Source organism: Sphaerodactylus townsendi, linkage group LG08 (assembly GCF_021028975.2).
Source record: "Sphaerodactylus townsendi isolate TG3544 linkage group LG08, MPM_Stown_v2.3, whole genome shotgun sequence".
In the NCBI taxonomy this organism is placed as follows: domain Eukaryota; kingdom Metazoa; phylum Chordata; class Lepidosauria; order Squamata; family Sphaerodactylidae; genus Sphaerodactylus; species Sphaerodactylus townsendi.
The window spans coordinates 82,187,228-82,406,211 of record NC_059432.1 but is presented as its reverse complement, the minus strand read 5'-3'; the positions used below and the strand labels follow the sequence as shown (position 1 = coordinate 82,406,211).

General features: G+C 42.4%; 3 protein-coding genes across 11 annotated transcripts; 2 read left to right on the top strand and 1 right to left on the bottom strand.

Annotated features, from left to right (window-relative positions):
* The first annotated feature begins 8,531 nt into the window (after window positions 1-8,531).
* Window positions 8,532-32,233, top strand: SLC16A14 (solute carrier family 16 member 14). 3 transcript variants are annotated; one of them, XM_048507047.1, is made up of 5 exons: window positions 8,532-9,218; window positions 21,329-21,604; window positions 24,343-24,486; window positions 28,931-29,917; window positions 31,938-32,233. In XM_048507047.1, the coding sequence occupies exons 2-5, from the start codon at window positions 21,343-21,345 to the stop codon at window positions 32,087-32,089; spliced, it is 1,545 nt and encodes a 514-aa protein (XP_048363004.1). In that variant the 5' UTR covers window positions 8,532-9,218; window positions 21,329-21,342; the 3' UTR covers window positions 32,090-32,233. The 3 variants fall into 3 exon arrangements, with proteins under 3 accessions (XP_048363004.1, XP_048363003.1, XP_048363005.1); XM_048507046.1 differs by having other exon boundaries at window positions 8,533-9,673; XM_048507048.1 differs by lacking the exon at window positions 8,532-9,218 and having other exon boundaries at window positions 21,445-21,600.
* A 16,889-nt stretch (window positions 32,234-49,122) lies between these two features.
* On the bottom strand, window positions 49,123-96,406 carry FBXO36 (F-box protein 36). 3 transcript variants are annotated; one of them, XM_048506500.1, is made up of 4 exons: window positions 96,083-96,406; window positions 68,664-68,772; window positions 54,770-54,942; window positions 49,123-49,362 (listed from the first exon to the last, which is right to left on the bottom strand). In XM_048506500.1, exons 1-4 carry the CDS (start codon window positions 96,404-96,406, stop codon window positions 49,192-49,194), a joined length of 777 nt encoding a protein of 258 aa, XP_048362457.1. In that variant the 3' UTR covers window positions 49,123-49,191. The 3 variants fall into 3 exon arrangements, with proteins under 3 accessions (XP_048362457.1, XP_048362458.1, XP_048362460.1); XM_048506501.1 differs by lacking the exon at window positions 96,083-96,406 and adding an exon at window positions 78,607-78,813; XM_048506503.1 differs by lacking the exon at window positions 96,083-96,406 and adding an exon at window positions 69,922-69,984.
* A 1-nt stretch (window position 96,407) lies between these two features.
* TRIP12 (thyroid hormone receptor interactor 12) lies at window positions 96,408-204,762 on the top strand. Of its 5 annotated transcripts, none has more exons than XM_048506496.1 (42): window positions 96,408-96,538; window positions 127,270-127,416; window positions 136,869-136,994; window positions 138,964-139,772; window positions 145,332-145,434; window positions 147,364-147,500; window positions 152,421-152,504; window positions 153,458-153,553; window positions 156,111-156,259; window positions 160,010-160,045; window positions 160,154-160,249; window positions 162,259-162,351; window positions 162,518-162,679; window positions 164,165-164,233; window positions 164,316-164,481; window positions 165,971-166,088; window positions 166,205-166,361; window positions 167,513-167,666; window positions 168,297-168,525; window positions 171,379-171,497; window positions 172,918-173,125; window positions 174,986-175,086; window positions 176,402-176,576; window positions 177,202-177,343; window positions 178,737-178,928; window positions 179,362-179,513; window positions 183,066-183,238; window positions 184,361-184,434; window positions 184,519-184,718; window positions 185,495-185,622; window positions 185,816-185,967; window positions 191,584-191,726; window positions 192,196-192,352; window positions 193,491-193,589; window positions 195,447-195,561; window positions 196,157-196,311; window positions 197,075-197,239; window positions 197,791-197,955; window positions 199,710-199,823; window positions 200,904-200,998; window positions 201,160-201,263; window positions 202,632-204,762. In XM_048506496.1, the coding sequence occupies exons 2-42, from the start codon at window positions 127,319-127,321 to the stop codon at window positions 202,826-202,828; spliced, it is 6,207 nt and encodes a 2,068-aa protein (XP_048362453.1). In that variant the 5' UTR covers window positions 96,408-96,538; window positions 127,270-127,318; the 3' UTR covers window positions 202,829-204,762. The 5 variants fall into 5 exon arrangements, with proteins under 5 accessions (XP_048362453.1, XP_048362454.1, XP_048362452.1 ...); XM_048506497.1 differs by lacking the exon at window positions 96,408-96,538 and adding an exon at window positions 96,548-96,813 and having other exon boundaries at window positions 183,081-183,238; XM_048506495.1 differs by lacking the exon at window positions 96,408-96,538 and adding an exon at window positions 96,548-96,813.
* The last annotated feature ends 14,222 nt before the right edge of the window (window positions 204,763-218,984 follow it).

The window sequence follows — 218,984 nt, the reverse complement described above, 5'->3', positions numbered from 1 at the left end:
GCAGGTGCTATGCTAGAAGCAGCATATGAATTTAGATTGATTGTTTTATAAATTCCTCAGATCTTCCTCTGACAGCCAGCGTGGCATAGTTGTTACGAGCGACAGACTCTAATCTGGAGAACCAGATCAGATTTTCTGCACCTACACATGACAGCGGACTCTGATCTGGAAAACAGTGGACTCTAATCTGGTTTGATTCCCCACTTCTCCCCATTAAGCTGGATTACTTTAGGCGAGTCACAGTTCTCTCAGAACTCTCTTAGTCCACACCCCCTGCTCACAAGGTGCCTGTTGTGGTGAGGGGGCAGGAAAGCAATTATAAGCCACTTAGGCTGATTTTTCATGGGTAAAATGTCCTGTTGTTAGCACAGAGAATACTCTGGTGCAGTCGGGAGTTCTCCATGGCGCTTGGTGCTGCAGCGTGTCTGCCACACTGTTGCCCTGGCGCCACCCCGGAGCACTGGATTCAGGGCCAAGGGCACCAATTCTCAGCACTTGCCTGCATTCAGATTTAAAAATTTTAAAAAATAGTGAAAGTGAGTGGGGGGAATGGGGCGAGATTCAGCCAATCAGTACGCAAGAAACAGAATGCCCGTGCGTGCCTGGATGGAAGCAGGATGAGAAGTGCTGCAGCAGGCACGCTTTTGGATATATCATGGGGCATTTCAACTGTGGAAAAACGGCCTTAGAGAAAAGTAGGGTATAAACAACTTTTCTTATTCATTTTGCCTGTGTGGTATATTTCCACCTCAAACCAAATTCCCTACATATCTATGGGTTAAATGTCCCACAAATGCTTTTTTATTGTTTGTGTTTGTTTCAGGTTGTCATGAAGGGCTATATTCCTTTAGAGCACTTCAAAACTGTTCCCTAGATCACTGTTTTCTTAATAAATACTTGGGGTGAAAAACTTTCTTGGAGCAAAACTTCAATAATAATTTAATATAGAAAATTAAGGCCTTTGTATCCTGGCTGCTGGCAGTTCCAACAATTTAAACAACATACACTGTATAGTTAGAAGCTTACACAAAATATATTACTGATCTAGCTGCAGGAAGCAGAAATACCTGCTACCATATCAAACTAATGTCAGTTCATGATATGTGAAAGTTAATAATTTCTGTCTTCACTTTGACAGAATTACAGAAAGAAATTAACAACGAAATGAATATGCTCTACTTTAATAAGAAAGGTGGTACCACAGTAGGTTTTGGTTGCTATGGGATAAGAATGTTCACTGTACAAACTCACTGATAAATGGTAGGATTATCCATGTTATGTCTCAAAGAATCAGGAGTCGGAGGAACAAAACATGGTGCTTTATTTCAAAGCTGCTACTCACACATAGCCTAAAATCACTCTGCAGCTGTGCTCAATATAACACACCTACTGATTACCCATTCCAGTGCAACAGCTGCAGACTCTTAAAACAATACAGTACCTCACAATCAATACAATACATTACACCCCTTCCCCCTAACTCCTGTAATAATCTGGTGGGATTCTCTTTCGCTGAGATCGTCTCAGCTCCCGCTCTGGCTCCTGAGTCTGTGTTTGTTCCTGGTTCTGCAAAACAATTGGACCCTTTGCTGTTTCCTTATCCTGCAGCTCCATCTGCCCCTTAACGCCCTAGATTCGAGGACCTGGGGTTCCTGATCTACTGTTGGACCTGGCACTCTCTTCCTTACTTGGTCAACATGTCTGCGGATCACCCGCCCCTCTTCAGTTTCCACCCTATAAGACAAGGGCCCTGTCGGCTGCCTCACAACTGCTGGGACCCAACATGGACCTGCTCCATAATTTCGGACATACAATCCGTATCATCCCTATCAAATGTCGAGGTGCTTTCAACACCTGATCTTCTTTCCGTGGACTGATCATCAACTGAATCGGGATGCATTAGGTCCAGCTTAGCGTTGTAAGTTTTCGATTCATTAGCAACTCCGCCCAGGGACTCCTCCCGGTGGCTGTGCGGTGTTATGTGCTGTGTCAACAAAAAAATTCGCCAACCGGCGGTGCCAATCCCCTCTACTATTAAGCTGCAATGCATCGCTTCGTTGTACGCACCATCCTTTCTGCCTGCCCGTTCGTAGCGGGAGGAAAAGGAGCCGGGGTAACCTGGCGGATAACACCATTGGCCAGGGAATACTCTAAACTCCTTGGATACAAGCAGCTGTCCCATTATCCGATACCACGGTATCCGGGTGGCCATGGGTTGCAAATAACTTACGCAGTGCCCTAATAACTGTTTGTGATGTCATTGACATTACTGGCACTTCTTCTTCCCATTTTGATTATGAGTCCACTACGATGAGAAACACCTGGCCTTGAAGGCCCTGCAAAATCAATATGTACCCTTGACCATGGTCTTTTGTGGACTCCCATTGATAGGTAGGGGCCTGCGGTGGGGCAGGTCGCGTTATCCGACCATCCCCGCACCTGACCCCCCATTCTTCTCTTTCCCTACCCATCCTTGGCCACCACAGATAACTACCGGCCAATGCCTTCATTCTCACTCTTCCGGGGTGCCCTACATGTAAGGCCTCCAGCACCCTAATCCTTAAAGCTGCTGGGATCACTACTCTACTTCCCCACAGTAAGCACCCCTTGTGGACAGATATCTCGTGCTGCCTCATTCCAAATGGTCTGAATTTTTCCTCTAACTTGCAATGGCCAACCCTTCCATGCCCAATTCAAAACTCGGGCAAGCACTGGGTCCTTAGCTGACCTTTCTGCTATTTCTGCGGCTTGCACTGGAGGCTCTGATAACGATTCCAACATCAAAACCTCCAAAGTGGGGAATGATCGTCCTCCTCCCGTTGTACTGGCAAGCGACTCAAAACATCTACATGGCCAAGTTTCGTTCCCGACTCGGGCTGCAAGGCATCATCATACGCCTTCAGGGACGTTGCCCACCGCGGCGTTCTAGGGGACAGTATCTGTGGTGTCTGGCGGCTCTGAGGAAAATAATCCCAACAGCAGCTTATGGTCTGTAACAATCATAAATGGTAAGCCCATACACTGTAATCATGAAACTTCTTAACCCCAGCCACTATTGCTAATGCCTCCTTATCAATTTCGCGTAATTTCTCTCCATTGTAGACAACGTCCTAGAATAATCATAGTGGAGCTTCCCGCATATCCTCCAATTGATGGCTCAACACTGCTCCAACTCCATGCGGAGGCATGCATGCGTCAAAATTAATGGCTTCCTCTCATCAAAATGAACCAATACACTTTCTGATGACAACAATCGTTTGACATCTCAGATGCCTTCTCATGCTGACTTGTCCACTGCCACACTGCCCGTTTATCTAATAAGCGGTGCAGTGGCTCTACCATTGTGGCCTTATGCTCTAAGAATGAATGGTAAAAATTTAGCAATCCCACAAATGCCTGTAACTCTTGCTTTGACTGTGGTGCTGGGGCATCCTGGATGGCCCTCACCTTTGCTGATGTCGGGTGGATTCCCCTTGCATCTTCCATGTATCCCAAAAACTCTACTTGCGCTACTCCAAACACGCATTTTTTCGGCTTAGCAGCAACCCTACATCTGAGAAGCACTGCAGTACTTTCCGTACCCGTGTCATCAGTTCCTCCTCAGTTGCACCCACTATCAAGACATCATCAAAATATGGTATGACTCCCGGCAAGTTTCTTAATATTTCTTCCATCAGAGCTCTGGAATATCCCAGGAGCTTCACGGCTCCACTCAAATTGCAGCCAGCTTTACTCTGAATGCCCTGGCGGAGTCACTTGCTATCGTCTGGGCTTGCTGCAGTGGCATCGTATCCACTTCCAGCTGTTGAGGTATGCCTGCAAAGCTAAGATCTAATTTTGCCGAAACCTTTCCCCCTGCCAATGTTGCTAACAACAACTGACTGACAACTGGCCTTTAGCGCAGGTGCGGATGTTTCTGCAATGCCGCCTTGATTAAGGTTGTGCACTTATAATCAGCACAAATGCGCGCATCCCCATTGGCCTTCAGGGGTCACAATTGGAGTTTTCCCATTTTGCATTTTACTTGCACTGGCTCCAATGATTCCCATGTTCCAATAACCCGATCCTAGTTCTGCATCATCCCACTTTGGAAGCGCCAAACCAAGCAAATGGAATGCATGCCCGTGATTTTTTAGGCGTGTTGGGGGTACTAAAGGGATCAAAGATGCAATGATATGGGAATTGGACACGCCTTATACTGCCCCAGTCCCTCAGCAAACCACACTCTTAAATTTACTCCCACTAAGCACCTCCCATGTCAACTTGCCCTAACCCTCACTTGAATTCCAATGGTAATTACAATTCCCAACCTCCCAAACCAGTCCAACCCTAATAAAGGCTTTTAGGTCCATGCCTTCAGCCTTCCACCTATGTCAACAATTTCAAACATCCATCAAACAATACTTGATATTTCCCACATGTGGACATTACACATGCCAACCACAGGTGCTCTATGTCCTTGATATTAATCCGTGAAGTGGTAAAGTCCACAAGATTGAATCAGTCCGGAAATCATCACTGTGGGCCAAAATAGTTTTATAAGTGTCCCATGAAAGCGATGGAGAATGCGCTGACTAGAATGCCCACTTCGTCGCACAAGGGACATCCCTGGATCATTTCACAGTCACCGACAACTTACGGCTACGGATCTCGGGTTTGCCGCATTGGTTAATTGTTACATCAGCTCGCGTAAACACCATCACACTGCTCATGTGTGGGGTTGGCCAGATCCAAGCCAGCTAGGTATGGGGACAGCAAAGGTGCATCCACAGAGTGTGTAGCGAGATGAGCTTGAGGGAACATGTCTTCTTGGTCCCTGATGCCTTTTTTCTCTGCACGACTCTCCCAATATGCTAGCGTTTACAACAGAAACATTGTGCTGCTCTTCAAATTTACCGACCTTTCGCTCTCTCATGGGGCCCACCACAACTCATACATTTCTCTGGTTAACATCCTCCCCTCTCTGTTTTATTGGTAAATTGGATCTTCCCATCTTCATTGCACCATGCTGCAGTCTCTGAATTTCCACCATTACCCGGGTCTACGGTCCACTGCCAGCTGTTTACGCAATCTCTGTGGGCTCCTGGCTTGTCAGCACCCACTCCGAGTAGAGGCTGCAGCAAGTTCAAAATTCAAAGGCTTCTTGGTATGCCGTTTGAAAAGTCAAGTCTGTCTTTGCCAGCAGCAACTTTGCAATAGGTGCCTCTCTCAGACCACAGACCAGAGGCTTGATCACCTTAACATTTCTTCAAATTAGGAGGGAGAATTACATTTATTTATTGCCAACCGCCGTGAGGACACCTGCAACATAAATCTGCAGAAAATGCTTTCAGTCCCTCCTGATCACGTTTATAAAACACTCCGTCTAGCTATTTCTGAGCGGTTGGGGAATGAACTGGTTCCTTAATGCAGTCATTATCTCTACAAAGCGGTGTTGCTGATAAGTCTCTTGGCGCTATCAATGCTGGTGGTCAAACACCCCTTCACCACAGAGGCTCAAAAACACGGCTCTTTTTCCTTTCTGGGTCTGTTATGCCATTTGCCAGAAGATAAAATTCCAATCGGGCCTCATAACTCTGCCACTTCAAAGGAAACTCCAAATTAAACTGTTCCAGCTGCCCTTGAAAAGCCATAATTTACTCACAGTCCTTGCTTCACAAAAACTTGCTAGACTCGTCATAAGTTTATCCTCGTCGCCAATATGTTATGTCTCAAAGAATCAGGAGTCGGAGGAACAAAACATGGTGCTTTATTTCAAAGCTGCTACTCACACATAGCCTAAAATCACTCTGCAGCTGTGCTCAATATAACACACCTACTGATTACCCATTCCAGTGCAACAGCTGCAGACTCTTAAAACAATACAGTACCTCACAATCAATACAATACATTACAATCCACAAACAAGATTTTAAACAAAATTGATGGGATAATAAAATTTGCAACAGCACAATTTCAGAGAAAAACATGAAAACATAACTGATCAGGTGCCTTAAAGTTTTTCATACTGTGGGCAGAAAGGGATTATAAGTAGTACTGAATGTTTGTTTGTTGAAATCACTCCCATACTGCATTTCCAGTTATTGCCTCTTACCTGTGGCCGCAACCCATCACAAGATTAAAAATATTATTTACAATGTTCTAAGGAAACAATTTAAAGAGTGCTTCTATATGCAAAAATAGCTTTTACCAGCATTACCTATTAACTTTCTCTTTGGTTTTCTGAGTGCACATGAAGGTATATAGACAGTTGATAACCATTACTTGAGTAATAAGTTGATTTTTTGCTTAACCTATGCGCTTCCCCTGAAACCTGCAGTGATAAATGGTCATCTCCCAACAAAAGTAATGGAAAAGCCATCTTTCTTTCTACCTGCATTAGCAGACTGATATTTTCTCTCTCTCATCTGTTTATTAAAAGATTGTGGTTTTTTGAAAAAACAAAGTATCATTAGCGCCCTTTCAATTTGAAATGGCCTGTTTGTTATTTCTCTCTCTAGAGGTGCTGATGCCCTACTCAACCAGGAAACTGAGAAGAAGCTATAGCAAAGCTCCACCTTCCTCTCCCTGTACTACTGCTTACTAGGAATAAAAGGAAATTAGCCTTCCTTCTTGGCTGACTGTCCCAGTTAAACAGAAAAGACCACAGAACATAACAGGTTCTTCTGATAGATACAATTAGCCAGCTGTCAGTAGTAGAACGGTGATTCCTGTAAGTGTGAACATCAGTTGATTCTGCCTGCTCCTCCTAAAAGTGGATTTTCCCAGTCCTCCTGCCTCTCTCCTTCACTCCCTTCTGCATCTTCTCTACTCCCTCCTCATTTGGTACATAAAGGCAAAGTCTTCCCCGTCAGCTTTTGGAGTTGAAGCTGACATGGCACCAAGGAGGGAATGAAGGAACAATTCTTCCAGATTTCCAAACTCTGATACAACAACTTTGTTTCTTAATATAAAGTATGACGAAGAACGAAAATAGTGTACACACAAAATATGGGTCTGGGTTGGAGTACAGATCAATCTCTCTTTTTTTCTTGTTTCTAATATGTCTCCTCAAATCTCATCCTCCTATAATACGTTTTGGCAGCTTATGGCTCGGCAGCACAACATGGGTCAGTTCAAAACCTAACAGTGTTTTTTTTTTAAAAGAGAAATGAACATTTTAAAGTTCAGGTCCGCTGGAAATGGTGCTGGAATAACCAGTATTTGAAGGGAATCGTAGAAAAATATTTTTATTGGACTAACGGACTTTGGAGATGCTTTACAAAAACGGGAAATAATAAAGTGGAATGGTTGTCAGCAATCCAGTGGTGAACCATATGCAAATCTATGCCAGAACATCAGAACAATTGTACAGGAACAATTGTTCCTATGTATATTTACGAATTACTGTAATCCCTTGTGTATACCACTTTCTAATAAAGGACAGAACAACCAGTGTTTGGGCTGGGGAAACTTATGTATTAGTAATCAACATGTCAATTAATAATGTGAAGATGAATATTTTCAGTCATGAGAGTGATTATCTCATTTTGGTTTTTTATTGATCTTTAGATCTGAATGTTGACATTGTTTGGACTCTTTAATTATTTTTTAAAATGCTGATAGTAGTCCTACAATGTCATCAGCAGAATACTTACCAGTGGTCAAGCAGTGCCTCATTATAGACAGTTAATATGACTGTATGCTCTTCCATACAAAAATAAAGCCAGAAAGAAATTTCTCTACACAGAAAAACAGATGTCTTGGCAATCTCACCTAACCTTCTCCTGACAATGAACAATAAGGGTTTAGTTTTGGTTAAAGAAATTAATTCAGTCATGTGAGCCCCCACTGTGCTGTCTAGCAATATAACCTAGACACAGATTTACCACCTCAGTAGACCTTTTCAGTTGTTACAATTTTGGCAGTCAAACCATTTATAATAGGACTTTGTGCAACCTGCAATTTGCCTGATCCGAATAGTCACTATTTTAAATACCCATAGATTCCCAGATTTTATAAAATTCTGTGTTTGTGCAAACCAGAGCTGGAAAATACACACATTGCCCTATTCACACAAAATGGTGACTATGTATATCAGGAATATCATGGGTAGTATGATCACCCCTTAACCTGGTCGGAGTACCAAAATTCTAATGATGGCAAAGATCTTGCAACAGCTGTGGTTGCCTAGCAATGGTCACTGAGGGAATCCATTTGCTAAAATTACAGGTGCTGCTTTTATTATTTTGGGGTGTGTTTCAGACTTCATATTTTTCTGCAAACCTGAGGTGTTTTTCAGGTTTGTAGAAAGATTCTGCCCTTTCAGAATCCAATCACTGGATTTAAGTACCCTCAGATTTAGCCAATTTGACAATTAGTATATAGATGTTGATATGCAAAGTATTCCAGTGAATGAAGAACCTCATTCACTGCTGAGTAGAAGTAAATGGTCATATACTTGTTAATGAATTTTTTTATTCAGCAGTTTCACCTTGGATTCTTCCTTGCAAATTCCCATTTCTGAGAAGAGTAACTTTTAGACCAGCAACAGAATGCTACTGACTGCTGATCTTGTTTATGTCATAAGGAAAACTGTGAAAAGGGTCCCTGTTACAAGATGCTACTATGGTAGGACACGGGGACAGGGAGAATATTTCTGGAAGCCCATTGTTCTCCTGTATATAACAGTGTAAAGCTCAGCCACTTCTTTCTGAGTGTTTTCTCGCTGTCTCTCTCCACTCACCCACGCAAAGCAATTGCGGGGACATAAAAACGCTTCTCGGGCGAGCGCTCTCGTCACTCGCCCGACAGGAAAGATGACTCGCCAGCCCACAACCTGTGCGTAGCTGCTGGCGAGCTCCAGACTTGGCCCAGCAGCCAGCCACAGGAGCATGCGAGATTTGCAAATCTGCGCAAAACCAGACTTAGCCGGTCTCTCGCATGCCTGGAAACGCGCGCCGGCTTCCAAATGGCGAGCGAAGGAGTGGAGCGGCGAGGAGGCGGAGGAAGAGGAGGATCGCGGAGGGGACGAGCTGCCTTCGGGACAAAAGGGCGATGATCGGGGCTAAAAATCGGCGAAAATCAGCCCCAGCTCCGCCTCGGTGCCTAAGAGGAGGCTTCCAGGCGCTCGGCTGAAGATGCCACTCAAGCCCCCTGCGGTTCCTGGGGCTGCGGGGAAAGCATCGGCGGAGCCTCCGCGGTTTGGGGACGTCCGGCAGTAGAGCGGGTCCTTCGGGGTGAGTGCTTGCAATTGCCAGGTCCGTCTGAGGCCTCGATCCCACCACCGCTGGGCTGCATATTGCCCTAGGGAGTGGGAAGATCCGGGCAGCCCCTGCACGACGGCTGGAGGGAGGGCGGATCAGAGCGGCGTTTGCTCCCCGCGGGAAGATCTGCCGCCGCCGCCGCCGCCGCTGCTGCAATGAGGTAACTCGCGGTCAGTCGCCTTCTGGCCCCGCCGCCCGGGATTGCGCAGAGTCTGACGCCGGTCTGGTTACTTGCACGACCGTATGCATCCATGCATCCGAAAGAGTAGCGCAGCCCTTTGCAATACAGCCAGAGGCTACTTTCGGCTTCAGAGTGGAGGAAAGGTGGTGGAGAACTGACTTTTTTTCATTTCCGCAGTCCGAATAGAGTTCAGCCGCTGGATGGAAAGACGGCCGATTCAGGCTCCAATAGCATATTCACTTAGAAAGTAAGTCACCCGGATCTTACTTCGGAGTAGACGTTTTTAAGATCTCCCATCAGAAAAGCAAGTCCCTAATCGGGTTGTGGGAGCCAGGCAAGTCCCTGGAAATGGAAGTGGGGTTTTCAGCTAACTCCCGCTCATACACCATTAAAAAAGAAAAAAAAGAAGAAAGAACATAGCGCAATTTCACTGAAGCTTTCTTCCAAGTGAGCAAACTCACTCAGGAGGACAGCAAAATTGCCCTTTTAGTCTCATCTGCTACAGGATCGAAGTTTACATTTAACATCCCCATGGAAACGAAACTGAATGAGACTCATGTAAACATAAATAGCAGGCGACCGGGAGATATTTAGTTGCACATTTTGTGCACCATCCACAGATTAGCTGTGTCGATGCAGGGGAGTGAAAGACACAGTGCTTCATTCCCATGTCATTAGATACTTAACTTGAATAATTATGAAAGATGCTTCAAATGTGGTGAAAAGCACCATGCAGGAATTAGTAGGGATAATGACACATATGGGTTTTTGCAATGCGGTATCCATGCTTATGTCATATGGTGTAAAAACTGAAACTGTTATAGAGTAAACAAGCGGGAACCCACAAGGATTTTTGGATGGCATCTCCAGGTGATCTCCAGTATCCTGGATATTGGCAGCTCCAGTTCCCCTGGAGGAAACAGCTGCTTTGGAAGGTGGAGTCTAAGGGATTAAACCACCCTGAAGTTCCTGCCCACCCTCCCCAGGCTACACCCTCTAAATCTCTAGGAGTTTCCTAACCTGGAGTTGGCAACCCTATTTCCCTCCTACCTAGCAACCAGCCTACCTTCAGCTCCCCCCCCCCCCCGTGAGGTAGGTTAGGCTGTGAGGTAGGTTAGGCTGAAAGTATGTGATTGGCCCAAAATCACCCTGCGAGCTTTCATAGGAACATGGGGATTTGAACCTAGGTCTCCCACACCCAACCCTGAAACTCTAAACTACACCACACTGGCTTTCATAAGTCTAAACTACATCACACTGGCTGCTGTTGAACAGTAGCAAGCAGCCAAGTTTAATTGAGTGATGGAAGTTGGTGGCATCAAGTCACCCAGACATTGCTTCTGGGCCTCAGGTTGCCCGCCTCCAGGTAGGACCTGGAGGTTTCCCAGGTTTATGACTAAATCCCAGATGACAGATTTGTCCCCCTGGAGAAAATAACTACTTGGGGGGCGGGGGACGACCATTACATTCAGCTAAAGCCTCTCCCCTCCCTAAACCCTGCCTTCTTCAGTCTCCACTATAAAATCTCCAGGAATTTCCAAACCTGGAGTGGGCAACCCTAATCAGGCCTGGCCTCAAGGGACCCTCCATCAGAGGCCAAAATAGGCCTGGAAAGGGCTCTGCCCCCTCCCTGTTGCTTTTACTGACAGAAACAAGACTTGGTTGTCTAGCAACAGCCACTGAGGGAATTCATTGTTAAAGCTATAGGCACTCGTTTCATCATTGTAGGGTTGTTTAGATTCCCCCTCCCCAGTGAATTTTTTTAGATTTCACATTTTCCTGAAAAACTGGGACTCTTTTCAGGTTTGTAGAAAGATCTGTCTTACCTGTTTACAGCTCCATTCACCAGATTTAAGCATACAAAGATTTGTCTGACTTTGCTATTAGTATGTAAGAAGCTAGTTGCTACTCAGTTCTGTCTGTGTAAGAATTTTGTCAGGTTTGATGCTGCTCTAAAAGTCAGACATCCCTAGCAGACACAAGCAGACTACCTTATTGCAGGCATGCAGTTCTTTTCACAGTGGAGAGATGATGAAGATGCTACCTGCTATCATTTGCCTGGGTGTGTCAGTAATTGCCACATAAAGCATCTCTTTGTTATTTAACACTATAGAGATAAACGATGGAAAAGCACAAGAGCGTAACCTATGAACATGTGTACACAGAAAAGCCTTGATTTTATTCTCCTTTGTAGGGTATACATTGCAATTACATTTTAGTCTTTGTTCTGTAATTACATGAGATTAAACACATAAACACACACAACGAGATATCGACATTCTTATAATTTTAGACAAATACTGTGATTCCAGGAATCCTGGAATTGGTCATGCTTCATTCAGATTCCACCTCTTAAACATTCTGATCTCAGACCAATATTTAGTAATTAAAATATTTATACCACACCTTTCTCCGTGGTATTCTGACCTCTCTATATGATCAACGGCAGAATAAAGAAAACCAAAGAACCGAAAGCTGCAAAGGACAAGTAATCTACTTTGTGCAGTGAGGCACAGGACTGGCAAGCTGAAGAGCTCGAGCCAGTTGATCTCTTTGCCACAGTAGTCTCTTGTGGCTGTGGACAAGCCCTTTGGACTGAATTTTTTTAGAATCAGGATTATTGTTCTGTGGGCAATTTTTTTACAGCTTTAAAAACCAGTGCCAGTGTGTTTGCTACTGTTTATTCTATACATCATTCATGAAATGGAGGGTGGTGTGCCCAACAACACTATGAGGGAGGTCAGTTAACCACCTATATACGGAGCTGCTGAGCTTCATCGATGAGGATCTGGGCAGCAAAATAACAATTTAAATGCAGCAGTGAAAACATGTTGGGCTCTTTCCACTTACTCTCAGGAATGGAAAACAGCCCTGGAGCAAGTTAAATTGAATGGCCTCTGGAGGGATTGCTGTTGCTGATGATAGGTCTGAGCCAAGTGTCCCCAGCTCACTGGTCTTAGTTTTCTTGCTTCTAGCCACCTGAGGTCCACTATGGCAGTGACCCATTGGGAGATCGCTCTTCAAGTTAAATGGACAATTCCTGATCCTTTTCTTAGCAAGAGAGAGAGTGCTGGAAAAGCGTGGCTTCCGCTGGTGGAAAGTTCCAAGTTGGGCAGCCCCATTCAAGAAGAAGAAGAAGAAGAGGAGTTTGGATTTATATCCCCCCTTTCTCTCCTGCAGGAGACTCAAAGGGGCTTACAATCTCCTTGCCCTTCCCCCCTCACAACAAACACCCTGTGAGGTGGGTGGGGCTGAGAGAGCTCCGAGAAGCTGTGACTAGCCCAAGGTGACTAGCCCAAGAGCCAAATGCCTGGCCATGGTGCTGCATGGTGCACATGGCTCCCCCCTCCCCAAGAGGCTTCCCGGCAGTGTGAGGAGGCTCAAGAAGTAAAAGAGCCTCCCCACCGCCAAGAAGACTCTATGGGCCTCAATAGACCAACACCATCCAAAAGAGTGGCTTAAGTCTGAGTAATGGCTTGCTGGCATAATGCTGGCAAAGGCCAAGGGATTTGACTAACATTAACTCCTCCCCTGGCCATGCCCCCAGATTGCCCCGACTATACTGGCAGGGGACCTGGGATGTTGGCATGGTGTTCAGCACTGCATTCCAATGCTGGTGAATGTGTGTGTGGTGGCCACATGCCAGCAGGATTGCCCCTCTGCCAGGGTAAGTGCCCTGGAAAGAGTGAATCCACTGGCGTGGTGGCATGCCGGTTCCAAGAGCAGATTCTGCCCCTTCCCCTTGGATGGGACTCAGCAGATCTATAGTGACCCATCACTGAGTTTTCAAGGCAAGAGATGAACAAAGGTGGTTTGCTGTTATCCACAACTCTGAACATCCTCCCATCCAAGAAATAACCAGAGCAATGCTGCTTAGCTTCCAAGATACAATGAAAGATACAATGGGCCATCCAGGTCAGCATCTATAGCTTCTACATCTGCCCTTTCCAGGGATGTAGGTATAGATTTTTTTATGGGGGGGTTCAGGGGTGGGACCATGCCCCCACCCATCCCTGGAGGTGTGGCCATGCCTCCCCCCAGAGCCCCGCCCTTGACCTCCAGTGCCTTTACTAAAAGCAGCTCTCCGAGGGCTGGGGACGAGAGTCAGGCAATGGCCATGCCTCCCCTCTTGCAGCCAGCCCTTCCCTTCCCCCCACCAACTAGGCTCCCAGCCAGCAGCTGGCAGCCCCTTCTGCCCTCTCCTCTGGGAAGAGGTGTAGCTAGGGAAAATGGAGCCCAGTGCAAAATCTAAGTTTTCCAGGGGGCCCCCCATGGGCTGCCACTGTGATGCTGGAATCCACCCCAAACAGCATCACTTTGAATGGTGTTTAAACTAAAGAGCCCAAATTCCCCTTTTAAATCTACCTTAAATGGAGAATCTGGGGTCCCCAGTTAAAACAACATTGAAAGTGATGCTGTTTTGAGGTGGATTATTATGGCCCCTTCCGCACAAGCAGAATAATGCACTTTCAATCCACTTTCAATTGCAACTGTGCAGAACACCAAAATCCACTTGCAAACAGTTGTGAAAACGGATTGAAAGTGCATTATTCTGCATGTGTGGAAAGAACCTATTCCCCACCCTGAAACAGCATCACTTTCAATGTTTAAACGGGGGACCTCAGATTCTCCCTTTAAATCCATGCCGAAGGGGGTGGATTTAAAAGGAGAATCTGGGGAAATTGGGTGTGCCTGCAGTCAGGGGTGCAATTGTTAAGCTACCAGCACTGAATTTTCAGAGTATCTTTAAGAGATTCTTCTAATGATCCCACCCAGGTTTGGTGAAGTTTGGTTCAGAGGGTCCAAACTTATGGACTCCCAAATGTGTAGCTCCCATCTTCTATTAACTCCCATTGGAAACAATGGGCGATGAGGGAGCCCTTTTGGGAGTCTATAGCTTTGGACCCCCTGGACCAAACTTCACAAAACCTGAGTGGTATCAGTAAGAGACTCTCCTGATGATACCTTATAGGTTTGTTGAAGTTTGGTTCAGGGGGTCCAAAGTTATAGACTCCCAAATGTGTAGCCCCCATCTTCTATTAGCTCCCATTGGAAACAATGGGGGATAGGGCACCCCCTTTGGGAGTCCATAACTTTGGACCCCCTGAACCAAATCTCACCAAACTTGGGTGATATCAGTAGGAGAGTCTCCCAAAGCATCTAGCTGCTAGCGTAAAAACTGCGCCCCCTGCAGGCCAAAACCTGAAAAAACACTAAAAAAATACAAAAACCCACAAATGGGGTGGTGGAGCCTCGGACATGCAATGGGGGGGTTTGAATTTGAGAACCCCCCTCCTTACCTACGTCCTTGGCCCTTTTTGTTCCTCCTCATCTCCTGATGGTGACTATCATCAGATTTGGGGTGGGGGTGGGGGGGAATCCAGAACTTTGGCTCCTAAAAAAGTGGACAAGGACATTAAGGAGTTGGCTGATTATCATCACACACAAGGGCCTCAAGAAATGCATCTCCAAGTTCATTTATGTACATGTTTAAATAAAGTTGCCATGTCCAAAGAGTTTATTGTCCTGATAGTTTCTTGTTGTGAACCTGTTCACCCCCTCAGATCTTCCCATAGCCCCCCTGCCTGCCTGCCTGCCTGCCTGTCTGGTGAGCCCCTCCCCCAATCGAGCTGCCTATTCAGCCATAACACAAGCCTGCTATTTTTTGGTGGCAGCTTCAACATCATGGTACACTCTCTCCAAGTTGTTGTGAGCCCCTGTGCAGTCTGTTAAAATTAATGCCATACTTTTTATAATGGCATTATGTAGTTAATATCATGAGGTTGTTAATATGTGAGAAAGTTTCAAGGGTGTGTTTCCCCTGTCCCTTGAAGGTTTCAATTGACTTACTTGTGGGTCAGATTTTTGTAAGCTACCTTGAATTGCCTTCAGGGTTAACTAAAGGGCTGTCGCTTTGCATATATTCCCCATGGACCAACCACATTCTTCTGGGTACCACCTTTTAATTGTTCTCCCAGTTAAGGGAGCCACTTGGCATCTACAAGAACCTGTAGTCTGTAGTAGTTCCTACCTTGTGGTGGAAGAATTCCCTGAGTAGGAGAGGGAGTACCATTTTTAGGAGGCTGTATAAGGCTTTTAAAAAAACTTATAATAAACCTTTTCTTAGCTAGGGTGTTGAGATTTTTAATTGTAATATACAGGTTAGACCATGATTCCACCTATTGCTGGACATTATTACACAAAAAACATAGTCTAATCTGTATATTCTCTAGAAAAATAGTGATCTGCCTAACAGGATTATTATATAGAGCTCACAAAGTATGAACTGGAAAGATCAAAGGAGCTATAGAAATGGTAAATGATAATATCCTCAGAATTTCATTCACTAGTTGACTTGGACAAGACTATTTAACAGTACTGTTTTCTTTGTTTAACACTACTGTTTGGCTTTGCTGCTGCAAAGAGTGCCCACTACTTTTTCTTTTTTGGCAATTTATGTACTGAATGACACTTAGTCGTACAGCAGAAATCTGGCCAGTGAATGAATGGAGGATGTTGCATCAGGTCAAGGCTATGCTAAGATGAGGAGAGGACATGCATCCTATCCTATTTCTGCCTCACAGATGGGCGTGCACACAATCTGGACAGATGACCTTCCTTGTTCATGAGTGTGTTTACAGTACAGATATGCAAAAACAAAATAAATGGAGGTGCGCAGTATTAGACGTATTCATGGCCAAATGACCTGTCCTTATCAGGTCACAGTAAACATTTCTATTTCTGCCTCTGCTGCAGTTTGTTGAAAATCTGCCCTTAATTCATTGTAACTGTCTATATGAAGTTGCATCTAATGCCAGTAATTCAGGTTGCTAGTAGCGGCAGTTGTGTGTCACTGATTTTCTGTTTGAGGAAGAAGGAATATTTCTCCCAAAAGAGATCTGCATCAGCACCTAGTTTGATGTGGTTTATTTATTTGCATGGCACTTTGGAGAGCAGCCACTTCAAAAAGTCAAATCAGCATACTGTGGAGCTTAGAATCAACGTTTGAAGAGGAGAGGAAGCAACAAAAGGAGGCCAGGGAGGAAAGACAAGAGGAAAGGACAGGGGTGCAAATGCTGTTCACATAGTCCTAGCTCCGTAGGGTAAGATTTTAAAATGTGTATCCCTTTTTCCTGATCAGTCCCTGGGGCAGCACTTAGTTGTTTGGTTCCTTTTGTTGGAGACAGCACTGGCAACAGTCATCTTTGTAGTATCTGCTTTTTAAAAACAAATATGTTCCAGGCTTCCAGCTCGGGGGTAAAGTGTAGATGACTGTGGAAGGCAACGGCAAACCAATCTATTAACATAGCCTGCTTAGTAAACGTTGTGATGTAATACAGGCTGGTAGAGCGTAGGCATAGAGGTACTCCTTCAAAGCATCACATCCCATTTCCTTACTAGCTGTGGTGTAGTGGTTAAGAGCAGGTGGATTCTAATCTGGAGAACTGGGTTTGATTCCACACTCCTACATTCCTGCTGGGTGACCTTGAGCTGGTCACAGTTCTTCGAAACTCTCTCAGCCCCACCTATCTCATAAGGTGTCTGTTGGGGGAAGAGGAAGGGAAAGGAGCTTGTAAGCCACCCTGAGTCTTCGAACAGGAGAGAAAGGTGGGGTAAAAATCCAAACTCTTCTTATTCTTACCATTAAGAACCAATAAGATGACACCTATGCTATAAAATGTAGATTCATTTGAAATATGTTAAGAGAGAGTGTTATGGATACCGTGGCTTGCAAAAATTTTTAAAAAGTGGGCTCTAGATCAAATTATCCTGAACTGTCCCTAGATGTTAAAATAACTAAAGTGAGGCTGTTGTATTTTGGTCGAATAAAGAGAAGATAAGAGTCATTGGAAAAGATAACAATGCTAGATAATAAGGCAGCAGGAAATGAGGAAGACTCAGCACAGATGGATTCACTATATAAAGGAAGCCATTTCCTCAGTGTGCAAGACCTGAGCAAAGCTGTTAATGATAGGCTGTTTTGGAGGACATTGATTCTTTGGATCACCACATATTGGAAGTGACTTGGCAGAACAACACCTGTAGAAATGTTACTGTCCCTTTTGGGGTGGGCTTGGCTTTCTCCCACGCATGCCACTTTTGGCTAACCCAATAGGAAATTCTCATTTACAGTACATTCATTATTCCGGGCTCACAACACTTGCCTTTTGTTTAGCTTGATTTTGGACCCGCAGTGTAGAAATCAAGCCCCTCTCCTGGCCTGTATATTTTGTTAGGATTCCTTTTATGGTACCCTTTAGATATTGCAATAGTGGCACAGGAACTGCTTTCCCATAGTTTTCCATAGTACTGCTATAAAGTTTAACGGCAGGCCACCATGTGGATGGGCATATAATTGTGTGGACCCTCTTTGCTGCCTCACCCCTGCCCTTAATTCTGGCCAGATTACAATTGCATGGTTGAGATCCATGAGATCAGCCTCACATTGTAATAGCATTAGAGCATCAAAAGGGCACCCCAGTCATTCACCGGTGAGGAGTCATCAGATAAACAGCCAACTTGTATGCATTCGAGGTAGGGAAAGGTGGATCAAAGGAGGAGGGATTGTTGCTGCCTAACAATATCACATCTGTTGGGCAGACGGAGCTTTGTCTTATATGCCAGCCAAATAGAAGGTAGCCTGCAGTTCGTTACCACCCCCATCCCCCGTGGCACTTCATGCTGATGCCTTCCAGAAACAGAGAAATAATTTTTACTCATGTATGTAAAAAGTAGCATATAAACAAATGGAAACTGGCATATTATGTTATGTTAATTTTTGTGCCTTTCAGATGCTTCAGTTTGGCAAGGAAAGGGGTGGCTTTTAAGTGGCTTTTAAGATCGGCTAGATAAGCAGCAGATGGCTTAATTATGTTAAGTGAGTAGTGCAAATGGATGTACCAGTGAAATCAGCAGGTGGATTAATTGCATCTAACCCTGAGTTGAATTATTGCCATTTCCTCCCCCTTAGATGAGCTGCAGAAAATAAAACAAAATATAATTCTGGCACCCCAAACTAACCAGTGCATTCATTTCCCATTAGCCTAGTATTGTGGCTAGAGTGTCAGAGTAGGATCAAGGAAGACAGCAGTTTAAAGCTCCATTCTACCATGGAAGCTTGCTGGGTGACTGGGCTAGTCACGCTCTCTCGACTTAACCCACTTCACAAGGTTGTTGTGTTGAGAATATGGAGGAGGAAAAAATTATGTTCTGCCTCTCGTTGGATCCCAATTGGGGAGAAAAATAGAATATAAGTAAATAAATGTAAATGGATCCATACTATTGTGAAGTTGAACCAAGTGCTTCAAAACAGGACCGTAGCTATGGGTTTATTATATACATGTGTTTTAAAAGTGAAATGTATCAGTTCCTGGCTAAAGGAAAGGTAAATACACTCATCTCTTTTATCATTTCTCTATTTACTTTCTCTACCCCGGCCAGCTTGAAAACAAGAGGCAAAAGCAAGCAAAGTTCTAGAGAAGAAACAAAGGCCTTTTATCAGTGGTGGGATTCAGCAGGTTCGCACCACTTCGGCAGAACCGGTTGTTAAAATTGTGCTTGTAAACAACCAGTTGTAAAATTATTTGAATCCCACCACCTGAACCAGATGTTAAGTCATTTGAATCCCACCACTGCCTTTTATATCTGTGGTCTTTCCAGAAACATAATCAACAGATTTTGTGCCTTGGGCAAACCCCAAGTTCAGGGTCTAAAGACCTGTTTTCAGAACAGGGATCTGAGTAGGAGTGAGTACTCAAAAGGCCCCATCCTCTCAACTGATGCTGGGTTGAAGTGCTTCGAGACCGCATCACCCCATATGTTCCCACACGGCCTCTTCGTTCAGCAGAGGCCAATTTACTGGTGGTCCCCGGCCCCTCGATGATGCGGCTGGCCTCCACACGGGCCAGGGCTTTTACAGCCCTGGCCCCGGCCTGGTGGAACGCTCTTCCACCAGCTGTCCGGGCCCTGCGGGACCTTGGTGAGTTCCTCAGGGCCTGTAAGACGGAGCTGTTCCGCCCGGCCTTTGGAGGGACCGGCCACTGATAGTGCCCCCCCTTCTTCTGGCTCCTACACCTGGGCCTATAACATCTGAGGGGATCTGCCGTCCCTCCTCTTGGGGGGGAGGATTTGATATTAGGTTATCGGGCGTTACCCACGCTTTTATTTATGCCTTATTTTAAGTGTTAGTGTTAGATAGTCTCCGCTGCTTTTATAAGTTTTAGCCAATTTATGATGATTTATGATTGTATTTATTATATGCTGTACACCGCCCAGAGCCCTTCGGGGACGGGGCGGTATAGAAGCTCAAAGTATAAACAAACAAACAAACAAACAAACAAACAAACTTTAAAAAAGCCCTGCTGCATCAGACCAATGCTCCATCTGGTCTACCATCCTATTCCACACAGTGGCTATCTAGTTGTCCCACAGGGCCAATAAACACAGCATAGAGGCAAAGATAGGGATGCCAGATCTGGAGATCCTCTTATTATGACTGATCTCCAGACAGCAGAGATCAGTTCACCTGGAAGAAAGAGCAGCTTTTGATGGTGGGCTCTGTGACAGTATACTCGATAGAAATTCCTCCAAATCCTTCCATTCTTGGGCTCCATCCTCCAAATCTTTAGGTATTTCCTAACCTGGAACTGGCGACTCTAGGCCAAGGCCTTCTCCTGATGCTCCTACGTATCACTGGTATTCAGAGGTTTGTTGTCTATTCATTTGGGTAACTATGAGTAGTAGCCATTGATGGACCTTTTCCCCATGAAACAGCCTAGTTCAAGTCATCCATGCTTATGACCATCACTAAATCCACTGGAAGTTAATGTGACAATTTAATTACACATTAAGCAACGAAATATTTTCTTTTGTCTGTCCAGAATTGCCCATCAACCTGATTGGGTGACTCAAGTTCTAGTATTAAGGGTAAGGGAGAAAAAGTTATCTTGCTACTTTCTCTACCTCATACATAATTTTATACCCCAGTTATCTTTTATTATAAATAAACTGAAAAGTCCAAGTCTCTTTAGCTGTTGTTTACAGCAATGGTTAGTGCTTTGTGTTTTGGGGATGGCCCTTGTGGTCTCTTTCAGCTCTAGGACTCTATAATTCTATGGTGCTCCAATCCCTTATTCATTTTCGTTGTTTTCTTCTACACCATTCTCAGCTCTCCAATATCTTTTTAATATATACAGCAACCCAAACTGTACACAACATGGCAGATGAGGCCAAACCAATAGATCTATATGGGGGCATTGCAATACTTGTCGTTTTATTTTCAGTTCGTTTTCTAATAATCCCTGGCATGGAGTTTGCCTGGTTTTTTTTTTTTTTTACTGCTACTGCATGCCGAATCAACACTTTCATTTAACGGTCCACTACAACTCCAATATCTCTTGCAGTCTTGGTCCATTCAGTTCTCATCAGTACATACATATATTTAGAAAATGTCTATACTGATTATCCAGGGAATTTGCCTCAGATGGCTTGCAAAATAAAACATAACAAAATTATAAACCACCATAAAAGTTGTAAATTAAGACACTCAATACACAAAGTCATTTGCTTTTGTTGAGGAAGCAAGAAACCATCACTACACCAGCTATAAAAATAAGTCAGTAGGTCCCGTCCAGTTGTGTTGATTTTTGCTTCTATTCATTTACTAATATTATTACATCAGCTCCCACCTTTAATCCACAGGTAAGTTTTTAGTCTGCTAATATCATACAGTGTCCATAATGTGTTTCTCCTAGCTGTGATGTCTTAAATAAACCATGTCAACCAAGAAACTTAATTGGAACTATCAATGTTTAAGTTGATGAAACATGTAACTCCAAAAATTTTAAATGAAGGAATGTCTGAATTGATTTTTAAGTATTAGTAACATCTTTATCTGCTTTAGGTATTACAGAGAACATGTATGCCAGTCATGAAGATATTGGTTGTGATTGTGAAGATGGTTCGAAACTTGGGGAGAAGAAGATGAAGTCAGACCCAAACATTGATGGAGGATGGGCATGGATGATTGTATTTTCATCTTTCCTGGTACATGTACTCATCATGGGATCACAAATGGCCCTTGGAGTTCTCAACATGGAATGGCTTGAAGAATTCAGCCAAAGTCGAGGCCTCACAGCATGGGTCAGCTCCCTGAGCATGGGTATTACTCTCATTGTAGGTATGGTGCTGTGTCTTTATTATAAAGCAGTTATCATCTTGATCCAAGGCCCCTCATGAATCCTGACATACCTGAATACATGAGGCTGCCTTATATAGTCAAACTATTGTCAAGATCAGTATTGTCTACTCTGACTGGCAACAGTTCTCCAGAGTCTCCCGGGTTTCAGATAATCTACTATCTGACCCCTTTAACAGCAAATTCCAGGGATCAAACAGACCAGGGACCTTCTGCATGGAAAGTAGATGGCTCTACCACTTAGTCATGGTCCCGCCACCCACCTGTAGAGGTTTGGTGTGTTTATAGACTATCACATTCATTTCCATGAAGGAGAAAGACCTATAAGTGCGTTCAGATTTCATGACAAACCTTTCTTTCTCAATTACATGCAGAAGCACAACTTCTCTTGCTTGCATGCTACTATGTGGAGAATATGACCAAAAGCCTTCTGTCATTTAGCCATGATATCCAAATGAGGGTGTCAGGGAAACTGGCAGTTGGGGATTTTTCTTCCCTCTAATCAGGATTGTGGGTAAAAAAAATACACCACTTTGCTCACATGGCAGTTACACGAGAAGTTCATGTGCCTCCTTGTTGATATGAAAATTCTGCAACCCCAGTGCTTTCACAGAGGTCTGTATGGTTAACAAGTTAGGATAGACTTTAACCCATAGAAAATAGGATAACTCATGAACTGAACTGTTACATTCCATAGGCAGTTTTTAAATCCCCCACTCTTTTCTGGCTTGCATTTGACAACTCTGAAGAAAACAGTTCTTGAACAGAACAAACATAGGGCAAGTACTCAGCAGACCATATCTAGACAGTTTGTGGTGAATTAATTATTAACAAAGTCAGGAGACAAGAAAGTTTTCAAGTCATGAATTTTGGCAAGACCTATGTACCTTTCTCACTCAGAAGCCACTCTGAAGACTCTACCCCAAAAAATTCCAAACCTTATCTTTAGTGCCAACCTCTGTTAGTATAAATGGTGTGATATTCTCTCTCTTAATAGCGCAATGTGGGAAACAACCTTTATACAGAGCAGGGCTCTCCCTCCCCCCAGAAAACCTATTTGAAAGAACGAAGACAGACATGCAGAGATTTGGTAGCATTTGAACAATCTCCCCCCACCCCATCATTTCCAACAAACTTCATGGAGTTCTATCTCTTTATGGGCACTAGGAATGGGTTGAGAAAGTGGGGAACTCTCTGTTGAACAGTTCAGTTCAGGGTGCGCAAATTAGAATGGGTGTATTGCATGATTAATATTTTCTTGTCATAAAGTATCTTAAAAAAAGTGGAGACCCCCAAATTCAAATTTTGTAGGCTTAAATAAATCTAAAGGTTTAGCAATAGCTGCTTTTAAGATACAAAGTTGTTTGCCTGTGTTGCTTAACTGTAAGCTCTCTCCTTTAAAAACCAAAGTGTACTATTAGAAATAATTGTCTAGTTCTTTGAACACAGATCTCTAGCACTTAATGATCTTGAAGAGCTTTCATAATGCTACTGCATTTGCAAGTGATAATGAAATGATTTTATGTCTGATCATGTTTATGGCGAAAAGAAAACCATCCTCTAAACTTCAAAGTTATGCTAGTGACTGCTGACTTTGGTTTCTCCCTCATCAAATACTGTTGCATGTTTTATAAACCCACATCTATTTGATGATTAGAATTTGGTTTTACTAACCCTCTTCAAAGTTTAGTTGGAAATAAAAGAGAACTTGATTTTAATTTTTTTGTGAGAAGAGCAGCCGGAACGCTGCTCATTCCTTCTTTCTCTAATACTTTTAAGGGTTGTTGTAAAAGCCAAATAGCTTTTTTAAAAAAAATTTCAGAGTAAAAGTGGATCAGGGACCTTTTTTGACACAACGTATAGTTATGGAATTGTCTGACAAGATTCTTGCATGCCTTTTTCTCAGCCCAGTTTCTTCTAATGCAAAGTGAACCATTAGCATTCCTATTGGATGCTACAAAAAGTTTCTTCCTTTACACAAAAACAAAATATTTTGTTTTGCTTCTTTGCTTCTAAGAGTAGGAAAATTCGTCTTAAAAAATTAAAAAGAACTCCACCCTCACAGGTATTCCTGGTCATGTTATAACTGCTGTTGGTGGGTTTCTATTGAAAGGGGCATCATCCATTCTAAGGGAACTGTGTTACAAAAAGTGGAGTTCACCATAGTGCACTTTCTATACTACTATTTTGGGCTTTACCAGGTGGTGGCTACAATATCATGGACATAATTGGCAATTGTGTCAGAGAAAGCATTTAGTGGGGCCGTGGCTCAATGAAAGAGCATCTGCTTTGCATGTAGAAGCTCCCATGTTCAATCCCTGGCACCTCCATTTAAAATTAAAGAACAACCTCCAGGTAGTAAGTAATATGAAAAACAGCCTCCTAAGATTTTGGAGTGTCACTGCCAGTCAGAATAGAAAATATCAGTCTTAATAGACCAACATACTAAGTCATTGTTAAGTTGCAAAAACTTGGATTATGTGGGCCGTATACGGTGGATTGGTGTTGGAGCACTGGACATCAGAAATATAGGTGGTGAAGAGTTTCCACTTTGCAATGTCCACAGGAAGCTGCTCTGTAGAAAGTGTGTTTGGCTGTGGGATCATGGAAAGGAGAACTGACAAGATGAGACAAATGTGGTAGTTTGCTGACTGTTGCTAAGAATTGTCCAGACGGAAATCCTAGGTAGAAAACAAACATTCTTCATGTCTTTTTCATAGGTCCTTTTATTGGTTTATTCATTAACACCTGTGGATGCCGGAAAACTGCAATAACTGGAGGAATCTTGAATGCCTTTGGGTGGATATTAAGTTCCTATGCCTCAAATGTCTATTACCTCTTTTTTACATTTGGAGTTACAGCTGGTAAGTGTTGTTTATTTTTCAATATTCATATAGATCAGAACCAGACTATCACCCTTAACCACCAGTCCTTGGATGATCAGAAACACCTCCAGGTCTGTATCTCCCCAACTCTAAAGGTTTCTTCATCCATCTGAGAAGATGACCTTCTCTATTGAAATGAATGGTCATGCCTATGCATGCAGGATCTAGGTATATGTTTTAAGAAACAGCTGCACAGATTCCTTGACTCAGTCAATTTAGTCAGTGCTCAGGTGAAGTATTTCAGATTAACTGGATAGTTGTATCTTCTAAATGTTGTATATAATTAACATAATTTGCATATCTTTTTAGGAACCTAGCAGCTCCCCAGGTGCTGTCAGACCTCCTGCACTTATTTTTAAAACAGTTTCTTTTTCCTGAAATTAGAAATATAAAATTTAGCCATCACTTTATTCCTTTGTGAGCCTTCATAGAACTGAATTGCCCACTGGTGATCTAAAGATGTGTGACATGAACATGCATTTGAATGGTGTTCAAAAATCCAGTGAGCCATGCATATCCAAGCAGAGTTACACCTAATTTCATTCAAGTCAGTAGACTTAGAAAAATTTAACTCTGTTCAGGATTGCACTGACAGTGCACTGAAATTAGTTGTTAAATAGTACCAATGTAACTGAACATTGACTTATGACAAAATTCCTGCACAACAGTAGAAGCAGTTGTCCATAGGATACTGTCCATGACATACATGTCTGATGGGTATTAACCTCAGAAAGCATTTTACTGGATGTACAAATTATGATGTACAGTCTTCAGAAACTAACTGTGGGAGGCCACATGTATTGTCTTTTTAGGGCAATTTGCCTTCTTCACATTGTTGACCTTTCTGAACAATATTCACCAAGTTGATTCAGGACAATATATTTAATGATATTTGATATATACTTCCTTAACTCGCTTTATTGACCTTATTGTTAGTATTTTAAAAAATAGCAAACAACCTTTGCTCTTAAGGAGGTATAACAGCTGATTAAACAGATTAGCCACTTACATTTCAAGCAGTGAAAAACTGCTCAGGCTGCATTCCAAGGTCACATCAAGCTGCACTTCTGGTGAAATTACACTTCAAAACAACATTCACCTTTCCTTTCCTTTCTACATGAATTGAGCACAATTAAGGAGCATGACACTGAAGCAAATGCATATGCCAATGCAGGTACCCAAGAAACTGGAGTTTGCCTATTTTCAGCAAACCAGAATTCTAAACCACAGTTTAATGAAGGTATAGAATTCTGTCTTATGAGGGAATAAACTGTGATTTACCAAATTCCCAGCACTCACATGACATAAGGAACTTGAGTTTTTCAAACTAAATCACACTCTGTACACAAAAGAAAGAGGAGGTATTTATGCAGACATGGTGAGTAGCCATGTTCATACACCAATCTCAGTTTAATTGGAACTTGTTGTGATTTGCAACTTTGGACTTTAAAATCAGGCAATATTTCTTATTTGAGAGCTAGTGTGGTATAGTTGTTAAGAGTAGCAGACTCTAATCTGGACAACTGTATTCAATTCTCCACTTGTCCACATGAAACCTGCTGGGTGACCTTGGGCCACTCACAGTTCTCTCAGAACTCTCTCAGCCCACATTGAGGCAGGCAATGGCAAACCACCTCTGAATGTGTCCTTCCTTGAAAACCCTGTGGGATTGCCATAAATATCTGTAACTTGACAGCAAAATCATATACACACATATCTTATTTAAAAAACACATGAAAACAATATACCGTATATACTCATGTATAAGTCGAATTTTTCAGCACATTTTTAATGCTGAAAAAGCTCCCCTCGGCTTATATGCGGGTCATTAAAAATTTCTGTGTGTTTTTACTTTGCCGGCCAGCAGGGGGCGCAGTTTTTATGCTAGCTGCACCAAAATTTCAGGGTACCCTCAGAAGACACTCCTGATGATACCAGCCAAGTTTGGTAAAGTTTGGTTCAGGGGATCCAAAGTTATGGACCCCCAAAGGAGGTGCTCCCATTCCCCATTGTTTTCAATGGGAGCTATTAGTAGATGGGGCTACCCTTTTGCGGGTCCATAACTTTGGACCCTCTGAACCAAACTTCACCAAACCTGGCTGGTCTCATCAGGAGAGTCTCTTTATGATACCAGCCAGGTTTGGTGAAGTTTGGGTGAGGGGATCCAAAGTTATTGACCCCCAAAGGGGATGCCCCATCCCCCATTGTTTACAATGGAAGCTAATAGTAGATTTTCCATTTCTGATAATATCCCTTTTAAAATCTAAGTTGGGTTACATTTGGACATACAGATGATGATGAGGAATCCAGTTTTGGAGGATTTTAACTCTTGTGTTTTAGCTTGGTTTCTGGTTGATCTAAAGTTTTTGTACTTTTAAAGTTATTGTTGATACCATATTGTTCTTGTTGACCCTCTTTTCCACTTACAGAGCCAGTTTACTGTTTTTCTTTGAAATAAATATTCAAAAACATTTAACCTACTGATGCCTCAATTGATGTAATTTTATTGGCATCTATTTTTATTTTTGAAATTTATCAGCAGCTGCTGCATTTTCCACCCTCGACTTATACGCGAATCAATAAGTTTTCCCAGTTTTTTGTGGTAAAATTAGGTGCCTCAACTTATATGCGGGTCGACTTATACGCGAGTATATACGGTAGCTGAATTTGCCCCGTAGTTGGAAAACTAAAGTTACGTAGATCCCAAAGAAGTATTATCAAGAATGAATGCTCAGTCCTGTCTCTCTACTAAATTCTATTAAGTTCAGATACTAGGTACAGAACTGCAGCCAGGGCTGGATCCCAGCAGTTTCCTCTGCTGGTGCTAGTATCTTTTTCTGGCACAATGAGGCTTCCACCATTGTATGAGGCCCTTTTGTTGGTGAAATGCTCCTTGGAAAAGGTAGAATACTCCTTTCACAGGGGCAGCTGTGCTGCTGGCAGGAGAATGGACTGGAAGGATCCAGCCCTTTGAGTTCTAGAGAGCTGCAACATGTGGATTCTGGAATGCACAGGTGAACAGCCATAAAGACATTGTCGTAGTAATCTGTTGGTCCTACAGACATAAGCAGGCAATCCTTTAAGCTCAGCTATCTTAAAAAGGAAACTGTGTGGTTTTGCTTTGTGTAGAAGTGAGAGTTGATTATGGGAGTGGAAATGATTAATCAGCAGCAGTGAAATTATCTGTCACTGTCAAACTGCAGCAGGATAAGCTCAGGTTGTTCAAATGGCCTTCTGCAGCCCAAAACAAATGAACAAGTGTTAGTTTGTCTTTGTTTAATGGCACAGAAAAGCCATGTGAGGCAGCTGGCTCTTTTTACCTCATGTTAAGACTTGCCCAAAATCAATATTTGCTTTTTCTGTTTCTAAAGCCACTCCAATTCCTGTTAGTGTAAGAAGAGGAATCTTTTGTTTTTCCTTCTGGAATGAGGAAAACCATTGAGAATGTATTTCTGAATAGTGATAAAAAGTTTAGGAGTAGGTAATGCATTCTGAGGCAGAAAATAGATGGTCAATGTGAAAATGTTTTCTTCTTTCCCTTGATGAGGAAGTAGTGCTAGCACATGACCAGACTGCATTTCTGTTACATCCATTTAAGCCAATTAACTCACAGGGTATTGTTTGATCATGAATGAAAAGAGAACAGTTCCAGGTGTTATCTCAGAAAAACAGCAATGTTAAATATTTTTGAGAACAAGATTTAACATACTATACTCAATCAATGTACATCCTCCTGCTCTGTAAAGTAGCTGATTTCTTTAGGGCTGACCAAGTCCTCCATGCTCCTGGCTTTACATTCTAAAAATTGGTAGTATATCAGCTCCATCATGCTTCTTTGATGTATAATGAAATCCCTTTCCTGAAGAGGAAAATGTATCAGTAACTTATTGTACAACATGCCCCCTAGAATAATTCTTTGGTTTTAGTTTTAGAGTCCTTCTAGCTCTGGATCTTTAAATCCTATTAATATGCATCAGCTGCCCAAGAAAATATATTCCATGAACTTGATATCACCCAATCACCCATTTGTTTTGGATGTGTTGTTATCACTCTCACCCACTACCCATTACTATACCACAGTGGTGGTGAACCTTTGGCACTCCAGATGTTATGGACTACAATTCCCATCAGCCCCTGCCAGCATGGCCAATTGGCCGTGCTGGCGGGAACTGATAGTGTAGTCTGATTATAAGGGTCCTCCTGCAACTTCTACATACTTTCCCTTCTAAAACACTGTTTCAAAGTATCAACATGTCCTACAACATGTCTTATTTCCTGTTACAGCACAAAGCTATGTATGGTAACAATCTGCCAGAATCCTTACTTTATGCCATACTGTCCTTGGTTTTCCTAGTTCTTATGCTTGGGTAATGACTAAAGTGAAGATAATTTCCCAAATCATTTTGGAACATCTGTTTTTCAGGTATTGGGAGTGGCATGGTATACTTGCCTGCTGTGGTCATGGTGGGAGAATATTTTCAGAAGAGAAGAGCCCTTGCTCAGGGACTCAGTACAACTGGGACTGGATTTGGTGCTTTCCTGATGACAATTCTGCTGAAATATCTTTGTGTGGAGTTTGGCTGGAGGGGTGCAATGATCATCCACGGTGCTATTTGTCTGAACCTGTGTGTTTGTGGAGCACTCATGCGACCCATTTATTACAAGGAAGAAACCACTGAAAAAGAGATAAACAGCAGCAAAAGTCAGAGTCACTCGAAAGTGCTGTCCTGCTCAGCAGAAACACTGACCTGTAATGGAGTTCTGTGTGAAGAAGAAAAAGACTCACAAAGTAAAGATCCTAAGCCTGGCAGTCTTCCAGCCTTGGGAAGCAAAAATACAACCCAACTTGGGAAGAATGCCTATGTCCTTTGCATTCTGAAGACAGTAAGCCAACTGACTGTTTCAGTCCGGAAGGGCTTTCAGACCTGGTATGCAAATTACTTTGGAGCAGCGTCCCTCTTCAGCAACAGAATGTTTGCAGCCTTTGTATTTTGGGCCTTGTTCGCATACAGCACCTTTGTTATCCCATTTATCCATCTTCCAGAAATAGTGAAACAGTATAACCTGTCTAGGCAGAATGACATCTTTCCCTTGACCTCAATTATTGCCATTGTTCATATTTTTGGTAAGGTCATCCTTGGAATCATTTCTGATTTGCCCTGTGTCAGTACTTGGAATGTCTTCATGGCAGCTAACTTTACCCTTGTCATCTGCATTCTTATTTTGCCATTAATGCATACCTATGTTGGACTGGCAGTGGTCTGTGCCCTAATAGGCTTTTCCAGTGGATATTTTTCCCTCATGCCTGTTGTCACTGAAGATTTGGTGGGGATTAAGCACCTTGCAAATGCCTATGGAATAATAATTTGTGCCAATGGGATATCAGCACTGCTTGGACCACCGTTTGCAGGTAAATATGGTGCTCTGTTTGTTCCAGAGATTTTGACTCACTTTTCAAGAACAAGGGGAAGGGGTAATATAACAGAGCAATAAAAAAACAATACAATTTAGAACTATAGCAGAGATAGAAGAAACCTGTATACTTCTAGTCATCAGTGTCCTGGATAAACAATAAGAGGGTAGAGCAACTCCAGGTATTCCTGGATGGGATGTATGTTCTAGATCCATTTCAGTCTGGCTTCAGGTCAGGTAATGGAAACAAGACTGCACTTGGAGAACTGTTGGATGATCTCAGATTGCAAATAGATAGAGTGCCTACATGTTGGCCCTTCATTCACCAACAGTGGCCAAGAAAACTCACCTACTTTTGGACACTGCTATGGCTATCCTGATTCATGCTACTGTAACATCCAGATTGGATTACTGCAATGTACTGTATGTGGAGTCATCCCTGAATACAATTCAAAAGCTGCAACTGATCCAGAATGCATAATCCCATCTATTAAAGTGTACTAGTCTAATTTTCCTTTGACAGTAGTATATAGCAGCTGCGTGGGGTACTTGTTTGCATCTAAATCCAATTCAAGATAGTGGCTGTGATTTGGGTCCCTCATATCTGAAGGACCACTTCTCTTCATATGGGCCCAAATAAACCTTAAGAACCTCCCAACAAGGTTGCTCTGTTTTCCTTGCTTAAAGTAATTGAGATCCTTGAACACCACAGCAAGGATGTTTCCTGTGGAAATCCCATCATTATGGAATACGCTGCTAGTTGAAGGGTGCTCTCATCCAATTTAAGTGGCAATGTAAGCCTTTATTAATAGGCAGACTTTATCCTGACTTCGGTTTAATGATGTTAAACTGTGTTAATGTTTAATGTCAGATTTCTGGTCAACTTTGTTTTATTGTAAATTGCTTTGAGCAACAAGGAAAAGTGGAATAGAAATTTAGTAAATAATATAGGGATACTGGCATGGAGGTAGTGTGTAATATAGATCCTTGGAGTTGCCAACATATGAGCTCCTATCCAAAGAAAGAACAGTCTCCAAAGCTGCCTTCTATATCCCACTGGAAGATGAAAGCAGAACCAACCAGATCACTCAAATGACCCAGAAGATTGTTGGTATCAAGATATTAAGAAGCCAGGATACAAAGAATGATGCCAACTAGCAATATTCCTAAGATTAGATCAAGTAATGTTTTGTATTCTTCATTGATCTGTTGACCATTTTATATTAATATTATATTATAGAACCGAGATGGTGAACCTTTGGCACTCCAGATGTTATGGACTACAATTCCCATCCGCCCCTGCCAGCATGGCCAATTGGCCATACTGGCAGGGGCAGATGGGAATTGTAGTCCATAACATCTGGAGTGCCAAAGGTTCGCCACCACTGTTATAGAATCATAGAGCTGAAAAAGTCCACAAGGGCCATCCAGATCAACCCCCTGTCATATAGGGAAACACAAAGCATTCCTGACAGATTCAGCCTCTGTTCAAAAGCCTCTAGACCCCACCACCTTCTGATGTAGCATATTCCGCTATCAGACAGCCCTTACCATCAGGAAATTTTTCCTAATGTTTAGATGGAATCTCTTTTCTCCTAATTTGAATCCATTACTCCATGTCCTAGTCTTTGGAGTAGCAGAAAACAAGCTTGCTCCACCTTCAGCATGACATCCCTTCAAATATTTAAACATGGCTATGATATCACCCCTTGACTTTCTCTTCTCCAGACTAAACATACCCAAGAGGGACTCCCTAAGTCTCTCCTCATAGGTTATAGATTCCAGATCTTTCACCATTTTGGTCATCCTCCATACTCCAGCTTGTCAATAACCTTGAATTGCGGTGCCCAGAACTGTACATAGTATTCCAGGTGAGGTCTGACCAATGCAGAATAGAGTGGTAGTATTAATTCCCTTGATCTAGACACGATATCGATGTAACCAGAATCACATTGACTTTCTTAGCTGCCATGTCACACTGATATTATATTGATAATTGCTTTCTTCTTATTTTGCAGGCTGGATTTATGATCTCACCCAGAAATATGACTTTTCTTTCTACATATGTGGTATGCTTTACATGGTGGGAATTCTGTCATTATTCATCCAACCTTGTATTGGGAAAAAAAAGACAGCAACAGAAAAAGTAATTGAAAATGGAAAAATATAAAAAAAAGTTTACCAATTTTTTAAAGAGAATGTCTGTTTTTTATTTTGTTTTCTAAAATAATACCAAGCAGTTTCTCTGATGGGACCAAATGGACTGAAAATCATCATGGTGGACACTGAATAAAGTTCACACTGCTACTCTCAAGGAACCTGTGGGGAAAGCCTTTATTTGGTACTTTTCTTGATATACATGAAATAATCCACTTGAAAAGCAGAATGGCCCAGTGTCTATTCAATGGATGTGGATCAATCAACAGCTGAAAAATTGGTTCTTTTGTTCCTCATAGAGATTTGACAATGTTATAACCCACCCAGTGTGCATTTGCTTCTGCTGTACACTAACAGAAAAAGAGAAGAACTGGTCCCATTGAGAATCACTAGAGTCAGAATAAATTCTTATTGGTTATTCTGTTAGTTGTTGAACAGAAGCCAACAGTTGCCACTTGCCTTTTATCCCTCATCCTTACTTGCAGAAGTACGACAATTTTCCCTTGTTTTGCAGTTGTTTATTATGTTAGGATGGTTTTTGATAGAACCATTAACCATCTTTGTTTACGTTGATTTAAAGAAGTTGTGCCTTTTAAATTTGTTGCCAGTCATCCTCATTGGCCTTAGGAGAACTATCACAGAAGTACAGCAGTGTGAGAACAGGATTATCTCTCTCTAAAGCTGTGCCTGATCTCCTCTCTAGTAGTTTTTAACAATATATCCTATGCAAGGGAAAAGTGGCAGGGCTGTTCAGCCATCTGATATTAGGAGGGGACATTGACACAGTCATAAGAATACACCAGTAGTGTTCTGCCAGTCCTCCACCATCAGTACTCCTGCACCATGAAGGAAGTTGTTATCAGTATGGAAGCAGTCTCTGCAGATGAGATCATGCAGCTGGATAGGTGGCAAAACTTCCAGCACTGGCATTAAGATCTATATTTGCACCAGTGCTACACCATCTAGTGCCTGAGTCTATTCTGAGTCTGTTCATTGTGCTGTGGAAGCTGGGTTCTAAGAGCTGGTTTATTTCAAGGTTGTTTCCTATGTGGATAGAATGGTGCTGCCGAGTAGTTGAAAATGAACTATGCTAAGGGCCAACCTACACATTACACTCAAGTATGTATGATGAAACCTTGAAGACTGCTAGGCAAAGGAAGCTTCACAAATGGATGAATTTTAGCAACAGGGGTGCTTTAGTAGTTTTATACTGTTTTTCTCCCCAGTGGTACTCAAAGTGGCTTATAAAATGAATACAAAACTACTATTTAAATGAAACTGAACATATAAACAGTACAGTGCTCCAACGTCATGGGGAAGAGGCTATCTGTGGTTCAGTGGTAAAGCATCTGCTTTGGCTGTGCATAAGCTTAAATGCCTGTAACGAAGGAGGGGACAGAAGCTCAGTACAGGTTACACTCAGCTAGAGGAGATATTCCCAGCTTTCCTCTCCTATCCCTGTCATCTTTTCTTTATCGACTGCTTTTCTATTGGAACTTTCTCCAAGCCTTATTAAACACTTGTAGGATAAGAACATAAGAACATAAGAACTAGCCTGCTGGATCAGACCAGAGTCCATCCAGTCCAGCATTCCGCTACTCGCAGTGGCCCACCAGGTGCCCCTGGGAGCTCACATGCAGGACGTGAAAGCAATGGTCTTCTACTGCTGCTGCTCCTGAGCACCTGGTCTGCTAAGGCATTTACAATCTGAGATCAAGGAGGATCAAGATTGGTAGCCATAGATTGACTTCTCCTCCATAAATCTGTCCAAGCCCTTTTTAAAGCTATCCAGGTTAGTGACCATCACCACCTCCTGTGGCAGCATATTCCAAACACCAATCACACGTTGTGTGAAGAAGTGTTTCCTTTTATTAGTCCTAATTCTTCCCCCCAGCATTTTCAATGAATGCCCCCTGGTTCTAATATTGTGAGAAAGAGAGAAAAATTTCTCTCTGTCAACATTTTCTACCCCGTGCATAATTTTATAGACTTCAATCATATCCCCCCTCAGACGTCTCCTCTCCAAACTAAAGAGTCCCAAACGCTGCAGCCTCTCCTCATAGGGAAGGTGCTCCAATCCTTCAATCATTCTCGTTGCCCTTCTCTGCACTTTTTCTATCTCTTCGATATCCTTTTTGAGATGTGGCGACCAGAACTGAACACAGTACCCGAAGTGCGGTCACACCACTGCTTTATATAAGGGCATGACAATCCTTGCAGTTTTATTATCAACTCCTTTCCTAATTATCCCCAGCATAGAGTTTGCCTTTTTCACAGCTGCCATGCATTGAGTTGACATTCCCATGGAACTATCAACTAAGACGCCCAAATCCCTTTCCTGGTCTGTGACTGATAGCACTGACCCCTGTAGCCTGTATGTGAAGTTTGGATTTTTTGCCCCTATGTGCATCACTTTACATTTAGCTACATTGAACTGCATTTGCCATTTCTGGGCCCACTCACCTAATTTATCAAGGTCTGCTTGGAGCTTTTCGCAATCCTTTGTGGTTCTTACCACCCTACATAATTTGGTATCATCTGCAAACTTGGCCACCACACTACCCACCCCTACTTCCAGGTCATTTATGAATAAGTTAAAGAGCACTGGTCCCAAAACGGATCCTTGGGGGACACCACTCCCTATATCTCTCCATTGTGAGAACTTCCCATTTATACCCACCCTTTGTTTCCTGTTCCTCAACCAGTTTTTAATCCATAGGAGGACTTCTCCTCTTATTCCTTCATTGCTGAGTTTTCTCAACAGTCTCTGGTGAGGAACTTTGTCAAAAGCCTTTTGGAAAACCAAGTAGACAATGTCCACCGGTTCACCCCTGTCCACATGCCTGTTTACACCCTCAAAGAACTCTAGTAAGTTTGTAAGACAGGACTTGCCTCTACAAAAGCCATGCTGACTCTTCCTCAGCAGGTCTTGCTTTTCTACATGTTTAATAATTTTACCTTTAATGATAGATTCTACTAATTTACCAGGAACAGATGTCAAACTGACTGGCCTGTAATTTCCTGGGGCCCCCCTAGACCCTTTCTTAAAGATTGGTGTGACATTGGCCATCTTCCAGTCTTCAGGGATGGAGCCTGATTTCAGGGATAAGTTGCATATTAATGTGAGAACATCAGTAATTTCATGCTTGAGCTCTTTAAGAACTCTTGGATGAATGCAATCTGGGCCAGGGGATTTGGTAGCATTTAGTTTATCAATGGCTGCCAGAACTTCTTCCTTGTCTACCACTAACTTCGCTAGTTCCTCAGATTCACCTCCTAAGAAGCTTGGTTCAGGTGCAGGAATTTTCCTCACCTCTTGGGTGAAGACAGATGCAAAGAATTCATTCAGCTTCTCTGCAATCTCCCTGTCATCTTTTAGCACACCTTTTGTTCCTTCATCAACTAACGGGCCTACCGCTTCCCTAGCTGGCTTCCTGCTTTTGATGTACTTGGAGAACTGTTTGTTGCTAGTCTTGATGTTCGCAGCCATGCGTTCCTCATAATCCTTTTTTGCCTCCCTTACAGCTAACTTGCTTCTCTTTTGCCACCATTTGTGTTCTCTCTGGTATTCTTCATCAGTTAAGTTGGACTTCCATTTTCTAAAAGACATCTTTTTTTCCCTAATAATTTCCTCAGCCTCCCTTGTTAACCATGGTGGCTTTCTTTTGGACTGGGCGCTGCCTTTCCTAACCTGCGGAACACATTCCAGATGAGCTTTTAAGACTGTGCTTTTAAATAACCTCCAAGCACTTTGGACATTTTTGACTCTCTTGATTTTCCCTTTCAGCTTCCTGCGCACTATCCCCCTCATCTTTGAGAAATTTCCCTTTCTGAAGGCGAATGTAACTACATTAGTAGTTGTCACTTGTTCGCATGCAGAGATACTGAATCTGACAGCATTGTGGTCACTGTTCCCTATCGGCTGAACAACACTGACTTCCCGCACCAGGTCCTGGGTCCCACATAGAATTAGATCTAGGATCACCTCTCCCCTGGTTGGTTCTACAACCATCTGCTCTAAGCCACAGTCATTTAGCATATCCAGGAATGTTCTCTCCTTACTATGACCTGAACATGCATTTTTCCAGTTTATGTGGGGATAGTTAAAATCGCCCATTACCACGACATTTTTGCTTTTGTTGGCCTCTCTAGTGACTGGCTTGTGTGGATTTTCCAGGCTTTGCGACTGTGATCTAGTAGTTTTTGCTCCTAATGTTTTGGCTGCATCTATGGCTGTCATCTTCAGAGGCATATCAAAGTAAGATGTGTTTTCCTTACCGTGATATGCTTCTGAAGATGCCAGCCATAGACGCAGGCTAAATGTTAGGACCAAAAATTACCAGCCTATGGCCACACAGCCGAAAAACCCCACAACAGTCAGTTGATTCTGGGCATGAAATCCTTCAACATTACACTTGTAGGACTACCTTGCAAATATATGTTTGAGACATAATAGAGGAAATAATGGTTGTGGGAAGGAAGAGTTGCACAGCAGGAAGGGAATGAGTTAAGCTCCCTAACCCATCTTGTCTGTTGGGAATGAGTGAATGAGTCACTTGCTCCTGACAGCTTCTCTACTTAGAAGCAGCTGCCTTGGGGAGTTTACATACAGATGTGTCTGTTATGTGTCATTTGGCCTCTTAGTACATGGCATTTTACTTCAGAATATAAACATTTTATCCATGTATCAAGCAATTCTCGAAATAGATGCCTTATTATTTTCCACCAAAGGCTACATCTTTTTAAATATGTACATGTAGTTTAAGACTCTCTCAAGGGGCTTTCAAATCTAACAAATGCTTTGATTTTTTCCCCCAAATTCCTGCTTTACTGTTTGTGTGCAGTTTCAAACAGTTTTTTTATTTTACTATCTTAAAATTCATTATGTAATACCAGGAAGCCAGTTTCTCTCACAGATGGGGCTATAAATATTGGGTGAAATTGGTTAAAGGTTTGTAATTTTGTTTTAGAACCAACTTCATTCAACACAATATTAAATTGAGTGAAATTTATGTGAAAGGCAAGAGGCATGACATGTTTTGTAACAATGTGAGGACAGAACATTGTGTAAAATCAATATGGCTTTCCCATATTATGTATTTTGTTAAAGAAAATTATCTATGACACCATAAGACACAGAATTAAAAAAAGAATTAAGTGCATAAGTTTTAATATTTTTGTAATATTTGAGAACATGGTAGAAAATACAAAATGGTTTGTCTCAGTCATTTAGCCTGCCAGTGATCCTCTTAATGTGGTGGTAGAATGGAATCTTGTCCAGAACGTTGGGCTTGAGTGTCATCAACATGCAGATGACACCCAGCTCTATGTTTCATTATCCAATCCTCCAGATGTGTATGTCTTGGTTTTGAACTGGTGCTTTGAGGCTGTGGTCAGGTGGTGAAGGCAGAACAAACTGAAGCTGAATCCAGACAAGACAGGGCTAGCATGTGATTAAGCAGCAGACTGTGGAGAATTGGGTTTGCGAAGGACTGAAGGACTGGGTAGTCTACATGGGATCACCAGGAAAACAAATGAACATTTTGCAAGGAAATAGCAATCAGATGAGCTGCAAGCAGAGGAAACTTCCGCGGGAAACAAATGCAGCTAATGGCAGCAGCACTGACTCTCAAACTGGCGAAAATGGGGGTGTGCAAGCTGCTGCAAAAATGAAAGCAAGTGCTCTAATGGGGTGGGGTGGAAGGTGGGAAAAATAAAACATCTGCTATGCAGACAAAAAAAAGGCTCCTAAGAACGTTTTATTTGTGCTGTGCAGAAAGAAAAAGCCAAGTTGCTCCTTTTCAAGATGTCCTAAAGATGTCTTATTTGGGCTGTGCAGAATGGACCAACTTATTTGGAAAGACTTTCTCCCCAATAAAGGTCACCTCCTGAATCATTACACCACAGCTTTGCTCCTTCGATAAGAATACTGTAAAAATTCTGTTTTTGTGCACTTGGTGAAATAATAGAAGTGCAGGGGTCTTCCTAATAACCTCTGGTAGACTATTCCACTGCATAGGCGCTACCACAAAGAATGTGCGTGAACAAGCAATTGTTGATTATACCTGTTTGCAGTGTAGCACCTTCAGAAAGCTGTGCTCAGATTAGGGAATCTATTGAAGCAGAATATAGCAGGAGAGGCAGTCCTTCAGGGATGTAGTTCCAATGTTTTAAAGGGCTTTCAAGGTGATAGCTAGCACCTTGTACACTGATCAGTTATGAAGTATGCATGTTTCCATGTACAACCCATCTGTCTCCTTAAAACAGCAGCGTCAAACATGTGTCCTGGGGGCCAGATCTGACTTACTGAGAGAGCTTATCAGGCCCATGAGCCAGCTGAAGAAACAGTTGCCCACCCTGCTTCTGATCTGGCCAGTTAAGGCTGCTGCAGGCTTGCCAGTCCAGGCACCCACACTACTCCCTAGTGCCAACCACCTCCCCTACTGCCATTCTGGGCTGGTGAGCCACCCCAGTGTTGATCTGACCAGGAACATTTACCTCATCATAATAGCTGTAAGTCATCTGAAATGAACGTTTTCCAGTTATTATCAACTTTTGGACAAGAATGTTAAAAATCTGCAACTTTCAAAATATTGTGCCAGTCTGATTCCCATTTTTTTCCTGTTCACGTGGAGTCTACTTTTTTTTTTTTTTGCATGAGGGCGTTTTGTGCAATAGACGTCCACTTCTGGTGAATCTGCTTCTTGGTTGCTGTGGAACAGCCTAGGATGTGTGAGACTCTGATGTGCCCTCTGCTTAGTCAGGTTGCAGCTCAGAGACTGTTTACCACCAAAGAAGAAGAGTTTGGATTTATATCCCCCTTTCTCTCCTGTAGGAGACAAGAGCGACAACTGGTAATAACCTAGAATGGGTCAATGCTGGTCAAAGAAACCGAGAAGAACCTGCTGGGAGGTGCATACAGGGCACGTGAATAGGTTTGCCTGCCTCAGCCAGCAGGAGACCAGGTGGGTGGGCACAAGGGGGGTGCTGATATCATACATGTCTAAGAACTGACAGAAACATTATGGTCAATCCCCCACCCTTCAAAAGTGACATCAGTCATCTGAAGGAATTGCCTCAAACACTATGGTTTTATCATAGAACTTCCAGTGACTCCTAGACAGTCATGAAGTAGGGAAACTAGATCATTGGTATAATTCAATGTATCTCAAGTAAATGCTTGAACAAATTCTGAATACTGTAATAATGGAATAAGTGTTGGTTTCTAATTTTATTTTGTTGTGATATTTATTCCATTGAAAACCACCCTAAGTTTTGGAAGGGTGTATAGAAACTGAATGAACGAATGAACGAACAAAATGAAAAAAGTAGAACCTGACAATTTTTAAATAAAAGTTATAATTCCACTAAACAAGAAATGAAATTGTAACTGACAATCTTAAAAACTCTGAATGACACTTTATAAAGATCAAATATAGCAATAGACTGCTAAATAAAGTTTAGGCTTGTATCACAATCTGGAGCATGGATTGGGGAGTGATGGTAATGAAAAACTGGCACCAAAACAAATTCATATAATTGCTCTGACTTAAAGGCAATCTTAACTTGAAGAGCTTCATTATTATATCACAATGACAACACAAAGTGCTCTGTGTAAGATTAGAGAAATTAAACTGTTCTTAACTAATAGAAATATGAACTGTTTGAAAGAGCAGGCAAATTACATTTAAATCCATTATAAGAATAGTATGTTGCCTTAAAGCATAATGAAAAGAATCTGAGCATTAAAAGCTTGATCTGACAGAGTGTTTTAAGATGAGATTCTCTTATGCAAGTAGTTCTATTGGTGTCTCAATCATTATGCCCAAAGCCTTTGAAATCCCAGGGCTGTGTGATGCCACACTGGGGCACACCCAGCCGTTGGCAAGCCCAGAGCTGAACCGCAGGAGAGATTTCAATTTAAATCAGGCCTATAGCCAGTTAACATCATTCAAGAAAATTAAAATGAAATAAAATTCCACCTCAGGGTGGGGCCCTGGAGAAAGGTCTGGGCCCTCTTCTTGGCTCTATGTAACCATTCAATATCTCAGCAAGCATTTCAAAACACTTTAATGGATTTTATAAGGTTAAAGACTTTTTATACTACAAGTATTTGCTCAGGTTAAGTTACCGGTATTTGAAATGTATTAGTTCATTGACATGGGGAACTCAAATGTTCAACAATGCCAGTCCTTCCCTTCTGCTGTTGGGCTTCTTAGATCTTTGTAGATATTGGTACAAGCAGCATACCAAGGATTTTATCTTTACTTTACGTCTATGTGAGGTTGGAAATGGCCAGTATGTGGGAACAATGCATAAATAGAATGGTCCTGTCTTCCAAAATAGTTTTAAAAGTCAGTTAAATCCAGCATAAAGCAAACTTAATAAACTTCAGTACCAGTTAAGTGATGTCCTTCAATTTTTGATGTAAGACAGGTTTTTAAAGGGCAAGATATTACTTTGTTTACTTATTTACTTCATTTATACTCCACCTTTCTCCTCAATGGGACAAAAGCAGTTCTGTGAAGAACAATTTGCATCTGCTACTTATTGGAGACCTGTAGACTCCCAAAGCAAAATCTCATTCATAGGTCAGAGAATTTGCACATGGTATTGTTAGAAACATGGGTTCAAGACTCCTTTAAAGAACTTTGAGCAAAATTGGTGGAATCAGCAAAGTTTTATTAGAATACGTCCTTGCAAGCAACAGGCGTCTGGGTAACAGGCAGGTGTGTTGATAGCAAACAGCAGCATGATTATATTTTATTTCCCTCGGCAGGCCAGGGGTCCCTCCTCTAGGTTCCCATTGGATCATGAGAGACCAAAAGTTTACATCCTACCATGTTTGCACAAACATACCACGTGAAGTCCCGCTCCTGATTACATCTCCAATTACTCTAATTTTGCAGCCCCCAGGCCATTATTTGTTTTTATCCTCATTTGGTTATAGCCTCCTGGCAGTACCAGGTATTTCTAACCACAAACACAAGTGCAAGTTCCTTGTCAGGTCAATGTGTACTTGTCAACAACCACCCGACCTACTTTCTCAACACAGGCTTCACTTAACTATAACAGCGGCCCTATTCCATATCTTGCAGTTTTACTAACATTGCTTGCGACCCTTGGTCACAGGTGTATAACTTCTTGAATACTTGTTTGCAGATAAGCTATTATGTGGTTTCCCATGTTTCCAACTGAAGCTTCACACATGAACTTCTAAATTCTAACAATGCTTAGCCTAGCAATTTGCTTTGCAACTTGTCATAATAGTTTTTAAGCTTTGATTATAAGTTCATAATACCTGAAAAAGCAATATTTTCTTTATTGATTACAGTATCCAATTTGAATATACACTTAATATGCCACCTAAAATTGATATCTAGCTTTGCTTGTTAACCTATCTATCTATCTATCTATCTATCTATCTATCTATCTATCTATCTATCTATCTATCTATCTATCTATCTATCTATCTATCTGTCTGTCTGTCTGTCTGTCTGTCTGTCTGTCTGTCTGTCTGTCTGTCTGTCTGTCTGTCTGTCTGTCTGTCTGTCTGTCTGTCATCTATCTATCATCTATCTAGCTACTCTATTTACAAGAGATGTATGTGATCCAATTAGCACTATGGGATATCCAACTGTCTACTGGCTAGTATCTCCAGATGGAGAAGGACCATTGCTTTGCTATCCAGCCATATGCTGTTATAGTTACAAGTATTGCTAATATAATTCAGGATGCAGACCTATGCACATTTATCTGTGATGACAGCTATCTGTAATATCTTCTTCATACTGTTTTAAAACTACCGGTATTACATGAAGCAGGCTTGGAAGTGTCCTTTCTGTCATGCCCTACAATATACTTTCCTTTCCCCTTTTGTGGTCTTGCTTAACATACACACTGATGAGAGGTTTGCTGAACTCAAAAACTTCCTCTTTAAATTGCTTTTGCTTATCTTAAGTAATACAGTTATTACATTACTAAAGCTTATTTACTTAAGTAGTTCAAGCTTGGAAAAGTAATCTGTTTGATAGCGTCTCCCTTTTGAGAAAGTGCTGGACTCAACGCTGCTTTGCTGGGTGTAGTTTGAAGATGAAATACCTTTCTTTCATATGTTCACACACATCTATAATTGCAAGACATACAAGTACATGCACATATCTGTAATGGCAAGACACTATCCCCCAAATTCCTGTACATATCTATGATGGGGAAGGAAGGATTCCACTCAGCAGCTGGCTGGCTCTAGGCTGTGGGCATTGCCAATTTTGGAAAGCAGAAAGCAACTTGCCAGAACCTTTTGTTTCATACAGCAGATCTCAGGGGAGGCAAAATATACAATTCCTAAAATATACAGATGAATGATGGTGCTGTTGCCTGAGGTGGAAGCTTTGCTCCTGAATGCAGTCCTGTTCACCCCAGGAGCTACGGATTTTTTTCATCCATGTTGCAGGAAAACAACAGGCAAGACACACAATGCTGAAAGACTGGCAGAGTTCCAGCTCCATGGAGCTGCTGGCTGATTTTGGTGCTGGGAATTTAGTTTCTGTCTGCTCCTCCCTCTTGACAGCCTCAGTTGCAAACCACCTATCTCTGCCACCAAGGGGCTATTACAACGCAGTGTGTTCTGTCTTGTTTGATTTTGTACAGAATCTTTGATATTAAAGGACCTGTAAAAAGGCATACAATTGCCATACTTTGAAAGGCATCCCCAAGAAACAAAGGATCCTTTGCCACTCAAAGGCAAAACTGGATACATTTCCTTTTCAAGCTGGAAGTAAACGGATCTATGGCCCCTTCCGCACACACAAAATAATGCATTTTCAAACCACTTTCACAACTGTTTGCAAGTGATTTTGCTATTCCGCACAGCTTCAAAGAGCACCGAAAGCAGTTTGAAAGTGCATTATTCTGCATGTATGGAATGAGTCTATGTCTGGGTAATCCTAATAAAGGCAGGAAGGGGAGAACATATTGGATTTGTTGTGCCCATTCTGTGATTATTCAAATGTGATGCTCTGCCAGTATGCTTTGGATGCTGGCAATGTGAATTACCTGAACAATGATGTTGTATGTTAAAGCCATTCCCATATATCGCTGCTAGTTCATGTAGAACGGTGGTGTTTTGTGGCTACCTGTAGAATATTTTGTACCATTTGTATGCACTTTTTCTTCAGAGGAATTTCTTTTATAGTGTAACCCATGCAGTGAGCTCTCCATTCAAGTGGAACTACCTGTTAACATTGCTAGATTTTTTTTAAAAAAAGTTCTACAAAATAGAGTGAATGAGGGTACTGCGGATGCTCAATGTGAGGATTTATTTCTCTGAAATGAGATGAAAATGTCACACAAACTAGTTTTGAAGGGATGGCACCAGTGGTGGGATTCAGCAGGTTCGCACCACTTCAGCAGAACTAGTTGTTAAAATGGTGCTTGTAAACAACCAGTTGTTAAATTATTTGAATCCCACCACTGGATGGCACCTAAATATATGTTATGGCTACCATGATCCTTAACAACTTCTTAACATCTGGAATGCTTTAAAGTGACAGGTTTAAAATTTTCTCACAAGAAGAATCAGTGTGAGAAGTAGTGTAGCCTAACCCAGTCTAAGGGAACTACGTGGGTTATTGTGAAGATAGCATGGAGGAAAGGAGAATAATGTAAGCAGCTGTAGGTTCCCATTGGGGAGAAAGCCAAGATATAAATGAAGCAAATAAATAAGAAAGCAAATATCCTTCATATTTCTTGGGGGGGGGGCACACACTAAGCTTTTGGACAGAGTGCAATATCTCCCCTTTGAATAAGATGCATTTAGTACAGAGAAGTTTTTATTCCTCCAAATTTATGTGCACTCCCAAACCTTAGGTTGAGATACAATGACTGGAACAGGATAAGAATTTGCTACTAGTCTAGATACAGGAAGCTGATACATTCTTTTGGCCTTAACTGGGCTCGGAATGTGGCCCTAACCACTGAGAATATCCTTTGGGGTTGCAGACAGGCAATACAATGAGACACTGATCTAGATTAGCCTTTGGATCTTACAAACGTCCTTCTGCGTTGATAAGCAGATAGACTGTAATATTTTGTACAGTGGAACCTCGAATTTAGTCCATAATCCATCCGAAAGTCATCGACTAAATTCGAAATCGACTAAATTCGAGGTGAACTTTCCCATAGGAATCAATGCAAATTCGTTCTGTTAATTCGTTAATTCAAGTTAATTCGTTCTGAACACCCAAAAATAATGGCAAAAACACAATTTTTGAGTAAAAATATAGTGTTTACTGAATATAAAAGACAACTTCACATGATGAAAAGACCATTTCAAACATTTAAGATGAACATTCAACCTGAACATGAACATTTAACCTGCAGAAACTTATTCTATGGATACCCTAACTCTTATGCACACATTCTGGAGTCACTTCCTACACACACACCCTAATTAAAGGAGCCAAAAAGTTCACCCTTTTGGTTTTCCAAAAGCTGCCCCACACAACACTAACTAAAATGAGCCAAAACTTTACTTTCTCTACTTCACTTTCTCCAGCAGCCCCCCCCCCCCGACCACACAACTAAGCACTGCACGTCAAAGGAGGCAAAATGAACATGCCACAAAGCAGGCAAAAGTTGCACCCCCTCCCCCCCACACATATCGCTCAATTACCTGGCACTAAATAAGCTTTCTCACAACAGAAACTCTCAATACTGCACAGTAGCTCTGTTCTCTGCCTGCAGTTCTCCAGCGAATTGCGCCTTAGCTGGTCCCATTACAAAAGGAAAGGGCAATTAGTTTCACTTCTAGCTTTTTTGCACCGAAACCCAAAATTAAGGCGATCGAGCAAAAAAAAAAAAAAAAAAAAAAAAAAAAAAAAAGGAATTCCAGAACCGGCAAATTTTCAGGGAAAAACATTGACTAAATTCGAAACCAACAAAATTAGAGGTCAACGAAATTCAGGGTTCTACTGTATAAGGGGTTTGGAAGTGTTATCTATATCTATAAACGTGAAATACCACTCACTGACTCACTGACTGACTCATGCACAGAACTCAAAAACCACAGAAGCCACACACATGAAATCTGGCACACCTGTTCCTCATGTACTCCAGGTGCTCACTAAGAAAGGATTTCCCAAAATATTCACTTTCACTTGATTTATTACCTATTAACTGTTTTAACTGCTCATCTCTGGCCATCTTCGTTAATATTCTAAAGGCAAACCAACTGCTCAGTCCACAGACATGCTGCTTGAACATTCTAAGGGTGACAGTTCAACACCACCAGCTTCATGTCCTTCACCAACTGCACTCTACCACCGCCCTCCACAACGCACGTGAACCTATTTGAAAACTCATTACATCATTCGATCCACAGACGGGCTGGCGGGAAATATGCTTGCATGTCACTTTCAAAGGATTCACAAACAGGCGCAAAAAAGTTAATACTTTACAGATATGTCACGCTGAAGAGTTAACCCAGACGGAGCTCTCGAAAAGTACTCCATCAACCCACCCTCACGTTAACAACACCTTTTCAGCCCAAATGCTATCAAAATATGATTACAAACCACACTGTATCACTTATGGACTACTGATGTAGCTTATTTGTCCAGGTTTTGCTTATCACGGACATCAGATTTATTACTGTGGAGAGTTTCAGTTTGTTATTGCTCTCGAAGCCTCCGATCCACCCTTATTGGCGAATTGGTAGTGGTGCTCTGGAAGTGGCGGGATGGAGTCCAGAGGAATGTGCTGCAGTGGTAGGTACGAGATCAACTCCTGCCGCTTCAACCCTACCCTGAACCTCTTCACAGCCTTCTCACTCATCAGCACCCAATTGCAGAACACTTCCTTTCTGCATCCCAAAAATACGGCTGCTTCCACATGACATCTTTTGGAGCCCACCAGGTGAAAGAGAGCAATAACACATTGCATTATAAAAAGACGACTACAGGAAGCTGGTTGGCGGTCCTTCCTCTCCCATGCAGACCTAGCCACTGTGCCAGTCCATTGCAGCGGTCACCTCCAAAGATACTAAGAGCTATTGTAACTCGCTTTACACAGGCCTTCCCTTGCGTCTGATCTGGAAGTTAAAACTGGTCCAACATGTGGCGGCTTGCCTGCTTACAGGGGGCGCCTTTTGAGATCACATTCAGCCTGTGCTGCGCCGCCTGCAATTGGCTTCCAATTGAATTCCGAGTCATCTTCAAGATGTGGGTGTTGACCTTCAAGGCCTTACACGGCCTGGGACCTTCGTACCTTCGGGACCGCATTACCCCATATATCCCTGCGTTCAGCAGAGGCAAATCTACTGGAAGTCCCTGACCCCTCGATGATGCGACTGGCCTCCACTCGGGCCAGAGCCTTTACGGCTCTGGTCCCGGCCTGGTGGAACACTCTCCCTCCAGCTGTCCAGGCCCTGCGGGATCTCGGCAATTTCTGCAGGGCCTGTAAGACTGAGTTGTTCCACCAGGCCTTTGGAGAGACCAGTCGCTGAATTGTGCCCCCTCTGTTCTCCTGTGAGGGTCCCTTTACATCTTTGGGACCCACCGTAACCCCCTCTTCCCTCGTTAGGAGGATGTAGCAATCACTGTTTTAAATTAAATTAATATTTTAGAGTTTATGGGGCTGAGTTCTTAATGTTAGGTATTTATTGGTTATTTACTCGCCCCTTTTGTTATTGTATTTTATGTTGATGTTATACACTGCCCAGAGCCCTCCGGGGATGGGGCAGTATACCAAATTGAATAAACAACAACAACAACAACAACAACAACAACAAGAAGCTGCAAAATATGCGAAACCCATCAGTCCACAGACAGGCTGTGAGGAAATATGCTGCATGTCACCCCAAAGTGCACAAACAGGCTGTAAAGAAGTATGTTGAATGTCACCCTGAAACTCATAGAGAACCTGTGATGAAGTATGCGTAGCGAAGCACAGGTGCCCTGCCAGTATTATATACCTGTAAGTTTTCTGATCGAAAATGTAAGTCTTATTATAGGTTTTTTGTGCAAGATGGAAGATTTTGTGTCATTAACCCTAAAGATTTAGTGGTGTTTCTACATTTCTTTATTCTCCTGCAACTTCATTAATGAGGCTGGAATTTTCAAGTGGAAGAACTTCTATCTTTATGTCATTCTGTTTAGATAAAGCATACCAATGAAGCCTCCAGTTAGACGTAATATCATCTAAGGCAAACTTCACGAAGGCCAGATTGTAGAATTAGCAGGGCGATGCCTGATCTAGAACTGTATGTTGAAGTGTTAATCTTTTTATTTACACGAAAGCTTCACGGCCTCAATACTTATGCGAGCTCTGCTTGGAGGTAAAACTGAAGATTTTACCCCCGGGGATAAATTCTAAGTACAGGGTCATTTGTTTCCACAGGGAATCTTGATAACAATTTAGTATAATCTGATAATTAGCTATTTTAAATGATTAAACTGAGGAAGAATATACTTTCTTCTTCAGCACATCCAGCTTCTACACCAGTGGTTCTCAACCTTCCTAATGCCACAACTCTACTGGAGGTGAATGCATTGACTTATCCTGGAGGAGTGTTTCCCAACCTTTTCGAGGTCATGGTGCCCTTCACCTCGCTCTTCATATCTCAGGGTACCCTTGAGGAAAACACCTGTTTTTAATTGATTTACTTTAATTATTAGTTACATGAGAGACATAATTGTTGTAAGCTGCCCTGAGCTTTCTAAGGGGAAGGATGGCTTAGAAATCATATTATAAATAAAAAATAAATATGGACAACTTGGAAACATCAGGTTTCTTTCTTTGTTTAGGTTATTGGTGCATTTTCTCTGTGTTTTGACATTTATATTTATTAAAATATGTATATGTGTCTTTCCTATTGTGAAATGCCTTGACTTTCACTTTGCTGTAGATTTTAATAGATCTCAAGAAACAGCTAGGATTGATGCTATGTAACTGGATTGCTTTTCTATAACCATTTGGAAGGGTTTGGATAACCGCTCCGACTACCCCTGAAACATGGCTGGCTCCCCTCACTTTCAGGATCCCGCAGCCGCTTTTAATCCCAGTGTTAACCAGTCAGACCCGAAATCCGCCTCTCTCTTGGCTATAAGCGTAGAGCTTCAGCTCCAACGATGCACCACGCTGCTCCTGAGTCTCAGCAGCCAAGAAGGCCAAGCTCAGGGTGTGGCGCCTTATATACTCCTGCTCCTCCCGCCTTTACGGCTCGGAGCCAATCAATGCAGTTCCCTGCAAACTTCTCTGCTAAGCATTGCACTTTGCATGCAACCACCCTTTGCCTCTTTTGCTCACCACAGCTGCAATGGCTGCCCCCGTTGAGTCGGTTGCTGCTATTTATATTTATTAAAATATGTATATGTGTCTTTCCTATTGTGAAATGCCTTGACTTTCACTTTGCTGTAGATTTTAATAGATCTCAAGAAACAGCTAGGGTTGATGCTATGTAACTGGATTGCTTTTCTATAACCATTCAAGGATAGAAGTAGGCAGTGGTGGGATTCAGCAGGTTCGCACCACTTCGGGAGAACCGGTTGTTGAAATGGTGCTTGTAAACAACCAGTTGTTAAATTATTTGAATCCCACCACCAGAACCAGTTGTTAAATTATTTGAATCCCACCACTGGAAGTAGGGTAGGTGAAAATGGGGGAGATCAACTAGCATATCTATTTCAGGACAGGAATGAGAAAGGGCAAAAAGGTAGAAGAAAAAACTCTCAGAAGAACAGTCATGGATCTGATTTCTATGAGGTGAGCAGAAGTCAATAAGAACACTGCCCCTCCCATTATGGCATGTGCAGAGGGGTAATATCCTCCCTCAGGTAAGGGATTCAAGCCCCAATTCTCAGACTAGATTTCTAGAACATTCTGGAGCTTCACAGACTCCACATGTGAAGCACCTCAGAGATTATGAAAATAAATCTCTATGAATTGTGTTGTGGCAAAAGAAATCTTATTAATATATGACAAAAAGAAAGGCTAAATGTTCACTTAAATTTTCTAAACAGCTCTCTTCTAAAAAAAAACACACAATACTTTTATTAGAACAAATCTCCACTTTATAACAGTTGCCACTAGGAAGAACACATCTTTATTCCTTTCTGCTCAGTTGACTTCCTTCTGTCTCCTCCTTCGGAGCTGGAGCTGCAGTTGAAGTTTATTAGTGAAGAACAACTGCTTCCAGCCCACTTCACGAGCCAGTGCTGTCATTTCTTCAGTAATATTCTCACATAAATTGTGCACAGTCATCTCCCACAGTTGATCAGAATTGCATAGCTATTTATAAAAGACACAAAAAGGTGTTAGAAAGTCTTAAACACTATCCAGACAAAAATCCATTTTCCATATCAGAAGCAAAATTTTAAAAAACCCTCCCTCCTGATCTCAGCAGCAGTTGCAATAAAAACAGAGAGAAATAGTGGAGTAATTGCCGTTGGGTAGAAGAGTGTAACAAGAAGTTTATCCTGATAGAACTGCTTATCCAATGGAGAAACAAATGGAAGGACGGATGGATGATCTGCATTATGAAACTGACAGGATACCCCCCCTCCAAATTGTGAGAAGAGACCAAAATTTTGAAGGGACATTGTGGTCATATGAGCATCATTTCATGGGAAAACATGGTGGCAAAAGTACAGGAATGAACTTCAGAGAGAAGGCATGCCTTCATAAGCAACAAAAACGCAGAAATGTGGAAATATAATTGTAAATCCAACCTTCCTGCATGGCCAATTAAAAAATGAACTGAAAACCGTATCTCTGTTTTTCACAAAAGGCATACCAACAATGGAAAACTCAAAAGATTTAAGTAGTATCTGTGACATATTTGTCTGGTTTGAGTCTTCACAAAATTAACTCAGTTATCCTTAGGGGTGTGTCTAACATGTAGCTCATGATATGTATAACCCAAACTAGCTTTCTCCCCGAAATAGAGATGTATATAATCACATTTGACAAAAATGTACTAGTATGTCAGTGTAATCATTTGCAAGGGCATTCCAGCCCAAGCCCATTGAAATCAACAGACCTGGAATGGTAGCTACACATAGTATTGCACTACATATTGTAAGACACTGAGGATTTTGTAGCGGCAGTGGAACTGCTGGCTGTATGTAATTTCCACATAGGGTAGTTCTTAAGCAGTCATTTGAATCTCAGCCGCTGATTTGAAAATGGAAACCCTAACTTTGACTTAAAGGAATTGCAATGATCATGATACAACAATGATCTTCTTAAAGCAAACTATTCTAGTTTAACCAGATTTAGGTTGGATTGGTACTTCAAAAAATACAAAAAAAAATCAGTTCCAAGATGCCTGCCCGAATGAAAAGATCTTCTACTGCTTCCTGAAAACACTCAGGCCTGGAAGCAGGCAAACTTCCAGGAAAAAGAATTCTACAATTGGACAAGGGCCACCAAATAAGATCTGTTCCCTTCATAACTCGTTACTGATGCACAATGGCCGTTTCAAAAAGCTTGCCCAAAAGCATACCACAGAGATTGCAACAGGCCATGGGAAGGAAACAGTGTTAGGGTTCAAATATGACCTTTAGCAACTGGCCTGATATTAAAGAGATACACTGTCCGGCAAAGTAGCAGTCATCAGCAGAGATGAAAAATACTTCTCTTTTTCCAGCTTCATGTAAAGTAGTTTTTATATTATTGGAGAAGGGGATAAGGAATTGAAAGAGGTCCTTTTGCAGCACTCTGATAAGAATTAGTACAGTGTAACAAAACTGAATTGTAACAAAAACCACTGACAAAGATCTGAAAAATCTTATATGTGTGTGTGTGTGTGTGTGTGTGTGTGTGTGTGTGTGTGTACGTACGTACACACACACACACACATACACATACACACACACACACACACACTGAAATTTTATACACACACACACACACAATACTGAAATCAAATTTTAAAGAAATTATAATAGTATGATGCTCTATTTAGTTCTAAATCAACATATATTACTGGCTACATCAAGCAATAATTATTCTTTGAGGAAGTATATGAAATACAAAGAGAGAACTTGTTTTGGACTGTTATATTTAAATCATGGACTGAAATTGCTGGTTTGAATTCTATAACATTCTGAAAAGTAAAAGGTGTCATTACATTTATTTAGTCTTATAGTAAATTAAAATATCATTTGGAAGGTGCATATTTTGATCCACAACACAGCAGGATTTTCAATGATCACGGTAGAACAATGCCTTTCTTAAAGCGAACTATTCTAATTGAACCACAATTCAGTTGGATTGGTACTTGATAAATGAAGCACAGTAAACAAAAACTATCTACAGCAAGACGCACTAGGCAGCTATTGCTCAGTTTGTATGTAGTGGTTAAGAATGACAGACTGTAATCAGGAGAACTGGTGTTGATTCCCCACTCCTCCATATGAAGTGTGTGAGGAGACCTCGGGTCAGTCACAGTTTCCTCAGAACTCTCTCAGCCTCACCTACCACACACAAGGTGCCTGCTGTGGGGAGAGGAAGGGAAGCCGCCTTGAGCCCTTCGGGGATAGGCGGCCTATAAGTTTAATAAAATAATAATAATAATAATAATAAAATAATATGATCGTCAGCTGATTTATGACTCCTTAAGATAGAGAAAAGCCAGGTGTAAAGAAACTGCTTTTCTAATTTTGGATCAAATGTTTACTCGTTTCTCATTTAAACGTGTATATCAATTTATTGGAGAATTACATGGCTGCAAAGTGAAAGCAGTTCCTTTGTGCATGTGTACAGTTGCAGCAACCACAAACAGCTTTCAAAGCAAGTGAGAACCAGTTCCTTCTCCTACAGTCTTCATTGGTGGTCTCCCTTCCAAATATCAACCCCACAGTTTCTGAGATTTGAGATTGGGCTATATCAGGCAGCCTTCTTTTCATCCTTTGTGCAATGCATGTCCTTTTCTAAGTCTCTCTTTTGCATTAGGGTTTAGCGCCCTCTAGCGGCATTTTGTTAAAACCAGCCCTTGCCATATGTAATCATTTACAATCATTTCTGAGAGAAGCTGAATTGGTTTACAGTAGAACAGTTAGATTTGTATCCAGTAGCAACATAGAGATTAACAAGAGTTTCAGGGTACAAGCTTTAGAGAGTCATAGCTTCCTTTACCAGACACTAGTAGGAATGGAGATCTCCGAGTCTTTTTATCCATCATAAGTGGGAGAGGTGTTGAAAAGAATGCTTGTAAACAATTCAAAGGTATAATACAGCTTAGTTCAGGGGTCCCCAAACTACGGCCCGGGGGCCAAATGTGCCCCCCTGAAGGCATTTATCCAGCCCGCCAGGCATGGCAGCCATGGCTCCATTCATGTGCAGTGGGGGCTCGAGGGAGAGGAGGAACTGGCCCCAACGGCTGTTGATTGCAGTTACATGATGGCACCCCCAAATCTCCATGAATTTTCTGACCCAGAGTTGGAAACCTTACATGTGGCAACGCCTGCTCCGCCCTTCCCTCTCGGCTACTCCATGTGTTGCTCTCAGGCTTTCTATTCCGCCTCACTCCCATTGGCATCAGCCAGGCTGGCGAATCGCTCGCTGGCTGCTAGGGAGGGAAGAACCCAGGAAGATACCTGATCCTGGGTTAGATGGAATGCCTCATTGGGAAAGTTCTGCTTTTTTTTTAACAGCAGAAGGTATTCCACAGCCTCCCCAACAATATTTGGAGCCCACCCTGTACTTGACGTACTTTGGTCACTGTTCTAAAAATAGACCATGACAGAAAGGCTGAAAGGTGAAATCAAACATTTTACAATCATTTGTGCATAGGAATTTGTTCATAGTTTTTTTTAGTCCGGCCCTCCAACAGTCTGAGGGACAGTGAACTGGCCCCCTGTTTAAAAAGTTTGGGGACCCCTGGCTTAGTTGGAGAAGAGGGGAAATGCTTGAGAGCAGAAAATTAGCATCTGTCATGAGATAAGAATTATAGGTCCCTATTCAGTACTGGGATGGGGTGTCCATCATGCTGAACCTGTATTCCTTGGGAGTCTCTCATCGATATACTTGCCTGGGCCAAGCCTGCTTAGCTTCTGAGAAGTGATGAGATTGGTCCAGCCTGGGCTATTCAGGTCAATTACCTTGCATAGGTAATGGTTCCATCGTCCTGGCCACCGGTGGGCTCTGGGGGGTGGGGGGAGAAGGGAGGGTTTTTATCGCCATCTGAGTTTTATTCTGAGGGAAGGACAGGTTTTTATCACCATCTGAGTTTTATTCTGGTTTTGTTAGAAAGTTATATTGTTATTGGTTTTTAATTATATTATTAATAGTTATATGGTGTTGTGCACCGCCCTGAGCGCTCCTGGGGAGAGCGGCTAATAAATCTAAAGTAAATAAATAAATAAATAGGTGAAGTACAAGACCAGTAAAGCAGATACGGTGCAGGTTTTATGAAATGATTAACAGTAATCCACAGAGGTGTACCGGGGTTAATGGCACTTGGGCCAAAACCTACTCTGGGAGTCCCCCCACTCCCCGCTTATCGAAACTGCAGGAGCTGGCCTGCAGGTAGGCGGGGGTGAGGCTCGGCGGCAAGCAGCTCAGACGGATGCCGTGGTGACAGGCTGGATCCTGCCCTCCAGGGGCCACCCTGCCTGGGCAGTCTTCTGCAGGGCCCTGCCCTCCCTTGGGAAGGCAGAAGCCGGCCTGCAGGGAGACCGGGGGTGGGGGTCAGTGGTGGGTGGTTTGGACGGGCGGCTCAGGTGGGCTTCGTGGCAGTGGGTCAGCTTTTACCCTTCACGGCCTCCCAGGGGGAGCCAGCCTGCGGCCACAGCAAACAGCTCAGCCGGTGAGCAGTGCCCTGCCATGGGGAGAGCTGCCGGGCAGTGGCCAAGTCATCATGCTGCTGGAGAGGCCAGGTGCAGGGACCCGGCTGGCACCCAGCTCCCCCATGTGGTGAAACAGTGTGCGCCATGTCCCCATGGGACGTACACCCCTGTTTATCCATTAGTTTTAGAAAACTTTTATTGTGGAAAATATGAGCCCCTTATCCTTATTTAATATATCTTTTTCCTGCTATATTGCTTGATTATTATTTTAGATTATAAACATAATTTTTCAATTTAGGGTTTGATTAACCAGATGGCAATAGATCATGTGTCATGAAATCTTTACTTAAGAAACCATGAAATCCCTTCTGAAAGTGCTTTCTTATGTGTGTGTGTGCATCTGTGTTTGTGAGAGAAAGAACTGGAAGTGCACAAATAAGCATAAGACAAGGCAGGACAAGAAGCATGCCTAGAACAGAAACAACTGTGAATATTGAGATCAGTAGCATTATGAGAGCAATCATAATTAGGTCTTCTCTGAGTCCCAATTTGTTCAGTGAGCTTACTTGTAAGAACGACTTCTTAGCATTGCAACCTATATCAAATAGCTATATTGGATTAGCTCAGCGTAATAATGCTGTCTACATCATGAGACAGCTATCTCAGCCTAGGAATACATATATGACAGATCACCTGTTGTGGAATGATTCAGATAACATGTCTATTCCTCCCAAATGCTTGTTTCTTTCCACTGTTACGTATATTTACCAGAAATACTGCACCACTGCAGAGGTCACAGGATATTGTACAAATAAGAAATGAACACCAACTGAAAGCACCCATCTCTAGAAAAGAACTATTTACACTGAAAAAGAACTGAAATCTAATTTCCAAAACATTTTTACCCTTTCAAATCTGTGAGCTACTTGAGCAAGCCGGGAAATGTCTTCAAGATCCAAATAGGCCACGATGCGCAGAAGCAATTGGTCAGGAAGTCGAGCCAGGAAATCAAATTTACCCTGGCACAGATTGATGATATGGTCTAGAATTCCTGGTCCAAAGATATAGGCTATTTGAACTATGATTAAAAAACAAAACAAATAAAACCAAAGAGATTTCTATTGAGTTCTAAAAAACACCCAACAGTTTTTCTAATCGTAATTACCTATCTACTCATCCATTTTTAACGCCACCTTCTTTTAAGGAGTTCTAATTATAAACTCGCATGTTACATAGTTAACACATGAAGGTGAGCAGATTTATGTGTAGCCCACATATGGCAAAGCCTACAGGTGATCATGGCAGAAAGTAGCCATTTAAACTTCCCAAATCTGAAAGTTAGTTATGCTCTTGAATACCATTAGCGTCCAGCGACTCACACAGAGGCGTACCAGCAGAAATTGGTGCCCAGGGCAAGATCAGAGTTCTCCGCCTTAATACTTACAGACATTTTTCTTCCCTAGTCCCTATTTTTTGACATAATCATGTATGAACAGGATTTTATTTGCTTACATCTAACAATTCAAGATTGCCAAGCAAGTGCTGAATAGGTTGGGCTAAGATCAAATCTATAGTTATAAACTAGTGATGAGACCAGTTTGTATCTATAATCAGCACATTTATTTACATATTAAAACATTTATATTAGTTCCTTCTGTCCATAAACCGAGTCCTCAAGGCGAATTAAAACAAAACAAATCAAAACAAAATCATAAAAGGCAAATCTTACTCCCAAATGGTCTACATACATCTAGCTTCAGGGTGACAAAGAATGTTCAGAATAATTACTGTTTAAGCACTGATTTAAATTCTGGTAAGATAAGTACAAATGATATCAAGATGCAGTCAAATGAAGATTTCATCCTTGGCCCTTTCCGCACAACCAAAATTAAAAAAAATTGAGGCAGGAAATAAAAACTTTCCTTTATGATGGTTTTTCCCTCAAAACATTTTATTTTCAGCCTCAAAACATTTTATATGCATTTTGGACTTGAGCTATTCTTTTTCTGAAAACATTTTCAAAATGTTTTTGCTTGCTATGCGTATGTCTTTAAAATGTTTCCCATATCTCTTTGCAGTCTCCAGACTTCTTCGACTGCATTTTCAGAGCTCACTCAATCATCTGGTCTGTTTATTTTCATCAGTTTTTTTTTATTGGGAGGACTTTGAAGCTACAAAGATATGACTTTTTGGGAATTGCAGCACACAGCTGTGAAGCATGGAAGCTACAAACCCTTGGAGAAGCCAAATGAACCGGAAAGCAGGAATCACAAAAATAATTGTGGCCAAGAAAAAGAGCTACTTTTGAGAGAGACGTGAGAGTCTTGAACCAGAGGTGGAGCCTTCCTACATAAGGGGGGTTGGGAATTGTGTGTCTGCGTTGCACCGGGTGGCAAGCACCTCCATGGGGAGGGCAGCAAAAATTTCAGATTTGTTTTTTGTATTTTGTACTGTTTTTCAATTTTTGGCCTGCAGGGGGCAAAGTTTTTAGGCTAGCAGCACTAAAGCACTACAGAGATTTTTCAGGAGACCCTCCTGATGTTACCACCCAAGTTAGGTGAGGTTCGGTTCAGGAGGTCCAACGTTATGGACTCTCAAAGGGGGTGCCCCCATCTCCCATTGTTCCCAATGGGAGCTAATAGGAGAAAGGGGCTACACCTTTGAGAGCCCATAACTTTGGACCCCCTGAACCAAACTTCACCAAACCTGGCTGGTATCATCAGGATAGTCTCCTAAAGATATCCTGAAATTTTGATGCTGCTAGCCTAAAAACCGCACCCCCTGCAGGCCGAAAACTGAAAAACACTAAAAAATACAAAAAACACAAACGAACAGGGGGTGGGCAGCAAAACTCAGATTTTGCACCGGGTTCATTTTTCCCTAGCTACACCTCTGGTGCAAACAAAGGGTGGGAGGGATTGACTTGTGCAGAAATGGCCTATATCTGAAACCTTAGTAGGTATATGGTTGTGTGTTTCCATTAGAGTAATTGCTTTCACATTTAATAACTGACTTGTTGTATAATGAGATGAAATAATAAGAATGCTCAATTGTGAATGAAGTATTTAAATAGCAATACCTGACATTTCTAAAGAACTTTAGATTATTCAAGCACTTGAAATACACTGTTTCATGTAGAATTTGAGAACATTTCTAGAAGAGTGGTTATTATTGATCTAATGAGTCTGGGTGTAAGGGTGGGGGTTAGTTTCTGCTCTTTCTGCCCGGCCTTGGCGCGATTCATGCGCCGTTGTCTGGAGCCGCAGGTGCCCTTGAGGTGGTTGTGGCCTTAACCTTTGCTGTGATTATCTTGTGTGTGCGTTTGAAGCTTGTTTCTGCTCTGTCATGGGAAAACTGCTGGGACGTTTGGGGGGAGAGTGGCGCTGAAAGGTTCCGTAAAATGGCGACACCTATGAAGCCCGGGAAAGTCAGAACTGCGCATCCCGTTAGTAATCTCGCGATGCGTTCGAGAGTTTATAGCGAAATAAGCGTTCTGAACTCAGTTCCTTTGTTTCGAGTCCTTTGAGGTTCCTTACATTATCTGCGGATTCGCTACACATCTCTATCTTCGGATTGATTTTTGGGTCACTACCATTGTCCTTCTATGTTTGGCAGAATCCCCTGATGCCCAACGACATTACGCAGGGGATTGAACACCGAGAGCTCGCCAGCGACTTGGAAGGCTGACAAGACTGTGGTAGCCGCCCCCAAAGAGGGAGCTCCATATCTTCTTTCCACGCCAACGGCCTCTCATCGGAGGAGAGCCAGCGGGTGAAACCCGTCTCCCTGGTGATCCTCATTAAGCTACTCGGCTCAGGGCGGAGTTTAGCGGCTTCCTCCAACTGCGCCGCTGAGCAATTGGAAGAAGCCCCTGATGGCTCGGCGCCTGGTTTCAGCCGGCAGCGCCTGGAAGTGGAGTCCAGGATTTCTCACGATCCTGGTGGTGGAGTGTCGATGGATCCCAGCCCCCCTGGGGCAACATTTCACCACCGCCAACATATGGACCCTTCTCACAAACCCGGTACGATGCGACGGGTAGATTGGGAGGAAATGCGGAATTTATCCAACCATCCACGGGAACACCAGAGAAGAAGTCCCTGGCAAAGGGTTCCTGGATCAATACCTCGAGATCCCCTCCGAAGAAGATCACGCTGGCAGAGCACCGGAGCGAGCTACCAAAAGGCTTGTGCCCCAATGACCCAGGACTCTGAGGAGGAAGTGTTGGAAGTACCGTGCACAAACTTCCAGACTCCAGGCTCACGTTCGCAGAAGATGCCCGATGCCCGCGACCCTCTGGACTTATCATCCGGATCTCGAAGAAGCGGCTGGCCATGCCCCTGGGCCCGTTACGGTGCTCCGTCGCCTCCAGACCTGAAGTTGATAGGGGGCTACCGCCTCTACCGGCCCATGCGGATGCATAAAGCGCGTCCCTGGTTTTCGCTGATCTTTGGGAACAGATGGAGGCTCTCAAGAAGAGACTAAACGGGACTAGAGGAGGCAAGGAACGGATGGCTCACGAGAAAGAGAAGCGTGAAGCCTTAAGAAACAAGAAGCGTGGAACAACAGCAGCGCCCGGAGCCCGTAGAAAGCGGAACTTTCACGAGAGAAGGATGTCCTAAGAGACCAGTTCCTCAAAGACCTCACCTCCCGTGACCGAGTCCTGGAACACTCCCGACTCGAACTCCAGCGCCAACGCGAATGCCTTAAAGCGCTGGAAAACCAAGGAGTAGTCGAAGCGGAATTGCAGCGTACAGAACGGGATAGACTGCAACGTGAAAGGGAGGCTCTCATATGTTGTGAGAGGGAGTTGGCTGCAAGGGAAGCGATGTTCTGGAGAGATCTCGAAGCGCCACCAGTGGCTCTACCCAGCACCGGTGGCGCGCCTCACCGACCCATCGCCCCGGATCGTACCGCTCCCCTACCCCTACCCCAGCAGTACAAACACTACGAAATCGACGCTATTCTGGATTCTCGTTACATACGCAAACGTTTGCAATATTTGGTGTCCTGGGTGGGATATCCCTCGGGCCATAATCAATGGGTGTATGTTGAAAACATTGACGCCCCCCCTTTGATCGCTGCTTTTCATAAAGCTTTCCCTCTTAAACCGGGGAGAGAGGGGCTTTTCGTGGAGGAGGCGGAGTGTAAGGGTGGGGGTTAGTTTCTGCTCTTTCTGCCCGGCCTTGGCGCATTCCTCGTTCTGGGCTTTGTGCCCGAGGTGGTTGTGGCCTTAACCCTTGCTGCTATATTATCTTGTGTGTTTGAAGCTTGTTTCTGCTCTGTCGTGGGAAAACTGCTGGGACGTTTGGGGAAGTGGCTGAAATATTGGGTTCCGTAAAAGCGACACCTGAAGTCCCGGGAAAGTCAGAATCCGCATCCCGTGTAATGCGATCGTTGAAGTTTATATGAAATAAACGTACTGAACTCAGTTCCTTTGTTTCGAGTCCTTTGAGGTCTTGTGAGGAAAATCCATTCTATGTTTGTCCGCTTGTCTTTTTTGGGCTTCTTGCCCTTGCGAGAGCGAGGAAGAGACGGATTTCCAGCCTTCAGCTAGAGACCGGATCCAGTCACCAAAGTCAGGGGAGGTTGCGGAGCCGCTATATGATGTCCGGAGAGCTGGGGTAACGGCGGGAACGACCGACCCGAGACCACTTCAAACGGAGTTTTATTGGTGCTGCTGTGAACCGCGTACCGCTCCCCTACCCCAGCGTAGAGTCCTGCTCCCGGTGCAACCTCCAGCCCCCGGTCCAGGGGCGCAACCACCGCCTGCATACAAGCCTCCGGCCCCAGCTCCCACGAGCGGTAGGGAGTTACCCTCGCCCTCCCACATCCCTGCACGTTTTCATGGGACACACAGCTTCCCAGATTGCCATATTTCATCCACTACAACTTCAGCGACGCACACATGCTTGGAGTTTGATGATCTTTATAGAGTCCCAAGCCGAGAAGGTGCGTGGACGCATCGAGGTCCGTGCTGGATAGAGACGCGGCCGGAATGGATTTGTGGAATTACGCATGAAGTTCCAAGGGGCCCCTGGAACTGCAAACCGTGGCAACTTTACTTCAAGGGTTCGCGACTCCGTTTTCAAGAGATCCGGAAGAGGTGAACAAAGCCATCAAGACTGTTAAAAACTCTCCAAGCAGGGAAATAAAACCTTTGCAGAGTTCGCCTCGAGAATTCCGAAGTTGGCGGCTGCAGGAAGCTCCCGGACTGGCCCGAAGCACGCTATGAAATGTGAATACTTCCCACAACGCTGTCGAGGAGGAAATCTGCACCTGGGCATGCATGGTGCGTGAACCCCAGACCATCGCGGAATGGATTACCACCGGCAATCTTATTGCGGCCCGTCTTAATCGCTCCAAGACGGGGAAAACCGCTCCGACCAAACCTCCTGCCGCGCAAACCTCTTTCCTGCCAAACCCGCGCAGCAGCGGTCCAAACCGTCTCCACCGTGGGTTAGAAGGCGCAGTGCAGGACTGCCGGCAGCCGTAATCCACCTCTGAGCGCCGCCACAGTCTGCGGGTTATGTCTATATGTGTGAGGGCCGGGCCACATGGCAGCCAACTGCCGAAAAACAAAAGGCGCCTGTCCCACGCTTCCCCGCGAGAGTCAATAGGCACGGACTCTTACCGCCGCGAAGATTGTAGGGGGTCCCAGAGCGAGCTGCGCCGCTAAACCACCTATGATAGACGCAGCCGATGACAATCGAACCTGAAGGGGTGGAAGCGCTTTCATCCAGGTCCCCGCCGGAAGAATTTCCCTGCGCCAGATCGCGGTGAGTGAAGGGGGAGCCCCCATAACTATTATGACCCCGCACGCTAACCAATACCTCCAAGCACCCACCCATATTCTGGCCACGAGCTCTTGTAGATTCCGGTTGCTCCCACTGCCTTATATGAAGCCTCAGGTGGCCTGAGCAGCTAGGGCGCTTCGAAGCGTATAGCGATTGGCCCAAACCAATTCCCTTTGCCACTCAAATGGATGGCAGCTTTCGCTGGGCACCCGACAGTCCGGCCCATTTCAAGACTCCAACCAGTGCTTCTGCGATGTGCTGCGAACGCACCTTAGGGAAAGGCGTAGCTTCAATTCTGGCTCCAGTTAAGCCAAACATCCCATAGTGCTGGGCATGCCCTGGCTCCTCTCCCATGAACCCACGCGATCTTCTGGGGGGCAACGCGCGCCGCGGATTCGATTCAATCGCATCCCCCCTTTGTGGGATCCACGTATGCACGAGGAGTGAGCCACCTGGCAGAGGCTAAAAAAAAAAGAAGATCCCGAAGTATCGCCCCAGGCAATGGCTTTCGCCGTAGCGAACCCGCAGAGCCCAGGTGAACTGGCCGGAGTTCCCCAAACGAGTACTGGGACTTAGCCAAAGTCTTTGCAGAACAAGGAATCGCGATCAACTTCCCACCCCATAGGGACACAGGGCACTGTAAAATCCTCTTGGTCCCAGGGGCACAACTCCCCAAAGGTAGAATATATCGGATGAGGCCCCAGCCGAGGAGAAGGAGCTTCGAGCCTTTCTCGATAAGAATCTGGCTTCAGCCGGTTTCATCAGCGCCCGAGCCACGCAAGAGCAATCCCACGCAGCACCCGCTTCTGTTTGTAGAAAAAAAGAAAGATGGAACCCTACTGTCTGTGCACTGATTATATCGTGGTCTCAACGCTGTTTTCCTTGTCAAATAAATACCCTTTGCCCCTCATCAAGGACCTACTCTGATGCCTTGGGAAAGGGGCGTATTTTTACCAAACTGGATCTGAGGGAGGCTTATTGCCGAAGTCACCCAATTGCTGAGGAGTTTCGAGCATCTAACAGCATTTAATACCAAATTTGCGCCAGCATGAATATCTTGCTGAAATGCCATTTGGATTATCCGGTGCCCCAGGGGCTTTCATGTCACTTATCAACGATGTTCTAAGGGCGTAAGATTTTTAGCTGTTTAAGGGGGGGTGAGTGGTGTATTTGGATGACGTGCTAATATATTCCCAAACGATGGAAGAGCATGAACGTTTGGTCCATGGGCTGTGTTGCAACGTCTGCTTTCGATAACTCTAACTCTTTAGCAAAAACTGTCCAAAAGATGTGCTTTCCACCAAACCTCCATGGATTACCTAGGGTATCAGATCTCTCCAGAGGGTGCTGGAGATGGACCCGACAAAGTTGCAGCTGTAGTGAATTGGCTGATACCCACCACCCGTATAAGGAACTTCAATCGTTTTCTAAGGTTTTGCTTAAGAGCTTTTTGCTCCCGAGGATTTTTATTCCCCAATTTGCTAAGCTTGCTCCTACCACTCCACAGATTTACTGGGCGCACCAAAGCGAAAGGGGCCCTGCAGGCGCATCGAGAAACCCAGGGCTCCCCTTTCTTAGTCCCCTGAGTGTCAAAAAAAAATCGTTTCAGGCTCTTAAAAGACAGCTTTTCACTACTGAACCTATTTTTAGAAACACCCAGATCCCACTTTTGCCTTTTCATGCGTCCATGTCGATGCTTCGGATAAAAGCCACTAGGAGCAGCACTCTTGCAGAAAATAGGATAAAGATAACAAACTTGTACTTTTGTATTGCTTATTTATCCGAGAAAAAAAACTTTGTCCGACCCTGAACTCCAACTGGACGGTTGGAGATAAAGAAACTGCAGCCATTAAAGAAGGCTTTGTCTCTACGTTAAGCGGCATTGGCTTCAGAAGAAACGCCACTCGCCCGTTCAAGTCTGGTCAGATCACTAAAAAAACTTGGCAGCTTTGTCTACTCCACTCAAAATGTAAACGTGGCCAAACAATTTGGAGATGAAGGCGGATTTTTTTCCAGATTCAACTTCACTGTCCATTTTTTCCCTGGTAATAGTAACAAATTAGCTGACGCCCTATCCGCCTCCCAGGGGGACGGACACTTCCTTCACGTTAGCCATGCCTGCACTGTTACCATTTCTCACACCTTCTCAATTGGGATTGGCGGTAACCTGATCCCAGACAGTTACGCCCCCGAAACATTCCCCTGTGAAGGTCCCGGACGTTGTATCCCCATTTCTACCGATCATCTGGAGGAGGCGGGGCGACAGGAGGTTCCGGAAAGAAGAATCTGACCCTCCTCCTGCAGTTAAAAGGGGAGTGGAGGCAGGGGGGACTGCACCAGGTACGTCCCACCGGCCTTCACGTAAGCAGGCTCTACTGGCTGCTCATGACGCCCGACACGCGGGACACTTTGGATTGTTGAAAACGCTTCACCTACGTAGGAGGCAGTTTTGGTTGCCCACCATGCGCAAGCCAAAGGACATTGGAGAGGCATACATAAAGGGGTTAATCCGGCGATCGCGCCAGGAGGCTAGAGGCCATCCCTAGTAAGCCGCCGCGACGCATTACTAAAAGCCCCATCCTCCGGCGGCTCGGCGTGGCAAAGTGATTTCCATGGATTTCATCACAGATCTCCCCGAAAAGCCATGGTAATGGTACGAAGTACTTTGGGTAAGTATTGGTGGACCTCTTTTCCAAAACGATACGCGCCGTCTCCGTGTTCCACCATTCCCTCGGTGCCTAAATTGGCCAAATTGTTTTATTCAACATATCTATCGTTTGCATTCATCGCCGAGGAGAGTGGATCTCCGACAGGGCCCACCAGTTCATATCTAAGTTCTGGAAAGCTGTTCCTGGAGTTGTTGGGGAACGGCCTCGACTGTGGCTGCCCCGTACCATCGTGCTAAAAGTAACGGCCAGAACCCGAATCGGACCAACAGAGCGGCTTTGAGGCAGTACCCACGTTGCTACACCAACTATCATCAGGATAACTGGGACGGAGCTTCTTCCCTTTGCCGAAAGTAATGCCTACAACCAACAGCAGCGGTTCACAGCAGCACCAATAAAACTCCGCTTTAGCAGGTAGTGCCGGTCTCGGGTCGTTCGTTCCCCCCGTTACCCCAGCTCCCCGATCATGCGCTCCAACCCCTGACTTTGGTGACTGGATCCGGTCTCTAGCTGAAGGCTGGAAATCCGTCTCTTCCTCGCTCTCGCAAGCGGACAAACATAGAATGGATTTTCCTCTGCAAGTGGGGGCGTGGGTTTATTTGTCCACCAAAAACCTTAGGGATGTGCATAAATATTCCAAGCTAGGCAAGAAATTCATAGGCCCGTTTAGGATCACCCAGGTGATCAACGATGTGACTGCTCGGTTAGAGTTGCCCAATTCTCTCAGTAATATTCACCCTGTATTTCATTCTAGCTTACTCAAGCGGGCTCCAGATTCAGATGCTTGGCACGACCCAACAGAGGTTCCCCCGCCGGTGATCGTTGATGGCCACAAACACTACGAAATCGACGCTATTCTGGATTCTCGTTACATACGCAAACGTTTGCAATATTTGGTGTCCTGGGTGGGATATCCCTTGGGCCATAATCAATGGGTATATGTTGAAAACATTGACGCCCCCCCCTTTGATCGCTGCTTTTCATAAAACTTTCCCTCTTAAACCGGGGGGAGAGGGGGCTTTCGTGGAGGAGGCGGAGTGTAAGGGTGGGGGTTAGTTTCTGCTCTTTCTGCCCGGCCTTGGCGCATTCCTCGTTCTGGGCTTCGTGCCCGAGGTGGTTGTGGCCTTAACCTTGCTGTGATTATCTTGTGTGTTTGAAGCTTGTTTCTGCTCTGTCATGGGAAAACTGCTGGGACGTTTGGGGGAGGTGGCTGAAGGTTCCGTAAAAGCGACACCTGAAGCCCGGGAAAGTCAGAATCCGCATCCCGTGTAATGCGATCGTTGAAGTTTATGAAATAAACGTACTGAACTCAGTTCCTTTGTTTCGAGTCCTTTGAGGTTCCTTACACTGGGACTATGAATCTTATTTTATTTGTGCAAAAAGAAAAAAATACAGCTAGAAAAGTCCAAAGCTAGGCAAAGTGATTTTCCTTTTGATTTTATCACTGTCCCAGTCCCCCACGAGTCCTTGTACAGTTCATGAACAGCAAACAAATGGGTGAATTTGTACACTAGATGCTGTGAGCCAAGGAACCAACAAGGGAAGGCCAAACAGATGGAGTGGTACTATATGTATACTGGATCTAATCAGCTAAGTCTTTAGCTAGTGGGTTTAGTTGATAAAAATTATTCACTTTTAACCCATTAGAACACAAGGTGAAGAATTGCCAATCTTGCTGAATTTGTGGGATCTTTTGGAAGGGTAATAATGGGAAATGGGTGTTACCATAAAATGGCTGGCATAGGGAAGCAAATATGAAATGACTGCTTCCTCCAACAATTCAGACCAACAGCCTATCAATGTATTGTAGAAGGCTGGAATCACTGGGATGTTGTGAGGTTTCCGGGCTGTATGGCCATGTTCTAGTAGCATTTTCTCCTGACGTTTCGCCCGCATCTGTGGCGGGAGAAAGAACCATTTGCCTGTTAACAAGTGTAAAGGGTGAAATTAGCAAGCTTGATTGCATGTTTTGGGTGGAATCCACACATTTAGCATGTGAGTAACCATGAAGATAGCATAATCAATAGTGAGGGCATCTGCATTGTAGTAGCCTGGCCTTTTGATCCCTTTGATTGCTTACTGCCTAGAGTGGTGGGTGGTGTTCTGGGTGGTGTTCACTAGCCCTTTGCTGCCTGGAGACATCATTTGTCTGGGTGGTATTCATTAGTCACTGTCTTGATTCTACTGTTTTTCAGTACTGCTAGCCAAATTTTGTTCATTTTCATGGTTTCTTCCTTTCTGTTAAAATTGTCCATGTGCTTGTGGATTTCAATGGCTTCACTGTGAAGTCTGACATGGTAGTTGTCAGAGTGGTCCAGAATTTCTGTATTTTCAAATAATATTCTGTGCCCAGCTTGGTTTATCACATGTTCTGCTATTGCTGATTTTTCTGGCTGAATTAGTCTGCAGTGCCTTTCATGTTTTTTTATTTCTGTCTGGGTGCTGTGTTTGGTGGTCTCTATGTAGCCTTGTCCACAGCTGCACGGTATGCGGTAGACTCCTGCAGAAGTTAAAGGATTCCTCTTATCCTTTGCTGAACGTAGCATTTGTTGAATTTTCTTAGTGGGTCTGTAGACTGTTTTGAGGTTATGTTTCTTCATCAGTTTCCCATACGATCAGTGATTCCCTTGATGTATGGTAATAACACTTTCCCTCTGGGTGGCTGTTTATCTTCTTTCCTGTAGTTTGTTCTTGGTCTTGCAGCTCTTCTGATGTCTGTAGTGGAGTAACCATTAGCCTGTAGAGCCCAGTTTAAGTGATTCAGTTTGTCTTGAAGGAGGTGGGGTTCACAGATTCTTTTTGCACGATGTACCATCGTTTTTATTGTGCTCCTTTTCTGTCTTGGGTGATGACTGGAGTTTTTATGTAGATATCTATCAGTGTGCATAGGTTTTCTGTATACTGTGGGTCCAATTGTTGGTTTGGTTTGTGGATGACTAAGACATCTAGAAATGGCAGTTTTCCTTCATTTTCTTTTTCCATAGTAAATTGGATGTTCGGGTGTATATTGTTAATATGGCTCAGAGCCTTGTTTAGTTCTTCTTATCCGTGGCTCCAAATGGTGAACGTGTTATCCACATAACAGAACCATATAGTGGGGTTTTTGGTGTTGTTTCCAGGGCTTCCTTCTCAAAGTGTTCCATGTAAAAATTTACTATTACAGGGCTAAGAGGGCTACCCATGGCTACCCCATCTCTCTGTTCATAAAATTTGTTATCCCATTGGAAGTAGCTGGTAGTGAGGGAATGTTGGAACAGGGCTGTAATGTCTTTAGGGAAATCCGGTTAATGAGTGCGATGGTGTCTGCTATGGGGACCCTGGTGAATAGGGAAACCACATCAAAGCTTGTCATGGGGGCTGAGTTTAAGATTGCCAATTTTTTCTATGAAGTGGGCTGAGTCCTTAATGTAGTGTATGATAAGTCCAATATGGCTTTGTAACTGTGCAGCCAGAAATTTTGCCACATCGTATGTAGGGGATATGATGTCACAATGGGTCTGAGTGGAGTGGAGTCCTTGTGAAGTTTTGGAAGTTCACAAAGTCTAGGAGGGAGAGCTTCAGATGTGCATAGATGTTGGCGTATGTTAGGATTAATTGAGCAGTCCTTAATCAAAGTGTTGGTTTTTCTGGTGATTTTGTTGGTAGGGTCCTGTTTCAGTTTTTTGTAGATTGTAGGATCCAAAAGTTGTCTGATTTTTTTCTTTGTATTGTTCTGTTTTCATGATTTCCATAGCATTACCTTTCTCTGCTGGGAAAATGATGATTTCAGAATCGGAATTGAGGCCTTGATGGTTTTTCTTTTGTTTTGCTCTCACTACATTTTATTTTAGTTATGCAATACCATCTCACACCTTCCTATCCTCCAATAGTATTTTACTATTGGTGGTCCCTGGTTGATTTCCACCAGAGTAAGGGCCTTTTTAGCTCTAGCTCCTGTTTGGTGGAACTCACCTCCAGCAGACATCAGGGCCCTGAGAGTATAAGTCAATTCCACAGGGTCTATAACACGGAAATATTCCGCCGGGCCTACAACTGAAGACGCCAGTCCTAAATTGTAACATCCTGCCCCTGGATTTATACCCCCTACTCTCTCACCCGTAAGATTTAGAATCACAATGAGAGTGGGATTGATATGTGGGTAAGGTGTGGTTAAATCACCATTTGTGTATTTTTTGTACATTGGAGGTTTTTTGTATATTTTAATATATTTTTTGTATATTGGAGATTACAATATTGTATATTGTAATCTGTTTATTAATATGTACTTTATTATTGTTCTTAAATAAGTATGTTAGCCACCCTTAGCCTGGCCTTTTGGCCGGGGAGGGCAGGATATTAAGCCACTCAGGATATGGGAGCAACAGTGGCGTACTGGCTAAGAGCAGTGGCTAAGAGCAGGTGCACTCTGATCAGGAGGAACCAGGTTTGATTCCCAGCTCTGCCGCTTGAGTTGTGGAGGCTTATCTGGGGAATTCAGATTAGCCTGTGTACTCCCACACACGCCAGCTGGGTGACCTTGGGCTAGTCACAGCTTCTCGGAGCTCTCTCAGCCCCACCCACCTCACAGGGTGTTTGTTGTGAGGGGGGAAGGGAAGGAGATTGTAAGCCCCTTTGAGTCTCCTACAGGAGAGAAAGGGGGTATATAAATCCAAACTCCTCCTCCTCCTCCTTCTTCAAATAAAATAAAAAGAAAACCTGTAGCTAACTTTTCCATTTAATTTATATTGATGCATCATATGCAAATACTTGATGCTTCTAGCAAAATTCTGGCTCTTTTTTCATCTCAAGAACAAAATTTGATGCATTTAAATTTCATCTTTAGTAACTGGAAAAATATAAGTCCAATAACATAATTTGGGAACCTCCCGTTCTTCCTTTTACAATATTATTCTTCTGCATATAATAAACCTAAATTGAGACAAAGAACTTTCAGCATCAATAAATAAGAGCCTGAAAGAATATTCTGAACATTATAAAAAGTGCATACTTGAATGGATACAGAAAGTTAGGGAGGATTGTTTTTTGATGGACCTTCACCAAATTCAGAAGTTGTATATTTCAAAACAACCCAATATTAATCTACATAGTGATATTAATCTCCCCTTCCCCCCAACTCAGTAATGGGCACATACTTTACTAATTGGAACATTTTAAAAAATCTCCTTGATGGAAGAAGGCCAGAATATTAGTGTTGCTACTGGCTGTCTCCTTTCAGCAGGAAATAGGCATTTGAACATTACAGATGCATTGCAACTTCACAGATCATCATTAAAATGTAATTAATCAATATATCTTAAAACCTGTATGCATATTCATCTGATTATGTTTCTATAACTTACTTTGGAGAGAAGGGTCATCCAGAAAGTCATCATGAGATTCTGTGAGTTCCCCAGGTTTTGCTGAACGAAATTCACTTCGAAGAGAAATTTTCCACCATCTAAAAGTTATCTATAAATGGAAAATGCTGGGAAGCATTAAAGCAGCATTTACTTCTCAAGTTATCTAAAATGAAGATGAAATATAAGTAAAAAGTAAAAGAATCCCCATCTAATCTATCACAACACTCTCACAACAGAGAAGAGTGTTTCTTGGATTGGGACTCATCTTGTCTCAGATGATAGGGGCACCAAAAGCAAGGATGTGAAGATGACCATAATGGTTGGGTAGGTTCATATGGGAGTAGGCAGTTCTTGAGATATCCTGGTATCAAGCTGTTTAAGGATTTAAAGATAAGCACTTTGCATTGGACCCAGAAGCAAATTTGAAACCAATGCAGGTGATTCGAGATCAGTCTATCCAGCACTATGCATCAGTTGAAGCTTCCAGACACTTCTCAAGGAAAGTCCCTTGTAGAGAGTATTGCATTAATCTAATTTAGATTTAGGGCTACTAACTTTGGTTGGAAAATTCCTGGAAATTTTGGGGTAGAGCCTGGAAAGGGCATAAGGGAGATACGTCAGTGAGGTATAAAGCCATCCTCCAAAGCAGGCATTTTTTAAACAGGAAATTGACTTCTGTAGGTTGGAGGTCAGTTTTAATTAGGGGTGTGCATTCAGAAAACCAAAAATATCCCTGAAATATACCTTATCAGTATTTTTAGGGTGTGGTCACCATCCTACATGTATCTGAAAATTTTCAGGATATGGAAAAAATAGTTCCAAAAAGACCCAGAAATATTTGGGATTTATTGGGAAGATCAGGAATCAGAACTTGCAGGCCCCAGAGACTGTTTTTTTCTTACCCCCCTCCCTTTGTTTTTGCATCAGGTGAGTGTGTGTCTATGAACTTGCCAGGTTGCATATGTCAATTTCCAGTGTTTTTGTCAGTTTCAAGAGGTTTTTCTCTGTAATTCTGACTACAATGAGACTTAACTATCAAAGAATTATTAAAACATGTTACTTTTATAAGCCAATAAGTTATTGCAACATCATTATTTACAACCATAATTGGTTCAGAATCCAGTTCACATTACTGAGCCATTGTGGGAAGAACAGTGGTTAAAATGTTGGATGGAGGAAGGCCCAGATTCACATCCCCCATTTACCATGAACTTACTAGATGATTTTGGGCATGACATTTTCTGTCAGACAAACCTACCTCAAGGGATTGTGGTAAGGATGATGAAATAAAGAAGGGAAGATACATCTGCAGTGACTTGAGAACCTTGGAATATAGGCCAGCTGGGGCCTGAAGTTACAACTGAACATCAAGCTATAGAGATCAATTCCTCTGGAGAAAGTGGATCCTTCAGAGAACAGACTCTATATGGTATCACATTCCCACTGAGCTCCTGCTTCTTCCTAAACTCTGCCATCCCAGCCACCACCTTCAAATCTCCAGGAATTTTCCACGCTGGAATTGGTCACCATATGAAAAGAAAAGATGGGTTGAAAGAGTAATAAACAAAACATATATTTTATTTGTGTATTCCAAAAGCAGTAGTTGACCTTTAAAATACTGTAGGCTACAACCTATCAAAGAATTTTGATTTCTTGGACACCGTACCACCGATAATACAAGCAATGAACATTGTGTACTGTTGCTGACCTGATTGTCCGAATGTTCATAATTGTGATTGTGCTAAATTGACTTCTGATGTCTCAGCTACAGTAGCATCTATTACCAGTAAGCAAAGTCTACTAGTAATTTCATTTATTAGAGCCAGTTCCTGAGTGGCACTGTCATTAACAGTTGTATGAGAAGCATAAATCCAGCATATGAATCTATCAAAGCACCTACTGCTTAGGGAAAGCTTCATCTGTTGGATTTCTCTTTCTCACAGGTCCACAAGATACAGGAGATCTGCTAGAAAAAGAGGACAACAACATCTTGTTGAGGTTTTGAGCTTTCAGACTTGTATGCTATGCCTGGAATTCACCAAGGAATTATGGGCAGAGCCTCCCCTACCACAATCATAAAGTAAAGTGGGATGTGTGGTTATATCTCTAGATTCAATGTCTTTATATAAGGCTGCAGTAAGATAAAGTACATTCTTAAGAAACATGTTCAAATTACAGTTTAATCAGGCTGATCAGAGACAGCTCACATTTCAGGGCTGTTAGGAAAAAAAGGTGTTCAGAAAATAAAATCACCATCAAATGTGTAGATGGGAATCAGCCTTCATCCAAGGCAGCAATTTGTGTCTCCTCAAGGAGCCAAAGTACATATTTGCAGCTCACCCTGGGACATGTCATTTGCAGTGAAACTTGCGATGGTTTTTCTTCCCTTGGGGGAATGCAAGCATTTAAACTCTGAGGAAAACCAGACGAACAAATCAAAGATATTTCCTATTAATTACCCATAGCAGTCCTGCCCTGTACAGGGGTTTCTTTGGAAGATGGCTATCTCTTTTTTAAAAAAAACATTTCATTTTAGAGAGTGCTCCCAAAGACAACTGTATAGCTTTGAAACTGGAAGGTTTTGCACACAATCTAAAAAGTGCAATAAATGAGTTAAAAATCCACATTTGGGAATTACACATATTCAGGAGTTTTCAGGCAACATGAAAAGTTCACCAGAGGGCTTTAAGAGATACAAAATAGGGTTATTCATTTGTACTAGAATATATTAAATAAGACGTACCAAAAATAATCATTAGTAGTTAGTAAAGCCCCACTAGCAGGACAGAACTTTGCAGTATCCCCATCTGGCAGCGGCCCACACTGGGTGCTCTGAAATGCAACTTCAAGTTGTTAGGAGATCCTGAAGCACAGCGTAAGACATAATGTGTGTGTATCAAGGACCTGAGCCTTTAAATGCAGTTTCTTGTTCTTTCAAAAATTGGTTCAGGCTTTAGGCCTAGTTAAGAATAGAAAAGTTTCCAACTGAAAATATCCAGAGCTGTATTGTGAAATCCAGCAAGCGGTGACCTTTAGAAACCAAGATAACAGCCCCCAGGTGCAGGGAGAGAACTGGTCTCCTAGCATCCTCAAGGACAAGAAGAAGCACATTCCAGCCAGCCAGCAGGACAAAATCATGGTGGTAACAGTGCCTTTAAAAGTAGGGGCTGCTAGACTCAGCTGCAGATGAGTCCAGTGACTCCATCAAACTTCTCTGACCCTCCTGGTCACATGGCCAGCAATAGGGTTACCTGGTCAATTGGCACAATTGACCATGCATCTGATGGGTCAAGTAACATCATGCCAATTTAGACTCCTGGGCATATAGATTGAGCCTTCATCCTAGTTTTGATCCCTGATCCTTGAACCTGTCTTGTGGATGAGTCTTGCTGACTGGAAACCTGATTGCTCCTGGACAAGCATGGACGCAAAAAGATGAAGGACTTCAGTTTTTGTGGTAACATCTGGTATTTGAACCAATGCTATTACTGAGTAGCTATCCCTTTTGAATTAGACTTTTTATTTGTGTTCTTTTATTGGTATTCTTTTATTGTTTTTATAGTTTTTTATTGGTATTCCTTGTGCAATTTTAATAAATCACTTCAATTATACTCTTCTTTGTCTTCAGAAGGCTTCCATCTAATTTCAGTACATTGGCCTGATTGGCTACTTAAGTTAACTGTTTTCTTGTGAAATTTGCTTTGGAAATAGTCTACTTAGCAGGGGTGACTTTCTTGACTTTAATTCCAGGTAGGTTAGAAGATCATTCCTTGGTTTCCGGCTGTTTTGGTAGTTAAAGAGACTGGTGACATTTACCTAGACTCACAGCCCCGGGTGGGTGGGGACGGTGCTGTGGGGTTCTGGTGGCATGGTGTAAGTTGGAGCCCCAGGCTGCAGCAGAGTTCCCTCCTAAGCCACGGTGAAAGTTGACCAATGTCAGCTCCAGTCCTGGGAGTGCCTCTTGAACACCCCTGCTGCACCAATGGAGCTGGCGTCCCAGAGATTTCAGAGGGCCACCATGCCCATCTGCTGGCATCTTTGCTTCTCTGTTGGGGTAAGTGCCCTGGAAAGGACAAATCCACCAGCTCTGCACCACTCCCTCAAGCTATTTTTGCCCCCACCCACCCAAGGGCTGTAGGTATGGAGATTCACATCTCAGGGTTTTTTAATTTGTGTGTTAAGTAACTGCTCATTCCATGAACTCCTGTGGACTAGGGGTTCTGAGCAGGTGATACGCAGCAAGAGGTATAAATTGGTAAAAACCTTGCTCTTTTTGCCGACTCTAGTGCCTTTTGCTGGCAGATAACAAAATTTGAATCAAATCCTATTTTTTGGTCAACCATTTGCATTTCATTACAAATATATCTAAAGACTACATGATGAATGATGCAATTGTACAGCAACGTGAACATGACAGCCAGCTAAAGTACTTTTTCTACAATTACTAACAGTGAAGCATCAAGCTGTCTAGGTATTTAAATGAGTCTTATATATTTTAGTTAGCATGAGCGTGAAGATCTGATTGAAAAAGAAACACCATAAAAATTACATTATGCATTACTAAAACATGGGTTAGATGTGTCATGAACCAATAAATGATGGCCAGAAATTATATCATTTAAACATATTTTTTCTGCTTCATAGTATTGAAAGAATCACTGTTTATCTGATTTGAAGGACTTTCTGCAGCAAACCCTTCAAAACCGTCACAGTAGAGTAATTACTGAATTGAACACAGCATTTGCAAAAGAGAGATTGAGTGAAATTTGACAGTGCCACAGTTGCCTGCAATACAAACGAACATTTTCCTATCCTGATGCAGGTGCTGATCAAACTGGTTTGGCAGGCTTTTCAGTGTGCCTTGAGATAAACTGGATTGTTCTCCTTTCAGCAGATGTGTGTACTAATTCAAAAGATTTATGTACTAATGGGCACCTATTGGCGAATGCCTGTGATGTTATTGAGCTAATTAACACATCTCCTTCACCCCAATTTCTACAGCAGTCTGCAACTGTTACATGATGTGTTATTTTTTTCTAGTAAGGTACAGATATGTTCATATGGACTGTCTAAAGTAGCATAACTGTGCCAAAGGCCTCTATTTTAAAGCAGCATATGCCATTACAAAACATGTATTGCTATGCAAGTGCACACTTGAATTTCTTTCTCAGAACACCATCATGGTTAGCAAAATAAAACTGGTCTGAGACTAACATGTTTAAAGATCAGACATGGACATGGTGTCTTGTAATAGAGGAACTGAAGCTGTATAAAGAATCACATGTGGCACTTTATTCTTGCATTTATACTCCGCCCTTCCTCTAGGGCTCAGGGTGGCAACAACACCAGAATCATACAATAAAATCATAATAAATAGTTAAAACAGTGTAAAACAATACTAAAAACCTAAGTCCAAATGGCAACTTACACATCATGATAAATCCCACCCCCTCCCCGGGAGGCCAGGAAAATATGTTAACCTGGCTGGTCATCTGGGAAAGCCCGGTGGAATAGCTCCGTTTTACAGGCCCTGTGGAAACTATTCAAGTCCTGCAGGGCCCTGATCTCAAACGGGAGCATATTCCACCAGATAGGGGTCAGGACTGAAAAGGCCCTGGCCCTTGTCGAGGCCAGCCAGATAGTTTTCAGGCCAGGGATTTCCAGAAGGTTCCCTTCCGAGGAGCACAGGGACTTACTAGGACAGTATGAGGAGAGATGGTCTCTGAGGTATGCAGGTCCAAGACCACTCATGGCCTTAAAGGTCAAAACCAGAACCCTGAAAATAACCCAGTACTCGATAGGCAGCCAATGAAGATGGAAAAGGACAGCTACGGTGCCTACTCATGGCTGCATGCTAAACAAGTTTCAACTTCCAGATCAGATTCAAGGGCAGGCCAGCGTAGTTACAATAATCCAGTCTGGAAGTGACCGTTGCATGGATCACTGTGGCCAGGTCAGAATGGGAGCAATATGGGGCCAGCTGTCTTGCTTGGTGGAGATGGTAAAACGCAGCCTGAGCTGTTTTCGCAACCCGGGCCTCTAGGGAAATCCCAGAGTCCAGGATAACCCCCAGGCTAGTCACTGATGAGGCCAGGTGTAATACCTCGCTGTCCAGTACAGGCAAACTAAAATTGGCCAGCATCTCCCTGTGATTCACCCACAGGACCTCCGACTTTGCTGGATTCAGTTTCAACCTGCTAGCTCTCAACCAACCAGCCACAGCCTCCAAACACCGTTGGAGAGCATCAGGGGCCGAGTTCGGTCTGCCCGCCATCGTAAGGACAAGTTGAGTGTCATCTGCATATTGATGACACCGCAGCCCAAAGCTCCAGACCAGCTTGGCCAGGGAGTGCATATAGATATTAAAAAGCTTCAGGGAGAGGATTGTCCCCTGCGGAACCCCACATTCAATGGGGAATCACTTGGAGCTCTCCTCCTCTGACATCACCTGCTGTCCCCAGTTCTCGGAGAAATGAGGTAATCCCACTCAAGGCTGTCCCCTGTACCCCGACATCGGTGAGGCAGTGGACCAGAAGGTTGTGATCTACTGTGTCGAACGCTGCAGTGAGATCTAACAACACCAGCAGCGCCGAACCGCCTCTGTCTAACTGGCACAGGAGCTCATCCACAACAGCAACCAAAACTGTCTCAGTTCCATAATCAGGGTGGAAGCAGGACTGGAAGGGATCCAACACTTTGGTATCTTCCAGGAACTTCTGCAGTTGACCCGCCACCGCTCTCTCAATTACCTTACCAGGAACGGAAGGTTTGATACTGGTCGGTAATTGGCCAAGTCTTGAGGATCTAAATTTGGTCTTTTAAGAAGGGGGTAGACCCCTTTAACTGCTTCTTTCAACCGACCTGGGAAGGCTCCGTGCTCAAGAGAGCTGTTAACAGTATCCAACAGGTGGCTCCGTAGCTCCCCCCCACAAGCTTTCACTAGCCAGGAGGGGCATAGGTCAAAAGGACAAGTGGTAGCTCTAACAGCTGACAGAAGCCTGTCCACCTCGGAGGGAGTAAGCAAGCTGAAATGGTCAAAACTAGGAACAAAAGATGAGCAAGGGGCTTTCAGTTCTTTTATTGTATCTAAGGATTGTATTGTGTCCAAGGATTCTGTTTAACATTGTGATGTGACGTAGGTATATATTTAGAAAGTAATTTATGTTCAAGGAAGTTCGGGCAGTATGAAACCAAGCCCCTCAGGTGTTTTTAGTCCAGTCTTTGCTGTCTTCAGTTTTCTGCCTCACCTGTAGCTTTAAGGGAACAGTACCATCAAGACTGTGGAAAATATTTGTATTTAATAAGCCAAGTGCACGTAGAAGGCAGAAACAGAGGCTTGAGTGGGCAGCGAAAAGGAAAATTGCCAGAATAGCCTCATGCTATGGCAAGAGGCTTCACACCTTTGGGGAGTTAATTCTTGCAGGGATTCACTCTCTTCCCAGCTGTCGGTCTACTTATGTTAAGGAAGGAGATTTAGTTAGGCCTTTTCCGCATGGGCCAATAAACACAGGCTAACAACTGTATAAACCTCATTTTTTGGGGGGGGGGGACTTCGCATGGATCCCACTCCTAACACAAGTCTGCTGCATGTCCCCCCCCCCAAAACCCTGGGTTTTTCAAGAATCACACTATCTGCGATTATTTTGTTTTAACACGACTTGCAGCCGCTCCTGAGCAAACAGTGGCCAAGAAGCGATTTCAGCGGCTGCACTTCCCTCTGTTTTCCAAGATCCCACCTGGCAGCTGTGTATCCACACAAGGACACGGGGGCATTAGCATGGCTACAGGGATCCATACCTGCTTGCCCGCGTAGCTATGCAGTGGAGGTGAGGTTTTTTTTTAAAAAAACGCACCTCTGTGCTATGGTAACCCGCATTGCTTCTGCCCACTGCCTGCACAGAGGCATGCCTTGACAGCAACGTCAGTTGCTTTATCCTTACTGCAACCCGCTGTACTTTGCCTGTGCAGAAGGCACCTTTGTCTGGTTGCAACAAATGTGCTTCACTGAGAAGCTCCATGCATCTGGTTCCCTGCCCGGCTTCTCTGAACTTCAGTTCTCAGCCTCCGTGTCTGTCTGAACTCCCAGACTGCTTTGACCTCTGGACTGTTTGACCACGCCTGTGCCTGCCTGGACTTTGGACGGTCTGACCATACCTGTGCCTGCTGCCAGATTCCTGCCTTGAACTTGGATGGTCTGATCACATCTCTGCCTGCTGCCTACTGCGGCCCCTAGACTGACTGACCATGCCGTAGTTGACACCTGCTAGCACCACACCAAATGAGCTTCCATTACAAAGTGGTAATTCAAACCTGTAGTATGAAACTCTAACCATTACACCACACTGATTTTTATAGGGTGGATGCTGTTGAACAAGCTTAACATTTTCAACCATTTTAACCCTCCAATGTATTTCCATTTAAAGTTTAGATTTTTCTTTCTGCAAATTTTTCTTCCTGTCTTGTCTGTTCATGGTTCCAATCTCTGGATTTAAAAATTCACAAATCTGGCCATGTTGAGACGTCATACCAAACAGATTGAAGCTAGACTAGAATATATGTTTGCTTAAATTAAGTTGTTCATTTATTTGGAGACTCACAAGTAACCATAACAATGAGCACAAAGAAACTATATAACAGATTGTGACTCATGAATCTTGGCACAATTATCTGACAATTTTCAACTAGCGTACAATAGCACTACATTTATTGGATATGTTGGAAATCCTAAAAGTGATCTTTTAGAATGTGTGTGTGTGTACATGTATATTCTAAAAGATCACTTTTAGGATTTCCAACATATCCAATAAACTTTTAGGATTTCGAACATATCCAATAAACACACACACACACACACACACACACACAATCAGTTGGGTAAGTTACAGTGGATTGCTTGTGGCTGAAAAACAAAGTGAAATAAATTAATTAGTCATGTAGTCCAAGAGCCTAAGCTGCCACCTAATTATACACCAGCAGAAAGAATTAATGCCTGCTAATTGAAGTATGTCTCCAACTGTCATAGTAAAAAACAACAACACACAAAACAAAACAAAGACAACCCTAGCCATCCAGATCAGCTTCAGTGGCATAGAATAACTCTGTCTCTAGATCATCAAGGAGGCTTTTTAAAATCTCTCTAGATGGCATATATACATACAGATAATTTTGTATTGGTTAATTTGTTTTAGTAACCATATCTTAGCACTCTTCTACAGAAGTTTATCATGTAAATAAAGGAAGTTTTAGAATCTTTCACTTCAGATGCCATATTCCTGAAGCCATTTAACTCTGGTTTTGGGAGTGACATTCAATTTCCCAAAGAATTCCTAATTCCCAAAGAATAATAAAGGCAGAAAATGAATCGGTGTATTCCATAAACATTGATTTCTGGGCCACAAGAAAATGCTACACACTGCAGTAATATTTATTTATAAAACTTACTGATCATCTCCCTGTTAAAAGACATAAAGGTAGCATACATTGTTAAGATGGTAATTAAAATAACAAAAAAAGCAAACAATAAAGAGCTAAAAAAAATTCAAATGTCTATAAATAATTTTCAGTTATGACTATTTCTCTAAAGCTGTGAGAATGCTAAGGGTCACTGCTCCATAACTTACACAGAAGTACCATTTATGAGAAAGTGTGGCTTCACTTGAGGGCTTGTACAGACAGTTATCACTATTTTCATGGTTTCAGAAGGTTTTGTTTGTTTAGGTTGCACTGGCTTCCTGTATAGCAGCCATTTGGAGCCAGACATTCTCACAAGTGCTGCCTGGCTGTGAGTCAAAGGGCAGTCCTGAATGCTTCAAAGATACTTGTACAGTGTGAACCAGATCTCAGGGGCTGCACTTCAAGTTCTCTATATAGTTACATCATTTAATTCAATAAAATTATGAACAAAACAAGTTACTAAAAGAGAAATACAGAAACTAAGATGTACCTGTACTGGGCTGCCCTGTTCTGCATTATATTGAACTTCATACTGGATTGCTCTTGAAGATGGCATAAAAATGGCAGATGATTCAGAATTCTGCAGCCTGATTACTTTCAGGATGGAGCCAACAGGAACATATTTTGCCTATTTTTTAAATACTATATAGGGTGCCAGTTAGTTTCCAAGTTTCATTCAAGGTGCTAGTTGAGACTGTTACCGGCAAAACCCTTTATGGCCTAGGTTCCTCATATCTGAAGGACTGTCTCTTCCCATATGTCCTGGTGTGCAACTGCAGTCCTGAGATAGCCACCTGCCACACACACTTTGATTAGCCTGCCTGGTATCAGTTAGTGCCTGTGCTTTTCCCACTGTAGCTACCACTTCTTGAGAGGGTGGGGTGGGTGCCATCTCTATAAATATTTAGACAGTGTAGCATGGCCATTTAATGGGGTTCAGAATACAGGTATCTTTTAAGGGGGAGGGAGTTATTTTAGGGTTCTACTTCATTCTTCATGTTTTGCAAACCACCATAAGGAAAGGTGGGTTGTAAATATCAAAATAAATATCAATAACTGGTTAGGCACAGGCTGTTAAGCTAAGGTTACAGAATGTTGTTTTTAAATTTTATTTTACAAAATGTATAACTTGCCTTTCTGCCCTCACAGGAGCTAGCCAGGCTGCTAACAAAGTACAACTACATAGTAAAATCACATATTAAAATTACTTGAAACCAACCTCACCACAAATTATTAAAATACATACAAAGGCATAAACAATTAACAATTGGTCAGGAGGAAGCATCCATGAGAAAATACCAAATGAAACAAAAAAGTCTTCACCTGCTGGCAGAATATGGCAAAAGAAGGGGACAGATGAATCTCCCTAGGCCTGTGGTGGTGAACCTTTGGCACTCCAGATGTTATGGACTACAATTCCCATCAGCCCCTGCCAGCATGGCCAATTGGCCATGCTAGCAGGGGCTGATGGGAATTGTAGTCCATAACATCTGGAGTGCCAAAGGTTCGCCACCACTGCCCTAGGCCCTAGGGAAACAGTTCCAGGGTTAAGCATTATACCAAAATTGCAGATTGTATTGTAAAAATACAGCAGTTTTTGGGAGCCACATTTTCTGGCAAGTCAATCTATAGGCAGATAATAGAAGATGACTTTGGATTTATACCCCACCCTTCTCTCCTGTAAGGAGTCTTAAAGCGTAGCACAAATTCCTTCCCTTCCTCTCCCCACAACAGACACCTTGTGAGGTAGCTGGGGCTGAGGCCCTTTCCGCACAGCAAAATGTATAGCGGGTTGCAGTCAGGATAAAATAACCCACTTTCCTGTTTTTGCATTTGTACGCATCCGTGCAGGCAGTGATTGGAGCCCATGGAAACAATGTGGGTTGCTGTCATGCCTTTGCATGGAGCCACGCCTGTTTTTATTTAACTCCCACTGATGCGTAGCTACACAGGCATGCACAAATGAACCCCCCAAACCATGCTGACATCTCATGATACCATGATATGACCCTTTGTGCATGGCTACACAGATGTAAGCTGGGAAATTTTTGTAAAAAAGAAAAGCACAGCCAAAAGCTCGCAAGTGGCTGCAACCTGGGATTTAAAAAAAGACTCATGGATCATGCAATTCTCAAAAAACCCAGTTTGGGGGAAATAACATGGGGCAGACTCGCTTTTGGAGCGGGATCTGTGCGAAGTTCCCCCTCAAAACGGGTTTTTTATTGTCCTTAACCCATGTTTATTGACCCGTGCGGAAGGGGCCTGAGAGAACTGTGACTGGCTTAAGGTCACCCAGCAGGCAAACAAATCTAGTTCACCAGATAAGAGTCAGCTACGCATGTGAAGGAGCGTGGAATCAAACCTGGTTCTCCAGATTAGCATCTACCCCTCTTAACCACAAATTCATCAACTTTACTCACCAGTACCAGCATGGTCATAACGATTACAATATACTCCCCTACTCTTAATTATGCTCTTGAAGAGGTTCTCTGTCCTGACAATAGCAGAGCAACCTACACCAAGGGCATACATCTGTGGCTGGCATCTGCAGAGGTGTATCACAGAGGGACACAGTGTGTAACAGACTTCCCTCTGTGATACACCTCTGAAGATGCCAGCCACAGATGCAGGCGAAACGTTAGGAACAAGATCCACCAGACCACGGCCACACAGCCCGGAAAACCCACCACAACCAGTTGAGTCCGGCCATGAAAGCCTTCGACAATTGGCTAACAATCTTCTACTATTCTTATATCTGGAGGAAAATTAAAGATAAAATTATAAAAATTAAAGATAAAATTAATTTTATCATTAAAGATAAAATTATAAAACATGTACAAAAGCAAGACCTGCTGAGAAAGAGTCAGCATGGCTTTTGCAGAGGCAAATCCTGTCTTACAAACTTACTAGAGTTCTTTGAGGATGTAAATAGGCATGTGGATAAGGGGGAACCAGTGGACATTGTCTACTTGGATTTCCAAAAGGCTTTTGACAAGTTCCTCACCAGAGACTATTGAGAAAACTCAGCAATGAAGGAATAAGAGGGGAAGTCCTCCTATGGATTAAAAACTGGTTGAGAAACAGGAAGCAAAGAGTGGGTGTAAATGGGAAATTCTCACAATGGAGAGAGATGTGGAGTGGTGTCCCCAAGGATCGTATTGGGACCAGTGCTCTTTAACCTATTCATAAATGACCTGGAAGTAGAGGGTGGGTAAGCGTGGTGTAAGTTTGCAGATGATACCAAATTATGTAGGGTGGTGAGAACCACAAAGGATTGCGAGGAGCTCCAAGCGGACCTTGATAAATTAGGTGAGTGGGCTAAGAAATGGCAAATGCAGTTCAATGTAGCAAAATGCAAAGTGATGCACATAGGGGCAAAAAATCCAAACTTCACATACACGCTACAGGGGTCAGTGCTATCAGTCACAGACCAGGAAAGGGATTCGGGCGTCTTAATTGATAGTTCCATGGGAATGTCAACTCAATATATGGCAGCTGTGAAAAAGGCAAACTCTATGCTGGGGATAATCAGGAAAGGAATTGATAATAAAACTGCAAAGATTGTCATGCCCTTATATAAAGCCGTTAGATGCGACCACACTTGGAGTACTGTGTTCAGTTCTGGTCACCACATCTCAAAAGGATATTGAAGAGATAGAAAAAAGTGCAGAGAAGGGCAGCTTTGAGGATGATTGAGGGACTGGAGCACCTTCCTTATGAGGAAAGGCTGCAGCGTTTGGGACTCTTTAGTTTGGAGAGGAGACGTCTGAGGGGGGATATGATTGAAGTCTATAAAATTATGCATGGGGTAGAAAATGTTGACAGAGAGAAATTTTTGTCTCTTTCTCACAATACTAGAACCAGGGGGCATTCATTATGAAAATGCTGGGGAAGAATTAGAACTAATAAAGGAAACACTTCTTCACGCAACGTGTGATTGGTGTTTGGAATATGCTGCCACAGGAGGTGGTGATGGCCACTAACCTGGATAGCTTTAAAAGGGGCTTGGACAGATTTATGGAGGAGAAGTCAATTTATGGCTACCAATCTTGATCCTCTTTGATCTGAGATTGCAAATGCCTTAACAGTCCAGGTGCTTGGGAGCAACAGCCGCAGAAGGCCATTGCTTTCACATCCTACATGTGAACTCCCAAAGGCACCTGGTGGGCCACTGCGAGTAGCAGAGAGCTGGACTAGATGGACTCTGGTCTGATCCAGCTGGCTTGTTCTTATGTTCTTATGTTCTTAAAATAAAAACACAGGAAGAATGCAACTGGGCAAGAACTTATATGCTATTATTATGTTCCGTAATGAATGGCTGATTAAACTCTTCTGACATTGATGGTAGGTATGGAATATACAGGAATATTTACTAATGTCTGCAGATTAGCAGAGTTTAAAGCTAGTGATTCACTAAACTCAGATAATCTAAAAACCTGAAAAAACTCTTAGGATTTTTTCATGTTTTTAATTTATTGAAAAACCCAGACTATTCAATAAAGTTGAGAAACCTGGGAGCTGATAAAGCTGAACATAATTCAGCTTTTTGTAGTGGTGCGTTTGTGTGGGAGGGAAGAGAACTGAATGCTTTCCCAAGTCCTTTGGGGCTTGCAAAATGGTGGTGTGGGGAGCAGGAGGATGAGAGAACTGAATGCTGTGCTTGGCTTAGCCAAACACCACATTAAGTTCTTCCCATTTCTACTGCCGCTTCCCAAGCCCTCAGGACTTGGGTAATGGGGGTGAGGGGTGGGAGAGCTAAATGCTGCATTCAGTTGTACTGAGTCCAACATTCAGTTGCAGTTCTCACTGCTAAGGCTTCTCAAGTCCATGTGGTGGGGAGAACTAAAAATTTTTGGGTTCAGGCTCTTAAAACCTGAAAATTCTGTAAAAAAAACCTGAATAAAGTAATTGGTTATCGTCTTTATTCTGCTTCAGCAAAAATTTCCAGGTTTTTAAAACCCAAACCCAAAATTTGCAGAGAAAAATTATCAGTTCTCACCCCTATTTAGAATTGCTTTTCTAAAGAAAAACAGGTGTGATAAAATCACGCATTGGGATAGAGGGATTCAGCACAGAATCTGAAGAAATCAGATGACTATTAAGCACCCAGAAGTCTCAGATGGCCAAAGCAGATAGCCTTATTGTGTTCAAATAATTGCTTGCTTAGTAACTTAGTTGCACAACCCCCTTCTAAGGATCTTAGGGCTCAGGCAAGTCATTAATGGGAGAAGGCATTCCTTTAGATATCCAGGGCCCAAGCCATTGAGGGTTTTATAAGTAAAGGTAAAATCTTGAATTGGGTTTGGTAGCCAATTGGCAGCCAGTGCGGTTCTTCTAAGACTGGCGCGATGTGCATCCAGCCAGAAGTACCCATTAGCAGTCTCGCTGCCGTCTTCTGTACTAGCCACAGCTTCCAAACCATCTTCAAGGGCTCAGGAAGCTGACTAAAGCTGTCCCTGCCCCCAGAAATGCTGCCATGCAATTCCCCAACATGAGCATGAGTGCTTCTGCACTGGCGTAAATGTCTCTTAAACCACTGCAAGTGGCATTTATGTCAGTGTTGGGGTCATGCTGTCTCCTGAGTGATTTTGCTCCCACCCCAGGATAGAAATATAATTCCTCACTAAGATAAAAAAAAGACTGAACTGGAAGATCAAATAATTCTTTTAAATAATGTGTAAGGAATTAGGTTGAATAAAAATTAAAGGTTCAGATTTTCTGGAACTTGTGAATTCTGATGTCGCCAAGCCTATTCAAGGCACCTACGGCTCTGGTTGGATGGAAAACAAAAATCTTCAACTCCCTGCACTGCCAATCATCTGTCAGGATAGTTAATGTTTACACCACCCATGTTCACTCTAGTGGCTGCCTTTTCCTGCAATCTGATCTTACTCATTTCCGGCTTATGCTAAACATTCCAGTTGCCAGTATTATTACAAAATACTTCCTCTTTCTATTATCCTTGGTGCGCACTGCTATACAATACTGCTATTTGAAAGTTATTTTTTATTTTAGAATCTTCCTAAAGAGGGAGGACGTTTTATGACATTTCCATGAATCAGTTCTCAGTAAGTTCTGAACAGATCTCTCCCTTGCCTCCAATTTTACAGTCTTAAAGCTGAAGAATATTTTGTGAGCTTTCTGTGAATCAGTTCTCAAGAAGTTTTGGGCAGGTAGAAGTTTTGTTCTGCAGTAGAAGGGCAAGATTCAAGTCCAGTAGCACCTTAAAGATTAAGAAGATTTCTAGGCAATAAGCTTTTGAGGGCCAAAGCTCCTGTTGTTTTCAGGACTTTTCTGAAAATATTTTGAGACTGGAAAGGCTAAACCTTTTGGGGGTGGAGGAGAAGAGCTTGGAAGTCACACAGTTGGTCTTTAGCAGAAGTTATTTTGCTTATCCTTATTAACTTGCAGAAAAATAAAGCTCTTTCAAGCAATCATGGTTTGATAGTAGCCCATGAGATTTTTTTTAACAATATTATCTAAAAATCTATATGAAGAATTCTTCTGGGGGAAAAACTTCTGCTGCATTTACCATTAGGCTGAATCACTGTGTTCCCTAAAACACAAACTGTAAAAACAAAGTAGCAGGTCACTTCAGTAAGATAGATGGTTTTATATCTAATTTTTCCCAGGTTTTTGAATTGAGCTTTAATGCATTCTTGCCTCTAGCAGTTAGTTCTGTATTTCCTGACAGTGATTTTAAAACATTGTTATACATTGTTAAAACAGTGATTCTAATTGCATTTTGTTTTAAGAGGACCATGTTTCAGACTGATATGAAAGATCGTATTGTGATTTTGAGAGCCAGGGTAGCACAGTGGTTAAGAAAGTCAAGCTCTAGTCTGGAGAACTGGGTTCAATTCCTCACTTTTCCACATGAAACCTGCTGAATGACCTTGGGCCAGTCACAGTTCTCTCAGAACTCTATCAGCACACAAAGAGGCAGACAATGGCATACCATCTCAGAAAGTCTCTTGCCCTGAGAGTCCTACAGGGTCACCATAAGTTAGATATGACTTGATGACACTTTATATACACACTGTGATTTTATGGTTTTTTTCCATTTGTTAGCAGGTCTTGGTGGCCCTTGTGAGGTCAGAAAGGCAGGTAACAGATTGTGTAAAACCAACTGAGCAACAAATATAATGGTATAAGAAAAATAGAAAAGGAATTAAGCTCTTGATTGTATGACATAACAAAATGTATTCATACCATACTGCTGTCACATTTCAACTTTTTAAATGCCATTCTATTTTATTTAAATGGCGATTGCTTCATGAAGCACCATTTAAGTAGTATGGAATGACACTGATACAATTGAAACATGGAAATAGTGTGGAACAGTGGTTAGATTTTTAAGTTTAGATATCGGAGACTGTGATGGACCTGAAGGGAAAATCAGCCACTCAGATGAACCCATAGGAGTGCTTCTCCAAGCAGCCAATCACCTTCAAGAAGGTAGATGAGATGTTTGGAGAGAACATAGGAGAAGAGAAGGAACAGAGTTCTGCCTCTGGGTGAGAGCAGTGTGACACCTCAGATTTGACTCAGAAAAAAGACCAGACAGAATGAAGGGTAGCTCTGCCAGATAGTATAGCAGAGTGGTTTAGCTTTATCTCTGGGACAGAAGAGTGCTTGATTGTTAGGCCTCTCTAGTGATGAGCAGACTTAGTACAATTTACACTGCAGTTTTTTGCAGAGTTACTCCAGTCTAAGCCAACTGAAACAAAGGGGGTTAGACTTGAGTAACTCTCTTAAGACTTGCACTGTTAGTCTGACTCTGGGAAAAAGACAGGTTGGTGAGGATGGAGTCTTGTGTGTGAGTGAGGATCCAAGCTAGCGGCTGGTCAATAAAAGTCTGTGCTCAAAAGCATTGTCAACTACTCTTTGAAGTCATAACCAGTTTCAATTTTTTTTGTGCCTCAGTCAGGTTTCTACCTGTGCTGCTGGTCTACTCCTGTAAAACCAACCTGTAAATAAGTAAATCTTCTTAGTGCACAATTATATAATTGAAGAATATACAGCTATGCAGATTTGCATATAGAAGTTAAAAATACAGGAAACAATCAGGTAGAAGAACCCAATTGAATGGAACAGAATATCTGCAAATATTTATTGCTTGTTAAATTTGAATAAGAAAACCCACTGAAACCTTGATAGATTTTTATATATTGTTAGATAAATAAACACACTCAAGAAAATACAAGAGATATTTTATGGGAAACGAAAGTGTTCGATAGACACTATTCATTTGAGGTAGGTAAACGTTCTACACGTTACATTAAGATTACATATGCCTGGCCAAACAGAGTAGGTGACAGATGTAACATTAATTACACATTCAGTAGAATATTCTCTAGTTACACTTCCATTGTCACTGTCCTAGTTTAATTAGGCAGTGGATGCATAAGATGACTTTCTGGTCCCTTCTCCTCTCACCCATAATGAGTGACTGATCTTGCTCTCAAACTAACCTCACCATCTGGAACAACCCCCTTACATTAACTGACTTCCATCCTAAAAATTTTTTCATATCCCCCTTTTTTTTCTTGGTGACTCATGACTATTCATAGTAACATGCTACTAAAATTTTCCTGCTTCTGTTTTGGACCATTTTGTCCTTTATAGTATTCAAGTATAACCAGATATTATTGTAGATTTGGGGGGGGGGGGGATGTTTAAAAGGAAAATTGACACTAATTCCCTCCTTTCAAAATTCTTATTGAAAAACAATGAAGCAATGTTTACTACAGTTACATATGAACTTAGACAACAAAGAAAGTTGCCCAGAGGCATGCCTGTTTTTACCAATTATATCATACACAGGGAGAGTGCAGTACCTTGTATGTTTTTTTTCCTGCTCAAATGATAAAACATTTCTGTTTTATGACAGGGCAGTACTCACATTGATGATGAGAAAACAGGTCTTATAAAGTTGATTCTGTTCAGAATGATTTCCTTATGTTTTTGGAATAGCAATCAAACTTTATTTGTGTCAGTCCCCTGCTCAGACAACAAAACGCTTGTAGGTTTTCAAGGATTTTATTGAAGACATATGAGAGACAGAAGAAGACAGTTCTGGCGAAAAGGCGCCAAGCAGTTGATAATATGGATAGCATAATCCCCACCCCACACGGGAAGAGAGAGAGTTAGAAGTATCCAGTCTGGAGGCCCTTCCCAGCCATGGAACTCCAAGGCCAGCACTGTTGATAGCAAGGCACCTGCAAAAGCAAAAGCACTCCCAGACATTCCCCCCCCCCCAAACAAGGGCATCCCAACAATTTGTTACAAGTACAGATCAGCCAAGAAACACACACGGACAAAATATAAAATTCATGAGATCTGCCTTAAAGGTTAGGTCAACACTGAAGTTATATATACACATGGTCAACTATTTCAATTGCATCCAGTTGATGGGGAAACATACTAAAAGAAAGGGATACAAGTATGTAATCTTTCCAAAAGAACTGATGGTAAAGTATTAAAGCAGACCAAAGTGAATGTTTCAGAATATAAACAGACCATTAAACAGTGTGTTAAAGCCTTCTCAATGAATAACAACATGAAGTTGAAGCGGAAATTGACAAGTATTTCTGACTGCTTCCCATACCCAAGAAAAACACAGGGAGCTGAGCAGCTATTATGCTGGTATATCCCAAAGGTGTCACAATCTGAAGATATGCCACCAGAGTGATCCAGCACTGCTACACCTTGGCTGAGCAGTGGTGGCACCATAACACTACGGTCTCCTGGCAGAGCACAACCAGCTCAACTTCCTGCATCAGTAGAGAAGTATCAGGGCGTCGGAGGTAGTTGACTTCCTAAGCCAGTGATGGCGAACCTTTTCGAGACCGAGTGCCCAAATTGCAACCCAAAACTCACTTATTTATTGCAAAGTGACAACATGGCAATTTAACCTGAATACTGAGGTTTTAGTTTAGAAAAAACGGTTTGCTCCGAGGCACGCATTACTCGGGAGTAAGCTTGGTGAAGCAACCGTGCAACACTTCGAATGGGTGAATCACGACCCTAGGAGGGTTTACTCAGAAGCAAGGCCAGCCTAGATATGTGTGTGTGTGTGTGTGGGGGGGGTTTCCCCCCACTCCCCCCACATGACGAACTCTGTGCGCGCATGCCCACAGAGAGGGCTCTGAGTGCCACCTCTGGCACACGTGCCATAGGTTCGCCACCACTGTCCTAAGCCATCACAATCTGGCACTGGCACAGAGGTACACCTGTAGCATAGTCCATATGTAGCCACTGAGTCCAGGAAACATTATCCCCAGGCCCCCATGTCTCAAGGGCCCTGAGGACCACAAGAGTCAAAAGGGTCACCATTGCTTGCACCCACTGGCTTGCAGCTGAACCCTACCCCCTGCACTAAAGCCACTGCCAGCTTCTTGCAACCAATATAAACTCCAGAACCTGCACTAGATGGATCCATGACCACAGGGTGTACATTCTTGCATGAAGGTTCAAATACACATGGGGAATGAGCACACCGTATGGGAACACGATGCACCGATAGTGCAGAGCTGGTGTGTGGGGTGATGGATGACAAAGATGGTCAGCAGACTCTTGAAGATCTGAATCCCCCATCACAGGCTGTTGCATGCTATCACAGGCTGTTGCATGCTCCAGATCCTTTGCACAGGCACACTGACCCATATCAATCAAGGAAGTGGCCCAACAGTAGAATGCTGAGTCAGCAGCCATGGAAGGAATCATGTGAGTGCAATGGATCACCACTTAACTAGTTGCCCATCTACCCCCAGTGCCGAACCCACTGGTGGCCACAAACAATCCCAACCAGGAGCCATGGTTGCACCTGAATAGCCAGTGGATGACCATCCTGCAAATGTTGGCAGAGCACCAACCTGTCAAGGGGCTGCAGCCAACCATGGTCCTCTGGAAACAACTTGGATGGAGTGTGTGTGTGTGTGGGGGGGGGGGGGTTACAGGGGAAGGCTGGTAATGTGCTGTTGTGTCCTGGTCCGGCCCTGGGTGCAGCAGCCAGGGCGGTCCCTGGTGTGGCTTGAAATATGGGTAGCACCTGTGACATCTTGTGAGCATAATGACATCTGGAGATACTGGAATCATTGTGACTCATGCTGACCCACTGTGAGGTTGTTTACCTGATCTCCACCTGTGTAGTATTGTCATAAGTGGGGGAGGAGACCTTTATTGACTCCCATCACTCTGGTATGAGCCTAACTTAGGAAGTCCCAGAGATCCCTCCCCGTCCCAGCTGCTTCTTTTCCCAATAGGGAATACCTTTTAGGTGACCAAACAAGACATGAGGACCCAGGCAAAATAACAGACAGTTTACTGAAGAGGTCTAATGACAACAATAATTCAAGCCATTTATAGGATGAAATCAGTAAAGACCAGTAAACAAAATAATGAAAAGCCTAATGAGTCTTATGTCTTTCCCATCTCTAGCTATCTCTTGGAACTAGGTTTCAGACCAACTCACCTCTTCCTGGATGAGGGATTCCTCATCTGCAACAGCCTCTCACCCACCCTGCTTTTTAGGAGTGAACCACCTTACCTTTAGGGCAAGGCCTTTAATGCATTCTTCCCAGGTCCACCCCCACCACCCTGATTGGGCCTACTTTTATCTCCAAATTTTATTTTACCAATCACAAGGCCCAGATAGTGCCTGGAATATGCAGGCCTGCTAGCTATGTCAATCTAGGCTTCCCTGGGGCCTGCAGGTCACACTCTAGGCCTAGGATCATGGCAGGAATTTATTAGGGAAGAGTCCAGCCACACTGCTGTTGCACTAGCAGTATTGCTACCTACATTACCATGATTCTCGGGATTGGGTTGCTCATGTTAGATTCTATCAAACTACTATGTTATAGGCGTATTAATCTCATAATAAATGTAGGTGTCAGGAATTACTAAGTAAACAGCCACAACTACGAGCTGTTGGAAGCGGTGGCTAAATTTTTAAATGGTGTTATTTTAACTCGTCAGAAATTGTAAAGTTGTAAGGGCTGTTATTATCTTGCTAAGTTAATCTTAAACAATTTATATGCCATTAAAGGTATTCGAAATCGAAATCGAATTACTAAGTATGTTAAAAACAACAACAGGCCATTTGTGTACATGGCTTCTCCTTGTGGCAAGCCCATCTTCCCTTTGGGGAAGATTTTCAATTATGCAACAGATTCGTGGCATTATCTGAGTTCGATTTTCATTTAAACAGCTGCCGCCATACCACTGTGCTTCTGATGAAAAAAAGGATGGATTTTCCTGATGTGGGCAAACACCAACCTGTTATTTAATTAGCTGGGAATCTGAACTTGAATAAAGGCACCATGCCTGCCTCAGGTTCTCTTTTCCCCTCCTTCCCACCTTTTCCCCTCCCACGCAGCAGCACGTTTTTCCCTTTCTCCGCTCACTCTCCACCTGTTCTGCTGCTAGCTCCCTTGTTTCCCTCCCAGCACTCCCCCCCCTTGGTTGCTGATATGGGTTGGTCAGAGTTGTAGGTTCCTCTCCCCACCATTGGAAAGATGAAATTCCGGATATGTAAAGGTGTGGGGAGCCAGCAGGGTCCCTGTGAAGATGAGGGGAGTCCCACATAACAATGTGGGATGGAGAAACAAAAACAGAAATAAATCTTTAGCTATTCCTTCAAGTGTTATTAGAATTAAATAGAAAATAATTAATGTTTGCCATCTTATTACTTTTATTTATTTACTTTATTTATATCTTGTCTTTCTCCCCGAATGGGATTCAAGTAGCTTACATCATTCTCCATTTTACAATTGCAATGTTCATTATGTCTTACAATTGCAATGTTCATTATGGGTTTATACATTTTGTCATTTGCACACTGAGAAAGGGATGCTATAAAGAAAGTAAATAAATAAAACTCGCTAAATTATTGTACAGTTTTTAAGTTTAATAATTATACTTACTTTTCAGGAGCCTTTGTATATCAATCCTATAAATGTGTAGATACAAGTTTGTACATTAACAGATACAACAAGTTTGAGTCATGGGTTGCAAAACCAATTTGCTCTTCTCCCATGTTCACCCACACTCCAATTCTGCAATCTCTCAGGCTTGGGTAGTCTAATTTTGGCACCCACCCTCTTTTGCACATAAGTTGTTTACAACACATCTTGTCACTAAATGCTACACTTTTTCTTTTAGTTCCGCACGTGTGTTCATTTTTCCTCCACCATTTTCCTGAGCACAATTACTGCAACCTTTTTTGTGAAAACCAGCTTCTCTGGAACACATAATCATGTTGAAACCATCTTTATTTCTCTGCACCATTAAATACCTGGCCTTATCCACATGACCTTGTAATTGCCCAACCTCTCTTTCAGCCATTTTTCCTCCCCATTGTCTTCTGTTTTCAAAAGGATTTTTTATAAATTCTCTCTGTCATATCTAAGTAATGACAAAACATTTAGGCAGAGACATAGATAGCAGCTTTGTCGATTTCATATAGAAATTCCAATGGAACATGCAGGCAGAGATACAAACAAGCAGGATTGATTTTGGGGTGGGGGGGGGAGGAATAGGCTATGATGTAAACTCAGTGCACAGGCACAAGCCAGGTCCATTGTATCAGTTTTGTCAATTTCATCTTATGTTAACCATGTTAAATGGAAGATGCACCATGTCAACAGTTAGAAGCTAGTGAAATTAACAAAGGAAGTTGCTTCTGTGGGAGGAAATTCACAAGGGACTGTTACAGTAACAACGGTTTGTTAACTGCAGCTCTAATTTGGGTGAAAATTTTTTGTGTATAATGATGTCTGCTCCAGTAGTTATTTTGCCTTCCATTTTGTGCAAACACCTGGCCCTTATCCATGCTTTGTGTAGTTGCCCAATCTCCCTCTCAACCAGTTTCTGCTCCCTCTCTTCTTCCATTTCCAAAAGAATTTTTTTTAAAAAAAATTCTGTTTGTTATATTGAACTAGTTATGTAATGTTGAAACAGAGATACAACATTAGGGCAGCGAGTGATTTTGAAGCAGGAGGTGGGGGTGAATAAACAGTACTGGGAGTAATTGTTGCATGCAATTGGGAACTGTTGCAGTAACGATCATGCATTACTGCACATCAAAACTGGCTGAAAAATGTGGGGTTTTGTGCAGGTGAGTGGGCTACATGCTTCTGTTCCTTTAGGTAATGGCGCCTGCTCTAGTTGTTGTTTTAACTTCCGTTTTGGGTTGGTAGTTCTCAATAACCAAAATAGAGGCTGAGCCATTTTTGAATTGCTGCTTCAAAATGTAACTGTGCAGTGGTGTTGGGGCAATTGTCTAAATGAGTGCCTATGCAAAAGGGAAAAAAGGGTAAGTGTTGTTATTCTGTGTCATGGGTGACATCCCACCCTCCTCATGTTTTCAACAGCAGCATGTGGAATAGAGACAAGGAGAACCCCCCCGCCCCCAACAAAAAAAAAAACCAGGGGGAAAGGAGGTGTTCAGAAAATGTTTCCAAGACACACAGTATGACTACAGGGAAAATCTGTGGCAAGCTGTACATGCAGAACAGGATGGTGGCTTTCAATTGCTCTCAACAGTTTGTTCTTCTTAGGGCACAATGATTTCTCATCATGCTGTTTTGGGGTGAAGTTTTCTTTCCTTTTGGTTATTTCCTCATTTTTCTTTTTCGCCTCTGAGGAGTCTCCTGAGCATATGACAATATCTTACTTTGTCTGTGGTGGCTTCACTCTGCTATTTTCAGAACTAGCACGGCATACACAGTTTACTGCTAAGCAAATTTTTGTGTCCTAAAAAGATTTACTAACTTGATAAAGGAATTTACACTGCCTTTTAGTTAGCTCCACCCAGGTTTCAAACATATTTTGACTGTGATCATCGATATGGAAAGTATTTTTATTTATATTTATCACTACATTTATATAACCTTTCCTTCTTACAAAGGGAGCCGTAAGTGACTATATACTGTAAAAACCAGTATACTACATATCAAAACATAGAAAGTTGCTATAAATCATTGTAAAGTCACTCTTATCCTTAAAATCACATATTGCCACTAATTAAGAATCAAAGGGATTCCACATTACACACCTACCTAATTTTTAAGGGCAATGTGTTTCACAGTGCTGGGGCCATTGTAGTGACCATGAACACACCAAAGCTGTTTTTCTGCGAAATGGAATCACAGGATGGTGCTGACCCATGGAATGCCAGGTTCAATGCTAACACATAAGAAAAAGCATACAATGGGCCACTCCCCACTTACCTCGTCTGAGTGCAACCCCGCAGTGACCCCTCGTAGAAAAGCCTCCGTGATTTTTGACAACGGAGACATTTGTTCCCCACTCATTTTCCATTCAGGAAATAGCGCGGAGTTCCACATCAACAGTCAAAGAGGCAATCGAGCGTTCTGATTGGCTGGCATGCGTTATGTGCATCGATTTATTGACGTGCGGAGTTGCAGCCAGCCCGGTTAAGGGACTTCCATTTTGATTGGCTGACCCGAAAAGTTCGTTTGGATAAGCTGAACGCATTTTTTTAAGACGTCTGCACATGCTGACGTCACTACCTGTTGCAAATTGCTTGGGCAGAAAAATGAAAGTAAATATCGGTTTCGGTTTACACCGCCGACAACCCTGTGCTCAGCAGCACTTTGCCAAGCTGCGAAAACAGTGGAGCTTCGAGCAAAAGAGCAATGTTGGCACGTCTTGTTGTGCACCACGTCTCAATTTCCGAAAGACACTTTCTGGACGGGAATACTCCTCCCTAAACAAAATGGCCGGTTTCCTGTTTCCTACAGATTGGCCGGAAGCTTGCGCGCTGGCCAGAGCGGAAATCAGCCAGCTGCGATAAGCTTTCAGCGAAGGTTCCCCACCCCCCTGTGGCACCTGCGGGTTTTTGGAAAATGTTGCTCTTTTCAGAGGACCTAATTTGCCGCGTGACAAGGAGGTGGGAGAGCGGCAAATTAAGGGCAGCTGAGCAGTGGGCGCTGGTGATGTGGGGAACGTCCATCCTCCTCGTGTCTTTTAAAGAGGTGACCCCGCAGCTTATGGTGTGTGGGGAGTGGCCCAATGATATATGCAATTGTCAGTATTTATCTGAGAAAGCTAAGGCAGCCTATGTGTGGCTATTGCATTTTATGTCCCTAATTATGCTGAAAAGTATTGGATGAAAGATGGTAACAACATCAAGGAGATTCATGACCAAATGAGGGTTTGAATCCTTGCTTCCAACATTGCCTATTATACCACACGGACTCTATGATTATATTACTCATTTGTATCTTTGAATATCTGAATTATACTACTCATTTATATTTTTGAATATCTGAAGAAAAAACAAAATATTTTTTAAAAGAACCTGGTAATATTACTTTTGCCACCAGGTCGTTCGATACTTGCTGTGGTTTATATACAACCTCACTAAATGTCCAGATGCTACCATTTTCTATTACAGTCTTAAAAGCTCAAGACTGCAACTTTTTCCACATGCAGATCCTTTTAACGATGTCTTTCATGCTCTGCATTGCACTTTAATAACAAACCTGAAGAAGTTTCCAGTTCGGGGATTTTTAAACTTTCACTAGCCATTTACAAGTCTATTTCATTGTATCTTGTAGGTCCTTGTAAAAGTCTTCTTTGGAGCACATGCTTTCCCACACCCAGGTCTTAGAACTGACAGAGTAGGCGGTTTATCAGCGGATAGATGCGTTACCAGAGTAAGATAAGCGCAGTTGAAGATGGCTTGGCACGGCAGACGAATAACTCCACACCACACAGTAGCTTCACTTCAAAGAAGGAATTTTACTTTCAGGTGCAAGCTATATACAGTGAACATCAAGGAACAAACCGGCAGCATGCCTCGCAGTAAACAAGAAACCCTAACAGACACTGAGCACTGATAGTGCTCTGCTAATATACAATCACTGTCCAATCAATGTGAAGGTCACAGCACCGGATCAGACTGGTTTGGTTCAGTTGCATCAGGCTTTTGCCAACTGACCCTGGATGACAGGTGCTGTCATTTAGATCACCAAGATCTGTGCACAAGATGCACACCACATTTATTTTGCTTCCCTGACAAGAACCAAATAAAAAAAAACAATTTACTCATTTTTAAAGAAACTTCTTTCCAAGCAACAGTGCTACAAAGCAAAGAGCAAGTATCTTCTATGTAAGAAAAGAGTAATTTTCTCCATGGTGTCTAGCTGTTATCTCTTTCCATCCCAAAAAGTTGATTCTGATTTGTTTTCTCTCTAATTTTTTGTTCTGTTTTCTGAATGTTCATTATTTTATTGCATTTGGCTGATTGTGGAGTCCAATCACACCTTAAAAGCTAACAGGTAGACTTCTGTTCATTTTCAATGTAACAGACTATCCCTCTGGAATTAGGATAATTTTATTACTCCTCTTAGCAGAGTGTTTTAATTATTTGTCTTAAATTGAAGCCACTCCAAAAGACTTGGGGTGAGGACCAAGAAAAGCTAATTATTTATTCCCTCCTTGAATAAGCAGTTGGATTAAGGGACAAGGTAATCAGTATGCCACATACTTTGCTCTGCTACTCTGGGGAAGGGGATAGTTATACTACCTTATCACTATCTTAGAATTCTTAACACCACCCACTCAGGGCAGTGTATATAACTGAACTCACCTACTTCTTCCACAACAACCTTATAAGATTGGTTAGGCTAAGAATTTGACTCAATAGTAGCTGAGCAGGAATATCTTCAAGACTATTACCCAGTGACAGGACATCTACGTTTTATGCAGAAGACCTCAAGTTCAATCTCTGGCATCAGTAGTTAAAAGGATCAAGCACTAGTGACGCGAAAGACCTTCACTGGATACCTTGTGCAGCCGCTGTCAGTCGGAGGAAGGGTCTAGCTCAGCATAAGACGGCGTTATTATCAGTACATTGTTTTGTTTCACTCTTCTTCCTAAAGACTGAGAAAAAATCTATCAAGGGTCGATTACAAGAAAAAAAAATTACTCACGGTCTTCCGATTCACGAGAAGCTGATAGAAGTCCTTGCTCGGCGCCGGGGCTTGTCCACGCATTTCAAACAAAACATCTGGGAGAAGAGACGCCATTTTGGGACGCCAGCAGCCCGTGGCTATGGCAACCAGGAAGGGGCGGGCACACGGAGAGGTCACGGGAATTCCGCTCCCCCCACTCTTAAAGGAGACGCATCTCTGAATGCTTCCAGCCGACGGGGCTTTACCGTCGCAACGGCAGGAAGAGGTCCCCGACCCGCTACGGTTGAAGAAGCCAGCCCCCACCGCGGACGCCACCTGTGGCCTCGCCGACCCAGCAGGCATAACGCCTGCGCGCACCCCAGGGGTGACGACCCCGGCGGAGGGATATCTCTTTTTCGGCCAAGGAACGTCTGAGACAGGCGGAGGGGGACGGGAAGGATAGAACTACTAAAGGAGGGGGCCGGTGGCGAAGCGGTAAGGAGCGCCCGGACGGACAGAAGGAGGACTACTGCTGCTGGCGGGGGGGGGGGACGACAGCGGGGGCCCCGGGCCCCTTCTGGGGTAAAGTAGTCCCCGCCCCCCCTGCGCGGCTGTAGGGGGTACGGGAGCGGAGGTAGACGGCGCTCTGGTCGGTGCTGCGGCTTCAGCTGATAATTGAAGGGAAGAGGCGCCGGGCAGGACAGAAGAGGAGCCGGAGCCGCCGGGGAGGCACGGGGCGTTTGTGCGGAGGCCGCGTCGGGACAAACTCGGTACTGTGGGGCTCTGGGGCTGGCGGGGCGCGGGGGTGGTGGCGTTTGTGGCCTTCACTTTTCGGGGGGAGACCAGCGAATCTTTTCTTCTCTCTCGCTAGCGGCACAAGCGGGAGGGGGCCCGACACGGAAGGAGCTGTTGTGTGGAGCAGGCCGGGGAGCGCTTGTCGTTGGGGTCGGCCCCGGGGGGGGGGCAGTAGGGGGAGGTAACCACGGTAAGGTAGCGATGGCTGTCGGAGGCCGGAGGAAGTCCTCCCCCTGCAGGGCTGATTTTATCTCGGGGGTGGGGAGCGATAAATACCAGGGAAGAAAGAGGAGTGGTGAAAGAGGAGCCTGGGTGGCAGAAACGGAGCTGACAAAATGGCCAAGCGACTGCTCGAGGCTTATCGTGATTCAGCCTTTCTTCTCTTCTCTCCCCCCTCCCCTCGGTTGCAGAGCAGGGACGGTGAGTGGGGCAAATCTGCTCCCCCACCTTCACGCCCGTGTCCCCAGGAACACAGAAGACACGTCTCTTCTCCCCCCTCTCCCCCCCTTTGTGGTCGGGCCTCGCTTCTCCCTTCTCCTCCTCCTCCTCCACTGGTTCAGATTAGCCCTGACTGCTAAATACAAAAGGACAGTGTCAGTGTTGACACGGCAGCACCCGGGTTGTGTTCCCCCCCTGCTCGGATTCCCCCCACTCTTTCCCGAGGGGCCTCCTTCCATTAGATATATTATTTACTCTCCTGTGAACCCCTTTGAATACACTGGAGGCGAGGAAACAGTCCGCCCCCCGAGCCGAATAACGACAACAACAATAAAAAAGAGAGAAGAAATGCTAAATGATCAGGTGCCTCCATATTGGCCAGCCTTTTGGGGAGGAGGGGCGGGGGGAGAAGCTGCCCTCTGCTAAGCGTAAAAAGGGTGCTTGGCTAATTTAAGTCCCCAATGCCGAAGCAGATTGTTTTCGCCCCTGTAATTTTGGAGCTGGTTCTCCCTCGCCGGGGCCTTCGAGAAGTAACTAGCTGGTGGCTTGTTTGCATAACGCGTCGTATTTAGATATACCACATTCTTCTCTTCTCCCCATCCTTGTCCTTCTCGACCCAGGCGGCTTCCGAGTTGCTGCCGACTGGTCCGGGACTCGCAGTCAAACTGATCTCGGGGCTTTCGCCAGCTCTCTAGGCCGATCTGCTTGCTCTACAACTTTTATTGTTCCTTTCTCCAAATGGCCAGTGAGGTCCGGGCGAGGGTTTGTGCATCGCTGCAGGGGTTTAAAACATCAGGAATTCGGAAAAAAAAGTTTAGATTAGGAGCAAGGAAACATTAGGGCGGGGAGAGCGGAAAGTTTTGTCAAGGGCTTTTGGGGGAAAACATCGGTGTATGGAACAAAGGTCTTGTCTGTATTACAGAGGCCTGCATATGAGGCCTGACTGTGTCGCATTTACTCAGAGGAAAGAAATGAAGGCTTGGCATGGGTTTCAGTGTATTCCATATCTGGCATACATTTCACAAACGCTCCTAGCATTTGTTTTCAGGTTGCTTTTCATAGTGCAGTCATATATACTGACAATTTTTGTTCTGGCTTTCTTAATGTAAGCAGTATTCTTCATATTCTCCATCCTGTTCATCAGTAGCAAGTATTGATCTAATATAGATTTAAAGCCACATCCCATTCTTCTTTGACAAAGTGATTTCCCTAACACGGACTTCATGTAGATATTGACTCTTGTGACAGTATCAGGCCTGTCATTAAAAAAAAAGACAGAGGAGATTAAAGGAAGACCTAGATCCTCTGCGTCAAAAAGGTGGGACCTTGTAATCCATAACAAAGAAGTTGTCCTCCAAACAAGGCTTTGACAAGGGTCATCTTGCCTTTTGGAATTGGAAAGGGGTATGTGTGCATGTGCATGCACACAGAGGCTATTGCCTGCTTATTTAGTCTAGGAAAATCGTTTTCCAAATGTTGTTCTTATTATATTTAAAGTCTATGAGTTACCAGAATAAAGATTTATTTTTAAAAAATCACATTGAATGTGCTGGAAATAATTGCATTTTAAAAGTTTGTGAGCTTTAGATCTCAGTAGTTTTATATATACAGTATTAATAATTAAGTGTTTATATTTAAGGAGGAACTGTTGTTTAAATTAACTATTTAAATTAAATTTAAAGGGCTCTCTGTTCCCAGTATGTTGATACTTTGAATTGGATCAATGAAATGCAACTTTCTTACACCCCTTTTCTGCAGTCCCATTGCTCTCCCTTTCTACAGCCCCAAATGCCCATTGTCTACAGTTCATGTGAGAGTAAGCTCCATTTAAATCACCGGGGCTTATGAGGAAGCATAGTTAGTGTGAGGTTGGAACGTGTATATTTATACTTGATAAGGGGACTGCAGATGTGACCAGCTAAGTGAAATGAGAACCAAACTCTTATTATTACAATCCTATGTTTGGAGTAAGTTCCACAGAACAAAGAAATACTTGCATATGAGCAATCATGTATAAGATCAGGTTGTATTCTCAGGGCCTTTCCTTAAGCACACACTAGCATTTAATATTAATATCGATAACTCTTGTTAAGACATAAAGGTATTTAAAGTTTCAGGAAAACTAGTACTATCCACTAAGTAACTGGGTTTGTGGGGGGAAGGGTGCAAAATAGCAGAAGCTAACTCTAGGATTTTTTTTGGTGTGTCTACTACGTGCTGACAGGTCTTCTGCTGTAATTTCAGTATCTTGATAATTTTCTGTGTCTCTTTTCTCCTGCATTCTCTTTGCCTCTATCCTGCTTTCTTTGTTTATTGTCTGTATATACTAGTACCAGTTATCAAAAGCCACTTAAAGAACTTCAGCTGTTCAGGCATCTACAAGGCTACTACTGTGACTTGGTGAGATGGCTGTCATAAACATGTAGAAAGCATAACCTGCAGTCTTATGTAAACTATAAGACTTTTGGGGCTGGGGGTTCTGTCAAGTCACAACTGATTTATGGTGATCCTAGTGGGGTTTTCAAGGCAAGAGATGTTTGGAGGTAATTTGCTAGTTACAATCCTGATATTCCTTGTTGGCCTCCCATCCAAATGGTGCCCAAGATCAATCCTACTTAACTTTTAGCATCTGATGAGATCAGACTAGCCAGAGCTATCAGAAACAGGGCACAAGACTTGTAGGTTATTTTAAATATAAATTTGACAAATGCAGAGGAGGAGAAATTCAAAATAACCAAAATGTTAGAAAGTGGGAGAACATGGGATGCTCCTTTATGCAGAATTGGTCCATTTTTCCATCTAATTATGTCTTGACTGTCGAGAGAAACACCAGACTTGTGGTATTTAAAAAGCCTAACAAAATATTATTCCAGCCTAAACTTTTGTTGACTTGAATCTACTGGTTAAATACAGTGTGTGGATCCTTGTGATGGACAGTGACTCTTCAGGGTCTTAGCAGAGGAAGATTTTACTAAGTGACTGCTACCTGAGATTTTTTTAAAAAACTAGTGATGCCTTGGATTGAACCTGGGACCTTTACTATGCAAAGCAGGTGGTCTGTTAATATAATTGCCAACCTCCAAGTGGTAGCTGGAGATCTCTCACTGTTGCATCTGATTCCCAGGTGACAGATCAGTACAGGCTAATTTGGATGGTAGGGTTGATGGCATTGATGCCTCATTGAAGTTCCTCTCCTCCCCAACCTCCCCCCCCCCTCAGGCTTCATCCCACAAATCTCTAGGTATTTGCTAACCTGGAAGTAGCAACCCTATCTGTCACTGAGCCATATCTTCTCCCAGAAAGTGGTACCTCTTACTCACATTGAGGTGTTTTTAGCTGGCGAATAATACTTGGGCTGGCAGTCCAGGCTGTTGTGTTGGGGAACATCTCTCTGGTGTGTAAGCTTGAGGGCGGCATATAAAAGTTAGGAATAGTGTTCTAGCTCAAAGTCATAAGAACTAGCCTGCTGGATCAGACCAGAGTCCATCTAGTCTAGCACTCTGCTACTCGCAGGTGCCTTTGGGAGCTCAGTACCTGTCTTTCATGTGCTGAAGGGTGATGGAAAAGAATGTGACTGAGTCTGATTGTGATATGGGGATGGGTCTTTGCATAAAAGCAAAATGCAAAAGAGTTATATAGATTTCTCTTATGAGCACTTGTAATCTCTCTTTGCATGACATGAAAGGATACCTTGAAATGGATAGTTTCCACGAAGGCTTTTAAAGATCACACATGAAGGAAAAGGGCAATCTAATAAATCTTGCTGTTTCTTCAACTAGAGGAATCTACTGGGCAGATTTTAAGATGTCTGAATGGAGCTATTAACAGTACTTGAATAGCTGCTGTACAGCTGGCACCCAAAAATTGTTGAGAGTGTTGCATGTTAGGCCACATTTGTGCTCTGAAAACACAGACTTAAACTAAATTAATTGTCCTTTCCTCTCTAGGAAATTTTGATGCACTAGATGTGTAAGGGTGGTAGGGTGTTAATGAATCGGTCAGATAATTTTCAATGCCTTTGCCATCCTGTAATTACCAGAATGTTTTGAAGAAGTCCATGGATTGCTATGAAATAAACATATGCTTGTATTGTGCTTGTGCCCTGAGCCTGTGGCTACATGCAAGGGAACATGCTTCATGTGTTACTGCTGATACTGTTATTCAAGAGGGCTGTATGCCTGTTAATACCTGTAAATGTTGATAGCTCAGCCTAAGCCTGGCTGGAGACATCTCTATGTACAGGCAACAGTGATGTATTCTATTGTTAACAAAGTGTCAAACCTCACATATAATATAACCAGAAACTTACTGAACTAATACTAGTTCCTGGATTAAGATTCCTTGGCCTTCATTACTATTCTACACCAAGGGTGCTAATACATGGCCAAGGGCTGCATCTGGTCCCCAAGCAATGTAATCTACCAAGTTTTAATTAAGGTATGATACGAATTTTGCTTAATTTATCACTTATATAATCCTTCTCTGTTTCTAAATGCCCTTGGCTCGTCTGGCTATGGCTGTTCCATCAGTGCTTTTTAACCCCTCCCCTCAGTACAATTTTTTATGGCAGACATTTTTATTTGCCATACTTATGTGAATTTAAGTGACCCTCCCAGAAAACAAATTTTCCAGAAGGTTTATTACTGTACATAACTGTAGCTTGTATCCAAATTTAAGACAGCCGGTGTTCTTTATGCATCATACATAGAAAAAGTTAGTCTTCCTTTTCATGTAAATAAGGTATTTTACTTAACCTACTTGCTTATTTAAGAATGGTTCTGTGTAAGCTGTCTTAAACCGTTCACTGGGAACTACTGACATATATATATATAATTTGGGAAAATAAAACACACATATGTACCTCTTCAGTGCTGGTTTCCAGTAGTTTTCAAAAATAGTTATTCAGCAACAACAAAAAACCCTTAAGTGTGCCAGGTATAGCAGGTATTTGACCTTAAACTTCTCTAGTGTGTGGATTTTCTTGAATTCCAGCCATCCAGTGAGATGAAGCATTACATGACTAACGTTGAGAGGTTCTTAGTCACATCATGCATATCTACTTTTTAATCTTGTCTTCCTCCAAAAGAAACAGGATGGCCCACTTGGTTCTCCCCCATTTATCTTTAAATAGTCCCAAGAGGCTGGTCTAGATGAGAGATTGTGACTGGCCTGAGGCCTTTTAGTGAGATTTTCAGCAGTATGGGAAACTTAATTCAGCTCACCAGGGTTCTTGTCTGATACATTAACTGTTATATAACTGAATGGCTTTTGATATTGCTCAGCACAGGATATCCTGTGTGACTATCCACTCCCTGCTGTTTTACTGGTTTTTGGCCCAGGAACCATACTGCATCTTTGGAATCTATTGGGATTTAGAAGGTAAGTTGGTTAGCCTGAGGTGATGGACAAGAAAACCCCCCATAATTATAAGAGTACTACCACCTATATAGATCTGACAAAGATGAGTAGATATGAGTCTCTGGGTTTTTTTCTTGCCTTTGGACATTGTGGAACAAGACAGTTATGCTGTTTATCCACTTATAGTCATTACATTGCTAGTAGCAACCCAGGGTTGTCTTATTCTACAGTTATGTAATAGAGCTTGAAGCATGAGTTTATCTGGATGTTTTTCTGGGTTTTTAATATGGTGCTGTTTAAGTATTGGGGAAGGGAGTGTAGAGTGGTGGTAGTAATGAAACCAAGAGCCAGCGTGGTGCAGTAACAGTTAGTATGGTGTAGTGGTTTAGAGCAGGTGGATTCTCATCTGGATAATTGGGTTTGATTCCCCACTCTTCCACCAGAGTGGTAGAGGCTTATCTGGTGAACCAGGTGTGTTTCTGCAGTCCCATGTTCCTGCTGGGTGACCTTGGATTATTCACAGTTTTTTGGAACTCTCAGCCCCACCTACCTCACAAGGTGTCTGTTGTGGGCAGAGGAAGGGAAAGGAGCTTGTAAGCCATATTGAGTCTCCTTACAGCAGAGAAAGGTGGGATATAAATCCAAAGTTGTTTTCTTCTAAATAACAGTACCAAACTAAAATATCCACACTGGAAATATGGCAGATGTGAAGAAGATGCAATTCAACAAGGATAAGTGCAGGGGACTACATTTGTGTAACAAAAATGAGAAGCTCGCTTTCTGGATGGGGGTACAGGTGGAAAGCTATGTATGTGAACAAGAACTTGGGATACAGGTGGACTGTAAGTTGAATATGAGCAATCAGTGTGGCAGAAATACCTAATGCAATCTTGGGGTATATCAACAGAAGCATAACATTTAAATCACAAGATATCATAGTCCTTTCTGTGCATCATATTGGTCAGACTACACATGGACTCCTGTGTGTGGTTGTGGAGGCCACAGTTCAGAAAGGAAGTGGACAAAATGGAGTGGGTGCAGAAAAAGCTATGAGGATGATCAGGGGCCTGGAGACTAAGTCCTAGGAAGAAAAGCTGAGGGACTTGGTGGTTAGTCTGGAGAAGAGGAAGTTTAAGGGGGGATGTAATCACTCTCTTTAAGTATTTGAAAGACCCTTGCTTAGTCTTAGGGCAAGGAGCTGTTCCTATTGGCAGCAGAGGATAGGACTTGCAATAGTGGCATTAAATTATGGGCAAAAAGGTTCTAATTAGATATTAGGAATTTTTGTGTTACAGTGAGCAGTGGAATTGTTGCAAGGGAGGTGGTAAATTCCCTGTCGCTGGCAGTCTTCAAGCAGCAGGCCAGATGAACACTTGTCAAGGATGCTTTAGGCCACGGGTCCCCAAACTACGACCCGGGGGTCAAATGTGGCCCCCTGAAGCCATTTATCCGGCCCGCCAGGAATGGCGGCGATGGCTCCATTCATGTGCAGTGGGGGCTCGAGGGAGAGGAGGAACCGGCCCCAACAGCCATTGATTGCAGTTACATGATGGCACCCCCAAATCTCCATGAATTTTCTGACCCAGAGTTGGAAACCTTACATGTGGCAATGCCTGCTCCGCCCTTCCCTCTCGGCTACTCCATGTGTTGCTCTCAGGCTTTCTGTTCCGCCTCACTCCCACTGGCATCAGCCAGGCTGGCGAATCGCTCGCTGGCTGCTAGGGAGGAAAGAACCCAGGAAGATACCTGATCCTGGGTTAGATGGAATGCTTCATTGGGAAAGTTCTGCTTTTTTTTTTTTACAGGGGAAGGTATTCCACAGCCTCCCCAACAATATTTGGAGCCCACCCTGTACTTGACATATACTTTGGTCACTATTCTAAAAATAGACCATGACAGAAAGGCTGAAAGGTGAAATCAAACATTTTACAATCATTTGTGCATAGGAATTTGTTCATAGTTTTTTTTAGTCTGGCCCTCCAACAGCCTGAGGGACAGTGAACTGGCCCCCTGTTTACAAAGTTTGGGGACCCCTGCTTTAGGCTGATCCTGCAATGAACAGGGGATTGGACTAAATCATCTGTATGGTACCCTTTCTGATTTTATGCTTTGGTTTGGACCTGGGGTGAACTAGGCTTTCTGTGATTATGTTGACCTACACAGGTGTTCCCTTGGATGATATAGTATTAGCTGTTGTTGAAATCTCCCAACCTTATTTTGGTTATTTGGGACACTCTTTAGACTTCTGGCCTCTGTTTTGTCCAGTTCTCCATATATATACGCATACACATATCTGTTCTGTAAAATACGGGATAAACTCTCTGTTGCTCTGTAAATGGATAACTAGGTTGCGAGGATATTTCAGGGGGGTAGCCGGGTTGGACTCCAGGTCTCAATAGAGCTGTTGGATTCTTATCTCACTAAATATGCTAACATCATTCAGTTCCTGTATCTGTCAGTAAACTTTTACTGTTCAGAGGTTTTACCATCTGTGTCAATCCTATCTTAATGCACACGTTACTAGTTAGATCATATTGGCCCTAACTAGCCTTTCCAGGCAACACTCTCACACCTATATGTAATGGTTGGTGACTTCTTTTTCAGTGTATTTGAGAAAGTGTTCAGGCACAGGAGAGGTTACACCAAAAATAAAACTTGGTTCATCTTAAAGGTGCCACTGGGCTCAAGCTTTTTAGGTTGCAAGAAATCACAAGTATTGTTGCTGGATTTTTGGCTTTTTAAAGGTATGTGCCCTTGCCTTCATGTAACTATTGTATATGGTCTTGTCTTCATATAACCATCATGGTGTTTTACCAGCTCGGCTAGCCTTGGAGTCCTATAGACCAATGTGGATCTTAGAATTCTCATCTCCAGATAGAATATTAGTATTTCATTGGCTTCTGAGGCCAAAGTGTCCTGAGTAAAAGCTGGAGATAACAGGATGGGTTCTCCTATGATTTAGAAGTGAGAGAAGAGGGATAGCTGAACAGTTCTCACAGTGTCGAGAAATAAGTATCAGGGTACTGTGGAGATGAGACCATTTCCATAGAAGTGAAGGTGAGCAATGAAGTGGCCAGATTTGCAGATAACACTGAATTTATTAAGGATAGTGAGAACCGATCCATGTTGGGAGGTGCTCCAAAAGGATATCTCCAAACTGTGTTAATGGGCAACAACATGACAAATAAAGTTCATTTTGACTGTGAATATAAATTTGTGGTTCCATGGGACTTGGAATTCAGAGTGCCCTGCTAGTTACCTCCATCTTAAAAAATAATGTTTTAGTACTTGAAAAAAGTAACCAAAATTATTCAAACATCAGGGTGGATGAGAAGTCACTTCTAAGAGCAATATGTGGGATTCAGTGGTACAGGATGTAGTGATGGCTCAGAGTTCAGTTGGCTTCAGAATGGATTTACAGCCCAATACAGAGATCCGGGAGGGCGGGGATGATGCAGCTACTATACCGCACTTCCACCTCCAGAGGGCTTTTTGGTCACTTGGAGGCAAAAAAGTAAAACCCCAGGCATTCCACAGGGCTCCATGAACTTATGCCACCCCAAAGGTGTCGGGCATCTGGAGACCAGGCCGGGGGGGGGGGGGGGCCAACTTATGTCGGCTCTGTCCTTGCTACATTGGCATGGTTGGCGGTAGCACTGGGGTTCTGGTATGACTCTCTTCCCAATGGTGGAAAGTCGTGTACAGGATGCTTCCCTTCATTTTAAGTGGCTAAACCCCAGATCACCCAGCAGGCTTCCATGGGATAGTGGGATTTGGACCAGCATCTTCAAGATCCTAGTCCAGTGTTCTAGCAGCTGAGCCACATACTGGAAGGGGTAGTCAGACTCACTCTGTTTTAGATCACTGTCAAAATTGTGCTTGGACTTGTGTGATCTGCAACGGGCTATTTCTTGTAACTTGGATCACTGTCTGCACTGGCTGGTGAAAGGTGCTGAGGAAAGTCTGTCTCCTCTAACTTGAATTGACGTGTAGCTCAGGGAAGTGAGGGTATCAAATGGCATTAAAGCAGCTTAACTCTATTAAGGGGGAAGAAGAACCCTCGGATACTGATTCCTGAGCCATTTGTCACCCTTCCTCTTGATACTTAGCTCAGGGACCGCAAGTACAAGGTGAAAAAGGAAGGGAAGACAAAACTACGATGAAATAACATGGGCCGTCCAGCTGGCTGTTGAAAGTGTGTTGTCAGAGTTCAAAAGTTCCTACAATCTTTCACAAGTAAAATTTGTCATGTGGAATGAACATGAATACATTATTGCTGTATAGGGAAGGTTCACAAGACAACATTCTTTGATACCCATATTTGACGGTAAGTGTTATGGAAAAGATAAACTAATTGTAGCTCATACAGCAGCATATTTCAGTTTTAAGCTATGACTAAAAATATGTGTTTTAAAAACTCTGATCTGTTAGATTAATCCCCAGAAGTAGCCAATAGTGACTGGTGCATGTGCAATTTAGGAAGAAGTGATGGGACTTTATTCTCAGAGATGCAGAGATGGCAAGACTGAAAATATGTCTCTGTTCTTATGCTTTCCCCATGAAAGAGTAGATGGAAATGAGTAATGAACTGCTTGCTAGGTCCCTCAGCAAGGTGGAAACTAAGTAGATAAGCATAGTCAACCCCCTGCCTTCTCCATGGAAGGGAAGGCATGAGTGGCAATCCAAGTCAGGGTGTGGCTGAAGCTCACTTATTTTTCTGATCTCCATAGTGTAGTAAGGAAGGCCTTATCAAACCTAATGGAATAATTAAAGGCCAGAAATCAGCACACCATTAGTTGGAAGTTCTTTTTCTAGCCTAAGTAAAGGTTTGGTGGGGTATGGAGGGGGTTTCTGTAGCAAATGAGAAGAAAATGCATACATATAAAAATTGTTCTAAAGTAACTTCTTTTTTTAACAAGAAAATGGAGTATTTCCCTCTTCATACCTCCTGACAAGAAGGAAAATCTGAAAGGGAAATGGAATGACATACTGACTTAAGGAAAACTGAACTGCTTACTAGTCCTCCTGATTTCTAGTGGGAATGTGGACAGCCAGTAACAAGCCCTGCCTATTTTCTGACAAGCTTGAGGAGGGCTGAGTGAAGTTCATTCACATGCCATAGCACCTACAGACATTATAGTGGGGATTCATGATATAGATTAATGTCTCAATGGAAACTTAATTTCCAACAGAATTAAAACAGGAACATAAATAGTGTTAAAAATCTGTTTAAGTACAATAGCAGCTATGTATTACATAGAGAAGCATATTCGTGTGATCTTGAGTTTCTGAAACATTAGACAATTTTCTAGTGCCCTAAATAGTGTGTTCTGATTTAGTTTATTGACTAAATTATATATAAATACGTATATATGTATTTATATAAAGTTTGTGTGTGCCTACCCATTCCCACATTTTATTTATATATAAATAAATTAGTTTTGTCTTTCATCGTTTTAATGATTCTTTTTATTGTAACTGTTAGCTGACACTTACCTGGATGGTCCAGGGTGGCCTAATTTTGTCAGATCTCACAAGCTAAGCAGAGGCAGCCCTGGTTAATACTTGGATTGCAGACCACCCAGGAATTCTATGGTTGTTATGCAGATAATGGCTATTGGCAGCCAACTCTGTTAGTGTCTTGCCTGGAAATCCCCATTAAGTTTATCATTTACTTCCTTTGTATTGTTAAAATTTAAGAAAAAAGATCTAAGGTACTGAAAAGTGGCACTAATTTTAGCAGCCCTTCCTCCCAAACTCTGATATGTCTGGATGTGGTGGTCCACTCATATTTTAACTACTTGTTAGCTGCATATCAGATTATTGGTGATAATATTCATTCAGCCACGTAAGAAGAAACATATTAGTAGACACTTCAGCTTTGACTGTAGGTCAATCAAAGCCAACCAGGTAAATTAATTTTTAAAAATTTGGATGTCTATATATATTTGAGGTTTTATCTCAAAACCCATTTGCAAATTAATAAACATGAATGTGCTGTCTCGCAATTCAGATGAATAATAATCTGAAAGGCAATAATTACAAATTTGAAATTGTCAAACATGCCTAATGTGTTAGGAGAGATAGCGATTTATTATTGACTGTATGCAGTAAGGTTTAGAAATGAAAAACTTACTACCAGAAAATTTCCCACCCTACTTCTCTGCATATCAGCATTGCAAATCTCAGAGGCCCCTTCCGCACATGCAGAATGATACACTTTCAATCTACTTTCACAATTGTTTGCAAGTGGATTTTGCTATTTCACACAGCTGCAGAGTGGATTGAAAGTGCATTATTCTTCATGTGCGGAAGGGGCCAGAGTTATCAGATGATATCTTTTAGAGGTGGTAGCATTACTAAACTTCACGTTATGCAGATTTTTCTGATTGGTGATGATTTATGCAAAGTTCCCAGATCAGAAGATTTTCATACTCACTTTCAAGTCATGTATATTTGCAAAAGTTGCTGTCCTTTATGTTCTGTAGCTCAGCCATCATCTACTGCCCAAATTCTTCTGTTTGTGGAATTTGAAAAGAGGATCATTTTAAATTTGAAAAATCTTGATCTTCAGTTATATGATCATAGAACATATCTATTGAAAAGATATGTAAATACTCTGTGGAGTTCTTTACCTATTCCTGTCAAGTATGTTGTTTTCAACCATATGAGATCAGTGTGAGGAATGAACTTGCTAAGAATGGTAAAATCTAAAATGCGACTTGAGTAGAGTAACTTAGAGTAACTTTTCTGTAATTAATAAAACTTGGCTATCAGTACTTAAAAACACCAGGAGCAAAGGCCAAGGGCATGCTAACCATGGACAATGGACTCCACCCAAACACAGGATTTGTATTCACCAATCCTGCTGCTGCATGGAATGCTAATGTGAATCACTCCCTGGACTGAAAACCCCCACTATCAACCACACATTTGCATAGCAAATTCCACCTAAACACTTACTGATTGGTTCCCCACCCGGGGACATGACAAATTTACACCCCACTAAAACAGACTTCCCTCTGTGATACACCTCTGAAGATGCCAGCCACAGATGAAGGTGAAATGTTAGGAACAAGATCCACCAGAAGGTATGCAGGAATAGGTAACTTGTTACCCCTTAGTTGTAATTTGGTTAATTTCTGAAATGCCCAGACTCTCATAGTAAGCTCATTGTAATAGAAAAATGAAAATGGGAGAACCTTGAATTGAACTGACTGGTAGCTACAGCCAGAGTCACCTGTTCTAGAAAGTGAAAATGCTTTTTCTAACAGTCTGGAGTCTAGAGCTGGGAGGAACAATAAATTGCAGTAGATGTGATTCTGCATGTATTCAAATTAGAAGAATTGAAATACTTTCATAAGGTTGAAGAGGCCATAAAGCACATTTCCTTTTGTCTACTGTTGAAAGAATGATCAGTCATTGCAGTCACTCTCAAGATGACAGAACATGTTGACAGTTCCTGTATTTTCATAAATGTTTTATCATGTGCAGAACAGGTGAAATTGTACTGATTTACTTATTTAATCAGTGATTGTGTTCAGCTACTTGGAAGTTTTTCACTCCCATCATAACCTAAAAATATCAGTGATAATATGGGCCATTTTTGGAAAATAAACTATTTAGAACTTTGCAACAGAAAATCACAGTAGTGCAGGGATCTTGAAGGTCTTAGTCATACATTTTGTGTGGTACCTTACAGTACACTGGCAAATCACAATAAAATCACCTTTTTGAGTTGATGATTTTCCAGAAAACAATGTCAGTCTTTGATGGCTTGGCTTTGGCTTTTTTACAAAGAGCTACATGTGGTTTCTTCAGTATTTGGAGTTAACACACAACCCATTTCAGAATGGGGGGGGGGCACTTTCTCTCTCCCGTGGCCATAGGAGGTGGTGCGGGCTTGCACTGATGCGTTTACTCTCCTGCCTGGGTTAAGTGGTGGTTATGCCAGCCAGGAGGACAAGTAGGGGGGTGGGTTGGCTCCATGGAGTTCTGCAGGACCTGACCTGCTTCTAGCTGCTGCTTCCAGAGTTATGTTGGCCTAACCTCTGGGTCGATGCAACTTAGGGCATTCCTGGAGGGCTTTGGCCCTGGGAACGCTGGCAGCAGGGAAGATGGACTTAAGCCATCCTTTTCCCCTATGGAAGACTTTTGGGTAGCTGGGGAGGTTTTTTGTTCTTTCTGCCTCTGAGCTGCTGGAATGCCCTCTGGAGGTGGTGCGGCAGCAGTACTCTCTCTGTCCAGCTCCTGGATCAGGATTGAGCTGACATTTTATAAAAGAGGCCTGAACTTATAGCAGGTGCTACAAATTGAGGAATTTGCACTTTTCCGCAGCAAGTCAGTCATCTATATAAAATGCGAAGCAACCATTGCCATCTCGATTCTTAGTGGAAAGTCTGGGTGAGGATTTTCTTTCCAATAGAGTTGGAAATATTCCGGCAATCCCAAACTATATTTATGTGGCTGAGATGATGTCAAATGAGAGTGTCTGCCTTGTCAGTGGTAATAAAAACTAAAGACTTAGCTGTGTGATGAGTAGCCTTTGTTACTTAGAAATTATTGATCTTAATTTAACATCTGTGTTCTTCCCTGCAGTCTATGGGTCAGTGACAAAGGCTCATGGGGAATGAAGTAAAAAAAATGAAGTAAAAATTCTTTAATGCCTGTTTTCTAGCTTTCCTCTTCCTGCTTCTGGGTTTCTTCCTACCTCCCAATGCTGTTTTCAGTACCTTTCCAGAGTTAAATCTCCTGTTTTGGTGGAATGTCCAGGCAGTCCCATAATGGCAACCATTACTTTGTGAGATTTGGCTTGGGGTTTTCAGAGTGATTGCAACCCTTTGACCATTTTTTTCTTCTCTCCAGATTTTTCAGCAAACTTGAGAATTGTCCCAAGTTGTTGGAGCATGTGCAGCGAGAGGTGCCCTCCCTTGTTTTGCAGGTTTCTTGATTTATATTTGAGGCCATCTTCAGAGTTGGATTGCAGATTAGAGTTGGAGTGGAGATACAGGTCTTGCATTAATTCAATGAGTGTGGCATTACCCACCTGTCTTCTGAACTTGGTTGTAGGATTTGGTTTGGGGGAAAAGGCCAAACTTTCTAAAATGCCAGGCCATTGTCTTCCATCATGGTAATGAGAAATGGAGAAGAAGAAATTTCGTTCTCTTCAAAAGTCAGGAATTCACATTCTCCCCTGAGCAGGAGGACATCTTCATTACTGGGTGGTTCCCACTGCATTCCCAGAGAGGCAGGATCTGATCTTCAGTTTCCTGTCCCTGTGGGAGTTGCCCCTTTTCCTTCTCAGTTTCTTTCCTGCCTCAGAGAGAGTAGTAGCTTGTTGCCTATCTGCTATATTCTGTTTTCTCTAGTTCTCTAAATCCCATTCTAGTCTTGATTCCTTTTCTATTTCTCACTTCCCTGACTCTCTGTCTCACAGCCCCTCAATGCACCCAACTTTATTCTATCATGCTTCTTCCCGCACTGCTAAAATGCCAGCCAAAAAGGCGCAACTAGACAAAATGGTGGCCACCAATATCAGCATTCCTGCCACTGTCTGCTCTTCCCCAACACCTCCAGGGCTAAGGTGCAACATGGTTCCCAACCTCTAGGGGAGACCCAAAGCCCCTCCATTTCTATCATGGAGGCTAATCTCGTGGCTATGTTTGAAGCCTTCAGGGCTTCCATGTAGGAGGATACCCTATCAAGAAATTATGGACAAGTAAACAACTAAGTAGACAGATAGGTCTGAGTACATGTGTAGCAATTTGGAATTCAGTTGGAGTAACACCTACCCACTGCTGATAGTGTATACCATGGCATCCACTGTTAAGGACCTTGTTGGACACATTATGATGCACAGATGCTTTGTAATCCCGTTCCTTATGGATTCTCTGCAAGGTACATATCTTTGGTTTACACACACTTGCCTAATGGTTGGTGTATTTTAAAATGTTCTTAAGCTGCCTTTTTCGTACTTCTCAAAGGACTAAGAAACCAGAGTCAGTGTGGGTGAATGCCAATAAGTTTCTCCTCCCCCCCCCTGTACTCCATGATGTCTCCTTCCTTGCTCAAAGAACACAGCTTTAGGATTCTAGGATTTCGACACACACCAACACTATTGTGATAGAAGGGTGCATACCTGCAATGTTTATGCTAACTGTTGAAACATCCCCCTTGCCATTCTGAGGTAGGGGGAAAGAAGTAGCCAAATATAGTTGACCTGAAAAGGGATAGTAGACTAGGCATTTACTATATTTTGACTACTTCATAGAAGGAGATTAGATTAAAAATAATCACATTAGATTTGATTCTGAATCAGTGTTGATAGTATCTTGATATCCACAGAAGCTCTTCAAAAGCGTTGGCACTGTGTCCTAGCTGAGATTATAGCAGAGATCAAATGTTGGAGTACAAAAATCCTAGCATGCTCAAATCAGCATCCTGGGAAGGTTTAATCAAGCAAAACATTACAGTGAATAAAGTGCATTTTAATGGTCTTGTCCTGGGAGCTGGCACCTGGGCACAGTGGCTATGAAAGGGGTTGAGAATGTGCATTCTTACTGATGCCAGGGATGTAATTGGTGTCCCTGAGCTAAATTCAGGACTCTCCCTTGTTATGACATAGCACTAGTTCTTGGCAGTGCCAGAAGTAATGGTGGGGTTGCCCTGCAGATAGGAAGGACTACAATGACTTGGCTTACAAAAACTGGATCCTTTTTCCCCCTTTGGAGTTTGGTTAACTGTAGTACAAAAGCTATTTGCAAAGCTGTATTGCTTAGACAACATCAGAATTCATTTTTTCTCTACTCATCATGTGAAAAATTCTGGAGAAAGTCAATGCAGAAATGAAAGTAGCCATACTCTGTCTCACCAAAAGAAAAAAAACAAAATTGTAACTTCATTCGCCACATGCTGGACCATTTTTGTTTTGAAATGCTTCCTTTGCGTCCTAGTGCCTACCAAATTCTGTTAGGTATGCTTCTTTTACATCTGTGCATGCAATATAACCCAGCAATTTTAACTTCAGTAGTTGCTTATATCCCATTTACTCAAGGACATGCTAGTTGAGCAAGTGAGGTATAGTGGCTAAATTGCCAAGCCCTGACTTTTCCACCGAAATATCAAAGTGGTGCAGTGGAAGTAAAAGTCTCCACAGGTAAAAATAATCCCAAATGTCTATGAGCATTTATATTGTCTTTTTCAACTGAGAACTCTCCTCACTGTTATAGGTGTAGCCATGCCTCCTTCCTGCTCGCCTTGGTGAAGAAGCTACAGGACAGGCAAAGCTCTGATAGGAGACGAGTCTAGTAAATTTCCCCTGAAGCGTAGCCACCTTTCTGCTTCTCTCAACTTGGGCTGTACTAGTTGGATGTGGCTGCATTATAGAATCTCAGATGTGCCTTTAACATTTCTTGCATGTGGCCATGTAGTTGACTGACAAAAGTACCTTATGTTATACTTCATTTATAATCTATCTTTCTCCCAAGTGGGGGCCAAAACTGGTTTACATTGGTTTCCCCTCCATTTTATCCTCACAACAACCTTGTGAGTTGCGTTATCTGAGAGTGACTGACCCAAGGTTACCCAGCAAATCATGGGGGAGTGGAGATTCACACCCTGGGTCTCTCAGGCCCTAGTAAGACACACTGATCACTAACCTTTTGTATTAGTGGTTCTTTGAGCTATTCTGTTGAAATTGAAGTAGGCCCTGTGCTCTATGTTGCACGTGCAGGGTTTCCTTGTAGTTATGACCACAGTAATTAGGAGAAAATATTGAGAGCTAGTTTGGCATAGTGGCAGAACATATGAACATAAGAAAGAGCCTGCTGGATCAGACCAGAGTCCATCTAGTCCAGCACTCTGCTACTCATAGTGGCCCACCAGATGCAGGATGTGAAAGCAAAGGCCTGCTGCTGCTGCTCCCGAGCACCTGGTCTGCTAAGGCATTTGCAATCTCAGATCAAGGAGAATCAAGATTGGTAGCCATAGATCGACTCCTCCTCCATAAATCTGTCCAAGTCCCTTTTAAAACTGTCCAGGTTAGCGGCCATCACCACCTCCTGTGGCAGCATATTCCAAACACCAATCACACGTTGCGTGAATAAATGTTTCCTTTTATTAGTCCTAAATCTTCCCCCCAGCATTTTCAATGGATGCCCCCTGGTTTTAGTATTGTGAGAAAGAGAAAAATTTCTCTCTGAACATTTTCTATCCCATGCATAATTTTATGGACTTCAATCATATCCCCCCTCAGACGTCTCCTCTCCAAACTAAAGAGTCCCAAACGCTGCAACCTCTCCTCATAAGGAAGGTGCTCCAATCCCTCAATCATCCTCGTTGCCCTTCTCTGCACTTTTTCTATCTCTTCGATATCCTTTTTGAGATGTGGTGACCAGAACTGAACCAGAACTAATTTTGTACAATAAAGCTTCTGTTAAACTTCTTAGTATATAAATGTGTGTTGCATAACGTTTCAGGGTGCTTCTTTACACTGATTATAGGTTTGGAATCCCAGTATTTCACACTACTTTGTTACATTTAGCTAATAAAATGATGGAGTCATTCATTTATACAATTGAGTCCGTCTAGATGAAATTGTGTTTAAAAGGCCAGTCTTCTTTGTATTTGAGTTCTCCACAAATCTTACTTAGAAAGTGTCTCACCCTAACGAGGAGGAATATACATACAAATTATTTATCTAGAAGACAGAACAACTTTGACAACAGATTTTCAATAATGTGATGTAGAACATTCCTCTAGCATGGCAGTTTAGAGTAAAATTTAAAAGCGAAATCCAGTTCATGAATCAGAGCACTCTTCTCCAGATACTATATGGAAGGAATCATTGTGTGGATGTTTATGATTTGCTACATAATTTCTTCCGTATAGCATCTGAAGAAGTGTGCTCTCTTATGAAAGTCATTTTGGAATTGATATGGTTAGTCTTTACAGTACTGATTGACTTCCTCTTTTATTATGTTATAGTACACTAATATGGCTCCCTCTGTGGAGTTAGTCTGGAGTAACTCTGCATAACTAATGACTAATTCAGACCTAATTCTGTGACTAATTCAGACCCTTTGATTCTTTTCCCCACAGTCCTAATGTCTGTTTCTGGGGAGAGATGCAGATGTAATCTAGTTGTGCTGTTACAGTAGGACTAAGAGATTGGGAGGAGCCTGGGTGATTGGTTTATTACAAAGTCATATGTGATCTTGGAACAGGTCCCCACGTGTCTGAACTAGAGTTGGTGTAGGAAAAAATACATAACATTTAAGGTTAGTTGAATCACAAAATTGTCAGTTATTAAACACTGGGGAATTATTTAAATTTGAGTTTGGAGGAATGATCGAAGAAATCATAATGGTAGATCTTAAACTAGTACATGAAATTAGATAGTGTCACAGTAGAAAGCAACCTTTTTAAGAGCATTGTTGCTTCACAGTTTGAATCAAGTGATTTTGTAAGGATCCTGATTTTGCATGGTTGCATGGAATATTAAATGTCTGGTTCTAGATATTTAGAACTAGGTATTAACAATCAAACTGAGTTTTGGACCTTTTTTGGCTAATTTGTGGAAAAAATTATGATTATCTAGAATTTTTCTCAATTTTTCTGTGATAGTTCTTTGATGCTAGTAATAACGGAATCCTGTATATATACCACTCAATGTGGAGTTTAGTTACACATTGTACAGTTATATTTTGATATAGTAATTTCCCCCATGCTTGTGACACATTATGTAGCTATCTGAGATGCTGAAAACCGCAAAGCAGTGTAAACAAGCTCTGGCTTCTTACACAGCCTGTTGCAATCTTCTTAGTGGCTTTTCATTGTTAGATATCATTTCCCTCGCTTCTGTCTAGAACTCTGTTGCCCAGGAAGTGAAGCTTTCATCTCTCAAAGACATCTTTGTGCTAACTTTCAATTTTCAGGCTCAGTAACATTCCCCCAAGCTCTCTTTTGTTTATTCTTATATTCCTTTTTGTGATTTTTACTTCTCCACCTCTACTAACTTTAGCAATCCAAAGGTCACCTGCTAGTTTAGATGGCCATACCATGTCCCCCCCCTCCAGATCTTAATTCTATTACTACACTACTTTCACATTCCTACTCAGACATCATTCTTTATATTAGTAACTATATAGACAATCCAGTGGATCCTTAAAGATGAACAAGATTTTCTTCCAGCACAAGTTTCAGGGTAGGAGAACCAGCTTCCACAAAAATTGTGTGCTAGAGTAAATCTTGTTAGTTTTTAAGCAGCTCCTAGATATTTGTTCACTTTTGACTATACCTCCAAAATGTTTAATGTGAAATTTAAAGCTTCATCTCCATTTATATGTACAAGTCCGTGTTCAGTCATCCTTGTTATTTTTTCCTGCTCCCCAACTTTGTAGTCGACCTCCACAGTGGTCATCCAAGCTGATAAAGGAACGAAAGACGCAGACGCTTGGAGATAACATCTGGTGGAGAGATAAGCCAGCAGCCAGGGAGCCTCGGAGGTCCGTGTTCCCTAAGCCCGAAGTCTCCGGCGTGCTGGTTCCACTGGCAACCTTTATTGTTATTCTGCCCTGAGTGTAGGGAGGGAGGGACGGGGGAGTTCCGGGAGAGCGGCGAGGCCGAGGTCGGGAGATCATCATGTGATGCATGATCTCACCTGGCTACGTGCGGAGAGGAGCGTAAGCGTCTGAGCCTAATCCTCACCTGAGGGGGCAAGACCATTGTCCCTGCTAAGCCCGGTGACTGAGCCAGACAGTTCATGACCCGTGACTCATAGGGGGGATGAGAGAGTGGGGGGTGCCCAGTCGCGACCAGAAGGCCGTGAGAGTCCCTGTTGGCGTTCCAGCGCTTCTACACACGGTGTGCTGCTGGGTCGAGCAGTGCATTACTACATCTCCTCCTTTTTTACATTTTAGAAGGGGGACCGAAATGCTAAGGGGTGATTTAAAGGGGCGCTTGTCTCCTCCGCCTACGCTCATGGTCAAGCTGGCCGAGGCTGCTTGTGTAACATTAGGAACTTGGTTGCGGGGTAAGGGAAGTCGAGGGGGCTTGCTTACACGTTACAGGCAATATGGAGCACACATTAGGCGAAACAAGATCGATAACGTAGGCAGGGCACACAATTAAACCAATGCAGAGCTGCAACAATGTCAGCACTCAACCATCCTCCCCGCGCAGCCAGCTCCAGAGGGGCTGACCACCAATGGGGCAAACATCATGCTTCAGATTAGATACAACTTCTGCAGCTCACGTACTTTCACTTATAAGGAATCAATTGGGAATTATCAGAAGGATTACAAAACAAATACATATTATGTACATTCTCCCACAACCTTTGGTGATGTAATAACAATAAGTAATCAATAGCCCGGCCGCGATTGTTCTGGGAGTCGCAGCTTGGCCAGGGGATTCCACACACCTGCTGCTTTCGGAGGCCAGAGGCATCCAGAGCAATGGAGGTAGAGAGTTGATGGACTTCGCGAAGGGCACAGGCCAGCCGGCCAATAGTCTTAACATTGTAGAGGCGGGTCCAGGGACTCCCACTTAACAGGAAGTTGCGAGGGAGGCGAACTCCAGCCGGAGAGGCGACAGCGTGCAGCTCAGAGCAGGAGGGTCCGAAAGGCAAAGCGAGCGCGTGTGGCCAGCGTCCGGCTTGGTGGAGCCTAGAATTGCAGACGATGAGTGAGGCGACTAGAGGCAATAAAGAGTTCCGAGGCAGAAGAGAATTGAGGTAGAATATGAAATTAAGCGTTCCTCTCCACTTGGGTCCAAGACAGCACCAGGGGAGCAGGATGTTTCGAACACGGGGAATGTCCTCCATGTTATTACAGTTCCAATTGGGTCGAAGCCGATGAATGGGCCGAATTGGTTCCCACGTTTGCTTTCGCCCGGTGGTCGCAGGCGCCAGGTGTGGGTCAAGTGGTTAGCGACAGTCTTGTGGACAAGGAAGCGCCAGCCCGAGGGTTTGGGCAGCAAGGTCCCAATTAGAGCTCATAGGAGCCCTGATGGATGAGGCATTCCTTGAGGGCTTAGCCCAGACTCCCGCTAGGAAGTCTCCGAGGCAGGCAGACGAGGGAGCAGGCAGAGCCAGCAGGCTCCCGACTCTAGGAGATACTGGCAAGGCAGAAAGATGAGACGATTAGCAGCGGCAGCAAACTGCTCCTGGTGATGTTGGTCTGAGTGAAAGCTTCGTCAGGGGTGGCCGATCGCCATGTCCCGGCGGGAGGCAACAGAGCAGGCAAGGATGGTGGCCGCCCGAGTTAGCTGCGATGATCGTAAAGAGAGAGGCTGACACAGAGGTTCGGGTGTCTCGGGGTGGTCTTGCTGGTACTTGAGCGGCTCTAGAGCTTGTGGTGAGGTCGCATGTAGCGTCTCCCAGGTCATTGGTCTTTAGGCATTGGCGGCCCGGCGTTCCTGTTGAGACCGCATGGTAGGATCGCTTTAGAGAGATGTGTGTGTTCCATCTCCGGGATAGGGGATTGGACACTACAAGCCATTCCATGGAGTTTGGCCTGTCATGGCGTCCCGAGTCCCACAGGGACCTGTGGGAAGGGGACTGAAACACAACCCCTTTCCCCAGGTTATGGGGGAGCTGAATCCCACTCCCGGAGCTCAGTTCTAAATGCCGATGGGCGGAGATCAGGATTAGGTTTTGTTTGAGTTAGGGTTTAGAGTTTAGAGTTTAATATAAGAAGGCTTGTTTTGCAGCCTGTGAAGGTTGCCTGTCCTGCAATCCTACTGAGGGGCGCCTACTCCTCTTTCTTTAATTGTTTGACAGGAGGGCAGGAGGTGGCGACCCTGGTAGGAAATCTAGCTTCAAATCATCCAGAGTAGCGTCCAAAGGGCTGGTGGGTCAGGAAACCTGAGGAGGGACAAGCCCGAGGTCCTGGGGGGGATTGTGGGTATGCGTATGCTTAATCAGCAACACAAAGGGCTTTGGGCGCCTTTTTTTGGGGGGGGATGGGTGCATCCAGGAGAATGATGCAATCAGGCTGTATTAGAGGCGAATTCCTAGCATTAACAAACAAAAAAGGGGTTTTTCTTTGCAAAGGAGTTGCACTTACCGTGACCTTGGTGGCTGAAGCATGGGAAGCTGGATGGTGCTAAAGTTTTGTGATCCGAATTATCTTGGGGAATTGCAGCCTGCAGAGACCGCTCCTTAAGGGGCGGTTCCCATTTAAGCTCGGCCACTAACCAGTATTGATAAAGTTGCCCAGGCTGGGCAAGCTCTTTCATAACCCAAACAGGTATTTTAGGTATTAGGGGGCATAATGGTAGCAGCCCCTTTTTTAACTCTAGGGAGCCTGTCCTAGCAGTGCTGCGGTATCAGGGCCAGACCCAGATTTTTAATCCAGGAGGGCCAGTCAGCCAGTGGCTACCCGCCTCTACTAGTCCGAAAAAACAGAAGGAGAAGAGGAGGGAGAGGGAACAGTTTTCTTACGGAGGTAGAAAGTAATTTTGAGGAGAGCCGCAGTGGGATCAATGATCTGTAGCCCGGCACCCATCCCAGACCAAAGTCGCTTTGACCCTGACTCATGAGTAAGGTCCACTTCCCAGAGATTGACATGGATGTCTAAAAGCGATGGGGAGGCCGGACTATGAGCTGCAGCTGAGTCCCTGGGCTGTTGACCGCAGGAGCTACGTGGCCGGATGCTCCGTCTTTCAGCGGTTTTGTCTCCCCCCCCCCACCCCCCCCAGATGTGCGGGCAGAAGCTCTCGGTGCGGCCACTGGGCCGAGACCCACTTTCGGCTGCTCTGATGGCCGGTAACATCAGCGCCGGTGTCCACCTGGAGCCTTGAACATACATCCTTCTATGGCTGAAACGCTTCCAGGTATGGGGCGGGAGCTCCCCGATAAGCGTCTCCACCTTCACGGCAGTGGTGTAAGGCTGCTCGCCATGTTGGCTGCTGGGGTCAGGCCTCTGTACTGACCCAGGTGTGTAGCGTGGCAGCGCATGGGGCAAAGAAATCAACCTAGTATGGCCTTGTAGCTCGCATGAGTAACTCCTGTGGGATGTTTGTCCAGACTTGGAGATGGATGGGTCCCTTAGTGCGGTGGGTCGGTCACTCCGGGGGCCGATGAACAGTCCCTGTTCAGCCAGAGGTAGCCTTTTGGCAGCATCTAGCCCAATAGTCCAGTAGGGATGGGCTCGCAAATCATACTGGGTTAGAGTGACAAGAAATCCTAAGTGGGAACTTAAAGGAGATGGGCGTACAGGTGCATGCGAGCAAGATGCCTACGGAGGGGTGGTTTTGGCAGAGGCTTCACAGGTCGTTTGGGTCTGCTCTAGTATTCTCCTCCTTGGTCCTGGGCTGGGAGGCAGCCAGGCGGGAGTTTTCCCGACGGGCAGTCGTTCTCAGTGGAAACCTTCTGGCATCGTGGGCACGGGTTTTAGGGTGGCCTTCTCTCACCTCCTGAGGGGAGGGACCCTCCTCCATCGGGGTTGTAGGCCCCCGCGGGCTGCCTACACCCTTCGCCGGAAGTGTCGGGTCTGCAGCGAGTTGAAAGCAGTCATCCTGAGGCTGCCTCCCGCTGGGAGTGGAGAGTGCTGGCGTGCAGGAAGGCTAGCTTGGTGTGCGGAGGATCCGATGCGTCCTAGCAAGCCTTAAACATACCGGCCAGTTCAGGATCTTTGCCCAGGCCATTGCGATTGCTCTACGGCACCTCGCGTGGAAGTTTCTCTTTGCGGCTTGAGCGCCAGGGAGCTCGTTTGAGCCTCTTAGCTATCTACCTGCACCTCTTGGCTTCCTGGAGCCTGTTCACAAGCTTCGACATAGGAGCTCTTGGGGTTTTGCGGATGGTGGAGAAAACTCTGGCCATTGGCTGGCGGCATTGGGGACTTTGATCATGCCTTATAGGCTAACTCAGAGAGGCTTTTAATCCGTAGGGGTGGCTCTCAGGCAGGACAATCTGATACGTTGGGGTTGCGTGGCTGCTCCAGAGCGTTAAAGCTGAAGCGGGCTGTTGTACCGGCGCCGCCCGGCCCGGCATCCTATGATGCATTGCTGTGGAACTTCGCTTTCCCCAGATCGGCTACAAGGTGTGCAGGGCTCAGGAGCATCGCGAAGGTGGTTTTCCAGTCCGTCCGAACCATTGGGGTGATTCCCTGCTGATTGCCTCCAGCCTGCCTCAATGTAGGGGCTGGTGGTTCCCTACGTCTGCGCGTAAGCTTAGCTTGAACTCAATTATGAGGATGTTATGGCGTTAAAGGGCGATTTTCGACAGCCATCACCGAATGGCCACCCTCCCCTCGGTATCTGTAGAATGGGCCGGGGCACAATGCAGGGGAATGTCGGCATCGTCTTCCGTCAGGGTTTTCTTTCTCTTCACCAGATGCGTGGCATAATGCGTTCTGCGAGAGTTTCGAAACCAGCCTCATTACGCGTGCGCTAATGAGGTGCTGATGGCGTTTCGGAAAATGAAAGTGAACAAGAGGGAAGCTGGTATGAGCCGAGAGAGTTTGAAATGGGCGGAGGAGGAGCAAGTAGGGGCAGAAGGAGGACAGAGCGTCCAATTTAGTGGATAGTGATAGAGAAAAATCTCCGAGGTTGAAATTGAAGGTGAAAAGGTCGAAGGAGGGCGACCTACAGCAAGGGGAGCCATAGGTCCTGCAGGCTGATGGCGACATAACAGTATCTCCACGTCAGTAGCAGTGACATCGGTAGCGCTGAAATGCAATGCGAAAAGTCGTACCGATGTTTTCCCAGTCATAAGATTCAATGTCCCCCCCTCACAGATTTTCCGGGACACTGAGCTTCAATCTCCTCAACCAATTTATGCGAGCTCAACTACTCTTCTGCGGGGACTCCGTCGTGCATTCTAAGCTAATCGCCAGCTTTCAATGGTTAACGCATCAACGTGCTTGTCATAAGCTCCTGCTTTGCAAACCCCATATACTTCACCGGTGAATTCCGGTCGGACGAGAGAGTGTCCTAGGACGTGATGTCTGGATCGCTTCGATCCAGAGGACGAAGCGATACCGGAGCAGTGGTCCCTGGATGCGCCGATCAGCGGACTTCTCGGGTATCAGCGGCCCTTTCTAAGCTGACAGTGAGCAGGGTGGAGGTTCGAGGATTCCGGGTTTTGACTTCCAGCTTGTAGTCGCACTCGACCGCGATAGTCAGCTGATAAGAGCGCAGGTGAGACGGAGATAACATCTGGTGGAGATAGCCAGCAGCGGAATTGAGCCCGGAGGAGTCCGATGTTCCTAGCGAAGGTCTCCGCGTGCTGGTTCCTGGCACCTTTTGTTGTTATTCTGCTCCGAGGCGTGTAGGAGGGAGGGACCGGGGAGTCTCGGGGAAGCTGGAGGCGGGAGGGTGGGAGATCATCCTGTGATACGTGATCTCACCTGGCTACATGCTTGAGGAGAGGGCGTAAAAGCTGTCTGGAGCCTAATCCTCACCTGGGGTGAGACCATTGTCCCTAAGCCGGTGAGTTCCCAGGCCAGACAGTTCATGACCAGTATTGACTCCTTAGAGGGATGAGGAGTGAAGTGCTGTGCATTAAACCAGAAGGCCCGTGGAGTCCAGTTAGCGTTAGCCGTTCTACTGCACGTGCTGCTGGGTCAGCAGTGCATTACTACACAACTTGAAACTTTAATTGTAAAGACTTGGCTACTCATATTGATGAAGTTCACCAGGCATAGTTCTAAAACTATGTTTGGGGTAAGGCTGCATTTTGTGACCTGTTTCCCTAGATAGCAAGTAAGTAAAGAAAGCTTAGTTGTAGTTATTCCAATCCTGAGTGCCATAAATATGAATTAGGATAACTCGCACAGTGTGAGGAATAGTTTTCTGAGCTTGGAAATAATATAATTGAAAATGTTGAGCAATATACCACAGTGGTGGAAACTGAACTCTGTGCTGGAGATTATTAGAAAATGGGTTGAAAGACAGCAGATGGTACTATTCCTCTGCGCAGAGCTATAATGCAATCTTACTTGGAATATTGTGTGCTGCTCTGGTCAGTGTTTCTCAAAAAGATCGTTGTAGAGCTAGAAACAGTACAGCAGAGGGTGACCAATGTGATTAAAAGGGATGGGGGGCACCTTTCCTATGAGGAAAAGCTGAAGAGTCTGGAACTTCTTAGTTTAGAGTGGAGACCATTGGGGGGGGGGATGATTCAGGTTTATAATTTTATGCAAGAGCCCTTTTCCCTCCCATCTCCCAAAATACTAGAACTTAGTGGTATCTAATGAAGTCTAAGGGCAGTAGATTCAGGACAGACAAAAGGAAATACTTCTTTACTCAGAGAGTGATTAAAATTAGGAATTTGCTGATGGATGATGTAGTGATGGCCCCAGGAGATTAAACAGATTCATGGAGAACAAGTCTATTGTTGGCTTTTGGCCCAGTGACTAAAGTGAACTTTCATATTAAGTGACAGTAAACTTGCGAATGCCATTGCCAGATCTTGGCCTCTGTTCCCAATTCTTCCAGAATGACTATTTGACCTCTGTGTGGGACAGAACCCCCTCCCACACATGCAAAATAATGCACTTTCAATCCACTTCCACAATCGTTTGCAAGTGGATTTTGCTATTCCGCACAGCTGCAAAGTGGATTGAAAGTGCATTATTCTGCATGTGTGGAAAGGGCCAGAAGGTTGGACTAGATGAACCACAGGTTTGATCCAGCAGGACTCATGTTCTTATGATACCTACTGTGATCATACAAACAACTCACTTACAACTCATTTGTGGGTGGATTTTATATCTTATTCATAGATGAGCTGAAAGTGATAATTGACTTGGTAATTTTAACTGGAGCTAAAAAAATTGTGTACCTTCACAGTGTATTTTGCAGTTGCCATCTTTAATCTCGCACTGTTCCCTGGAATAAAATTTTGATGGAAAATTACAAGAGGTACCCATCTGTGCTTGTTTACATGATCGTTTGCTAAAGAAGTTCATGAAGGAATTTGTGGTAGTAAGACAGTATCTTGTGTAACGAGTGGTATACTTGTGATAAATTGGTTCCTGTAGTCATGATCAAGGGACTGCATACTATCTGCCCTTTTGGTTGAATTCCCCCTCCCTGGTTAGAGATGCTTAATATTTGTTCAGAGCTGGGTTCAAATTTTTGACTAATAGCAGTAACCAGAGTTGTTGTTGGTTGTATTTCAGAAGTAAACATGTCTTTCCTCTTTCTGGAAAAGAAGGCTTTTAGTAGAAATGTAACTTTAAAACAAATTATGTTTTTTGCTGTTTTGTTTTCAACTGCAAAAGACGATGGGATCTGACATCACCAAAAGATAATGGTGATGTCACAGACATACTGTCATGAAATCAGTGGGAGTACATCTCATCTTAGGTATCAGGTGTTCTCTTCACTTCCAGGAACTTCCGGTGAAGATGGCGCTTTGATCAGTCTGAGCTTTCAGCAGCTCCCAGCTACACTTTGCTGAAAGGGGCAATTAGGTGGCAAAAGAGCGTAGTCTTGCTCCCCAGTATCTCTGGGGACCTTTAATTTGACAGGTGAACAAGTTTGGGTTCATTTCTGACCCACTAGTTTCCATAACATCTAGGATCAGTAAATGTAAGCTGCCTTTCAGTTTGAAGAAGCAGCCTCTCCATTTCTCTTCCTTCCCCCCCCCCCCAATTTTCTTTTTTGAGGAAAAAATAATCTATTTTTTAAAAAAGTTTTCACTTTCTGTGAAAATATGCTGATGGACCCAATTGATTTCTGTGTCATGACTGTCAGTCATATTCTTTGATATCCATGTGTGTGAGTAATTCTGTAAAAAACATCATAGTATCGACCTCATAATCTATAATATTGGAGCCAGTACAAGAGAAACAGTACCAGTGAAAGCATGCATGGTTAGAGGGATGTAAGGAATGCCTTTCAACAATGGGAAGCTGTATGGTTAGAAGGTATAAAATTTACAGTAAACCAAACATTACAAGAAAATATGTTACAATTTTTATTTTATTTGTATTTATTTTGTTACATTTTATATTCCACCCTTCCCAGCCACAGTCAGGCTCAGGGCGGTGCACAAACATTTTAAAACAGTTCCACTAATACATAAAATATGATTATCATTAAAACTCAGGATGATCTCAAAATTTAGACTTACTAGAAACCTGCTCAAGCCTACATACACATAAGCCCTCCCAGAGCTATTCAAGCATGATCGACATCCAGCCAGTGCACTGCCAGCTGCATTGGTTCCAGTTAAAGCACCAAATCAGATCCAAGGTTTTGGTATTGACCTTCAAGGACCTGAATGGTCTGGGACCTTCTTATCTGTGGGGCCTTCTCTCCTGGTACATTTTCCCAAAGACTTTATGCTCAGCAAATGACAACTTACTAGTGGTCCCTGCCTTGAAAGTTGTTCAGCTGTCCTCAGCCAGCACAAGAACCTTATTGACTCTGGCCTCAGCCTGGTGGAATGCTCTGTCGAAGGGAATCAGGCCCTGAGGGACTTGGTACATTTTTGCAGGGCCTGTGCTGCCAGGCTAATGGTTGATGACAGTATCCAGTACTCATTCTGGATTTGGCTTCCCTTTCTTTCCCTTCCCCTATCTTTCCCACTTGTCCCCCTCTGTTTTCCCCCAATATCTGTATGAATGTGGAGCTGATATTAAAACTATGGTGCTGGGGCATAGGAAAAAAAAAGGTTTTACTGACCTATTGTTATTAATTGACCTGCCTGAGCCTGTTTGGGGAAGGGTGGCCTATAAAACTGAATCAATAAATAAAATTAGAATTCATATCAATAGTGGCCATTATTTGGAATTGTTGAAAAAATAAATAACATTTGTAGAATTTTCATTTCACTTTATATTTATACTCCGCCCTATCCCCAAAGGGCTCAGGGCGGCTAACAGCACAATAAACAGATGCATTATACCAATACAACAATGATAATTTACATAGAACTAAAATAGAACCAGATTACAGATGGCGACTTAACATTTCGAACTAAACAATTTCGGAGAACAATAACAGCAGCATTTGCAGCACATTAATGTATACCACTAAATCCATAATATCCACGACATTATTCACAAGTCAATACATTAGCAATAATACATAACTACATAGCAATAATCAAAAACATCAGAATAACAGTATATAACAATTAAATCAAAATATATTAATACATTTACAACCATATGTTTCCAATGCATCAATACATTAACTCCACAAACAATACATAACAATCAACTAATGCAACAACAAGCAAGACTCGTTTGGGGGCCAGATATGTGCCGTTCCCCCCTCCCAATGGTTTTCGTGAAGACCTGAATACAATTTTAACAGCTCTGATCTTTATGAATAGGGTGCCTATTGTGGTCAGATTCCAAACATAAGTATAGCCCATATGACTTGGGAATGGTGACTAAAGAAAGTAGCCTCCAGAAAGAACACAAGTGTTGGTTATTGTTTTGTAGATTTTGCTCATGTTTGAAACAATGATAAGAACTTGTACTCTGTAAAACACTTAAAGTAGCTTTTGACATCTCTTTCTTAGGTTGACTTTAAAATAGGTCTAATTTTTTGTTGGAAGCCTTTGGCATGAGCCGATTAAAATGTCTGACCTGTGTACAATCATCTCCGTGGTAATCAGACAGTTCTCAACAGCTCTTCCTCTTATTTACTAAAATATTCTTTTTGTCTTTCAGTGAATGGTAGTGTCTAGAAAGGGTATGTCCCTTCAGGAGAGAGGTGCCAATGTCCAACCGGCCTAATAACAGTCCAGGGGGGTCACTGCGACGTTCACAAAGGAACACTGTCGGGGCCCAACCACAAGACGACGCAGTAGGAGGAAGGTATGACTAATAAATTGTGTCTTGCCAGTGCATCATCATTAAATGTACACCATAGGTATATGTTATTTTTTAGAAAAAATGAATTTTTATTTTGGTCAGATAGATATTTTTTTCAAATTTATTCGTTAGCATCTCTTAGACATCTGATTCACCTTCAGTGTGAAGTGCTAAAAGTGTCAGGAGAGATATATAAAATCCATGGCCTCCTAAGCATCCAGTGATTAACGTAAAAACTTTGTAGTATATACTAGGGATATGCATATCAGAATTCCTGAATTGAAGATGTACATGGACATTGCTGGTTAGAGCCATTATGATTTTCTGGAATGGTAGCACAAATCCAAGATTCTTAGGTAACAAACTCCCTCCTGAAACAATTTATGTTTTTATCTTCTGATGCTAACTAGCTATAGCATGTGCTAATGCTTTTCTTTGATTCTATTGATTTCCCAAGCAATGAAATTTTTGTGTATTGTTGAAGGCTTTCGTGGCTGGAATCACTAGGGTGTTGTGTGGTTTCCAGGCTGTATGGCCATGTTCTAGCAGCATTTTCTCCTGATGTTTCGCCTGCATCTGTGGCTGGCATCCAGCCACAGATGCAGGTGAAACGTCAGGAGAAAATGCTACTGGAACATAGCCATACAGCCCGGAAATCACACAACACACCAGTGACATTTTTCTTTTCCAATCAGGCCCTTGCACAGAGTACTTCCAGCCAATCACATTTGGAGACAAGCCACAGTTCTCTTTCCCTTTTTCATTTGTGGGTGGGGGGTGCTTTTGTTCTTTGCAGCTTTCTATGGCTGGCAAAATAGAGAGCTGGAAAGGCGTTTGGTTTAAAAACGTCCACTTTCAACCTTCCAGAAAACCCTTAATAGGAAATAATGGCAAACCTACAGGAAGAAATGGGGGTCAGTTCCGTGAAAGAAGTCACTTTCACTTGGTGAAAGGAAACAGACCATTACAAAAATAGTTTTCAGTGGAAAAGTAAGAAGTTTTTATTGTTAGTTACTGTAAGAGTAGGAAAATGTGGACAGGTTTTTAAAACAACAACACCCAGGCCAGTTGAACCTTTCCTGGTAGAATGCTGCTCAACTGCCATTTTATGCATCAAGAGAGAAGTACAGCTATTTTGGGGAGGGGATATGTAAAATCAAACTGCTTTTGTTCAGTCTGCTTGAAATTAAAGGGGTTTCTACAGAAAGGACTGTGTTGTATGCAGATTTGGCGCCAGTATCTTTGGTGCCATTATCACAAGGAGTCACAGGTGTATTGGAACCACCACCACCTCTATTGCATTAATGTCCAGGGGTCCTGATTCTCATAGTCACATTCCCTAACAGTGTGCATAATGACCAGATCTTCACTGCCTCTGGCCTCGAATAGTTCCTACAATAGTGACCATAGAGCAAAGGGTGGTGGCAGAGCTCCCCTGGAACCTTGCCCCAGCTAACACTCTCTCTTACCCACTCCTGCCACAACTTCTGATCTCATACCATAGGCTTTCCTCCCCACTCCTGCACATTCCTGCCTGCTGGTCAGGACCCCATTGGTGCCTGGCTGCTAGCCCAGGTCATCTCTCTCCATGCATGGCCTTCATCACCATTCCAAAGTCCACAGCTCCCATATGTAAATTCCCAGGGGAAGTTTTGGGAGATTAGGGAGGCTGGAGCCCTCGCCAGATGGTGCGGGAACTCTCCCCCAAGGTTGCCTTGCCACCTGACAGTTTTGCAGAAGCGAATTTAGTGTAGTGGTTGTAATCTGGTGAACCAGGTTTGTTTCCCCACTTGTGTATTCCTGCATGACAAGGGGTTGAACTTGGTAGCCCTGTGGTGTCTTCCAACTTGAGGATTCTATGAGCCTATCAGCCACATGAAGTCTGCTGGGTGACCTTAGGCTAGTCATAGTTCTCTCAGAACACTCTCAGCTCCACCTACCTCACAAGGTGTCTGTTGTGAAGAGAGGAAGGGAAGGAGTTTATAAACTACTTTGCGACTCCTTTGCTGTTGAGAAAAATGGGGTATAAATTCTTCCTACCAACAGCCACAGGATGGTGGTCAGGTGCCCCTTCCCCCTCCTTGCTGCCAACCCATGTTGACGGTTGACAATGGCAACCACCCTCTAGTTCCATCCCCACATATGGCCTCCCCCTCAGTTTGCTCCCTTCCGTGGCCAGTGTGGTGTCTGTTTTTCACCATGGTCCCCAATGAGAGGACTGGAAGGCAGGTTGCCCAGAGCTTGGAATGGCCACCAACAGTGAATATGGTACTTCTGCCTTATTTATGGACTTACAGCAGTTGCGCAGTGATTGGTACATGCAGTAAAACTGCAGGGCAGAAGGGGCATCTGGGAAATTCTGAGAGCTGCCCCCTCCTTGTTAGGCCCCTGGATGCTGTCACCCTGCAGTCCCCACTCCAAGCTCAGAAAAGATGGAGCTCCTGGATTGCTGCTGCTTGGACAGAGGGGTTGGGGGAACTAGCATAGGAGCATCCACCTCTGTGTCCACTTGTGGATCTCCTGGAGCTGAGTCAGTACCCATCTGCAGGGGGTGAACCTTAGGTCCAACAGGAGTAGCTATTTGAGAGGACCTAAGTCATACTGACAGGTGGCTGGGTACACAGGTCTGCTTGTGGAGGAAGTGTTTGGAATCCACATCCAGCGCCGCATCTGTTGGGTGGCTTCTCCTGGCCTTCTGTGAGAAGGGAGATAGTGTGCATTGCAGAGAGGGAGACTGGGAACTCCCTGGTGGGGACCATGCCTAAACAGCTGGGATATTAGACAAGTCTAGCATGTCATCTTGCACTGACCCAAGTGGAATTTCGTGCCAGCACCCTGGTCATGCCACTTCTGTAGTGCTTTCACACATACACACACACTGTGGATTGTGCTGTGAGAGTTGTGCTGTAAGAATGTGATATACCACATTCTGTACTACACTTTGTCCGCCATTTGACCTGAACTTTCAGTTGTGTATATGTATAGGGAATGTTTTAGCCACAAAAGTGTTTTCAGCTTCAGCTTTCAAAGCTATACTCAGTGTGTCTTGAACTACCGGAATAGTAGGTTATCCTTTTATTTGGAAATTCCTGAATGTGGAACTACTTTGACAATACTTTTGGTTGGTCATAGAGACAAGGAATCTTGGGAAATAGAAAAGAAAACTGCGCATCAAAATAAAATAACGCCGTAATGCACTACAGTATTCTCCCAAGGGACTGAGTAGTTTCAGTGGAGTGATAATCTTGCACACTTCAGTACTCTCTGATCATTAGCACTAGCTGGCTGCTTCATAAGTTAAACGGTAGTGCAACATAAAGTAAATGCCAAAATAATAATTACAACATTTGTAGCCTGCCTTTTAATGTAAGATTCCAAGCTAACTTTTGATTCGAGAACAGGGCTTTCTCTGTAAAGACATGTTACACAATTCCCTCCCTAAAGAAGTTTGTCATCCATCCTTCATCAGCGTTGTAGCATGAAGCCAATGCAGTTTTGTTACTGGGTGCTCCAATAACAACAACAGCAACGATAATAATATTAATAATAATAATATTAATAATAGTAATAATAATAATATCATCATCATCTGTCAAATTCAGAAGGCAGCCCTGCTAGGATCCACACGAATACATTACAACTTCCTAGGTCTCTGGGTGAGGCTCGAATTGTAATGAAGGCCAACAACCAGCTAAAGAACTGGCAGTTGTGAAATCAACCGATGATGATGATGATAATGATAATAATAATAATAATACATTTATATTGTGTTCTTTGTAACCATCCACTATGCGTGAAGCATCAAATGTGCCCAGAGCAGAGAAGACTTTGTGTTCTTTCTAAAGGTATCCTGATCCCTGCTGTTAGCAACCCTAAACATTAAAGACAGTACTTTAAACTGGTGAACTGTTGGAATCTGGTGGGAAACTGGTTTTGTTTTCCAGGCAGCATGATGTGGCAAGAACACCAATAGATAAGCTCCAAACCACCTGTAACGTCTGTTCAGTTTTCTTCAGTTGGTCCATTTATTTGTTTACCAAATTGATACTTACACATTTGCCTAACCAAGATGCACATTATATCATAAATCTAATCTAGATGACACCAAGGCATGAATTACGATGATTGGGCTTTTTTTTTCTAGAGTGGAGCACAGCTGATAAACAAACTAAATTAGTAAAATATACTGCTTGCTTCCTTTGGCTGCTCCCTGGTCATCAAATTGCAGCACTGTGTCTGTAAGGCTGAACACACTCAAACAAAGTCAGTTTAATAAAAAGGGACGAACTGTATTGAATTATGTCGCCCTAGCTACAGGGTGCTGGAACTGAGGATTCTTGTCCTCAGTTCCAGTATTTATTCTATTTACAAAAACAGGCAGTAACCAATCAACTTTTCCTCTCCCCCTGCTCCTGGCCTCTCATTGGTTCTGAAGCTCCAGTGGGATGTAGCTTCTCAGTTTGTTTTCCCGCTCTTTTTGGAAAAAGGCGGGAGCTGGTTCATGCTGGGAGTGGCAGTCCTGACAGTGTCTAACAGTACCCTTTGATTCGGCTAGTCATTGACTCTTGACTGTGGTGTAGAACTTCAGCTGCCACCCTAAGATATGGCGGAAAAGGAAGAGAAATGGTCAAGCAGGTGAAACTGCAGTCTGTGTGATCTTCTCAGAAATTTTAGGTAGGTGATGAATATAAATCCTGTGATACGCAAGCTAGTGGCTGTGGGGCAAAATACTGGCTTCTAATACAGCATTTTAAAATTGCCCTCTAAGGAGGACTGGGTCCGTTGCAAAACAATCCCAGTAAGGTAACACTGAAAATCTCTGAAATATCCATGAATTGTATCTTGGGGCTGCCTTGTTTTGGTCATTGAATCATTAATTTAGACTGTAAAGATGTTGATTGAATTTTTTCCCAGAAGTAGCTGTATATTTGTGGTGCCTGAAGATGCCTTTTTGTAATGACTTTTGCATGACAATATCTGAAATTCAGTTTCTTCACTTATAAGACATCTCTCATTTCAGAATGGATATTGACTGATTCTGGCAGATCTAGATTGTTAAGTACTTTGGAAGCAATACTTCAGATGTTGCCAGTGCACATTTTCCCTTGCTTGGATTGTTCAAACCAGTACACATAACAGTACACATGTTCCTTCTTAAACATGTTTACTGTACAGGATTGGTTTTCTTGAGCCAATGTTGTTTCAGATTTTCTGAGTTAACTTTTTCCTGACTCTTGCTATGATCTGATCTGCTGCCAACACAAAGAGTTCTACCAAATTCAAATTCAATTCAAATTCAAAGACCTTTATTAGGCATCAAGAGAAAAGAGTTCTACCATTCTTGTCATAGTAGGAAAGTGAATATTCTGGGCAGAGATTAGTAGTTCTGAAATGCTATCCAGTTTAGTTGTTCTGTTTTATGGTTCCCAAATACATCAGTTTTGCTGATCTGAGACTTGTACAACAGTGTCTGTATCCAAGAGCTCCTCCTGTGATAATAGCATGCAGGAGTATGACTTACAGCTGTTAAACCAAGAGTTACGTATACTTCATATCTGAATATTTGTTCTCTAGAAAAAGCGTTGACCTGGGGTCCTCTAAGGCTTTTAACCAGAGCTAATGACAGCAAATCGAATACTCTACTCTAGTAACTAAAACATATTTCTTTTACTTCTGCTTTTAAAGATTCTGCAGATGTACTATGGCACAATTATGACTAGCTCCATCTTTGTGTAATAATAATGCAAGACCCTGGAATACCTGTGAAGGAGGAAACATCAAAACTTAGCTTACATCTACAGAGGCAATGCCTTTCTTCCAGTGCTGTTCCTAATTGAAGAAAATTGCAGTTAGTTTTCTCCCCCTTGAGTTCCCCCCGCCCCCCGTTATTCTGCTGAGCCAGTGCGGTGTAGTAGTTAAGAGCAGTGGACTCTACTCTGGAGAACTGCGGTCAAATCCCCACTCCACATGAAGCGAGCTGGCTGACCTTGGGCCAATCACAGTTTTCTCAGAACTCTTTAGCCCACTCAGTGGTAGGTAATGACAAGCCACCTCCTGCCTTGAAAACTTTACACAGTCCCCATAAGTTAGCTGTGACTTAACAGCATTTTCCACACCAACCTTATTCCACAGACCAATCCACAGTATATTCTGGCCAGTTACTTCAGTTCCTGAAAACAGTTGAGGCTACTGTAACGACTGCCAAGATCTTAAAAAGCTCAGCTTCACACTTAGTATGGCCAGTATTTGAAGTGTCCTAGCTGCCTTTGGTCTGCACATGATCTAAATGGCAATTTCCATGAACCAAAGGGCACTTTGCCTTGGCCTGTATCACCCAAGCTAGCCTGATCTCATCGCATCTAAGAAGCTAAATAGGGTTGACCTTGGTTAGTATTTGGATGGGGGACCACCAAGGGTCATTATGCAGAGGAAGGCAATGGCAAACCACCTCTGTTAGTCTCAATCCTTGAAAACCTTATGGGGTTGCCATGTGGGCTTCTGTTTGATGGCACTTTACACACAAAAGGGGGAATAGTTTTTCTTCTTCCCCTTCCCTTTGCAGTCACCCATGCAAACATCTCATTTTCTTGAGAGTTTCCTTACCTTTATAAGCCACTTCAAGTGCCATAACTGTTGTTTTTCAATAACTTTATGAGCAATGACCATAATTTTATTCCATAGGCTAGGTCCAGACTAAAATTTCTGCCAGTGGAACAAAACTTTCCCACATCCCCTTCCCTCAGGCCATCGATTTCCTTGAAATGCTGTTCATGGGGGATAGGGAGTGATGAATATCAACATGAGGGGGGTCTGCAGCAGGAAAAGGGAATCAGTGGAAATTGTCATTTTTATCTAGATCCAACTCCACTCTTTGTAAAAGCTTGGCTATCAAACAAACCCAACACTTTGAAGGGAGAGGGAAATATTTTTCATTTGCCAGTCTAAAGACTATTTCCAGGTTGAATACATTCATAAATTTTGGTTCCCCGATCTTCTGTAAAAGGACACAACTCAGATGAAGACCTTGTAAACTGGTGATTATAAACCCACATACCCAGCAGCGTTTCCCCCATGTTTATTATTTCTATTTTAATTATTTTATTAAATTTATCTACCGCCCTTTCCTGACTGTTGTCAGGCTTGGGGCAGCCTATGTCAAGGTTCATGCATTCTGTCTAAAAGGACAGTGGGTGATGTTCTTGTGGTAGATCATACTGAAAAAAACACAGTATGACTCAGTTTCAGGTTAATTAATTATAGCTTAATTTTTAGGCCTCTGATTCAACACACAGCACAAAAATACTTTGAACATGTTCAGTGGGCCAGGTTGCACTAAGCATTTTTCTTGAGCTCATCTTGCTGAACGGAATTCAGATTGGGCACCATTTCCCCCCTCTTCTCTCTCGCTCCACCCCCAATATTGTCATTGAGCATATGTCACTCTGTGCTTTAGAATGCTTGTGAAATGCTCCCTTCCCACCACCACCACTTTTGAGGAGATACACATCTTCAGGTACCTGCTACAATAATAAAGGCAGCATAAAGGCAGACAGATAAGAGGACAGACCTTAATGGGGTGTGTGTATAATAATAAGATATTGGCAACCATTATTGTGTAGCAGCTATTCTTGGATTAATTTTTTTGAATGAGTCTATTCTAACTTACATGTTACTGAGAGATTGGAAGGTAATTTTTTAAAAAAAGTTTTCTTCCATATCAGCTTCTCTCTGTGGTTAGAAACGGTTAGTAATAACCCTTCTGTTAGACTAGAAGTTTAGTCAGCGTCCAGTGCCTTCTCTTAATACTGCATGAGGAGTGGGCTGTCAGTTTTATTGAAATGGAAGGGTAGAGAGGACTTAAGGTTCCCTTGCTTGCAGCATAGCACTTACACAAACCGGACACAGATCTTTCTGAAGGTGTTGAATAACTTCAGCAGTGTTAAGGAATCCCTACCAAATTGGCCATTTTCTTATAGAACTGTTTTTCTGAGTGCAGCTAAAGTTGACTAATGTTGTTCAAATATCAGCAAGCATTTGGTGATCAAGAGGTAGATGTGATAATATTTCAATTTTTCTAGAGCAGTTAAATGAATGCATGACTTCTAAAGATGCACTAACAAGAAAGGTAAAAGCAGAGAGTGAAACTGGAAACAAAGAATGGAAGAAGATAAGTTGAAGAAGTGAAATGTCATAAACAAGTGGGACATAGAGGATATCTAGAAAGAGCGAGACCTAAATAATGCATCAGCTGGCTCAATGGATTTCCTTATGGATGCCAATATCAGTAGCCCTGGAAGAAAGGAAAGACACGTAGTTCAATGTGGATCTGTTATAGTATTTCTTCCTTTCCTGCCACTTTCGCTCCATGACTGTGTTTAGGATCAGCTCTGTGTGAATGGAACCAGTGCACGATAATTTAGACTAAATTACGGATGTTTGAAGACAAATGTTGGATCAGATGGACACCTAATTCTGGTTTACATGAAATGCTTGAAGGTAGTGATTAGGTTATTATTCATGATATGTTTGATACACTGAATTGTGAGTTAAAATATTTATAGCATTCTTATCTCATTGAATTTTCTGTTTGACATATTTTCGGTTGAATAGTTGGCCTTGAAGAACTATTAAATCATCAAGTAACATTTGAAATTTTGTAAAAATTCCTTGCAAAGACATCAAGCCTACACTGATAGGTGAACTGCAGCTGGTTGCTTAAAAACAATCTAAGCCATTAGGTTTTTCTCCTTTTTGCCTCTGGCCCCTTAGTGTCATTCCTGTAGCACCTAATGCTAATCAGTGTGACTGATACTTGTGTCCGTAATAGTCAATCTAGTTCTGTTCCTTAGGCAAGGAAACGAACAGGGAAAATTACAAATAGTATGAGGGTGTACAGAATCATTCTCTTGAGGCTGCCTCTAAGAGAATCAGTGATGCTGCATGCATGCCCTTGCTCAGAAACAGTTGCATTAATGTCACTGTATTGCTGCAAAAGATTGACGTGCCCATGATGGATGTGGATTGTTTTGAGAGACTTGCCCAAACCCACCCTATGTGCTTCTTGGTTGATCAGGGACTCAACATTGAGTCATGCTGAAATGGAACACAGAATCATACCTGAGGTACCCCAGTGTATGACGATAAAGCAAATATTGTAAGTGCTAGAAGTTGGAAACTTGTGACCAATTGCATTGCCCTAAATCTGTATTTCATTTCAGTGACTGGCAGTGTGGAAAGACTTGGAACTGCTAATGAATATCCATGCTTGATGTAATCTTAAGTGAGAGAGCTGGTTTTGACATAACTAGCAAGCTAATTCCTCTGCCTAAGATATCTTGCTGTAGGCTTGATAGAAAACTATGTATGTGTAAAATCCCGTGTTTAAATGCTCCATGTTCACATTTCTGTCTGCTGGTTTTCCTGATAGCTTTCTGTTTTTAACTTTCTGCTGACAGGTCACATTTAGGGCAGGCAAAACATAAGGCACATAGCCCTTCTGAAAGTAGAAAATCAATATCAAAGGCACCCAAAGTGCAGCCCAATACTACTACTGAACAGTCCAAGGGACACTTTTCTAAAAGGTAATAGTTTTATATTTGAATTCACAAATGTAACTTCAAGAGTATATATTGCTGTCTTCATGGGTCAATACTAGGAAATCATCTAGGTATCACTTAACAGCAGTTTCACTAAACAGACAGGTTTGTTGAAAATCCATGGCATTCTGTTTTGATATTCAATCTACAAACATCAATGTTGTCGTGTGCGTGTGGGCGGGGAAGGGGACCTTTTTTGATTGCCATCACTCTAGTATGACTCTGACTTAGGAGGTCCCAGATCTCCCTCCCTGTCCCAGCTTCTTTTCCCAACAGGGAATACCTTTTAGTTGACCAAATAAGGCATGAGGAACCAGGCTGAATAAGAAATATTTTATTGAAGCGGTCTAATAACAAGTCAAACCACCTATAGGATGAGATCAGTAAAAGCCAGCAAACAAAATAATGAAAACCCTGAAGCCTCTATCTTTACTGTCTCTAGCCATCTCCTGGAAATAGGCTTCAGGTCAACTCACTTCTTTCTGGATGAGGGGCTCCTCCATCTGCAGCAGCCTCTCCCCCAGTTCTGGTTCCTAGGAGTGAACCACCCTCCCTTTTTGAGCAAGGCCTTTTTTCTTAGGAACCAGCCCTCCACCCTGGCCCCAGTTTTCCCCCCAAATGCTCTTTTACCAGTCACAAAGCCCACAGGGTGCCTGGGATTTCTAGACCTGCTCGCTACTTTAATGTAGGCCTCCTTAAGGCCTGTCGACCATACTCACTCTAGGCGGATGATGCCAGATGTACAAAGGCAAGAGATCTCCAGCAGAATAAAAATTGTTACCTTATATATTTAGTAATCAACATGCCATATCATTCTCAGTTGTAATAAAGGAATGCATAATGGATGGGTCTCTCATAGTGAATAACTGACTCTCTGCCTTCAGAGGCAGCAACTTCTAACTTGGATAAAATGCTAAATATTTTAATCATGCCTTGCAGATATGTTTCTCAGTGATGTGACTGGCCACTTTGGGGACAAAAACCTTAGCAAGAAAGGCCTTTTTTGTCCCACTCAAGAATTCAGAATTATTCCTTCATCATTACTGAAGGACATTACATTCATCAGGAATGAAATGTGATTGGCTGATCTTCTGGAAAAACTTTTTATCAGCTTCCATTACGGCAGACAGCAGTTCTTCTGCATTGTCTCCCTTACTCTGAAAGGCTAGCTTAATTCATACTGAAGTATGAGTCTGATATAGAGAGACTGAATAAAACTAAATGCATTCACAATATGGAAGCTGCACTAGGGCTATGACAGAGGGAAAATGATTTCTTTCTAGACCCTACCCATATAAGAACAAGGTTTGGAGCAGAGCAGCAGAGAGCCAGAGTTGTTGCGGAGATACCACAGGCAGCTCTGAGGCTCTATTCTAGAAATACTTCCATGAGACGAGGTTACTAGGCAATGAGAACTAAGGATGGCATGTGTACAACTGTTGAAAAACTGTGCTGAATATTGGAACTTCAACTGTTGATAGGTTGCTCACTTGAAAGCTTTCCTAGAGTGGCACTAGGGCTGTGGGGAAAGTTTTGTGCTGGCTGTTTTCCTTCTCCCACAAAAGAAATGGAACTCAGGAGACTCCAGGCTTACTTCTGTACTTTAGGCATCCATTGTTACTACAGGTTAGCTGTGATCTATGAGAAGAAGTTCCTAACTTCATTGAATTTCCAAACAGTTTTATCAGCAAACTAAAATACTTGAAAGTAATTGTGATCTGAGTATTGTTTGATGGTTAACTTTTCACTGCATCTGAGATGAGTAGATGCTGTTTAGTTCAGTAAACATATACAGTTCTTGCCAATACAATATTAATTGAAAATCTCCTATGAATCATCTGTGGAAACAAAGAAGTAATCCTTAATTATACCTATATAGAATGGTCTGGTAATACTTGAGGTATCTTTCTGTCCTTATTGAGTGCTAACACTGCTTTTTTCTCTACCTCCTTAGAGGCTGTAGTTCATCTGCTATTATAATTCCACAACAAGAGGCTCTGGACACAGACAATACTTTGGAGAGGCAAAAACCAGGGCAGGTGCCTAAGAAAGACAGTACTCGAGGAGTGAAACGCAGTGCTAGCCCAGATTACAACCGGACAAATTCCCCTAGCCCTGCCAAAAAAACCAAAGCACTTCAGCACGCTGATTCTTCCTCAGATTTGGAAACAAATAAGCCACAGGCTAAATCTAAGAAAAGACACTTGCATCAGGAGCAGGAGTCAAAGTCTTCACAATTACCATCAACAAGCAAGGCTCATACCAGAAAGGGTGGAGCTACCGGTAGCTCCCGAAGCCAGAAACGGAAAAGGACAGAGACTTCAACCATTGTAAAGAGTCGTCCAGCAGCTGAAACGACTGGCACTGAGGAGAGCCCAGCAAAACCCACCAAGCTGGCTTCAAAATCAGCGAGCTCAGCCAAAGCTGGGTGTAGCACCATCACTGATTCCTCTTCTTCAGCCTCTACGTCGTCTTCTTCATCTGTTGTTGCTTCTGCCTCTTCTGCTGTTCCTCAGGGTGCCAGAGTGAAACAGGGAAAAGACCAGAGCAAGGCCAGGCGTTCCAGATCTGCATCTAGTCCAAGCCCCCGGAGGAGTAGCCGGGATAAAGAACAGAATAAAATAGGCAGCTCTTCAAAATTTGACTGGGCTGCTCGCTTTAACCCCAAAGTTAGCCTGCCTAAAGCAAAACTGTCTCTACCAGGCTCTTCTAAACCAGAAACATCGAAACCTGGGCCTTCAGGATTACAGGCTAAACTAGCAAGTGAGTTGGTGAAAACACTTTACTTCTACGAGGCATGAAAAATACGGGTATCTTCTATAACAAGCTTGTTACGATTTGGTGAATCTATTGTGTCAGTGTGAAATATAATCTAAGGCTAGTTCATAGTATCATGATTTTCCCTGATCTGTTCTACTGGAAACTACTACAGGTTGGGGTTGGCATGAGTGAATTGCTACCCACAACAGGAGTGAAACGCCTCCATTTTAGGGGAGGAGTGTTCACCCATTCTCTCTCATGTGCAGATTTTCAGAATATGAGTTCTTAATATAAAGGTTTTTAAAGGTGCAGGTGGTACAGTCGAGGCTAACATGTCACTTTTAGTAGTCCATGTGGTAACATGTGTCCCAGAGGTACAAGATGACCTGTGATTTGTGCAGACAAACTGGTTTATAATTCTTGCTTCCTGCTGAAATCCCCAGGCTTACTGCAGAAGAAGTTCTACCTTTATTTGGATGCAGTAGCAAACCAGTTTGTCCAAACTGTGGCTTGAAAAACATGTTTTTGTCTATGTCTGAACTGCGGGTTGGATCCCATTGTAACAGGGTTCTAATTTTTCTGCAACTTTCCCACCATTCTTTCTGATGGTGGGAAAGTTTATGTCCTAATTTTCCGAGGTTGCATAGTCTGATAGCCGTGTGAACTGGGAGGCTGTAGTGGGGAGACAGAAAAGAATGAAATAGCTCTGCAGGTGGAAGAGAAAGGGCAATACATCAACTTCCTCTTCTTCACTCCAGCCTTTCAACCCAAGTGGATATTGCAATAGACTATCCTAGCATCTGACATTGCTGAGCGGAAGGAAATGTGTGAAGGCTCCACAACCATCAGTGCCATGTACTGACAGATTGTGATGTGCCTGAATCTCTGTTCTGACTGTATAGTATATAGTTGATATGATTTATATATAACAATGTTCATCAATCTATTTCAGTGTTTTCTGCCTAGAGTTCAAAGGTTTCTCTCTATTGTAACATTTGTTGAATCAGTTAACTGAACTACAACCATCATAGTACAGTGTTGCTCACTGATTTAACATCAGTGTATCTTGATATCAAAGGAAGCTTCCTATTTGGGCAATATTGGAGAATATTATTTTTTGCAGTCTTGACATATTTTGGTTCAAACCACAAAGTACGGGCTATCACAGGTACACATTTTAACAGTGAAGTTCATTCACTCTTATCTCCTTCCATTGTCCTGTGGCTTCCCAACAAAACAATTAGTTGTAATGGCCAGTTGAGTCATCCTAATAGCTTATAAACCCGTGGTGGCGAACCTTTGGCACTCCAGATGTTAGGGACTACAATACCCATCAGCCTCTGCCAGCATGGCCAATTGGTGCCAAAGGTTCGCCACCGCTGTTATAAACCAACTTACCATGAAGTGTTAGATACTGCATCCAGCCCCTGGAAGAGCAGCTGGGATAAACAACAGAATTAAGTAGACCACTCTTCAATAATTGGGATGCCCACTTCAGTGGTTAAGAGCGGTGGACTCTTATCTGGAAACTGGATTTGATTCTCCACTCCTTCACATGAGCAATTGGTGAATTGGATTTGTTTCCCCACTCCTACACATGAAGCTACCTTGGGGTACCTTGGGCTTGTCACAGTTATTTCAGAACTCTCTCAGTCCCACCTACTTCACAAGGTGTCTATTGTAGGCAGAAGAGGAGAAGGAGGTAGGTCCTCATTCAGTGAATGGAGCGTTCTTTGGGGGACATAGCAGGAGAGACAGTCCCATAGATAGGTTGGCCCAAGACCATTTAGGGCAGTGGTGGCGAACCTATGCCATTCCAGATGTTCATGGACTACAATTTCCATCAGCCCCTGCCAGCATGGCCAATTGGCAGGGGCTGATGGGAATTGTAGTCCATGAACACCTGGAGTGGCATAGGTTCGCCACCATGGATTTAGGGGTTTGTCAGTCAGTACTAAAACATTGAGCTTGACCCAGTACTCCACCTAAAGCAACGCAGCTGGCGTGGTTCAGGTTGAATGTGCATCTGCCACAAATTTGCAGTGAGAACCTTGCTGGATCAACTGGAGTTTCCAGATCAAGCCCAAGGGTAGCCCTGTATAAAGAGAGTTGCAGTATTCCAATCTAGAGGTGGCCATTGCATGGATCACTGTGGCAAAGTCGGTCTGGGACGGATAGGGTGGCAGTTGTTTCGCCTGACAGAGGTGGTAAAACACCTCATGAGTGGCATAATTCATTTGAGCCTCTATTGTCAGGGAGGCATCAAGGAATATGTCTAGAATCTTGACAGTCGGCACAGCAGTAAGCTGTACCATGTCAAGAATCAGCAACCCTCCCTCCTGCTGCAGAGTGCTGATTTGCCTATGTGCTATTCCTGGGGTTATCTTCTTCCCCAGGAGAAGCATCTTGTTGAAATCAGTGGCATGCAGTATGTGTGGTGGGATGCAGTGGGGATGACGTTCTGCTGATCAGAGTGCCTTCCGTTAATGAAAACTTGAAAACAATAGGCTCAGAGATGGGCTTTTAGATCTAGAATTTGCAAATTTACATCTAGCAGCCAAACGAACCTGCTCTCCAACACAACTCCTAATTCCATTTGAGCAGAGACGTATGGCCTATTACCTCCATACCTTAACGAACCCCACGCGCAAGGAGAGCACTTACCATTGCGCGTTTTAATGGCTTATGCCCTCTGCCCCCTATTAAAGGGTAGGTTCAGCAGATTTGAGATAAAACACGCCGGGTTATGCAGTTGCGGCAAACTTAAAGTGGTTGAAACCCCCTGACTCACCAACTCTTGTAATTGCACTTTCAGGATTCGGATAACACTCAGATCTAAAATATACCAACTTACATTTTTTTCTTGGCATTTAATCACAGGCTTGCCTGATCTGACTAGGTTATCTCTATTGTTAAATAACTCGGACCCCGGTCTTTGTGAAGAGATTGCCAATTTCATTGCGGAGATAGCTGAGAGTTCCCAGTAGAATGTATTTGTTGTGCTCCCCATGGGGCCTTTTATCTATTATGTATTCATGCAATTGTTCCCAATTTATGTAACTCTTTCTGACTATGCCAATAAAGGCTTATGTATGTATGTTTTAATTAGGATTTATTAATAACATAGAGGTATCCTAAAGCTCTAGCCCCTTGATACGGCTGGGGTTTCTTTAGAGGGCAGGGAAGAGTATTTAGTTATGCAAAGTACACAACTGAGGTCAGGTGCCTTGAGCTCTTCATGCACCTGATAAAGTGGGCTCAAATCCAGAAAAGGTTATGCTACAATACATTCATTAGTCTTCAGGGGACCACAGTACTTTGTACACATTAGCCATATTCAGTTTGAGAGCCAGTAGAGGGAGCATTGATTATTATTTCTATGCAAGATCTTATACTTGTGATAATAAGAACGTAAGAAAGCCTTGCTGGATCAGACAAGAGTCCATCTAGTCCAGCACTCCTCTACTCCCAGTGGCCCACCAGGTGCCTTTGGGAGCTCATTAAAAATAAATAAATAAATAAATAAATAAAAATTGGAGGAAATAGGAACAAGGCAAAAGTCAAAGATCTATTATATTATAATATTTTATGTTATAACTTATTATCCTGCTTCTTGTTTTGTTATTGGAAAATAAAAACATTCATTAAAAAGACTGAAGAAGAAATAAAGTAACCTTTTTATAAAGGACTATTATAAAATTAAAACATTGGCGACAATGATATGAACAATGATCCTGAACTTCTATGCTTAACATATTCTGTTTGTGGAGTATTCCTGTAAAATTAGAATATCTCTGGAATGCTATTGCCTTTGTAGCATTTCTTCTAAAATGAAGGTTATGTGTAAAGAAATAGTAATGGGTTTACAGATGAAACTGTTAACTTAAACTTTTGGGACTTAGCTTGTAGTTTTGCTCTGAGGAAACAGCTAAAAGTTGATGTCGAGGGTTGTAGAACCTTGTAAAGAGTAGACTCTGGATATCCCACCAACTCTTTAGTGTTCAACGGGCCCATCAAAGTCTAAAGGAGGTACATTCTCGCTACGGGCCCGTTGGAAACGAAGCGGTGTGAAAACGGTGTAAAATGGTGCAAAAGGGTTTACACAGTTTTCACACCACTGTTCTTGGCCCATGTGGAATCCGCCTGAGACATGCATGTCTATATCAACTGGTATTACAAAATTGGGTTTCTGTATTCTTGTGCTGCAGTTCTTTCCCATAGCTTCTTAGCCTTGTTAATTGTTGCACCAATTACTTGATGAGTACTGTCGAAGGCTTTCATGGCCTGAATCACTAGGATGTTGTGGGTCTTCTGGGATGTATGGCTATGTTCCAATAGTATTTTCTCCTGATGTTTCACCTGCATCTGTGGCTGGCATCTTCATGTCAGGGGAAAATACTACTGGAGCACAGCCATACATCCTGGAAAGCCCACAACATCCTACTTGATGAGTGATTTTAAAAGCTGTAATAACTTTCAAGCAGTGGCTGGTACTTTAGGGCCAATTTTATCTAGTGACATGAGAATTTGGGAGCTTTTCTTTCAGGTACTCTTTGAAAGGATGCTGAGCAGGTCACAGTGGGGATGGGTGGGAGATTCAAGCTCATTTCAAAAAAGTAGCAAGCTTTGTTAAAGGATATTTGATCTTATATGTTCCACATTTAGCTTCTTATATGTTCCACATTTATATGTTCCACTTCAGGCTGTTAGCTGTTTCTACAGCAGAAGGAATTATCTTGGAAATGTAAGAAGGGATGAGATGGAGATAACAACGGTTTTGAACAACAGAGTGATACAAATTGTTTCAGTTCTCAGTTTTCTCAATAGAAGCCATTCGTTGGTGTCCTGGATGCACATCTGTTGCTTTCTGCTAAGTGACTAGTGGGCCAGCTTTTAGAAGGCAGTTTCTTTGCACAAGGCAATATGATTCTCTAAACATACCTGGTTGTGCTGAACATGTTTCTCAGAAGTTTCCAGTTGTATGCATACATGTATACACTCTTATTTTGTGTGTGTTTGCAATTCAGGTGGGATGCAAACTAGCAGGAAGTTAAAAAGGGTTTCAAAAGTCTACCATTTATTCATGATGCTTTTTACTAGTTATTAGAATATCAGAGCCCTGGTTCAGATATTTCACCCTCCCCCGCCAGATGAGGTTGGTCCATCTCTTCTATCCTCCCTCCCAGATCCTAAAATTACAGCTTGAAGCATCTGGCTGAGACATTATTGTGACTGTGTGAGGGAAGGGAGTATGCCACTCTTTCAGCAGGTTTAGGTCATGAAAATGTTTGAACTGAGGCTTGGAGAATTAACAGGTTTTCCTTTTGGATGACAACTCACTGTAAGAGTGTATGTAATATGGAAGGTGTTAATTATGGCTGATATCTAATGAAATATACTCTGGTTCTCTTTAATTGCACTAGCCTGTCCCTTTTCCTTTCTTCCTTCTCCCTACTGAGCAAGAATTTCTGGAGTTAAAGGTTAAGTGGGAGTTTTTCATTTCCTCTCTCCTGACGTTGGTAAACCAAAGCTGCCTGGTGTTGATTATGTTTTCTCCCATAGGCTTGAGAAAATCAAAAAAGCGCAGTGAATCGCCACCTGCTGAGCTCCCCAGTTTGAGGCGGAGCACACGGCAAAAGACCACGGGCTCCTGTGCTAGTACCAGGTACTCTACAATTCAAGACTTCACTGCTCTGTTAATATTGCTGTAGGAAATGTCTGAAGATAGTGCCCTAAGCAGTTACATTCACATTCCTGATTGGTTGCATTTTTGTGCAGATGGCCTCAGGTTAATAAGTCATATACCACCTTGGCCACTTGATTTTTGTGGCCCTTTCAAGTGAATGCATAATGGCTGGAAGATAATGCTGGAACTAAAATGAGTTGTACTTTGCAACAATTATGTGAAAGGCCTAAAGTGTACATTTTTAGAAGGCATGACATTGTATGTCAGAGAACTCAAATTTTCTGGCTAATAGTAAGGGAGATAGGAGCAATGTTTACTGCAAGGGTTCCCAACACAGTGGCCATGAGTGCCATGACACCTGCTTACACCTTTTCTGGTGCCAGGCAAATATTTTTAGAAAGTGGGTGGGGCCAGGTAGAGCTTTTGCCTAGAAGAGTTTCAGATTGACTATTGGATATTTGATGGTCTGTGCAGATTTTTTAAAAAAATATTGCTTTGGAAGCAGCTGCCACCACAGCAAAGGGATCTGTACCATGTTACTGTAGTTAAGCTGTAGCAATAATTTTGTGGTTGGTTCTACCTGCTGCTAGAGCCATTTTGTTGCTGTGCTCACCATACCCTTTCAGAATTCCAAGTGTGCCCACAGGCTCAAAAATATTGGGTGTAATATATGAATATGGTGTAATGCATGAATTATGTCACAGATTTTAAAAACATTAAGGGTAGAAAGAAGTGTTGTTGTGGGATGGGAATTCCATGATTTATTGGTAATGTTCACGGTTTGCATGCAGAAAGTAGCAAATACTGGGGAAAGAATTTTCTTTGTGCAAAACTCCTCTGCCATGGCCTCCACATTCCATGTGGAACTTGGAGGCTGGATCTAAAGTGGGCGCGGAGCTTTGATCCTGGCTTGACCCAGCTGAGTTGAACTTATACTCTGCATAAAACTCTTATCATTGTGGCCTTGGGGTTCCATGTGGAACTTGGAGGCTGGATCTGGGGTGGGCGCAGAGCTGTGATCCTGACTTGACCCAGCTGGGTTGAACTTATATTCTGCATAGAACTCTTATCATTGTGGCCTTGGGGTTCCATGTGGAACTTGGAGGCTGGATCTGGGGTGGGCACAGAGCTGTGATCCTGGCTTGACCCTGCTGGGTCGAACTTGCCGCTCTGCATAGAGCTCTGCCGCTGTGGCCTCGGGGTTCCATGTAGGACTTGGAGACTGAGGTGGACACTGAATTGCTAGCCTGGCTTGGCCCAGCCAAGCTAGACTTTCAGCTCCATTCAGAGCTCCACTGCCATGGCCTCTGGGTTTCAGATGGGACTCAGAGGCAGCCATCCCCACCGCAGGAGTTCTGGTAAGTGAGGGGAGAAGGAGATGGGAGGAGTAAAGTTTGGGTTCGAGTCTAATAAATTTCAATTTGGGAGGAATCACAGATTTCTGACATGAGAGTTTAGAAATATCTGTGATTCCCCTCCCCCCCTCAAATTCAGTCTATTAGATCTGAATTTGAATTTTATCATTGGGGGTCACACCCCTACTGCTCACTAGTATAGCAATTCTGCTGTACTGTAGGCATCATCACATAACAGAAATAGGAGGAAATTGTTGTGTAGTCTGTTCTGTTGTGCCTAACTTCAGTAGATACTGTGGTTGGCAAATTAGAGTGTGATAGCGTTAACTATGTAGTTCTTCTTGAGGCTCCTGCTATCTGGTTTTATTTGAAGGTGTGGCAGCTGATGTTACTTTTTGAAGCTTTTTGTGTATATAGTATGAATGTACAAAGGAATGAATGTGAACTGTTTCCTTCTGGCTGCATGTTGTCTGTCTTAATCTAGAATTCTGGTATTGGAGAACTGTAAACTGGTAAAACCTGGCAGGCTTTCTGATCATACTTACATTTCTAGTCGTCGGGGCTCTGGCCTGGGCAAAAGAGGAGCAGCTGAAGCTCGCCGACAGGAGAAAATGGCTGATCCTGATAACAACCAGGATGGAGTTAATTCTTCAGCTGCACGAGCCGATGAGGCTCCACAAGGAGCTGCAGGTAAGGAAAAGTAGTGATGGTTAACATGTGTACAGGGGGAAATATTATATTTAATTACAGAGGAGAATTCCTAGAGATGCTAGTATGAGGCTGGTTATAAATACTTAAATAAATAAAATTGTATCATGTTAATAGACAGATCTTTTTATATATTTGGATGCTGTTTGCATTTTCTGTGTAGAAATCTTAGGAGGCAAGATTTATATGTAATATTCCAAACCAGGCATTATTCCTGTCCTCTGTCCCTTCCCCCCGTGATTGTGGCTAGTTTTCTGGGCAAATCAGGTTCTATGCAAACTACAGGATTGGTTCCTACTTGTTTTATACTCAGTCTCATTACTGTAGCCTTTGTCTTTTATGGTTGCTGTTCATTCCCCCCCAGCACAGCCTTTTTGGTGTTGAAAAGGGCCCCTTTGCTCTCTCAGCAGAAAGTGGGTAGGTTATGACTCCATATCTGGCAGTAAGTTTATCAGAAATTGAATAGATCCAAGCATACGGGAGGCATATGAGCCCAAGGTTTGACATGAGCTGATACGTTTTAACTAAGCTGGTTGCTTTCTAGAAATTCCAGGATTGTTTATTTCCATAGATCTGCTAAGTATGCACTTCTTAGTCTAACTTGGTCTGATGGGGGTATACAAGTTGGCACGTGCCATTTAACAGAACTGCAGTACAATATGGTGAACATATTTGAAAAGTCTTGAAATGTGTTTGGTATGGCATAGAGGCTTGTTCAGAGAAGGGAAAGGCGGGTTACTAAGTATACCCGATCATAAATAAGCTTTGGTAATCTAGTTTCTATACTATTGGCTATTTGTGGGATGGATTGACTCAATAAAAGAAGTCACAGCCTTCAGTTTGCAAGCAAAATCTGAGCAAGGCTATTAACAATAGGATGTTTTGGAGTTCATTGATTCATGGGGTCGCCATAAGTTGGAAGTGACTTGATGGCATTTAATATATACACACGGACACTCACCCAACCACACTCATACTCTGTATACTATACTCTGTAGACTATTGCAACTCGCTCTACGCGGGTCTTCCCTTGCGTTTGATCTGGAAACTGAAATTGGTCCAGCATGCGGTGGCTCGTCTGCTCACAGGGGGCGCCTTTCGAGATCATATACAACAGTGATGGCGAACCTTTTTAAGACCGAGTGCCCAAATTGCAACCCACACCCCAGTTATTTATCGCAAAGTGCCAACCCAACAGTTTAACCTGAGTGCTGAGGTTTTAGTTTAGAAAAAAAACGGTTGGCTCCCTCTTCCTCCGCCCCACCAGCTCGAGCAGGGGCCAACCTGCTCTAGCCTCCAGCAAGTCCTGCACGCACTGCTCTGTACCTCTCTAGCATCTCTGCCTCCTCTGCGCCACCCCCTCGGGCAGAAGCTACCCATACCACAGGCCCGCCAGCCAAGTCCTACGTGGTCACCAGGTTGCATGCATGTCATGCTCAGTGGCCCAGGCCAGCCTAGATGTGTGTAGGGGTGTGTGATTTTCCGCCCCCCACATAACGAACTCTGTGTGTGCGTGCCCACAGAGAGGGCTCCGAGTGCCACCTCTGGCACCCGTGCCATAGGTTCGCCATCACTGATATACAACCTGTGTTGCGCCACCTGCATTGGCTCCCAGTTGAATTCCGAATCATCTTCAAGGTGTGGGTTTTGACTTTTAAGGCCTTACTGCCTGGGACTCCTCGTGACCTTCGGGACCAAGATACTCCCATATGTCCTCCGGGACTCAACCTCTTAAGTGCTCGCCGGGGTGGTGAGTCCAACTTACTGGAGATCCCTGGCCCCTCAATGATGCGGCTGGCCTCCACTCGGGCCAGGGCCTTTACGGCTCTGGCCCCCGCCTGGTGGAACACTCTCCCTCCAGCTGTCCGGGCACTGCAGGACCTTGGCGATTTCCGCAGAGCCTGTAAGACTGAGGAGTTCCACCGGGCCTTTGGAGAGACCAGCTGCTGAGTGTGCCCCCCCATTCCATGGGTCCTCAATATCATCAGGACCCACTGCCTCTCCCCCCCTCCTTCTAGGAGGATTAAGTTTAAGTGAGATACCTATCTTAGGAAACAACTGCTGTTTTTATTATATTTATGATGTATTATGATGATTTTATATATATAGTTTTATGTTGTACGTTGCCCAGAGCCCTTCGGGGATGGGGCGGTATATTAAATAAATACATACATACATACATACATACATACATACATACATACATACATACATACATACATACATACATACATACATACATACCCTCTGACTTTCTGACTAACTCTTGCACAGAGCTTTGACACTCAGTAACTTCTCATGCAGAAACCCTAGCACACTCTGACTTTTGCTTTCACAGAGCTTAGGCACACTTTGACTTGCTCACACAGAGCTTTAACTCTCAGACTAGAGTTTTGACATTCTCAGTCTTTTCACTCTGAAATCCTGTCACACTAGGCTTTCTCTCTGACACATTTTCCCAGTTAAGCCCTCCCAAATGTACACTCGCGAATCAACCTATCATATCGCTCTCTCATCTCCCTCTCACCCCCCTTTCTTTCTCCAACTCAGCTCTCAGTTTAAAAACACACACTAAAATCATTACAGTTATACTTTTAGAAATACATAGATCATCTCACAGTAATTTCCTAATTTTCCATCTTCAAATTCATTCAGGCTGCCAGGCCCACGAGACCTTGCAATTCTTTGTTGGAGTGTTTGCATTTTGCATGCCTGCCTACCTTCCCCTAAGGTAGAGGAATTTCATAAAAATATTCCTAAACTGGATCTCTTTTTATGGCCTGCTGCCAGTATAGATTTTGTCCTCCAAAGAGAGAATAATATAATAAACTTCAGGCTATACACACAGTAATTCCAAGATTTGTTCAGTATTCTGTTCAAAAGGTTTCACTTTATTTTTACTACTTGTCCCTCCCTCCTCATGCTTAGCACCTTGTGCAGATCTATTCCACTCCAAATAATCTTCTAGTCAGATCAGATCTTCTGAAAATGCCAGCCACAGATGCAGGTGAAACGTCAGGAGAGAATGCTGCTACAACACAGCCATGCAGCCCGGAAACCACACAGCACCTCAATCTTCTAGTCATTGAACTTCTTGAAACTCAGCACTTAAAAGGAGTTGATTCAATGTACATAGATTTGCAAAGGAACAGTGGAATTAAAACCTGTTTCTCAGTGTATCATAGGTTATATGATAACATTTTTGCTGTGAAGAAGAGGTTTGTTATCTTTGTAGACACAAATGTTTGAGAACTACAAAAACAAGCATCTCTGATAATATCTTCTAGAGAGAAATTGCCTAAAATAGTCTTACAGAAACCTCTGGAAGGCCATGGCATTTGTGAATGAATTAATGGAATTCATTTACCAAAACAATTAAACATTGCATTTATATACAGTCTGCGTAATTAAAAACAAATCACTATTTCATGATGAATAACCGTTGGACTATAATGTATTTTAAAAAGAAAACTATATTTAGAAAGATTTTTCCTTTAAAAGTGTTTTATTTAAAACTTCTGATTTCAATGAAAAAGTCCTAAAATAAAATAATTGATTTTTATCCATCCTGTTTTTAATATTGGATTATTATCCTAGCTAAATAGCAACCTTAGTGTTAACCATTATTAAGGCAGGGTTGGTAGTTCCCTTTAAGCTATACCTAAGAAATTGTTAATTCAAACCCATGAGGAGCCACCTTCTGTCTTTTGCTAAATAGTTTAAAAGGGATCCAGTATTACATTTGCAGAAGCTATACTTCGCTATCTTTACCAGTATGTATATCTACCAACTTCACTATGATATATATATTAAAGACGGTGGTTCTCTTAGTGGTGGTTACATGTGACACTTCTCAGGCTCAGTTTTTATTGCCCTACTTACTGCTAAACTTTTGACAAACCATATAAATGCCTGTTTGTCTCATGGGCTTGTGCGAGATATTTCCTATATTTCTTTTGCTGCTGTAGCTTTTGTAAAACTGTTGCATGTTTGCATTCTGTGATCTGAGATGACAAATTTGCCTGGCCATCTTGTTTCAGGTGCAGAATTCCCTGATTCTAAACATCATTTCAGTTTGCCAGTTACTCTTAAAAAAGAGTTAGTGAATATAGTTTCATGTCTGGTAGAATGATAGCTTAACCCAGTGATGGCGAACCTTTTCGAGACCGAGTGCCCAAATTGCAACCCAAAACCCACTTATTTGTCGCAAAGTGCCAACATGGCGATTTAACCTGAATACTGAGGTTTTAGTTTAGAAAAAACGGTTGGCTCCGAGGCGTGCGTTACTCGGGAGTCAGCTTGGTGGTAGTCATTAGCTTTGCTTTGAAGCAACCATGCAACTCTTCGAACCGGTGAATCACGGCTGTAGGAGGGTTTACTCAGAAGCAAGCCCCATTGCCAGCAACCAAGCTTACTCCCATGTAAAGGATCGCGCTTTAGTTCTTTGCATGAGAATCAGTGGGGATTAACAGCGCTTAACAGGGTTACTTACACTGATTCCCCAAAACTAGGTCTTAGGTTTAATGCCAATAATCGAGCCCAGTGGCCCAGGCCAGCTTAGATGTGTGGGGAGGGGGGCGATTTCCCCCCCACATGATGAACTCTGTTTGCGCGTGCCCACAGAGAGGGCTCTGAGTGCCACCTCTGGCACCCGTGCCATAGGTTCGCCACCACTGGCTTAACCCATTGAATAAATTATTCTAAATTGGCCCCGTGATTAATCTGACATTGTATTCAGTTGCAGTCTTTCTATGCTATGTGATCAGAATGAAAAATAAACTTTTTAAAATTTTCTTCAACTACTTCTGAAGCAGATTTCAGAAAGAATTGAATCCGTGTGCTGTTTGTATATTGCGCAGCTGATTTAACATGCTACAGCATGTTCTTTCTTTTTCCCTTTAGCATCTAGTTCTGTTGCTGGAGCTGTGGGCATGACCACTTCTGGAGAAAGTGAATCAGATGACTCTGAGATGGGCAGATTGCAAGGTACAAACTGAGGCTCACTTTCATGATTACTGTAAACTGAAACTTCTTTTTTTAACTATTTGTAATCTGTTGGATTTTGCAACTCAAAACAGGTTAACTTTTCTGAGATTTCAATGTAGTTCTATGTCTCTTTCCTCCCCATTAGACTAAAGTTGCTGACATGTTTACATTGTGGTATCTATATAATAATTTTCATTCCATGTTAAACATATCAGATTGTGTAAAACTTTGCATATCACTTAGTCATAACTCCACTTCAGTTTTTTGCTGATTATTTCACTAAGACAGCAGTCCTAAATGGTACTATCAGAATTTGTAATTGGGGAAAACAGCTTTTCAGAAATTTGACTTGGCATGACTAGGATCCAATGTTCCTGCTACTAAATTCTCAATTTCTTGAGGGCATTTATCTCCTAAATAGCATCTTGTTGCCCATGCTTTTTGATTCCTTCAAAGAGTACAGAGGATCCAAATTCTTTGTTCTTAACAAGGACTTGACTTCTCATTTTCATTCAGAAAGAAGGGAGTTCTTGGGTTAAGCAATATCCAGGTCTTATTTAAATAGACTGGGCTATATATAAATTGCAGCAGCATGTTTTAAACATTCACATAGCTACTTTCAAGGCATGGTTCAGGTAACAGTATTTTAAAATGAGAAACCTTAATAAACAACTGATGTGGAGCTTTTGCTGATACAGTTTTTGCATCAGCAGAAACACAAGCTATTAAAAACCAAAGGGGGTTAAAATATCTGAGACACTTCAGATTCAAATCATGTTGTGTTCCTAGCTCTGTCAAGTCAAATTCGTCGACCACAACATCTTAAAAAATTGTGTGTCCCCCCCCCCCCCCCCCCCCGGACCCTTCTTTGACTGCATTAAAACAATAAATGCTGGAAACGTCCTGTTATCTGGTGCATTGTGAATTTCTTACAAATATATATTTGCCTTTAGCTCTGCTGGAAGCTAGAGGCCTTCCACCACATCTGTTTGGTCCTCTTGGTCCTCGAATGTCACAGTTGTTCCATCGGACAATTGGGAGTGGAGCTAGTAAGTAATTTAATCTGATTATTTCAGAAGAGTTTTGAATCCTTATCCTTCCTCTGCCCGTATCTGTGTAACATCTGTATCAGACTTTGCGAGAAGCTGACAAGCCCTTCCCAGAATCTTCAAAATGCTAACAGAAATTATTCAATGACTCCAATGAATATGGGGAGATGATTTTATAATTTTCTCCTACCCATACTCTTTTATCAAAACCAATTATTCTGTTTCCTGGAACTATTATTAACCTTCAGAAGTTGAGGGTGGGGAGGGGTGAACGGGCAACCTCCTTTTTACCATCTTTTCCTTTGAGGGCTGATAACAGTGGGAAGAAAAAATGTCCAGCTAAACTTAGTAAAACAACCCACTGGCATCAGGAATTAACCCAAATTGGCCCCGTTTTGAAGGAGGGGGAAAGATGCAAGTTCTGTTAGCATTTTGAAATAATGGATGGATCCATTAATGGATTTCCCAGCATCTCACCATTTATGCCGTTCAAGGGCTGCTTTTGTAGAGTAAATCTTGAGAATTATGCCTCTTCCTGTAACCAAGACCTCGTCCTGGCTTTGGTCATGCTTGGTCTTCTGGTTCTTATGAATTTGTTCTTTTACATTTGAATTTCTTTCAGTTCAGGTTAGTATGTAAAAGAGGTTCCATGACCATTATCCTTCATTGAGAAAGCCATTCCTTTTCTTAAAAAAATACACAGTATTGGTAATATCTGGATGTACGAGAATGTATAATATTGGTCAGTAGGGATAAAGTTGATAAATTTAGTTCCAAATGTACAGTAAAACCTGAACAGTTTGCACAGGCTGTCATGTTTATCCTTGGTGTTTGGGGAGTAGTATCTCAAAGGTTTGTTGCAAGAGTGCAGTTGTCAGCAGTCTCCCAAAAAGCTGGAAAAAGAGAGGACCAAATATTCCTAGGAAGAGAATGCTAAAGATTTGGCTCCATCACAAAGGCGGCACAGTCCTGCATAGAAGAGTTGGATTTATAGGAGACTCAAAGGGGCTTACGAACTCCTTTCCCTTCCCCTCTCACAACAAACACCCTGTGAGGTAGGTGGGGCTGAGAGAGCTCAGAAGAAATGTGACTAGCCCAAGGTCACCCAGCTGGTGTATGTTGGAGTGCACAGGCTAATCTGAATTCCCCAGATAAGCCTCTACAGCTCAGGCGGCAGAGTGGGGAATGAAACTCGGTTCCTCCAGATTAGAGTACACCTGCTCTTAACCACTGTCCACTGCATACTCATGACTTGAGCTGACAGGTAGATTAAAGTTGATAGTTATGATTATGTTAATGCATTTTGGAGGAGGAGATATGCTCAGAATGTTGTATTCATTACACAATATTTTTTATGTAACAAAGGTTTGTTGACTCCATCATTGTACATTTTTATATTGCCATGACATAATAGTGTAAAACATTCATTCATTCATTTATATATATATTTTTCAATTTCTATACCGCCCTATCCCCAAGGGGCTCCGGGCGGTGTACAACCTAAAATCAGTACAATATTAAATAGGGGAACAAACCATACAAATCCACAACAACAAATTACATAGACTCCATCCATTTAAATAATCATTAAGACTTACTAAAATTCCATTAAAAACCGATTAATACAAGAAAAGGCATCCAGTAAACCCATTTTTAAACCCTCCTCAAAAAAGGGGGAACGGCTAGACCCCTCCACAGGAGGGTTACCCAGATGTAAAGGGCAGAAGAGCAGAAAGGGGGCACCACACTCAGCAGCTGGTCACTCCAAAGGCCCGGTGGAACAACTCAGTCTTGCATGCCCTACGGAATTCACCAAGATCCTGCAGGGCCCAAGCAGCTGATGGAAGAGTGTTCCACCAGGCTGGGGCCAGGGCCGTAAAGGCCCTGGCCCCCGTGGAGGCCAGCTGCATCATTGAGGGGCTGGGAACCACCAGCAAATTGGCCTCTGTTGAGCGCAGAGGCCGAGTAGGGACATATGGGGTAATGCGGTCCCGAAGGTACGAGGGTCCCAGGCTGCGTAAGGCCTTAAAAAAACCATAGTTGTCCTAAAGTTAGGCAACAATAGTTGGCATGTGGAAACAGTACAATTCAGTGCTGTCCAGTGATCTTTTTCTCACTTGACACTTGAACCTACAGTGCAGATTAGTTATTCTTGAGCAGAAGTGTGAAAAAAAGGCTGAGCCGACATGGTTTGTATGATGTTACAGTCATAATATATAAAACAAAAGAGATCATATATAGTGAGGGTTAATCCATCTGTCTGAGAGAACATGCTAAAGTGCATTAACAGTCCCAACAAGACTTCATATATTTTTGCAATAGGGTAGCTTTTCAGTTTACTGCTTTATGTGATCAAAGGGAAATAACATCTTAACCACACCTGTTTCAGTGATTTCTGGTGATTGAAACATATATGGATTGTGTAGTTGGCACAGTCCTCCAACATTCCCTTGCATTAATTTTCGTGAGCAGCAGTAATTAAGGTATATTATGTCAGCCATGTGGTCATCCACACATCATAGAAGTAATTTAAGCGAAATATCTTCCATTTTCCTAGGTTCTAAGGCTCAGCAGCTTCTACAAGGGCTCCAGGCTACTGATGAAAGCCAGCAGTTGCAATCTGTGATTGAAATGTGTCAGTTGTTGGTCATGGGAAACGAAGAAACTTTGGGAGGTTTTCCAGTCAAGAGTGTTGTACCAGCTTTGGTAAGGATTGTTATTCAATTACCAACTCAAATTTGCATACTTCTCTTTCTCTGGTTCTCTCAGTATATGATTCAATAATTAGGTTTGCCCAATAAATACCTTATAAAGAAGTATTGCTTCCTGAGGGCAGGAACAGTTAATGCACAAGGAGAAGTAGGATTCCATTTTTACTGGATCTGTTGCTTTAAAACCCATAGCGTTCTAACCAGTGTTTACACAGGATATATGGAATCTGTTATCAGGAATGCGAAGAGCCAAGCAGTAAATTGGTCCGTGCAGGCCATAAGAATGAGATTTGCTGTTTCCCCTTCTGCTGATGTCGGGTAGCTGGCAGGTTCTGGGATTTAGTGTTGTATTTCAGAACAAATTCCAGTGAGTTGGATTGGAAGGCTCAAATTTGAGATGTCAGTTGGTTGATTTTTCATTTTATGTTGTATTTAGCATTGAATTTATGTTGTATTTAGCATTGAATGCCATCTTTGCCAGGCTGCTAGAACTTGCAGGGAAAGTTTCTGATATCTGCCCTGCCACAGAATGTAAGTGTATTGCAGTGGAACCAGGGAGGTGTTCTGTAAAATAGGGTCTATTCTGTAAAATAGGGTTAAAAACTAGCTTATAGTGTGGCAAGGAATGCATGATTACTGTTGCATTTCCTACTTTCCTTGGTATAACAAAATATCCAAAATCAGACCCCACAATTTTGTTCATGTAACTTCTGGACTGCTCTAATATTATTTACATAAGGCTGTCCTTGAAGACCACTGGCCAATGTCAGGTGTTGGAGAATGCATGAGTGTGATGTTTTCTCTCTGGCAATAGCTGCCTGTGTTCATTATGCTAACATGACAGAAGTTCCACTAGCTATCAGTTATGCCCTTGAGAGTTTAGAATTGTAAAGGGGGCAAGATTTAGGGTGCTGTTGCTGCAGCTAGAAGTGCAACTTATTGGTGGAGATTTTGAATCTGTTCAGTTGACTTTTGACCTTTTTTTCAGAAAATCAGTTGGAGATTTGAGAATTGGAAATCTATTTATGGTGTTTTATTCAGTTGTATACAGCTTGTTGTGATTTTGTGATCGTATCCAATAATCTGTTTTTTAATATTGTTTGTGGTTTATGACACAAATACCTTTTTGCAGTGGTGGGATCCAAACATTTTAATAACCGGTTCCGATGGTGGTGGGATTCAAACAGTGGCGGCGCCACACACACGTACCTCCAGTCCCTATTGGGCAGGGAGGTTGCTTTAGTAACCCCTTCTTGGCACTCAGAAAAAATTAGTAACCACTTCTAGAGAAGTGGTGAGAACTGGTTGGATCCCACCTCTGCCTTTTTGCCCCTAAGGAAATCTGAAAGTAAGGCATAAATTTTGAAAAATAATTTACTGGCAGTATTTCGGATAACCAAAGATTAAGTTTTCCTCTTCTCTAAACCATTTTGAGAGCTAACTTGTAGACAGAGTGTTAGGCTGAAAATATGTCAGTTTAAACAGGTGCTCAACTCGTGGAATCCTATGCAGTCTTGTTCTAAACCAGGGGTCGGGAACCTTTTAGACTCAAAGAGCCATTTGGGCCCATTTTCCCCGGAAAGAAAGGTTCCATGGAGCCGCACTCCCTGATTCCACTTTCTCTGTGGGCGGACGGAGGCGCTGAGGCCGCTTTCTCTGGGGAGGCAGCCGGAGGCTGTTGTTTCGACTCTGCCGCTTCTGTTGCTGCTTCGCTGGTTTCACTTTCACCGCTGTTGCCCTTCCCTCCTCGACCTGTCAAAAAAAATCCCCGCGCTGCTGCCAACTCCAGGGCTGAGCTGTTTCGGGGATTTTGGCTTAACGGCTGGTGCTGGCTTTTTTCTCTTTAGCGCGTGGCTCGAGGCCACTTTCCCCTGGGGCGGCGCTGCAGGTCGCTTTTCTTCCCCTGGGGCGGTGGCGGCTGGAGGCCGCTTCTCTTCTCTGGGGCGCAGCACGGAGGCCGCCTTTGGGGCGTAGCTGAGCCGCTTCTCTGGGGTGGCGCGCCGGGAGGTCAGCTTCTTCTCAAGGCGGGCGCAGCGGCAGCGGGATAAGTCGCTTCCGGCCGATCGCATGCACGGCGCAGTCTCGCGCTGAAGGGCGGAACTCACGCTTCGCCCAGGAAGGGCGCGGAGTCAGCACTTCACAGGCCTCTTAAAGAAGGCCGCCATGTCCCTCGCGAGCCGCAGGTTCCCAACCCCTGTTCTAAACCAACCCAGTAAAATCAGTGGGTTTAGATCAGAGTATCTTGGAGTATCTGTGGATAAGATTGCTTTCTAAGTGGCTTTGGGCAAATCATTCTCTTTCCACCTGGATCTGTAAAGCAGTTAAATATACTAGCCTTTGGAAATGTCCTTATATTTTTAGGTTTCCAGCATGAGTGATGCTGTTTTGAATGTTGACTGATGTAGGATATGGTGGAGGGAGGGGGCAAAGTAGCTTTTAATTTACATGGTCCAAACTGTTGAGTTTCATGAATTCTTCCCAGGAAGACATTGGAAGCCAAAGCAGTTTCTGCCTCCCAAAAGCCCATTTTGATGTTGCTCAAAACCCAACATTTTTAGCTAGCTGCCCAAGCATTGGGGGACCCCAAATTAATTCATATTTGAGATTATGAAGGTGTTTTAGATGATAACATATGAATTAAAAAGATGGCAACATGAGATGAATGCACTGAGGCTCTTAGGTACTAGTGCAGCTTGGAGAGAAGATGTAATAATGGATATTATTATCCCCTGCGGGGATAGGGCAAGATATAAATCAAATCAAAAACATAAATAAAAATAAATAAATTTAGGAGACCAGTTTGAGGCTGTAGTTTCAGAGACCAGGGAAGCCGGATTCCTAGTGCTGCTGTCTTCTAACACCAGTATCTTGGAGCCTGCCATCCTTAAACATGCAAGGTTTGCCATTATTTAACTTCAGTGTATCAAAAGAATCTGGTGTTCATTACAGCCAGGCTCTCCCTTTACAGAAATTATAGGATTTCAAATGCAGAGTGGGGGAGAGAACTATTGCAAGTTGACTGTGGTATGGTGTGGCCATCCCTGGATTATTTATTTTTGCATTTAAGGATTTCTGTGCAGCTTTTCTCTAGAAGAACCCAAAGCAGCATACTGAAATTTCCAAACAAAACAATGTGATATAAACAAACCGTCTCACGAATGTTAATCTGGATGAGATAAAGAGGAAGCTACAAGGACTTGTGTAGCACTATTCCTTCTGTTCTGTGAATGAAACAAGACTTTTTAATGCCTTCGGGATTTCTCATAATCTCAGACTCAACTGTATACTACTGCTAGATTTAAGTCCAGTAGCACATTAGAGATCCATAAGATGTTGAGAGTCAAAGCTCCGTTTGCCAGATCTAATGAAAGGAGCATTAACTCTTAGAAGCTCATACCCCCCAAAAATCTTGTTGGTTTCCAAGGTGCTAGTGGACTTGAATCCAGCACTTCTACTGTGGACCAACATGGTTACCCTTTGAAACAGTATACAAGTTGTGTCATTAGCTTAGCAGAATAAACAGAGTACATTTTCACCAGTTTGGTCTTTTGGCTAATATTTTTAGGCAGCATCTTAAGCACAGGCTATCCAATCAGAAGTCTTTTTCATTGAAAACAGTTTATACTTGAAATTTGAAAAGTTAGTCTCTATTTAACTGTGACAAACGAGTGCTATCCTTTTGAGATTATGAATTTCTGGGGTATGAAACAATCTGTTCTAATTATTGTTCCTTTTCTTTTTGTAGATAACACTGCTGCAGATGGAGCACAATTTTGACATTGTAAGTATTTTGGGGAAACCCAGTTAAACGCACCTGCAGGTAAATTCTTAACAGTAGTCCTTAGCAATATGCATATTCAGGATAATAATGGAAATTGTCTTCCTTTAGATGAATCATGCTTGTCGAGCCTTAACCTATATGATGGAAGCACTTCCCAGGTCATCTGCTGTTGTGGTAGATGCGATTCCTGTTTTTTTGGAAAAGGTAAAGCTTAATATATTAACATAAAATACATTGCAAAGGAAGACCTTCCAAAATAGTTTGTCTTTCTGCTGGTTTGGTACATATAGTGTTTTTAGTAAGAATTAAGCTCTGCCACCTGAAGTGTTATTTCTTTTGGGAGGGCAATTAGTTTCTTCAAAAGCTTCCAGGGTCTGATCTAGAGCAGCATTCCCTAAACTTTAGCAAGGTCCTCTTTTTATTTCTAATAATCCAGAAACTCCTCAGTACTTTTTCAAAATGTATATGGCAAACTATGTGTTTCCTAAATGGCTACTATCCTTGAATGCTAAAACAATAGAGTGAGAACCAGATCAAACCTACTTCAAAAGCAAAATTATTAAAAAGTTTGTATTGACCTTATATAATGTACAAGGTCAGATCTCAAGAGGAGGGTCGTTGACTATGTGGCTATGACTCAAAAGACCCTTGCCCAAATTCTAATCAATCTTAACCTGTGATTGAACTTAAACTTCCTTATTGGTTAGTATCTTATTGGTAGAAATCAGCTGAAAATTTCGTTGTAAATTTCGTTGTGTGTGCACAATGACAATAAAATGTTTATGCTTAAATGCTTATGCTTATGCTGAACAGGGTTGGGTGGGGTCAACCTTAGGCTGTCCAGAGAATTTTTTAAAAAATCCATCACATGTCACAGCGTGAATTTCTACTATTCATTTGAAAAGAACCTTGGATACAGAATAGCATCTGTGTTTCTATTCTGAAATCCTTTGCACATTGGAAAAAAGAGTGAAATCAGTAGTTTTATTTTGGAAATAACGTATGATGACTGTATTAGGTTTGTACCTCCTTGGGGTTGCTCTGCCAGTTAAATTAGTAAGGCTGAGCAATTGGTCCCAGCAACTAGTCAGCACGACAGACTAATGCTCAGAGGTAATCTGGAAGCTAGGTGTCCGCAGATGGCAGCAGCTTGGTGAGCTTGCCAGCATTTGAAAGAGGTGGAAACAGATGCTTCCCCATGAGGTAAAGAGTCCCTGCCTCCGTTCCAAGAAAAGTGAAAGGGCTCCAGTTTCACATTAGCTGTTGAGTTGAGTCTTGTCCTAATGAACTGTGTGTGCCCCTGCAGAAGAACTCTGGGGTTCCCTGATCTCTGTATTAGAAAACTGGTCTGGTTCTTGATCATCCTTGGGTTGCTTGTGCCACTTCAGGTTAAGAGAAGGGCTGCATGGAATGAGCAAGAGCCCTGCAAAAACAGAAGTTAGTCGTCATTAAAAATAACTTAAGTTAATTCAGTTAATCTGAAGCAGAAGAAATTTAATTAGAAATCAGTCCTGAAATTTTTGTTGTCCTAGAGGCAAAAGCTAACTAGCTGTAATTTAGTATTATGAAGTTTCATTTTTTTCCCTTCTGGCTACTTGTGCTACTTACAGCAGCTTTCTGAGAAACTAAGTAGCAGCACAGCAAAATCAGGACCAGTGGCCAGTTAGCCCAGTCAGAGTTGTGTCAGTATTTCTCATTATAGACCTACACTATTCCTCCTGACTTGCCTGTGACTGATATGTTCTAAAGGATTCAGTTTCCAGGTTTATTGTTTGCTTGCTAAGACCTTCATTTAATTTTTAAAAGGATTTTAAGCATAAATGCTGAATGATGTATGTGAGGCAGATGAAAACTGTTGTGACCTTGAAGTGCAGTTTAACTATGCTCTTCATTTTTAAGCGTATAATTAAGAAGGGAATCAAAACCAAGCCTATTAATATCTTTGTGGTGTTGGGGGAACGATTAAAGAAATCTCACTATTAAATGTTCTGCAAAACTGCAACACTTTGGGTACTTCAGTGACCATAAACATTAAGTTATTAAATAAAATGACAGCATGGTTTGGACCTACAATATGTTTGAAGTAATGAAAGCTACTAAAATACCATTTGGAGACAGAGCTTTTCAAAAGGATTGGCATTGCAGATCAGTTTCTAATCTCTTTTCATATCACATTGAAAACAGACTAAGTAAATTGCTTTCATTTGTTCTAGCTGCAAGTTATTCAGTGTATTGATGTGGCAGAGCAGGCACTGACTGCCTTGGAGATGTTATCACGCAGGCATAGTAAAGCTATTCTGCAGGCAGTAAGTATTTCTTCATATTAAAAAGGCCATTTTTGAATCTTTTTGTTCTGTAGTCATGGTAGAGCTTTTAAGTTCATCCCAAAGCAGCCATTACTTCCAGAAACTTGTCTATTTGTCTTACTGGTACAGAAACCCGTGTCTACGTCACTTTTTTTTTATATTATAGGGAGGCTTGGCAGACTGTCTGCTGTATCTGGAGTTTTTCAGCATAAATGCCCAGAGGAATGCATTAGCAATTGCCGCCAACTGCTGCCAGAGCATCACTCCTGATGAGTTTCACTTTGTTGCAGATTCTCTACCATTGCTTACACAAAGGCTAACTCACCAGGTCAGAAGGTTCTTGACAACTGCAATTAACTTTAGAAGGTCTTTGTTATCTGTAAAGTGTCCTGCATGTGCTAAGTAGGTAATTACCTATGCCTTAATGACAGGATAGTGCAGTGTTTTGGAGGTCATAGTTCTACATCACGGTGGTTTCTGGTAGCCAATATTAAACAGAGGTTTGCCTAACCTTCTCAAGCTTTAATTGTTGTTTAGGTGTAAAAGTGGGGCTATATGTAACTTTTTTGTGTTCTTTACCAGTTGTGTTGTGTGTTAACTGTAAATATGTCAAATTGACAACAACTGACGACAGCCCTATGAATTAACGTCCTATCATTGTCAGACTTTCTAAAGTCTTGAAAACTGGCCATGGCTTCCTTCATAGAGTCAGTCTATCACATGTTGGGTCTTTCTTTTTTTTTGCTTTTCCAGTCAGTGCTCCCATGAGATGACCAAAGACCAATAGTCTCAATTTAATCACTGAGGTAAACTCAGGCTTGATTTGATCTAGAATCCACTGACTATGCCAAACAGGACAGTTCCAAGATGTTTTTGATATGCCTCGCATACTAGGCCTATTATACAAGGAGCACATCCTGCAATGCTCCTCACCCTGCCGTGCCTTTCCAGTGAGGTCACCTCATAATTTCTTGTTTAGACAGTGAGGAGATTCTCCATTGCCTACTGTGGATCTTGTCAGGCTTGCCTACTGTAACTTCCAGGTGACTCCCTCCACTGCAGTCACAAGATTGCCAGCATTTTGTGTAGCTCTTTAAATGCCATAACACTATGACATATCACTACGTCATTTAAATGATATATTGACCCAAGGCAAGCCACTTCAAACCATTGCCTGCTTCCCTCCCCTCCTCTGGCCCACCTGCAGGCTGTAGCATTGTGGTGGCAGGAGCCTCCCCTTTACCGGCACCCTTTGGCATGGAGATCAGGAAGGTGCCTACTCATGATTTGCTTGCAGAAAGTGGGGCTCTGCTCTCTGCAAGCAATTTGCCCCCTCCTCAGTTTTCATGCTGGAATCTGGAATGGAGGATCAGGAAGGCTCCTACTTGCAAGTTGCTTGCAGAGAGTGGGGCTCTGCTCTCTGCAAGCAACTTGCCCCTCCCCATCTCAATGCTGGCATGTTTTACTTCCAGATCCTTCCAGAAAGGCATTTTTTTAGCCACTGTTATATTGATATTCCTCAAATTGCTACTGTGCTGGCTGGAGGAATATTGATATGATATTTTTGTTTCTAGAAATATGCCAGCTGTCTGATACCCAGAAATAACTGTGAGTTGTGGGGGGGACCCCCAAAGCAAGAGAGAAACATTGGAGTTTTCTCGCTCTCACTAACTGCGGTGCTGTAAGTGTAAGCACATCTGTATAGAAGCATCTGACACAAAGGAAACATTCCCTTGCTGCGCAGCAGAGCAGCAGTGTATAATTGGTCTAACTCTGCATATTGAAACCTAATATTTGTCTTCAATCTCCTTAGGACAAAAAGTCAGTAGAAAGCACTTGCCTCTGTTTTGCACGTCTAGTGGACAACTTCCAGCACGAAGAGGTAACATTTTCTTGCTTCTTCTAGAAGTAACTTAGTGTTATTTTGGTTGAATTATCTTTAAATCTTCTCTCTTTTCTTAAAGAATTTGCTTCAGCAGGTTGCCTCAAAGGATTTGCTCACAAATATTCAGCAGCTCCTGGTAGTGACTCCTCCAATTCTGAGCTCAGGGATGTTCATCATGGTGGTGCGCATGTTTTCCCTAATGTGTTCCAATTGTCCTACACTAGCAGTTCAACTTATGAAGCAAAGTGAGTTCCACCGTTTGTCCCTCTTGCCTTGGAATTCTTTTATACCAGTGTTGCACAATATCTACAGAATTGCTGAGTTATGTGCTTATTTAAAAAGTGAATGAAGGGACTGCACCAGATATTAACATTACAGTTCAATTCATAAGAGCCCTGTGGCACAGAGTGGTAAACTGCAGTAGTGCAGTCAAAGCTCTGCTCACAATCTGAGTTTGATCCTGACAAAAGTCGAATTCAGGTAGCTGGCTCAAGGTCGACTCAGTCTTTCATCCTTCTGAGTGCCCAGCTTGCTGGGGGTAAAGTGTAGATGAGTTGGAATGACAGTGGTAAACCATTCCACAAAAGAAGTCTACCTAGTAAACGTAGTGATGTGATGTCATCCTATGGGTCAGTAATGACACAGTGCTTGCACAGGAAATTACCTTTATCTTTACCTTTACATAAAAGGGGGAAATGGCTTGACTGTAACAAGTTATGAAACAAGCACTTTATCAGAGTATTTCTTCAACTGCCGTTGGCTGTGTAAATTCTGTTGGTTTTGAGGGATTATTTAGCATTAAGGTAATGCCGTCCACCATCATTTCTTGAAGTACATGGGCAGAAATAGCAGCACAATGCAGTGAGCAGCGGCAGATATGGAAACATGCCTAGCTGGTAAAATAAATCGTGCATCCTTTTTTTTGTTTTTGGCAGAAATATTTACATATGTAACTGTTCTGACTTAAACTGTTGCTTTGGGATTTAGGTAATGGGGATGTTGTAACTCAAACATTTGTACATGAAGGATTGCTTAGACTTGCTACTTGAATTTGTAAATTTAAGTATAATGTCTTTAAAGTAATGCCTACACTGACTGTAAATATGGAAAGAGGAAAGAGGATGCATAAAGGAAACTGTTAAAAAAAGGAAAAAAGAGGAAGCCTCAGAAGAACAAAAAGAGAGGGAGGGTGGAGGAAAGAGAAAGAAAGAAATCAGTGGTGCTTTGCCATGCTCCTTGCAGTTTCGAACCAAACTTTTAAATACTGTATTGAGTAGAGGTGCTTATGTAGTTTGTAGTGCTAGCCGTAAGCAGTGTAGCTTCTTTGCTCCTATCAAATACACTGACTTCCTAGCTAAATTAACTAAATGTGTGTACAGTGTATGTTTCCAAAAGACCTTAATAAAGTCCCAGGGTAATAGTTTGAGTGAGTTCAGATAGGTGCTTACATACAGCTGTTCACTTGAACACGTCTCTCTTGGATTTTTGCAGCAGTAGGTGTATCTGTACTTTCAAGTAGCTCAACAGGTACTGCCACCAACGGGAACATCGTATCTTCTCTAGGGGTCTGGATTGCTGTCAGTTATTGTTGGTGATGGTTAGTGTTTAGGTTAAGTTGATTCTTAAGAAAATTGCTTGTTTCCTGAAACAGATCTTATCTAAAGCATTCTGTTTTTAGAGGTACGTAAAATGCTTCGAAAACTATAATATTAATCTATGATTCTTTTTTTAAAGATATTGCAGAAACACTTCACTTTCTTCTTTGTGGAGCCTCAAATGGAAGTTGTCAGGAACAAATAGACCTCGTTCCAAGAAGCCCTCAAGAACTGTATGAGCTTACTTCACTTATCTGGTAGGTTTTCTCCAGTTATTGCTTTCACGTTTCGGTCAGGGCCCACTCATTGCTTAAAATGCTAAGAGGTTGTTAACAAAAGTAACAATTAACATGGAACAATGTCTTGTTTCCAGTGAACTGATGCCATGCCTGCCTAAAGAAGGAATATTTGCTGTTGACACTATGCTAAAGAAAGGGAACGCACAAAACACAGATGGTGCAATATGGCAGTGGCGAGATGACAGGGGACTGTGGCATCCCTATAACAGAATTGATAGCCGGATAATTGAGGTAGTAATTGCCGCTTATCTCTAACTCCTCCATTCGATACAAGGGCCTAAATGTGTGATGTTGGTCTTTGTCCTAAATGTATACACTGTATAACAAATCCCTATCACTCTTCAATTATGGAATACAATTCTCTGTTCTGGGTAAGCATACATAGGCTAATTTTGATACTTTGTTGATAGACCATTATCTCTACTGCCATTATGAAGTGGTATAGACACTGGGTGGAGAGATCTTCTCAGTAAGAGTCTAAATATTTAGCCAGCACTGAACATAAGAAGAGCCCATCTAGTCCATTATTCTGTTCTACATAGCAGGCAACCAGTTACCTGGAGGACCAACAGACAGGGAACAGAGGCACTGACGCTTCTTCTGTGTCATAGTTGCTAGCAATCATAGATGGGCCTATCCTCTGTGAATCTGTCTTACCCCCTTCTACATCCATCTGTGTACATGGCTATCACTATCTCTGCTGATGGGGAAATTCGCTGTTTATTTATTCATTGAGTGAAGAAGGTATTTCTTTTGTCTGCACAGAACCCATTGCCCATAAGCTTCATTGGGTGTCCCCAAGTTCCAGTATTATGAGAGAGAAATAGCTCTAGCCACTTTCTCTATCCTACGCATAATATAAATGTCTGTCAAGTCTCCTGATAGTAATATTTTTATTTACTGAAAAGTCCCAGACTCCTTAGCTTTTCTCAAAAGGAAAGATGCTCCAGCTCCTTATTCATCTTGGTTCTCCTCTTTGGTATTTTTTCCTGCTGTGAAATATCTTTCTTGAGATACAGTGACCAGAACTGGACCTTTATGTTTCCCTTTACTGTGAGTGCAGCATGTGTTGGAATCTTTGTCCACACTGTGCCATTCAGCATTGACCTTTAAGAATGCCCAATTAGTTGTGAGGGGGGGTCTGATAGTGACAATGCCAGACACATTCATGCTTGACTGTTTTCTGCTGATAAAATCTGTTTAGTTTAAAATATTAAGAGAAAGAAAAAGTTTTTTTGCCGTCTATATCTTTATATCAACATACCTTTGAGTAATATTTTAAAGCAAATTTGAAAGTACTCTTCTCTTAAATGAGGTGCTGTATATACTTGCAGCAGGAGGGGAAAAGGAAATAGTCTGAATCTCACTGTTTTTGTCCTCAGGCAGCCCATCAGGTCGGTGAAGATGAGATAAGCTTGTCTACATTGGGGCGTGTTTATACAATTGACTTTAATTCTATGCAGCAGATCAATGAGGATACTGGAACAGCACGTGCCATTCAGAGAAAACCTAACCCTCTAGCCAATACGAACACTAGTAAGTATCTCTTTTTTTAAAAAAAAAAAAATCCTCCACTCTCTTAAAAAAAAATCCTCCACCACATTTCCTTTTTTCATACTGAAAGTAACTTCCTGTGTAACATCTTGTTGCTTCAGTTGTGCTGCTGGGAAAGAGATTTGCACTTTAGGCTGTGTGTGTTGCAGTTGTGCAAGGGGGTGCTTTGTTCCCTTTCCAATCTTCTGTCTGTTTAAAATTTAGGCAGCAGATTTATTTTTACAACTTTCCGGGCTGCATATTCTAGCCTCTGAAGTGATAATAGCTCTAGTATCCTAGGGTAGCTTGCTAAAGTTGAATGTACCCACTGCTAATTGGCATTCTGTGGTGACATTATTATCAAATACATTGTCATACCATATGAAAGTCTGTGGAATTGCAGCAAAGATACCAAATCTGTCAGTGTTATAGATCCTTGCAGAATAAAGAGAGCCAAGGGTGAGCCAAACGCTAGACTTGTTTAACAAATTGCATTACTGTCAAGTAATATAATATCTTAAGAACCTAGCATTTCTCTGAATGCACCTGAGTCTGGAAACTATATGTACATCTTGTGGTTTGTAATATGAATTGTAGTTCCAAAGACACAACGGTGAGTCTGTTCTTTTGTAGGTGGACATCCAGAATTGAAGAAAGATGATGCTCGAGCTCAGTTAATGAAAGAAGACCCGGAACTGGCTAAATCATTTATTAAAACATTGTTTGGTGTTCTCTATGAAGTGTACAGTTCTTCAGCTGGACCTGCTGTTAGACACAAGTGCCTTAGAGCAATTCTTAGGATAATATATTTTGCTGATGCTGAACTTCTGAAGGATGTACTGAAAAACCATGCTGTGTCGAGGTAATTGTGCTGCTTGTATTTTATGTAAATCCAAGTGAATGTTGTTAACAGTTTGATTCTTAATCTAGCAGTCAGTTTTGCCCAGAAAATGAACACATATCCTACAATACAGACTGTCACTGAAGGATCCAAGTATCATTGAAGGCCTCAGCATTTGGCAGTCTTGGCGGTTGTGTTCTCTTGAGGAATATATTATGCTAACATCTTGAGTGAATATTGGTTGTTGTGTAAAGTTGCTTATCAATTGCACATATAAAATGCATGGCGCTGTATTTTTAAAAATTGTGCTGTGCAGAAAAAGATGCATTATTATTTGGTGTATCATTCTCAAGATTGCTGAGGTGCCAGGGTGCCATAGCAGACCAGAGGAAAATTTAGAGGTTTGACAAAGCATTAGCATAGTTCAAATGTGATGATAAATATGCCTCATTCCTATATGCTATTCTTCTCTGGTGTGACATATATGTCTATTTGGATCTCTGTTCTTCTCCTTGGTGTGCTTTCAAATGATTGTCTAATACGAAGTGTGTGTAAAGTCGAAAGAGATTGCCCCATGTGTCTGAATAGGAAGGGGAGTTGGAGAAAAGGAAGGCTTGGCATCAAAAACTCACCAGAGAAGAGGCTAACTTCACAACTGGAGGCCCTCTGGGAAGGGCCTCTGATAGAGATTTATATACCGGTAGGAGCAAGCAGCCTGGGGTCAGGTCTGTTGTCAGGGCAAGAGTAGTTCAGTGCAGCTTTTATTCTCCTTTTAACTCTGTAAGCGCTGATGGGTTCAAAACAGAGAATTGAGGAAATGTGAGATTGTCCTGGCAGTATTGCAAAGGCCTTTGGGGTGATACTATGTTTCCACATGCCAGGGATGTGGGAGGGAATGTGAAGGTGGTAACTTGAATCAAGGTAGAAGAGGAACCAGGGTCAGGGAACAGAATAGGTATCTTTGTGATACTGCAGGGGCAATCTTGCATTTCCTCCATTATCTTTTCAGCCACGTCAACACCAGCAGAGCTTTAAAACAGGTGTAGAAAGAGATATAACATGTGTTCCTGCTGGAATATGGGGTTGGAATAAGACTAAAATTAACCAAGGAGGTAGCGTGAGAGAATTGTGTCCAGTGGTCCACAAATATCTGTACCTGTCTCTAGTTTAGAGTCATTGCTTTTGGAAACCAGCTGGAAGCAAATTAAGTTGTTTTCAAATTGGCAAAACATGTTCTTACAGCCAAGAACAGTTAATAATATGGCTGCCATATTCTTGTAGTGTCTAAACAGTCTTGAAAGCCAGTCTCATGGACACCACACATTGTAGTAACTGAATCTGGGAGTTACTAGAGCATGGATTACAGTGGTAATACCACTTCTTTCCTGAAGAGATTGCTATTGGCACACCATTCTGTGCTGATGGAAGATGCTCAATTAAACAGACATTACCTGAGTATTCAGCGTTGGAGTGGGATCTAAAAATTTCAGAGGAATTGCAAATCCATCACCAGAAGAAATGCCACCTTCTTGGGTTAATCTCTTAGGAACAGCACTTCTGTTTTGTCTAGATTAAATCAAAACTACAGCCATCATCCAGCTCATTATAGACTCTAAATGTTTGTCAAAATGTCCCCTGCTTCAGCTGATTCAAAGGAGTTACAGGACTTGGTCTGCATACTGGTGATTCCTCATTCCAAAGACCTTCTTTTTTTTGTCGCAAGCCATCATTTCGCATCCAAGTGATACACTATGGCTTACTTTTCTTCCTTTCCAAACCAGGATTCTTGACACTCGTTCATTGTCATATGACATATAACAAGCCATATTTTGTCATGCCACTGATTGGTTAAAGTGTACACAGTGGTGAAAGAATAGGCTCTAGGCAGCCCATCCTTCCACTTGTTATGGCCCAGTCCAGCATGTCTGGGGACTCGTCGGAGGAGGACTCAGATGGGAAAGAGGGCACAACTTGGGCCCCAGAGTCCAAGGTAATGACTGCAGGCTCAGAGCCTGAGCCTCCTGGAGGACCTGGCCCAGAGGCTCAGGCAGAACCTGCTGCAGTCCCTGCAGGACCAAGGCTGTGACAGAGCATGCAGGCTGGGAGCCACAGCCAGGCTCCAGGTCCGAGATTCCTCTGCCTCCTGACACCAAACCTGGGGAGGCCCTGCCAGCTGTTTTGGTCCCTTCATCTCCAGAGCCCCAGGAGTGATGCTGGAGGAAGCTGTGTGCCAGTTTGCAGGGAAGGAGACCCAGCAGCAGGCTAGCAGCTCTGGGGCAAGCTGGGCTTGACAAGTTTTTGCAGGAGTCAGACTAAAGTAGCACAGCTGCATGAAGTGATTGGGTGGGGGATTTACTATCAAAGGGGTTGGAAGTCAAGCTGTGCTTTGGCAGCCATGTCATGCTTGGACTTACAAGCCAATGTTTGTGTTCCTGGTGCCTGAACCTGGTTTTGATCTTGCTTTGGACTCTGGTCTTCGCTGTTTCACCTTTCTGTACTTGGTGCTTGATTACATTAAACCACTGACTCAGCTCTGAGCTGCTTCTGACTCTGCTTGGTTAAGGTCTGTCTATGACACAACTACACTTCCACTAGACTGACCGCTGCTGTATGGTACAATACTTAGGAAGTGTGAATGTGGTAAATATATGATTGCACATACAGATCTACAGACATTCTCTGGGATTGGCTTTTGTGGCAAGCTTGGCTCGGTTCTTATGTAAGGTATAGAAGAGTCCTTATGAGATGTAAAATAGCACTTGAGTCTACATATTTTTTCCTGCCAATAGGAATGAGTGAAGCCATATGGTAGGAACAATATAATTTTTGCTAAATGGTGTTTTCCCAGTAATTTAATATAATTTTCTGTTGCAGTCATATTGCCTCCATGCTGTCAAGTCAAGACCTGAAGATAGTAGTTGGAGCTCTTCAGATGGCAGAAATCTTAATGCAAAAGTTACCTGACATCTTTAGTGTTTACTTCAGAAGAGAAGGTAATTTTATAGCTGATCATGACGCCTGGCGTGAATGCAGCTGTGATTTAGCTGTTTCAGAGACATACTGAATAGCTGAGATACTTGAGGACATTCTAAGCAAACTGTTCAGCAATAGGCATTTACATTTGATCCATTCCTTCCTCCCACGTATATACTTGTTCCAGGAAGTACCCATTGCTTCAGGGACAGGGCTAAAGCAATGTCGTCAAAAAATAAGCTTCTGTAGATCAAGCAGCAACTTTTAAAAAAGACAGTGCATGTAACACAGAAACGAACTTAAAATATTGCTCCTGTTTTGCATTTTTAGGGATTTCTGTCTTTTTTCCTTGTATTGGTAGATAAGATTGGAATTGGTAGTTGGTAAATTTGTAAATATGTTTAGGTCAGCCTTATTAATCTTATACAAGAAAAGACATAGTGGTATGAGAAAATTGCTCACATTAACTATAAGCTTGTTATATATTTGGTTCATATAAGGCTGCTATAAGATTCTTTTATGTTTTTTCAAAATAAATGTTTGAGGACAATACAGCTTAAATCTCATAGTGAAGAAAATCAGAAGGCTAAATGGAATGAACTCCTAAACAGAAGAGAGAGATGAAGAGTTTGGATTTATATCCCGCCTTTCTCTCCTGTAAGACTTAAGACGGCTTACAAACTCCTTTCCCTTCCACTTTCCACAACAGATAACCTTGTGAGATAACATGAGACTGAGAGAGTTCTGAAGGAACTGTGACTAGCCCAAGGTCATCAGCATAAAGTTACTTGGAAAAAATGAAATATCAGCTAGCTATATTGTCAATTATAGAGACATAAAACCTTGTTAAGGAAAAGCATCTTTTGAGTGAAATATTATCCATGGCTTTCTGGCTTCTCCCTTCCTGTGTAATTCCTCAAAATTAAAATTATATGTCCATACTCTTCCTGTTGCCTCCTGCATCTTTTGTCATGCGGAGTGCCTTCCTGTCAGCCTCATTCTGCATGCTGAGGATTTTACTTCTCCAACAGTCCAGTAGGTCAGGAATTGGACTGTGCAGTATAGATGTTTAAAAATATATATTTGAAGAACCATTGCAAACTACCCAGAATTTTTTTTACAGATAAACACATACGGTTTGTTAGCGGAAAGAACTTGAGAGAAAGTTTCCATCTCATGATTTCCCTCAAAGTTACATATTTCTGCAGCAAACTTTAGTTTCTGATCTGGCCGAACTTGCTGTGGTTTGCTTGCAGAAATGTTTGGCAAAAGGGAGGGAGAATGCAGGCAAAGGAATTCCATAGGCTTTTTCTCATGTTGATAACTCTTGATTTGTTGTGTTAATATGTCTACTGAATATTTTTTTGTAAAATAGCCCCCTCCCTCCAACTGACTTTGACAAGTTTTAAATATGTAAATTTTGGGTTTTTTGCCGGGAAGGTGTGATGCACCAGGTGAAAAATCTAGCGGAATCAGAGGCTTTGCTGACGAGTCCCCCGAAAGCATGCACTAATGGCTCAGGAACGCTGGGTGCGACTACAACGATAAGCACTGGAACAGCCACTGCTGCTAGCAATGCAGCTGCAGACTTGGGTTCTCCAAGCTTACAGCACAGCAGGGAAGACTCTCTGGACCTGAGTCCACAGGGGTGAGTGTGCCTAACTATTCTTCATGCCAAAAAAATCTTAGATTGCAGTTAACTATCCCGTTTTACATGTTAAATTCCCATAACATTCAATATGCACATTGAAGAACATGCATCATTTATGGTCACTGGCCTATCTAGGGTGGGGCAAGCCAGGGCATGTGCTCTGGGCGCCACATGACATGAGGGGTGTCCTGACCACCCCTGTGCAAGGCAGAAAGCCACTGCAGTTTTTCCTCCAGGGTGCACCCTACGAACCTCCACCTTCTGCTGCCACTTAAAGAGCTTGTCTAATTGGGGTTGAAAGTAATGGGTAGACCTGGCCACCTGAGAGCTGGCCTACCAATATGGGGAGGACCTGTTGGATTTTGGGGTGTGTGTGTGGGAGTGCGCAATTTCAACGCTTGCCCTAGGCGCCATTTTCTGTAGATATGCCCCTGTCACAGATCATATCAAACTGGATGCTCCTGGCTAGTACAATGTTGTCAGATTTTGGAAGTAAGGCAATATTGGCCCTCGTTAGTACTTGGATGGGAGACCAGCAAGCAAGGCCAAGGATTGCAGGCATTGGCAAACAACTTTTCTTTGTTTCATGCCTTGAAAACCCTTCAAGGTCACCATAAGACAGTTGTGTCTTGATGGCACTTTCTACTACCAGAGATGATGGGTGCCAGATGGGAAAAGAAGAAAATAGATGAGAATGCTGGTTGTAATTTCTCTTGTCATTCTTTTGTGCTTGCTACCAAGTTGTAATTTGGAAGCAGACTTTCAAATAACAGAAAAGGTTGTACAGTTCTTTTGTCCCTGGGTTTAATTTTTATGGCATCCTCTAAAACCCAGTATCAGTCACTGCTTTGTGAGCTTATGATGTATACCTTGTATATTTCAAGATGAGAACTTCTGCCTGTCACAGATCGCAGTGTCATGATGATTGCTTTTATGAGGTATTCAGTGTAGCAGGTTTGGGAATGTTCCGCCTAACCCAGGGGTAGGGAACCTGCGGCTCTCCAGATGTTCAGGAACCACAATTCCCATCAGCCCCTGCCAGCATGGCCAATTGGCCATGCTGACAGGGGCTGATGGGAATTGTAGTTCCTGAACATCTGGAGAGCCGCAGGTTCCCTACCCCTGGCCTAACCTTAAAAGTTGCTTCCATTTAAGTGCTGTTCTTACAAGGTGCAAAAAGTGACTGTTGCTAACTTTACTGTTGTCTTTGAAATTCAGCAGAACTTGAATCACTAATACCCCTGCCAGTAATATTTAGTAAAATGTCAGTAGTAATATATACACTTAAGTTCTTAACTTGGACGTGAATTACCAAGCTCCAGAAAAAGCCCAGTTAGTTTGTGTTATCAGGTTCAAGCCTTAACAGGGGAGTACACATATAGGATTTCTCTTCTCATATTGTTTAATCCAAGAAAAACACTGATCAACAGAGGACTGATGATTGGCCCTAAAAGATGTTTCTTATTTGTACCACAGCTGCCATTTTGTGAGTGAATGAAGAACAGTTAAGAAAATGGGACCTAAGTTAGACCTTTTCACTTTTGGCAAGTTAAAATGTTATGGATCCTGAGAACTGTACTCTTAGATCTAAGTCGTAGTTTTGCCATAGTCAAGTAAAAGTGCTAAGTTTTACTGCTCCCTGCTTTTTGAGAAGATACTGTATTCTAAGCTCTTGTAGCAATATATAAACACTATCAAAATAGGTTAGGTATAAATGTAAATGGCCTTTGGTGATATGTTAGTCAGTAGGATACTGCTTGAAATCACATGTCTTGAAAGAGATATTTAAAACTTGAAGCTGAAAGCATTGGACGTATCAGGTTGGCTCATTGGGTGTTTTTGTAATTATTTTGGTAGCCGATTAAGTGATGTTCTTAAAAGAAAAAGATTGCCAAAACGTGGGCCCCGACGGCCAAAGTATTCACCGCCAAGAGATGATGACAAAGTAGACAATCAAGGTAAGCCTGTGGACAAATTTATATATCCAAGACAATACACTTGGCCAGCGATACTGTGACTTGTTACACTGTGAATAAGAGAGGCATGCTTGAAAGCCCTTAGTACAATCTTGAGAAAAGAGTGCTGGCTTTATTCCTTGAACTGTCATTTTCTAGTTTTTGATGTTGCATCAAATAGAATGAAAGAAATATGTCCTAAAAGCCTAGATGCAGAGGGCAAGTGAAAATCTGAATACATGTTCCCAGATGCAAATGTGTGACATTTTGAAAGGAAAACTGAAGTGGCTGTTGTGGGTTTCCCCAGGCTACGTGGCTGCGGCATAGCAGTTTTTGCTTCAAATGTTTCACCTGCATCTATGGCTGGCATCTTCAGAGGCATGTTGCAGTAAGATGTGTTGCTCTCTGTGGCACAGTGTTTAGTGATTGTGTGGTGGACCTCACAGGTTTTGTGCACCTCACAGGTTTGTGGTGTGGTGGACCTCACACGTTTTGTGCACCTCACAGGTTTGGATGATGGTGTGAGGCACATTTCTGTGTGTCATACCCCCCCTTCCACCAGTGAGGTGGACAAAACATATCCCCCACCACACAATCACTCCACACTGTGCCATGGAGAGAAACACATCTTATTATGAATATGCCTCTGAAGATGCCAGCCATAGATGTGGGCGAAACATTCAAAACAAAAACTACCAGTTCACAGCCACATAGCCTGGAAAACTCACAATAGCCAGTTGATTCTGGCCATGAAAGCCTTCCACAATGTATTGAAAACTGAATTGGTTTCAGCTGAGCAGATATCCGAAGGCTTTTGAAGTATTCCACACTCCCAAGTTCTTCAGGAGCACTTTTCTGGCTTGGTTCCATTTGCATATTTATTCTTTTGAGAACAAGTGTTCTCTAAATGCTAAGAAACTGCTTGCTGTTGAAGTGCTATAGAACTAAGGCTGCTGTGCGTCCTAATGGATTAAGAGTATACAGATGTCACTGCTAATGCACTTGGAGCTGCTGCTAGGTTGTATGGTTCAACAACACTTGTCTAATATATATGTGACTAGATTGTTGTGTGGGTGTACATGAATAATCTGTACAGTCTATGCAAGTTCTTCAAAATGGATTTAAAGATGTATCTGGAACTACTATTTATGTAATTGGAAACGATAATCGCATGCTATAGTGGGGAGAATGTTGATGGCATTCAGGTCATGATGTGCTATCAAAGAACATGAGTGTCAGTGGGTTTAGTCTGCTGGTGGTGAACTTCAGTATACTTCAGCTTTCGTTCTGATAGTGTCTTTTTCTCCCCCCCAAAAAGCTAAAAGCCCTACAGCTACGCAGTCTCCTAAATCTTCCTTTTTGGCAAGTTTGAACCCTAAAACGTGGGGGAGGCTAGGCGCACAGTCCAATAGCAACAACATTGAACCAGCACGTACAGCAGGTGTCAGTGGTCTTGCAAGAGCTGCCTCAAAGGATACTATATCCAACAACAGGTAACTTCTCAAGATAATCCTTACTATGCAGAACTCCCTTTTGGCATGATAGCTTCTATTACGTTAAGACTTTAAACTCTGTTGCCCGTGGCCATTGTGGCATAGCAGGGGATTAATATGAAATCTGGTTGGAAGAAGAAGACAAAAAACTTCATGTTGGGAACAGTACGAACTACCCAGTAATAGGGTGAAGTTTAGTAATGGAGAACTTCCAGGAATGAAAGTGCCTGGAAGATAGAGGTTAAATTTTTTAAAATAAGGAAACAAATTGGGTAGAGTGGGGGAGTATAGTTGACTGAATAAGGAAAAAGAACGCTATCAGATTTGCAGCAGACTCTTGACTATGGGAAGGTCTGCTCCACCCCCACCCCCCTCGGGCAGTCTTCTAGCAGTGGCTGGATGAACATTTGTCAGGGATGCTTTAGGCTGATCCTGCATTGAGCAAGGATTGGACTAGATAGCCTGTTTGGCCCCTTCCAACTCTGTGATTCTATCTCTTTCCCATCTTAGTAATAATGAAAGGCTTGTATACGATGTCAATACGTGCTTGAGTGGCACAGGGGAGCTGTGCGTTTAGCATTCAGGCACTGAGCTTTTTAATATATTAAACTGTACTTTCTTATAGAGAGAAAATCAAGGGTTGGATTAAAGATCAAGCCCACAGATTTGTGGAGCGTTACTTTAGTTCTGAGAACATGGATGGAAGCAACCCTGCACTAAATGTGTTACAGAGACTTTGCACTGCAACTGAACAACTCAACCTTCAGGTTAGGGGATTTTTCGTTAAATATGGAGGCATTTTTTTCAAAGGAAAAGCAAAAATGCTGTGTTATTGCCTGTAAGGTACATGGGAGCAAGTCTCATCTTTCTTCATTTACGTACAAACTCTTTTAGTTTTTAAAATGCATTTCATCTTAAGTGTCTAATAACGTGTTAAAGCTGGTGACGCTTGTTAAGATTGTTTGAGAGGGAGGGGTTGCTAGTTATACTGACTGTCAGCATACAGTGATATATCATCAGTGACCGTTGCTGCCAGACACCATTGTGTATGACTAGTGGCTTGTAGTGCAATTTCAATTACATCATCTTTTTGTTTCCAAAACACATTACTTATATACTACTAATCATCTTCAAATAGAATCTTCAAGGATTTGTCTACTGTAAAAAGGGGGAAATTGTGGGCCCCATCCATTCTAATTTAGATGTATCTAAAAATTGAGGGATCCACACAATAGGAGTTCAAATTGTTTGCAAGCTGGAGCAATATAGGAAGTCTGCATGCTGTTTTCATTTTGGTGATGGTCTACCATGCTGTGGTGTCCATGAAGAGAAGATAATTGTCCCAAGTCTTAATGGATCATGTCCCAAGTCTTAAAGGTAAAAAGTGTTACTTAGATTTAGAATATAGCCATGTTTTTCTTTCTAACAAGAGCCTCTGTTGATCAAGTGAGTTCTGTTCAGGTTAAGGAAAATATAGATTTTGCATGGCCATCAGTTACTGCATTTGGGATGCAGCAGCAATAATGCTTCCCAAATGACTTCCATTCTTGAACAGAACAAATGTGGTGAAATCAAAGGGTGCTTTTTTTCCAGGCCAACGAATGGGGTGGTTGCTATATATCTATACGAATCATCAAACTTTTTACACTCAATAGATATTAAAATATCTCATAACACTGTTTTGTAAAAGGAGCCTTCATATTTTTATGCAACTGTATTTTAAACTAGTTTCTTTTTCCAGGAAAGATCAGTTAATCTGAAATCTTGAGTTCATTTGGGGATGACCACATTAAGTAGTACTCTTTGTAGATACACTAAGTTTGTGCTGGAATGAGTGATGGTCCTAACTCTGCTGGGGTGACTTTGTAAGCAGTTGTCTGGAAACTAGGCATCCAGTTTTGTATGAAATGCCTCTTCATGGGTGTGCTATCAGTGGAGTTACAAAGTCAGAACATAGGTATTTAATAGTGCATTAGATACAGAGCTTTATCCTGCGCTCACAGCAGTATCATCATAACTGGTAAAATGGTGCTGAGTATGTGTTAGAATTTGGGTATTAAAGTTTCTGGAGTTCACACGCATTTTTTCAATTTGAATTTATGGAGTGGTTGCCAAAATAAATGCCTTGTCCTCATATATTTTTTAAAAACATTTTTTTAGGTGGACGGTGGAGTTGAGTGCCTTGTAGAAATCCGTAGTATAGTCTCTGAGTCTGATGTCTCTTCGTTTGAGATCCAGCATAGTGGGTTTATGAAACAGTTGCTGCTTTACTTGACGTCCAAAAGTGAAAAGGATGTTGTAAGCCGGGATGTCAGATTGAAAAGATTTCTTCATGTATTTTTCTCTTCTCCTGTAAGTACCTGGCAGACTTCAGTGTTATGGGGGTTACTTCATAGCTGTGGTACTTATGCACAGTCTTGATACTCAAGAAGTGATTTTAAATGCTTATGACCAGAAGCTATGTGTAACTTTCCCCTTTTTCTGTTAGATATTGAAAGAAAACTTGTTTAAAGGCATCTTTCTGTCAAACACAAATTGTACAGTGAAAATTTGCTGTAGCTTTTTTATGGGCAGTCTCACTTAAACTGTAGTTTTTAAATGAATTAAAGTACTGTGCTTTTGTGCAAATATCTTGTTTGTGCAAAAGAATCTGCTAGAATAGTCATTGTGAAGTATCCTCTACTGGAGCGAGTTTATGGTAGAGTGAACTCCGGCTTCACATGTTTGATTATAGTGCTTCAAAATGACAATAATTTTAATAATGAAACTTAACTTTTAATTCTAGCTTCCTGGAGAAGAACCCCTTGGAAGATTAGAGCCATTAGAAAATGCACCTTTGTTGGCATTAGTCCACAAAATGAATAATTGTCTTAGTCAGATGGAGCAATTTCCAGTTAAAGTCCATGACTTTCCAAGTGGAAATGGAACAGGGAGCAGGTAAGGATTAATGCTCAGGTAAACTTTTACTTTCACTTTCAGAGAATTTTTCCAGAATATTCTTTTTTCTGCTAATTCAGTCCTTCTAAAAGGGTTCACTGAATTGCATATATCGTCCATTGCATAGCTGCCCTTGCATGACTGCTTAGAACCTTTATTAGGCACTGCTTCTATTGGTACCCTGTTTCCCCGAAAATAAGACAGTGTCTCATATTAATTTTTGCTCCCAAAGATGCACTGTGTCTTATTTTCAGGGGATGTCTTATTTTTCCGCTCCACAGCTGCATGCTCTGGTTGACAGGCATGCTTCCAAACAAAAACTTTGCTACGCCTTACTTTTGGAGGATGCTTTATATTTAGCACTTCAGCAAAACCTCTACTATGTCTTATTTTCAGGGGATATCTTATTTTTGGGGAAACAGGGTAGTATCATACAGACCATTCTAGATTACCAAAGAACGTAACTGAAGCTTTAACACTTTAGCCATAAGTGCAAAGAGATCTGGAGCATGGAGAGAGCATGGAGTGAGGATGTTTAATATGAAACTTACCCAGTTAATTTGGTGGTTTCTGGTTTCAAAAAATTAGCAGTGCTTTAAATTGCAAAGAAAAACTTTGAAACTCTTCCTTGGATCTGGTCAGCTTAGTGTGGGAAATTTTTCTTCTTGGCCAGTTGTTCAACAATAGAATGTTATTTGCTGGCTGTTCAAGTAAAAGAAGATTAGCTAGATTTATGGTGGTTGCCCCAGCACAATACCTTCCTTGTCCCTGTAGAATCTTTTCCTGAATCAAGGATAAGCCTCTGACAGCATACCTTGAATGAGAGAGAGTATTTTGTATTTATTAGCCAAGTATGACCCCTTTGCAGGCTAAAAAAAACCCACATGGGAGAACCACACAGGCCTAAGGTAAAGATTTCTGCAAACTTGGTCAGAAATCTCAAGTTTGCAGGAAAATTCAGAAAGTTTCTTAGAAACCCACAAAAGTTTCTTAGAAAGTTTCTTAGAAACCCACTGTCCCTCATGGAGAGAGAATTGGGGGGAATGGAAAATAAACTGAGAGGGCTGGGATGGGTGAGAGAAAAGACTAAACAGAGATGCGAAATAGTTGAAAGGAAGAAACACTTGGGGTGGGTGAGGGGATCAGAAGGAAAGAATACCAAAAGTATGCACAACGAATGGAGGAGTAAAATATTAAGTGCCTTGTGAAAAGAGAAGAAGCGGGCGCTGCAGCTGAATCAGAAAAAGACATGGGTGGGGGCAGTAGAGATTGGGGGTTTCCCCTCTGTCATGAGCCTTTGTTGGTTCTTGGCTTGTAAACAGCGCTTCATTGTCTCCCGAGATGATTCTTCATTCTTACAGGCCCATGCAAACATCTTTACATGTAGGATAATTGCTGGCAAAACGCATCTTGGTTAACAAGGGAAGCTAAATAACCCTTCCGCCCACTTGAAAGCCCTCTGTTTTCTAGTCTAATTTTAAACTCTAGGTAGTAAGTTAGTCTTCCAAACTGGAAAAAGCATGTGTGTGCATGCCTCTATGCCACCTCAGTAGCAGAACTGTCTCCTCAAGCAAAGTTCCAGAAAACAGGTATTTCTCACTGCCACACCTTGATAGCGATGGTTCTATTACAACTCATAAAAAAGATAGTAGAACTAGTTTAACCTTACACCTGCAAATGGAAAATTGCATTACTGTGAGCTTTGCACCCAGTGACCCTGCTGATCACTGGAGACACATAGTCTCCTTTCTGTTGATTGTGGCAGGCAGGGTTGGGTTGGGTTGGCAGGTGGGTGGGTGAGTGGGGGAAGGAGAGGGAGTGGGCGTGGGCGTGGACAGCCCAGAACTCAGTTTGCTCTTGCCTGCAGTAATAACTTACCTCTCACTGAGGAACCTTGAAATCTGCTTCTTTGACCTTGCTTCCTACTTCTAAGATTGTACAAAGGGTGGCACTTGCACTCTCTTCTCCTTTTGACCCAAAGCAAGAATGCCATGTTTAGATGGTGCAGCACCAAACTCTGCTTGCTTCCAATTTCTTCCTCAGTATCGCCCCAGAAAGAACATGCTCAAGCCATTTTTTTAGCTTGTGGGTCAACTATGAAGATACAGTTATTAAACCTGTCTGGTGATAGCGGTACCTAGACTGTTTCCTCTTGCACAAGCAGCCCCTTAACATAGGACAGCTGGTTGGGAAGAAATGGTCTTTTTGAGATATGACCTTCATTCTTGTGAAGTTACCGTACGTTTTTAAATTTTGCTTTGTTCCAAATGAGTTTAATAAATGGATCCATGCAAGAATTCCCACCCCCATGCCGCCTTCACATGCCAGACCAGCAGTCTAAAATGGGAAAATTGTTAAAGCTCAGTCAAACTCCTTATAACATTTCTTCTCAGGGCACAGCTGTGTGTAAAAATTCTCAGCCTGTAAAGAAATATATTTGGGTAACAAATTGGGGCTCTGCAGATCTTTTCTGCTGAGACCCTTGTTTTCCCCAGATTCAAGGATGCTGTTCTGCTGCACAGAGGGCCTTGTCCCAAATGGAAGCACTGCATTGCATAATTGATTCATGGGATTCAGCCCAGGATATCCAAAAATTTGCAGCCCACTTGATAACATACAAAAAGGCCTCTGTTGCAGTTGTAATATTTGCCATTGAATTCATGGCCTTGTCTTTTGAAATAGCTCAGCAAGCTCAAGAAATTGTGCAGCAATTACTGCTGGGAAATACAGAGTTTTAATCAATGATGTGCATGTTTGATTGTATATTTAGCGTGGGTTTTGCATTTGGGATGTACTTCAGAAGTCTTGTATTCTTAGTTGTGGAAAGACTGTTGTGAATGTGATAACAAAACCTATAATTAATATATAACTTGAACCTTTGTTACCTAAAGGAATGAATTTATATATATATACATATATGCACACACGCCAAAACAAGTAGGACAGAATAAAACGAAAATGACAGTTCCACATTTAATTATTTGTAAACAAAACTGATGTATTCTTACTTTTCCATTCTGATATCAGATGACAGATTGGAACTAAAGTGAAAGGCCAAACTAGAAGGGAGATGTGTGTATGTGTGTGTGTTAAGTGCTATCAAGTTGCTTCTGAGTTATGGTGACCTTATGAATTAATGACCTCCAACTTGACTCAGTGTGGTATAGTGGTTAAGGTGTCACACTAAGAACTGGGAAACCCAGATTCAAATCCTCTCTTGCTCTATGGAACCTTGCTGGATGACCTTGGACCAGTCACAGTCTCTCAGCCCTGAAACTGGCTAGTGTTTGGATGGGAGACCTCTGAAGAATACCAGGGTCATGACATGGGGATAAAAGCAATGATCTGAGGCAGAGAGACACGTAATGGCAAATCACATTCGAATGTCTTTTGCCTTAAAAACCCTACAGGGTTGCCATAAATCAGCTGTGACTTGATGGCAAACAATAACATCAACAACAGTTAGGTGCTATTTTTATTACTCTATGTGTTGATTATGCAAAAATGAAAATAGAATAACTGTAGCAACGTTTTTTCATAAATTATCTTGAGTTTTTCTCTTAACAGAGGATCCCAAGCTTTAAAATTTTTCAACACTCATCAGTTAAAATGCCAGCTGCAAAGACATCCAGACTGTGCTAATGTGAAACAGTGGAAAGGTGGACCAGTGAAGATAGATCCCCTTGCATTGGTACAAGCCATTGAGAGATACCTTGTAGTGAGAGGTACCTTTTTTGTTTAATTATACTCTGCAAATGAGTGATGGCAGCATTGTGTATGGACTCGCGCTAATTGTGGCTCGAAGCTGTGCAGTGGTACTTCAAGAAATCAGTTTGATTGAAAAGAGCCTTTGTAGACTATCTGCAATTGGCCTGACTTTTCATTTTAATGAAAATTGTATTGAATGCTAGTTCCTTCAGGATTAGCTGGTTTTGAAGCTTCCTCTGGGGAACAGACATTGATTGGAGGGGACTGCTGAAAAGAGACTTTTGGGCTACCTTGCCCAGTTCATATCTCTGGCTTACTTATTACCTCTCTGCTTGGATGGTTGCTGTGCCTGCTGATGTGTAAATTGGGTTGAATGCATAGTATTGAAAGTCTTCAAAAATTCTTCTCTGAAGTTTTTTTTTTAAATAACATCGTACAACTTGGTACTTTCTGGTTTTTCCAGTTTAAAAATACTGCTTTATATTTGGACATAATACTGTAGACATGTGGGCAATTCAACTTTGAGAAACCCTGAATGCTGTCAGGTTGGCCTGGTGTCTAGGTGATATCGTACCTCATTCTATACTAGCCCTGTTGCTGGTGGAAGACTCTTAAGAGCTGTTACCCTGTTTTCTAAATGTCAATTGAATGTTTAAAACATACCTACTGAGACAGTGTATGATATGCACTGAAAATGATAGTAAGTGTTGATCTGGGTGACCAGGACATGAATGATCAGTCTCAGGATGATAATAAATGGAAGCACAGAGAGAGCAGAATACATGGCTACTGGCATCTTAAATCTCTGTAGTAGCTCTGGCTATAGAATGCCATTAAAACAAAGTATTTAGAACGTTGGATCTCTGTTTGACCCATGAAGACTGGCTTTAAAAGTAGACCTGTCCAGAAAAGTAGACATGCCCCTGTTTCAATAGGAGGCAAGAGCACCACATACCAAGCCACAGCTCTGGAATGTGCCAGGAGGTTAATCTGTTCATTAAAATTGTTCTTAGATGCCTGTTTTTTCATGCCTGGGAAAGAGAATAGTCTGGGGTGGTTCTTGTGGCATCTCTGAATATTTTAGAAGCATTGTTTAATTTTGAAGAGCCAGTTAACAGTATTTGATCTGTTCTGTTAAGGTTATGGACGAGTGAGGGAAGATGATGAAGATAGTGATGATGATGGATCAGATGAAGAAATAGATGAATCTCTGGTAAGGTCCTTGCAATGTATTGGTTTCCATACTGGAACAATCTAGATGGCATTTTAACATTTGCCCTTTTCCTACTTTGCTTAGGCTGCTCAGTTCTTGAATTCAGGGAATGTGAGGCACAGGCTGCAGTTTTACATCGGAGAACATCTCCTGCCATATAACATGACAGTGTATCAAGCAGTTAGACAGTTCAGTTTGCAAGCAGAAGAGGAAAGGGAGTCCACGGATGATGAAAGCAACCCATTAGGAAGAGCTGGCATTTGGACAAAGACACATACCATTTGGTAAGACAAAGGAAGTGGGGTCCCCTTGGTTTTAAAGGGCATTTTTAAATTTGTCACTTATTCCATCTTTCCTCCATGGAGCTCAGGACAGTGTATATGGTGCTCCCCGCTGTGGACAGAATAACATTTGTTGTACTCAATACTGTAATACATTTGACATTCTAAATAATACTTATGCTTTTGAAGAATAATTCAGTGAACTTCTTTCACATGTGGGTGCTTTCTGTGTTTTCCTAACAAAGTAGGTTCCAGGGCACAAGACAGTACTTAATTTTCAAAAATGGAAAACAGGCATAAGTTTGTCTGCTCCAACTTCAAGAAACTGGTTTCTTTAATTATTGTGGGGTGGAGGGGCTGTGGCTAAGAACTCCAAGGATGTGCTGAAATGTCTGGAGTTGGGGTGTTGTGGGGTTTCTGGGCTGTATGGCCGTGTTCCAGTAGGGAGTAATATGAATTTTTGTAATATGAATTTTTGTGTTGAATGTGGGTGTATATAAATAATGTGCAGATGCTTTGGGGGACCAGTTTGTCCAGGAAGGACCAGTTTTTGAAAATCCACTGCTGATCCCAGTCAGAATCTGACCACATCAAAGCATTCAGTTTTCCCCAGTTGTGGGAAAATGTGATTTTAAGCGCTCTTGAGTTCGCTTGTTTAAATTTAATTTGTAAAGGTGTTCATATTGATGTGAGTAGGAGCTACTGCTTCTTCACTGGGTTCTATTGCTGAACTGATTAGTTGCAGCAGGACATTTCTGACATACTTCACGTGTTTTTAGGTACAAGCCAGTCCGAGAAGATGAAGACAGTAATAAAGACTGTGTTGGTGGCAAAAGAGGAAGAGCACAAACTGCTCCTACAAAAACATCCCCTAGAAATGCAAAAAAGCATGATGAACTGTGGCATGGTAAGCATGTATTGGTCATCTGAATACATAGCAAGGAAGTTTATGCCTTTGAAATAAATTACTTGAATTGTCATATAATTACATCCCATCTCTGAATGTTCAAAAATCAAGATTGTAATTGCACATTGCATACGACTGACAAAAATATTTCAAACTATTTCTCCACCATTTAATAGATTTTGTCTTGTTCTAGATGGAGTGTGTCCTTCTGTCTCAAATCCTTTGGAAGTTTACCTTATATCTTCACCTCCTGAAAATATAACTTTTGAAGATCCTTCGTTAGATGTTATTCTTCTTTTGAGAGTTTTACATGCTATCAGTCGCTATTGGTATTACCTGTATGATGTGAGTATACATATTTCTTGAAACATTTGTTGTGATAATCAATTTAATTTTACTACTTAAGAACTTCTGATGTGGGGATGAAGTGCTGATGGTGTACTCTGACAGTGTTTTATTGCCCAGAAGACCCACTCACGTTCAGTGGTGGAATTTGTATGTGATGACAGATTATATTATTGATAGTACTGTTTGTTGATTATATTATTGATGGTACATGACAAATTCATATTTGTCATGAATTCCAGGAAAATGTACTTATAAAGAGAACAAAAATGGCCCTGAATGTTTTATTCTTTGGTTATCTCTTCAATATGCAGAAATTAACAATCTGAAACAGTGATAAGTGCACAGCTGAGCATGAAAGCAACAACTCTCCTGTGTCAGTCCCTCAGTAACTAGTATCCTATACATTGAGTTTTCATTTAGCTATCAGAGCCCAATAGGTGTTGATAGTCTTTATCATGGAAGATACTTTGAAAGATTAATACTAAATACTGTACCAGAATACTGAGTTAGTTTTAGTGAAGCTTCCTCACTAAAAACTATTCTTAACACTTGTTTTGGCAACCTGTACTTGTAATTTCAGGATAATGTTTGTTTTCTACTATTTACATAATTCACGGTACTGTATTTCTCAGGGTGGCCAATTTCTGCATGCTATCCAACATGCAGGTACAAAGTAGGTTGCTGAGAATCTGATCTCATGTAGTCTTGATGTCAGTGGTGGAACTCAGTCCTACCTACCTCTCTATATGTGTGGACACGAGACTGAGTGCTGTATATGAAGATATTTTATACTGTGTCCAACTAGCAGTCTGTCTGGCTCAGTAATGAAGTGGTGAAAGCACCCAAAGGTCTTAGGCAGGACTATTCCCAATGGTTCCTTCCCAGGACTAACCATGATTCTGTTTCATCCATATTAACTTAAAAAATGGCTGTTCACATAACTGTGCTTTGCAAATCTGTTTCAGTTTTTAGCTTTTCATGTGGCCATAATACTTTAATCTGTGATTCCATAGTACATTGTGATTCTATAACCATATATCACGGTTAATCCCAGGAAAGGAGTGAGGGAAGATTGCTGTTGAAGGAACGGAACTTCATCTTTGTGGTCTTGTGTGCAGTTCCACATGGGACTGCACACGCACAGACCTGCCACAGAGAAGAGTAGCAAGGTTTTCTTTAGGCATGCTCCTAGCAACAGAGTGCTCCCTCCCCCTTGGAGCCATAGGTAGGAAGATTTCCTGCCAAAATGGTCATAAGGGGAGGGAGCAGTCCCTTCTTTTTATTGTTGCTTTCAGAGGACATGCTTTTTGATGTTCCTCTGTGTTTGGCTTGTGCTGTGTCCATTTTGTAAGCCAACATGGATTGAAGAGCTCTGCTCCCTTTCAGAAGTTCTCCAAGTGCAGAGAAAAGATGACGAAAAAGATGGTCATTTGAACTGTCTTCTTTGCCTGGGAGAGGGTCCCAGCTCACCCGTAAGGCATGTTCCCAGCTCGCCCCTAAGGCCCATCAGGGGCATGCATTAAGGCTCAAGGCTATCCTCTATGAGAGGTCTTTGGCTCCCGACCTGGTGGCTCACTCAGGGGGTAAGTCTTTCAAAGCCATTTTGGTCTCCTCAACACTGGTGCCTTTATCTACCCAGCTGGATGAGACTTTTCCCCTTTCTCCACTGGCTAAACTGAAGGAACACTCTAAACCAGTGGAGAGGGCTCAATCCCCTCAAGGGACTTTCAAGAGGTCTCATTGGATGGGTTCCCAGTCCCCTTCAAGGAAGACCCCATCTCTTCCTGCAGTTGTAACCCAGGATCCCTCAGGGACCATTGTCGCCATTCGCCCAAGTCCTCTTCCTTGTCTTGGTTGAGAAAATCTGCTGATGGTTGGGATCGATGCCGGGATCACTCCCTGAGCTCCGCAAGTGACCAAAGAACCTCGGTACTGAGATGTTGATGTCAGTCTCCCACTGACCCCCTGAGGGCGGGGCTTTGTGTTGATGCTCCTGCTCATCTATTAACTGGCTTGAGTCTGACTCTTACACTCATCCGAGTCACTCCAGGAGTTGTGAATCCTCATATCAAAGTCACTCTCATCACTTGTTATTGCCACAGCTTAGGCCAGGGGTAGGGAACCTGCGGCTCTCCAGATGTTCAGGAACTACAATTCCCATCAGCCCCTACCAGCATGGCCAATTGGCCATGCTGACAGAGGCTGATGGGAATTGTAGTTCCTGAACATCTGGAGAGCCGCAGGTTCCCTACCCCTGGCCTAGGCCATCTATTGCAGTCCTTGTGGGACCAGTGCAGAAATCTCCATCAGTGACAAAGGATGGCGAACCCCTCCAGCCCTTTTGGACAGTCACTCTTATGTTGCTCCGAGTTCAAGTATTCTTGGCCTCATGCCACTCAACATCAGGAAAATTTGTGGCTTCATGATTCTGTTCACTCACCTCATCATTCAGGGCATCAGGCCTATAGTTGCAGAAGTCCTTCTTGATGTCCTTCATTCTGGCAGAGGCAAATGTGGGACATAGAGGTCCATTACAAAATATTCTCCTTGTTTAATTTAGTTGTTAAAAACACCAATTCAAATTCTATTCCCTATTAAATTAAACAATAAAATCACTGCTTGTATAAGTATCGTTTCCCCAGCATTGAATAAACATTATCACTTCTGGTGGTCAGCAAATTCAAAAGGAAACCCAACTGAGAATCACTGCCGTAGATTGTTGATTCAGGGAATATCCATTTCTTTACTGTTAACTAATAGTGTTAATTATTTTTGATATAGGGGTAGATTTGTATTGGGTGCTGAATTTTTTTTAAATTTTGTATTTTGTAGACTCCAAGTCTTGAACACCCAAAAATGAGTACAGCAAAAAAAGCTAAAACAGATAGTGGAAGATCATTCCAAGAGGCCTGGACAGAGTTATTTGGAGTGATTGAACGCAATGGGAAAGCATTATGTATTGTGTGTAATGAAAGTGTTGTGTCGCACATCAAGTGTCAGACTGCACTTTGACACCTAGTTTTGGGGAAGCAGTGTAGGTTAAGCGCTGTTAAACCCCACTGATTTTCATGGGAAGAAAGAAAGTGCGATCCTTTACCTTGGAGTAAGCTTGGTTGCTGGCAATGGGGCTTGCTTCTGAGTAAACCCTCCTAGGGTCTTGATTCACCTGTTCGAAGCATTGCACGGTTGCTTCACCATGCTTACTCCCGAGTAACACACGCCTTGGAGCCAACTGTTTCTTCTAAACTAAAACCTCAATATTCAGGTTAAATTGCTATGTTGGCACTTTGCGATAAATAAGTGGGTTTCGGGTTGCAATTTGGGCAGTGGCGTACCTAGGCAAACTGGAGCCCTGGGCAAAACCTGAGTTTGATGCCCCCCCCCCCCCCACCACCACGGGCGGCCACCCTCTCCCACCGTGACCAAACAATGATTTTTTCCACCAGGTCGTTTCAAAGTCACCATCCCATTATAGAACATGCCCCAACTCACAAAACTGAACACTGGGCCATGCCACGCAGCAGAAATATTTTTTTGAAAACATTTTCAAAATGCTTTCAAAATGTTTTATTACTGCTATGAAAACATTTTATGGTGTTGTATCCAGTCCCTCCAGTTGGGGGAAACAGCATCACTTTCAATGTTATTTAAACTGGGGACCCCAGATTCTCCCTTTAAGGTGGATTTAAAAGGAGAATCTGGGTTCCCTATTTTAAACAAATGATGCTGGAATCCCCCCCCCAAACAGCATTATTTTCAGTGGTGTTTAAACTAGGGAGCCCAGATTCTCCTTTTAAATCCACCTTAAAGGGAGAATCTGTGGTCCGCAGTTTAAACAATATTGAAAGTGATGCTGTTTTGGGATGGATTATCCCCCACCCTGAAACAACATCACTTTCAATGTCCAAATCCAAAACCTTTATTAGGCATAAATACTTTCAATGTTTAAACTGGGGACATCAGATTCTCCCTTTAAATCCATGCCGAAGGGGGTGGATTTAATAAATAATAATAATAATAATAATAATAATAATAATAATAATAATAATAATAATAATAATAATAATAATAATATAAAAACAACTTTTATTAGGCATTGAGAGAATAAAAGAAAGAAAGAAAACAAGCATTGGCAGGAAGGGGGTGGATTTAAAAGGACAATCTGGGGAAATTTAGGGGGGGGGGCTGCTGTCAGGGTTGCAATTATTAAGATAGCAGAACCAACATAGTAAGTGTTGGTCTGGGTGAGACCCTACTGATGATACTACCCAGGTTTGGTGAAGTTTGGTTCAGGGGGTCCAAAGTTATGGACCCTCAAAGGTGTAGCCCCCATCTCCTATTAGCTCCCATTGGAAACATTGGGGGATGGAGGCACTCCCTTTATGGACTCCCTAAACCAAACCTCATCAAACCTGGACAATATCATCAGGAGAGTCTCCCGAAAAATCCCTGAAATTTTGGTGCTGCTATCCTAAAAACTGCGCCCTCACCTCAGGCCCTCACCTGAACATACAAAAAATCCCACAAACGAACCTGCAGTTTTTGCGCCCTCCACAAGGGGGCGCCCTGGGCAACTGCCCACTTTGCCCAATGGGAAGAAAACCTCTGAATTTGGGCACTCGGTCTTGAAAAGGTTCGCCATCGCTGGTCTAGACTCTGTCCAAGTGAATAATCAAGACCATCCATATGGCATACGCAGTGGCCAACGTGGACTGTCCTTTCACTTTATGGGCTCATTCCACTAGAGCACAATCCTGTCTGTTGCATTCTCTGCCCAGGTGGACATTACTGAGACCTCCGGGGCAGCAATGTGGTCCAGTCCATCAAAGTTCATCTGGCACTACGCCATTGACATAAACTCCAGAGGTGATGCAACTGTTGGGAGAGCAGTGTTAACAGAGACTTGGCAATAAACAAGTTCAATTTGTGCACGTTCATAGGTTTTTATCTTGTATTACGTAGGGTTTCAGTCAAAAAATCTCACTGGGTTTTCGTCTGTTATGGGCTGTATTTCAGGGAGACTTTCATTCACAATCTCACCCCATCTCCTAGGTGGTAAGCTTGAAATTCTCCCATGTAGGACTGCACATAAGACCACGAAGATGAAAAACAACATTGCACTTTTCTGTAACTGTTGTTAATCAAGGGGTCTTCTGTGCAGGCACATATTCCTCCCTCCTTCCCCACTGTGGACTGTTCCTTCATCACACTCCTCTTACCTGTAAGGGGTTACTTACCTCTCAAGGGAACTTGTCCGCAGTCGTGGAGAAAAGAGGGACCTGCTGCCTCCACTCCAAGCTTGTAACCTTTTTGGCGGGAAACCTTCCCACTTTGAGGGGGAAAGGGAGGGAGCACTCTGTTGCTAAGGGAACGTCTGAAGAAAGGCTTGCCACTCTTCTCTGCACAGTCCCATGGGTGCTTGCACAGAAAACCACTCAGTGAGCAACAATTACTAGTAAGATGTTTTTTCCAAAGGCTGACACCAATTTACAAGAAGCCTGAAAGCATTAGGAATGCTCAGTGCATCTTTCTATTCTAAAGTAAGTGATAAAGAGTCTCTGGTAATGGTTAAGTGTTTGTAAATGAAAACAACCTGCTTTTTTATGCCTATAGAATGCAAGCTGTAAAGAGGTTATTCCAACTTCAGAATTTATCAACAGTAAACTCACAGCAAAAGCTAACAGGCAGCTTCAAGATCCTTTGGTGATAATGACAGGAAACATACCAACGTGGCTAACGGAGCTTGGAAAATCATGGTATGTTGTCTGCTTTCTTAAAATTTGACTGTAATCTACTGTAGCACTGTGGGGGATCTTCTTACATCAGGCATTAGTTCCATAAGAAAGTAAAGAAAGGCACAAAATGTTGGAGTTTCCAAAATTTGTATCTGCATGATATAGAACTCAGGTTAAGTGTCTTTAAGAACAAACGTGTCAAAGATGTTTTGGATTGCCTACATACCTTTGGTAAGAGTAAGGAAAGATATCATAAGCTTGGTATCTCTGCTGCAGAACAATTTGTTCAAATTTAAGATGATTTGACAATAGGTCAACTTCTTGAGTCTTTGCTTTTCTAAGGATTGTCCTTGGAGACAATTTCAAGGGTTATAAACATTGTTGAGAAATAATGCTTCTAGTTTTATAATTTAAGCTACTTTTAGTCCCTTTAGCTTTGCCAAATATCTAATTAACAAACTAATATATATATGTGGATCTTTTTTTACAGTCCCTTTTTCTTTCCGTTTGATACACGGCAAATGCTGTTTTATGTAACTGCTTTTGATCGAGATCGAGCCATGCAGAGACTGCTAGATACCAATCCAGAAATCAACCAGTCTGATTCTCAGGATAGCAGAGTGGCACCACGATTGGACAGGAAAAAGGTATATACATGGAACAAATATCATTATCTGACTTCATTCCCTGAGATCTGGAGTAACTTTGTCTATGTATTGGCTCTAAGTTTGTCTTCACTTGTAGCAGAAGCATTAATGCTTAGCATTGTACTTTCAGTATTTGAAGTATTCTTCACAAACAACAGCCCTGTAACGTAGACCAGTATTAACCTCTGCTTCCTATATATTGTTTATGAATGAATCAACTTCCCTGCAGCAAGGGTCTTCCTAGATCACAGCTCATTCTCTTAGCAACTGTACTTCACCATCTTCTGTGCTTACTTGGAATTATTGAGTTGCTGATGTAGTAAGAATCCAGTTCCTGTGTGTGTGTGTGTGTGAGAGAGAGAGAGAGAGAGAGAAGGACCGAGAGACCTCCAGTCAAATGTCATCACCCAAACCTCTTAAATACTGAACTAGATGCACAGCTGTTGTCTGTTAGTGAAGAGGGGGGGGGGGCAATTTCTGTCTGCCCCAACCCTGTCCCTTGAGCAAAACTTGGGTGGAATCAGTGCTATTCAGAAAGGAGGATTGTGTAGGAAAGTCCTGTTCTCTCAACTTCACTCTCCTGGCTGGGTCTGGATCCAGAGCCACTAGGCTTAAATAAATGCTGCTGTTGTAGTGTTCAGATGATAATTCATTATTAATTTTCACATTTCACATTAATTTTCACCTAGTACCATATTGTTGCTTGATCTATATTGTAAAATAAAAGAGTAATACATCAGTGGCTCTTGATTTCAAATACAATCGGAAAACTGAAGAATGGTTGTGGTGCAGTGGTAGATTGAGAGCAACCACCTCCTAAAATAATTGCATCTGACATCTGTAGCTGGAGTTCCAGAAGATGAGCCATTTGCTTTTCTGATGCAACTTGTAACTCCATTATAGTGCTGAAGCTATCTAGTCTGCGTGTGATGCAGTAAAGTTAGTCTGCCTTGCTTGAGATGAATATTTGAATTACTAATTTGCTATATTATGTCAAATGCCCTCTTAATGTAAGTTAGATGTATTTGATAATGTATTTGATAATGGCTTGTGCAACCACGTATGAGACTCACTTTCAATACTACAATTGGATTGTGAAATTTAGAAGAATAATTTAGTGCTCTTCTTCATCACTTAGCGTACTGTGAACAGGGAGGAGCTGTTGAAACAAGCAGAATCGGTGATGCAAGATCTGGGTAGTTCAAGAGCCATGCTGGAGATCCAGTATGAGAACGAAGTAAGTATTTGCAATGCCTGACTGTCGGCTCATTCAGATGCCATAAGCAGGACACTGTCATATGAATGAACCTGGAACCCCTCAACTTTTACATTTCCTCCTTCATTCCATTGCCACTTTCTAAGACTGAAGATTTCCTCATTTTGGTGGTTTATTCACAAAAATACCAAAAGAAATCCTACTCAATATAAACATACATTCTAAGCTGGCCTGTGCCTGTCCACCACTCACTGCCAGCCCCATCTCCCTAGGTTTGCGCATGTGTTGTTGCGGGGTCAGGAGACTGGTGGCTCCTTGTCCAGATACAAACTTCACAAGAACATATGAAGAACTCTGCTGGATCGGACCAATCCATGTAGTCCTTGCTGTCTAATATAGCGGCCAGTCAGTTAGGAAGGCTAATGACAGAACATCAAGGCTGAGGCCTTCCCCTGATGTTGCTTGGCATTCAGAGACTTCCTGCCTCGGAATGTGGAGATTGCCTTTAGTCACCAAGTTTAATAGCCACTGATAGGGCTGACTCCCATGAATCTGTCTAATCGCCTATTAAAACAATCTAAGCCTGTGGCCATCGCTACATCATCTGGCATTCTACATTTTAATCACTTACAGAGTAAACGTTCCCTTTTGTCTGTCCTGAATCTGCTGTTCACCATCTTCATGGAATGCCCTGGAGTTTGAGAATTTGGGGAGAAGGAGGAAGTTCTCTGTCCTCTTTCTCTACCTCATAAATTTTATTATTTTATAAATCTCTGTTATGTCCTCCCTGCTTGCTGCTTTCTTTTCTAAACAGAAGCCTCAGGCTCTTCAGCCTTTTTTCCTAGGAAAGGTGCTTCAGCCCTTTGATAATCCTGGTTACCTTCTTCTGTACTTTTTCCAATTTTGTAATGGTCTTTTTGGAATACAGTGTCCAGAACTGCAAACAGTATTACAAATGAGGCCGCATCATAGATCTATACAGGGCACTATAATATGGGCTGTCTAACTTTTAATCCCTTTCCTAATATTCTCCGGAATAGAGTTTGCCACTGTGGTGGCACATTGCATTGATGTTGTTGAACTGTCTACTGCGACTTCAAAGTCTCTTTCCCTCTAATTCCCAGCAAGTTCAGACTTCATTAGTATATGTTTGAAGTTGGGATTTTTTGTTCCAAGATGCCTTAGTTTTCACTGACCTTCACTGAATCTCATTTGCCTCCTTGATTGTGAAGATCCTTCCAGAGCTTTTCACAGTTGGCCATATCTTTCACCATCCTGAATAATGGGTTACCTGACTACTATATGCTAGCCTCCTCCCCCTCCCCTTCCACCCCACTTCCAGATCTTTTATGAATAGCCCTGGCCCCAATACTGATCCTTGTGTGACCCCTCTGCATACTTCCCCCTTTGCAAAACAGGAAGCTGCAGCCACTCAGAGAGCTGGTCTATCTGCTATTAAGAAGCATTGGTTTCCCATTATTGAAAGTAATGATAGACCTGACCACCAGAAAGCTGGTCAAGCAAGATGCAGAAGACCTGTTGGATTTGGGGGGGGGGGGGGGGGCGCTCGCAATTTCAGTGCTTGCCCTGGACGCCATTTTCTGTAGATATGCCCCTGACCAGGCCCCTTTAACTTTATGCTCATTTTTTCACAAAAGGTTGGCGAGACAGAACTTAATTTTATAAAAGCCATGCTGATTTTTCCCTGGGCAGACCTTGTTCCTCTGTGTCTAAAATTCTGTCTTTGGTTACAGTTTTCTGCTAGTACTTTCCTACTATTATTTTATATAATCATAACTTTCTATTACAGAGAACATTTTGAAATGCTTTTTGTAAGGATCTTATCTATATTTAAACAAAACCACTTTCTCTTAAAAGGTTGGCACAGGTTTAGGACCTACACTGGAGTTTTATGCACTTGTATCTCAGGAACTACAGAGAGCAGATCTGGGCTTGTGGAGAGGCGAAGAAGTTACTCTTGCCAATCCTAAAGGTAACTAAAACCATCTTTTCAAACTAATGGATTTAAAGGATTATAGAAGTGTAAAGACTATTGAGGAATTGAAAGGTGGCATTTGTGTTTGTGCTTGACCCTCCAATTTAGGGAAGATTCGCAAATTGCAACTGTAGCATGAACTGAAATGTAAATGAAACATAAAGCTGTATTGGGCTTTTGAGAAGGCAAAGTTGCCTCATACCAAATTCAGTCATTGGTCAACCTACCGCAGTACAATATACTCTGGCAGTGTTTTTGTCAAGGCCTCTAGGAGAGAAGGATCTTTCTCAACATTTGCCATTTGAAATCTAATTCGAGATGCTCTTAATTGAACCCTGGACCTCATGCATGTAATGCTTGTAGTCTGCCCCTGAGTTCATTTTCTAGGAGAATGACTTGTATAGCCTCTAATTTAAGAAAGCGCCCAGTGTTTCTAAATGTACCTATGCGTTTGCTTCAGAACAGTGTGTTCATAAATGGCTGGAGTCTTTTAAGTAAAAGCTGTCATTGGCTTTCATGTCATTTATTTCTGTACACAGTTGATGGTTAAATGTTTTCTTTGGGATAGCAGCTTGTGTTTGTTTCAAAACAGGAAGCCAAGAAGGGACCAAATATATTCATAATCTTCAAGGCCTGTTTGCACTTCCCTTTGGTAGAACGGCTAAACCTGCTCATATTGCTAAGGTTAAAATGAAGTTCCGTTTCCTGGGGAAACTCATGGCAAAAGCGATCATGGATTTCAGACTGGTAAGAATGGAGAGTTGGCTTCAGGTTAATGTCCACAAACTCAAATTGTAGTTTAGGAAAGATGGTTTGAATTCAGGTTTTGAAAAGCATTCTGTTTAAGAATGGGGTGGCTTCTGAATTTAGACACCTAAAACATATTAAAATGACTTTAGAAGGTTAGCACGCAGCAATAATATGGCATACATTATGTAGCAACATAATATTGCTGCAAGGTAAATTCCCCAGGACTTACAAGCATGTTATCATGGCATATGTTACTAGCAAGTTGCACCCTGCAAACCATGGGTGCAGGGAAGTAGATATTCTCAGGTTTCCCCCAGGAGCCTCTGGAGCGCCAGGAGCCTCTGGAGGCTCCACTAGTGAAAGAGTATCAAGCTACTTTGTGTTCAGTTCTCTTGCCTCACTGTAGCGCATGCATCCCTGCCTTGTGTCTCTTTATCTATGAGGATCTGATGACTCCAAGCAATATCTTTTAAGGGATCACTGAGAGAAGGGGAATATGGGAAAGATTCTCTTCCATGATGACCTTGCACTAGCAGTTTATTGGAGCTATCCCAGGATAATTTGAAGTTTAATCCCTGAAAATTATATCTATTGCATTGTACGAGTACAGTGACATCTTGCAATAGCAGGCAGAAGACATTTTAGCTCTTTCCCGTTGTTGTTTGGATGTGGTAATGGCTTATTATCTGCGAAAATGAATAGAACCTCAACTGTTTAGTTTGTGTGATAAAAGGGAGAAAAATCATGTTTTTACTTACAGGTGGACCTTCCCCTTGGCCTCCCTTTTTACAAATGGATGCTTCGACAGGAAACATCTCTGACATCTCATGATTTGTTCAACATTGATCCTGTAGTAGCCAGATCTGTGTACCATCTTGAAGAAATTGTGAGACAGAAGAGAAGACTTGAACAGGATAAATCACAGGTAGAAATGATTATAAGACAACTAATGCTAGTTTCATAATTTTCTGTTTTGATCCAGCAGTTACCACTGAAAAAAAATCTGATATACAGATTCTGTGTCTAATATTATAGAACCTGTGTCTGTGTAGGACCTATAGCAAAAGTGTGTGTGTTACAATTAGTTGTAATTATGTAAATGAGAAAAATAGCCTCAGTTGCATTTTCACATGAGGCTTAAGTGGGTTTTTGCTTCTTGACATAACTTTTTGGTAAAATCAAAATCTGCTTTGGTTGACATGTTGAATATTGATTTTTAAATGCATGTTCTAATCATGTGCAGTAGGTGTTTCTTCTGTAATCTGTCCTGTTTAATACTAGCAACCTTTATGCTGGTCAGATTTTTGGTTATATGACTAACTGGTCTAAATAAAATGTGGTAGCCATTTTTCATTTTCTTGGATTTGTGGCCTCTCATTTTGAGTTCTGGGGGCAAGTAACATGACAAGCAAAATCGCATATAGAAAACTGAGCTTCAAGATTTAAAACTGGTGCTTGCTCTCACATATTTTTCAGACCAAAGAAAATCTCCAGTATGCGTTGGAAACCCTAACAATGAATGGATGCTCAGTTGAAGACTTGGGGTTGGATTTCACATTACCAGGGTTCCCCAACATAGAGCTGAAAAAAGGAGGGAAAGATATACCTGTCACAATTCATAATTTAGAAGAATATCTCAGAGTGAGTAAAGAAGTTTATTTTGGATTGGGTTTGTTGGAATCAGAAACCTGTTTACTACTTTCTTCTATTACTAATGATAACAGTATAGAATATTAGCTGTCTTTACTGTGCCTTGGAGGAATTAACTCACCTTCAGTCACAAAATTCCCACTGTGTTGATAGGTCAGTGCTGCACCAAAGACACAGCTTAATGAAGTGAAATATGCTTACATACTGCACTCAAATTTGCGTAATGGAATGTGAAGGGTGTTTGATTTTGTACTGAATATTCCGCCACATGACTTTAAGCTGTAATACAAATATAATGTACCTTAAGAAAGCTTTCTCATTCAAAAAAATGGTATGCATTTACAAGGTATCAGACTTTCTCCCTTACAGAAGGCAGTCCATAGTCTACTCTAATCAGATCAAATAGCACATAATTGTTCCCAGGAAGAGCTTTAAAATTGCCCATAGATTTAACACCTACTGACACCAGATACCTATTTTAAAAGTTCAGTCTTGCCCTGTTTCCTAAATCCTAGCTTGGGAGACTGTGGTGGGCCTATTACAGAGAAAATCCATGCCAAGATTGCATGCCTTGCATGAAGGCATGTTCAGTTTAAAGTGTTGGGCTGAGTGCAGGCGATGAATGCAGGTATTTTTTTCCTAACTAGCACTGTGTATACATCTCCACTTCAAGTGTCTTAGCATAATTTGATTTTGAGAACATTTGTTTGGAGAGAAGTAGTAATTGAATCCACTCTATTAGCAGCTTTTAATCTGACACATCCATTAATACATTAGCCAGCTACTTTGGTTAGAGTTGTGGTGGAACTGAAATTCCATTATGGCATACATTGTGTTATACTCAGGTATTGTGTGAAATTTTGTTAGAGTCCAGTAAATACATGTCCAGAAGGATGTTGTTTATAGAAGCAGCACGTATCAGTCTTATGATAACAATAGGTTGTTTTTTTTAATGGCATAAACAGTCCAGCATGCTTGGAAGTTGTATCCTTCCGGGAAACAGAGGTGCAACTTGCTTCAGATTATTACATTAATCTGTAGCCTGTTCAAAATATTTGCATTTCTGTATTAAGAGTAATCATATCCAGCCATTCGTTTTTCTGTGTTGAGAGTAATCATATCCAGCAATTGTATTTACAAGATCTAACATTATATCCTTTGAAATACTCTTATAAGGTTTAAGCCAGGTTGAGGAATGCATCTTTGCATCTTTTGCTGTGTACTCTGGAGAAGTACATTATTTTGGGGATATTTTTGTTTACCTTGCAGCCCATGCTATGAACTTGTTCATCCATGAGAACCCTTTAATATAATTTACTCTGGAGTTTACTTACATCTGGTTTAACCTTGGAATGCCTTGTCTATTTATGTAGGGAAATGTGGCATTTTTCTAATAACATTTGGTTTTAAACAAATATAACTAGCTAAATATAGAAATCTTGCCCTATTAATCTTTTTGCAGAACTCCTTAAACCTGTTTTAACAAAATTAGGGATTAGCCCAGCTTGAACGCATTGCCGGTTGTTCCTACTTAGCATCTTATTTTTGGTAATTTTATAAATGAAAAACAAACTTGATAATAGAATTGATTTACAATGGAATTTTCATCCGCAGATCCATTTACATTTTCTACTTTACATTATGACTGTACTTTAAATGGAAACAAAAGATAATCTTAATATTACCAAGGAACACTATTGTGGTAACTTGACATTTTTGTTTGTGTGTTTCTGTCCCCCTCATAGCTAGTCATATTCTGGGCACTAAATGAAGGTGTTTCCAGGCAATTTGACTCCTTCAGAGATGGATTTGAATCTGTCTTTCCCCTCAGTCACCTTCTGTACTTCTATCCCGAGGAGGTTTGTAGCTTTTATATCAGATTTAACTTTATATACTTGTCTGCAATTGTCTGCAATTTCATATTGTAAGGGAGAAACTGTAGTTGTGGAGGTTGTTTAGGGGTCACTAATAGAAAATTTTGAGCACTCCAACATTGTTTCTGGAGATTAGATTGCCATAAATCATCTGTGACTTGATGGCACTTTACATGCACATGTAAGTCTGACACGATGCTTCAATAGCTAATGGGTTGGTTCTGAAAATTTGTATCCAATCCACCATTCTCAATACAAAAAAACATGTTCTTAGATTTCATGTCCTGAAATGTAATTAACAGCCCATTCAGATTTGGGGGGGGGGGGTGGATGTGAATCATCCCATGGAGTAGGTGCGGGCTGACACTGGAGGATTTGCCATCCTTGGGGCACTTACCCAGGCATAGGAGCAAATACTCCAGCAGGTAGCTGCCACAGCTCTCTAGGACACCTGGATGCGATGCTGGGTACCACATCAGTGCTCCCACTTTGCCGCTGGCCCCATTGTTTCAGTGAGGGCATGCTAGAGGCATTCCCGGGGGTAGAGCCAACATTAATTGACCTCCACCCAGGATTTGCAGGCAGGCACACTGTGGCCTGGGGCTCAGACTTATGCCATCCTTTTGGCTAGTGTAAGTCCATTGAGATCTGTGGATGGCTTTCTGGTAGTGAGGAGGTTTTTCTGTATTTTCTCCCTCCCCGCACCACAGGGAAGCCATCCCCAGCTGCCTCAGGCTATGGATTGTGCTGTAAAAGAGTGAGAGGCAAAGTAAATATCGCAAGTTAGGAGTTAAAGTATCCAGTGGTTTGAGACAAGGTTGTGGAATAGTCTGGCCTGTGGTTAGGGGCTGGCTACACTTTTTATTTTTATTTTTATTTGTTTATTTGATTTAATATACCGCCTATCCCCAAAGGGCTCAGGGCGGTGTACAATATAAAAACAGCATATATAAAATCATCACAGTACTTTGGTTTTCTGTGCAAGGAATTATATTAAGCATGTGAGCATTCTGCAACAGCAATTTGTTCTTTTCTCCATTCCTACCATTCCATTCCATTTTCTAGCTGGATCAGTTGCTGTGTGGCAGCAAAACAGATACTTGGGATGCAAAGACATTAATGGAATGTTGCAGGCCGGATCATGGTTATACACATGACAGGTAATATGAATTTGTTACTACCTGAAGGTGACTGATAGTTTTTATAAACTATCCAACAGCTTTTAATGTCACTGCCATTTAAAATAGCATTGCAGTGACTTGTCTGTTAACGGATGCTGTCTGAAATGCCTCTAATCTTAACTGTTCCTCTTTTATTCTAGTCGTGCTGTGAAGTTCCTGTTTGAAATTCTCAGTAGTTTTGATAGTGAGCAGCAAAGATTATTTCTCCAGTTTGTGACTGGTAGCCCTAGACTGCCAGTAGGAGGTGGGTGCCTTTATTCCATTCATGAAAAACAAGTGAGCATAATGGCCAACTTCCACATACGTGTGCAGAGTTAAATTATAGCTATTTTTACTGTATTGAATTCTCACACAGCTTTAGTTTCAAGTAAACATTTTGGCCTCCTATAGATTAAAATGCATAAGATCCCTTGAATTGCAAATTAATACCATTGCTTTGGGGTTTAAAATAAACTATTATAATTAGCTCATTTACAGCTTGATCCTGTTTGGGCTGTAGTTGGAAATAAGGTCAACTAAATGCAGTAAAGCTTACTGCCAGTAATTGACATGTATCTAACCATGCTGTTTCAAAGGCTTAAAGGCGTTTAATCCTTCAGAAAAGGGGGACGGGGTTTTCTGCCATTTCCCCTTGCCCATTGCAGACCCCCACTTTTTCCTCTGTGCTGTTCCTTAGGAACAAGCTTCTGGAGCCCCCTCTTCCCCCACAAACTGCAGCAGAAGGGAGAAATCTCAACCCATGAGATTGGGAGATAATGGACTACATAGCAGCATACACTGAACTGAAGCCTTAGGCTAGTTCATAAGGAACTACAGTGAAACAGGTCTCCTCTACCTTTACAGATATGACAAGAATTAGTCTTAAGACTGAGATTTTCTGCTTTTATGAGGGGATGAGTCTGTTGGCAAATATGCCTGTGGCAAACAATTACATCATGGGCCAGTGATGGAGCTGGACATGCAGTCGCTGTAGTGGTACTCTGTGGTTGACTGTGGCACTTCCTTTGTTAAGAGCTTGGAGCTCTTGGCTACCAGAAAGAAGAGTGGCAGCTGCATGTTCTCATTCGTTTTCTTATTGGTGGATCTGTAGTGACTCTTTGAGGTTAGGACGAGGAAGCAGTCGTGTGTGCTGCTTCCTTGGCTGTTCTGCTTGATAGAGGTGTCCATTGGAGGCCAGGTTCCAGATACACGTTCCTGGTGTTAGGATCCCTTTAAGTAAAAGAGTATGCCATGTGTGCTGATGAAACAAAACTTTTGTGGAAGCTCCAGCTGCATCTTTCCCAATCATTGAAGCCTATAACACTTTAATGCTGAGGAGAGAGAAAACAGATGTAAATGGAAAACTTGGCAGGAGTGAGCAGGGAAAGGCGAGTTAAATTTATACATGGCTGAAGAAATTCACATAAGATGCAAAGGCAACATTTTCCATTTTTCAAAAAAATTATATTTATATCCTGCCCTTCGCAGCAAAAACCGGGCGGCTTACATGAGCTGAGGAAACAGCATGAACAGTGCAAGATTCTCTCCCCTTCCCATGACTGATACATTAACGCTTTTAGATCGTTCATGTTAAATCTACTTAATATAGTGAACATTGTTTTTTCTTCCATAGGCTTTCGAAGTTTGAATCCTCCGCTTACAATCGTACGCAAGACATTTGAGTCTACAGAAAATCCAGATGACTTCTTACCCTCAGTAATGACCTGTGTAAACTATCTCAAGTTGCCAGACTATTCAAGTATTGAGATAATGCGCGAAAAACTCTTGATAGCTGCAAGAGAAGGGCAGCAGTCATTCCATCTTTCCTGATCACAATGAAAAATGCAATGTCTGCCTGTTACAGCAAAAAGAGAATCATGATTCTTTTCTAAATGTATCATCTGAGTCGAGGAAATGTTACGCCTTGTTGTAGAAAACGGCTTGCAGATTATAAACAGAGACACTAGGTTGATATTCATTAAAGGCCCCATGGACTTAAAAGTGATCAGGCCCTAAAGTTGTTGTGACAAGATTTCTTTAGCAAGTTCTTGTGTTTAAATTATCATTTATTGATGAGTGAAGTTTAACTTGCTTTGCTGTGTGAAATTTAAAAAGGGATGTTTTTTCAGGCTGGAACAATAAATGTTGCTGTGCAGTTTAATACTGGGCTGTGTGTATCCATCTAGCCAAGTCTGCAGTTTTTTCCTCCCAAAGACAACTTTGTACATAAGTACAGAAATTGAAATACATGTATTGACACATCTAGTTAAGTAGACTAGTTCTGTGTACTATCACTCCCCCCCACTCCAATTTTCCTCCCTCATGTATTGTCTGATGTGCAATCCACAAGGCTGTTTGTGTACTCCACTCACAACAATTGTTACATTTTGGACATGGGCATTTACTGTTCCATGTTTTCTCAAATTTAGAAATAATTTAATTTTATTGAATATATTGTCAATAATTCCGCCTTTGTAAGTAGGTAGAACCTTTCTTATAGCATAGTTTTAACGTAGTAGTAGGCTATATTGGCTACATTCTTTACCAAGAGATACACTAGAACTGTTCACATAGTGATTTAGGCAACAGCCTCTTACCATGGGCTAGGAGGAATTGATTATTTTGTGTAGTTGAAAAACTCAACAACTGATCGGTCTGGCCAATATTTATTGTGTGGCCAGAACATTTTGAATTGATGTAAAGTTTTTTATAAAATCAAATTAGTAGCATCCTTCCCTGTTCAACCCTTATCCTTGATTTTAAGCTCATGTTTTTTCTGTACTGTTTTTCCCTTTCTTCTGAACTTCCCCCTCCCAGCACTGGTATGGATTGAAACAGTTCAGCATTTCTTTTGACACAGATAAAGCACCTGTAAGCAATGCTCTGTCCAATTGTTTTATGTGCTGATTTCTCAAATCTGCAATAATTTACTTCATCAGGTTAATGTTTTTACCTGAATATAAATAAAGTTTGCTTCTCCTTTTTGTTCATAGTTCTGTACTGTATGCATAAGTTCAACTGTGTAAATTATTCTGATGCAAGTAAATCATCGTAAATCTCCTTGGCTAACCGGCCACCTTGTCATGGATGATTTACCATTAAAACTAAAGTCTGCAAGATCCAGTATTCTCTTATTTTCATATGAATGCAAAAACAAAACAAGACTATTCTAAAACATTCCCGAGATGTATATGCTGTGTAGCTCATCTCTTAATGGAAAGCTGACAGATTACTTTATTCAACTTTGAGAAATCAAAATGGACACTTGAGTGCTGTTGACATTTGGTTGGATGATCAGGGTAGAAGTTCTCTTAAGCATCAGCAAGTTTCCTTTTCAGACGAAGAACCTGTAACTAAGCAATGTACTTCAGTACATGTAATTGACATTCTTTTTAAGTTAACGTTCACAGAATTTAATGGGACTGGCCATACTGTGCACCACTGAACTGTGATGAAAAGCCGAATGTGAAATCATTGTGCAAAAGACTCTTGAGCAGTCTGTCAGATTAGAACTGCATGGAAGTGCTTCACAGTGGACATAATATTGGTCATGCAGAACATGGCTAATATTTCATAGAAACCTAAAGGCAGTGTTAAAAGTATGGACTGGTATTTAAAATTGTTCTGATAACGCTATCAAACTGCACAAAGACGCGTGTTTATAGTGTGTTGATAGCCACTTGTTCTTTTTTTAAGGTTCTATATTTTAAAAAAGACTGACTTATGTAAAAATATTTTGTATTAAAATATCATCTGTATTGATATTTTTTTTACCCATGTTGTCTCCCTACAGAATCTGGCTTTCATTGACTTGTAGTGCTTTAAATTTAAATAGCTTACTTGCCTTTTGGTGCCTGGAGGGCCATGATGAGTCACTGGTTCAAGAGTTCTGCTTCACTTAACAACATGCTATAAAATAGAACAATTAGTGGACTTTAAAGGGCTACTTCATATACTGGATGCGATCCAATCGTTCCTTAGGCTCCTACAACAAGCTTGTGTTAGTCCAGCAAAATGGATGGGGGTGGGAGGGCTGCTTCAAACTGCTACTGTGTGGCATATCAACAATTGCTTTTGAAACTGTCTTCTGTTTTGAAAGCAGTTTGTCACATGGCACAGGGGTTGCCACTTTGAACCAAGCAAGTCTAACTTCTCTTTGAGCTCAAGATTTTTTTAGATCCTTGCCATACAAGCACTGAACTGTACACCTAAGATCTTACATAAAGAAAATACAAGCATCCCTCAAATAAACTTGTAAAGAAGCCAGTGGCATTCTTGAGTGTATGGTAATAGTGGCAAATGTTGAGTAACGTTTTGAAAAGACCTAGAGTCCTGAATGGCAGACATTTTTTTTCTAAGAAGGATGGAGCATCCATCTCTGGAACGGTTTGATATGGTGCTAAGTGGATGACTTTACATGCTGTTTGTATATGCTACCACTTTTCTGTGAACTATTACAATTGTGTTTTGAGGAATAAAGAGACGCTCACATCATAAACCAACGAGTAAGGGCACCAAAATTCACTACCAGTGAAATTCAACAAAGATGTATGTCTGTGCTTGTCATTTTAATAGCCATTTTAAGAATACATTGCATTGAAACTCAAGTTATTCAGCAACTCCTCTCAATTTTATGACTTTTTCAGGCATCAATAGTTTGTTTTTTTTTAAAACCCAATCTGTGCCAAGTTTCCACTGTATACCTCACACTACAAACATGTCCTTCCTGGAATTCTTTTTACTTCTAATACTGTTTTGTATTTGCTTTTTTACTTGCTAGAGGGAAATAAATTCTATAATGTTTTGCTTGTTGCCAACAGGATTCTGGAGTAGATACAGCCTTAGACTGAACAAACAGGGCTGCTCTTGTGTTCTTACAGTTCAACAACTCTCTAGAATCAACATATTTCCAGTGTTTGGTGTTTTTTATCATCTGTCCAAAAACATTGTAGCAAAACAACAATTGCTCTTTGGATTTGCCCTACCACCAGTTCTTTTTCCTGCAGCTAGACTCTGTAATATCATTAAGTACTTGCTTGTCCCTGTTGGCTTATGGATAATTTTTAAACTGCAGTCTTGTAGAACACTGCTTCATATTCTGACCTCAGGCCCTGATTAGCTCAAACTCAAATGTGAAATGGGAGAAATTTATGAAGCTATATTATGTAACAAACTGGATGGTTTCACAGAGGGTAGGAGTATTTGGTCTTCAGTAGACCAGCTAGGTTCGAGTTCAGTAGCCTCTTAGATACTAACAGGATTTTTGGTGTATGAGCATTTGCGCGTCAAAGCTCTTTGACAAAGCAACTTTGACTCTTGAAAGCTTATGCTCTGAAAATCTAGTTGGTTTCTAAGGTAATACTGCCTCTTAGCCTCGCTGTCTGAATTTCACAGTAGTTTTTTCCCCTTAAGAGCACTTGGTATTAGTAGTACTCCACAATTATGTACAACTAGCCTCGTAGAGCTATTTACAGTGTAAAGTCTTATCTGGCTGCTGTGCAGTGAGCTTTGACTGACAGAATTTCTGTGAGCATGTTACCAGTTCCTTGTCTTTGGTAACAACCATTTGACTTTCTGGAAATACTACAAAGTCTGGCAGAATTAAGACTCCAACTTCTACTTCACCTTGGAACACCGTTTTTTTTAAATATAAAGATTTTCATACACATTGCTGACAAAATGTTTGTTTTTCTTAGTGTGCTGCAAGTACTATGTTAGTTGCGAGTAGTAGAAACATTCCTTTAGCTGACATCATTTTTAAAAATATGTTTTCCATTTTGAGCAGGCTGCTGAAGAGCCATAACCTTGCCTGGAAAGTATATCATTTAGTAGCCTGATCTACCTGCTTCCCCATCTTCCACAAGTGCGAAAACCGTAAAATTTAAGAGCCTTATTTGCATCCAAAGGTTCACTGATTGTAATGGCACTGGGTCATTCATATACCTTTAAAATTAGCCTTCTGAGTATCTTCCTACCATTTTATCACTATTTAAAGATTTAGAACCTAATCCAGTTGCCATGCTGTAGCTGTGGTTGTTGAAAGTAAAACTCATCCATATCTAGGTTATTTCCTTCATGTTGTTTACAGTAACTTTTATTTGGGCTACAGTGTTGTACATTTGTACCACAGCCGGTGTGGAAAAACACTATGTTTTGGTTTCTGGTGCCATAAAGTTCTCTCGTTATAGAGAGTATGGGAATCCTACATACTTTTTCCAGCAGTAGCCACACACATGATGAAATAGCTAATTCCCCATAAAGGCAGAACCTTGAAACAGTGTTTTGCTGCTCTTCGTTTCCTTTGTTCAAGTTGTTAATTCCCTATAGCTTTTCCCTGACACACTAGTATGGTAACAACTATAACTGACCCCATAATGTGAACTTTCTCACCTGAATGTCACTTTTCTTGGCTAAAGATAGCTTGACAAGAACCTTGCAATTAGCCCCTGCCATAGGCCGTCCAGTTGGGGTTGCAGGACTGTTCTCAAGGCAAGGAAATTAACTCTCATAGAGCAGAACTCGATTACAGCCAGAATTGTCCTGGCAGAAATACTCAGTTTGCTGGATGTAATTGGTCCTGAAATTGAGAATTTGTGCTTTATCTAATGATTTGGATTGCACAGATGATCTCCACCCATAGAGGAAAGGATTTTACACATTCCAGACTCATGCTTCAGTCCTACCGAGATCATTCATAAGGGTCGTCTTTCCTGAATGAATAGCATTGTATGAGGTATTTTGGGTGGCAGTTAAGTGTAGGAGATGGGGAAGACATGTTCTGCAAATGGAAATCCTTTCTATAGGCTGAAATCTTGAATCCTAGTTAATATGTTCATGGTCTTTATTAATCATCCGTGAACATTCTTAGTTGATCTACACTTTTCTGCTGCCAAAGCCATACTTCCAAGGCTCTGAAGAATTTTGCATTATTGGAAAAAATCAAGCTAAAACGATACTGGATAAAAGTTGTGAAACTACTGTATTACCTCAATCATGACTTATATGCAAATTACATTTAGCCTGTAAAATAAATCCTGAGATGGAAAGAGTGGAAGAAAAATTCATAATTATTTATAAATATATTTTTCCATTATTTGATACTTCATATTAATTGTGGAAAATATTCACTAGAAGGTCATCACTGTTTAGCTTTCATTATTAAATGTATGCACATTGAAGTAAATAAATAATAGAACCACAAAATGTTGCAATCTTCCTGGCTTTCCCTCTCCCCCCACCCCCACAAATGCCCAAACCAGATATTAAATCCTATTGGCAAATATTTTCACATCAGAATATTACAGGCCTGACTCCATAATCTTCTGTTTGGGCATCAGCCGTTTCCCATTAATTTTGGAGTGTGCCCTTTCTGAACCGGTGAAGCTCCAGTGCTTATGTAAATGATGTGTCATTTTGTCATTTACTGGAAATAGCTACACCACCTGCAATTACAATTTCTATCAGTCAGAGCACAAGGCTCTGTCTATTATGCTTGTCAAGTGAAAGATTGTCATGCTTAGCTCTCTTCATTGGCCAAAGCACCTCCTTACAAAACCCCCAGAAAGTAGCACAGCACTTAGAAAAACAAATTCTTCATTGTGTGTGTGTTGAGAGGGGAGTGTCCCCTCTGAGCCTATATTTTGGCTAATCAAAATTTCCTTGAAACAATGGTAAAGGCTCCTGCTAACTCAAAGGTCTTTGAATAGAAGCTTTGCCAAGCAAATGCCATAGAATGAATGTGACAAAATAAACAAGTCATAGCCCCATGCATGTATTGAGAATTCTGAGGTCAACTCGTTTTTTTAAGATGGGGAGAAGTATTTTGCTCCATCCTACAATCCTTTCATGCACAATTTGGCTTTTAATAATGTAGTCCAGTGGTGGTTATTGTTTGTCAGCAGTAGCATAGCGGCTGGCTAATAACGAGCAAACAAATCAAGACAAAATGGGAGTGAAGCTGGTGGGAAGGCTGAAATCCTGGTAGGTAGTGCATGTCCCACATTTTAGTGAAGCACAAACGATTCAATTAGTTACATTGAAATGCCAAGGAAGCAGGGGCGTAATGAGGCAGCCCTGGGCAAACTGTAGCCCTGGGCAAAACCTGAGTTGGATGCCCCGCCCCCAAATGGGCGGCCACTCCACCACGCACTACAAATTTCAAAATTTGCAATTCAGGACATTGAGTGCCTGCAGGGGAGGGTGCATTTTTATTAGCTGATACTCAAGCACCAAAATTTCAGCATATCATCAGGAGACTGTCCTTATGCTACTCCCCATGTTTGGTGAGGTTTGGTTCAGGGAGTCCAAAGTTATGGACTCCCAAAGGGGGTGCCCCATCCCCCATTGTTTCCAATGGGAGCTAATAGGAGATGGGGGCTACAGTTTTGAGGGTCCATAACTTTGGCCCCCCTGAACCAAACTGCACCAAGCTTGGGGGGTGCCATCATCTCCAGATGATACCCTGAAATTTTGGTGCCGATATATCCAAAAATGCACCCCCTGCAAGAACATCCTAGAAATTTGCCCAAGAATCTTTGTTCTGCATTGAGTTTTCTGCATTGCTGTCAATGGGGGTTGCAGGCTGTGGGGGGCACATTTCTGAAGGCACAGTCTCAAAACTTTCAGGGTCTCATCAGGAGACTGTCCTAATGACACTCCCCAGGTTTGGTGCAGTTTGGTTCAGCGTTTCCTGATGAAACGCTGAAATCTTGGTGCCGCTAATAACTGCGCCCCCTTCAGGCCAAAAATGGAAAACCACTAAAATACCCCAAAACGAACCCAGCATTTTGATGCCCCCCACAAGGTGATGCCCTGGCAGCTGCCCACCTTGCCCAATGGGCATTACGTCAGTGCAAGGAAGCATTAATCTGGTGAACAGAAATTACGTTTTCCCACAGCAACCTTGAGGCTGGAATATTGCAATGCATTCTGCTTGGGACAAGTAGGGAAGACAATTTGGAAACTTAAGCTTCTGTAAAATGTAGCTGTTGACTTGTTAGCTTGAAGCAAACTAATAATTGTCTTTGCTAAGAACTCTTCATGGCTACCTGTTGATTTCTAGGTTTAGTTCAAAATGTTGGTTATTATTCTGAAAGCTGTTTGTGGCCTAAGGCCTGCATACCTGTAGAGCTGCCTTTTGTGCCATGCTCCTTTTATGTCAGCTTTGTGTCCCAGTGTGGAGCAGGGCCTATTGATCACACCATCCTGTAGGTGGGTGGAGGCAACTACTGACCATTCTGTAGCATTTTCGTGTAGCAGCCCCTCCTTTGTACAAAGGCATCTACTTGGTAGCTACAGTCTCATAATTGGACTGGTATATTGCAGCATTACTCTTTCTAGCCAACACTGTAACCCACATGAAGGGAGAGATATGGGCTATAAATGCCATGAACTAGTAAATAAAGCCAGCAAAACCTTACTGCCCAAGTTTTGTGCTTCTGAAATTCATGTACTTGGAGGCGACAGGGGGGCTATGTACAAAATCTAAAGATGAACATTAGTATGTGTCTTCCATCAAATTTTGTCTCCTAGCAAAGATAATCTACTTGCACATTGTTCCAAGAATGGTATTATATAAAGCCCTTTATTATTATGAGAACTGAGGCATTCCATAACAAAATTAAAAATATAGCACAGTGTTCTGTTTTTCATTCTTCATTATCTCATGACAACAGCCCTGTAAGTCATGTCTAGATAGGCATACGTGAAAGTTAACAGACTGATTTGCCAAAGCCATATAAGTAGTTTTGTGCTAGAAGTGAAATTTAAACGAGGAATTTCCCTGGTTTCCTGCTCATCCTCTTTTAGTGGATTTTGGCTGCAGTATTGGTTGGTGGTAGGACTGGGAAGAGTTAACTCTCCTCCCCCATTTCCCTGAAAATTCCTTCCAAATTTGATTTATAGTCTGACAGGAAAAAGACAGGTATTTATGCCTTTCCCCACTTATTGGGGACCTAAATCAACCCTGTGCTTTTTGGAGGGGGCATGCTTTTATCAGCAAACAAGTGCCAGAGAAGACATTTAAATGTTACTGTCCCTCCAACATCATGCTTCCTTATCAGATTTGCAGTTAAAGAGATCTAATCACTGGTCCTCAGCATCACACACAAGTCAATTCAGAATGCTTGGCGCTGTTTTTATGTTCTGAAGTTGATTTACTATAGGAAAACATGTCTGAAGACAAATGTGTGTTTGAGAAGCGGAAAGGAAAAGGGTGTTTTACTAGCCTTATCTGTTGATTATACAAAAGTAAATTTTCTTCTCCAGGTTGGGTTGCCAGTTCCAGGTGGAGCCTGGACTCCTAACATTACAACAGATCTCCAGACTGAAGAGATCAGTTCCCTGTAAAGAAATGGTGGATTTGGGGCAGGATTTGAAGGCATTATAGCATATATAGCCAATTAGCCATGCTGGTAGGGGCTGATGGGAATTGTAGTCCATAACATCTGGAGTGCCAAAGGTTCGCCACCATGGCATTATAGCTTGCTGAGGTCCACCCCCTCCCAAATCCTGCCTGTTCACCCCAAAATTTCCAGAAATTTTCCAAACTGAAGTTGGCAACCCTACCGACAATTCTTGTAGCTTTTAGTATATGGATAACCATTCGAAACCAAGTTCAAGTTCATTTATCGGTGATTCAAACTAATTACACATTTTTAAACAAAATCAATGTCCTTGAAGAAACTAACACACTGTAATACAATATAAATAACAGGTCCATGTTTAATTGACAAAAATATCATTTACACTTGCCATTAAATAGATGATCTCCTTAAGACTCAATCTTACAAGAAGGAAAATGATAATAATAAATGCAAGAATAAAGGAACCACACATACTACTAATAACGTTTTGTCCCAGGCGACAGCAAACCACTTTTGTCTGTCTTTTGCCTTGAAAACCTTTTCTGTGAGGTTGATTGCTACTCGATGACACTTTCCACCCCTGCAATCCCAAGAACACTTTCCTGGTAGTAAACACCACTGAGCAAAAGGGGACTTCTGAGTAGATCTGCATAGGCTTAATTCCTGTAGATTTAACTTCATTTATTTTACACTTTTCTCGTTGACACATAAGGTAGATTACAGAATTATTTTAAAAATGCAGAGAAAACCAGTATAACACATACAAATATCAGTGCAATAAAAATATTTTATACCTAAGAGAACAGTGAAATAAATGATCTATTTAATGCATGTAATTTAAAAGGGGAAGAAAATAGCCTAAAGTGTTCACATGTACTGAAAATTATAACCTTATTACCTGATAGAAAATGTTCCTGTTGCAGAGAATTCTGTTGTTCCACACCCCTTATAAAAACACCTTCCCAAACAGTTCCATTTAATGTGTTCTGCAAAACCTTACAAGTGTGAAAACCCTCCTGACATCATCAGGTAGAGTGTTCATTCTACCAGGTGGGGACCACAACAGACAATGCAAGTACTGTTTATAGAAGGTTTTGCTTGTCTCAGTGGAGCATAGTGAAAGAGCCTGGGCAGCCCAATAGATAAGTGGGTCCTAGGCTAGGAAGAACTTTGTATGAGATAACCAGCCCTTAAGCTGAACCTGGGAACCAACTGGTAAACAATGGAGTGATTGCAAAATAGCTGGAATGTGCATACATCCAGCTTTCGGTAGTAAATGAGTTGAGGCATTTTATACCATCTGGAGTTATCTTCAATGGCAGGCCTATGTAGAGTGAATTACAGTAGTCAAGCTTTGAGGTTTCTGAATGGATCCATGTGGTCAAGCTGGCCAAGTCAGTACAAGGAGTCATTGAGTGACATGATGGAAGAAATCATTTTTATTGCTGAATTTAATTGTTTCTAAAATAATAAATCTGGGTCCAGTAGAGCCCCCTGCCTCTTAACTGAGTCAGCAAAGATAGCTGAATCCCATCAGATGTGGGCAGCACAATACCTCCAGAGCCTCTGCTTTTCCAACCAGCATTTCCTTTGTTTTGTCAGAATTCAGCTTCAAATTGTTCGTCCTTAGCTATTTAATCACAGCAGCTAAGGACTGACTTGGGGCACTTACAGCAGCATCAGGGGAACTAGACAAAGAAATGTAGACCTGGGTATCATCAGCATTAAAGTGATAACAAGCTGTTAAGTTATAGCATGCAGTTCACAGAAACAGCCCGCTTCCAATACATTTATATTCTGTTCATAGTACCACTGCCAAGCTAAAGGGTCCAAAGCATAAGTAGGATTTGTCAACTGGGAAGGCCAGGGCTTCTTCTGTTGTTACCCCCCTTCCCTTCTGTGCTTTGTTTGTCTTTAAATTGCACTTGCTGTCTACTCTACTGCTGATAGAAACACAACAATTCCTATATCGAAATGTGCTGGTATATAATTGCCTGCAGTACATTCAGGTACAAACAATGCAAATGTACCTCTCTCTCAAATGGCTGACATTCTTAAAGGTTAATGTGATACTCGGAGATGCCAATAATTTTACACTTTTGCTCAGAAAGGGCATATGCTTGTACATTATTTTTCTTTCTCCTCTAGAACTCAGATTAAAAAAAACAACAACCACGGAATAAGCAGACTTATGTGGTTCAGCATGTGGGCAGAATTGAGGACCTGGATCTAAGGCTGGAAAAACATAGCAGATCCATGAGTGAAAATAGCGACATTTAAACACATTCATTTTCCATGGCATGTCTAGGAATTGGGAAAGTGGGCAATTGTTCAGGGAAATAGGTCTGACAAAAGAAAAATGAGCAGCAACCAGAACCACAGGACCAGCAGAGGGAGTTAGTTACTGACTATGTAACAGTAAAATCCAGCAGTTTGAGGACAGAGAGAAGCCAAGAAGTATGGGGTAAAAACCTTTCTTGTCCTTCACTTTATTAGGAGGAGGTGGGAATGAAAGAATTCAACCGAGAAGGACTTGCTATTTTAATATACCAACTAAACGCTTATCACATCTTGTAGGTAGGTTTGGGAACACAGCTTGCCTTCTCCAGTTTCTACTCAATCCCATTTCCCTTACCTCAGCTACTCATCAGGGCTTCCAACAGGTCAGGAGAAAAGTATCCTGTCCCTTGAGAAGATGGTGGATGGTATTTTATATTCCAAGTGATGTTATTTACTTCCATAAAGTGTGATATTTCCATTGCTCTTTTCCACACATTAAAGGCAAAAGACATTATTCCTCCAGACCAATTGGCAAACCTGCTCTGTGCTCCTCTCTCTTCCTTTTTTCGATGTTGCCCTATTTTGTTCCCCATATCACAGCACAACCCTAGTTTATCCATCCTTGCAAACCAAGGGCAGGGCTGGCTCTACAGAGGTAAACCTTCACCTGCCTTTGCTATTTTCACTTAAAAAGAGAAGACGGGAAGATGAAGAGGCATTGGTCTCTTCTCCTTCCTTCCTACCACTACCATGAACAAAGTCAAATTAGAGACAATACTTATTTATACAAATAATGCTAATGTCTGATGGAGATGTCCCACCATTCTGACAAACCCACTTATATTTCAGTCTGCCAGATACGCAAGTCATTGCACGCATTTGCCAAGCATCTGGTTTTAAATGGAAGATGATGCAATTTGTTACTGATATTGTATACCCTACTTTTCCACTTTAAAAGAGATCCTACACAAGGAGAATGACACCCTCAAACAGAATCTACTCATTTCAATGGACTTAGAAACTTATAATTCTGCTCAGGATAGCACTGTCAGAAATTAAAACTAAATATTAAAACTAAACAGCACCATGTAAACCACCATTTTTTTAAAAAAAGCAGGAGCGTAACAAACAGAACATAAAAGAAGAACTCAGGTAAGGATATGAGAAACTAAACTCAAATCCCCTGTGGGGTATGAGACGTCAGGTGGGGTTCCCCCCCACACGCAGGTAACTTTCACTCTGTGCCTCACCCACTGCTACCACACAACACACATACTCTCATACACATCCAGCTCATCCTCACACTCCTCACTCTGCCCTCCCTCACATCCAACCACCACTTACCCACTTCCTCACCCATATTCGCCACAGATCTCTTTTACTAAAAGCGAGCTGGAGTTTGCCTTTTTCTTCTGAGAAAATCCGTGGGGTGGAGGCGACCAACACTACCGGCTCCGCTTCTTTTGCATGTGGCCCTTTAAGAACCAGGGAGCTGGCCTCAATCTGAGCGTCTCACCACCCTGCCTCTGCTGCCTGACTGGTATAGCCTCCTTGTCCCAGTTCTGCCTTACCCAAGCCAGGACTATGCGTGTCAACCAGCCTCATGGACAGCGGAATTCACATTCTGGACTGTTCCGTTGTGGAATGGAAAAGGTTGCCTTATACTAAAAAAAACAAGGCACCACCATATAACAATGTGAAATGAAAAGGAAAAGAGGGATTCAATTTGACCACCCCAAAAGGCTATGCTGCGGATCATTGGACCTGCATGGACATCTGTGTGGATTGCGGACTGTGATGAGAAGGACAATTGCCACAGCAACGTGTGGCCGGACCCCGCTAGTTAATCTATAAATTTCTTAAACTCGGGACTATCGTGTTAGGACTTGACAGTTAGATCACCAAAATCTACTTGACAGCTTGGCTGATGCAATACTCTACCTTTCACCTAGTTTCAGTGGGTGATGCAACCATGACTAAGCACATCATGTGTGATTGCATCACTGCTCCCTGATTGGTTGTATGTCTCTATGTATATGCACAGAACAGTTTGGTCTATCAGCGAAATGGTTTATATGCAGTTGCTGCGCCTGCACTCATTTAGATTGTTTTGTGACTTTAGAAACAAGGAATAAACCCTTCTGTTCTTTGAAGTGAACAACGCCTGGGTTCCTGCGTTTTCTTTTCTTTAACTGCTTCTCGCTGTTACCACCACCAAGCTGCTGAGTAGCTCCTTCTCGAGGGTTATGGGGCCCCTAGCCCCACGTGCTACTTTTCGTGAGTAACAGTGAGGTGTACTCATGCGGCTGTGTGATCAGCTTACGCTACGCTTCCACTGTGTCCGCTTGTTGTTTGAGAGGCTGAATATGAGCATAATCATGTGGCTTTGGAGCCAGAAGATGCATGGAAGCTATCTCATTCGCGGAGGACCACCTGTGGAATGTCATGCCCACCCCTCTCCAGCGTCCCCTACAGTTGCTGAAGCCGGCGTGCCAGATGAAAACCGCATCGCAAGGCCTATTGTGCTAACGCAGGAAAACTCACAGTTGGTTTATCTGCGAGAAGCCGAGACACCGCAGCCAAGGCGATACGACTTTTGAAAGGTATCTATCAGCGTGAGTCGAGCAGGGGCAAAAGGTCCTCACTCCTGAGACAACCGTACACTCTCGGGAAACTGAGGCCAGGAGGATTCGGTGTTTGAGCATCTGGAAGCAGAATGCTGGAAACCGGTTTACACAGCTTCGCTGATCGAGGTTTACAGTTTGAAGACTCCCACAAAAGTTTATCTGTTGCTTTCTGGCCATTGGATAGCAGCTGGGACCGGATTGGCATGCAGTTTCCAGAGCCGCCGCGGAGTCTACGCTTTCGACTTTGAATTCTACGTCACCGTTGCTAAGCTGCTAGACTACCAGAAGCAGGAGGGACTAATTAGCTTCCGAGAGCACGGCTGACCGAAATCATCGCAGAGGGATTTTCCTGCTGACTCTGCCATCCCCTACCTCCCGTGCTGTGAAAAAATGTTTTTCGTTGTGGGAATCCTGGCCATTTTGCACGGGCCTGTACAAATTCAAAAGTGGCTGAGAGGAAGAACAAAGCAATTTTGGAAAGCCAGGGCTGATGGCACAGGAATCACAAGCATCTACTTTCCTGGAAAATAAGCAAGGAGAAAGGGACTCCAACTCATCAAGGCCTACTGACTCCTGCTTGTTCTGGAGAAGGAGCAGCGAATAAGGAAGAGTCTCCTTTACTGACTCAACGATGTACCAACCCCGTTATTGACCACGCTTGTTTAGCTGATGGCAATCGCGAGCAAAGGAGTTGCAACTACAAGGATCAACATTTGTTCCTGCTCTTAAATGGCTCTCTGAGTACGTATATATTTTGTGCCTTCCATTTGAATTCCGTCGTTAAAGCCGCTGTAAGATTTCGACAGCTGAGGGGTTATGTGGTGGAATTTAGTGGGCGCGACTCCGTTCTGGCTTAAGAAACAAGGGAGGAAGTCTGTACCGCCAGGTGGGTACGCAGAATAACCTTTATCAGCTAAAGCAACAATGCTGTAGGGACAAAAAAGCATGGCTAATGCAGTTAACAAACCTATGTACGATGACCGTATTCACTATATGCACCGTAAAGAAAATACGCCAGTTTCAAAGCGCTAGGAAACATGTCCAGGTTGTGTCGTTGAAAGCCAAGTCCCTGTCCACTCCATTATCTTGATTGTACTGTGTGCAGTGGTTATGCCAAAGTAAAGTAGGCATACTTCCCTTCTGGACAAGCACCAGACAGTCCAGATATGGCCATTTGGTTTTAATTCATGCAGACCTTTCTGGACCATTTCCAACTCCAGTCAGGGGCATGCAAAGTACCACATGGTTTTGTGGATGACTATAGCAGGTTCACCTGCTAGTCTTTTCCTGAAATCCAAAGCTGAGGCTTTCACCCAAGGTTTAAAAGAGTGGGTGGCAATGGTGGAAAGACAGTTTTCACATAAGGTGGCTTTGCCTCCAAACAGACAGAGCAGGTGAATTCTGGTTCTGGGTTCCAGAACTGGCTGGAGAAAGAAAGGCATAATGCCACAGAAAGACCAACCCTCCTTTGAAAACGGGCTGGAGGAGGAAATTTGGGGTTCTAAGATACTATAAAACGCTGTTTGCTTCTTGATGCCAACATGCCTGCTGAACATTTCTGGGCTGAGGCTGTGAACACTGCCACATACTTGACCAACAGAGTATGGTCTTCTAGTGAACCAGACTCCTTATTTTGCTATACCAGAAAGATCCATTCTGGATCATTTGCATATCTTTGGCAGTTATGCCAATGTGTTGGTACCTGGACGCTCCAAAAGGCTGAAGGGGACGAGGTGGGTGAGATTGAGGCTCTGGTTGCGAATCTGTGGACAAAAGGTTTTCGCTTGCACATCTCTGCTGGGAAGGTTGTGATCTCGGCGCGTGAACTTTGAAAAGCATGCAGATGGGAAACTATCCAGCAACACAGAGGTTTTGCTACCTTTCACTCAGCATGAAGGTTAACAGAACTGCTGTAAGTGTTGCCCGCAGCAGCTCAAGGTCAACCAACCGTTTCTAGTGTGCGGCAAGCCAGCCCAGAAAGAAAGCTGAGAAGGGGAAGGGCTGCAAGACAGTGACACCAGCAGTGCGTGAAGATGAGAAACAAATTAAAGTGCCTCAGACTTCTGATAGGTCTACAAAAGGGATACCTCCTGACAGGTATGGGTTTCAAAACGCCTATGTTTGTCAAGACAGGTATCGTATCAAAGCCCTATAAAGAGATAAGCAGCTACCGCCAGCTGAAATAGAGAGCTCTGGCGTGAAGCCATGGCTGAGGAGTATAGCAAACCCTTAGTGCAACAACAGGTGTTTACCAAAGACTGTTTTGCCAGAAGGAGAGGAGGCAATTGGGTCAGTGGTGTTTCGAGGAAAGAGTTGCCAAATGGTACTCAAAGGTATAAAGCAAGGCTTGTCGCCCAGGGTTTGTACAAGACCGCTTGCTGAATTATGACCAGACCTATTTCCACAGCAATCTACTCCGAGTCTTTGAGAGCTTGCTAGCATTAGCTAGTAAGAAAGGCTTCGGTGAAGCATTATGACTTCCAGTGCGCTTTTTAAATGCTAAATTGAAGGAAGCAATTTTATCTGGCCAGCTTGACCCAAATACCGTTTATCTTTTGCATCGCCCTTTGTATGGTTTAAAACAAGCTGGTGCTAACTGGTATAATGAACTGAACAGTACATTGCTTAAACTGGGCTTTAAGAAGTCTGTTGTTGATGCATGCTTATACATCAGGGGAACTAAAAAAGAATCAGAGGTCATTCTTCTTTATGTTG

Coding starts and splice junctions, on each gene's coding strand:
- SLC16A14 (XM_048507047.1), top strand. CDS start 21,343: ATGTATGCCAGTCATGAAGATATTGGTTGTGATTGTGAAGATGGTTCG. Junction 21,605..24,342: donor GGGTATTACTCTCATTGTAG/GTATGGTGCTGT, acceptor TCTTTTTCATAG/GTCCTTTTATTGGTTTATTC. Junction 24,487..28,930: donor TACATTTGGAGTTACAGCTG/GTAAGTGTTGTT, acceptor TCTGTTTTTCAG/GTATTGGGAGTGGCATGGTA.
- FBXO36 (XM_048506500.1), bottom strand. CDS start 96,406: ATGCCTGCTGGGTCGGCGAGGCCACAGGTGGCGTCCGCGGTGGGGGCT. Junction 54,943..68,663: donor GGATGACCCTTCTCTCCAAA/GTAAGTTATAGA, acceptor TTTTAATCATAG/TTCAAATAGCCTATATCTTT. Junction 49,363..54,769: donor TAGCTCACAGATTTGAAAGG/GTAAAAATGTTT, acceptor TTTTATAAATAG/CTATGCAATTCTGATCAACT.
- TRIP12 (XM_048506496.1), top strand. CDS start 127,319: ATGTCCAACCGGCCTAATAACAGTCCAGGGGGGTCACTGCGACGTTCA. Junction 196,312..197,074: donor CGATCATGGATTTCAGACTG/GTAAGAATGGAG, acceptor TTTTACTTACAG/GTGGACCTTCCCCTTGGCCT. Junction 197,956..199,709: donor ATTTAGAAGAATATCTCAGA/GTGAGTAAAGAA, acceptor TCCCCCTCATAG/CTAGTCATATTCTGGGCACT.